The sequence below is a fragment of the Gambusia affinis genome, linkage group LG15 (assembly GCF_019740435.1).
Source record: "Gambusia affinis linkage group LG15, SWU_Gaff_1.0, whole genome shotgun sequence".
Lineage (NCBI taxonomy): Eukaryota > Metazoa > Chordata > Actinopteri > Cyprinodontiformes > Poeciliidae > Gambusia > Gambusia affinis.
Genome location: NC_057882.1, coordinates 2,592,687 through 2,881,044, shown reverse-complemented (window position 1 = coordinate 2,881,044; position 288,358 = coordinate 2,592,687). Strand labels below are relative to the sequence as shown.

At 37.2% G+C, this 288,358-nt stretch overlaps 4 protein-coding genes across 4 annotated transcripts; 1 reads left to right on the top strand and 3 right to left on the bottom strand.

Annotated features, from left to right (window-relative positions):
- Positions 1-33,026: 33,026 nt before the first annotated feature.
- On the top strand, positions 33,027-37,599 carry LOC122844300 (heart- and neural crest derivatives-expressed protein 1-like). Its single transcript, XM_044139588.1, has 2 exons — positions 33,027-33,809; positions 36,444-37,599. Exons 1-2 carry the CDS (start codon positions 33,318-33,320, stop codon positions 36,537-36,539), a joined length of 588 nt encoding a protein of 195 aa, XP_043995523.1. The 5' UTR covers positions 33,027-33,317; the 3' UTR covers positions 36,540-37,599.
- Positions 37,600-40,618: 3,019 nt separating this feature from the next.
- sap30l (sap30-like) lies at positions 40,619-47,171 on the bottom strand. The gene is made up of 4 exons (XM_044139589.1): positions 46,376-47,171; positions 44,160-44,282; positions 43,173-43,271; positions 40,619-41,092 (listed from the first exon to the last, which is right to left on the bottom strand). The coding sequence occupies exons 1-4, from the start codon at positions 46,559-46,561 to the stop codon at positions 40,964-40,966; spliced, it is 537 nt and encodes a 178-aa protein (XP_043995524.1). The 5' UTR covers positions 46,562-47,171; the 3' UTR covers positions 40,619-40,963.
- Positions 47,172-116,048: 68,877 nt separating this feature from the next.
- LOC122844722 (polypeptide N-acetylgalactosaminyltransferase 10-like) lies at positions 116,049-228,900 on the bottom strand. The gene is made up of 12 exons (XM_044140440.1): positions 228,595-228,900; positions 191,398-191,500; positions 190,496-190,634; positions 180,493-180,659; positions 152,542-152,727; positions 150,057-150,240; positions 137,912-138,029; positions 134,504-134,611; positions 130,294-130,515; positions 129,973-130,089; positions 124,744-124,893; positions 116,049-123,300 (listed from the first exon to the last, which is right to left on the bottom strand). Exons 1-12 carry the CDS (start codon positions 228,751-228,753, stop codon positions 123,136-123,138), a joined length of 1,818 nt encoding a protein of 605 aa, XP_043996375.1. The 5' UTR covers positions 228,754-228,900; the 3' UTR covers positions 116,049-123,135.
- An 8,716-nt stretch (positions 228,901-237,616) lies between these two features.
- LOC122844721 (complement C1q-like protein 4) lies at positions 237,617-238,637 on the bottom strand. Its single transcript, XM_044140439.1, has 3 exons — positions 238,427-238,637; positions 238,190-238,330; positions 237,617-237,996 (listed from the first exon to the last, which is right to left on the bottom strand). Exons 1-3 carry the CDS (start codon positions 238,554-238,556, stop codon positions 237,722-237,724), a joined length of 546 nt encoding a protein of 181 aa, XP_043996374.1. The 5' UTR covers positions 238,557-238,637; the 3' UTR covers positions 237,617-237,721.
- Between the last annotated feature and the right edge of the window lie 49,721 nt (positions 238,638-288,358).

The window sequence follows — 288,358 nt, the reverse complement described above, 5'->3', positions numbered from 1 at the left end:
TAAGCTGTTAAAAAGTCTTATTTCGTATATCTGTCTATCATTTATGGAGTTTTTCTATGCTTTTTTTTAAACAAAACAAATGATTCTAGTAAAGTGTAAATTCTTCATCTCTATCTCATTAGATAATCTACTTCATGCTCTTTTTGAACGCTGTGGAAAATGCTGAAACAGATGCAGGCCTCATCGACCCCTTTCCTAATGCCAGAGTTGCACGAGCACATTTATCTTGATGTTCAGAAAACAACACAAGCAATCATTCAATGTGAAGATGAATGGGCTTCTCTGGAGCTGGAAATGTAATAAAAGTGGCTCTGTAATGGCGGATAGTTGTATTAGAGAGCCAGGAGGCCATTGTCCGTCGGCCAGGGCAGCGCAGCATCATTACCGCGTCGATCGGCCCCTGATAACATTAAAGCAAAGCTTCCTTTGTTTGGCGGCGGTCTGCTCTCCACCACTGTAACTGGTTGTGGCGTGATCCAGACCAGCAGGAGCTTTGAAGCTGCAGCAGGTCGCGGCAGAAGCTCAGCTGATGAGACTGAGAGCTGCAGCTGACTCCACCGGCTCAAGCTGTTTGAACTGGAGGTGCTGGTGGCTGCATGATGCAATTAAAGACACATCCCATCTTGGGACGTGTGGTTGTTTAACCCCTTCAGACATGATGCACAACAGGAACGCTCTCACCTGTCAAGACTGATGAGATGAATGATGCATCCCGGTTTTTGTGACTAAATGTTCAAGAAAATGTGAAGTTGGAAAAGAAGTTTAAAAAGTCCGATTGTGTAACTGTTAAGTACAAGTTCTTTAGAAACATTATCTCCATAATATTTGATGTATTTTGTCTGTATTTTACATGACAGTCCGTCATGAAGTAGTGCATAATGGTGGTTTGGAGACAAAATGGATCAATGATTGGATGGAGAGAATTTAAAGCTGCATTTTCATTGACCATGATATTGCACAATTTGGCATTATGAAAATTACTGCAATTTTGAAAATGTTTTTGCGTAGGATGACGTAGGTTTTTCATCTCTCTTATTTAGAGAGATATGTTTCTCAAAATACATCTGTTTTGAGAAATAGCGATATTTCTCAAAACTGCAAGAAAAGCACCTTTTTGTATGAGTGATGTTATCAACAACCAGATGTTACTACTTGCGTAAACAACAAAGAAGACAACAGGAAGTGGTTGGAGTGTGATGTCTATGCATGTTTTGTAACGATTTATGGTGTGAACAAACTTATTCACATCTGTTCTTAATAGCATTTCTTATTTAATGGAAACAACAAAATTTGAAAATTGTGTTCTTTTTTATATTAGCAAAATATTGACTAAGTTTTACACACATTTGTAATGTAGATGCAGCTTGTGAGCAGCAAATCACCAGTCTGCCTCGGCGTAACGTCCTGAAGGATTGGTGTGGACGTGTCCCCACCAATATTTCCTACACTTTTTTTGTCTTTATGTGCCTGCATCTGTGTGCAGACAGTAACTGGCAGCAGCTGCACACTGTATTCAAAGCATTAACAGCCAGGTAATGCTTTTTGTGGGTCAAAAGTGACCCACTAGCATGTGTACCTGTAGAAAAAATACCCTGAACGTTCTTTTTCCAACTTAGAAATTTTATGACTTTTCCTAATTTGACCCCGTCATTAGACATGTGTGTTAAGATTCCTTTGTAAAGCGTAAATGGCAAGTGATCTTACTGCGCACGGCAGTGAGCCACATGCGCTTTTGCTTTGCATTGAGTCAGGAATATCAGTGGTCGGAGAAATGACACAATCAAGCAAAGAATCTGAAAAAGGGACGCAAAGTTTTGATAATAATCGTCAACACTACAACAGCAAGATAACAAGGTCCAGAGGGATCACACTTCACAGGTCAGTAAAAAGCTTTAGTTAAAAAGTATATGAAGAAAGTGGAGAGCAGGTTAGTTATACTAGCTTAACTTTGATGACTTTAGCATGTACTCTTGCTGTGCAGTTCGGAGTATTTCGGTTCAATTAACACAGCAAAATGTTCAATTTTTATTTGTAAAAGAATTTACGTGAGAACAATTTTCTTTTCAAATAAATTTGAGCAAAAATACTTTGAAGATTGGGGTTGTAATATAACAAAATGAGGTTTTATCAAATGAGCAGCAAAATCCATCCATACATATAACCTCATCATTACAATATTTGAAGTGTGTTTTATTCATCCTGTCTAATTTGTACTGATTCCAGAAGCCTTTTTTATGAGTTTAGAATCACTATTAATTACATTTTTGCCCTCTTGCTTTAAGGACAATTACACCATAGCATAAAAAGATTCAACAACTGTCCATAAAATGTTCTCGTTTTATCCATAAGATATTCTCATTTTGTGAATGGATGGCAGCACATTTACTGTCATTTTGAAGCCAAAATTCAGATGAAAAAGTCTTTCTGATCAAAAGAATCTATCCAGGGTGCTCAGTTTTGATTTTTATAAGGTCTGATTGAAGATTTGCTTTTGAATAAGAACCACGACCACCCAAACTGGTACCAGATACGTCAGCGACTCTCACTGCACTTTCACTTCTGAAACTCTGAGGAAGAACAGAGAAACCAGCCACTTGGCCACGACCTCCTCTTATCTCCCCCCATGTTTCCTGTCTCCCTGTAAAACTAATCCTTAGCCAATTATTACAGATGGAAAAAATCTTGAAAAATATGATATTTTGAGTAAAACTGACCTTCCTGACATGTGCAACCAATAAAATAAAAAGGAGCAACTGTTTGGTGTCATAAAGATGCAATTTGCTGCTGTTTCAGTTTTAGTGTTGGAGATGAAACATAAAAACAGACTCAGACCCTGAAGCCAGGATGATGAACAGATGATACAAGAAATAAATAATCGGAAAACCAAACATTAGCAAATGTGAAATAAATGTGACTGTGAATTTGTTCTCAATCTTCTCCTATATGAACTGAAGTACACATCAATGCCATGATATAGTTAAGTGTTGGATTTTTGTCCTTCAGTAGAACTGTAAAAAATCTTCAGTGCAGAAACAAACACTGTGTGCCTTCTTTACACTCATCATAAAAAAAACAAAAAAAAACAAAACAACAACAGGCATTTGAATCTATCAGTCTGTGGGTATTATGTCTGCGGTACTTTTTTGGGAAACTTTTTTTCACTGCAGAATCTTCAATAAATTTTGCAAAATAAATAATTTTCTAGTCCACACAGGTTCAACATTTTACAGGCACATATTCGACAAATAATTAGTTAAATGTCTCTTACCAAGATACAAATAAATGACATGTTTAGTGAGAACCAGACACCAGGTACAGCTAACCTTTTACTGTCTATTTACGCAGAAAGATCGGTTCTTCTGTTTGTTTTTCATGAATCTCCTTTGTCTTCTCAAACTCCCTGTCGCCTGCTGCAGACGGTCAGATGTACTGAACCATTCGTACATCTGGTACAAATGGTTCTGGTTCTGCTGGAGGTCTCTTCCTGTTAAACAGGAGCGTCTCCTCTAATCTGTCGTCGCCACATTCATTCTCAGTGTGAGAGATTCCTGTAAAGTCGATGACACAATGATCAGGAGAAGTGAGTGTTGCAAATGACGCAATCTACTGAGTTTCGTTAAAAAAACATTTACAATTTGAATAATAAACTGAACTGATGGTACTGTGTGATAACTGGGATAAATTGTGATGTTTGTATGTTTGAATTGAAATGACTTGTTTGTGAAATGCCTGGAGACATCACTTTATGAACTAAATGAAATGAAATTGCTTGGGATTCTTTATTGAGTCGGAAAAAAGCTTTTTTTAAAAAAACAAACAAACAAACAAACATTTTAATCCACATGAAAACACACAGAGAGCGGTTAAAGTAAAGCCACCACAGTTATAACAAAACACAACAGTTCATGGAGTGGTGCATGATGGGTAAGGCATCATGCCCATCCATTAGGATTCAGCATGCAGGTCTTCTCTTTTACTGTCAGTAGTCCAGCATGCTGCATAATAAATATCAGTAAAATGTTTCTATTATATCTCTGTAAAAGAAACACAAATGATCTCTTGTAGATTTGTTCAAGGAATTTTAAGATCAAAATTGGGGAAATTAGCAAAAATTAAAAAGGGACATTTTGTGTGTTTACAATATATTTCTGGGGACTAAAGCCGATTCATTGTACAGTTAGCAGATTTAACCCCTGGCAGAAGGACAACAGAAAACATATATGGAAATAAAATACTTTTAATGTCATTAGAAACTCATACAGAGACTCTATGGAATGTGGTGCACCGTGTTATTAAAAAATCATTTTCAGAGAAAAAGCTGACAAAGTTGACTTTCCTCTGCATATGAGTGCATCATATTCCTCACCTTGTTGTGTGGCAGGTCTCTGTGTCAGCTCTGACGCTGAAACATGCTGGAGGAGACAGTGACAGGCAGGTTTTACTGTTAAATGGAGAGAGAGGCCAAAGTTTGCTTTAGTTTGTTTGGTTTAAGATTAGCGTTAAGTCGCTGTTTCTTAAACATTCTCCTGCAGACATAACGTTGACCCTTGGGGATCTTACCTGCAGTTAAATTTCTAATCATTCAAACCTCAAGTTTAGTTATTTTCAGTCATATCTGATGCTGGAAAATGAAGAGAAGGAGGATTACCGATAAAGTCTCCGTTTGGATCCCCTGGTTTTTCTTTTGCTGTTTTAAGCATGGCTGAAGCTGATGGATGTGAAAGAAGTTAAGCTGCCGTGCTAACCTCACTCCATGCTGTCAGTATTTCTCCACAAGCTGCTGTGCTTTTGCTCCACCTTGGATTATGTGTGAACCCTCTTTGCAAACAGATACTGACTCAGATTTAATGCTCACCTCTGTCCTTTGGACTCTATTGTGGCACCATCTCAGGTAGTAATATTGAAACATTCTTTAACAATCATTTAGGTCGATACAAGGTTTCTAAGTACCGCCATCTTTACACACATTTTTAAATTTCAGTAGATTATAAAAAAAATAAAGGAATCATTCTTCGGCGCTGGGTGCAGGTCATAAACGCAGACCAGACAGACAGACAGCCGTCCAGTTCAAGTCATTTTCTCCATTTAAGCCCAAGAACATGTACATCACCAACACAGTCTCATGATATCACTGGCAGATTTAGATTTGAACAGTTTTTATTCAACCAAGGTTATATTTTCAGTATGTCTGAATCTCTCAGAACATAACATAATATAAAAAGAGTTGTGTTTTTAACAAAACATGAACCCATAATTAATTTACAAAAATCAAAGTGCTAATTTTGTGGTAAACACAATCAGACTTAAAATATCCAGAAATATGAAATGCTGCTCATTTTTAAATTGATATAAAATTCCAGTTGTCAGTATTGGAAGTCATATTTTATCTTACAGTGTACTGCCACCAGAAGAAGATAAAAAAATGATATTTACACCCTGCTGTCATGAACACCTGCAAACGTGTGTGTTTGAAAGCTTTCCCCTGAGAATCAAAAGTTAAACATGTTTTAATTGTGAGAGCGTTTCATTTCCAGCATTCAAACTGGAAACCAGTCTGAATCAACCATCACATCCCCAAAGCAGGTCGACAGACCCCTCCAGACTGCGGTCGAGATGGGGTGTGCTTTTTTACAGCACGATCTGTCTTGAGTGTCTCAGGCCAAATCCTACTTTTATGGCTTGCTTATACATTCCTGCTGCAAATCGTTTACATACCGAGGCAGGAGCCGTCCTAAATCAGCTGGCAGCTCCAAGCAGCTGGGACAAGGTGGAAACCTTGTCATCGGCTCGCTCTACCAACGATTAATGAACTTCAAATTAAGATAATAACATCTTGTGACCCAGGCCGGTGGATTACATCACTTGCACGGAAATTCAATTTTGGTACTTGTCACTCCGTGTCAAGCTTGTTTCAGCGGGTTTGGCTCACCTTGGCGTTTTTTTTCCCCCCCTCAGATTTATTTACAGAGTGCTCTTGTGCCCGTTCATGAAACTGCTGGCTTGTTTTCTCATCCTCTCTGCTTCCTTCTGCGCCGCTGAACTGGAGAAGGAGTGGATCTATAATGAGTGAAGGAGTTAGTGGGTGATGACTCTGCCATTCAGTGAGCTAATACAATCTGTGCCAGTGTTTTCAGCCATAGACCCCAAAGTGCAGCCACACAAATCCTCTGTTACCTCCTCTGTTTTAAAAGCTTGTTTTATTCATGTTAACAGCTCATAAATGGCCGCCCACCGACCTTGCAAAAACAGACTGAGGCCCTTCAGTTTTATATGATGCATTCTGCTGCGGTACCCATCCATATTACTCAATATTTTTTGTACTGAGTAAAAGCTGAGCCCAGGAATAGGAGTGTGTTCATTAATGTCATAGTTAGTAGAGAAAACAGCTGCCTTTGTTTCGTCAGACTGTGATCATATAACAACTGGAGGGCTGTACAATTGTAATAAATGTGTTTTATTTGCATTTCATTAACAATTACAATAGAAAACTGTAGAAGAAGACTTTTTCTCTATCAGTCTTTTACAGTTTTTCCAATTTTTACCTCACCGTTGGAACTAACATTATTCTACATTATATAATGTCCCAACATTTCATCCATTTAATGAAATAAAAGTGATCATTCTCAATATTAACAACAAATCAATTTGAAGGATGAATTATTTTATTATCAGGACTTTGTCTTACAAATATTAGATAAGTGGGTATTTTGATCAAATCATCATTTTATGATTTTATGATATTTTTTATGATTCCAAGATGGATAGAGTTAAAGTCTTTAGTTCTTTATAATTTTGACTTTAACAGATTAAAAATAAAAATTAAAATAAGATAAGAAAATGTGTTTCTCACTTAGTTGTGTAACAATTATGTCCAATAATTGTGCTCATGTAGATATTCTTCTAAAAACCCCAAAACATCACTTCTACTTACTTAAATGTTTATGTTTGAGGTTTATTAATATGTTTGGATTAACCAAGAGCACTGTAGTTGATGATTAATGAAAATAGCCACTTGCCTAATCATTTTATTTTATTGTGACATGTTGTCACCCAGTGTGCCCTCCAGAGCGTCAGGAGTTAATGACTTACAAATTTCTCTTAAAGGTGACTTCTACAAAATTTCCATTTTTCAGTTTTTTTGTTTTTACTTCTATTTATGTTTCTACTGATTTTAAAAACAGCCCAATCGTTTAAAAAGCACCCAGCTTTTTCTAGGCAACAGCTTCAAGCTTTCTGGTGAGAGAAGAATGAGCTGTTTCAAAAAAGTCCCATTCGTAAATCAAAAAAATGTGTAGCTCCAGCCCAATTGGTCAGCTGTTTTTACAGTTACAGTATATGCACTGTACAATGTTTTGTTGTTGTACAGTGCTTATACTGTGACTCATCATCTAATAATGATTTTATAGAAAAATTGTAATGAAAATGCTTTGTACAGCTCATGCAACCAGTTCAAGGAGCACAGCAGGTCACCTGAAGGTCAACCCAGAGAGAGAAAAGCACACACTGATTTACTCTCTTATACAGTTCAGAATGTTTCTTCTGCACTAGAACTGAAGAGTCTCTTTAAACTGTCATATTTCCTACATGAAATACTGTGCTGTACATTTGAATGCAATGTGTTTTTGCTATGTGGTAGTTAATTTAAGGCCTAAATCTTTAAGTTTCTGTTCGTCTGAGGGTTGGTACTGGTTACCCGCCAGTACCTACTAACCAAAACTGAAACCAGGTGCATTTCCAGAGTTTCTGCTTCATTGTTCAACTGGATCTTGTCTTTCGTTTTATTGACGTTTGATTCTGCAGACTGTGATGCTGATTTGAACCGATCTGAGTCAGGAGGTTCCAGGTCTTGTCTGTGTAATGGGAGGCATAACGGCTTTAGATTTAAAAAATGAAAGAGCTGTCAGTCAGGCTGGAGACATATAGTATTCTTTAAAACAAAGATAAAGGGCAATCATTCATGGTTTACTATAACTCTTTTTATGCTAAACCATAAATAAGTAAAACAGAGGATGAAGAGCTCAGCTCAGGAATTCAAAAACTGCTCCAAAGCCATGAGCGCAGGCCGGGATGATATTCCCAGATGTCCACCTACCAGCAGTTCAGTCACTTAATACAAATTGTTAGTTTCTGTTTTGCTCCCATAACTCCAACCCCACTACTGAGAAACACTTGGTTCAATTTGTGAGAAATAAAGAAAAACTCATCACTGGTGGGATTTGAAAATCAGCCCAGAGGCACCAGTGATTCTCTCATTCTTTTACTGGGATCCCCATTGGTTGCAGCTCCCTCTATCTGTTTATCCTGGGGTCAATGAGTTCAGCATAAACGACCAGGCTTACACAACATGCATGAATCATAACAAATTCAAAATCAAAAGGAACCACCAATATAATCAAATCAGAATCAGAACGTCTTTATTGTTATTGAACAGGAGCCCAACAAAATTTCCTTTCAGTCCAGCACATCCAAAGAAAGACAAACAGCTTAAAACATGGGAAGACAGGAGCCTGAGGCCCACAAACCAAAAACAACACAGAGGCCATACATCACAACAAATCAATTACAACATGATAAAAAAACATTCTCATTCACTTCCACATATGGAAAAAAATACAGAATCAATGTAAGGAAATATAGCATTAAGAAGAACCATTCAGTAAAACTGTTTTTCTTTTAAATACCTTCTTAAAGCTGTTTGAAATTCATTTTTCTGATGTATGACCAGTATATTTTTAAGGAGTTTCATGTGAACATCAGTCTATATGAAACAGCATCTTCAAAGAATTTGTATGAACTTTTGTAAGTATAAGTCTACCTTTGATTGTATGTCTAGTTTGTAATCAAGTAAATTAGAATTAAAAAACAAATAAAAATGTATAATTTTTGTTTTGAAATTCTAATGTTTCATGAGTAATATTTAAAAATATAAACCAGAATTCAACCCTAAACCAGGACAATCTAATACACATCATACTAACACTTCCTCTTGAAGTACATCTAGAAGATCTATCCTTCTTATCCAGATGTCAGATTCTCTTATTATTTTCACCAAAATGTCAAAACCAAAAGGTCAAAGGTCTCATTAGCATCACCCTGATTAGGTTGTCAATCAAATCAACAAAATCTTAATATGACTTCCACTCAATTGAAACATGTTGATAATGTTTAAAGATTTCTTTTAAACCTAATTCTGCCAGGTGAATGAAGAGTTTTGGCCTAAACTTTAGAAACAATGTAGAATCTAAAATCGTTTTAGCTGTTTTTTGTTGATTAGATATGCAATGTTTGCTCAGCTCTCCAGAGATCTGTTGGGTTCAGCAGAACCTTTAACTGCATCCAATAACCTGCAGAGGCGAAACGGATCCTCAGATTGTTTAGTCACAGCACTTTGATGTGTGTGATCCAACCTTGCCTCAAATAAAGATCCTCAAGTGGTCGTGTCTTTACAGTTTATGTTATGTAAAATATGTGCATATTTTACAAAACATGTATTTTGTCCTTTCCCACTGGGAAAAAAACCCCTAAATCATTCCATTAACAGGAAATAAAACATATTATAAATCTTTTCACCTTGTTTGTTTTACTTTTACACCAGTTTTCTACCCTCCCTTTAACTCCCTCTATGCCTTTCCAGCTGTTTCAGTGACGTAAGAAAGACTAGAAGTTTTCAGTTTTACATTCATGCCTTCGCTTTCTTCCCACTCATCCCTCCTCTTTCCCTCCTGCATCTTTGCCTCACCTCCAGCTGTATTGCTTTTTTTTTTTCTTTCTTGCATGTAGGAGCCAAAGAAATAGTTCTTAAAAGTCTTATGAGTGAAAAGGATGTTACCTCATTAAAGAAGCGGCCATAAATCTGTCCTGCTCCTCAGCAGCACCGCCGCACATCTGGCCATTCACTCCAGCCACTCATTGTTTCTCATTCTCACTGACCTCCGGATGGGATTTATGGCCGGTTCTGCCGATGTCTCGTGTTGTTTGGTTCCCCGTTTGCAATCTCATGCTAGTAGCATCCCAACTGATGTTTGGGCTTCTAGCCAAAGTGTAATCCCGTCTATATCAAGGCGGTGTAAGATGATCTCTTGTGAAATGCGCTCACGTTGGCTATGAACTGCTTCTGTCTTGGACGATTTAGCCCAGAGATAACCGGGATGTAACCTGGAGGAATAAATGTTGTGATTCTGGGTGTCTTGTGCCGACCTTGACTTTTATTTAACAACCACCAGCATGGTGGTCTGATTGCAGTTTGATACAAGAGTGCCGCCTTTCTCACAACATTGTAGGTGGCTTTGATTGATCTTTAGTCTCTTCTATTGATGCTATAGCGTTTATAGCATCACATAAGTAACAGCGAGACATAAGAAAATAACATATATGTCTTTTAAAAATGATAAAAATAGTAAAGTACAGTGATTTAGGTAAGTAATGGTGGACAAAGTAAAGGAATGTTGTCCATCATTAAAGCAACAATTTTTTAAGTGCACAAGCTACAGCAGCAGAAAGGAAGTAGCCTCCATTTTCTGGCTCACCTTAAAATGATGATCTGTGAAACGCTTCAGATCAGCATCAGGCAACACAAACACAATATCTGGGTTATAAAGATGCTGCTCTGCAGTCCCAGCTTCCTATTTGAAAGTAACAGTCAAAACCCCACTTTGCGTGTTTTAGTCACATTATGTACATATAAAGAGAGAATGACAAGAAAAGATAACATTCTGCTCAAGAATAATCTTTTACTGAAACTAAAACCAGCAGGTGTTAGTCCATGTTTTGTTTTAGTCTTCCATGCTGTACATCACCAGAAAAGTATGTTTTGGAATTGTCCACTGTTTTAGCTGAAACTTTTAAGATTCACTAGTATTTGTTACTGAAGTATCACTTAATTCTTGATGTGTTTAATCAATCAATCAATCAATGGAGTTTGTTTGCATAGCACATTTCAGCCGATGGTTACTGGTTCAACTCCTTTTCTCAAAATCTTCAGGGGAAAGGTTGGTTAAGTGTGGCTGACAAGAGAGACATTCAAGTAAGAAGCTGTGATCGTACAGTGGTTAGTACGCTGCGTTGTGGCCGCAGCAACCCTGGTTCCAATCCGAGTCACGGCATGTGGGGTGAAAGCAGAGGAACCGTGTTGAGCCCATCAGGTCGATGGATTGAAACATCCTCTACACTAACCTCAACGTTCAACGGTGCACTCGATGTGCTTCATGAAAACAAAAAGCATCATAAACACATCAGACAATCACCAATTGTGAAAAAGGTTATAGATATTGCATTTTGTCAAATGTCATGATTAAAATCGACAATACACAAGTTGGTCTGTGTTCCATTTAATATGGAGCAACTCTACACGTGGACTTTTAGCCTTGATTTAAAGTTACTCAGTGTTTCGGCTGTTTTGTTTTCTGGAAGTTTATTCCAGATTTGTGGTGTATAGAAGTTGAATGATGCTTCTCTATGTTTGGTTCTGGGGATGCAGAGCAGATCAGAACCAGAAGACCTGAGTTGATACAACAACAGCAGATCTTTAATGTATTATTGTGCTGAACTGTTCAGTGATTTGTAAACCAGCAACACTATTAGAAAGTCAGTGGAAGGACTTTAGGGCCAGGTTGATGAGCTCTAATGTCCTGGTTTTAGTGAGAATACGAGCTGCAGTTGTTTGATAGATTTTTTTGATAGACCTGTAAAAACACTGCTGCAGGTATCAATGCGACTAAAACTAAACAAGTGAACGAAAGTCCATGTGCAGCTCCTACCTTTGCTTTCTCCAGTGTTTCGGTGCATCCTGATGCCATTCATGTCAGGCCAACATAATTCGTATGTCTAAGGTTTGGTACTATTTTTTCTTGCTCTTTCACTACTTTAAAACCACATGGAGATGAGACCTGTGGGCAGACAGGCATCCACTCCCCTCTCCCACGGTCTCTCGCAGCCAATAGATCAGTGTAAAACCAAACCTGTGGCGTGGGGGTCATGATATACTGTGACTCGACTTTAAGTGTGTGTACAGGTCGGAATCTCTCTGTACGTGTAGACAGAAGCACTGAGGTCGTAGGCTGACACGCAACGCCAGACGCTTCCAATTACACGTGTGTGTCTGTCGGGGGCCTCGGGAGCTTGGGCCTTCATGAGAAAAACAGGGCTGCAGAGGGGCGTGCAAGGGCACTCTGGTCTGGGTGGCAGACATTTACCATTATGTTATTATACCTCTAGACTATTTTCATACATTTATAAATGCAGATCAAGTCAGTGCTTATGTTTTCTTCAAATATTCAGCAGCCTCCACATTCACTGGTACCCCTGTCATTCCACACACCACAAAAACACCAGGTTTGTGTTTTTTTGTTTTTTTTTTATTTCTAGTGCAAATATCTTTGTCTACAGTACTCATTTAAAAACAACTTTTCAGCAACATATATCACATTGTTTTAAGTTAATAATTCCTTATTTTTGATGAAAGAGTATTAGTTCGACTGGCAGATTTTTAAACTTGTAACATGGAAAAGATTTATTGGTATAAGTGGAAAAATCTGCCAATGGAACATGCACTATATGACAAAACCTTTAAAATCAATATCTTAGAATTATCGACACTAAAATAAGCTGCTACATCTTTGTTGAAAAGTTACTAGTTTTATTTCAAATGATCTAAGATATCTAAAAGTACTTGAAAAGATTTAGTGTTTTTGCAGTGCAGCAGCCAAATGATTCTTGGAAATATTTTCAGTTAAACCATTAATTTGTGCATATTTATACACAACTATGAATTCACCTTTTGTGAGTAGAACACAAAAGGATTCTTATCTCTTTTTCACGTTTTCACAATGTAAAGCACTTTGAACTGCCCTGTTACTGAAATGTGCTATACAAATAAACTTGACTGATGGATAACACTTAGTCTTCATTTTAAAAGGAGATTTTGTATCTCTGTGTTTATTAAGCCTTGTGTTTTGGATCAATATCCTGATCCAAAACTTTTCTTCATGATGCCATACACACAGACAAGGTTGCTAAGGCCATCTAGCCAAAGTGACCTAAGGAAAAAGATTTTTTTATGCTTTAAAAGTGTTGTCCTGAAGGTAGAACATAAATTTCTCTCGCTGATGTTGAAAGAAGAGAGTAAAAGCTGGGTTTAGTTCCTAAAGTGGAGCAGCCTACTGTAGATTAGAAATGTCCACACATCCTAACAGCAACTCAAACTATATGCTGTGTGTTGGATTATTCATGTCAGAACCAGGGGAGGGATTCATTTAAAGATGTAATCAAACTTTCAGTCCTTGTTGACTTCAGACTAACTGAGGCCCAGAGAAATTTACGTCACAATGCAGTCAAGAACCCCTGCAGGCTGTTGATTCATGTTAGAACAATAAAAATATGCGTCAGAGACGTTGTTTGTGCTGGAATTAAGACAGGCATTTATTATGTTGTTTTTTACTTTGACTTTCACTTTCAGATGGGATCTGAGGTTAAACTTGGAGACCAGGCTTTAAGACTTTGACACTCATTCAACTTCAAGTTGGACTTTATTGTTCATTCTTGTCACATGACTCTGACAACCCTACCATCATTTTATTTGCATGTACATTTTGTAAGCTCAAACAAAAGGTTGTTACACCTCAAAGCACATAATATGACTAAATACTTTTGTCTACTTTCCAGTTCAAATGTATTAGTACACTTGAAATAAGACAAAACTTACAAGTAACATTTCAGCAGCTTGTTTTAAGTTAGTAATTCCCAACTAAAAGTGCTGGTTGTATTTTCACATTATTTCACTTTAGGGAAAAAGTCTTGTTAAATGTGAAGTCATCTGGCAGTAGAAGTAATACTTTGCCATCAGTATTATGGAATTATTGACTTAAGACAAACTACTATTTCCTACTGAAAAGTTACTTGTAAGTTATGTCCTATTTAAACTCTTTTCTGAGATTTTTTTTCACAGTTCTTGGATGTTTTGCAAAAGTCAAAACTGCTTTCTATCTTTCAACAATCCAGATCATCTTTGTGACAAACTACAAAGGATTGCTAAGCAGCAAAAGTAAAAGTTACAACCTAAGTTATCCTGGATTACAGGTTATAGTTTACATTTAGAGCCCGATGGCTCCAAATGTTTGGCTGTTGCTTTGTAGAGTGACTTGTTTGTGGTGCAATAAAAACTCCTAATCACGCATGTAGGCGTGCATTCTATAGTATTTGACGTGTACGGTACCCTGAAAAAAGTATTCATACATTTTCATCCATAACCCCGTTGTTTTCACATTTTAGTCCCTCAAGTATGCTGTCATGATTTATTAAATAAAAAAATCAGTCATAAAATGACTGACTTTGCGCAATTTTTGTCAAAAGGTTACAGTCAAAGTTGTGGATTTTTATATGCCTTCTATTTGGGATAACATTGTATTTCGAAAAAGCACATAACCTTAACCAACAACACATGTTCATGCACCTTCTTGAAATATCACCTTTTATACAAATTTCAGTAAATAATAAAACAGGAAATTAAGTCTCAAGGGGGCTAAGGCGATTGGTCAAAATTCAGCCAAGTTGCAGCAATTGGTCAGAGAAGAAGAAAATACAGAAAACGTTAAGGAGTCTAGCCAGATTTGTGGAAAAGTTACAATGATTGGTGAAAATTGCAAAATTTACTAATGATGAATGGACTAACTGGAGGAAGTGACATTTTTCTATATTCCAACTATGAACTTTAACATTTTATTGGGATTTTTGTGACTGACCAACACTAGGTAGCACAAACGTAAACTTAATTTACTAAAATTAGTTTTGACTTTAATTCACATCATTGTGTGCGATGGAAAACTATTACTACATATCACAATAAATACACCATACACAATGAAGCATTGTGGGAAATGCTTTTTGTCCACAGAGACAGAGAGGCTGGTCAGTCAGTGGGAAGATGGATCTAGTAAAACACATAGAATTACAATAAGAAAACCTGGTGGAGGCTTAAAACACTTAAGACCGGCACGGAAATTTAACTTCCACCAGGACAATCCCAAACATAAAGGAAGGAAGAGCTGCAATGATTCAGACCACAGCTTATTCATCTGTAGCAGTGGTTCAGTAAAAAGTCCAGATCTTCATAAAGTTGGACAGCTGTAACTTAAAAACAGTCATCAACCAGTCCAAATGAGCTGGAATGATTTTGCAAATAAGAATGAGTCAAACTTTCAGTCTTTAGATGAGCAAAGTTGATGAAAACACAACACTGCTTAGATCTGGATTTCAAAATCCAACTATAAATCTTTCAATTTCACAATTATACACCACTTTGTGTTGGTCTGTCAAACATCTTAAGTTTCAGGTTGTAAAGAGAAAATTTTAATTGGTTGAAGGAATTTCAATAAATTTACCAGACAAAACAACAAATATCTATAATACACAGATAGCTGCTTAAGTTCGCATGTTTCTGTGTTCAGTTTTGAACCCAGGGATCTTGTTATGGATGTCGTCATTTTCTCATTCAAATGAGAAAACCACCGTCGTCACGTTGGTGGTTTCATTGATGGGACTTCTCAGGATTCAAAATGGCAGCTGGAACAAAACACTGACGTCACTCACCTGGGAGTGGCGCGCAGGGAGAGACGGTGGACGCCGCAACTTAACAAGAAGCTGCTCCGCCGTAATGAGCTGCTCCCTCACTTCCCAGCAGCGTTCATAATTCTGCCCCCATTATTTAGATTGGGAATAACCATTGCTTTAATGCGTTTCAGCTCAGCAGCAAGCGCTTCTCATGCAAATGAGGTAAGTGTGTACTCCAAATTACAGCTTGTCATTACACATAATACAAAGGCGAGCCCGACGATGCACAGAGGAGGTCACGCAGACGAAAAAGCCCAAGCGGAATAAGAATGGAGCCCAATGAAAGTCTGCACGCGGCAAAAATGATTTCTTACTCTCTGCGGCTGTGCTGTTTGATCGGATTAAGGTACAGATGTGTTTCACAGGGGATAAATCAAAATGCTGTTATCGCTGGTAAAAACTGGAAGGGTTTCAAGAGCTGGACTGATTTCACAGAAAGGTCTGAGCAACAGCATATACCCCCTAAACTTGTTTATGTGTTTTATCAGTGTGGCCTTGTTTTATTTTGCAATGTTTGGTTGTGTACATGCAGTCTAATGCATGGCAGAGGTCATATGTTACAAGCCCTGCCATAAAAAAAAAAGCCCAAGGGGTAAAGGGGGGTGGGGGGTGGAGAAAGCCGGTCCAGGAGGAGGAGGGGAAGCGATGGCGGCAGAACAGGCGTCTGTTTTTCCTCAGGAACGAAACTGCCGAGCGAAGTCGACACGGAAAAGCCGGGGAATGGGAAAATGGTAAAGAGGCGGCTGAATCGCGCCTCGAGCCGAGCTCCCAAAAACCCAGCATGCAGTTCTGTTGACCAGACTGAGTCATGGTTGGTCCTTCAGGCTCAATCAGGAAATCTATCACTGCAACAGCTTTGTATAAAAGTTTAATTCAATATCGACTCGTCACATAAAGTCTTGTTGTTCCTCTTTGTCAGCTACACATCTGACAGGGAAAAACTGATTTGATCACTGTGACAAACAGAAACCTTCACTTGTTGCTGGGTTTTGTAATTTCCGGTTTTATGTTTGCTTGTGGTCATTTTGCATCTTCTTGTTGTCTCTATTTGATTGTTTTGTGTCTTTTTGTGGTCATTTAATGTCAAATTCAGAGCATTTAGTATTAATGCTTTGTACTTCTCATCTTCCTCTGCTTGCTCTGTGGTTGTATGCACCCATTTGTATGTTTTCACTCTCTTTGAAGTTATTGTTTTTTTCAAGTTGTAAACAACAATACTTTTAAAAAGAAAAGTGCCAATCTGAAATTGATTTTAATCTGGATATTTTTTGTTGTTGGAATCATTATACAACAAACAACTGCAAAGGTTTTTAAAAACACCAATCTGGGGCAAACACTGGAGTTTACTGTGGATTTTTTCTACATCACAAAGAGTCAGGCTCATATATAAATGCTCAAATATCTATGCTTTGTTATTTTGGTAAGTTTACAGTTACAGAGAGTCAAAACAATTTTTCTAGCTAACAGGAAGTTTCTTGAATGATTTTCAACACTCTTCCCTGTAGAAGTAGTTGATTTAATTTGAATTATGTGGTTTTCCTTTAGTCTAACTGATTACCATACAGTTTTAGTGCTGAAAAGCAGGCTAACACTTAGCTAAAATGTATTGGTGCAATGCTGCTTGACACACTACTGGCTAGCATGAGTCACATGATCAGCAACCAGACGTTTCCACTGCCACAAACCATGAAGAGGTAGAGGACAGGAAGTAGTTGATCCTGGTGCTTCATGTTTATTGTGTGAGTAAACTGATTTAAGTGTGATTTGAATTGTGTTTCTTATTTACTGGAAACGCCACAAATGTGATGTGGTGTTTTTATTAGCAGAATGAAAAGTTTAAATTTATATTTAAAGTTTGTCACTGTTGCATTTATCTTTGTTTTTAATTTTGTTCTGATTGAAATAGTTTGCGTGGTAAGGAATTTTGTCATGTCTTTTCATAATGTTTGCAAGTTGATTTGAATTTTGTGTTTATTTTTGTTTGTGTCTTAAGAAACAGCATTATGTATTTTTTTGTAATTTTTGTAAAGGATTTTTATGGCAATGCTTGTTATGAACCCCAGGGAGAATAGTTTCTACTATAATAAAGACTAATGGGGATTCTTAAATAAACACATATATCAAATAAAAATATGCAATGGAAAAAATATTTTGTAGCTAATGACTGTTCAGACAAAACAAAGATACAGCTGTTTGGCCACAAGGACCCAACAGGAACTGAATGTGCCATAGGAAGATTTTCAAAGTGTAGAACATTGTAATAACTGTCATCACATTATGCTTTAGAGTTGTTTCACTGTTAGTGGTGCAGATGATACACACTTGAAAATTGGACACAGAACACATCAAAACCATTTATATTTAGAGTTAGAGTCCAAATCAATTAAAAGTTTGACTAGGCTTGAACGACAGAAAGACCAGTTGACAATGGTCAATTAAATCCCCCAATCAATTCAGCTCAGAAGAGTGAAATGTCCAGACAGAATTATGCCTATACTGTACATAATAGCTTTGTGATGGTTACATAAAGTGTGTTGATTCTCAGCAAAGTAAATATAAAAACCTGTGTATAACCCTGTGTATTACACGTATATAGTAGAGAAAATCCAACATAAATTCATTACATTTGCTTTTCTGATTCATTGAAGTTCTTTGAAATGTAATCCAACTTTTCAAATGCAATAACAGCCATAATGTGTGTGTTTAAACCTGTAACTAGCACTGCATATACTCAGAAATAATGAGAGGATCGTTTCCTGAAAGGCTTTGACAGAAGATAGATGACCAGCTCTGACCTGAGGACAGTGAGGAGGAACTACTTGGACCTCAGTGGTTTGGAGGGTACAAAGAGGGTCAATATGTCTTACAAATATGGAAGGGAGAAACCGTTTAGGGCTTCACAGGTGAGTCTAAGGGATCCAACATACAGGGTTGGAAGATGGAGATATTTTCTGACATTGTTAAACTTGGTTTTTTTTTGGAAATTGCTGAAAGAATAAGTGGCTTCATGGTAAACACAGCGATCACCGCAGAAATGACATAATTAAACCTTTTCCCGGCAGAACGTGAACTTCCTTCTTACATTATCCAACAAAGAACTGAATGAAACACCTAAAGGCATTTTCTGTCCAAAAACTAAGAGAGGTTGCATTTTGCAGCAATTTGAACGTTGTGAATAAGAAGGTTGACCAGTAAGTTTCAAAGACAAACTGATTTAAAATGGCTAAAACTGAATGGACTTTGAGCTAATACAGCTGAACTGCAGGTGAGACACGGGCTTTATTTAAAACTGATCAGTTTGTCACATTTCCTTTGATTTAATTTCTGCTCCTGTGAAACAAACAGTGATCTATTCTTTCAGCAGGAAGATTACTAAAAATAATCAGAGCTTTTCAGCATTAGTATTTCTGATTGTTAGAATCTTAGTAATAAATAGCATTTCTACCCATGTCCTTCTGATATTTAATCACTTTTATTTGCTTTAGAAAAGTTACTCTGTGTTTTAGTTAGAGGATTTTTGAAATATCTTCAATAATTTTCCTTTAAAACTTCCAATGAAAATGTTCTGATGGTCACTTTTTCTTATCAGAGAAAACAGTTTATCTCATTTTGGACTGGAGCAATGTTTTTTTGTTGTTGTTTTTTTTCAGAAACATGACTCCATCACTAAGTATTTGATTGCCCTTTAAAATAAACGTTTCTGTTTTGTTTGTACCAAAGAAGTCCATGATGACATCAATTTAACTTGGGCTGCATCAAATTGGTAATGAGAACTTCCTCTTTCATTGCCTCTGATGTGACACAAACAGCCATTTTCTTAGGCCTTCTTTGACCTGGGTGTGATGTCAGTGTAGTTTCAGGGTCTTTCAGGGAAAACTGGGGTTCCACTGGCACCAGCAGGGCTTAGCCCAGATTGACCTGGAGCCTCTCATCTCCCGTTTCCCACAGGACGACTGACCTGGGCAGCCACAAAGCACTCATGACCAGATTTATGTCCCGGCCATGCAATTCACAGGTCATTTCTGTCGGCAGAGTAATTCATAGTAGCAATAATTACCTTTCCCCTGATTAGTTTTTAGAGTGTTTTCTTTTGTAACTGATGGCAAAACACCCAAAAGCACAGACTCAACTTTCTTGTATAAACTTCCTTTTCACATTTGATGGCAGAAAAACATGTAGCTGGAATATAAAATTAGAGTTCATTTTAGCAGGATTTTGACTAAATTAGTAACACTGTAAAATGATAACAGTGATACTTTCTGTTTAGGTACTACATTAATAGGCTTATGCCCAGTTTTACATCAAAACAAAACAGCAACATCAGCAGAATTCAGGACTGACTCTTGTAGTTTGCTACTGATATTATCTTGAGAACTTAAGAAGTTTATGAAGCTCAGCTAATTGATTTTTATCCACTACAATAATCAAAAAGCGTTCTTAATTATTTTAAGACTCTTGCATGTTTTGTTTGATTTACCTTCCTGTTCAGTTATATCTTCATTTTTGCAACACATTTTGCTGCTTTTTTCTATTATTATGCAACACTGTTATTAAATGCTTAAAATTCTCAAAATACATTTCTGTGGCAATTTCCTTGCTTAACAACAATCTCCTAATCAAAGATTACCAGGATTAACATTATTTCTGTGTGAGATTATGACTCTACTACAACAAAGACCTGTGGTCTAATCTACTAGTAGCAGAGCTAATATTTAGTGAGCTTAGCTTCCCCTCAATTAAGTTTCAGGATAAATTCTATATTGCTAATTTACTTGGCTGTTTGGTAAACTTTCAGTTGAATAAAGCAAACAAACAATGAAAAAATTTAAATTGAGGTGAAGACAAGACATGATTGATTGACACAATGAGCTAATGGTGGTTAGCGGAAGGCCTGCTACTAACTTAGCACGTCAACAAGATGTGATTAGTCGTCTCAGTGGGAAAAATAAAGAACGTGTTGAAACATAGCATTTTGTGACTTTGCAGGCTTCCATTGTTTTCATGTTGGTGTAGCGGAATTATTGTTAATATTTAGCGCTTGACAGTTGATGCAAGTAATATTTTTCTTGGGGATGCCTGCTTTTTATGAAGACTAATTTATTTAATAGTGTTTTACACGTCTTTAACAGGGGTCCCATTCATTGTGGAGATAATAGTACCTATGATCTGTTATTGCAGATCATAGGTACTATTATAGTAAAATTGCTATAGCGCTCATCATTCCAGTAGTTGAACAAATTCTTTTAGATAATGTGGTTTTAGTTCATGTGACAGACTGGCAACCTGACCAGGGTGAACCCCGCCTCTCGCCCAGAACATAGCTGGAGATAGAAACCAACAACCCTCCTGACCCCATTAGAGACAAGAGTGAACAGAAAATGGATGGATGGATGGATGGATGGATGGATGGATGGATGGATGGATGGGTGATAGATGGATGGATGGATGATGGATGGATGGATGGATGGATGAATGGATGGATGGATGGATGGATGGATGGATGGATGGATGGATGGATGGATGGATGGATGAATGGATGGATGGATGGATGGATGGATGGGTGATAGATGTGTAAAAATTCGGCTGAAAGCTGAATTCACAATACACTCAAGGGGGAAATCTGTCACAGGAATCAGGTAAAATATGCCACACCTTGAATCTGATAAAATATTCAAACACTGAATTTGTCCATCTTCTGCAACAATGATTTATTCAAAAAAAATTATTATACTACGAAATAATAATAGTTATCATGATAAAGAGATCAAATAACCAAAATCCCTCAAACAATAAACAGGGTTACTCAGTTCGAATCAGCAAACAAACAAAAAAAAAAATCACTAATTAAGAGTCCGAAATTTTCTATTTCCTTTTCCCCAAGAGATTATTGTCCACACCAGAGTTCCATATCCTGAAAAATAAACAAAGTCCTGGAAATATTCCCCCCGTTTTATTCCAAAGTCCCGATCCAAAAGGGAAAAATCCAAACGTCAAAAACCCCTCCAAAAAATGGAGAAAACAAAAAGAGTGGTACCACCAAAAATCCCCAAAAAGAAAAGTAAAGTCCAGATCTCACCGGGAACGACTTTCTATCCCTTCGGTGGCGTCCTCTCGCACTGGCGGCGTCTTCTTGCCCCGGGCGGCGTTTCTTGGGTGCAAACTCCGATCCAGTTCCTGAAATATGATCTGCGGCGCTGGGCGAACTTTTGATCGTTATTTAATGTCTTTCCTTTGATTTTTAAAAGTTCTAAACGTTTATACGAATCAAAACTCCCGCTGCCCAGATCTACCGGCGAGTGTCTTCCTCTTCGGTTGCGCCTCTCGCGCCGTCGCCCCCGCCCCCTTTTAAAATCACTAATTACACACACACACCTGAAAATTCCATGATCCACCCAAATCAGTTACAAACAGTGGAAATTCGAAAGATTTTTTAACAATTAAATCACCGAAACTGTTCTACAGAACAGTTTAACACGTTTACTTTTTAGCGTATTTATTCAGGAAAAACAAACATAGTGGTTATGTTACAGATGGATGGGTGATAGATGGATGGATGGATGGATGGATGGATGGATGGATGGATGGATGGGTGATAGATGGATGGATGGATGGATGGATGGATGGATGGATGGATGGATGGATGGATGGATGGATGGGTGATGGATGGATGGATGGATGGATGGATGGATGGATGGATGGATGGATGGATGGATGGATGGATGGATGGATGGATGGATGGATGGTTTTAGTTCAAACCTTTACTCAAAACTACTTTGTATTGATGGTGATGTTGCACAACACTGGATCTGGCAACTTTACAGTTCCTCTGCTTTGCAACACAACAGTTTAAATGTTAAATAGCTGCAGAACTCCAGATATGATAAGACTGAAAACTCCTCAGTGTAGGAATGACAGAAAATTGAGCTAATTTTCTTCCATCAAATGTAACTGCAGATTGTTCAGGCTTTAGCCACATGGAATCAAACATTCATTTATATTTTAATGCCTAAAATGTTCTAACAAAGGTTAAAAGTATCAAGAAAGTTTTGTGGAAGGCTCTGGGAGCTACATTTGCTGAATTATAAAAACTATATTTGAAGCTCCAACTGTACAGACTACACATCAGTCGTTCACAGTCTATCAAAGTGACATAAACATTCTTAATGACGCCACAAAACAAGCTCTGTTTAAGGGTCTGGAGATTAACCCTAAAGGTGTTAAAGAACATTAGGGAAAGTCCAGTCCCTGCATGGCATTCCCACGGCTGATACTGTAAAGGTCATTCTGGCACCCAACAACAAGCTTTTTTTTAATAAGCATCCAATCAGAGCTCACGCTGACGTGATAAGCATCCAATCTGAGAGTCAGAGCTTGTCGTTGCATTCCACAAGGCGATCTGACACTATCATGAGGTCTGATGTTAGCTGGGACTCAGAACTTAGCGGCTATTTAAGGATCTTTCTAGATAGGAGGCAAACCGAGTGAAATCTGTCCAAGCAGCACTGGAACCAGAGGAGAGTTACAGTTAAATAACAACAGTATATACCCATTTAAAGAGCAGTTTTATTAGATATGCTGTTAGCCTAGAAACATAGAAGGTTTAGGCCTATTATAGATCTGTGTTGATTTTATATCTTATATCTTTTCTTCTAGGGAAACACTCAAGAATTCAGCAACTAATTAAGCTGAGGCAATAACTTATAGAGTAAGGAAAATGTGGTTTTACATTTTCTTTTAATTCAATTAAATTAAAAAATACTTTGCTGATTCCAGAGGGAAATTAAATGGTGTTGCAATTCATAAATAAATCGTATTCTTCAAAAAGTCGTACTTAGTGGATTAATTAAAGCTTAGTAAGAAGGGGATTCTTTTTATGTTTTGGGGTCCAAATGATCTGCTTACATAAATCCAAATCTGAATGTGATTTTTCTGGGTTCTCTGAATTGGTTCCACAAAAATACAAGTTCCACGAATACTGGAGATGGACACCATCTTTAATCACAGAAGGTAAACCCTGGTGTTCGTAGACTTAGTGTTTACTGAACTCTAAATTACCAAGATTGCACATGAGTAATTAAATGGTCATTAGCAGACAAATTGTAGAAGGAAGTCAGTGTTTTCCAAAGAAGGTCTGTGAATATGAAAACTACACAAGCTGGAATTTTTGGACAAGTTGTTCCAAAGCAAACTTTGATCAGAGGTTAAAATTCAAGATCTTCCTGAAAGAGCTGTGAAAAAAAGACGAAGTTTAGCTAAGAATAAGAGGACAAAAATCTAAAACTAAAGTAATAAGAAAAACAATAACATTTGCTCAAATTTTTAAAATAGTTTCAGTTAAGAGTCTGTTATCCCCCTAAAAATGAACTTTTCATATATACAGCAGCAGTAATTAAACTGTCTCCAAAGCTGCTCCAGAAGAGTGGTGAAAAGTCAGAATCTTAAGGTCGTCGTTAACAACTGGTTGCCTTGGAGACATGAAAAAGCCTTTTCTGTTCTACCACCACAAACGCAAACAAAGTTTGCATTTGTTTGCTAAAACTCTACAGAGACTTAAACTTTTTGTCATTTGTGTCAAAGGTGGATTTGGCTTGAAATAATAGCATGAATGAGTGGAAAAGCATCTTCTCTTCACTGATCTTAACATATGGTCTCATCAAACCTACCAAGAATTCCTAACACCTTAAAAATTCAACGATCTTCCAGCTTTTTGTCGAGCAGAGGTAAATGTCTTCAAAAAGGACCAGGTTTGAATGATTTGCTTGTTTTCCATTAACTATAAAAACAAAACTAGCAGAATCTTCAGATCATAAAACTAAACAAAACAAAAAAAAAACAAAAAAAGAAACACCGTCCTATTTGAAGACAATGTTTCTCAACCTTCAGCTGGCAGTACCTTCAGCCTCACGTCAGACCCAGACATTTCTATCCTGGGTGGCCTCAGCAGAGGAAACGAAGCTCTTGGCCTGATGTTTAACTTCCTTAATGTCACCTCTCCCACCCAAAGCCCCCTTCCAGGTAGAAACTAATGGCTGACTCGACATCTGTGGCCTATTCGCTGTTTTAATGAGCAGGCGAGTGAGGCGGAGGGTATGAATGGACAAGCAGGGACTTTAACTAGCTGCCTTCACCATTAGGAGCCTGTGGGGCAATTAGACTCACAGGCACAATGACCCCAATACAACCAGAGTGTTACCCTACGCAATATGTCAAGCATTTATTTCCTCCGAATTTTTGTGAATTTGTTGATTTTATGAAATAAGAAGTAGTCCTGAAATACGATGTAAAGGGGGAAAATGACAAAACATGATTAAGAAATCCGATCTTCGGCTTGCGTGGTGCATGAATTACTTGAGACAAACAATTTCAACCTCAAGAAATCACGTTTCATTTTCAGTCTGACTGAAAAACTGGAGCGACTCGGCTGGATTTCAGAAAAGTGGGTCCCTGAACCCGTCTCCACCTCGGGATTTGTCAGGGTCAAACCTTTTTTGCTTGTGTTTTGACTGTCAGTCCTGCTGAAACCCTTTGGGGTCGCCTGACACAGAGCAGCCCCCTCTCTGTTAAATCTACTGCAGTCAAAGCAACAGAGTCCATCCAGCCGGTGGTCTGCCGGCATAGAGGAGGGTCATCAAGTAAAAAGATAAAAAGCACTTTTTATTTCAGAGGTTTTGGATAAAGATTTGTAAAGGAAAAAAATAGCAATCATGTACAAAGACGACTTTGCACAATGCTGATTTATATTTCATTGTATATTGTATTCTAAGATTATATTACTTTTCTGACATATTATTGTAGTATTGATATCTATTTATGTATGAAACAGAAATGTAATATTCTAGAATATGATAAGGAGTGAAAAAATAGCCAACTTTATGAAAACTCATCTTGGGAAACTGCATCATTTTTTTCTAGTAATGTTTATTAATTAATAAAAATGAATTGTTTATTAATTAATAAAAATGAATTGTTTATTAATTAATTATTAATAACTAATTATTAATTAACTAATTATTAATTTTAATTTTGATATGCTAAATGCACAAAGATTTACTAATATTCTGCTCAATTACACTTCATTGTTGTCTTTTCAATTAGCTGTTAGTAGCTTAAATAGTTCATTTCACAGTTTCTAATGTCATTCTTGTTCATGTCTTCATGTTTGTTTGTTTTTTTCATTTTCAGTGAAGAATGCAGCTTCAGACTGTAAATGACAATCTGCACTATCTTGCAAAAATATTCATACATAATGAACTTCATCATATTTCGTCACATTACTTTGATGTATTTTAGATTGTGGAACAACACAAAATGCAACATATGAAAGCAGAGTACTCGTGTTTTAAAATAGTCTCATAAGTTCAGTGGATCCTCAACGTCCCTCCAGAAAAGGAGAGTGTTAAAAGAAAAGTTGCCAAGAGTCCTTTGGCAGCTCTGGAGGAGCTGCAGAGACCCTTGGTTAAAGTGGTAGCCACGTATTAACCTGGTGAGCCACAAATATGGACTTTATGGAAGGGTGGCCTGAAGAAATTCTTACAATTAGCAGTAATGTAGGGCACACTGTAAAAATATTTGTTCTGAAGACAGAACATTGGACTAAAACTGAACTTTTTGGTCTATCTTCACCTGAAAACATGGTAGTGGCACAGTGATGTAAATCAATCCACTTTCAGTGAGCTTAAACAATTTCTTAAGGAACTGGTAGAGATTTCAGTCTCTAGATATGCAAATGTGGTTGCAAAATATATTAGTTCCACAAAGTGATGCTTTGTGGAGTCATTATGAAGTAGTTACTTTTGTTTTAGTCTATTGCAAAGGCCGCTTTACATTTCAATAAATACTTATCCAAGGGATTTTATTCATTTGAAAAAAGTAATTATGAGCTGACTACAAAGTTTAAAAGATTATCTTACTTAAAAAAAGAAGAAGCCATTTCAGAAAGCTTTGCGTCCCTTCAGCTCATCACTGTCACCTCCCTGCTCCACATTCCAGCCTTCCTGCTCTTATCTTTATTGGCTGAGGACGGGCAGAATTGCCCCAGTTTAGAGGAGAGTTTTTGGAGATCTGAAACGCAAACGACCAGCGAACAGACGCGTGTGGAGACGACAATCACTTATCAATGATAGAAGGAAAAAAAAGGACTAAGACTTTCTGAAACTGTCTTCATATTAGTAATAATTTATCAAAATATGCAGAAGACGTACCGTGCAACAAAAAGATATATAAGGGACCCAGTGCAGAAGCTTTTAGAAAGAATAAAGTGGAGCAAATTATTACTTGAAGTGGATGTAGATAAGAATTTGAAACATTTCAAACTACATCGGGACATTTCCAGCCTCTCCGCCTGTTGAGGGATTGGAATGCTTAAACTTAATTTTTGGGCAGCATCACAAGGGGGAGAAAAGGGGAGAAAGTCAGGGAAGAAAATTTTACGTATCTACCACAACAACAACAACCCAACAATTTGAACAATTCTTTTTATTCCAAAATGTCACTAAAAAAAGGCATATATACAAGTATTTGTGTGTCTCACTTTTGTATGAATGACTCAGTTCAGTGGCTTACACGAAAGCTTCATTCAGATCAGAGAAGGATTCCAGCAGGGACTTTATCTCAACTCTTCAGACTGAAGCTGATATGAGCAGACAGCACAGGAGACACCGGACCTGCATGATGCAACCAGTTCTGTTTGGTTTGCTTTTTATTTGTTCTTTTTTTATATATATAGGAAGTGCTCATTGAGACATCAGGTCTCCTTTCAAACAAAAACACACTAGATAACAATACATTATAACAAAATGATTGACATAACAAAATATCAATAAAACAATAAAAACAAGAACAGCTATCCTTCTCTGTTATCGTTAGAATATTTTAAAACCCTTCAGCTGATTTAATCTTGAGGTTTTAGATTCATCCAAGTAGAAACACTAATAGAAATCTGGAAGTGGAGATTATAGATGTTGGCAAATGAAGCAAAGCACAGAGGTAGAAAACCAATTGTTAGATCTGGAAAAGTGGACAATGAAGGCCAGTTAACCGAAGAGTATAAAACACAATGATGGGTAAAACGTTTACACACTGCAATAGAGTCTCAGTGTCCCATGTGTCACATCTGTGAGAAGTAAAGAGCAATATCTAACTACATAATATCACCATCATCAGTATGACATAAGAAAGAGGCTGAAAAACTCTTTTTTTATGTTAAATGAGAAACATTTCTACAAAGCAGTCTTATATTTAGCTCATGGTTATGAAGAGAGGCTCAGTGGAAACTTCTGTGCAGAGGTGGGTTTGATCAGTTTTGATATTAGGGAATCAAATCAAATCAAATCAAACTTTATTTGTATAGCACATTTCAGCAGCAAGGCATTTCAAAGTGCTTTACATCAAATCAGACACAAAAACACAATGCAACATAGAATCAACATCAAAAACACAACATCAAGTCAGGTTTCATCATTAAATTTGTAATTTATTACGTTTCAAATACAACTCTAAACAAGTGGGTTTTTAGTTGAGATTTAAAGGAAGTCAGTGTTTCAGCTGTTTTACAGTTTTCTGGAAGTTTGTTCCAGATTTTTGGTGCATAGATGCTAAATGCCGCTTCTCCTCATTTGGTTCTGGTTCTGGGGATGCAGACCAGAACCAGAAGACCTGAGAGGTCTGGAAGGTTGATACAACAGCAGCAGATCTTTAATGTATTGTGGTGCTAAACCATTCAGTGATTTATAAACTAACAACAGTATTTTAAAGTCTATTCTTTGAGCGACAGGGAGCCAGTGGAGAGACTTTAAAACTGGTGTTATGTGCTCTATCTTCCTGGTTTTAGTGAGAACGCGAGCAGCAGCATTCTGGATCAGCTGCAGCTGTTTGATTGATTTGTTGGACAGACCTGTGAAGACGCCGTTACAATAATCAATACGACTGAAGATAAACGCATGGATGAGTTTCTCTAGGTCTGGCTGAGACATTAGTCCTTTAATCCTGGAAATGTTCTCCAGGTGATAGAAGGCTGACTTTGTAACTGTCTTTATGTGGCTCTGAATGTTCAGGTCAGAGTCCATGAATTATCCTGACCTGGACTGAATTTCCTGTGACTAGGGGATCTGCTAGCCCAGAATCAGAGCTGTAATTTCTGTCTACATGAATCTGTACATAAACTTGCTTAGAACTATAATAAATACAAATAAGATTCAGGTGAACTCTATTGAAGATATTGTGGATTTTGTCTAAACCACACCGGACTGATGCTTATGGAAGAAACTGAACTCTTTGACATCATAGCAAAAATAATCTGAAGGAATCAGTCAAGATTTCAGGAAGTGAGCTGTAGATTTCATCAACTCTGGTTCACTCTTGGATACGATTTCTAGATGCCTGAAGGAGCCATACTGAGAAGATGCTGGATGATCCGAGTGTCATTCTACGCTGTGGGCCAAAAAGCCACTCAGAGATGACAAAATACATTTACAAGCATTTACTGTTTGCAAGTGCATGCAAGGATGTGTGATCAGGTCTGGTGGAACTAAAAGTGTTTGGCCAAAACACATTTAGAGAAAAAAATGAAAAACTTTCAATTCCGAGAAGATCATCCCAACAACTAACAAGCCAGACCCACAGCATGATACTATCACTTCCATGCTTGACAGTTGGCAGTGTTCTTAGGTTTGAAAGTCACTCATGTTATAATGTTACTCCCTCTTCAAAAACATACATGGACCATTGCCTTGATTCTTTCATACATGTTTGAGAAATACTTTCATCTCCCATGACAACCATTCAGCTGTGCTTTGCAATAGTTTCCAAGCTTCTGAGTTTCCACCTCACAGAGTACCCCTCTACCACAGCTCCCCCACTCAGCTCCTTCAGACTAGCCAGCAGCAGTTAGCAAACACCTGGTGGAACTGCTTATCTGCTGAGCTCATTATGAGTTACTTCTCAGTGCAACGTTGTTAAAGGGTTCATAGAGGAGCCATGTTGTGATGAGTTCCTGAAGGCCGAGTTTCAGAAAGAGCAGGAGTTTTTAAAGTGTTTTTAAGTTACAAAGTCAAATCTATTTTTAGTCATATTTGACATAGACAGTATTTTCACAACCAATAAATGTAGCAGTAACTAGTTACTATCATGTCAGTAACTACCATAGTTACTGACTTGATAGTAACTATGATAGTGTTTTAAAATATTAGTATGTAATCTACTTCTTGTTAATGGCCTTTCATTCTTGTTGTTTTTTGATTTTATATAATTTGGGAGTTTTGGTTAATGTCAGTAGTGTCTTTACAGTTTTCAACACTGATGTGGTCATATGAAGGTCTAAAAGGTTGCTTTCACCAGCCAGCCTTTAATTTAAGAAGCACTTTGAGCATTTTAAAAATGATGTTTTTTGTGCATCCTTTGAACGTGGTTGTTTCCCAGTCACTCTTGTTTCCTTTTCCATTAGCTTCTGGATCCTTGAGGAACCCTTGAAACCTCTAGACCCTTGTGGTTGATCCTCAGCTGCCATGCCATCCCAAACCCTAGTCTGCCCACATTCCCCAAAACTAGAAGGAAGGCAACATGTCCAACTGAAGTATTGAAGTTTTAATTAGCTCTGCTGGTTTGCTTCGACGCTCAACAGAGTTGGACATATTAAAGAGCCGCGGCACAATACGCGGTCGAGACCCAGGGAGCGTTGCACCGTTTTCCATGCCGACCGTGAATCAGAGAGGGAGAATATTTGTTTGGAAATGTGGACTTAAGGGTAAGCACTCTGAAGAGGAGGAGAAGCAGTGTCTATTGAAAAATCCACACGATGACACAAACAATTATGAGGAGAATCCAGAACAGAGCCAAGATGGCTCTCTGTGACCTATTTTGGATGTTTCCCCTGGCAGAGCAGCAGCCTGCAGGCCGTGGGATGAGTGGTGCATGTTGGGCCTGAAAGCATAGAAAGCATGAAGAGCCTATTCCAGCTGCCCAGGTCTTTCAGCACCTGCACTGATAGCCAGAAAACGGGAAGAAAACAAGACAGAGGAAAGGCTCTAGTCAGAGATGGAGAGGGAGGAAGAATTTAGGCAGGAAAAGAAAGAGAGAAAGTGATGCAGCGAGATGAAGAGGGGGCTGGGTGCATAAAGGCAGGGTTGTATTTCATCCCTGCATAGTGGACGTCTTAATCAACAGTGTCAGATTTGCTTTCTGGGGGCTGCATGGGCTTCTTCACACTGACAGCGAAGGTAACATGCAAAGCGGTCAGGAGAAGATGGGCTGCACGTGTGTCATGCAGGGGTGTACCCAGGATGCAACAGGAGGTTTTGGTTTATGCGACTCAAAAAGCACCAAATTAAAAAAATAAATAAATACAAAAGAGATCACATGTTCTTTTTTATTTTGTCAAGCTGCATTTAATGAGAATTTTTTTTAAATTTAAAATCAGAAATGTATACAACAGGGTTGCTAAACTTTCAAAAAAGAAAGGGAAACTTGAAAACTGCATTGAATAAAAGTTGCAAAAACTCTTTAAGGTGAGTTGTAGATATATAAATGAATATTTTTTTGTTTACTTTCCATTTTAATAAATTGTATTCTGTCTGCATGTTTAACCTCTTTTATGTAGATCTCCTTCTGAGTCATTTTCTTATTAAAAATAAGGAAAAAAAATACAAACAACTGTAAAACAGCTTTAATGGTTTCTGATTAGATTAGTGAACTGAACCGGTCTGCTTTACTTCAGGCCTTTGGCTCCAAAAACCTGAAATTATGCAAACTCGAAATTATGCATCTTTTATTCTCTATTTTTCTCCTTCATATATATTTATATATATTATATTATATTTATTCATTCCTAAAGTCTGTATGCTCTGGGGAATTCCGAAGTCAAATTCCTTGTCTGTGAACTCAATCTGGGCTAATTGAACGGATTCTGGTTCTCATACGTTTACAGGTTTGGTGTTAGAAACACAGAAGAAGACGACGAGCTTTTTGGCATTTGAGAGATTAAAAACCTGCGATGATCTCCGTGCAGGCCTCTCCAACAGGGGGACGGGCGGATTATTTATTGGAACGGTAAAATATGCGCAAACAGGGCGCGCTGTAAACAGTGCGCAGAGGCCAGGAGAGCTTTTATGGAATAGTTACTTGTGCCCCGGCAGCAGGGTGACACCTCCTGATTTATGGCTGTATTTAGATAAGACGCCGCCGTAAATGGTTCCCAAATAGCGTCAAGGTCACGTAATGTAATGGGATAATGTTTTCTGGGGGCGATGGCGATAAGATGATGTGTTTAAGGTGCGAGGGCAGCCGGGGCGAGATAAAGCCGCAGGCCGAGTCAGGCTCAAAAATAGCATTAATAATAATAATAATAATAATAATAATAATAATAATAATAATAATAATAATAATAATAATAATAATAATAATAATAATAATAATAAAAATAATAACCACTGCTGTAATCAAAAATTTTTTATGACTACAATGAAAGCGGGTTTTTTAACATGGAAAATACTGATCAATCAGGAATTTCGATTAAAAAAAAAGATCGTTATGTGGCCTTTTAAACTGTTTCCACTTTTACTGAAAGTAGTGAAACAAGGAAATGAATGTATGAAACATGGTCTAAAAACAAACAGAAAAAATATGAAATTTATTTTTGAAGTACATTAAAATGAGCACGTGCGTTATAATGTGAAACATAAATTTTAAGATTTTTTTTTTTTTTTACTTTTTTAAGAATACATGTATAATGGACTCCAAAGACGTTGATATTTTAAAACATGCGCAGCAAAGTTCGTTTTAAATGAGAAAGTATTTTAAAATACTTGGGTAAAATAAGTGAAGAAATGAATGGAAATAAATAAATTAATATATAAATTAATATAGAAATAAAAAATAATAATAAATGTATAAATTAATATACAAATCAAATAAATAAACCGCTTATTGTCATAAAATGATTGCGTGTTTTCAAAGTCAAACTAAAGCTGCTTCATATCGGAAATATCAGCTCCATGCAAGAAATTCTTACATTGAAAGAAACATGCCAATATTAATCATTGTGCTAATAACATGTAAGAAGAAATTGTTCTAAGAACTTAGTATTTTGAGAAAACATCTGTTACGTATGAAAAGAGAGAAAAATTTAAAAAAGAAAGAAAACAAAAAGAACTCCGTCATCCTTTAGCGCCCATCTACAAGCCATGTGGATGGCTCGGAAAATGAATCACAAAACTCTCCGAATTAAAACGGACAAAAACAAAAAGCAAAGGAATCAAACTTATGCCTGTCCATGTAAACCTGATGCCAGTGAGGCAGATGTTTTAGTCCCTGCGTTCTGGTGCCGTGATATTCTGGCACCATGTTCTCTCCAAACTCTCCTCCCATTTCCTCCATTGGTTGCCTCTTTCTCACGCTCACATCCAGCTCATATAAACCTGGGGCCTCACACCTTCAGCTGGGTCAAATTTCTCCTGCAGGTCACTGCGTCCTCTTCGGGAAAAGAGGTTTCATGTGGACGGCGGCGCATCGCTGACGTTTCATCCCTGGAATACTTTTTAAGGCTGAGCTTTTAAAGAATCTTGGACCATGTGAAATAAATCGAGTCTCTGTTGTTTTAAGCTTGTAAATGAACGTAGGAGAGTCCTCGACGAAGTTTCGAATGAGTTCTGCTCGCTGGTGATCCCCGAGCAGAGACGGTTTAGGGGGGGAGGCGAACGAGCGCATTTTCTTCCCGGCACAGCATGAACCTCATCGGGGGCTACCAGCATCACCACCACCACCACCACCTGATGCACGAACCTTTCCCGTTCGTCCAGCGGTGCCACCAGGACGCGCCGTACTTCCAGAGCTGGGTGGTGAACCACGGGGAGGTGCCCGCGGACTTCCAGATCCAGGCGCCCTACACGCCGTCCGCGGAGCTGGGCGCGCATGGAGCTGCGCACGACGGCCGGCTCGAGGGGCTCCAGCCGGGGATGGGGAAGAGGAGAGCGTCCGGGCCGAAGAAGGAGCGCCGCAGAACGGAGAGCATCAACACGGCTTTCGCGGAGCTCCGGGAGTGTATTCCCAACGTTCCCGCAGACACCAAACTGTCCAAAATCAAAACTCTTCGTCTGGCGACCAGTTACATCGCGTATCTGATGGACGTGCTGGCCAAAGACTCCGGCGAGACGGAGGGCTTTAAGGCCGAGATTAAGAAATTTGAAACACGGGATTTGAAAAGGAAACGAGAGTTGGTGAGTTATGTTTGCTGGAGCCTCCTGGATTGTCATGAGTTTGGAAATTATTCCCAATCCGAAGCATTTTTTCCGCTGTAATTCGGTGACTTATTTACGCAGCCTGTAAGTCTGAGTCAGAGTGAAAACATCTGTAGGCCTGGAAATGTTTACAGAGCGCTCTGACTAAACTGGAAAATCTCCTGAAATACGAAGCATTTTTTGCGTTCAAATATTTTTTTGTTTGTGATTTTAACTGTTAGAAATTACGCACAAAAATTCCGAATAACATAAGTAAAGTATGACACACTGAATAAAGTTCATCTAAATTAAAAACGTTAGGAAATCATTTCAAAAGCTATATTTTAATGCTTAAAATTTAAGAGAACAACATATGTACAGTGTATTTTAAACCTGTCAAAGTTTTTTTTTTTTTTGCCACATATAAGTAACCATACCAACAAAAAAAAAACAACAAAAAAACTTAATATCATTGTTCGATTCCATCAGTAACATTTTAGGGATTATTTTAAACAAATTCCTAAAAGTGACGAGCTGGATCAACATCAGATAAACATCTACATAAACATCTACTTCTACTGATTCACTTTCAGCTGAATTAAACGCCTCAATAAACACAAACAAGCTGTACAGCTTGTAAGCTTTACTTTATTTTACATAACACATACATGTTATGGCTGCAAACTATGTTGACATAACCTGATTAGATATTGCTTGAAGTTGCTATTATTAGCAGACTATGACATTATTACCGGGACTGGGATGAGGAAAAGCTTCTTAGAACAGGATGAGTTGCATCAACTCTAAACGGGAAAACAGCAAACAAAACTGAACATATGCAACTTTCAAATACACAGCAGGAGAGAGCTGAAGTACACTGATGAAAACTAATTGAATTTAATCATTAAATTTGGTCTCACTGTTTATATCAATTTTATTTTGGTAGATTTAACTCAATAATTCAGACGGTCAATATAACTGATTAAAATCCTTGAATTGATCAGGTCATTTGCCAACTCATTTTAAACATCTACTTACTTCAAAGGAACTAAAATACTTACATTCTCACAAATATTCAGTATCTCTATTGAAACAATTGTCAAACATCATACCTGATGATCAAAACTAGAATGTCATTCATAGCAACAGCTCTCTCAGAGCCAGCAGGTTCAGACTTGGTTTTGGTGCTGCTGCATTAAACTTAAATTCTTGCTCCAGCAAATAAACTTTCTCAACCACTAACTCAATGACGGCTCTTAAGTTTTGTTATTCAGTAGATTTATTTGTTAAAACCCATATAAACCTGGCATCTTTCTGTTCTGAGATGTTATTGACATTAACACACGACAGATACAGTTGACTTGTTAAAGGACCAACATCCTCAGTGAAATTCTAATCTAGAATATTTGAGCAGGATTTGTTACAAAGATTTAATTAAGCTGAGTATTTAATCACTATTGAACAATTAATACATATTTGTGGAATATTTATCATACCCTAGAAATCCTATTCATATTGTAGCTGAATATAAATAATTAACTTTGTGCACATCAAACTCCATATATATACATATTCAGATATAAAGTTCAGGCCAATTATGATGATTTGCATAGCATTATTGGCTCCGCCCACTTTTTCCATTAATGACATAATTACTTACAAACGTAATAAATAACATTTGTGTTTGGCCATTTTAAAATATACCTGATAACACATTTAAGTAATTCTTTTATGAATGAATTAATTAATTGATTAATTAATTAATTAATTTTTGGTTATTATAACTCTGCAATTGCACAACAAATTCAAAAATGCTATTAATCAACGTGTTGTAGTTAAAACTTTAAAGAAAAGCTAAGCCAGTCGATGTTAATGGTTTATTCAATTGTGGCACTTTCAGAACTCCATAATCTTTAGCCGTGTCAATGCGCTTCCACCCGATTGGTTGAATCCAGATTTAGCCAAAACAAAGCACGTAAAACCTGTTTAGCTCATTTAATCAACACCAGCCATCTTTCAACCACATTAAGGGATTAAATGACGTTTTTATTTAGGTATCTTTCAACTTGTCAATACCAAAAACAAAATTATCCTCGGTTAGAGTCCAGTGTATTTTATAATTATTCGTCCTATAAAAATGTCTGCGTCATTTGACTTAGTTTTATCTAAATTTAAGAAAATGGTTTGATCATTTGATAAACTCCGATAACTTTACGCATCCACGAACGTCTTTTACGTTATTTAAATAGAAAGTGACGTCGATTTTTCAGGGTGAATTTAGCAAATACTTGAACAGGGAGCAGAGTCCAGACATCCATCCATTTTCTTACACCCTTCTTCCCTAATGGGGTCAGAGTCCAGACATATATTCAAAATTCAAGCTTATGGGTTTCGTGGCCCATGGATTCGGCACGAAGTGGAAGTCACTGAAACATTCACACAGAGAGCTGGAAGAGTCCAAATGACATTGATCAGAGGAAGACCTGCTCTAAAATGAGTCAGCCGCTGCTGCAGTTGGAGCTGCTGATGTTGATGATGATGATGATGATGATGATGATGATGATGATGATGATGATGATGATGATGATGATGATGATGATGATGATGATGATGGCGCTGTGTTTGCCCCCACAGACCGACGGCCTGCAGGAGACTTTTGGAGGCGAAAAGAAGGTGAAGGGCCGGACCGGGTGGCCGCAGCAGGTCTGGGCCCTGGAGCTCAACCAGTGACCCCCTCAGAAAAGACACACACACACACACATACACACACACACACTCACACACCGCTGTGCATGCGCAGTGATGCGCTAAAAGGGAGAAAATCAAAGGGCATCGCGGACAGAAGTAGCTGCAGATGCGCTGCTCATTGTGTACCCCACAATAACAACAACAATAATAATAATAATAATAATAATAATAATAATAATAATAATAATAATAATAATAATAATAATAATAATAATAATAATAATAATAATATAGAGATATTTGTGATATTTCTGCTTTTTAATTGTTTCTCTTTAGGTCTTCACTTCAAAGCAGATGTTGCCAGAAACGTCTGTGTCCGTGTTCTCTGGCCTCTCATGTTTTTTGTCCCTCAGAGCAAAAAGTGCGCAAAGATTTCTTTTCTTTATGTCTGTTGATTATTGCAATAATAACAAGGTAAGAAATGCGGTACATTTGAGACTTTTTTTTTACCTCCCACTGATTCGTCATTTTTACTGTTTAAAATGTTTAACCAATCACAAACCGTTTTCATCGTTTAAGAGATTTAACGTTTTACTGTCGCTTTTCTTTTCTCGCACCTGTAAATTACACAACCAGAGAGCGGCTTCGCAGCAACTTCTTACTGATCAGGATTATTTAATTTCTAATTTAACCTGGATTTAATTTAAATACTGAGTTCCGCTTTGACTGTACGGCACTAAAAGAACATCCCGTTGTAGCTTTATTTTGACTCTGAATCCGCAGTCATAACCAAGCGCTCTCCGCCGGTGTAAACTCTGCAGACTCTTGTTGTTGAATGAATTGAATCTACCTCACTACTTTAAATGTCACTGTAGAGGAGAAAAACCAACCGAGAGTGAGACACTGACAGTAACGCAGCTTTTCACTCCCGACATGTAAAAATGATCAATGTAAAAAAATAAAAGTAAAAAAAAAAAAATACAACAACAAAAAACAAACGTGGAATAAAATGTTTATTATTGTGCGCAATGTTAATGGAAATGTGTGTTAGATGTGAAGGTATATTTGGTTCCATAAATAAATGGATTATTTCATGACATTATATTTGGAATTCCAGTGGTTTTGTTCATATTCAGCGTCAGATTTTATTTTAACAAAACGACATAATTTATGTGGACTCATAAAGCTCTTATGAAATTATTTTTCAAAGCCTGAAAACTGAAGTTTATGACCAGAACTCGCACGATGATTCGAGCATTTATTTTCTTAAGTAGATGCAAAAACGAACATTTTATTTTTAATGCATGTTTTTGTTGCAATTCTCTCTTCTGGAATCTCCACTGCAAAAAAGCTGCCACACTGGCAATTTATTCTGCACTTTGATCAATTTATTTTTGGTTTTTATATCTCTCTGATGTTTGTCTCAGAAAGCACTTTAAAATAATTGAAATACTGAAAGTATTTCAAAGCGTTTTGGATGTTCTGGTTTAGTTATGTATTTATTTTACAGAAAATAAACACTCAAGTATTTAGCGAGAAAGTGTCCAAACACTGAAAAGCTAAAAGAAATCCTTTTATTTCAGAGGGACCAACAGGGACCCCTGGTGGTGGTTTTATGTCTCTGAAACTTTCCAGATCGTTTCTTTCTTCCTTTTTTTTCCCCCAAGAGGTTGTGAAGAGTCTCTATCCTACCAGCTCTGGGAAACTCTCTCTGCTGCCTTATTTTGAATAAAATACGAGATAGTTTTTTTTCTAAAGCCAAAAAGATATTCATCTACTTCCCATCTCAAGCCAGGTGCTTCTGCCAGACACCGAGACGACTCAGAAAGTTTATATCTCTGAAACCTCATGCTCTCTCAAGATAAGGGATCACATTGAAGTGAATCTCATTGTCAGGAGTTGCACTTTTCTTTTGGATTAAATTGAACTCTATTGATCTGACTGATTGTTGTTGGGTTTGAATTCAAACTTCTGTTTCACTGCAAAGTTTAGAGATAACTTTTGATGGGATCTGAAACTTCAATTTTCATAACTTGACAGTTTCTCAAATACAAAAACAAACTTCTTCATGTGATTCTAAATGTATTTATTTGAGTTTTCCCTGCAGACCTTTAGGTCATTTTGTAAAAGCAGACGAGTCATTTTTAATAATCAAGTTAAAGTTGAATGTAAGGGATAAAGCTTATATTATTCAGACCTATTTTGTTTTGATCACATGTCATACAGGGCAACTGATCTACAAATAATATACAGCACTGTTTAATAAAAGATGTGTCCAAATTCAGAAACCATGGGAAAAAGAACTGTGACGACCCCTAAAGAGAAAAACCTAAAGAAAAACTATGAAATTGAGTGGCGTAGCCTTTACATTATGATTTCCCAGCCTCCCCTCTTTCAATGTCCTATCGCCTAGCAACCGAGACAGTGCTAAACACAAACTGGTAAAAATGGAGCTCAAAATCTTGCTTGTAATTTCTGTACCGCCATTTAATATATTTAAAACTATTCTCCGTCTTCTGCTTCATCCGCTGTCGTTATAAGAACTATGATCTCCTGTTCCACCCACAATGAAACTTGACGGTTTAAGGACACATCAGACTCGTCTCTCAAATTCAGTGAAAAGAACGAACTAAAGTCGGCCGCATTTGGTGAAGGCATCATCGGATCTGAAGAGCCGACGGTCGCATCGATGTGACGCAATATGAGACTCAAAGGATCCTGAATGTCACCGATACTCTGATGAGCTGTGCTTTTAAAAATGGATAAGGTTTTACAAAAACAACATAAATGTGCAACTGTGAAGTACGCAGACAAGAAATGAGTTGTTGATTGGCACAAAATAGGACATGAACTGGTATGAAAGGTAACACTAGTTAGGTAATTAGTTTAGTCTGTGGGTGCTGTCGCCTCTCAACTGTAATTTTCAAGCACTCAAGGTAATTTAGTGTTTTTCATGACAGAAAATTATTTGAAAATTGTCAAAGCCATGTTTTATTTTATTTTTCTTTAAAAGAATGATATAAAAGTCTAAAAGCCTTTCATTAGAGAGCAGCAATAGGTGCAGGAAGGTTCAGCCATTTTCTTTGTTTGGTATCTCAGTTGTTAAGTTTTTAAAACCACAGGAGTGGAACAACCATCTCCTAAAACCTCAGACTCTCCTGAAAAATATCCCTAAAATCTCTTTTGCCTGTACAATACATTTATTAATAATATTAAGAGCAGTACGCAGTCATACTTAAATATGTTTTCTTCTCTTTTCTTTCTAATACAACAGTCAGTATAATGAGGCATGACCTGTGTGTTAATAAAGACGGATGTTATCTACATGACACTAAGAAACCTACAAGCAAAAAAAAAAAAAAAAAAAAACAGACTGGAAAACAAAATACAGTAAAAAAAAAATGCAACAGAAATCCTAAAGTGAGTTCAGTCCACAAGAACAGCTGGAGGACGACGGTTCTGAAGAATACGAAGGCTTCAGCTGGCCTGCTTTCCCTTTCTGCAGAGCAAACCAGATCAGAAGGAAACGGCTCGTTTCACATTATTATTTCAGATTGAAACGAAATGTGAAGACTTTAAGAATTTCAGTAGGTTTGATAAAGTAACATTTCTCAGTAATAAATTCTTACAAACTGGGAGAAAAAGTTGGATAACATCTTCCTGTTATCCTTCTGCTCTGAAGCAGAAAAAACCCCCCAAAAAAACCCCTTCGATTTCCAATTTTATCCCTGTGGAGGTTTCGGTTCATTGTTAAATATGCAGGCATCTTCAAACAACACGTAGAATAAAAGCAGAACTAAAAAGAAAATCAAACAGAAATAAATCAGTGTGTACCCACAAAACAACGTTCTACTGAGGAAAAAGAGGCTCAAAGCGCTGCACCATTCCTCACCATCCAGTCACATTCCACCTGAAAACAGGCCAACAGAACTGGTTTCAGGTTTTTAAATTTCATTTTACACATTATTTCCGATGATGTGATTAGATTTGAGTTGGAAAGCGAACCTGAGCCTGGACTGTGTCCTTTTTCAAACATTTCATTTGTTTCAACCCCTCCTCCTCCTGAATGTGTTAACAGTCTATTCACCAGCTAAAAAAGAAAAAAATAATAACCAACAAAGTGTTTTTCATTTCTCCTTTTTTTTAAACTCTTAAGGCAGCAATATTGTACATTTCATTCAGCTGAGTTATTTCAGATCAGATGCTGTATTGTTTTTTTTGTTTTGTTTTTTTACAGTATTACGACGTAAATCTCCGCAGTGAGCCCTGCTTCTCCACAGACTTTATGGAGAGGTCAGTGACGGCGAGAAAGCAAACTCCTCCTTCCTCCACGTCTCCTCCAGTTCTGTTTAACGTCCTGAGAGGACGGCAAAGGTTCTGGTCCGACAGTGGGAAGGGGAGCTGCTGCTGATAGTGGTGTCCAGGTTTGGTGTGGAGCTGTTGCTGGGGTAACGGCAGAGGGAAGCTTAGTCCAGCGGTTTGCCTCCGTCGGCCTTCTGGTCCAGGCGGCTCTTGCTGCTCTTCACCATGTAGATGAAGTAGGTGAGCGTCTCCTTCTCGTTCACAGGTATATTCCTGAAGTGACGACTCACGGTCTGAGAGGGAAACAGAAAAGAGGCTAAAAATGAATAAAAAGGTGGTAATTCGAGGTGAAGTTCCTGAGCTAAACCACTGCTGGACCTGGAGTCGGCTTTTAATGGAGAAATATAACAAGCTGGGTCAAATCACATCATCTCAACCAGGGGTGGGCCATACAAACTTAGAACACGAAGATTTAAAAAAATGCATTTTAGGTAATAATCTGTTTAGCAGGACAGTGACTGCATAGCATAACATTCATGGTGCCACCATCAAATATTGTCTTGAAAATCAACCTAATCTGAAATTAGCTTCTTTGAGACACCATTTACTTAAAGGGCCAGTATTATGTAAAATCAACTTTCTTTAAGGTAGTTTTACATCTTGCTATGTTATTTCCTCAACCAAACCTACCTGGAGTGTTGCCTTGATTCTTTCATCAATGTTTGAGAAATCCTCTAAACTCCTGTGGCAACCATTCAGATGAGCAAACGCCTGGCTGGACCTAGCCCCACCTCTGAGGTGCAGCTCCTCCTCTGAGCAACAGTTTCCAAGCTTCTGCCTCTCAGAGCAGTACTGTCCTTCAACCCCCCCATTCACTTCCTTCAGACTAGCAAACACCAGGTGGAACTATGAATCTACTGAGATCATTACATCAGCTACTTCTCACTGCAACGCTGGTAAAATCATTGTTAAATGGTTAACAGAGGGGTTGTTATGCTGTTATAGGCGGAAAGAGGAGGAGTTTTTTTAAGAGACAGAGGCTCAATTTCAAGGCGTTAAATTGTAAAGTACATTTCTTTTATGCCATGTTTGATATATACAGCATTTTTATTACAAGTGACGGTGACAGTTACTTGATTGTGGTATATAATGAGACTATATGCCAGGAAAATACATGACACTGTCCCTTTAAAAAAGTGATTTATATCACCATCTGCAAAGTAACTGGATTTAATCACATTTTAAAATGTATTTTTTTTATTGGTATGCTAATGGAACCAATGTGGAGAAAATAGTAAGAACATTTGTGATCATACTGTCAGTTTTATTTTTTATTTTTAACATCAATAGTGTATTTATCATGAAAAAGATAAGTAAAAAATTTTATCACGGTAAGAGATTTTACCTTAAGAGATTTTTCACAATAAATTATGAATTTATATGTTCTGGTAAATACTTAATCCTCTCCTTTGCCTTATTAAATTTCTGCTAATGATGCAAAGCAAAGAGACCTTATTTGACTTTATTATTACAGTTCTAAGCAGTTTTGGAGACTTCTTCTGGACCCAGCAAATTGTTTGGTCTATATCTATGCTCAAACATTAAATGACAACAACAGTTCTAAACTCTTTACTAAGAAATAAAACCTCATGAAATATTTCAAGTTACAAAAGTGTTGCTAGACTGTTGGGGTAAAAAAAATGTTCAATGCATGTTTGTTTTTTTTTTGGTCTCCCATAAACTGAACGCAACTGTGTGAGAACCTCATTTGGGTGCGACTAAAATGACGTGCAGAATTGAGAACATGACCATTTGGCTCCAAATATTTCAAACACATTTTATACCCATCTCGTAAATATCGACACCCTGTTAATAAAACTGCTGGTTTTTAATTGTCTACGGTATATTAAGAAATCGTTTTAGGAAAGTGTGAATTTCCACATCACTAACAGACGACAGGATAGGTCAAAGAAACATATAGAGCACCCCCTGCTGAATTATGTGAGAAATTACTACAAATGGTTCACCTGTCCAGAATAAATGAAGGCCTGTTTTCTAATAACAAAGTGAAACTGACACCAAGCTTCTGAACCCAGCGGAAAATTTATGTAAAGTAGTTGGAAGTGTTAATGCAGTTCCAACTGAGTTTGAGCACAGCAGACTATTTAAAAAAAAAAAAAAAATCAACAGCAAGATGAAACTTTTATCATACATGACGAAACTCAAAAACACAATAACAAGACACATTTAAGACAAACTGAAAGATCCGACCAGTCTGTAAAAGAGTTTGCAATTGAATACACTGTACTGTGTAACTTGCTATTGATAGAATGCTGTGTGTGTGTGTGTGGGTGTGTGAGTGAGTGTGTTTACCTCTGCCAGCTGGGCCTTGTTGAGACCAGGTCTGGTCTGCAGCTTGTAGTGTCGCTTGTAGCGTCTCAGCGTGTTCACCTGCAGCTGGAACAGATCCACCTGAACACACCAACACAGTGAAGAGAACGTTTTACGTCAAGAGGCAGAAGACGGTCTTCTGATCTGTTCTTTGACCAACGGCAACTTTGAGGAAGTGAACAATTGGTTTTATAATAAAAAACATGTAGGAAAACTGTGTGAAGAAAATCCCCAGGACTTCAGGTGTTTTGGTCGTGCAGCTGTGGAACAAACTGGAATCATCACCCTTCCACCACCTTGTGGTTTGAATGTTTGGTTGCCACCTGACATGATGCTGTGAATTGATACTGATCATCTCTACGCTGGTTTCTTCTGTCCAAAGAAATGTGTCACATAAAACTCTGCAAATTTACATCTTGCTGGCTCTCCTTCATCTCTTCCAAACAAGTCATTCTTGTTCAACCTTTTCCTGTCACGTTTTGAACTTTTGCATGCTGAGGCGTGTAGTTTCTGGGCTGGAGCTCTTTTGTTTTTTTGGAGTTTCCCTGAGCATCACACACAATCTGGCTTTAGCCTGAATTTTCAAGGAAAATTCTAGAAATAAAAGGTGTATTTATTTTGTGGGTGAGTATATATTATAATCTTCTTTGACTTAAAAATATTTTGTTATTGCAACTTATTGAGCAGGTTTTCCTTGTGATTTGTGGACTTAAATTCTGCAGTTTCTCTCTCTGAAACTAGAGTTTATTTTTAAAGGACTGAACAATAAACAAACTGTTATTCACAGCATCTGAATGTTGCCATTGCTTCAGATCACATGCATAATGGAAACTACCTGGTGCCACACAGATATGCATGGAATCAAATCTTAGAATATTAACTAGTTTACTTTTAAAGCAACATTTACACACGTCAGCTGGTGCGAGAGCGTTGACTAGTTGCAGCAGTCCGCTTTAACATGATGCTTACCTCAGGCACTTCCACATCGTGGTCTGGGGATTCCCCTCCATCATCACTCGTCTTCCTCTTTCTCTTGTTGCGGACGCTCTGGATGAAGTTCTTGTGAAAGTCACAGATGTAGAGATGCCGCACCTGGAAGGTAGGAAAACAACTCCAGGTCAACCACTGGAAACAAAAGCATCCGTCTGCCACGATTATGGCCTCATATAGCAAAGATTTTAAAAAGTCGTGATTTTGAGAACACTGAAGTTCCAGAAAAAGTCAATTTTTCAGCCTTTTGATAATACTTTTATTTACAAAAAAATATTACTCTTATATTAGGCTAACACTGTTTTAAAACAATGGGTTGACACCTGATGTATAGCTGACAGCCGGAAAATATCCTAGCAAATAAAACACCTAATTAACTCACTTATATCAACTTATTACTCTGTTTAAAAATCCAGATGAAATATTTAGATTGAATATTTCAGGAATTGCTCTTCCTGATCAGTAAATAAAACTAACAATATTACACTAGTGTTTGTGAAAATACAGTGAGTGTGAAAGTAAGGCGTAAGGTGTTTTAGTTGAAGGTTAGCATTTTGTAAGAATCCCATCCCATGTCCCACCCGCCTAGTGGAAGCATAGGCGTAAATCCCAGGGGGTTCAGGGGGGTCTGGACCTCCAATCTTGGAAAAGTCTAGAATTGTCCCCGCCCCCAAAAAATAATCACTCAAGAAACATTTGCATTTAAATAACATCAATATGAAAAGGCAAAAGAAACAAGAAATAAAATAAGTCTGCCATTTATCTCAGAAAAAAATAAATACAAATTTTAAGGTCCTCCCTACCATTATTAGTAGAATGGTTCAGTCCAAAGTGTAGGAGGAGCAACAGTTAGAGCTGCTGAAGTGAGGAGCTAACTGTTAGCTGTGGCTCTGCATCACAAATAAAAACCCCTCCAGTAAATAAATTCTTACAGCAAAAGACATGAAAACATTTTATTTACTTTCACTGCTAGTGGGAAGAAAAATCAGACAGCAGTTTGTTATTTCATTACTTTGACTGAATCATAAGTTCCCTTAATAGCAAAACTGCTACACTGCTTTCATAGACTTAAGCTTTTTTGTTAAAGCTATCAAACATCTCTTTCATATTTAACTCTTTAACTTTTAATTAAATAATAAGAGTTTGAAACGGGAGGGAGAGGCTGAGCAAGTGAACCCAGCTCTGTGTGGGAGCCGAGAACAGAAGAGAGAACAGATAGAAATTGACAAAAAGTTATGCCTTTATTTCTCACCGTCTTCAACATAGAGCCTTTAAAACCACAAAATAAAATCTGAATATGTTTCTATATAAACTCTCGTGCTTTAAGTGTTACCTTTAAATTATGATATTCCCCAGATATTCTTTTCCATCTATCTGTTAGTTCTCAACTACCCAGGACATACCAAAACTAAAAAAGGTTTAAACATAAAGCAACTTCACAAGTTATAATTTAAATAGCCCATAACTTGTATAGGGAGCCTTTTCAATAAATCAATGCTTATGAGGAATTTTATTAAGAGGAGTTACTCATTAAAACTTTTGTATAGGTGTAGCAGAGATTAGATCAGTCAGACTGAACAAAACTCGTATCTAAGCAATTTTCCTGTTTATTTCTCCCCAATAATGAGATAGGATTTACGCCCTTGAGTGGAAGGGTAAAATTTCCAAGTTAAAAAGCTGGTTGTTTTCAAAGTTACTCATGTTTGTGTTTTGTAGTACCAACATCGTGTTTTATTGTGTCATTAAACGTGTTGAACGTTTCCTAGAAGTGAACAGTTTTCTGCTTTGAACATGATAAGAGCTATTGTTTTACCCTATATAGCAACTGTCTTTAGCAGTTGTGATCCAACTTGATTCATTAGTTGTTCAGCATCACTAAAAATTTCCTTTAACAAATTCCCCGGTAGTGTTCGAAAAAGGACAAAATTTGGCCCTGGTAGCTTTAGAAAAACTAATGAACTACAAAAATGAGATTAAACAACAAACAGAGCATAGTGGGTGTGTTAGAAAAAAGTGAGACGGCTGGGAGATGAAGCGGGCCGACAGCGCTGACCTACATAACGCCTGACGGTTAAAGTCGCAGTCAACATGCGGGACTCGGTAAACACCAGCAGATCGACAACAGCTGAGGAGTTCGAGACCCAAACTTTTTTAACGGAAATTTCAGTAAACATTCACAAAAAAAGTGATCTTACACTCTTGTCGATGTCCAGTTTCAGCTTCTTCTGCGATATGCTCTTCTGAATTCTCTTGCTGAAGGAGGCGTTCCCAGCCGAGCGGCCGCAGCGCTCCCCGTCCTCGATCAGACAGCAGCTCTGGCCGTAAAACGGAGGAGCCGGCGGGCCGTCGTGGCTGTCCTCTTCTGTGCTGAACCCATTCATTCTGCGCGGTTGCGGTAAAATTCAAGTCCAAGCAATAAATATTAACCAGAACAACGTTTGTATCCGACTATACGTTGTGCTGTTTTTTTATGTTTGTTTCTATACAAGGCGACTCGACAGTTGGCTAGCCAAGTAGCTAACTCGGCTTAGCGGCTAATCCCGGAGCTAACAGCCTTCGTCGTCTGTGTTTCTGACCGACTCGAACTGAGATGCCTCCGGGTTAAAAACATTCCACACATCGGATTCACGGGAGTTGAAACAAATCGTGGCTAGCGCTGATTAGCTACGGTGCTAACCGGCGGAAGAAGGTGGAAGAGCCGCCGCTGAGGCTGGATGGAATTCCTTCGGTGAGAACCACCGCACTCTGTCCCTGCAGTCGCCCGTTACTCTGTCGTCAACGCCCTCATCTGATTTCTTCACTAAGTAGCGACAGCTGGTTACCACAATCAAAGCAACTTTAACGGAAATCTAACAGTTGTCACCTCCAAAACTGCGACACTCTTAGAACTGCTCGGTACAATGGAACATGCTCCGTCCGTGTGGCGGAAGTTCTTGCCCTGGACGGTGATTGGCCAACTTTTTCCTGAAGGCGGGCTTAATTTACAAGACCTATATTTTTATTTGCTGTAGCAAGCATCAGTTTTCAACCGTTTTCTACTATGAAAAGGCGATGAATGTGGCGTTGTAAACAGTTAGATCAGATGGCCTTTTAATTACGCAGCAGCACACATAGGAAATTAAATATTTATGGTAGGTAAATTTCACAGTTAAGTTATTATTCAAGCTTCAATATGATAGATAGATAGATAGATAGATAGATAGATAGATAGATAGATAGATAGATAGATAGATAGATAGATAGATAGATAGATAGATAGATAGAGTTTCTTCAAGTTTTGCCTCATTATATCATAGTTAGTATTACAAGTCTTGATTATTATTATTTATTATTATTTTTAAAAAAGTGGACTTAATTAAACACGTTTTGTGAATTACTTTCTATTATTCCAGCCGCAATACGGCTACTGAACTGAACAGTATTTATTCTGGACTAAATCAGAATGCAATTCTCTTGTACATCACAAGGTGGAGACAAAAGTTCACTAATAAATTTGAAAAGAAGGGTAGCAGCATAGTTCTTTGTTAAAGATTGTGTAATATTTTTGGCATTCTCAGGAATTCTAAATTGCATTCAATGAATAATCTGGAGGGGTTTATGTATTACTCTTAAATCACTATTCCAGTTTGGGTGTTACTTCCTGAACAACTCTTGAAGTGTCACTGCAGCATTTGAATTATTTTGAAGTGGCCCATTGGACCATGTTGGCTTTCTTTTTCAGATGTTGTTATAGACTTGCTGCTGTGTTTAGTGAGTATTGATGAGTTTGGTCCAAGATTCAGCTGTCATACAAATGACTACATTGAATCCTAGAAAACATCCATTGAGTTCACAGTGAACTCAAAAGGTTTTCCCATTACTCTTTTGTTCCCTAGAGACTCTTGGAACCATCTACACATATTCTATAAGCCTTAAGAGCGACTAAAAAAATGTCCTGACACAGAATGATGGGGTCAAAGTTGAGCATTACTTTTTACTACCTCTGGAAGTAGTCACAAACCTCTTAAAACTACGAGCTATAAGATTAAGATGGGAAAGCCGAATGACAGCTAGAGTGGTTTGACAGAAAACAAAGAAACAGCAGAACTGTACACAAATTACAGCAAAATTTCTGATAATAACATGAAAACAGCTACATTCTCTGGAAGCAGATGCATTTTGTTTATTGTGAAATGATGGTCTGAAAATGGACTAATGACTGCAAGGTCTCTAGTTCCTGTAGCTGGAAAATAAGTCTAAATTAGCTTCCCTTCAATAATGAGCTTGAGAGATAAGTGGTTTTACCGACATCATTGGCTTTCTGCTGAACCCATTCATTTTGTGTGGTTGTGAAATTACTATTCACCAGTGTAAGATAAAAAAATATATATACATAAAGGTGCATCACACTTTATGGAGCCACATTTTTCCTGAAACAATTCAAATTTGCATGTCACTTTGTTCAAACTCTAGGACGGATACATATTCCTTCAGCAGGTATGTGCAATTTGGAAGTGTGTGCTCGTCTTCCCAGATAGGAGCCCTATCCTATCCCTATCCTATTTATTATGTGCAAATGTAATGAACACAGCATAGTATTTCTAGTAAAGTTAGTGTAGTGAGGAAGTTGTTCAGATCATTGCCTGTTAGGTGGGTTGGTCAAGCAGCTTCTTCTCCTCTTGTAACATGTTGTTACAGAGAAGAACATCTTCCCTACGACATTTAAAGTTATCATTAGACCCACTAAGAAGTGAAAACACACCATAATTTTTGACAGATGGAGTCAAACGCACTTTTTCTGAGATAAGTCACCACCATTGGGCTTCACGTGATGCACACAGTTGTCAGTCAGATGTCTATCATGAATCAAAGAACCCCTTGATATTAACCACATTGTCCAATTATGACAATCTGATTTAAAATGATCCGATTGCACAGAATAAAGTTCATAACGAACACTATGTTTTTATGTGCTTTTGGTTTGAAACAGTTCCCTCATCTCTGCCACATCCAATACTCTGAACACCCTCCCTGAAAAAATGGCAACAAATTGTTGCAAAAGCTTCTCTGTCAGAGAAGAGGCTGTTGCACCAGATTGTTTCCTTGAATTTATTTCAGAAGGCAGCAATTTTAAAACCTAGCTTCTGAATGCTAGCGTAATTTTGCTGTCATTTTCCAAACGTGATATTTGCTCTTGTATTCACAGTCCCTCATCTTGCAGAGGTGATTACTTAATGTAGGGAAACAATGTAGAAGGTCACACCATAAAAGAACAAATGAAAGAGCAAAAGGCATTTGGATATCTTATCTTTTCCTGAAATGTTTCTTAACCCATTAAACACTTTTTAAAGGGTATGATGGTGGCAGTGTGCAGGAATGTAATAACCTGGTGCCTCCCCTTGAGAAGAAAGAAATACAGATTGTTCACTGACTGATTGACTTTAAAAGTGGCAGATGATGGAGGAGCATAACATTAACAGGATTCTTCTCCTGCTATCATCGGGGAAATGTCTCTAAGAGGCAATAAGATGTGAAGTGGTCTCTCAGGGTATTCAAAGTTGTCTCCACACCTCAATCTGGGAGCGGGAGCAACAAGCTGAGCGATATGACATCCCTGGAGACTCTGGGAAATGGCCTGTGCTGAGAAGCTATGTTCACTGATGAGTAAATCACTGCTCCCTAAAAACTCTGCCAGCTTCTGTGTGGGTAGAAGAAATTATTATGACATTAACATTTAAAAAAAAAAAAAAAAGAAGTGGTTTAACACATTCAATCACTGAGATGATTAAAGTAAAAAGGGATGGGAACGTGCCCAAAGAGACTATTTAAAAAGAAGAAGATTATTATAAAGAACTATCACAAAGTATGCAGATGATCCTGTCATTGTCAGAGAATTTAATTTAAAGTCTTTAATAAAACAAATCAGGCATGCATTAGTTTGTAAAAAAAAAAAAAAAAAAGTCCTACCTAGAAATTAATCTATCTGTAATTCAGGACAAGGCCATGAATATGTTTATAGCCATTCATCATGAGCATGGCTGTCTTTACAATTGTGTACTTTAATGATTTATTGAACCGTTCATGTTCAAGGTAGGAAAGATGAAGACCTAAGTGCAATTACTTCTAAAATGAAGATTATCTATCTTTCCATCCATCCATGCTAAAGTTTGTTTATTGTGGAACACCTCCACCTCTCCTCCTCCAGGTGGAGGTGGATAGGTCTGTTTTGTTTTGACTGGATTGCTTTCTTAAATATATGTTGAGACTTTAAAAAACCACCAGGTGTCATACTAGAGCAGCAGATCCTGTAGAAAACTGAGGGTAAAACGAAAGTGAAACTTAACTACACTACAAGAAAGTATCATACTAGGAACATACTTATTCCAGTATTAAATTAAACATTTGGGATTGTGTAAGATTATTTTTTTATTGTTCCTATTGTTCATTGTTCAGATCTGGTGAAATCTGCTAAGCAGACTCATAATTTTTCTTCCAGACAGAGATGACTGGTGGAGCTCTAGAAAGAATTTTGTTGGGATCCTATTTAGAAAAAGTAGCTGCATGAAAGTTTTTTGTTGTTGTTGTTGTTGTTTTTAAATGTAGACAAAACAAGACTGGTTCCTCTGATAACAGTCCTTTAAATCCAAAACTTTCATGAAATGATTAAACATTTAGTGTTTGTTCCAACACAACAGAAGAATTCGATCTGCTTCAGCAGATGGACAAGCACTGATTACTGTAAAAACCACTATATCTGGACTTCACAGTCATGGATTTCATTTCTCACATCTTTTTTTATTCACAAAATGTCCTTCACTGAACAAATTTGCTCACAGACCAGATTACCTGATAGCCACCAATGTTTTGATGTGTAACAAAGCCTTCAGGGCTAATATCACTGAAATACACTTAGGCACATTGTCTCCCCCACACAGGGCTCTGCTTCTTCATACCTGTGCTTGGACTTCTGCCAGTATGTCTGAAGAGTGTATGAAAAGCAGATGCTTTTCCAGTGGACAGACTGTGACTGGAGCCAATTATTCTGCCTGTCACAAAAAGGAACAGAACATTTCCTCTACTGTCTCCACGTCTGATTCGCCATAGAATGGGAAAGGACACGGAGGTCCACTCCGCTCAGGAGGAATATTTCAAGTACGAAACTGTCTGAACATAATGATACGGTTTTCACTGAAAGGCTGGAACACAACTTACTCAAGTTGTGGGTCAGTAGAATGAGACGGATGATGTTCAGTCTGGAATAAACGTTTTTGCGCAGCTAGTGGCCTTGCACAGCAAATTATGTGAGGGAAAAGATTTCACAGTAAAATTTATGTTTTTAGTAAACTGACAAACCAGCTGATTTTGACTTTATAGTTCTTTGTCAATATGAAAAAATATTTTTTCTTTTGAACATTAGACTAATTTCAGAAAAAAAAATATTTGAGCACATTTTGCAGATGAAGCATTTAAGTTTATTTGTTTTCTTTTCTAGCTTAGACAGTGGTTAGTCTTGAGCTCACCACCAACCAATAGGAAAAAAACAAACAGTCTAAAACTAAGTATAGCTTATTGGAGCAAAATTAAATATGACAACAATCACCAACTATACTGAGTAACACACAAAGATGCTGATGGCTTGAGTCTGTCAGGAATGGCTGATCATGACTGTTGATTTTATTACCATTTAAGCACAAAATCACAGCCACACACCAGGATCCCAGCATCTGCAGCCAGAGAAACACTTTGAAAGTTTTTAAATTTGATTGGGAAATTAGATGGATAAGCATGGAAAATGGCCTAAGTTTATCAATACCACCATGCGAAGAATTAAGATACCAAGTCTCCATAGCAACAATTTGATGCTATCTACATTTCAACTTGGGATTGAGAGAAATTTTCTCTCCTACTTTTTCAAAAATATGTCATTTTTGCTAAACCTTTGTGTGACTACAAGAAATAATCAGTTTTGAACACATAAAACCAATATCAAATATTGGAATTGATGTTAAATAAAGGATGAATATGGTAAAGGAACTGTGATGAAATGGACACAAAATTTAACTTTCCCAAATTTAAAGACCAAAATAGTAAACCTGATAAGATCCTTTGGTCTGTATGCTTCATCATTGTTGGTGAAGACTAGACTAGACTGTCCAGATAGCAAAAGATACAGAAAGTATTCCCAGAAGAGGTGCCAATAATCAGAGGGCAACAACTAACTAACTAACTAACTAACTAACTAACTAACTAACTAACTAACTAACTAACTAACTAACTAACTAACTAACTAACTAACTAACTCTCAAATGTTAGAGGTGGGACCACCACTGTTGTTTGCAGATGTTTCAGATTTATGGCCGTATCAGAAACACAATGCTAAAGTTTCAGCTCTGGACTTTTGTATTAAAAAAATAATTTACTTAATATATTTTCTTGATAAAATCTGTGTAATTTATTGTTTGAAATAATTCAAATACTTGCCTTATAAAAACATATATATTTATAAATGTACATAAATATATAAAATGTAGTTTTGTGACACCCTGATATTTTCACTGACTCCAGCTGGCCGCCCCTACAAAACGTTTCTGGGGCCTTGGTAATTGCTTTGAACATTTTTTTACAGCTTGGAAACAGTTTATCTTTGCAGTTCAATATAAGACAAGTGGCACGTTTAAAAAAAAAAGTCAAGAAAATATGTTTGTGAATTAGGGACACATTAACTATTTCTATGACCAGTTTACCAGGAGACCTTGTTTATTGATTTTTATTAAAATCCTCTAGAGAGTTTTCCAGCTCAGAGGCATTAAGCTCGAAGCAATTCCTACTTGATGACCGTCTGAGTCATGAAAAAAACCGCTCAACGCGTATTGATTAAAATACAGTGGGGAAAAAAATATATTAAAGAAGCATCAATACATGTATGGCCACCGCCAATGGCTTTATTGCTCTGTTTGTAATGAAACCTAAAATATCAGGTCACACTGAGCTGCACAGGTCAGGGATCTGAAATCTGGCAGGAAAACACAGAATGAAATAACGATTCATTCATGATCAATTTCTGAGTTATGTTTACTGTTTACAATTTTCGGTGCATAACTGAGCATGTGAAATGGAGCTTCCTTGCCAAGCAGGGTGGCACTTTGACTTATTGCTTTCTGACCTTTCATGGCATTTGGAAAGGGCAACTCCACAGACAGATGGTGCATACTCATATGCAAATTGATAATGTTAGGTGAAGGCGGCAGAAGCCTAGTTGTTGAATTTCTATTTGCCTGAAAGCTATCTTCATGGGAGAAGAGAAGATACATCAGAACCAATATTTTTACAAAAGACAACATAAAAATGTAATAAGTTAAAAATCTGACTTTTGCTTTGTATGATAAAAGACCTTGCAAAATATTCCTACCTCTTGAAATGTTCATCTTTTCCTATTCATATTCAAGCTTTAATGCATTTTATTGGGATTTATATGAAAGACCAACTCAAAGTTTTGCACAATTGTAAAGTCGAAGACAAATGACAGAATTTTTGTGATTTATTGTAAATAAAATCAGAGAAGTATGGCTTACTTTCTTATCCATCCATCCATCCATCCATTAAACCCCTGGTTAGATTAAGATGAAGATAATACAGAAAAACATTCTCCATGAATGAATTCATACTTTTGTCAGAATACAATGATAACACAGAATTTCATAAAATGCAGTTGCACTGACATATAATTGTTTGGGGGAAAGGTCATGCTTCTGCTGACCTTGGACATTGAAATTGGTTTAATTTCAAGGAAGTTAAAGCAATTTCTCTGAAAATTGCTCAGAGATGATTTTCTCTAAAAACATATTTAGTTTCTGACCTCAGCTACATTTGAATATTTTTCGGTGCATACAGCTTCAGTCGTGAAATCAAAGTTGAAGGTATCTGGTTTAGCCTTTGGAACAAGGTGTTCATTCGAATAAGCTTCTTATTTTCTTGCTAGAAAAAAAAAAAATCTGTTTCAGAACATTTCTACTGGTTTTAAATCCAACATATTTTTTTTTCATTTTGTGAGTCACTTATGAGCAGACTATGATTTGCACAGGTCTCTCAAACTGGATTATTAACATTCCTGCAAATGAACCGTTCTGTATTAACCTCCCTTCTATATGCAGGACAAAACTCAGGACCTGCATCTTAAACAGCAACCTGAAAAAAAAAAGCTAATTTAACCTGACCGAATCCTAATATAGCACCATGACGCCGCGGCTCAATCCTCCCTGCCACCCAAACATGAGCCAAACATATATTACTCTGTTGTGCCCACATTTCTCTAAAGGCAGTCTATCCCTGTTCTGAATGCCAGAGAGGAAGACAGGAGCTCATTCCTTTCTCATTCACCTTGTCTGTTCCAGCCGGAGTTGTGACAATTCAATCTGTTCACCGTCTTTCCAGATGATTTATGGATGCACCCCTGTAACCTCGCAATGTGGGGGGGATTTACATTGATCGAGCAGTCCTGTCCTATCAACCTTCTCTACCCTCTCATGTCAAAAATACTAAATTTGTAGGGGAAAAGTGGCATCGTTGGTTTAATTTTAAAAACATTAATACGAAATGTGAAACCCAAACTTATTAGACTCTAAAATTATTATTTTTAGACAAGTCATGCATCCGCAATAAGTTTGGAACCTACAAAAAAATAAAACCAGAACAGGAACATGGGGTGGATTTCAGTCCTCTGTCATCTATAGCTGCTGAATCCTGTTAGGGCAGCAGAGTGTGATCCCTGGGCAACCATCCATCCATTTCATTTATACATTTTATCAATCTATCCATCTATCAATCCATCACATGGACTGGCAAATCAGTAGATTGTACATTATGGTAATTATCCACAAATGAGAAAATGCAGATTTCACATCTTGTGTTAAGAAAGACAGAATAACATAGTAACCCTAAAAGTTTGATACTATATCATCATCATCATCATAATCATCATCATCATCATCATCATCATCATCATCATCATCATCATCATCATCATCATCATCATCATCATCATCATCATCAATAGCTTTATTTATAAAGTGCTTTAGCATCAGCCCTAGTTGATACAGTGCTAAACATCAGATATAGAGAAGATAACTGAAAATATCAAACAAAATGACAAAGCTAAACATACAACAATGTAAAGAAATGAAAAAAATCAACATAGTAAACAAAGCAGTAAAACAGATAAAATGAATGGTAATAAAAGTTTAGTAAAATCTCAATCTCAGTTGAATTAAGTTTTTTAAGCATAAAAAAAAATCATTTTTTTTTATTTCTTACACATTTCACCTGGCTGCTGCAGAATTTATTGGCATATCAAAAACGTTGAACCTCATTAAACACTACAATGTTTGCTGCACATGTGTGCTTCTAATTTGATGCCAATCTAACCACATAATAATATCAGTTAACCTCACATCAAGATGCTGGATACTTGAAACTAGAAGCAATACTGATGCATTGAGTTCATTCCTAACAAATTTGGTTATTGATTATCTGATCACCTGGGAGATTTTATGGAATTTTATTCACAGACAGTGATTTGATCCCTTGAAGTGAAAATGAATAACTAATATGAAAATGAACAGTGACATCATGGTAAAACTAATAAATTTTGCTTCTTCAACCCCAAATTATTTGTACCATTATGAACAGCATGCAGTTAATCAATTTCTGCACACACGATTTAAAGCTGTGACAGGACTTGAAGTCCCCAAAACAGTCTCTTTCATTTCCACAAATTTAAACGAAACATTTTTTTAAACACAAGAGCAGAAACATCTGCTTTTTATTACTTTACACTTGGAATATGCTCTGAGGAAAGGTGGCCAATGGAAGGTATCCAGGGATCCAACAGAAATTAAAATATTGATCAGAGTTTTTCTTTTTATTGCTTTCCTCAAAGTTAAACTCCTTGAAAATCATTTAGCAACAGAATTACTTCTCAAACATTAAAGATTTAGCTTTTAGTTTTAGAAATGTCTGCACTGCTGACAACCAGCTTCAATCTGACATTAAAAGTAATTAAAAAGTTATCAGCTGTAACTAAAAACTTTGTCTGTGGATCATTTTTCAAGCTTTAAATCTCTGTCTCTTCTTCTCTTGCTGCTGTTATTAAAATAAACTGGCGAGTTAAAAAAGAGTTCATCCTCCTGCCTCAGTGAGATTCATGTTAAATACTGTGAGTGTCAGCGACTGTCAGAAAACACTTAAAAAGTTCCATTGATTGACCAGTTAAGTTGTCAGCTCTCATTTTTGTTAACCCTTACTATGCATAAATTTTACAATATTTTTCTACGAATAACAATAATTTGGAAACACAAAGTTAATTAAATTTTACTTGATTTGGCTTTATATTTACTGAAAATGTTTCTCCAACATTTCTCCAAGGAATTCTAGAAATTAACTTATGTTTAAATATCCAAAATCCAAAAATACTCTGCTGCATATCTGAGCTAAAATTTCAATACGCTGAGGCAAACTGTAAATATTTTCTTACCAACTGCTATATCATGGTCACATTCTTTCTCCATTTGTTCTCTATCATCCTTCAATATTCTTTTATATGGTACTTGACAGCTTCATGACTTCTTTTTTTTTCTAAGGCAGTGATCCTACATAAATGAAAAGTCAAATTGGGGCTGTGAGTGACGCAGCACCGCTCTGTCTGCAGAACAGAAAATTAGATTAGGTTTCATGAGGTTTTGGGAGAAAATTGAGAAGTCAGCGACAATGAAAAGCTCAGCTGGACTTTTATAAAGAGCCAAGTATTGCATCTCATCTCAGGGGAGAAAATGAGGAGGCAGGGGACAAAACACCATGGAGGAGAAAATGAATTGCAGAGCTAGATTGGAAAGCGTGTTTAAATGAGCTGCTTGTTTTTTTTTTTGTTTTTGTTTTTTTTTGTTTGATCAAAGTCAGGAACTCTGTAGAAAATCAAGATTTTCCTGAAAACTAAACAGACAGAACCTGTGTGACTATTATTTCCATGACTATAAAAAATGAGAACAAAGGCTTTTTTTCTTTGGGTCCCACAGGTGAAAAAAAGCACAATTAACTCAGAGTCAAAGTTGGGTTGTGAAACGGAACAAAACAATTTAGCTAATCATATATTAGTCATGATTTAACAAGAAGGTCATTTCTGTCTTACACAGGAACTTGTTGGCTTGATATAAATCATTTGAACACCTCTTTGTGTGCTTAATCAAGTTATCTTTTTTTCAATATTAAAATTTTATCTGTGAGGGAGAAAGAAAACAATTTTACAGCACTGTCAAAAAGTATAATTCCATGGTTTTAATTGAATTGCTCAAACAGCTTACCAGTTTCATGTTTCTGCTGTATCAGCTGCCACCGATTTGAAACAACACAGAAAAAAGAACAATCACACATCTTCACCACAAGCGTTTGGAACCGATTTGGATTTGTTGACCAAACCCCCATGCATTTACTATTTTAAGGAGAAATTTGTCAGATAAGACATCGCATTTGAAGAACTGCTTTTAAAGCTGCAAACACAACTCCAACCTGCAAATGTTCAAGCTAAATGATCAGATCCTTACTTTAGACCATTACCACATGCTAAAAGTCGCAGAACAACGACACCAATTAAAAATATCCTTAATGAGGCCAAAATACCACTCACCCACTCAGACTAACTTGATATTTAAACTTAATTTGTTGGGTTAATTAGCATGAAACGTCCACAGGAAAAGGGCACTTCTAAAAAGAAAACCTTTGTCTCTAAAAGGGCCATACTTGAGGCTAAATACAGTTTCAACATTTTCAGGATGATAGCAACGTAGATGAATTTAGAAGGTCTATTTCAGACTCTGTAAATTTAATCCTTAATTTGAATATGATTATTGTCCTTGTCCTTCAGTTTAAACAAAATGTTCAAATGCAGCTTTTGTCTTGTCATGTTCTCCATTTTTTCATTTCTGTCTTCTAGATTTTACATTTTTCTTTTTTCTTTAACAAAATTACTATAAAGCCCAGAACATTATTATTATTATTATTATTATTATTATTATTATTATTATTATTATTATTATTATTATTATTATTATTATTATTATTATTATTATTATTATTAATTTACCATTTACTCTGTAAACTCTCTTTTGTGTATTTACCTCCTTGAGAAAGACAAAGTGAAAATTGCAAAATGACTTTTTATAAAAAGACCAGCCTGCATTAGCTGAATGTACTTTATAACTGCAGTTAAATTACATTTTAACAGGAGGAAAAGGGCTGCTTTTAGATCATAGCAATATCAACCCAGAGGGGAATAAAAGGCATTAGCAGCTTAGCTGAAATGAGAATATTATCACTGTAATTTACCAACTTGACTATGCAACACAGAAAGTTGTTATTATGTTTTAGGTTAAATTGTGCCCATTTTGAAAATAGGCTACGTTTAATGGTAGTAGAGTAATTTTTACAGCTACATTCTCATTTTTACCATTCTTAAAAAAAACTATTTATTGAACTGAAGGTGACAAATTCTAGTTGTGGAAATGCAATATTTACAATGCTTCCTTAAAACTTTGTTCCTCGGCTGTGTAGAGCCTGATTTCTGTTCTCGCCCTTCTGAAACCAGTCAGGCATGTAATTGTTGTAAAAAGTATGGTGTATAGTTGCCATCCTTGTTGTTACATAGAATGATGCTTAAGTAGAGACAATTGATTGCCACAATAACAAAGGTTCCCTTGGCAATCATTCGTGTGCTGCAGCTTCATGTGTCAAAAGCAGATCTGTTTTTACTTTCTTTCATTTTTAAAGAAAGATCAGACAAAAACATTACGTGACCTCAGAGTCTCCTTGGAAATCTGGTCCCAACACCCATCATCTGTTTCATAAAGCTCAAAATATGGGGACTGGACCACAGGCCACTGTTTACACTGACAGAAAAATCAAAAAGCGCTGTCATTTTGACAGATATCAATAGTGATATGCAGTCCACAAAAACACACCATTAGTAGTAAAGGCTGCTTTTTATTGCATAATAATATTTACAGTTTAATAGAATAAGCCTGGTGAAGGTGAAATTGATCCACTTCCTCTAAAAATCAAATCAAGAAAGTGTTTGTTTCTTAAAAGATATACACAGGAGGCACTGAGAAAGTAATACTCCGTCTTTGTTGTTTTTTTGTGTTATAGCACTATCTTAGAAGTTGAATTACCCCATTAATGTGACTTTAACGTCTTGCTGTTTCACAGTTACAGGATCTGAGGCTTTGGCTTCATTAGTGAACCTCAAGGTGACAGTCATCTGCACTCACGGAATGAGCTGTCAAATATTGTTTGTAAGCTCAGTCAAACACAGCATCATCCCCAGGCTGCTGTGAAATATTGCAAGAAATTGGAGCTGGAAAATGACTTTAAGCAATCAAAATCAATCTTTATTTTGTGAGTTAGTTGGCTTGTCTTTCCGGTGACCTTCGTCAGTCCAAATCAAATTTGACTCTCAAAGATTTTCCATTTTACCTGACTGACATTACCACATTGGGACCAAGACAGGCAGCAAGAAGAGTCATTTTTTTACTTTGTGTGCCGTGACGTTTTGCTGTGCCCTCTACAATTCTTAACAGGCTTAAATATTAGGATGGTGTGTTGATCTGTGCTAATATCATACAACAGGCAGTTATACATCCAATTTAATCAATGCCACTAAAATGACTAGAAAAAGATGTAGCTGGGGTTTCTTTGTGTTAGCTGGCTCAAAGAATCCTGCAACACCTTTAAGAGATGCAGTTACTATAAAGGTGGTTATGATATTTTAGCTAAAGTGAAAGGGGCAGTATTATGTATTTTCCAGACAAATGCTGGAAATTCATAGCATACTGTTACATTTAGTTGTTCTAAAAATGTTTTATGTATCAAATATGACTTAAAGGTTATTAGTCAATGACTCAATTCCGGCTGATCAGCTCTGTAAAAACAAACCTTTTTCTCCACTGAGGTGTTGTTATGAACTCAACTTGACTAAAATGAATTGCATTGACTTGGATATGATTCTAACTTCAGTATATGACTGCTTTGTATGAGATGGATTCATAAAAAAAAATGAACGTGGAACAAAATGGATTTATATATAATTGGACATAATTGGGTTTGTTTGTATTCTGTAAAGCTTCATGTTACATTGGTCCACATCGGCTGCATGTGACCGAACTTCTAGCCAAATTGGAGCATTTCTTCTCTGCAGCACTCCAACACAGCTTATGTCCAGTCCAATCACGGCAGATCGTTGCGGTTGTATTTGTAGTGGAGGGAGATGGAGATAGAAGACTTGGACCCTCTAAAACCACAATTCAATTAATCTGAGAGCTTTCCCAAGCCCTAAGAGATGGGGAAGAGGAAGTTGCAGATGGGACTCAGGTCCCGTCACGGTAATAAATTGCTCATTGAATAATTCATTCTGAATCACAAGTCAAAAATATAAGCTAATGTGTTTTTTCCCTCAGAATGATGGATGAGGATAATCCTCAGCGTAGCACAGAATATTTAGTCTAAGTGACTGAAACATGAGGTGAAATGTTAATGTTTTGCAGAACTGCCCTAAAACTCAAGTTTCCTCTTGATAAAACAACTTCACATACTTTTGATGGTTCGTGTTTTGAAAACATTACCTTGTTTATCTTGATTTGTTAATGGATAAAAATAAATGAGCGAAAAACTGATTTTTTTTAAAACAAAACAACATGCACCACGTGAAAGTTTGTTGTCAGCCCTTGTTTAGGACTCCTGACAGATTTCCACTTGTAATTTCTGAGCCCCAGAAATTGCAGCTTTTTAGATCTTTTCAGCAGTTTGACAGTGTGTTGCTAAGGAAACTGAAAGCACAAGAGGCCCTTAATTGGCTGCTCACCCACCCAGTAAAACAGCAATTTCATCCATGTGTTGCAATTATGTCTTGCCTTTCTTTTGCTTGTTACATGTCCACTTCGTCTCTGTGAAGCTCTTTGATCTTAAGATTTTTTTCATCTTGTGGAAGACAAAAACAAAGTGAAAAGTTTGATCTGAAATTTAAGATATCACACTGGCTGCAAAGCACATGTGTAGAGTCCTACCTAACTTCTATTTAGTGAAATCTAAACCCTAAAGATTAAACTGTAGGGATGTGACGGTAGACGATCATAAAACAAGCTGATAGATATGTTAGTTACACACAATCATCACTCTCATCTGGAGAGGAAGATCTTTAATATGTTTGTTTTTGTTGCAATTTGTTGAAAAGACCATAAAGGAAAGGGAATATGTGAAGATGTTGTCTTCAGCACTCCACACCAAAGCAGTGGATAATCACTAATCAGAGCTGATCTGATGAAAATCAGCCAGTTATGGTCATCAGCCACAAACCTGGTAATATTAATTATACCTTCAAAACTTAATTGTGCCCATCAACTGCATCATGTCCCAGTGGCGTGGGGTCAAATCATGGCAGTGGCAGCTATAGTGGCACTGCTGGTGTCAGCTGCCATGGCTGCCTGAAGCTGCAGCTACTAAACTGTGGCAGCTTCTGGCAGCCATGGGATCTGCCAAGATTTCTGTGACAGCTGACACAGATAACTGCCACCAAATCAGTGGTGGCTGTATGTGTGTGTGTATATAGGTATTTTTTCCCCTTATTATTAAACATTTGTTAGAAATAAATATAGTCATATTCAATATTCAATCTGCCACAGAGGCTGAGGCACCTGCCTCCACTAACCTGTGGGACATTCTGGCAGCCGTGGCAGGTACCACTGGACGTTCTACCACCGCTGGCACTGCCACGGTTTGAGCTTGCCTTCTCTCTTTTGTTCTTTACCATGAGCATCAACCTTCTGTTTTATTTTTTCTGTTTTAAAGAGAACAGTGACTGAACACGATGCAGATGCAAAATAACCCAATCAGATCACTGTGGTTCTGCCTGGTGTGATAAGCTCTGTGGTGCTGAACCACATAACGGTCCTGGGCTGAAGAGGAAGCTCCTGCCTGAGCAGTTTCTCATCAGGACACTGAAAACACCCAGCACTGCTGCTGAGCGACGGTGTGCATTTGTGTGTGTGTGTGTGTATGTGTGTTCCTGAGTGAACATGATGTGTGGAGTAAAGCAAGCTGAGGAGGAGGTTGTTAGCCACTGAATGGTGGCCGAGAGATAACATGGCACCACAGATTGGTAGCTGCTGTGAGCCTGAGGCAGACAGCTCTGCACAGTGAGGTTCATTGTTTGTGTCACTCAGAGGCGACGCTCTGAAGGAGCACAAAATAATGTCATGCTGTAGCTGGATCCAGAAAGGAAAAAATCAGAGAGGACGGTAACCTTACATCACTAATTAAGTTAAAATAACATTTCAATAAGTGGGAAAAGAGACTTTCAGCTAGATGAATGTAAAGTTATGTATGATAGCTTTCATCCATTGAGATATTTTCAATGTAACTGCAACATTTGAAGATGCCAACTCCCCGTATAGAAATAGCAGAATATGCAAAATTCTCAACATTCTTATAACTACTTGATAAAATTGCTTTTCTGAGAACTGCCTTCATAAGAGCTCACAAAACCACTGCTGAACAATCTAAGGGTTGCTCTTTAAGCAAAGGAAGCAACTGTGCTTAAATTGACACTTAAACTCTCCCATATTTAATTAATTGATCATTTGAATTCCTCTCAGAATTAATAAAGTATTTCTGAACTGAATTGAATTTTCAGAAAGTAATTTTCTTTGTGAGCATTTGGGTGCAGAATTAGAGCCACTGACTCAAATAAAATTGAACAAACTGGTAAGAGGTTGGGTTTCTGGCGGTGGCTGATAGCTACGTCTGCTTTTGTCTTCCCAAATTTGCACCGGGAAGAGGGAAGGTCAGCTCTGAGGACGCTCTGTGCAGGTCTGATTGTTTGTTCCAGTCTGATGCTGTCATGTTTTGTGGATGAAACCCCAGGACAGACTGAATATCAGCCATGTAGAGGAAGACCATCATTGAAGGTTGTGTTTCTTGAGCAGGAAGTACATTCTCTGCTTGGCCTTTTTTCAGCAAAGGCTGCACTTTTCTGAAAGGCTGGTTTCTAGCAGTAGAAGCAACAGTGACAGCAGTTTCTTTAACTTCAGCCAACTGTGACAAAAATGTGTCCCTAGCAAAAATTAGTGCTATATGCACAATTTTTGACTTGCGACCTGTCTTCCAGCCCAGTAGGACCTTTCCAGAAGAAACATTTTGGACTTAAACATTCATGATTTCTTTTCACTCTTTAAGTAACTGAGCGGAAACAGACTTCAAAGCTGCCTAATGCGGACTGCTTTGAAAGAGCATTGTTTAGAAAAAAGATTAGTAGATTAAAACCATAAATCATTTATAATTGAACTACAATAACTTTAGCCGGGAGGTTTTATGTGAAGCTGAAGTGCTTTTCTCCACCAAATTTGCAGAGGTGGCTATAGGATCTGAATTCATTCTTTCCTGTGAGGCACACCGTACCGGCATTCTCATTTATTTCAGCGTCCATACCTCCAAGGCTGCAACCATCTGTAACACCAGACAGCTACCTCAGAGGATGACAGTTTCTGTGTTTTCATTTTTTTCCCACCTCCTTTAAATTCCTGTATACCTGGGAGGCTTCAGATGGATGGATTTTCTGTTGCTTTGGTGTAAATCTTTCATGTGTGAAATTGTCTGTGCTAAAGAAGCCATTGGATGTGTTGAAGAAGCCGTCAGCCTCACAGAGGCAGCCTGAAGTGTGGTAGCAGTGGTGATTAGACATATCAATTATTCTCTGCTGATTATCATCACATTTTTGTGTTTTGCTGATGGAACTGGCAGGTACTGAACAATTGTTATGCTGCACTAAAGTACATTAAAATCATATTGGCTTCAGTTTTGTGAAGGCAGCATCAATATTAATACAAGCCAGTTTAAGTCGGATGGATACCCTTTAAGTCCCAAAGCGTTATTTTTTTTTATTTGTTTGCACAAACAATGAATTTGAATTTAGTTCTTCTCTGCTTTCAATAAAAAACATTAAAATATGTGTTACATTTTCAACAGAGGAACTGTCCCTCTGCCGTGCCGATCTGAAGGGAAAAGTCAAAACTCTTGGTGTCCAGGATGTGTGGGATCTGTAGAGATATTAGTCACCAGACGTGTGCAACTCCAGGGTGGAAGGAAGGTCAGCCCTGATTGTTCATGGTAGTCTGGTCCTCTTGTGTTTTCTGGATGAAACCACAAAGTGATGGACGAACACAGGGCAGATTGTGTGGAAGATGAGCAGCAGCTTCTGTTGAAGGTTGTGTTTCTTGAGTTGCCAGAGACTTTGTGTGAACAACATCTCAAGTCCCAAAAAAGGATGGCTCCTAGGAACAGGAAGTGATCCAGACTAAACACAGTGTTGTTAGGGAATGTGGGGTTGTTCTCCAGAACTCAACTGTCATCTCCAATGTCTTGAGCGGTGATTCTCACCACACCATTGCACCAACTGATTCACTTCCTGTCTTCAAATTTCTGGAGTTTCACAGACTGGAGAAGAGGAGGGGATGAGAACACACCCCTGGGGAGCACCACAGACTGTTAGCAAGCTCCAAAACTTCATGTGCTGCAGCTGGTCAGCCAGAGACACTGAATGAAAGAGAATGGCTTTTGTGTTGATGCATTAAATGTGATAAATTTCCAGATAAAATCAAATTACGTTTGTCAAACTTTATGCTTGCTTAACATGGCAACTTAATAAATTTACTTGGATAAACTTTATTGAATTACCTGTGACCAGTTAACGTGATATATTTAAGGTGGATCATTCTTTTTTTCAGTAAAACTCGTGATTCACAAAACGTGCATTAATAATAAAGTTTCCCTGAATCTGGTATTTTATCTGGAAGAATGAGTAACACAGGCATTATGGCACTTTGAAAAGATTTTAGACAAGCTTCAGGTGAATGTTGCATCTCGTCTCACTTCCACTTTCCCACTGAGAACAAAAATGATTAAAGCCAACAAGTCAGCAAACAAGTTTGCATGTTCTCCCTGTGCATGCGTGGGTTCTCTCCGGGTTCTCCGGCTTCCTCCCACAGTCCATAAACATGACTGTCAGGTTAATTAGTCTCTCTAAATTCTCCCTAGGTGTGAGTGTGTGTGTGCATGGTTGTTTGTCTTGTATGTCTTTGTGTTGCCCTGCGACAGACTGGCGACCTGTCCAGGGTGAACCCCGCCTCTCGCCCGGGACGCAGCTGGAGATAGACACCAGTGACCCTCCCGACCCCATTTAGGGAAGAAGGGTGTAAGAAAATGGATGGATGGATGGAAGTCAGCAAACAACTGGGAATGTTTCTTCTGTTTTTATTTAAATTTAATTAATCCTCAGATGGACATCATTTGGAACATAGAATATTTACATTGTCCTTTGTCATTGATTTTTTTATATGTAAGTGCTCGGCTTTAACATCCATCACTGTTGACACGGTAACGGAGAGTATTTGTATCTCCAGCTGTAACAGCAGCTGTCTGACTGACATTTTGGTTAGTAATTTATAAGTGGTCCAGAAACAGATGTGTGCCAGCTGCTGTCTCAGGTTTGCTCTACGGTCTCCTCTGGCAGGTTGCCACAGGCGCTGAGATACTTATATATTCATCCGCCAACTGCTTTTAGATTTGAAGACTTGGTGTAACTGAAAGCCAGCTCCCTTAAAGATGATAAATATGGCACAATAAAATAAACGATGGTATTTTTAGCTTAAAAGCCACATCAAAAATATATTAGCAAAAATCTGTCATTTTTGTTTTATTTCAAAAAGAAAGCCTTAAACTACAAACACACGCACACGCCACCACACCTACACACACAGCTCTCATAATCCAGCTTCATTAAATTTGTGGTGTTTTAATGGAGCCTGCTTTGTTCCAGATGTCACCCTAAAGATGTTTAAAGTGAACTCATAATGCAGCACTGATGAATCGCATGTTTTCCCAGATGAAATACTGCAGCCCTGACAGTTTAATTGCTGCAGTTTAAAGACGAATTGTGACTTAATCTCTGTCACCGTTTGCGATCTGTATTCGCTGCCAGGAGGAAATGGCATCGCTGCAAATCAAAGGCGGCCCCTCCGGCAGCTGTCCTTGTCAGGGCCTCTTTGATTGGGTACAAGTGATCCGGAGGCATTCATTCAAAAAGCGCTCTAATGGAGGATGGCGAAAACCTCTCTGGTGTTGCTCACTATGATTTACAGCGGCGTGATGGTCTGTCTGCAAAGTCACACTGAGAGGAGTCTGTGACAATGTGCATCAGGCGCACAGTTACTGTTATTGATAGAGAGACAGTAATGTGTGTTTCATACAACTGTGGTTGTCAGCATAATGAAAAATGAATTATTATTGGTACAATATTGACTTTGCCATGAGTAGTTTCATTCATAGATGGCATGTCTAAAAGTAGAATACAACTATCAGGCTCAAGTCATGCTTGTAAATGTGATAGCAGATCTGAATGCATGAACACAATGTTGCTTCACTTCATGTAGGTTTTCAGACGTTGGTTCCTGCTGAGCTCTTTGGTGTCTCAACACCATTTTGATCACTGCAGAAGCTAATATTTACACTCTCCCATATTTATTGTCTTAGGGGTTCAGCCAACTGGTGTCCATCGGAAAATTATTGACTCTCATCTACTGGCTGCTTTGCAAATGACAGTCAACAATGTACCAAGTAGCATTGCTCCAATATATTTCTACTTTCCAAGCTTCATTTTCATGGAAATATTTCAGATACACTCTATAAAAACATTTACGAATGGGTTAATTTTTCTTGAAATTTACAGAAGTCATTCTAAAAAGAAAAATAATAAATAAATAATTTTTAAAAAAAATTTCAGTTCTTAATTCAAGTTCATCAAGTAAATTAAAAGACTTGAGGAGAAAAAACTCACAGGCGATATAAAACCTCACTTATGAGCTTAGTTTGGATACGGAAATTCTTATAAATTGAGCTGGACGTTTCTCTCACAAATGTGAAATGAATTTGGATTAAATAAAGTATGCACCAGATGGTAACCTGTTAAGCATTTATTGATATTTCAGTTTGGATTAACTTTCCAATGACAGTTCAAAACCAGCAGGATTTATCTGTGCTCTGTTTTCAGCCACAGGCTTGTCCAAACCCCCCCCCCAAAAAAAACAAAACAGGTAAGAAAGCTTGAGAGAAAGGCATGGAGATCAGACCCAAAATACATTCTGGAAATGGGCTTGGAGTAAATCTCATTACATTAAACATCTTTATAAAGCTTTTAAGGTCCTCAGGAATCAAAACATTTCTTAAGGATGTGGATGGAATGTCATCTATGCTACGTACTGGGCAATTTGAATCATTGGGATTTAAAAAAAATGCTTTTAAATTCAGGTTTATTTGTTTCACTTGTGCATGCTGCTGACTTTCCTCAGGGTGTTAGAAGAATATGGTGAATTTGGTAGATAAATTACACCAATTCAATGATATGAAGATTTTTCTCCTTTTTCATTTCAACTGAGACACAGTCTCTTTCAAGGATGTTTTTACACAGAAAGTGCTCCTGGGTAAGACAGCACTGTCACTCGATTACTGAGTGATCATGATTGCTACAAATTTTGTGTACTGTCTTTGTCTTTCTTTCTGTAGAAAGTACTGATCTCCTATTGATTCTATCTTTAGTTGTGAATCTTCTCTAGGTGGACACGCAGAAAGATTTTTTCTTAACTTTTAATGATATAGAATTGCAAAGGTGTTTTCCAAACAGTGCCTCTAACACGCCTTTATCTTTTTCCACTCAAAACACTGAAGTGGTTTTGTCTTCTTGATTGGCCTCACACACACTTCCTCAGTCTCTCTTTCTTTGTCGCTCTGTATGTTGCTTTCGTCTTGAGGAAAATTCGCCCATGAGCTTGTGCCGTCCTCTTCATCAGCGATCCAGCCTCGCAAAACCTGTTGACAAAAAGCCATTTATTAGCCGCAGCGCAGTGTTTAAACGGTGTGAAAAAGTTAGGCCTGTGAGTCCAGAAATTAAGGTATTTAAAACAAAAACAAAAGCTAATTAATGAATTTAAACTTCTCCCAATTTAAACTGGCCGAAAAGTTTTCATTCATGCTGAATCAGACTTTTGCAGCTACTTTAGCTCCTCGTGCCTTTCAGAAACTCAGCGGACCAAAAACCAGATGTCATACTTAAGCTGCTTGCATCAGTTCACACCTGTTTTAAAATCCTAGAACCAAATTCAACTACAGCTGGGGTCACTGCACAGCCAGGCAGGCTGAGGCTTGTTCTACAGGAAGGCTCACACATTAGCTAAAGCATTTGACCCCAATACATCCTCTCAGGTCCCATGTGACCGAGTCCTGCCGCTGCAGCGCTGACGCAGTCATGAGTTTCCACTGGTGTGTGACAGTTTGGCCGTTTATGGCTCCCAACGCCCTGTGGAGACGCATGTTAGTGGTAATTATTCAGTTGATAGCTCATGAGCAAAACTGGCCTGTCACACCTCTCCTGCTTTCCCCAGACTGGAAGAACCAGGAGCGAGGTGGGAGTGTTTGGATATTAGTCACACTGGAATGAAGCATTTCGCTGGAGAGGAAGAGAAAGGAGCAGCATTAGTGTTGAGGGATTATACACACACACACACACACACACACACACTGCACATTTTATTCAACTGCTGCATTAAAAGGCCTGCATGTCTGTGATAACCAGTCAGACTTTCTGCTACTTCATGAATTTGACAGAAATTCACATTAAACTATCTCAAGCGCATGTAATAACTATTTAACCCATTTGATTTCACATTTAATGTCTCAGTTACATTAAAGAAAAGTTATTGGTTACAGTTAGAGTGTCATCAGATTTAATCTCAGCGGTGGAGCTTGAAAGTCATCTTTCTCACAGTCTGAAACCTGCATGCATGGGGTTAATCGGGTCAGGCTGAACCTGTTCGGCTCATTCAATGCAGGGATTGCTGCCACCACTTGGATCCTACCAGTATGTGCAAATAGTCATTCCTTTATGATTCTACTGGAGTTCTTCCATAGCTTGCATCTAAAAGGAGTAACTGTAACTCCCAGTTACAGCTGGCATCATCCAATCTGATCATCTGTGTTTACTTCTGGACAGCAAACTCTTTATCACCTTTGTGGTTTCTGTTGAAATGTAGAAAATGTATCTTCAAAATGGTTTTCTAAATATGTACAATTACGGTAAAATAAAACTTGCATAAGTTTGTTCACACAATAAGTCATTAAAAAAAACATGCCTCGCCATTATCCTCCAACTACTTCCTGTCTTCTTCTACGTAGTTTGTGCCACTGGTAACATTCTGATTGGTGATCGTGTGGTTTGTGTAATGCGAGAAAATATTTTAACTGCAGTTTTGAGTAATAAACCAATTTTGATACAATCAAAAAAACACCTTTTTCCATTAACAAATTTATTTTCAAAATGCTAAACTCCGCAAATATATGTTTGATGGAAACGCAGCTAGTCACACAAGACTGAGGGATAAATATTTGGTGGTTCTTGAAACGTTTTTGAGGCCACAAAAACTAATTTGACACTTACATTGGTATGTTTACCTCAGGAAAGCTTTGCTAGTTATTATCTCATACCTTTAGATTTTTCATTCCCCTTTTCAATAAGCAGTTCCAGGTAGCTCTTAAATTTAACCTATAAATGAGGGAAGTTGAGCAAATAATACACTTTTCATTCTGGCTTCATATTTTAAGACTGAAGCTGAATGATAGAGCAGTCGAGCTGTTGCCTCTCGTCTCAACAAGAAGGACCTGAGCTTCCTGTCCTTCCTGTGGATGTGTTTTGTCGAGTTTGCATGTTCTATCTTGGTTCTCGTACAGCTGCCTTGTAGTCTTAAATATGCCTGCTGAGTCAGTTTGTCCCTCGAAAATTGTTCTTAGATATATTCTGCTTCTCACCAACTGCATTACCTAAGGGAAAAAAAGCCTTAGGCAAAGCCGCTATGTGAATCTGCAAAGATTAAGAGGGTAAAGAAAATGGGTGGATGGATGATTTTCAGTTTCAACTAAACATTAAACCAACTTGCGAGTCCTTATTTGAGTACACTGGAGACTTCCAAGTGGAAATGTGAATGGACTGTTTGCCCACCACCTGACCGAATGCCTCAAAAGACTGAATGTTTGAGTTCCTAAGGTCCACCGTGGCAAAATATAATTACACACTTCAACAGGTCAATTCTTTTTTTATTTGTTTCATTTAAAACATGGTTACTGCCTCCTATCTTGCCATGTTTTCTGGTATTCCAAATGGTAACCTGGTCTTACTTTAAGGGGATTTTGTTGAACATACAGTCCTGTCACATCTTCAAGGTACATGATGTGCTGAATGGTGCATATATAGACAGCTGGGATTGACAGTGTACCGCTGTGTCATGACTGGGTATGTTACGTTGCTATGATGTTAACATCTTCTTAAAGTTGTTTTTAACGGTTAAGAATAAACTGACCATTCAAGATTAAAACTACTGATTCCTAGAGATCTAATCATCTTAATTTAAAAAAAAAAAAACTGTCAATGAGCTTCAAGTATCCTGAGGTGAGTGAAGCTTCTTGATAGCATATTAAGAGTATTTTTATTTTTCCGTCTTTGCCCCAGGATCTGAGTCACAGCTGCATGGTTTCTGTCTCATCCATGTTCAGTATTCCTGGCATGTAAAACCCATGATGCTCACGCTGAAGAATGTTTTTGACATGTCAAAGAAATTTGTGGAAATCTGCTTTAGCAGGTAATTCCATTGTATATGCTGCGATGTCAAATGTGTGTGTTTTCTTGTGACATTGTGTTATAGGTGTATAATGACAAAAATTCAGAGAAACTGAATTTCTGGTTTTCATTAGTTGTAAGTTTCATAGAAGAAGAATTAACAAGTAATGAACTATTTAAACACTTTAAATATGTCACACTGTTTCCAATAAAGCCAGTTTGAATTTTGAATTTGCATAACTGTAATAAATAAATGTTTGATAGTACAGTAATGTAACCAGAAGTACCTTACTTACTACATATTTCTTATGTAAATAGAGACATTTTTTGATAATTATGTACAAGAAATGTAATGACACTTCAACACATAAGACTGCTGTTTATCTGATTATGCACCAACACATAAATCAAAATGAACTTGATAATCCTGACAGCCTTTCAGTCTTCATAAACAGTGTCATGATAAAACGATACTAGACATCTCATCAGTACAGTCTGGAGGGGATAGAGGCTGTTCCAGGAGATTTGTTTACCCTGAATCCCTGGTAGACTCCAAAGCAGCAGGCAGGTCACATCAGCAAGGTAATAATTTCATCAGCCTTAGCCTGAAGCAGCTGTTCTACATGATGGCTTTCCCCAGTGGAGTGGGAAAAAAAAAACCCCATCACATTTATGGAGAGGAAGATTATAGAAAGCACATCAAACATACCAGGAGTGTGTGTTTTTGAGTTGAGTCAGAGGACAAACACAAGTGCGACTTCATTTAAGCATCTCTCCGCACTTGTCCATCCATAACAGAAATCTTTGAAGCTTTAGAGTAAAACAAACACTATCAGTAAATATTAAATTCTTATTTATTTACCATGAAATATGAGCTTAAGCTGACAGCAGACACACTTCATTATTTTTCATTTGGAAATTGCTCCAAGTAGCTTTAGAGCTCGGAAATTATGCTGATGATAATGTGTAAATTTCCATTAATACCTCTCTCGGTAAAAACCTTGTCACATTACTGATTACGTGTGTGTGCGCACTGGGGCAAACATGTTGATTCAGAAAAGCAGAGCACTGAAAGGAGCAGAATACAGTTTGTGCAGGTGAATTACAAGAGGAGGCTCTTCAGGCTCTAGCAGGTCTTTGAAGAACCCCTTTGGACCGCGATCTCATCAGTCGGGCGAACATTCAGAGTGTGCAAACATGAATCAAAGCCCTCACAAAGAGGAGCAGCAAAGCCTTTAGTCTGGTGTGTATGATTGACAATCTTGTCGAGTTAAATGGACCTCTGAGTCCAGGATCTCTGGTGCTCTGATTAAGCTTAAGCTAAAAAAAAAATTAAACAATAAATACGGACTGCATGTGTACAACATTGTTAAGGATTTTACCCTTATCCTTTTAGCCTAATTAAAAAATGTTTTCAACATTGGGAAAACAAATTAAACTAATTTCTGCAGTGAGAACTTTATCTTTGACTACATAAACACGTCACACCCAAGAAATCTGAAACCAAACACTGAACATTTAACCCAGAGAGCCATTTTGCATTTCAAATATTTGAAACATGCAATCTATAAAAAGACAGGTATTTTTCTCTCACAGTCTAAACATAAATATTTCTGGTTAGTTTTAATTAGGATTTTCTAAAATATTTATGTTAGCTAATTACTAGAATACAGACATTGAGTGGTTTTGAAAATGATGTTCTTCTGGCTTTGTACTCTTCCGATAGCTTTATTTACAACATCAGAGGTAAACTGAGATTTACCTGCATAAGCTTATTGAGGCAAGACCAGGAACCAGCCCTTCTTTGTGTGACATCATAAAAAAAAAACATAGGGAAATGAGTTCATACAGGAGGACATCTAGGAACCATGTGACAATCAAAAAGAACCCAAAGATCCACAAACCCAGTGAAATACGTTTTTGATGCCTCACTGATAAAATGAAAGTATGTGAAATTTTGTACTGTTACCAATAACCTGTCTGAAGATTACATTTGTTAATAAAACGCAAAGTAAAATATCAAATATACCTTAATATTCATCAATACACTTTTGTGGATACAGCCAATCACTGTCAAGGAAAAAGGACACCTCTGGATTGGTTGCTAATTAAATGCTAGCCAATAACATATCAAATAGCATAGCTTCTATAGATATTTCAACTTTTGTATTTCCAAATATTATAGATATTTTTCACAGACAAATATGCAAATACATCTGCGCTAAGTGGGAGTATACTGATTATTTGTTGCTTCACTGTTTTTGTTTTTGTTACATAGTCTGTTGTTTGGATTTGAAACAGTAGCTATCAATTCGAGCTGAACAAAAAAACATCAAAACACACAATTCATTAGATAATTTCCAAAGAGCTGTATTTTGTGCTCCTGGGTTCAAAATACAGCTGCTGCTGTGTCACGATGCGCTTTCTTCACAAATAAAAGTAGCAAAACATGCAATAAATGAACTTGAAATACAATTTTTGATGTTTTTGATGCCAGATATTTTATTTATGTTGAATTCTGTCTTTAGGAAAGAATTATAAAGCATAATTTTCGACAATTTAGTCAAATCGTTTAGATATTTAACATTTTATTCACATGAGCTTCACATATATATTTGGCCAATAGATGTCTCAATAAAAAGGTTGATACATTTGGCTGCCGCCATCATGTTTGAGGCTCTACAGAGACACAACATGAAAATGCATGCAAGCCACTGAATCGGAGGCATTTATCCTTCGACACGCCTCACTGCCCAATCAGCATACTCAATTTTAGCCATGGCAGTCACAGTTTAAATGCTCATGTTATTCAGGCCATGTTTGAGGAGGTAATTTCCTGGCTCCCGTGGAGTTTTAAATTTGATATTTTCTGAAGTGATGCCTCAGCTTGCAGGAAACTTATTTTGTCAGACAGGAATAATTTAAAATTTTCCACATTTGTATATTACACTCTGGGATAATTTACCATTTTCTCTAGAGATTGAATTTCAGACATGCCTTACGCTTCATTTCCTTTTTTTTATGCTGTTGGATATTGCCTTCACTCCAAGGGTTTCTGAGAAATTCAACTGCTTCCTCCCTTTCAGCCAAAGACAGTGTTTGGCTTATGATGTTAATGAGCATCATAAGGTGCCGTGGGGGAATCGATAACTCAGTAGATGGTAGTCCAGACAAAACAAGGTGTCCTCTAACAGTGGTGCTGCTGAGGTGATTGAATCTGATAGGTTTCATAATAAATCCTGGTCTACTGCTCTGTAGTGCCACAGGCTCTTTCACCCTAATCCCATGAAACAAATGCTTTCTGTCCTCTATTTGATAAGATGGTCTACCATGCACCCTAAATCACTGCTGTCCCAACCTTAGAACCAGAGTTCAGAGTCTTTTTGACTCTAGAAAAACAAAATTGTTCCACTAAATGAAAATATGGAAATCACCAAATAATCTAAACTCTTCTGATAGTTTCCTTTAACAACTGATGAAAAATCAACAGTAAATAACTAGTTCTCATCCTTTTACTTCTCTTCAAGAAAAAAATAAAAAACAAATAAAAAATAAATATATATATATATATATATATATATATATATATATATATATATATATATATATATATATATATATATATATATATATATATATATATATATATATATATATATATATATATATATATATATATACGTACTGAAAAAAACTAATTTTATTTTTTCAGATTTGAATGTTTTTCAGTTGTTTTCTGAACTTGGCAGTCCCATTGAACTCTTCAGTTCTTGGGGTCTTTAAATGAATCGATGAACCACAGGTTCTTTTAATAAGCTTGTGCTTTATGAATCAGCTGTATTTATGAAATGCCAGTTGTGTTCGGACAGATGGATGAATGAGTTTAATTTTTAGTCCTCCGCAGTGCTGTGCAAGTTTGAGTCGGCACCTAGCGGGTAATAATTCAGTCTGGCTGCTGACAGGCACAGCCAGATCCTTTGATTTTTACCCAGTTTCATTTCCTCTTGTTCCTTTTCAGAGAAACCAATCCAGATTGTACCTGCAGTGTGAAACAATGGCAGTAAATTTTATTCATGTTCTTTACAAAGGAAATGAACACTGAGTGCAAAGATGGATCGTCCACTAAGTATGAAAATTAGCCAAAATGACATTGAAATAGGCTAACAAAGTGTGACACCTAATCTCTTGTCTGATCTCATCACAAACACGACAGCCAGCAAGAACAAGAGAGCCCAGTGAGCGTTTAACTGGATCACATGAAAATAGAGCACAAACAGCAGATAAAAGGCCAGTTGTTCTGTGTGAGACATCAATGATGCATGAAGAAGATGAAAAAAGAAAACTGGATTAGGCCAGTTTTATCACAAAGATCCAAAAAGTGCAGGTTTCAGAAATCATGAAAGACAAATGTGTATTTATTTTGTGATAAGTCTGTCTTGGCAATATGAGCAGCAACAAAAGCAAAGATGTGTGCTAAGTGTAAATGGATTGGTATCTTACTGGAATTCTAACAAAGAGACTACAGCTGAAATATTACTCACTATTAAATGACGGCACAATAATGTTTTTTCCTGAGCAACATGTCTCAACTCACAACACTATGAATAAGAAAGAAAACATATTAAAGTGGAAGCTCATAGTGGTGCTTTCTAGATTTCTGTTCAATAACTACTCAGTCAGGAATCTTTATTTCGAACCAGACACTTTCCTGTTTTAGGATTTTCCCACCAAAGCTGGCGCTAGACATTGTTCTAACTGGATCTATCAAAGAACCAGCTGGATTTTCCAAAGCCACAAATTCAGCACTTAATTTTGTCACTAAAGACATCAACACAGTAAATGTTTGATCAACCCTTTGTGGTATTCTGCCTTTCAGGAGAGGATAGCAGTCCAAGTAGACATCTTACCAACTCAGAACACGCTAATATGAACATCCCTACAAAGAGATGTCATTATATCGTCATCTGAATGTAGAAACACTTGTTTAAACAACAGGCTGGCTTTGTAAAGGCCTCATAATCCTGTTCAGCTGATCTCCTGGATGGAAAGAGGGAGCTACACACAGCATTTAAAGCAGGATTAAAATCCTGGCTGTGTTTCCCCTTACAGATGGTAAAGGCCTCTACTTGTTTAGCACTTTATCAAGTCCACATGACCGCAAAGCACTTCACACTATTCAGTCATTCAGGCCGACCAGCAGGCGAGACAGGTGAAGCGTCTTGCCGAAGGACACAACTGAGACAGATGGAGTGGGGATTTGAACCAATTACAGGACAAACTCTAACCATCATAACCCCATGTCTCCTGTAATTTTGTCATACTCAAATGTTAGACAAAACAAACAGGCAGCTGGTAGTTTAATGTTGCTTTTCATTTGGTTGATTTCACTGTAAAAATAGTCAGAGCATGCTGTTCGGTCAGCTGCACAAACAGACAAGGATCCAAACCAAACTTGTCAATTTACTGCAAATCTTTTGATGAGAAACAAAGACGGTGATGGATAGCAGACATCAATTGTAAGGGCTGGCAGCACATCGGTGTATTCATGGATTTGCAGCAAACATTTTGTACGAGGTATTAAGATTAATGTTTATACTTAAGAAACTAAGTGAGAGTAAAACTGAGCTGCAATCAAATATTGCATTTTGGAAAAGGCATTGGTCTATTCTTTAGTAACCATGAAGAAAATACCTCATCATCATGTAGTTTACCATGTAAAAAAAAAACAAAACAAAAAAAACAAATTGGTCAGCATCAAAACTTTTGTTCCCTTTTACGTCTGTTCTGGTGGAAGAGGAATTCAGGTAAAATCTGTGATTTGATCAAATCAATAAATATGTCAAGAGGGAGAAGGAATGAGTCGGTTTCTAAACTAGCTACCACTGTCTATGAGCCACAACGAGGTGGGCTACATCCACTGATAAATGAACTCAACTTGACCAAATAAAATCTATGGCTTTACAATGAAAAGCAATTTGAGAAACAATTTTAGTAACTCTGTTCAATATTGCCCTCAAAACATGTCTGGTGACGTAGTTGCAAAGGGTCAATATTAAGGAAAAAGCATATCCAAACCAACCTGAACCATGTGAAGACATAATATGTCGATTAGGGTCAAAGGTTTTGGGAAAACATCTTGTGGACTGATGTGAAAAAAGTGGAACTTGAATACTCAACCTGAGTAGGTGGAGTCTGTGCTATATGTTTTTATAACTACATTACTACAATACCAAACTCTGTAGAAAATGTTTCCATACCATCATTTAAGTACAATTGTGATCAGAGACATGGGAACATTAGTGCAACTGTAATGAAAGTGTAGAAGACTTGGGTGATGTGACCTTATCTTCATATGGGCCAATGGTCTAATGAAAAATTGGAAAATTACTGAGGAACACAGAGTCACTGACTCCAGGTCTCTCCTTGAATTTAAATGAACCGTTGCCATTGCCATCTGTTGAACTGCCATTGAGGCGAGATGACAGAGGAAGAGTGGGAAAGAGGTTTCTAATGAGGCAGAAAAACCGTGATGGAGCTGAGGTCGAGTGGAATGACCATGAGGAAGGACACATATAGTCTCCTCCATCTGGAGTCCACCGCTCTGTCTACAGCTACTCACCTGAAAATCTCCGACTGGAGGTGGGAACTCGTGCTCAAACTCCACCTGCACTTGCTGATATGCTTTTACCCTGCAGTAATACTAATGTGCTTTTGTAGCTCAAACTCAGATAAATTACATCAGAGTTAGCATGACAAAAGCAGCACATCTTTTTGAAACAAGATCTTGGCATTTTAATGAGATTACGTTCATACAAAAATGAACAAATTCAACTTATGGTATTATTAGGAAAAACAATAGCTCTCAAAAACCTCTATGGATGTTTTATCTTGAACAGGTTACTTCTCATCTGGATGACTGCTGTCAGATTACACTTTTTAATTAATGCTCAATTTTGTCAGTCTTTCACGCAGTGGATGAAAAACATTTACACAATACTGTTAAAAGAACAAGTTATTGCGATGCAAAAAAAAATCCAAGATCTGTTTTATATGTGTTAAATATAGTAAAATATTATGTAATAATTTTCTGTGTGAAGGAACTAAACTGGAGCTGATGACATCAATTTCCAAATGCAAAAACATCTAATCTTATCAAACTGTAAATGTAACTTTTCAGCAACACACAGGGTCTTATAAGGAGACAAAATTAAGTCTAGTTTTCATCATCACTGAAAGTCGATGAAAATACAGTCAACCAATGGGAGCTAGAAAATATGAAATATGATTATAACTAAATAACTAAAAGCTGCAAGTACGAGACTTGATCAAATTTGCAAACACTGTTTTGATAGAGTTGCTCACATCTGTTGCTTATGAGTTAAGCTTCAGAAGCAGCAGGTCCTGAAATATTACAAATTCAAAAAAATGAAATTTGTGAAAGCAAAAATAAAGTCCATGTAAGAGTAATAAATAGTACTAAAAATAAGAATTTAAATCCTATTAGAAAGAATAAATTATTGTACTATTGCATTGTTTTCTAGTTAACAGTGAAACTGGAGACTCTTTTGGACCTTGTGGTCATCAAAATGAGATCAAATTTTGAAATATGTAAAATGTTTTGATATGCGGAATAAAAAAGAACATAGATATACTCATTGTAATGAAACTAGTGAAATAAATTCTGGCTAACAATCTCAAAACTTTTCTAATTTATTTTTGGTACATTTTCTTTAACCTTCCATGAGGCATTTATTGATTTAAAGTTTGGCTGCTTTTTATCACTGGTGACGTCATTATTTCACAATATTTTGATCTAGCCTGTAAGCGAACATTTCAATTAAACAGAATAGCAATGTTTAAGGAACAAAACATGAAGACATGAATAAACAAGAGAAATAACGCTTACGCTGCACTGACATGCTGTTTATAATAAAGGTTCAGTTTTATTTGTCTCATATTTAGCCTGTTTTTCGGTGCGTTGAAATAAACTTATGTCTTCAGACAACCAAACTGCAAACAGATAAGGCGGACTGGATGTTTTTAATTACACAGCTGAACGGTGCTTGCATTCACCGGCCCAAATGCCTCCCTCTGTTGCTTGCTGAGTGACTCCGAGTTCCAGCTCTTCAGCTTCGTTACAAGCTGCAGCTTGACTCTTTTTACCAATCTGCCAAGTTATGTACTCTGGTACATATATTATAACATTGTCATATGTAACAATATAATTAGATCCTGTTGTCAAACATGTTTCATTACTTATCATCAAAGGTCGCCTAACTTTTGTGATTAAGTGTCAATGAAGATTTTTAGCACCTGAATTTAAGAAAACAATTGCTTACAGAAAACAAATAATGTTTTTCTGAAATTCCCCTCCAGTAAGGGAATTCATATCTTCTGTCTCTGTCTTCATTAAATTAACTTATACTGTAGTTTATATTAATGATTGAAAAACAGATTACATGTGAATTAAAAATAAATATAATTTAAGGTATAAATGTCTTTTGGATTCCATTTTTTAAAAATGGGGGTCACACCTTGAAAAACACTGAGACAAACTGTTTTAACCCCCCAAAAGAAAAGATAGCTCAGATACCTTCAGGTTTTCTGTCTTGCTCTTTTACTTCCATCATGTCCATGTCACCACTTCGACAAAAATAACAGTCTTTTTCTGTGGATGGGAGCCAACTGCCTCACTTCAACTGCACACCTGCCACCATGGTAACAAACAGTTTTGTAAAAGCAAATCCTTATCATTTGGGTGGGCCTGCGCATCAAAATGCTATTTGTAACATCAAAAGGCTTTCTAAATGTGTCCCATTCTGCAGGAGGAAGACATTCTTCCCATTGCAGGGACACTGTGTATGTCTGGCACTGATCTCAAAGAGGGATAAAATGTGCACATCAAAAGGAAGGCTGACATCCAGGCAGAGGCAAGCAGAGACAGACCTAAATCTCTCTCATCAGTGTTCCCAATGCTAGTATTTACTCTTATTTTTGATTGATGGTAATAATCTTCTTTTGCTGCATAAATATAAATTATTGCCACAAGAGGGAGAGAAATAAGAAATAATAAGAAGATGGAGCAAATGTGCAGAGACTCATTCAACCCCCTGGGAGGACCAGATGTGCTGTTTTTAAGAAACGGCGCATCGGAAAATACAAGATACAAATACAAAACACCAAATTCATTGGTAGAAGTTCCTTTATCAGTAAAAATTCAGCTTTGGCCAGTTTTCTCCTCAGCTACAGAAAAATTGATTTTCTACCATTTTACCAGAGGACCTGCTGGACAGAAAATTGTCCAATCTTTCCAAAGGCATTTGTGGTGAATACAGTCATTGAATTGATAGGTGGGATCCCAGGATTATTGCCAAGTGGAATTACTCTGTCCTGTTTCTGAACAGGCCAATCAGTCTATCGGTTGCTCCACGCTGGACTGAACTAATGTCACTAGCTGGAAACAAATGATCAGATTCCATTTTCATCCTGGGTAACGTCACTTTAATGGATACATCCAATTTCTTCCAGCCAGTAATGCATGGGCTTTCAAGCCGAGTGCATTTGCAGCTTTTAAATATCACACTAACAGGCAGCCCTTTGGGCACCGAATGTGCTCATAATAACAAATTAAAATTTCATTAGGATGAGCCAATTTCAAGTGAGGAAAATTTCTTTGACAGTTGGATGGTTTCGGACATTAAACAGAAGGATGTGAGACACATCCTCACACTATTTAGAAGTTTAAACACGCTAATCAGTGTGTCTTTAATTTCTTATTTGGATGATGTGCTTGATGTTTTCTCACATCCACATAAGTTTAGAATTATATGTACCCGCTGAAATATATACATACGTCCTCAATGGTTTTTAAAGGGGCAGTGTTTTGTGTTTTTCAGGCAAATAGTGCCATCTAATAGTATAATCAAGTAACCATGTTGCCTTCAGTTATTATAAAAATGCTACATATATCAAATATGACTTAAAAAAATCTGAATTTCTGATTTAAATTAGGAATTAGGTGAAACAATAGCAAACAATTAGGTCTCTGTCACTTTAAAAACTCCTGCTCTTTCTGAAACTCCTCCTCTTTTTGCTTTTACATTAGATGTTTCTTTGCTGTTATGAATTTGTTGGTCAAAAAAGCCAAATTTTGTTGATCATAATGAATTTGTATAAGTAGCAAAAGTGTAAAACATCCAATAATAATATATTTTAATAGGCTCTGTCCATTCCCACAATTCAATGCAAACTGACATTACTGACAACTGATTAAACGTAACTTTTTTTATTTAGTTAAATTACTTTCTTAATGTACCAAATATTAGATCTCATTGTTTGTGAGTCTTTGAAAGTCTCAAATATCATTTGTGAGCCTCTTTTTAATTACCATCTCAAAAATGTTTCCTGGGAAATCTGTGGACCAAGTTTTCAGCTGAAAGCAAGAAATTAGAGAAGAGCCGGAAATTACAGAGAAGACGTGTTGAACACAAAGACTTGCAAGAAAAACTCTTGCTTATTAAACTCTTTTCTTTATTAAATTATTTAATCATGATGACAGGCTAAAATTACCTCTGAAATCAAATTAGTGGCCACTCGTTGATGAGAAATCCCATCTGGAAAGGTCATCAGGATGGGGAATACAAACGTTGATCGTCTGGTTAAAAAGCCCAGGGAGTCGATTTCTCCACATGGAGGCATCTGCTTATGAGTCTGTTGGAAAAATTTGATACCAGGTGCAGCAGAATTCAATTTTAAAATGAATATAGCTCATGTCATCACTGAAATGTTTATAGCAAAGGCTGGTATTATCATTGGCTTACTGATATCTGCTGTTATGTAAAAAACAACAACTCCTAAAGCAGATTAGGGGGTGATAATAAAGCAATTCTTTATCATCATCCCTGTTTTGTATCCAAAAGAAGGTTTTGGTCACACAATTTTGAATTTATTCTGAATTTTCTCAACACCAAACAGACTCAGGTATACATACAAATCTCACCAATAACATTTGGGCAAATGTCCTTCATGAAGTCAGAGGAACCAAAGTTCTGTGGTGTGATTAGCTGTCTGATTTAGGACATCTCCCTTGGTTTACAAAAAATGTTTTACGACCAAGCATAAAATCTGAAATAAAGTAAGCTGGACAAAAACAACCTTTAACTGCAATAAATAAAATAAATGTCAGGTAAAGGTTGAGGAGAGAGAACTGCTTAATTAAATTAAATTATCGAATGAAGCTGAGCATATAGTGAAAGATTGGAAAATTAATTATTGCTGGATGTAATTACATGTAAATGTAAAGTCACATCGCTTTTTTTCAGGCACTCATGGTTCCAATAATTATCAGGATTCTGTTTATTTAATTTACTGCGCTAATACATTCAAACTTAGCACTTTTCACACATTTTCAGCTATTATAACAGTAGGCTTGCTATTGTTTCACCTTTTTAAATCAAACTGAAATTAAAAGACAGTACAGTAGGCTCTCCTCTTTTAGACATCATTGAAATCCATGAAAATTGAGCATTGCGGAGAAATTTATGATAGCAGAAGCTGCTGATATGCTCACTGACATGAGATGAGAATTAGAGAAACAGAAGCAAAAATATTCTTTCTGAACTTAAATACGTAGCTGAGGAAATGATTTGGATGTCGCCAAGTTGAAATAGTTACTGCAGTTTGTTTATGTGTTTGCCTGCCGCTGCTTGCTGCTGCTGCAGTTATTCTATTTTCTCTTTATTTGTTTTCGAGCTCTTTAATCTGTCTGACCATTCAAAGGAAGTCAGTGACAGAGGTTTGGTGGATTTACATTACACAGAGATAATAGTTCATTGCAATTAAATGAAAGAAGAAATTTTTAACACCAAGATATGGACATTGCTATCTACACCATTCAACTAAATACAAGCTTTAACACACTTTACATTGATTTATATTTCAAGTGTCACTTTAAATATTTTTTTAACCTGGTGCTTGTACTTTAAAGACTGCTCTTTATGAATACGTAGTTTTCCTCAAAGCCGATAAATAAGAACCTTGTACAATCCACTACTTTCCATTTTAATTAGATTCCATTTTCCTTTGCCAGTTCTCACTGCTGTCTCTATGTTAAACTCTCCTCCGTTCTTAACATCCTCTCTTCCTCAGAGGAACTCATCATGGGTTTTAGCAGCTTTGTGACTTAAATAGACTGAATCAGATCACACTGGCCTTCAACTGTGATCTCCTGAGATGCAGCCAAGCTGCAGTCTCAGATGTTGAACAGAGTCGTGATCCAGTCTGCCATGTGGGGGAGATACCAGGTGAGCGCATAATTATAGCTGGTATGTTTTAAAAAAAAAAATTTATTTAATTTGAAATCGATTATCTTGATATTAAGACTTGCATGGCTTGTAAGCAACCATTGTCTTGATGGTTGTCCATCCATCCATCCATCCATCCATCCATCCATCCATCCATCCATCCATCCATTCTTCCCTAACTCATTGTTTAGGGAAGAAACAATGAGTTGTTTCTTCCCTAAAGAAACAACTCATTGTTGTTTCTTTAGGGAATCTGGGATCCAGATCTGGGATCCAGATCAGAACCAGAAGACCTGAGTGGTCTGGAAGGTTGATGCAACAACAGGACTTAAATGTACTTTGGTGTTCAGTCCTTTAGTCCTGGAAATGTTCTTCAGGTGATACAAGGCTGACTTTGTAAATGTCTTTATTTGTCTCTTCAATGTAAAGTTGTTGTGACAAAAATAGCTTGTCGTGTGTCATTTCAAAAGTTTTCCACCATGAGAAGATGGAGATTGATTATGGTTCCATACGTGTGACCTCCACTGTAAGGAAACAGCAGCTCTACGTCAGGCTCTGTGGGAGATCCCACCATGCATCATTGTATTGAAGATTTTGTTATTTCAGCCATGAACCAAGTTTCATCACATGGGGTGATGGATGGAAGGTTGATAGAGATTTGAAATCCAGAGCTTTGCCTTCACAGAGCAAATCAAAACTCTCATTACTGCAGACAAAACCTCAACCAAGATATGTGAATTCTCTTGCTTGAGGCAGAAGCTCAGTCTTGACCCAGACGAAGCTGTCAGCATTTCTCTGGTTGTAAACACTTACCTACTGAATCATAGGCTGACCTGTAAACTGAGAGCTTTGATTTTTGACTCAGCTCTTCCTTCACCACAACAAAACTGGTTGTCAACATTCTGAGCAACTCAGCAATTTTTTTTATTTCAAGAAGCCAGAGCTTTTTTTTTTTGTTTCTTTAAAAGTGATATTCATCTCTGCCCGCTTTCTTATAGACGTTCAAGTTCTGTACTTGACCATTTGGAGGGACGTGTTGGTTTGTTAGAATGTTCATTCATTCAGACAGAAGGAAACTTCTAATCTTAGAGAGGAACCAGTCAACACACATAATAACTCACTTTTAAGTGGGTTGTCAAAAATACAAAATTTGTTCTCATTCCATTAGTTGAAGCAGTGAAAAATACTGAAAGTAGGACTTTTTCAGCTACAGGGTGGCTGGCAAAGGACATTAGCTGCCCTGACATGCAGTAAGTGATCAGTGGATGGAGGGTTCATCTCTCAGGTTGATATTAGTTCTTTGCTGTATTTTTCACTCTGTCTCCTATGTATATGACTCATATTCATCTTCTGGAGAAAGTTTCCAACATATTACACTGCTTTGCTTGCACTCTCTTTGTCATTTTCTTCTCGATTGTTATGCACACGCAGCTGAAAATGCTGTCAGGTCAGATACACACACTGTGCTGAAAAGGAGGGGAAAAGAAGCCTGAAACACAAATGCATAGAAAAAATATTTTGAAAGACCTTCAGTTATTCTTGAGAACCTTTTTATTAAGTCTGTACAGGAAAATAATATATAAATAAAGATGTAGTGGTTTTAACTTTTGTACAACGCCATATAAAACTGTTAAACTCCTTCAATAAAGCAAACAAAGACTTAGCAAGCTATATGTAAACCTAATATATTGACTATGTGTTCATGTAACACATCCTGACTGTGGAGTTTAATGAAGTGTTTCAGTCTTAAAATTAAAACAAAAACATGTCTAAAAGCAACTAGACAGCAACACTATGGAATTGGTTGAAAAGTTAAAATGATAGTGAACAACTTATTTTCTCACTTCAAAAATATATCAGTAGTAAGAAAAAAAAGTGCATTTTAGCCAAAACACTTGCTGAAGTTCATTTCCTCTCTAATTTTACCTTTTGCACTTTTGCTGTTGGCTTTGTTGTCTGTCTTGAAAGTTTTCTTGACCCCTTGCCAGTTTATGTCATAAAAAATGGCAAGAAAAGTATGCTGCAGTTAAGTTCTCATATTTGAGACGAGCCAGAGAACTCAAACGGTTTCTCAGTTGGCTTATTGCAGAAGAATGGGTTGGTAGAGAAATGCTTTGCACACATTATTTATGCACTCAATACCTTCTCCTGCCAGTCATATCTGAGATTACCATTCAAGTGAAGTTCAAACTTGCTTCCAGAGAAACAGGAGAACATTGTATTGATTATCTGTCTTTTTGAAAAACCGAGAGCATTTTCTTAACAGTTTATTTGCCAAAGAGGGTTCTTCATTTCATTTTTAGATAATTTCTCCTTTCTGCCATATAAATTATATCAAGCAAAAAAAAAAAAAAAAAAAAAAACACGTATTCACCAAAAAGGATCAGTTTAGGAATCTTAAAGAACCTTAAAGCATTTTTAGAAAACTTTTTTTTTTGTCATTATTAAACTCCATCTATAAAAGTACTTGAAGGAAAAAGCTTAATATTTAGTAAGTTATTATAAATATGCATCCATTAATCTGTAGCCTTTTATCTTGATGTCCTAGAAGGGCTGTGCATTCTGTTGACAGTCCCTTTTAGATTATTTTCATTCATGATCACCATGTGTTTAATGTGAGCAATTCACCATAAACAAAAGCTGAAGGTTTGAAATTCTTAACCTCTGAAATAAAAATCCTTTCCTTCTCATAGTTAATTCAGGTCAAAATCTTTATGGTGCATATTAAAAACATTTTATGTGAAGTTGCTATTGTTTAGTAACTGTTTTTGGTGCCATAGTTTCTGTTATTCTTGGGTTTGGTTAGTGTTTTTTTTTTCTTTTTTGCTACTTTCAGTCAGTAACCCTTTGATTAAAGTGTTAGTACCCCACAGGTAATGTGTAGGTACTCTGATGTGTATCTGTTAGTACCCTGTGAGTACTGGCCTAGATACCCAACAAGGTAAACAGAGTAACTTAAACCTGGGTGTCCAAAGTGCAGCAAAACTGTCAGGTCTTTTATTTGTAATCAGGTTAAAATTATTACCAACATACTTTTCTTACTGGAAAATTTAAGGCAAACACAAAGCATCCATCTTTTGTTTTTTTACAACCAAGGTTTAACAATAAATGGAACCACCTTCATCCAGAAACACTGAAAAAGCGACTTAGCTGCACTCAAATAAGCTTTTATTAAATTTATTAAACACGCATTTTGAAAGAGCCCCATCCTGTTTTAATAACTGAATATAAACTGCCACCAAAGCTTGAAACAGCTCTGTGATGCACCAGAAGACAGTAGGTCCCCAGTAGGATTCATTCACTGCACTGTGGCAAACAGGCTTTTCTTCTCATACGCTGTTTATTAACATTCAACATACTCAGCTCAGAGAAACCATGACCTCTAGCTCCAGCCAGAGCAGATTTCTTTCCTGGTTGAATCCACACACTCCACCGGCCCTGCACATACAATATCTTTCACTGAAAGCAGATTTCTTTCCTCTTGGTCTGGGTTTTAATTGGATGGGTAAACTTGGGAAAAGCACTGCACCAGCAATTTCCCATAACCCCTAAAATCCCTGACCTACTAAAGTTGGCCCATCTGAACCGAGTCCATTATATGTGCTTAAAACTGGAAATGGGATTATGTGATTGCAAGACCAACCTAAATCTCCCACCTCTTTCAGAAGCTCTTTCTCTATTGCGAGTTACTTAAGAGGCTTGAGGGTCCCCAGTGGAAGACATGGAGCTCCTTCAGTCACACACAAAGCGAGTCGATGAGCTGAGAGCAGCGGGGAATGCAACCTCACTATTCTCACCATTACAATCCTCTGCTGGACGAGGTTCACAGGATCAGCATCTCCACAGCTTTCAAAAACACTAACTGAGCTTCTCTTTAACATTTTCACTGTTTTATTCAAGAGGTATTAAAAATATCTAATGCTTTCTTTTATTGTAAATGTACCACTTACTGTCATCTGTAGTGGTTGTATTTCAGCAGGAGGTGTGGAGTCAGTTTTGTTAGTTTAAATTTTTTATTTTGATTTTTTTAAATAATTGACAACAGGAAGTGTCTGAAATAAGATCACATCAACAGATTAACATTATTGGAAACAAGTTTGAAAATGAAGGGAAACATAACAGGAATACCATGTCATACTGCTTGTTTAAAGGGGAAGTATTGTTTTTTCCATCCACATAGAATGATTTTACAGCACAATCAAGTTTGTTGCAAAAATGCTGCATACATCAAGTATGACTTTAGAAAGATTTGACTTCATCATTTAAAAACTGACTCTTTAAGAAACTCCTCTTTCAGAAATTCACCACAACATCAATTCTCTAACAACGTTTTCACCAGTGCTGGAGTGTAGTAGCTTGCCTAGCGAGCTCAGCAGATGTGTAGTTCTACAAGGTGTTTGCTAACTGCTGCTGGCTAGTCTGAAGGAGCTGACGGGTGGTGTCTAAGGAGAGGGCTGCTCTGTGAGGCAGAAGCTTGGAAACTGCTGCTCCGGGTGGAGCTGCGCCTCGAAAGTGGCGTTCAAATACCCAAAGAGCCAAAGAGTTTTGCACAGCTGAATGGTTTTAAAGGCAGTTTAAAGGATTTCTCAAACATGCGTGAAGGAATCAGAGCAGATCGATGCAGAATCTGTGAACTAGAGAGAATGAAGGCAATTCAATTTTGGTTCTAGCAAGGTGCACCCGAAATATATCCCTGAATTTTAACAGAAATTAATTTCTGACTCTAGACTGTTGAAGATGCTCAGCAGAAAGTTTCCTTTGAAGTCGCTGTTGAAGATGCAGCGATACTCTTATGAGTCTTATTATTAATATTGTTGATCTTAGCCAGCATGAATTTACATAATGAGCCTGTTCTCAAGCCAAATGTGAGACACACCACTGCTTTGTCGGCCACATCAGATCACATTTTCATTTAATTTTAAGTTCATCCAGTGTTTTTTTTTTTTTGCAATCAAGAAAATGGGCAGTTTCTGTCTTTAACTCCATTCATTTTTACTTCATCTTCTTGTAGGCTGACTATGAACAGCGTGACAGTGTACATAAATATAAATACTTTTGGTTCGACTTGAAGAGTGGAGCAGTGTGTCGCTCTGTCTTCATATGTTGTGGATGTTGAAAATCGTTCTCCTCTGTAGCTCTTCCAGAAAGCCTTCTCTCTCTTGTGGGTGCATTTTAGGAAATGAGAAATGTTTTGATGTATTTGTGGATCAGAGGCAGAAAGATGGAGGAGAGAGGAGACATAAATGAAAAAAAAAATAAAATAAATAAGGCCTTGAAGTTTTACTTTGACATAAAATACAGCTAAAGTATCCAAAGGATGTCACAAATATCAGCCGCAACCTTCCTGGGTTCGTCAGTGGATCATGAAAGAGTGAACCACTTGGATAGTTGATGCTTTTATCTCAGAACCCTACATGTGCTTTTAATATATTCATCTATGTTGAGGTTTGTGTACACACTCAATCTATTTTAATCAAATATTTTCTGTCAATGTGCAGAAGAACTTTGAGTTTTTTCATGAATCTTGAGAAGCTGACTGGTAGGAAGTTCCAGGGCTGATACGACGCCAAGTTCTCCAATACAGAGCAGAATAACCAATTCGCCTGGACATGTTGTACTTTGTAGGTGCTAATATCATCTAGCTAAAATATGGAAGATATTTATTTGATTCGTTCACATCCAGGGCAACTAAAGGAAGGTATAAAAAAGCATTTTAAGGGCCTGACTAGCAGCAACAGATTGCTCATTGCTGTACACAGAGGCCGACTGCAGTGATGATCACATACCTGACTGTTCCTCATGTGCTCAGCTGTTCAACACACACCAGCTGGACACCATGAATTCTCCGGGGCAACAGGTAGCCTGTGTTTGTTTTCCTCAGCTGGAGCTCATCCCAGTCCAACAGGTCCAGTCTGAGTGAGCAACAGTGAGAGAATTTCAGTAGAAATAGTTAGTGGCCTGCATTTAGATACTATACACTCAAATATAGCCTCTGATGTTTTTAGGCTTTTATTTTTTGTGAATATAAGTTTTATTAAACAACCTTTGCAGAAATAAAGGTTTGTAATGACTCAGGTCCTGCTGGCCTGGTTGAGTCCATTATTCCCCAGCCTTAAGAAACTTTCTTTTCTATTCCAACCTGCGATAACCTGCAGCATATTTAACGACCCCCTTGCTTTTTTTCATTTAATTAATTTTGTAAATTGTATTCCCAAAAACCTTCTCCTCCTATAGTGCTCCCCTGAAGTCTTTATTCATTAGAATAAATGAGGCTTTTAAAGCTTTAAGGCGCTTCAAACCCCAAGTGCTCCAATCAAAACCTTTTTACATGTCTGTGCAATTTCTATCAAAGCATGAATGGGTTTATATAATCAGAAAAGTAAATGTGCTCCTTCTTTGAAACAACCAGTTTGATCCATATATTTAGACTCCATTAGTTGTTTTTCTCCATTTTTTTCTCCTACCAGGATAACTTGATGCAATTTAAAACAAACAGCATAGCAGCACCACAATGTGTGACAATTTATTTTAAGTGCTCTTTGTTTTGCTATGAATATATTTAGCAGCAGATTGTCCTGCTTATTTTTTTTTTTTTATATCAATCATCAAGGCCATTCAGACTCAGGATTCTATAAATCAGATTTTCATCTTTAAAATATAACATTCCCATAAAGTTTGTTATGTCTGCATTCAAAGTTATCTTTAGGTTCTTCTGTTGTGAGACACACAATATCTAAAAAAGAACCAAAAGACTACATCAATATAACACACCCATCAGTTAGATTTGAATCATTCTGTTTCAGATTGTGCATTTACAAATTAATAATCCAACAACTGCTGGATTAGTCGTCAAAATAAAGACAAGGTGCTAATTATTAACTGTTTAAATAATTTCCAGATTAAAATTGTACAGTTACTTTTTAAGTCAACAATGCATTCGTAGCTACTGATTCTACATGCAAGTAGAATCTATCTATCTCTATCTGACAGCTTTTTTAGTCAAAGTTGTCAGATAGAGTTTAATTGAAGACCTTTTATTTATCTGATGACCTGACTCTGCTGCTATTTTAAAATCGTGATCTGAAGTGCCCTAGAGCAGTGGTTCCCAATTCCGGTCCTCAGGGCCCCCCTGCCTGCATGTTTTAGATGTGCCTCTATACCAGAACAGCTGATTCAAATGATTGCATGACATCTTCTGCAGCCACCAAGTCCTGCAGGAGCCTGTTAATCACCCAAAGATTCAATCCAGGTGTGTGGCAGAAGGGAAACACCTAAAACATGCAGGCAGGGGGCCCCGAGGACTGGAATTGGGAAACTCTGACCTAGAGCAACTCTGGCAGAGAGCGAGGGGGCTGTGGGTTCGCTCTTTCAAATCAGTGGCCTTGGTTCTCCACAGAAAGAAAAGGTGGAATAACCCCTACAGGTTGAATGTGTGTTTTGCCCTCAAACACAGGAGTTTAAGTGTATTATGGTCTGGCTCAGAGGTGAATAGACCATAGAAGAATCATGACAGTGTTGCTACAGCTGTTCAGGAACAACTTCAGTACCTTTCATTTTCTTGTCAGCAGACAAAGTGAGTGTATTATAAGTTTATGATGTAAAATTAAGGATAAAAACTGACTCCAACCTTAAATGAACTGACATGAATCTGAATGATTTACCAGAGTTCTCTTTCTTCTCTCAGGTGTGATTGTTTATATACCTGACCCCACATTGTTTTGACATTAAATGAAAAACCCAGAGACACAGTTCAGTTTTACTTCACTATGCTTTGCTTTGCAGGAACTCGACATAATATCATTTCATATTTCCTCGCAGCTATTTTAGTCTGGAAGTAATAACTGGGAATTATGCTGCCACTGTCGCCGTTGTTTTGTAGTTTGTTTGTTTTTTACAGCTGCTGACGTCACAGAAGTTATTACCTGCTGTACATCAAACCCCAGCAGGGAGCATCTCACATCCAGGAAAGAGATTTTATTTTTTTTCTGCTTACTTTCAAAGTGCTGATCAAAGCAGCCAGGGTTTTTTTCAAAATTAAAATGAGTAAAAACAAACAGACTAGTTCTCTGGATCCACAGCAGGAGTTATTTATTGTTATTCGTGGCTCATATTTAAGCCTCATTAAATGGAGATACTGTGAAAATTGAACTTCGGCTGCCTTTTTCAAATTGCCAAAAGCAAGCCATTTATATTTTTTTAAATTTATTTATTTCATTTAGGGAGTGTAGCTGCATTAAATCCTGCTAAATATTGGAGAGTTACACTCTTGTAATTTTTTTTGTGCGCCGAGGGAGAAAACTAAAGATGAATTATCAACAAAGACTGTCGAGGATCATTTTCATGTTAAATGTTAAATCTGCTTTATGTTTAGACTCTCGCATAAACAAACAGAATTTTGTCTCTAATGTCTGTTTAGCTCTTTCAAAGTAAGATTGTTGCTCTCTGGTGGGGTTGCTTTCTAATTAAAGAATAAAATAAATAATTGAATGATTTCTGTAACATTCCTGGGTGATGGGATAATCAAAAGAAGTGACGTTATCCTTCATTCTGCTCCAATTTCCTTCTGCTCTAACAGCTTGTGTGCAGTCGCTCTTCAGGTATACCCACAGGAAACACATGAACAGTGTCATGTTCTTTAGGCCGTGCAAAAGCTGGAGCTCCTGTCACAAACACTTTAGGTCAAAAAGTCTGTACTCTTACCCGAACCAAAGACCGGCTCCTCTGTCTCAGTGAGAAAGAATCTACTTCAGAGGTCAGAGGAAGTCAAAATCACTCCCAGGCAGGGCGAGGAGGAAGCGTACACACCGGTCCTCATCTGACAGGGTTCTTATTCGAGTGTCATGCATATTTTCTATGAGTGTATAAAGGCTTTCAGCCACCTGACTGAGTGTGTGCAGCTGTCAGAGTTACAAAGTGCATCGCTCCAGAAAGTGTAGCTGTTGAATGAATAATAAGTTTGACCAGGAAGTGAATTATAAATGAACACATGGAATGTTTACATTATTAAGAGCTCAAAATGTTTCACAGGAAGAAACATCCAACTGAGGCCTGCAGAGCTGCTGGGTGCACATTGTATGTATGGGCCATCGTACAGCTGCTTCTGCAATTAGTGGTAACCCTGGGTGTCAATAATTTTAATAAAGGTATTAAAATTGTTGTTATAGAAACTTGATGACCCCAATATGACACAATATTAGACTCTACTGGCTCAACACATGAGGACACAATCATTTCCTACGAGTCTGGAGTGCTGAGGTGACAATCCCCAGCCAAGCCACTTCTGAAATTCATGAATGTGAAATTTTGAACTTGTATGCATAGATTTGCACAAACTAGTGACACAAGTTGAAACATGTTCAACCGTCATCGCTGTAGCTGCTGTTGTGACCGTGTCCCATGGTTGGGTTCACCATGACCGGTATAAAATGTTTGCATTTCATGGTCATCCGTCGCTCCGCATGTATCGACCCATTAATAGTGAAATTTAGACCTCTGCGTCACTGCTGTCAGTCTGTGACATTTGCCACAATCCCCCTGAGCGTCATGCTAAGACCACAGGAGAGCTAAATATTCCCTTTTATTTTTAGATTTTTTTAATGAATCGACTAAAATATCTCATCAGATCAATCGCTATGATTAACTTTGTAAGCTTGAAATGTAAATATGCACATTTTCAAATAATGTTTAAGATGTTTTATTGTCTTCATAAACAAACCCACTGTTAAACTCTGGTGATAATGGTGGTGTGTGCGCGTGGGTGTGTGTGTGTGTGTGTGTGTGTGTGTGTGGTCCTCCTGTCTGTCAGGGACTGGAGTTGAAGGTTGAGCAGTTTGAGGTGCAGGACTCATACGTCACCCCGATCATCATGTCTTCAGCAGAGACTGGATATTGTGTCTCTGACAATCTGATGTGAAGCTGGAGCTCTGAAAACAATGGCGATAGCTCGAGTAACAATGATGATAATGACAGCTTGTTTGGAGATAATGAGGATTAACTCAACTTTGATAGAGACTATAATGACAGCACAGGGAGAGGGGTTGATGATGTTGGCAGCTCAAGTAGACAAGATGAAAATGAAGTCCTAAAAAAGAGAATGAGGATGGTAATAGTGGCTAACGTCCAAATGGCTGTGAAAAAGATGGCCTTAGCAATGATACCTCTGATTCTGGTGACTCAAGCAGAGAGGTCAAAGATAATGACCAGGATGGACAGAGACTAACACACATTAAAGTTAAGAAGGATTTTCTGAAACTTTCAGTTCTGCATCTACTGTGAGATGAGCAGCTACTCTGTCCATCAATGATATTTTGGACAATGATACCTTAGTAAAGGTGACTCTGATGAAGATGACTTTCTGTACTGTGGCGATTATTGAGCCTCAGGCAGGCACAATATTTTAGTGTGTATCCTGGTGAATCAGGACATAGAGGTTTGGAAGATAAGATCTGGCAAGGAACTGAAGGAAACTGGGATTATAATCCTTGGGGGGCGATTTCAGGAACAAAAAACAGATCTACTGATTCTCTGCAGATTTGAAATAATAAATGACCAAACGGAATAAACTCTAGAAGATGAGAACACCTGAACAGGACATGACCAAAGACATGAATGACAAAGACAAGCCAAACCCAAAAGTCCTTCAGACAAAATGACTCACAGCTGAAACTGTAATGGAAGTTCATATTGACTTTAGGACATTATAACTAGACTGAAAATGCGATTTTAGTCTTATTTCAATAGTTTATGCTTTTGAAATAAGTTTAAAGGTTTTTTACATTTTTTTAAAAAACCTTTTTTTTGGGAGCTAGATTGTTATTGGTATGCAGAAAGCTGAACAAACATCCTTCTTTTATGAATAATCATTATGATGATGGCTGATATTCACACCTCTCCACCATACACTTTCATATTTCAAAATGTTTTGATGATATTATGCATTTGACAGTGTTACAAATAACAAGACAAGTAACAAAAGGCTTTTCAGAGGATTGGTTGTGTGTTTAAATCTGCCATTCTAGCATGTGGATATTTTTAAGATGATTCAATTAGGAAAATAATAAGTAATGGCTTGAATGGAAAAATAACAAGAAAAAGGCAGAACAGAAAAGTTCTGAATGCGCTGAAACTTTTCAAATCTTTCCTATTACACCAAGCAGAATGACAGACTGACATCTTTTCTGCCTCGGAGACCCAACATGTCTGAATGAAAAGCCGAAACCGATAAAGCAAGAAGACACAAACGCATCTTTGGGGAACTTGTTTGATTCCTGTGGAGCTAAAAAGGGAGAAATTTCTACAAAGTGAGAACTGCATGACAAATTTAACTCAGGCAAAGATGAGGCTTCTCACCGACACACAATCATGGCCATCGACGGCTCGTCAGGGAGTTATGGGCAGAGTGAGATGTGTTTTTCGGAGAAGTGAAGGTCAGCCGCAGCTCGGCTTTTATGTGTGCATCAGACTGAAAATTGCTTCTGCATCCGTCCTCTGATCTGCTGACTTTAAGTAGGTACACGGCCGCTCCATTATGTGTGTGATATACACACGTTTTCATCACTGATAACGAGACTCAGCAGGAGTCAGATGGACAAAGTGAGATGGAGCAAAATCCGACAATTTGAACACATCAACATGACCAGAACTTGTTTGGTCCTTTGTGCTGTTTTTATCATGATTTCACTCTTTTTTAAACCCCTTTTCACTTTTTGCATCTAATGCCGTCATTCAGTGGAACTGTGGAGCTGTGTGCTTTCTTTCTAAAAATACTGGAAATGAACTGTAAAGAGCTTCTGGTTGTTGCTGAAAAAAACCAGGACAGACTTGAAAAACAACTCCGCTTCACATTACAACATTGACTTAAATCTATTAGACTAAAAATGAAGTGAATCTAAAGACAATACATGAGGCTGCAGAGGGTTTTCTGCCAGGTTGGCTCCCGTTGCTGTGTGGGTATGAAGGTGTCAAAAACATACATACATCTGATGAAGGTTGTTGGGTGGAAGAGTTTTTAGAACACAATGACATGACGCCATTATTTTCAGGTTTTCACACCTGGAAATTGCAGCGTTTGTTCTATTTTCATACTCTTCAGTGTGTCAAACAAACCAAACCCTTTGAAAGGAGCACAACTTCCTCTTTCAAGAAATGTAAACAAAAGTGAAGTTGTGTGAGATATCAGAAATTGTAGGATTTCTCTTTTGTGTTTGGCAAAAGACCACAAGTCATTTCATTAGCTAGAGGTAGACACTCACATTTGTTTTGGTTGCATTTACCCAGAATGCCCTGTGCAATAATCTGCTTCCTGCTTTTTGGGGGCTATTTCATGTCTGCCCGGGATTCACACATGCATTGAAACCGCAGCAGAGTTCACCTCCGCCAAACTGACCCCTGGCTGGACCAGAGTTCACCTTTTTGGTTTGCATCAGAGTTCCAATACGCATTCACACCTCCTCAAACAAACCAAACTTAGAAAGTCAAACTAGAGTTTGATTGAAGCAGAATAAACAAAGCTGGTGTGAATTCATCCTTAGCATTAGCAGATGTGTCAATTTTCCATTTCATACATCACACAGAAGCAGCGTTGGATTGAAATCTAATGATTTCATTTTCTTCCTGTATTTTCCTCTGACTTTAGCAACACATTTTTAGCTGTTAACTGTACATTTTCTATTTCATTCTGTAGGTGCACTGAGGAGAATTAAAATAATCATTTTGTCCAAGTTTCAGCTTTTACTTTCCTGTTACTTCAATGAGTGAAAGCCTTATGGTGGAATTTTCATCTAAAATTGTTACTACTTTCAGTCATTGTTCAGTCTTCTGCTCTCCATGTATTGTTTTTTTCTATCTCAACTTTATTTGAGTCCATTCATTCCCTCGTCTCTGTCCAGGATCAGCCTTGGCTAGCTTGTTTTTGCCAGAACTGAAAGTGGCAGCAAGGTCGTTTTTATCAGAGCCTTTCCAGGCGGCACAAAAACCTCATCTCAAAACAACAAAGCCCACCGGGGCACACCTACCCAAACACCCTCAATTAATTAGAGCAGTTTTGGAGCCGCTCACCTGCTCTAGCAAAGGTCACAGAAACACGAATGGAACCAAAGTTTGGAAGACTGAAACTTCAGAGCACTCAACATTCATGTTCTTCTTTAACAAAGCCTTGCTTTTTGGGAAGTGTTCAATAATGAAGTGGTTTCCAGAACAACTGAAATGGATGAAGTTCAGAGTTGGCAGCAGCTTCATAACGGCGGAGAAATCTCCTGTAACTTCAGGTGAAGTTCAGGCTCCTGTCCAAGGAAACCTGAAGACATCACAGCTGCACTCAGCTCTGCAGGCTGAGAACAGAAAGGGACTTGCTCAGTTGATCAGACTGATTCACAGTTCATCTTCACTGACTCGCAGGCAGCAGGCAAAACAACGAGCCACTGTGCTGTCAGTTTGATGAAGGTCAGCAAACTGACAGCATCAGGGGCATCAACTCCGCTCAGGTTACTGAGAGAAATCTGCAGACAGTTTTCAGCGTCTCATTTAAAGCTTGGCAGCAATTTCAAGGCAAAGCAACTTTAAATTCAAAGTGCTTGTACAAGAAAATTAAAAACAACATAAAAAAAATCAAGCAGATTAAAAATAGACAAAATAAACATTAAAATTTTGAATATAGAGAATGAATAGAATTTAAAAATGTAAGAATAGGCAACATCAATTAAGAAGGTTTTAAACCTTGTTTTAAATAAACTCAAGGTAGGGGCCATCTTACAGTGAGCAGGAAGTTTATTCCAGAGTGTTGGAGCATAAAAACTAAAAGCTGCTTCACCATGTTTAGTTCTGACTCTGTGAATAGTTAGTAGGTTTGATTCTGATGATCTAAAGGTCTGAGTGGAATATATTATTGTAGAAGATCAGAAATGTAGTCTGGGTTTCTATTATAAAGTGCTTTGTAAACCATTAAGGAGATTTTAAATTCTATTCCTTGAGCAACAGGCAGCCAGCCAGAACTGGACTGATATGCTGATCTCTTTTTGTTTTAGTTAGGACTCTTGCAGCAGCATTCTGGAGAAGCTGGAGCGATCTTATTGCTCTTTTTGATAATCCAGTAAAAATAGCGTTGCAGTAATCGAGTCTACTAAATACAAAAAGCATGAACTAATTTTTCAGAGTCTTGTGGGGACATGAGTCATCTAATTTTAACAATATTTTTTAGATGGTAGTATGATGTTTTTATGATATATTTGATGTGGTTATTAAAGTTCAGACCAGGATCCATGATCATCCCGAGATTCTTGGTTTCATTTGAGCATTTTAATCCAATGGACATGACCTACTTACATTAAACCTTTTCTATATTTTTGGCATAACACAATTTTCTATTAATTTTATTCTGATCTTGTAAGCATGGTTCCCTTTCCTTCCACTTCTTTGTGTTTGTTTTTTATACATAATGGTAAAAAGAAGACTGAAGTTTGCCGTGGTAACACCAAAAAAAACGAAAAAAAAAAAACTTAAGGAGTGTGACTCTAAGACACCTGCATCCATCTTTACTGACAATGATTCACAAAAAATAAAGAGACGGGTCTCTTAGGGGTCTTGTGAATCTCTCACTTCTCCACAGTGAGGTTTGGTACCAGAAACAGCAACTGCTGCTGTTACTGCTGCTTCAGAACCACGGACAGAGACGTTTCCTCAGGACTCAGCAGACTCATAAAAAACCCAACATCAAAACGCTGCAGGAGCATTTTAAAGAGCAGCAGCAGCAAACGCTCAAAAAAATGCGATGATTAGCATCTTATTGGTTTATGATGTATGTTTAACATCGTCAAACATTCGCCAGACACAAGCTTTTCAATTAGATATGTACAATCTCAGAGTTAGATGATGATGATGATGATGATGATGATATATGTAGTTACAAATGTGCATAAAAACTTTGATATTTTGCTAATAACCCACAATTAAGAAATTGTGGTGTTTCCATGGAATAACACAAGTAAAGTCACACATAAATAAATGTCACGCAATAAGTCATTAAAACATGGTGTGCCATCATCCTCCGACATAAATAAATATCCATCCATTTTCTGTTCACCCTTTGTCCCTTATGGGGTCAGGAGGGTTGCTTTGTCTATCTCCAGCTACGTTCCGGGCGAGAGGCGGGGTCACCCTGGACAGGTCGCCAGTCTGTCGCAGAATAAATAAATAAATAAATAAATAAATAAATAAATAAATAAATAAATAAATAAATAAATAAAAACAGGAATAGGAAAATATCCTCCATTTCCTGGCTTTGTGGTTTGTTCCAGTGGCCACATTTGGTTTTTGATCATATGACTTGTGTGACACAAAAAGCATTTTTCCAATGCAATTTTGAGCGAACATATTTTCAAAATTTCACATTGTGCAATTCTATGGTCAATAGTAAAACTTTAAAATTAAACAGAGCTTTACAAACCAGTACAATAAATAAGACAATAACGGAAGAGGAAAAAACACCATTTCCTTCCTCGTGGACAGGAATATACACAATTCTGCTCCATTTTCTCCCAGACGTTTCCATGGCTCTGAGAATCTGAACGATCACCGGTTTTACGTCTCTCATGTTACAGACAGTCAATCAGCTCTCAGTCAATGTTGCTTTTACATGAGCAGGCTTCACATAGAAGCCAGAAATGTCTCCAGCTGCTTGTCAGCTTATTTATTTAATCACAGAAGAGATGATTAGATATGCTAATTTGGGAGATAAGAGCCACAAAAGAGACAATAGCTGCTACTGGTGAGTGATGGTGGGAGCTCAACAGAAGATAATGGACAGTCCAGCTCATCCGGCCCTCTTTGTTCAGATTTGACCAACAGCTGTGAGGGCCCTGCAGGAACACAATGGAAAACACAGAGTCCTTAATAAGCGTAATGACTGTCCTTGTAATGGACAGTGGCTTAGGCATCAATTTAAGCAGCCGCTGGCATACTGAGCTGAGCTGCAGCTCTGACAATCATGGCGACGCCACAGCTGCCAGGATAAGCAGCTCAGCCTCCCCCAAGGACAGGTCGCCTAAATATAAACATGTTTCTCCTTTGGCTGTGTGAATCGGCACAAAATAAACACTTTCACATCAAATAGTGAGGTCGAGAGATGGTATGAAACAATTAAAATCTCCTGTCTTCATGTAGAATATGAATGCAGCATCACAGAACATACAATCAACAAAATACTAGTGAATTTTAGAAAAATAGGGCAGTGTTACATTTATCAATGTGTTCCTGCTGAGTGAATCTTATTGGTTTCAGAATGATGTTTTATTGATACATTGTGATTAAATCAGTGAATAAAAAGCTGTACCATTAAAATGTTCTGGCAGTCAGAATGACCTGAATGTATCGACACGCTTTAGATGAAATACACATTGTCCCATGTTATAGAAATTTGACTGTCAGAAGTCCAAAAAAACTCCACTTTCATTTTTAAAGCTGTTCAAATTGTCTTGTCATTGAAGCGTAGTCATGGAGACCCTCAAAATCTCAAACATGTTTCATTAAACATTCATTTCTTAGGGAGACAAACAGATCATAGTTAACTACAGGTCATTTTAAAGAAATGCCCCACCTGTGCTGAATCAGCAAATAACATGACTCCACCCTCAAGCCTCTAATGAGGTTCAGGCCTGGAGCCTAAAGTCCAAATAGATTCCTCTGATTTGGTTTCTTTTCCAGTTTTCTGTTCTGTTCTGTGGTTAGAAGGTGATAATATTTTGATTACCACTTTAATACGGTGAGAAAAAACAAGAATTACCAGTAATTATCCTACAACTACAAATCCTGCCTTCTGAAGGTTTCTGTAGAGTTGTGTTGGTGGATGATTCGCTCCAGGTGGAGCAATCCAATCACAGGGTTATTTCCCTGACAGATTATTGGGATCTGTGTGTTTGAAAGGCTGGTAGGTAAAAATCACATGATGCACATGTCTGGATGATGGACGTAAAAGCCAACAACTCAATGTGATGAGCTGTTCTTCCACAGGGTGAGAACTTTAAACCGGTTGGTGTTACGAAGTGAAACAACAAGCCAGAGGCTATCGGAAAAGTTAAACCAATTAAAGCACTTCTTCAGAAGACTGAAATCAATGTTTGAAACAGTTTCATATGTCGCTTTAATTTTTACTATTTAGAATGAATGGATGGACGGATGGATTGATTGGGGCTTCATCTGCGCTGCTCCAGTTTGTAGTGATGAAGAAAGAACTAAGCTAAAAAACAAAGCTCTTGATTTGCCAGCCGGTCGACGTTCTGACTCTCACCTACAGTCATACAATACGAATCATGACCGTAAAAATGAGACTGAGGAAAAACTCAGCTTTAGAGATAAAGAGAGGCGCTCTGTCAGCTGGGGGAGAGCTTGAAGTAGAACTGCTGCTTCTCTGACCGCATCGGAAAAAGAATCTGTTACTGAGTTACTGTGTTTTAAACATTTGATTCTTTTAAAATCTTGAACCTTTATTTAGTTAAAAACCGATGAACTGCTATCAGCAAAAGCCTTAAAATCTTTTTCAGTTTGGCATTTGACTTTGATTTTTCTTTCTCTCTCTCTCTCACACACACACACACACACAGAGAGAAAATCCATGACAAGCCAGAGAACTCTTTGAATTATACAGCTCCAGAAGTTCAATGTTGCTTCACCTACAACTGCAAAGGATGTATAAAAGCACACATTCTGTTTTGTGTGATTAAAGCTGCATGTTGAGCCAACCAGACTCCCAGTCCAACCACAGTAATGCTCACTTTCATGAGGTTCCTGGGGAAAACAGAAGTCACAGGGGAGAAAGTAACACGATTCATCCAAAGTTTCTTCTGTGACAGCTGATATCTGAGTCTGATGTCAGCTTAATTTTCAGTGAGGCTGGAGTTTACCTGAAAGACACACAGAGTGAAACAATCCTGTGTTTTAACACTTTCTGTGCAAATCATCCAAAATCATTCCTCTGACTCACAAGGTCAGGCAGAATCTGAGGAGTGTCAGATGTGGGCCTGCATCGCTTGACTTAGATGAATAATATATCGCAGCTTTCTGCCTGCACTTCTTCATCTTCTGCCTTGTTTCTCCCACAGCATAAGTCCTGTTCTGGGTGGAGCAAAAAATACACTTCGAGTCAATCAATACAATCCCAGGTGATTGTGTTTATCATGTCTTTCTTCTCTCCTTCTGCCTCCTCCTTACTTCTATTTCTTCTGCTCTCTGAGTGTTTGAAGCAAACCTTGTTCTTCTTTTATCCTTCCCACAATGCTGGTTTCTTTTTCATTCTATTTATTTTTCTTTGGGCACGTATGCAGCACAGGCATTTCTGTTCAATTTACTTTTAATATAGCATCAATTCATGACCAATGACTTTACTTCTTATCGAAAACAAGAACGTGTTCAAAGAAATCACCTTCACAGTAACTGGTAACCAAATGGATCCAGTTCCTGATCTGAATGTTCATCCGTTGCAAAAGGAAGCGTCAAGTTGAGTTCACACAGACTAAAATTGAAATCATTTTATTGTGGTGTGACAGCTGCAGAACATAAAGATATTTTATCATGCTGTTTTGAAAGGTTTCAGATTTCCCTCATGTATTTTACTTAGAATCTGTTATTGTAAACACTGTCAAGCATGTCTGATACCTGACAGTAGTTTTGTTTCCATTACAAATGTGAGCAAAACTTTGTCAATATTCCCTCAGTTTTGAAAAAAAAACCCACCACAATTTCATAACTGCTGTGTTTCCATTAAATAAGAAACGCAATTCAAATCCCAGGTGAATAAGTTTCTCATCCAATGTCATTAAAAATCATCATCACCATCATCCTCCTACAACTTCCTGTCTTCTTTGTCTTTTCCACCAGTAGCAACATCCGGTTGTTCATCTCATGACTTGTCTGAGGCTACTAAAATGTTTCCACTGCAGTTTATACATGAAAAGTGCTAGCGCCACTGCTGAAATATAAATATATCTTATAATACTGTTTATATCCATCATCGCCATGATTTCTATTTATATTATACATGAACAAGTTAATTGTAGTGTGATTTTAATTTAATTTCTTATTTATTTGAAACACCAGATTATGTTTGTTTGACATCAGCAGAATAAAGGCACATTGAGCACATTGAATTTAGATCTTACACGTCTTGTAAAATAGTTATGGTTCCGCCACTGTTGATGCAAGGGGCGGCCATATTGAAAGACGAAGTTACTGTTACAGGTCATAACTGAGGGGAGAGATAATTGCTCCCAATTTCCCAGTGGGAATTCAAACTTCGGAGGTCGTTCCAGGTGATTTTTCCGTCTGGGCAGTCGGATTTTCTCAATTCAGAACCCAAAACTATTTCATCCCCTCTCCTTCATTTGCTCCTTATTGGATTCTTCTGTTATCTTCGTGAACCCAGTCCCTGTCAGTTCCTACTCTTTGTATTCTCATTGTTATTTTGTTGTTATATTATTTTTTTTCTTTAAATTCAACCTGTTTGCATTTGGGTGCAGTAACTGCTGTCTGCACATTTATTTTGACTCAAATCCACATCTTGATTCATAGTACCATCTATAGAGTGAAAACAAAGTCCATGTAGTCTGGGGCAGCATTAACTCCTACAAAACCTCTGTTGAACAAAGAGACAAGATCAAACCTGGAGCATCTTCAGAGAGAAAAAACAGAGATCACCTTCAGACATACATGCTAAAAGCAGCAAAGATTGAAGATAATTCTGAAATGGGGAGCAGTGGAAGAAGCATGGTGAGAAAATGTGATCAGTATGTCCTCATGTTTACTCATAATGGTTGAGGGGATGCAGCTAAAAGACTAAAGGGTTTATTCAGACACACGTTTGTGCTCCAGCTTTAATTCAGCTGTACGGAAAAACAGCAGGTCACCAAACCCTTCATTCAAAAGGGAAAAAAAACACATACCTTTTAATGCTGTTATTTGTTTAAAAGTTGATGAAGGCATTAAGGCTGCACTGTGGAGAAAATAAGGTATTAAATGAGAGGAAGGCCAGCTGTTATCTGCACAGTGCAGAGCAGAGAGCACTCACAGAGGATGTGGAGAACCGAATTAGCCGCAAATGGGTCTTTATTGTCGACATCCCACATCCAAGACATTTTCCTATTTACCTCACAGCTGCGCTCGGATAATGAAGTTAGCTGTAGCATCACAAACATCCTGACTGTTCCTTCTCCTCCCACAGACGACCGCGTCGCGGCCTGCATGTGTCTGAACCCATCAGCCGAACTGCTGACGCTGATTCCCGACACGCACAAGTCACATTGAATCTATCTGCTGCCTTCCAGCCACAACGTGTAAACACATCACCTCAGGACGCTTGGAGAATAATTATCTTTCATATTTTCATTGCATGTTTTGAAATGTAAGACAATGAAACAAACAGGCACAGAAATTCATCTCACCCACTCACTGCCAGCCCACTCATTTCAATCCACCTTATGCATAAGTAGAGCAACTCAAACTCCAAAATCTTCAGAGAAACGCTTCTGGCAGTTTTGAAATCATGTAATTCTGAGATGAAAAGTCACGACTAGATTAATGTCCCTAAATATGAGGGGACAGATGATGAGGAGAATCAGTCGCTGGAATAAATCTCAGTATGTCATTAGCTACTCATCATTTCACCAAGGTAACAAGACTGGAAGTCATTTCATCACATTGGAGGTGAAAATACAACATAAGTGATTCATTTTTAATCATGTAGCTCATCAGCTGAGCAGCAAAGCGTTAAGTCTGCAGCCAGACGTGGAGCTCTGTACTGAGGCAACCCTTCAAAAGGAGAAATCCACCATTATCTTCCACTTTCATCTTTCTTCCACTCTCAAGATCCAGGGAAAGAAGGAAGAGGTTGAGGAGGGAAATCTCCCTCCCCCCAGTGACACACATCAGTACCTCTTGGGCTATTCCAAGAAATTTCCTGTCCAGAAGGGATTTGTAGTCCCTCCAGTGAGGTACGGCTCTGTACTGAGGTTTTGTCCCACGAGGAAGAGCAGGGAAAACCTCGGAAAGGAGCTGACAGAAGGCACATAATTAAAGGCCTCAGCCGCTTCAGCTGACTTTAGTTAGAGCAGCATCAGCTCTACTTCAAACTCCAGTTTTTTTAACCATCTCTGAGGCGGAGACACACCACCCTGCAGACAAAGATCACTTTAGTTCTTTGTTTCCAAGACTTATTCCACAATCCATATCGAATGACCACAGATGAGGTCAGTGTTTAGATGGATCATTCAGCTAAGCTCCTTCCTGAAATCTGTCTAATTCTCTTGTGGTCCATCCTACCATCACTGATCAACAAGACTCTGTAGCCTCTGTTTCAAAGTGTCAGCCAATTTTCACATGCCATTCTTTTGCACATGCTATTGGTGGAAAACTCAATGTAAGCCAAACTTCTTTCTTTCACCAAGCCAAGCTACTCTACCAACAAATACATTAACGCTAAAAACAAACAACTTGTTTTTGACTGCTTTAATTTGGGCTACAGACAGAGCTATGTGCTACATTATTTCCCCTCAAATACAACGCCAGACATTTAGCATCTTTTTTAAGCCGACATGCGCTGCAGGAAATGTGCCACAAACAAGCAAAGACGGCTTGCTTGGTATTCAAAGGAGCCTCCTGAATCCCATCTGAATCTGGAGGCAGATACCAGAACTGGGAAGAATTTGAACACAATTCAAGGGAAGCGAAGGCATGGAAACAGAAGTGACATCTTCAGTGATTGTTGTTGTACCCACATGTGTCGCTGTCAGCTCATCCTGGTGCCAGAAACAGACTGCAGAAATAAGATATGAGCGGGAATGCTGAATTGAAACCGATGGGCAGCAAATGGAGACCATATGTCTCCTTATCTCCAGAATATTTCAACTGTCTCGTTGCCTTTATGCTCTTTTTACCTGAAATCTTCCTGGGTTCCCATGTCCCTGCTTCACAGTTTAATGGAAGAAATGAATTGAAAAAGAACATGACTTGTGCACCTGAGAACATATTTTATTTCTAAAAAATGCAACACTAGTAGTTTCAAAGTAATTTCGTTCAAAATGAAATGTTATTTCTTCTCTTTGTATGTTTTATTGAATGTGGTGGATCTCAGCGGCTGGTAACCTCGGATATTTTTATACGTTTGTTTTACTGCTAGTTTGGCCTTCAAAAGTTAATTTAACCATGATCAGATAACTAATCACTGTAGATGTCTATGGAATAAAAACTTTCTAAGCATATAGGATGCCTTATTTATTCTGTTTTATTATGAAGCTTATAGGTGTGTACAAATTCAAGCTGGAAGACTCTTTTAGCCCCACCTGCATCATCCAGCCGGAACTTCCGGCTCATCACCGTTGATTGCTCAACGCCGGTCCAAGACTCGTCACGTCCAATCAACGTCCAAGCCCCAGCTGATAAGGACCGCCATCCATGGCGTTGTGCGCTTTCCTGCAGAGCTCAACCCACCTCCACCCCTTCACCTCCACTCGCACAGCATCAGGCCACATCCTTCATCGCCTCCACCACCAGTGCCGGGTCCCGGGGGGATGACGTTCCTCTCAGCATACGGAATGCTCATCCAAGCCCATCGCAATGTTTGCGATGATCTACTGTCATTAAACTTTTCTAATGGTTACCCTTTTGTCTGTCTGAGTCTCTACAGATTGAATTAACTTAAACCACAAAGTTAAGTCTTGTCATTGTACAGGTTAAGAAAAAAAAAACTTCCTATTTTTAAAATTCTAAAATTAGGACATATGTGTCCCCTCAGTAACGGTCCATTCGATTTTATATCATCATTTAATTTACCAAGTGAAATATCAGTAAGAACATGAAAACATCTCTACTTTGACCCAAGTTTTAGCAACTAGATTTCCCATCAGTCCCGACCTTCAAGCCAAACATGTCTGCCTGATGGCTAAATTGTGTTAAGATTTTCAGAAACTTTTAGCACAAGCTGCTGTTTATATTTTATAACTCCAAATGCACTTGGGATGAGCTCCATTTATAATCATGACGAAACAAGGATTGGAGGATTGAAGTAGAGGTAGCAGTATGAAATGTTATCAGCAGCGTTTAGTTAAATTGACCATTAAAGACAATAATTGTGAAATGTTACTGACCATGCAACTGATATTGCAGCAGAAGTTCTAAATGTCAAGCCACCCAGAATGCAGATTTATAGGAACTTTTTTTCTCTAGGCATGAAAGTATTCACTGTTTCTCATTCCTGAAGCTGAAAAATTCATTCGCGAATGAAATAGTTACAATATTTGTAGTAGATCATTTATGTTGACCCAAAATAACCAGGGTTCATAAAACAGTTTGATGAACGCCGTGAGTAAACTTGGTTTGACAAGGAAATATTCCTATTAATATATACATACTTGTCATTTACGTACAAATAATTTCTATAAATCTTGACGATTTAAAGAGTACCAAAAGAAGATTTTTCATCTATCCATCTATTTATTGTCTTATTTTAACTCATAGTGGTTCAAACCCGTCTCTCTCAGGGTAAAATAGAAATATCAATACAGTTTATAAACATAAGACCTTTCACTGAAACATCTCAGTGTTTCACAGTTATAGTACAAGCAGTAAAACATAATTAATTTCAGATATGACTAAAAAGTCAAAGAGCAGATGAATAATCATGCCTGGGGATCTCAAGGCGTATAATTTCCTGCTATTCTGGGTCATCCTCCAAGTGGGATGTGACTGAAAAAACTCCAGCAGTGGGCATAATCAGATGCTCAAACCTGATCTCAGCCGATTTATTTCAATTCAGGGAAGAAAGCAGCTCTGAGATGAGCTGCTCTTGGATAATGGAGTTTTATCTGTAATGCAGAGCTCAGCCAACATATGGAGGAAGTTATTTTCAGTTGCCTGTGTTCAAGATCTCATTCTTTCAGTCAGGATTCATATCTAATGATCAGTGGACATGGTCAGAATGTAGACAGAGTGACAAATCAAAAGCATTGCCTTTGGACTCTTTCTTCACCAGGCAGATCAAAACAACACCTTCATCACCACAGAAGAAGCCCCAGTCTGTCCATCATTCCCCTGCTCCCGTCTGAAGTCTCATGATGAAAACAACAAGATGCTGAAACTGAGAGACTCCACCCAACCTGCCACATTTCACCTTTTACTAGGATAGGATTATGTTTTGGGTTGTGAACAACATTATGAAAAAAAACATGTACATGTGAAACATGCAAAAATTCCTTGTACTTTTAGTTAAATGACCTCATTAGCTGATAAAAGTTTGATTTTTAATATCAAATCATTTCTTAAGGATTTCAGCTCTTTGTTCAGACTGTGCAGGTCGTCATGCTGCTTCCCTTCATGTTTAAATCCACCCCTCACTTCCTCACATCACTTTCTTTCTCATGTCTTATTTTTCCTCTCATCACCTCTGCTCAGCAGTCAGGCCTCGTCCTTATTGCTCACTCTGTGTTCACACAACGTCTGCCAGTTTAGGCTCTTATGAATTTATTACTGCCAATAGCTTCTAAATCACTTTGCCACAAATTTAGGAAATTATTGGGTTAAATGTTTATTTCACCCTAAATTCAGTTTAGATCTATGCCAGTAAGTCTAAACTTATTGGCATGAGTCTTGCCCACTTATTAACAAGTGGGCAAGACCATCAAGTGAAATGCAAAGCATTGATTAGACTGATTAAATGCTGTTTGATAGAGAATGACATACATCTTTTAATTAGGAATCAAATGTGTTTTGTTCATTTGGGGAACAAATCTGATGGTGCACATATTTTGACAACAGGGAAGAGGATATGCCATTTAAATAATGTAGATGTGTACTGATGTGTACAGGTCAGGAAATGGATACAAGAAAATTAAACCAAGTCGAGCTTAATTATCAATCTTCTGTGTATATAATCATAATACAGCACAACGTAAGTGTGTTTGTCTGAGGTAAATAAGACAAGTTAAAATAAGAGATGCACACGAGAGTCTTTGACAACAGGAGTCCTTGACCTGCTTCTTCAGCGGTTTTGGAAGACACCCTGAGAAAGAAACTCTAAAAATCTTATGAGACACTTTAGCCTCATTGGCTGCATTTTTCAAAAAACCACTGTATGAATCTTACCTCTCCTGTGTTTGTCGAAATCCTTTCTACGTGAACGCTCCATCGTCACGCTTCCAGCAGCCAAACTTTTCATCATGGTTTGTAGAATCTGTCCACATTCATTCCTAGGATTTCGTCACTTTAAGTGCTGTGCTGCTGTTGACAAATATGATACATGAAGGCTCACATCCTGGCAGATTAAAAGACAAAGACATCTGTGGCCGTCTGGGCATGTTCGGCATGTTTTGCCAGGGGGACAGTGTTGTTGTTGCTGTTGCCAACACCGCTGCCAGATGTGTCTGTGAGGGTTTCTCTCATGTGGCAACAGACGGCTCCCATTTCAGGAAATGACATTGGCTTCAGATGAAAATTGAACATGTCAGGCCTGCTATTTATTTATTTATTTATTTATTTATTTATTTATTTATTTATTTGACTTGGTCATGTTTGTTTGTGTTGATGTTTTTAGTTGCTTTCTACCACTTTAACAATTGTCTGCCTACTTTCTGTTGACCTTCTGCTAAAACATCATATTTGTCTCCATTTGTCTGATCATGCTCACTGGGATTTGAATTTTGCTCGTGTCAACTTGAGGAGTTTATATCTTTGTGTTTAAGAACAGCTTTAAAAGTATTGCTTCATATATTTCTTGTGCCGGATTTCACAACTCTCCTAAAGGCTCAGACGAGCAAAACAACACTTATCTTTAAGCCGCGCTGCCTTCTAGGTAAATCTTATGGATTAGTTTAATATCCCAGACAGGAAATCAGACTGGTTCACGGAGCATTGCATAAATTAATCATGCCTACCTTTCCACTTTTTTACATTTTGTGCATTCCATCCACCAACAAGTATTTTGTCAAGATTTTATGCCAGTGATTATCATAGAAGTGCAGAATTGTGAAATAAAAGAAAACATTTAAAATAATCACAATCATTGATCACCAATATGTGTTTTAACCTCGCAGGTTTCACAAAATCAACAGTTCCTCTCTCTTTTTAAATTGAGTTGCAAAGTTCCTGTCCTGATTCTACTTTCAGAAACTCCTTACATGTTCTTTCTGCTTGAAGCCAATGATTTGACCTTTCTTCAGCAGACTAACAGCTTTTCCACAAACACAGGAAGTGTCTTTACACATACAGTAGTTATTCAATAAATAAGAAGCTACTCTTCACATCACTTGAGATTAAATAACCTGCTGCCACCTGAAAGATAATCACCCATGCAGTAATTATCCAATAAGATCCTCTTAACCTATTTGTCTATTTTGTATACAGTCTGTTTAACATTTTGAATATATACATATTTAAAGAGCCTAAATGTGCGACAAATGGTGGTAGAGGGCTGCACTGGGTTAACTCAGGGAATCTCATCTGCTGGATGAGTGTGTCAATCTTCACCAGGCCACTAATTTGTTCTGTTACAATTATTGATTTATTCCATTTTGATTATCAGGCTTCAAACTTTACAAGGACTGTGACACAGACTGATCAGGCAAACAATGCACAAGTGCCAACGATCAATGGCACAACAACACGGTCAACAGAAACTAGGATTCCTCTTACACACAAAGCCAGTAACCTTCCTATTCATACTTGGTGACATCGACACACCCACCACCCAGGGGTCAAAGCTGCCTGCTCCTGTCAAATCAATAATTACATATTTTATTCATATGGCTCTTCCAGAGCCTCAGTGAAAACATGTTTATTATTATTATTATTATTATTATTATTATTATTATTATTATTATTATTATTATTATTATTATTATTATTATTATTATTATTATTATTATTATTATTATTATTATTATTATTATTATTATTAACACTTTGGTGCAAAAAAACTGATTGAAAACTGATTTTTTTTTTACTGCATGTTTATGTCTGTTTGTGTAAGGTTGAGATGGAAGTGAACATGAAAACGGCCCTTTAAACCATTCAGACGACCAGCACAACAGAGACACAATCAAAACTGTCAGATGACTCATTAACTCAGAAATAGTCCAAATAGATGTATTAGATGTATTTTTATTTCTTTCCTACTTACGGAACGTTTCTGTTTATAGGTTTGTGGTGCATTTCTATACTAAAGAAAAAGATATAAAACTTCAAATATTTCACAGAGAGATATTCATGGAAAAACCTTACATAACCTTGAAGCAGAAGGTCTGGAGGCCCCATAAGAAAGACTTACAGTATTCAATTATGACGTATGAACTGATCAGTATTATTGTGAGGGAATGCAAAAGAAAACCATTTCCCCATGTTCCCTGTAGGGCACCGTAGTTTAGCTGAATCCCGGTGGCAACATTTTTATTTTTATTTTTATTTTTGTGGCCAAACATTGTGTGTCATGTTAAAAGACTTTCAAACCTCAGGAACTTCTCTGCCACTCCTCCAGAGACACCACAGGACTGATACATGTGTGACCAAAGTGCAGCAGAGAACACTTTGAATGACTGTGTGCAGAATTAATATCTAAAATATCCAAACCTGCAGCTTCAATCCAAGAAGTAACCCAAAAACTTAAGTTTGAGTACATACTTGTGCCAGCAATGATTTGCTTAAATTTCTGGAGTTTGTTGGATGGAGTTAATGAGAAAAGGTTCTGCTGGTATTTCTGACTGGCTGCTGCTCATCTCATCAGAAAAACAACATATTCCTGGTTCTAAACACAACTCATTCCACATCCTGATTTGTTTTCAGTAGTTTGACTGCAGGCTCAACCTTGCACTGGTGCTATTCTGCAACAAAAATCTATTTTTACTATTATTTTGGACTAGCAGAACTGTGATGTGAACTTGATTCAGACTCTGGGAAGTATGTCCACTGAATGGATCTTGGTTCAAAATTGCCCCAAAATTATGCAATCATTCAGTCATAAAATACTCATTGTAGCACTATAGACTTAAGGATGCATGACTTCACAGAAAATTGGCCAACACTAAAGTCAAAGTTCACCAAATTCAGCTTTTAAAATAAACTCAGACAAAAAGTACAAAAACGCTATGGTCTAATATTTTTATGTACGCATCATAAAAAAGGACACTTATCCTTCTCTATGTTAGAAAAAAGCACATGTCTCTAGTGAAGACTAAAAAGGTTCACATGAAGCCAGTTTCCCAACTTTTTATCAGGCTAAAACTCAATAATGCTTTCACAACTTCCACCAGAGAATGTTTTCAACTCAGTTGTTTCTTAGTCACAGAGACGGTGATGAATGTTGTTGTCATTTCTCTCTGCAAAGCCGTGGAATAATCGATGTGGAATCAGAGGAGACTCCTCTTTGTATCCCTGACCGAGCACGGACGCTCCGGCCAGAGCATGAGATCCACAATGGGCCCCATTCATCAATCAGAGGCTGCAGAAAGAATAAAATCAATTCTGCATCACTATTTCAAAGGGTATAATGATTCTATAAATAAATGCTCTGACCTTTGTTAAATCAATGCCAAGAGATAAAACTCACTTTTCTTTTGAGTCTCACCTTGGAGCTGAACTATTCAACAGCAGCAGTGGAAATCAGTAAAAATCTCTGGAGCCGATTTGATATTCTTGGCCTTTAGGATTAGATTTTATGTTCAGTAACTGTGTGGTTAACTTCTCTTCTTATGTTGAGATTGGTAAAGGCTTTACCACTAGTTGTCTATGGTTTTTGCTCGGTAGTAAGAACACAAGTAAATTCCTTTTGTACAAGTGAGTGTGGCAAGGATTTCTTCAAATTGAGATTGAGAATCTCTGAAAAGCTGGTAGTGTGAACTAAATGAGAAACTCATATGAAACAAAAAAAAAATGATATTATGAGCTATCTAATTTTTTATTTCACTTGTTTTCAGATGTGTAGATCACAAACTGTGAAATTAATCTCCATGTCTGAAGTTGAGAAAAAAATTCAAAAAGCAAAACTTTGAACCCACCTGAACTTTCCAAAGAGTGAGGTCACATGTAGCCATGTGACCTCACAACACCGACCCTAAAGCACTAATTTGAAACATTTACACTAATGCTACCTCTTCACGCCTCTCATTCCTCATCTTCATCCTATTGGTCCCTCTCAACCCTTCCTGCCATGTCCTTCATCTCAAACACTCACTTCAACCCCTCTCTATTCATCCCACTCATTTCTCATCCAACTCCTGTCAATCTTCATTTCTTTTATGTTCATCTCATCTCTCATCAAAAGTTCAGTCATCACTCACTTTGTGCTCATTCATTCCTTCACCCCAGCCCCTCTCTTTCAGTCTGCCTCTCCATCCCTCCATGACTGACCCTTCTGTATTTCATCCTCAGTGTCTGAAATTCCCCATTGCTCATCTATACAACTGATCACTAAACTCAGTTAAGTCCTCCATCCCTTAACCCTGCCACCTTAGTGAAATCACTTAGTTTGAGTCTTCATCTCTTGAGTTGACCCCAACAAAATTCACAGGGGCTTTTTGACCATAATGTCTACTGACATTTCTGAATCGTAATACCTGCCAGTCAAGTGGAGGTCAGGAGACATTTCAGGGCCCTCAAGTCTATATGGAGCAGATGAATAGCATGTGAAAATCCTGACTTTTGTAAACAAATGCATACAAAATGTTCAACTTTGGGAATAACCTTGTAAAACATTCATGACACTTAGGCAAGATCATGAGAAAATCCGGCACATTGGAAGTAAAATACAGAGTTGACTGTGCTGATGAGGTCAGCTTTGACCTACGATACCCTCATTGACCTACGATAGGGTATTCTAATGAGAAGACTCATTAGAATACCCTAATCCTAATGTGAATACTCTTTAGGATATCCTAATGAGTTTTCTCCCAATTCATTAGCGGAGTTCTTTCACTCAACTTGAAAAAGTGGGAGAGTTCTAACTGTGTACACTTGCAAGTTAGGTGTCTGACTGGATCTTTTGTCCACGCAAAGGACTTTCTGAACTTTCCTGTCATCGAGTGGTGCCTTTTGTCATTTTTATTGTTGACATTCCTGAAAGGTCCTTGTGAGTGAAACATCTCCCTTTTTCAATGTGAAGTTGAGAAATGAGAGCCTTTAAAATGGCACAAACCCCAGAAATCCCTAGCAACTTCTCCTACGGATAACATAATAAGAAAAAAAAAAAAAAACATGATATGAATGAGTTTGACTTGCTCTTTTAGAAGCAAAGGTTAACATTTGCCTTTTCACCAATATATTTGGATCCAGGAGAACGAGAATGATGTAGGGTGATGGCAGCAACTGAACACACAAAAGTCTGCAGGAAACAGACTAAGGCTAGAAAACAGTCTTTTGCTGCAGATTTTTTTTTCCTGACAGAGAAAACAGAACTTCTTTGTCCTTATAAACTTTGATGTAGTTCTGGGTTTACTGGTTTGGTGCAGACACTTGCGAGCAGTGCCATTAGTCAAACATTTTTGTGGACAACTTCCACATTTACAATGGTAATAACAAGGTACAGAGTACGGTGGTGTTTGAGTAGGTTCTTCATAGAAAGCAGAATCCAAAACCTTTGTGAGTCTTTAAAGATGCCCTGGCTTTTAAGAAGAAAGCATTCAAGTAACTGGTCCTTCCTGTTGGAACTGCATTCTGTAGTGAGACAAAGTTCCACTTTAGTCACTATGGATGAAACTTTATTGACCCAGGAATCCAGCGTAGTCCAGCAACAAAAGGTATGTCATTTGTCATTTGCCAGTAGTGGAGACCACAAGACCACTGGCCATGTTGTAGGCCAGTAGTCCTGCAACTTTTAAATGTGTCCCTTGTCTTTGAATTAAATTGTGAAACTGCCTCACTTGTATACAGTCAATGTCTACAAGACTCTGCTAATGAGCTTCTATTGGAGCTAGGAGTGCTGAAGCAGAGAAACATCTAAAAGTTGCAGGTCAACAGCCCTTTAGGACTGGAGTTTAAGACCACTGAACTGGGTAATTTGTAGAGTTTTACTGTGGGTAACAGGACCACTGCTGTAAGACAATAGAAGACCTCCACTGGGCCATACAGACACACATAGGACAGAGTGACCACTTAACTCACTGGACTTTAGAAATAATCTGGAGTACCTGAAGAGAACCCACATATGAACATAAAGCAAGAATGATTGTGTAGGCAATATGTAAGTCACCCAAAGTCCAAGAAAAAACTTTGAAAGACTCTGAAAGACCAGAGAACTACTGATCAGGTTTTTAAAGATTACAATAAACTCTGGCTGCTTGCAAGGGAAATATGGACAAATGAAGAAAACTAATTTCCTTTTACTGTCGTTGGGTTTGTAAGGAAATAATTATTTCCTTCACACACCTTCATTTTTTTCTTCTCAAGTTTCTTGTCTGACAACGGAAATGAATCCAAAAGTAATACCTCAAAATGGCCACAATCTCAAAAAAAATAAAAGGCCAACCAGCCCAGCACTTCAGAACGGGATAAACAAACTGTGTCATTGGATCATCTTCCTTTTATGCAGCCCAATCTTACTGATGTGTCGACCCGCAGAGAGCCACAGAGTGAGTGAATTATGGGAGACAATTGAATTGCCCTTTTCTCTTTTATAATGGTGTCGAGCCTAATAAAGAAACTTAATGGAGATCTTTAATGGAAGACTGTGCTAATGTAATAGCCTGATCTCTGTCCTAGTTACAGCTCATGAGTCTGAGGGAATGCTGATTATTTGGTAATTAACTGGGAATAAATATGAATGGGGAAAAACTCATTCTATTCTACGGTCTATGGAGAAACATAACCTTTGCTGATTAAAGTCTAGGGCACTCACATGTACGATTGCAAAAAAGGAAAATAAATCCAGACACATTTTAATTAGGACTTTGTAGCACCAGCGCCATGCTTACTGAGATTGTGTAATCATGTCAAAGCTCCAATAACACAGAAGCTATAAAATGTTCACCCAAACTCCGAATGCGCTCCGTCAGAGACACCATGACGAGCTGAGCAAGAAACGAATTGCAAAAGCAATAATGGCCGGGTAAAGAATGAATCACAGAAAACTGGAAAACTATCAGAGTTACCAGGCCTGCAGAAAAAAATATGATTATGGGATTAACGTCGGTGGAAAGTGCATTTTTGCACCATCGGTTGCAGAAGCGGTTAAAATGATACAAAGCCAGCAACAAGAAGCGACAAGAGAAGGAAATTAGGAAGCTGTGGGCACCAGACGTTGGCGGCAAAGTTATTTAGGAGACACGATCGCAGCAGGAATGAGCAGCCGCTTCGTCCACCTGCTGCTCTGGTCTCTGCTGTTGAGATGTCACAGACTGACAGACTGAAGGCAAATCAGACCTGCACAATGAAGGAGAAAATTCATAACAGTGTCATCAAAGACATCTAGTGACATTGGGAAACAATGTTTCCATTATTTTCATTTTACTTTAAATTTTTTGTGAATTTAAAATGTTGCTTTAATATTTAAATGTAGAAAAGTGACAAAATATATGATTATCATGATTATCCACACATTTTCTACATCTGCTAATGAGAAATTACTGTTAAATTACTGACATCTTATTTTATTGCACTTGTGGCAAACGACCCGATACAGAAACAGGCCTGCTTTTGGTTTTCATCCTGTTTATCATGTAGACAATGAGCCAAGTTGCTGTGGTTTTGGAAATCTCAGCGAAGATAAGATACTGATGACTCCCAGCTCAACAGAACCCCAGTCTAAAATAATCTAAAATATCCCTTTAAATGATGTTGTGTTGGATTTCATTTTGTAAAACACACACGAGAGACGTTTCCTCCAAATATATAAACCTTTTTATTTTACAGTTTCAGCAAAATATCCTACATCTCCAGTTGCTCTGCACAGTTTGTGAAATATCTAAATACAGTTTTACAGTTTTTAATCTCAGTAGAAAAAATATGGGATTTTTTTTTCTAGGTACAAAATGTACACAACATAATTCCCACATGTAGGTGACATGCTGTTACAGGCTGACACTTTAAAAACTCCTAGAAAACAAGCTGTTCCACCAATTTCCTTTAAAGTCGACATCCAGGAAGGAAAAAAATAAAGATTGATAATGATAATAATAATTTGATGTTACAGTACAGGTGATTGGCACATTCACAACAGAGTTTACCCTCTAATGTTTGGAAATTACTGAGTAAGTGCCAGGAAATATTTGGTGTAGTTAAACTGCTTTTATCCTGTCATTCTGAGTCATGGTGAATTTCTGCAGTTGCATTATGTTAGTTTGAAGTGTTTTACCTAAATACATGCGAAATAAAAAATAAAGTGGAAGTCAATAGACACGTGAAGGTCAGAAAGAATCTGTTTCATGTTTAAAATGCACATCAAACCTCCTGTCAACATAAAAGGATGCAGCAGTTTCAGTTACAGGAACTGATGTTCATGGAAACTGCAGCTTTGGTCTCAGACTGAACCTCAGGAATCCTCTGAACCTGGTTTCAAAGAACTCAAATCGCTGAAACACAAACAGGAGCTGTTAGCATGAGGCTTGCATGAGATCTGGTGGTTAATCAGAGCTTGGCCAATAGAGCATTACTCAGCGAGCCTTTGCTTAAAGCTGCAGGGATAAAGGGGATTGGGGCGTGTTTAGGAGGAGGAAGTCAACAAATTTGTCCAACTTTTATCCTTAAATTAGTTCCTGTGGTGTCTGCACCAAAACCTGAGACTAAGCATCAAGCTCCTAAGCTTATAAATCCTTCACTGTCTGAGTTTTCAGTCAAGCTGTTCTGCTCACACTGCAGTTTTTTAAGTTTGTCAGCCTGCAGCTTAAGACTGGGTGTGAAGTTCTAACAGCAAGAGCAAACCACTTGATTATATGTTTTTAAGATATGAAAGAAAAGGGAATAAACCCTCAAGGAATATCACTCGAATGTCAAATGACTCAAAGTTAAATCATCTCTCTCAGCTCTGGTTCTTGAACTAATGGCGCTCTGGGTGAGTCCTCCTCCTTACAGATACTCATTCTTTTTCTTTTGACAAATACATTTCAGATTTCCCAAACGAAAACTGAGATTTTACATAACCTAGGATCTGCTTTGTAATTTACCTGTTGTTTTCATGGACGACTCAATTACAAGAAAAAGCATGAAAATGCTATTTTCCATTTCACACATAAAATGAGGATTGTATAAAGAAACATAACACATCTAACAGGTTTGACAATGCAGATTACATTTTGAACCTAAGATGATTTAATTCACATCACATTCCTTTTGCAAACAGAATAAATAGAAATATGCAATTTAAATACAAACTTCATCACCAGCAGCCTCTTCAAGTATACAGCCACATTTTCATACAATGTTTGGAGGATGACCAGGCCGATTCAACTGGTTATACAAGTTGCAATAAAAACCTTATCTAGGATAACTGATTGTTTAATTTTTTTTAAATACTTGTGCCATTCTTTACAAATAGACACCCTGGGTAATGAGTCACGTTGCCAGATCAAATCAAGGATTTGAGTAAGATGAGAAAAAAAAAAAAAAACAAACTCCTTTATTGTTTCGTGCCTTAAGTCTGATTGGAAAAGTTCACAAACACAAAACAAAAGTTTGTTGATGGACAAAACAGGTTACAACGCTGCATAAACCCGTCATGGAACTAAAAGGCAAAACTGCAGTCAAGTGACTACAGAAATGAGGCAACTGAAAGTGAAAAAAGGATCAAATATCTTTGAAACAGTTGCATATTGTTTGAAGGTATGGAAAAGTTAAAAAGGGGACATAACAGACCTAACAAAATAAAACAAACGTTAAAAATAATGTGTACAGCTTTGCAAAAGGAGATGTTGCACACTAGATGAAGCTAATATACGTGAAAGAACCACAGGGCGAGTCAAGAACTGGAGAAAATTAAAATCATAATATGGGACAGAGGGAGTGATGAGCAGGGGGGGAAATGAAAAGAGATTTACACGTGTTAGTGTTCCAAAGACCCTGCCAGAAAAAAAGTAATAAAAAAATTAACTGATTACTACTCTGCAGAAATATGGAACGGGAGAATTTATAGGATGCAAATACGAGCAGAAAACTAATTTATGACATGCAGAAAACCTGACCAATGGTGGAAAGTCTGTATTACCAGAAAAGTGCTGAGGTGATTCAAATGTAAACATTAACTATTGAAAAAAAAAAAATGTTTCCAGTATTTTCTTCAAGGTAAATCATTGACAATAGAGTGTTATTTCCTAAAGTCGGCCCCATATCAGCTGCTGTAATGAAACTCAAACCATGAACACAAGAGTCTGTCTCTGCTTTTCAGCCCTGAAAACTTCTCAGAGAGTCTGAGATTTTTATACTAAACTCACTGTTTGATTATTTGAAATAGTAAAAAACAAAAAAGATAAAAATCCAGGCTCCTTTGCTCAGTATGTCTGACAGCTGAACTATTTGCACCAATTTTTCTGATTTCATTTCGTTGGACACCAAACCAACAGCTGCCAGTGATTATCACTATCCAGATTCCTTTTCAGTAAATCAATGATAGTCTAGTTGAGTACTTACACTTTTTCCTTTTCAAAGTAAAATATTTTGCCTCGAGTATCCACCCCTCTACCAACCATTCACCTCTGTCCTGATCTGTCCAAGGGAACATGAGTTAGAGAACAGGACAGTCATGTGGCATCAGGCTGAGAAAAGGTCAGACGCCTGCAGGAGTTTGGGTCCTAGTGGGTTACGAGTCAGTAACCGAGCTTCTGCAGTGACTCAGTGAATCACCCTAAACATCTGATGATGCACGGATATGTCCAGACATGGAAGGTCAGGGGCAACTTCTGAACAGACTCAGCATTTCCACCAGTGAGTTCAACTCTCCAGATAAATTAAGTAAAACATAAAGTTCCTGAAACATTTGAAACTAGAAACTAAGAATACTCAGTTTTCTCTGAAGTTAAACATGACCAAACTTTTATTGTGTTAGCTTAGAAAGAACTGCCAAAATTATTTCTATTTCATAAATTCTACACAATTTGGTGACAACATTTTTTTTAGAAATTATTTTTTTTTTGTAAGAAATTGACACAAGTCATATATTTTAAAAGACAGTGGTCTGATGTTGACCAAACATTTGTAAACTTTTGAATTTGAGGAAGGTCACAGAAATCTTTTTTTTAAATGTTTTCACCATGTTTTCTGGTATTTAGCAAAACTAGTTTTTATTATTTAAATGTACATCTGATTTCAACATTTTTGTTTTTTTTTGTTTTTTGTGGGAATGTCTGCATTGTCAACCTGTTTAGTCCACAAATCAAAATATTCAATGAGAGAACATTCTGCTAAAACTGATGGTTCCTTTACAGAAGAAGTTTAGAACCACTGAAAGAAAAAAAAAAGAACTGATGTTAATTTTAAGCCTTTCAAACTTTTTCTCATAACTAACTTCTAAGGATTCCAACATTAAAGTTAGAATTCATTTTTTTCCCCCTATGGCATTAAAACTCTTCCATATTCATCAATTGTGGCAAATTGTGTGAGGGATGACAAAAAAAAGATCATCTCTAAAACTTACATTTTTGCCTACTGTGGAATCTTCAAAAGATATTAATATTGTTATAATTAAGACACTAAGTTAGTACTAACATGTCAGACAATGGGTGAGCTAATGCTACTTTGTATTTTAACTACTTTTTAACTTCATGAATACTAATGCATCAAGGTGTAAAGTATATGTTTTACACTGTGTTCCAAATTATCATGCTATACCACTGGAATACCACTGTGTCATTGGCTGCAGTGGGAATAAAAGGGGAGAAACTCATGGTGTGGTCACCATCCTCCTCTGACCTCTGACCTCAATCCTATTGAGAACCTTTGGAGTTTCCTCAACCAAAAGATCTCTGGGTCTAATGCAGTTCATATCAAACCAGCAGCTCTGGGAAGATTTTCTGACATCCTGCAAAGAAATTCCAGCAGAAACTTTCCACAAGTTCAATGGATCAAGAATTGTGCTGTGATATCAAAGAAGGTTCTATGTTAACATGGAACTCTTAACATCTGTTAAGATGTTTTTGATTGAAATAGCTTTTGATTTTAGTACATGTGACAACTTAATGCTACACATTCAAAGAATGACTGTTTGCAGTTCTTTATAATCCATAAAATGTTTAGAAAATCTGCTCTGCATAATAATTTGGAACAGTGCATTTTGAGTTTTTTTATTTTTGAAAAAAATCTTGTTCTCTTTGGGAGCTTCGTTCAGTAAAATTTGATTTGTACTGTAATAGTTCATGACTTGAAAATTATCCTGACCATCATTTGCATTGACCATTTAAGAAAATCTGAGAAAACATCACTTGCATAATAATTTGGAACGCTGTGTATTTTGTAGTTCAGATGAATGATTTATATGGGCGCCGTTTCAGTTGTCATTGTGGTTCTATAGATGCTAATTTAACAGAATAAATTTCCATCTTTTTTTTTTTTTGCTTTGTTTAAAATTCAGTTGTATTAAAGAAGAAGTGCTGAGCATATAGTAGCTTGCAGAGGCTCTAATTCTAATTATTTGAGTGTTGCTATTTAAAAAATTGCTAGCAATAAGCTACAACAGCCAACAGTGAACAAAGACTTCCATGCTAGCATGGTTACGTTTGTTGGGTTTCAGTTTTAAATAGTTAAAGTTTATTGTTGCTAAATGATATCAGTGAACTGGATACACAGTAGATGACAAATTGTAAATGATATGAAAGTGAGTCACTTCCTTCAGCCTAGAAGCAGAGACTGACTGCCCACTGCGATGAAACGGCTTCTTTTGAACGGCTGCTGCATAAACTGCTGGCGAAGCACGAGGAGTCTTTTAGAGGAATTAAAAGGCTTTTCTTGAGTGCTTGCTTCACAGCTGATTGAATAAAAGTATGAAATGGTGCAGATGGATTTTCCTGCATAAAGCACTTTTTTCTTGTATAAATCCATAAAAGCCTTTTTTTGTTCAGATTGGTTGATGTGTTCACACACTAAAAATTGTGTGTTTTTATTTGTAATTCACTTTTAAGGAAAATCAAGAATGAAAATGTATTTTTCAGCCTCACTGATCAGAACAGATCCAGCAAAACAAAACGAAAAACAAAAAAAAAAACCTGATTCTGTTCAGCTAATTGATGCATGTCTAGTTTTGTACTCACAGACAATAAAGCACTTCATGTAAAGAAGAAAAAAAACTGTAATGAAGCAAAATCATGAATTGTTTTTCATCTGATTTACTGGATCTTGGCAAACTGAGTAAGGAAGAGTGGAGCATCCCAGAAAAACCCAAACTTTATCAAGAATAAAGAAAAGAATCAAGGTGAACCTCAGAAAATAAAGAAAAATAAATTAACAGACAAAACCATCTAAAATTAGAAGGGTTAATAACCACCACCAGGTCTTTCTCTTTACCATTAAAGTACTTTGGATTGAACAGAGGAGAGAATAAAGGACCAGAACCACAGCAACTTGCCATGATTAAGGTCTAAGAAAGGCTGCAGTTAACCTTTGAAGGCAGGAGAAACTATGGTAGGAAAAACAGTCTCTCTAGGTTTGTGCTTTCGGAGTGCGCTAACTTCGAAAGCTTCACAGGAGTCAAGAATAAACAGCGCTGCCTTCACTACACCGCAGGTCATTTTAGCTTCATTTAAAAGTCAGCAAAGCTCCACTGTGACTGTCTGAAATGCTCTCTGTCGTTATGAACACACAAAACCTTCTGGATTCCAACGAAAGGCACTAAGATTTCCATTCAAGTTTGTCTGAATCCCAGCACTAGCTCGGTGAGGCCATCCGGAGTAATTCAGCCAAAGTGATGAATCAGCTTGGCTGGCGGCCAATCGGGCCCCGGCCTGCCATGAATCAGCGAGCCTGCCCATCACACAGCCAGAGAACAAGACCCGCCGCTCGGCCGTCTGTGACGAGGTCGTTCCAGTGACTGAACTGGGAAGCAGCAGAGGACAGCTTAGAAACGTTTACATGAGGGGGAGACGACGGAGCACGGGGAATACAGCCCAAGTTTCAACGTTGGGTTTGAACTCGGCGAGGGGCAGAAAAAAACAAAAACAAATGTGCAACGTTCTTCTGTACCAAGCAGGACAGATCCCAACATCAGACGGCAGTCGTGTTTGAAGAAAATAGAAGGCCAACGCGGCACAGAGACAAATCTGAGAGTGACTCATGGGTAAGCGTTGGGAGGGCAGAGAATAAAGGGGGGAAACGAGCTGAGCGTGTGCAGAAGGTGGCAGTCTCGTCCCCTCGGTCTCTCTGTCAGCTCCGCTCATGGCGTCTCTGCCTGCAGACGTAGAGGAGAACCCATTTGCTGGCTGATTCTCGGAGTGGTTCTGCCTGGCTTCACTGGGTGTCAGGATGACTTTGGCTCAGCGCGAAGCCGTCTCCCTCCCCTCCCACAAGCTCCCCCAGGGAGGTTGTCAGAGCTGGAGATACATAAGGGGATTTAAAAAGGGAGAGAATGGAAAAGGTGGGCAAAGGTGCAGTCAAGCAGGGAGATTGAGACGGACGGAAGGGCAGAGGCACATCGTGAGGACTAGGAGGGAGGGCGAAACAAGAAATAAGGGATAAAAGGGAGAGAGAATGACCAGGAATTTCAGGTAATATCTCAAAAGCAAAACCAGGAAGTAAGACAGACCCGCTGCCAAAGCACAACACCCTTAAGTCACTTTTACACCGTTAATCAGAATAAATTTCAGTCTCTCCTTTAACTTTTCTTTACGATATCCCATCTTGATTTACTTCTGACACCTTTGCAAGAAAAAAATAACACCCTTCCACCCCCAAGCTCCAGGACAACAGGGAACACTCCTGTTCACAGCATAGCAGCAACGTCTGCGGCCGACTCCTCGGCTGCACAAGTCCAAAGTCTCTGAGTTCCACAGACTCAGTTCATCCCACGGTTGAAGTTCTCCAAAACTGTGCTGTTGGTTCTCTCAAACAGCCACTGTTGGCTGGGGGACGAGGGGTCACATATGTTCATAAAGACCCGCCGCTCGTTGGCGTTGCTGTCCACACAGCTGTTGCTGATGGGGTGATAGAGGCTTTTGTCCTGGAGAACGAGAAGACAGACAGATCAGAGAAAGGAAGGATGGAAACAAGTGATGGGTTTAACACTAGAGTCCAGTTCTCAGATCTGTAACGACTATTTAAAATGTTCTTCAATTCTTCAGTCTGACATATCAGGACAATGTAAAAATGACCAGTCTGTAGCAGGCAAGTGTGTGTTTGTAGATGAGATTTAAAGACATCAGCACTGAGATGAGAGAAGCGACTGTTGCTAGCAGGGTGCTGCTAGCAACAGTTTTATGACTATAAAAAACATGTTCATTACATTTTTTGCACAAAATCATACTTAGATAATTCAATTTTAATCTGGTCAGTTCAGAATGACCTGTTTGAGGACTCTGTCACTTTAAATCCAACTAATCTGCTGCTGGCCACGCCCCCAACTCAATATCTACACTCACCCGTGACAATTGCTGCAAAGAGATACAACCATACATCTTTGAAAAGCAGAAGTGGAGCCTCCTGCACAACCAACAAGAATTCAGCAAGTGGTTTCTGGATGTAAAGCAAAACATTTGCTTTTTCCAGCAGCCATTGTACAACATATACAGCTGTAAAACCTGCTGAACAAATGAGCTGGAGCTTTGCTTCGGTTGCTAGGTGACTAGAAGGGCACCACTGATGTTTCTAGGTGACGAGATGGACTCAGCTGGTGTTGCTAGGTGAGAGGCAGTGGCTGCTGATTTGTGATAATACATTCTGGAAATTTTAGAAACGGAGACTGGAAAGCATTAACTTACCGCCAAAGAAGAGCGGGCTGTTTTGTTTAGCTGCTTGTACTGGTTTCAGAAGCAGTAGAGACCCAAATGGAAATACAAAACTGTGTAGAAAATGTTGCATAATATGTCCCCTTTGATAAGTAACTACTGGATAGAATGAACTCTGTGGTGTATGTGATTTTTGAACCTGTTAAAGAAGCAAATCATTTTTATTATACATTGATGCACTAACTTAGTGCATCAGTGATGCACATTGATGCACCTATATATTCGAGAGCCCCAAATATATAGGGCTCCCCTATATATTACAATAAAATCACATCTTTCAATCAGACATTAACCTATACACATATTTTGTTTTCAAACTCCACTGAAGTTTATTTCACACTTCAGGTTGCAACAAACCTGAAATGTGAAATAACAAACTGTCTTTACAGTGAAACACTTTTGTGTAACTGCTTTGTTTTTTTTTTCCTTCATTCATATTGCTCCCCAAGTTCCCTCTGCAATGGCACTACAACCCCCCTAGGGGGCGTGTCCCACACTTTGGGAACCACTGCACTAACCCTTTCCATCTAAAGATGGTTGTACTTTCCTTTATACCATAACTGTTGATTAATTTAAGACTCAGACTAAGATAAATAAAATATGCTGCTATCTTACAGCTTTCAACAGAAAATAGTCAGCTTCATTTTTCCAGAGGGTACCTTCCTATAGCGCCAGAGCTGGTTCCCCCTCATGCCGTGGCAGTCGTACAGCGTGACAGGACTGTGGTGGGAAATGGCATCGAAGCAGACCTTTTTGGTGTGCATGGGGTCACCCACCCGGATGTCTTCCCTCCAGCCAAACGTGAACACCTGCAGAAAACACAGACTTCATGTTGGATCAAAAGAGACAAATCAGTGGGAATCTGTAAAAGTCGGAAAGTTCAATAAAAGAGTCTCAATCACACCAGAAAGTATTGCTTTTCTGTGTGTTTTTACTAATGGTTCAGCCATTCCAGCTCTCCGACCGTTTCCCCGCTTCTTTTGTAGTGAACCAAAAAAGATCTGACAAGGACATCCACTAAAGGACCTCCTGTGATTTGCAGCAAATCCATTTCTCTTTAGTGCCAAAAACGACTCCCAACCATGTCACAAATTAAACTACAATACGTCTTTGGACAAAAGCAATTAAACTGTCGAAGCCATGAAGTCGTCCAGGAAACAGAAGGGGACGTTCAATCCATTAAGGTTGTATTATGAGCTCAGTTTAAAGAGCCGTGGCGTGACACGCGGGTACAAACACGAGCCTTCTGAGACATAGGAAGGTAATTAAGTCTTTGCCAGTATGTGGCATTCATGTGCATTTAGCCAAGGATGATAACTGATAAAGAGACAATAACAGGGGTGCAATCTATGGGGACAAACCAATCTTCTGTAATGGCACTTTGAAATGAAATCATTTTGAGGTGAGAGTGACAGTAAGGTATATTATAAGGATCTGGTCAGTTTAATGCAACTCAATAACACAATGAAGCTGAAAGAATTATAGATCTATGAGTACAACTTGCAATATGTTACAACAGATTTGTTCATTATGTGAGATATAAAAAGGTACATTTTGGAACTGACTGGCCATCAGAAAAATCTGAAAATTTCTGATTCCTTCTGATTTGTTCAAATCAGGAAACCAAGAAGATCTGCTGCCTGACTGATAAAAATCACTTTATGGGGAGGATAGAGGTCACAATAGTATAACAGCTGCATATATAGAGACATCTGATGCAGATGTTCTCTGTCTTTATCCAAATGAATGTTTGGTCAAACACTAATTAACAAACTGAACTACAGTGATAAGAAAGTCTTAAGCTGTTGAGGTACAGTCAAAGGGGGGCGAATATGGCAGAGATAAGAAAATTAATTACCTGCAGCAAATGGGAGGAGAGAGCAGAGACAGCTTAAAGTTCCCTTGAAATAACTTAAATATACTTAGTCACTGTTGGACAGAAATGATCAAGAAGACTAATATAAATGCTGGCGAATAATCAACCTACTTTTTTGTTATAATAGCAAATATATCACACCATATAAACTAGCGCTATAATATCAAATCCACTGATAAAGACCCAAAATAAGGTATTTAGTAATTATCAGTGATTCAAGTTTTCTTACAGAAAATGGTTGACAGTAGGGTGAGATTGTTACATGCATATGCATGGTCAATAAATTATATATATATATGCTAAGAGATGAGCGCTTTTTCTTTTTCTGTTAACAAACTGCCACGAAGTATAAATCAGATTTTTACTTTTGTGCTCAATGTCTGTGTACCATTAATGGCAATAAAAACATTTTCACTTTTCTCCAAAATTCACCAAAGTGACGATTTTTAAGTAGAATCAGATGAGTAGTATTTTAAAAGAGCAGTTGCTAAGAGATGACAGCGTTTTCTGGTAACCAAGGGCCACAATGTAAACATTAGATATTTTAGTTTCTCAAAGTTTTGCCAACTCTAAATTTGTTGTCTAAGCATATAAGCAGTATTTCAAAAGAACTTATATTTTATAAACAATAAAATTGTATATTAATTTGGTGCTAAGAAATGAGCGTTTTTTTCTTTTTCTTGTAATAAACTGTCAAAAAGCTTAAATCAGATTTTTACTTTTGTGCTCAATGTCTGTGTACCATTAATGGCAAAAAAAACATTTTCACTTTTCTCCAAAATTCACCAAAGTGACGATTTTTAAGTAGAATCAGATGAGTAGTATTTTAAAAGAGCAGAGGAAATCTTCTCTTCTTTGAACAATAACAATATTTGTTGTTAAGCTGTTGCTAAGAGATGACAGCGTTTTCTGGTAACCAAGGGCCACAATGTAAACATTAGATATTTTAGTTTTTCAAAGTTTACCAACTCTACATTTGTTGTCTAAGCATATAAGCAGTATTTCAAAAGAACTTATATTTTATAAACAATAATATTACTTATTAATTTGGTGCTAAGAAATGAGCGTTTCTTTTCTTTTTCTTGTAATAAACTGTCACAAAGCATAAATCAGGTTTTTACTTTTATGTTCAATTTCTGTTTTATAGTATATCTACCATCAATGATAAAAAAACCAAACAAACGTTTCTGTAAAATTCACCAACGTGACGATTCTTAAGAATTGTAAGAAACGTAGTATTTCAAAAAAACAGAGGAAATCTTGTGTTTTTTGAACAATAACAATATTTGTTGTTAAGCTGTTGCTAAGAGATGACAGCGTTTTCTGGTAACCAAGGGCCACAATGTAAACATTAGATATTTTAGTTTCTCAAAGTTTTGCCAACTCTAAATTTGTTGTCTAAGCATATAAGCAGTATTTCAAAAGAACTTATATTTTATAAACAATAAAATTGCATATTAATTTGGTGCTAAGAAATGAGCGTTTTTTTCTTTTTCTTGTAATAAACTGTCAAAAAGCTTAAATCAGATTTTTACTTTTGTGCTCAATGTCTGTGTACCATTAATGGCAAAAAAAACATTTTCACTTTTCTCCAAAATCCACCAAAGTGACGATTTTTAAGTATTATAAGATACGTAGTGTTTCAAAAGAGCAGAGGAAATCTTATGTTTTTGAACAATAACAATATTTGTTGTTAAGCTGTTGCTAAGAGATGACATGGTTTTCTGGTAACCAACGGCCACAATGTAAACATTAGATATTTTAGTTTCTCAAAGTTTACCAACTCTAAATTTGTTGTCTAAGCATATAAGCAGTATTTCAAAAGAACTTATATTTTATAAACAATAAAATTGTGTATTAATTTGGTGCTAAGAAATGACCGTTTTTTTCTTTTTCTTGTAATAAACTGTCACAAAGCATAAATCAGGTTTGTACTTTTATGTTCAATTTCTGTTTATAGTATATCTACCATCAATGATAAAAAAAACAAAAACAAACAAACGTTTCTGTAAAATTCACCAACGTGACGATTCTTAAGTATTATAAGATACGTAGTGTTTCAAAAAAACAGAGGAAATCTTGTGTTTTTTGAACAATAACAATATTTGTTGTTAAGCTGTTGCTAAGAGATGACAGCGTTTTCTGGTAACCAAGGGCCACAATGTAAACATTAGATATTTTAGTTTCTCAAAGTTTTGCCAACTCTAAATTTGTTGTCTAAGCATATAAGCAGTATTTCAAAAGAACTTATATTTTATAAACAATAAAATAGCATATTAATTTGGTGCTAAGAAATGAGCGTTTTTTTCTTTTTCTTGTAATAAACTGTCAAAAAGCTTAAATCAGATTTTTACTTTTGTGCTCAATGTCTGTGTACCATTAATGGCAAAAAAAAACATTTTCACTTTTCTCCAAAATCCACCAAAGTGACGATTTTTAAGTATTATAAGATACGTAGTGTTTCAAAAGAGCAGAGGAAATCTTAATTTTTTGAAGAATAACAATATTTGTTGTTAAGCTGTTGCTAAGAGATGACAGCGTTTTCTGGTAACCAAAGGCCACAATGTAAACATTAGATATTTTAGTTTCTCAAAGTTTTGCCAACTCTAAATTTGTTGTCTAAGCATATAAGCAGTATTTCAAAAGAACTTATAATTTATAAACAATAATATTACTTATTAATCTGATGCTAAGAAATGAGCGTTTTTTTTTCTTTTTCTTGTAATAAACTGTCACAAAGCATAAATCAGATTTTTACTTTTATGTTCAATTTCTGTTTTATAGTATATCTACCATCAATGATAAAAAAAACAAACTAACTTTTCTGTAAAATTCACCAAAATGACGATTCTTAAGTATTATAAGATATGCAGTATTTCAACAGAGCAGAGGAAATCTTGTGTTTTTTGAACAATAACAATATTTGTTGTTAAGCTGTTGCTAAGAGATGATGGCGTTTTCTGGTAACCAAGGGTCACAATGTAAACATTAGATATTTTAGTTTTGCAAAATTTACCAACTCTAAATTTGTTGTCTAAGCATATAAGCAGTATTTCAAAAGAACTTATAATTTATAAACAATAATATTACTTATTAATTTGGTGTTAAGAGATGAGTGTTTTTTTTTTTTTTTTCTGGTAACAAACTGCCTCGAAGTATAAATCTGATTTTTACTTTTGTGTTCAATGTCTGTGTACCACTAATGGCAAAAAAAACATTTTCACTTTTGTCCAAAATTTACTGACTTGACAATTCTTTAGAATATGATTGGTAGTGTTTTAAAAGAGCAGAGGAAATCTTCTCTTCTTTGAACAATAACAATATTTGTTGTTAAGCTGTTGCTAAGAGATGACAGCGTTTTCTGGTAACCAAGGGCCACAATGTAAACATTAGATATTTTAGTTTTTCAAAGTTTACCAACTCTAAATTTGTTGTCTAAGCATATAAGCAGTATTTCAAATTTATAAACATAATATAACTTACAAATATATATATATATATATATATATATATATATATATATATATATATATATATATATATATATATATATATATATATATATATATAGAGAGAGAGAGAGAGAGAGAGAGAGATAGGCGTTATGGCCAAAAGAAAAGGTTAAGAAACAAGAGGCAACAAACTGATCAATCCCACACTAACAGGATAAGGATAGCTAGAATTGTGCAGGCAGTAACATTCACTACCATCCAGCTTGACAAAGATAACAAGGTAAAATGATAGGAAACATTGATTAACCTGACTACACTGGTCGGATTTGCAAATAAAACTGTTTGGAAACAATTTTAAATGATTCAATGAGCCATACAAACACATGCCAAATCCATTCATCCATTTTCTGTTCACCCTTGTCCCTTAGAGGGGTCGGGAGGGTTGCTTTGTCTATCTCCAGCTACGTTCTGGGCGAGAGGCAGGGTTCACCCTGGACAGGTCGCCAGTCTGTCGCAGACATACCAAATCTAAACCAGTAAAATATGTCGCTAATTCTTACCTGTCCGTGACTCCAGCTAACATCAACTCGGCCCTTCACACAGTTCTCCAGTCGTATTGGACTTCCGGACACAAAATGTTTGCTCTCCATGCACAGGCCACTGGCCACGTTACGGACCTGTGGTAGTAACGAGAAAAGCAAGAATTTCATCTGCAACACTTCAAAGTGCCCAATCAGTCAGTGTACTCAGATTATTAGTGGTGTTAGAAGTGTACGGAATGAGAAATACATCATTCTGGTAAGTCAGGCAAACTAGCTTATAATTCATTGTAAATTTCTCCGTCCTTTGGTCAACAAATCCATGAGTGGTATAAGCTGTACCTCTCCCCACGCGGCAGCAGGGGGCTCCACCGGCGGGTAGTGTTTGGGCAGATCCCAGGCCACCTCATTCATGAACCACTTGAAGTTCTTGCAGTTGAGTTTGTTGCGCAGCTCCTTTTGTGTCGTGACGTCTCCGGCTGACAGGTGGCGGTACTCGGGCCGGCGCTGGTAGATGTACTCGGCGTACTCGTCCATCCACACCTCTGCTACACGCTTCAGGTTCTGGAATTAAAAACAGTCTAATATTATTCTGGGGATCTTGATATAGGTCAGATTATTGTTGTTGTTGGGTCAACAAGGAAATCATTTGTGGTCAATAAAACAAATGTTTATATTTTTATTGTACCATTTATGTTTCCATTAGTTTTTTTTGCATGAAACAAAACTTGTAAAATCCCCTAACAGTTAGTCTCAGTTCTCCACAACACACCAGGCACCTCTAGGCAGAGGTATCAAAATTACATAAATACAATGAAATCTTCCTGCTTGTTTCTTCCAATGTGGTTTCATTCTGAAACTTTTATAAAGTAAGAACTACAGCTAAAGGTAATTTTCAGTTTTTAATCTATATGCAACAACTGCTCCATAATATAGATAAATTACAGATGAAACTAATTTGTCATTCAGTGAAATAAGTATTTGAGCCCAAATGAACCATGACTTGGAATCCAGAAGAGTTCCAAGTTAGGAATGAAATTTTCTATAGTTCGTTATCAAAGTAGACTGCCACCTGAGTAGAATTACAGGGAAAGAAGGGTTTCTATTTTTCTGAATGTATATTTTCTGTACAGTTTTGCCTTAATTACTGAATATGTTGTTCTTTCAGAAAATAACCTTTGTTTGAGTCTGCATAATTAATTACCAAGTTTGCTGACGATTAGTTCAATTAATCAATTATTCTTTCAGCCCTAAAATTAGTTTTAAACAAACTGCACAACCAAAGCTGTCGCACGTTTGACACATTTTTAAAGCGTGTCGTAAATGCACATGTGAGAATAAATCACTTGCACAATCAGAAATCCAACCATTTGAAGCCTTGTGGGTGTAAAGGCTTATTGAGACAAGCGGCTTCTGAAGTGTGCTTGCAGGTCTGGGAGAACGCGGTGGAACGTTAGAGCTACGAATGATGAAAGGAAGAATAATCTGAGTTCAGTGTGGCTCCCAGGGAGGAAGAATTGCATCTCCTCCAGCCTTCAGAGGTACAGATGTTTTGGGAAAGCGCTTCCAGCCACACACAAAGCCCCGCAGCACGGCTCATTGCCTGCAGCGAAACTGAAGCTCCGAGCTTCTTCAGGTGAATTTGAGTGCAGCGGCTGGTTTTCCCGGCAGGCTGAGTGCATTCAGAGAGTCCTGGGATCCTCTGATCCACACAGGACCCAGACTGCCAGGGAAGTTGTCTTTTTATTCAGAGCCACAGCACCTGCTGAAGGGACTTCCTGCTTCTCCCTGGCAAGCAGGTTATGAGAGAATTACAGGAGAAAGATGATTCCTCTCCGAGAAATGCTGAAAAAATTTTATAGTGAAATAGGATGAAAAAAAAAACCCTGCACCTCCAAACATTTCATTAAGAGATGCTCCAGGATGGGGAAGACACAAATATTAGCGGTGCACTGATTGCAGTTTCCCGGCTGATCAGAAAAGCCTGTCCTACTGATTCTGTTTCTGGTCGACGCTGATTTTCTTCTCTGAAATGTAGCAAGAAAATTGCTGAATTGGCAACAGTGGGGTGACAACTAAAACCCGCAGACAATCCCGGTATGTGGATCTGTCAGTCAAACTTCTCTCACCGCAGAGCAAAACAAGATTTTTGGTGTGCATGATTTTTAGAGTTTTGCCGATGAAGAGAAGATCAGCTTCACATGCAAATGTCGGCCAAGTAAGATCTCCCAAAATTAAGGAAATCTGGTTGGTATCTCCCTAAAAACATGCTTTTCTCTAACACTTTTTCTTTCTCTTATAATGCTATTATCACCTGAATGTGTCTTCAAAATTACCAGAACATACATCAAGCCAAGCGAAAACTAAACAGAAAGAGTGTTTCTGTTTAGTTAATAAAATGACCTAAGAGGAAAACTTGAAAGACATCGTGAAGTTGTTTATGCGTCCCTAATATGTTTTATCTTCTATTCAGTAACAACATTTTAAGTGCGACTGGTAGAGTTCATAACTGTTACTTTTTCTCACAATGCCTGTTAGACGACAAGCGTTTCAGATGCTGTTGTGTCCCATTGTTCTTGAATATGCTTTTTATTCGCCACAAAATCAATAGGTTTTTATTTCATGAATACTAAATAAACTCTCACACGCTGAGCGACTGAAGGCAGACTAAACCAGCAGTTCTCCACTGTGTTTCTAAAGTATGCCGAATGTGGTTTTTCACTGTCTGGATGGGAAACACATGAGCCAGATGTGTCCTTGTTTTGTTCTCTAAAACATCTGCTGGACTTCTCTTCTCTGCTGCTGCCCTTACAGAAGTGGATATCAACCTTACCATCACAGAGCTTGGCTTTGGGACTGACACCAGGCTGGACGTCATTTTTCCTCTATGGACTGGAACACATGGCATCACTTTACTTACAGAAATTGTGTTTTTCTATCAACAGTTTCTGTTTCCACTCTGTGAGGACCCATCAAGTCAACATAAATGTTTTTTATGCATGATAAAATCTGAAGTGTCTCTGGAATGAATATAAATCTATATTGCAGTGTTTGATAATGGCTTAACACAAGTAATTGCATGTTGACGTGTTTTTCTTAACTATTAATAAATAATTAGACTTGCTGCAGAATTGTGTTAGTGACTGCTTTTAAAATCTTGACCTTTAAAAACACCCAGACTTCATCATGTTCTTTAATTTAATGAAGTTGTTATCCCATAAATCTGTTTTTGAGGCACAGTTTTCTGAATCTTGACTTGTTTTTAAAAACACACAAAATACTTTCCACTGCTTTTGAGCCAAATTTCGAAAATCTCTCTTCAACCGTCTGTAGCCAAGGATCCTTTTTGAGTCCCCTTTAATTTGTTATTTGCAAGCAAAAACTTGAGCTAAAAACACAAAGAATTAAATGCTTTAAATCAATTCTCTTGATTTAAAGCATTTGCACCGTTTACACAAATTGCTGCACGAATTAACTTTATAAACCTCACTGCAGCTCCAGATGTCGGCTCTGTTTGATCAGCATTCAGGCTGCTCCATCCAGACACAGCAGCAACACAGGTCAAGAGGTTCAGTCTCACATTCAGCAGAGCACAACAAAGAAAAGTGTCTGAATGAGTCATGCATAGTGAAGAATACTTTGATTCAGGCCAGATGAACATTTTTCAACACACTGCGGTCAGCGTCATGTGAGCTAATTACTAGGAAATATTAGGTTACAGATTATAAACAGAAAAGTTTTTATGCATTTTTGAGCTAAAAGCTGAAGCACATTGCTGACACAAAATAACCAATCCCAATAAACATTTCCTACTATGTTTCAATGTTTAGTATAAATTAGAAATGAACAAATTGCCCTGGCCTCTCTTATTAAGCAAAAACTCAATTAATTACATGATAAATTAAAACGGGGTGGGTAATTTCCTCTTGCATGATTTATCTTTTTTCTCTTTTCTTTCCATTTCTACCAAAAATTGTGATAAGACTACAGATTGCATTTTTTTAACAGCTGCAAAAGTTCTTAAAGTTTTCAATTTGTAAAACTGAAAACTACAATTAACAACATAAAAACTATTTTTATACTTTTTGCAATCAATCCATTTTAATGTATGTGAAGCATTATTAACTAAAAATCCACAGGTAGCAGAATTTATGTTTCTGAGTTTAAAACTTTAAACCTTCACCATTAAAATGGCACCAAGTCACTCATACATCCTCCTACACCTTTTGAACCTCTATAGAGTTTAACTTTTCATTTTTATCCATTTTAAAAAATAATAAAATATGTTTATATCAGTGCTCTTTAACCAAAGCAGCTTTGGTTACTGCAAAAGCAGAATGCACAAAAAAATAGCATTCATTTTCTTTACATTTTCAAAGGACAACATTTGTAGACAAACATTCCACTGCTGGACTTTATGTCCAATATTGGATTATGATATTGACATAAACAAATTGTAAACACACAGCCGGAGATTAAAAACACATTGTCTAAACAAAGCTCCATGTTTATCTGTTGACATCAACATGTCATTAAATGATGTGGATCTTACCCTGGCCAAGCTAACGCCTCCTGGAACCTTATATGGGACATATTTCCTGTAGATATGTCCAACACGGGAGCAGGGGATGTCCTCCATCCGACCGCCACACATCCACACCTACAGTGACACGACGAGAGGGGGAGTCAGCAGAGATCTGTATCAGAAAATGTTGTTTTGGACTCGGCTTTATTTGTGCATCAGATTAGAAAAGGTGAACAGATCAGAGATGAAAGACTAAACAGCACCGCAGAACAAATAAAAAGTTAACTGGGGTCAAATTCAAAAAGATAGATTAGCAGGACCAGAAGGTGACTGCATGGTGTGAAGGAGCAGAATGTTGGCAGCATGAGATTTCTATGAATCTGAATGTGTGATTCCGGCGTTATTATAAAGGAACCCTCCCATTGCACACACAGCTTATGAAGAAAAGTCACTTGTGCTTAGAAGAATTGGAGTCTAGAAATGGAACACTAATTGAAGAAAAAGAGGCAGCCTTGAAATGCACACTGAGGGAAATCCGAACTTCAGCAGCAGGGACTGGCTGATGAAATTAGTTTTAAAAAACCTGTAAACTGTCAAACCATGTGAAAACCATCAGACGGGAAAAAAACAAAAATGCTACAGTAACTACAAATGTCTATATACAGGTGTTTTTTTGTTTATTCTTCAATTCTACCTTTTGGTGGAGTTCAAGATAATACATTTCTCCTACAGGATGTAATGTAACATTTTAATGAAAATGTTGTGACTTTAATAACTGTGTTTTATAGAAGGTCTTGAGGGCTTCTTTCATTCACATGAAGATTAAAATTCAACCAAAAATTGCTAAAAAATTAATAACTCATGATTTATTACATAGAAAGCCATGAATTTCTTAGTTTTTAATTGCATCCCAGCTTTACTTCTTAAAGTATTGTTTATACACTGCAATAGCAACATGTGTTTCTTAGCCTTGTAATAATGTTTAAACTCAATGTAGGATGCCTCTCATCCTCTGTTTTTCTAAACTTTTCATTTCAAGTCCTTTGTAGTTCTGTGGCCCAGTGAAGGATCTTCATTGGGCCCAGAAGTTGTTAGCAGAGTCCTAGTTGGCACAAATCAAAATCAGCTCAGTCTCTGAATCTGTAGGGACTACTTATTAGGTTCCCCTTTACAATTTTTGCCAACAAATTTACAAATGTAACACTTTGAGTATCTCAAAGCTACGATGCTACCAGAATTCCAAAACCGCTGGAGCATTTTCCACCCATGGCAGCATATCTTTGAACAACACGGGTTCGGTGTTTGTGGATTGATCGATTCGTGGATTTTCCGTAGATTGTGACAGTACCCCAAGAATGGAGATAAGGAAACAGTTTATTAGCTTCGTTGGTCATCCCGAGAAAGTTTCCACTGAGTTTATTAATGTATATTAAGGCATGTTTGGTGTTTAATCTGTCAAAAACATACAGCTGTAATAATTTGTAGAAATGGTCTCAAATATTTGTGGCTTTTAACTATCTCAGAATGGTTGTGGTTTCTAACATCCGTGAACACCAGGGGTCCACTTTAGTGTGATGGTGTTTTAACATCAAAAGCCATTGTGTGCATGTGGTGCATTATAAACACACCTTTGGAGCAGGTCTTTATTAGGACATATTGCAGCCACCTCAGATCTGAAGCCAACATGGTGATATGATCATTTCTAATAAGTTAAATCCTTAGAAATTCTGTAACAATGCCATATTGTGAACCTTGTCCAAGCCCATCAGTATTGCATAAATCGCCTTTTTTATGTTGCACTTGCAATAAAAAAACAAGTGTTGCATCTTTAATCCAATAAAGTAGGGTTAAAAATCTATATAAAATCTTATTACATTTCACAAATGAGCAAGCAGTTTAGGCTGGAGAGCCAAAAGTTAATGGAAAAATAACAACAGCACAAAATTATTGCTCTTTGGCAAAAGCAATGCTCTCTTGAAACGTGGATCCTTAATTAGGACAACATATCAAATGTAGAGACTCACAAATGAATCTATCTATTTTTAAAAGAAAAATCTCTATTCTCTTCTCAATCTCATTTACATCTTAAAAGTGGATTGAACAGAAGGAAAAAGCCTAGCTTGGTGATGTTTCTTTGAGGTTGTGTTTGAGTGGATTACACAAATTTCATTCAAAAGTAAATCATTTGCAGTAATGTAAGTTTTGTGCATGTTAAGTCAATTTCATTCAATTCCAATAAGCAGCAAATCATCAAAGAGGCAGACAGAATGAAGAAGCAACAGAAATTCAAAGACATCTGACAGCAAATTACATTTTTGACAAAAGGTTTCTACTCCATAAATGCACAATGTAGTTTAAAGAACAACCACAACAGCATCACACTGCGGCATATGTCCAATCAAATCCACCTTCTCAGCAGTGGCCTTTGTGCTTAATTGAGTGAGACGACAAAAGTCCTTACTCGCTCGAAGTATAATTGAATTATAGTGACGGGCCGTTGTGTCTGTTTGTCCGGAGCTCACTGACAGAGGCAGCCAAGACGAGTCGCAAGCAGTTACAGAATAATTCAAGCTGAAGCGCCAGACAAAAACATAATCTAATATGGAACTCAGAGCATGATTAATGTGGAAGCTCGTCCATGCGATGCTTTGTACTCCAGTCGAGAGCAGAAATCATAACAAGGAACGCTGCGTGCTGCTCAACAAGTCTTAAAGGTTTTTTATGAGCTGTGGATGAACTGCTTAAACATTCTACAAAAGAGATTCGTTTCGTAGAGCTGGTTAGCAAAGCTTGTGTGAAAGGATTAAACCAATAACAGCTAAACATAAATGATGCTATAAATGCTTTTCAGATTGGATGGGAAGCCATTCCAAAAACATACTTTCATTAGGAGAAAGAGAGGGGACACTTCCTACTGCCCCTATTTTCCTCAAATTTGTGGTACTGGCACCTTTAACCACCACAGAGTTGCAAATCAAGCTTAAAGCCTCCTTCGAATTATTGGCTTTCCTTTTCAATTTGGCATACAACCAAAATAGCTCCAAAGTAATGCTGCGAGCTTTGGCTTCACCACTAATTTCCTGATGTTTATGTCTGTAGACATTCATTAAAATTCAGTCAGTCCAAGGATATAAGTTAAGTGCCTTGAGATAAACACTTGGTGCCATTTAAGCTAATTCAGGGCCCACAAATGGTGGAACATGACATGAAAACTGATGCATGTTTCACTTTTTTACCATTATCATTGATTCATTTTTAGATGGCTGAAAGGAAACCATTACACAGAACGGATGCTCCCAGCCCAGATAATAGGAAAAAGGTAATTATGTAAATCGTGACAGGCATGAGTACACTGTCACTGCTTCTCAACATAAAACATATTCAGTATTTGTCCACAGTGCTGAAGCGGCTCTTTGGAACTATATTTCTATTTACCTTGAAGGAAATCTCATACTGTTCTCCTCCCCAGATCTCCAGCCCGGTGTCGTATCCTCCCAGCTCCCAGAACCACTTCCTGTCCACAGCAAACAGTCCACCTGCCATCACTGGAGATCTGGAAGATGAAGACAGCTGACAGTCAGATAAAACAATACAAATACAAAAAAAGCACAAGAAATACTTCAAAAAAAGAGAGAAGGTAATAGCTTTTTCCTTTGACTTTTCAGCATTTTTTGCATTCAAGTATAAATAATTACTCTAAACTGAGTAGATGATTGAATGTAGGGATGATTTTGTTGTTACTATGCCAAAAAAGAAATACTAAAATAAATTGGGATAGGAGTAAATGCCATCAGTGGAGAAAGAAAAACAAACCTGCTTTAATGTTTTCCCATAAGATATATCACATATGTCAGAGTCAAGGCCCGCGGGCCACATCCGGCCCGCGAGAAGATTTTCTACGGCCCCTGGGATGATCTTGATTTATTATTAGAACCGGCCCGCAGACCGCAGCAAGCCGGCACCCCGTCTGAAAAAATGCGAGATGCACGCACCCCACCCCCGTTCGATCCTCCTCAACGCACGCACTTCGCAGGAAATTTACGTAGGCTTGGGCCGGTCCGCTGCACTAGACTATATGCGTAATTTAAAAAAATTTCAATGAACATTCGATCAGTCCGGCCCTCGGCTTGTAGCTAAATTTTTTATTTGGCCCTCCGTCCATTTGACTTTGACACCCCTGAGATATATGTTCCTAGTCCCCTTCAATGGCGCAGTAACGCCATTTTGTCAAATTCCTATCAGTGATTCACCAATCCTGTATTGACTTCATCCAACACTGGGGAATGTAATTCAAAGGTCACAGACCTAAAGGCACGCAAAGGCGACGTTCACACAACAGGTCTAGATGCTCAATTCCCATTTCTTTAATTTTTTTGCTGAATATTTTTTTCTTGCATTTATGCTACTAATTAAACCCAACCTTGTGAATGGTTTATGTCCCCAAAGTGAAGAAGAAGAACGTTGACGTCACACAGCAGAACACTGCTTATGGAAGTAATGACGGATGTCACCGTCTATTGATCGCTTTTAAAGCTTCAGTAATGGGAGCTAACTTTATTGTCTCAAGATCATAAGTCAAAGGAAGCTAATAAAAGGAAATACAACTATAGCAAAGACCTATTGAGAAGCATTGACTGGAACGTCAGTAGAGAAATCTGGTTGGATGTGTAGTCGGAACCAAGAGTGGTGGGACTGTGATGTGATGTGCTTCACTTCTTTCAACATTTCATAATTGTGACACATATCTAACATCAATGACATGAAAGTTAGATAAAATGTGGCAAGACTGTTCAGACTGCAGAGGCTTTAAAAACAATCACATAAATTAGTACCACATGTGAAAGTGGGAAAGATCAGCTTTTCTCTGTATGAAAAAAAATTAATTGGGCCATTCAGAGAAAAAAGCAAAAAAGAAAAGTCTAACATAGGTGGTATTTGGGCAAAAAAAGCTGATTTGGGACACATTTAAATGAGCAGTAAAGTTGCCCTGGGGTTTCTTACCAGTAAAATGCCTCTGAAAATAAAAAAAAGAATGTTCTGGATGTGTGAGACATGTTTTCTGATTGTTGATGGAGCTTTCAAGGTTTCCATAGGACACCAAGTCAGACTAATGCATCTCTCTTATTCCTCTTATTTATAGAGTTTATGTGACATATGATAAATGGTGTACTCTAAAATGTTTCTTTAAAACTCAGCTAATCCAATGTAGGGCTTCAGAATGTGTTGTCTTAATAGCACAGCTCCTATCCAAAGTGCAGTCATTGGAAATAAATTGTGGTTTCTTTGATAAGAAATTTTAAAAGCTTTCTGCTTGTCTGAGCACTGTATCTTGCTATCTTTTCTATTACAAAATGGAGCAGAAGAAAAAAAACTATCTATGAGGTCTTTCCTTATTTTCTACTTTTACCCTAAAATGGAGAGATTTTTTAAGCAATTCCATAGTTTTCGTTACTTGTATAATGGAGATAGAGATTATGTCACTGGTTTGATCAGTAGAGACATTCCTCTCTCTGACAGAAAAAGTAGTGGTTCATTTTGCCATGAGTAGAAGTGAAGTAAGAGCATGGATTTCTGATTTTAGGGTCTATCTGTGAAATCTAAAGTGTTGTTTAAATTGAGGTGCATCCTAAACACAGCTTGGGAAGCTGAAATACCTAGATGCACCATTCATTTTCCTTGACGCTAATTGGTTAGAACTTCGAGAGCAGAGATGAGGAAAACTGTGTTAGCTTCTGCAGTAGTGCTCACAGTTTCCACTGATCATATTAATGCATTTGGAGTTATATTCAGTGTTTGAACTATTATATTAGTTTACAGCATTTTCAGAGGGCATCTCAAGTATTGGCAGATTTCAGCTTCCTAATATACATGTGTATATATGGATACACCATATATACATACACGATATGAGGCAAATGGAAAGGAAAACACTCTTAGCATCCCAGAATATTCAGAAAATCCTAAAACTATGCACATTTAAATAGAAGGTATTATGTAGAGCAATGTTTTAAGTAGAAATTGAGGTTCCTTTATTGAATATTAAATGTAATTAAAAACTATTTATTAGGGTTTGCTAACTGCTTATTAGAACTTTGAAAAGAAGTGCTGCTCTTATTCAGAAACTACGACCATTAGGTGTGACTCCGTAACACCCAATTAAATTTAGTCAAACAATGTTCTTCAGATGTACACAGTGAGAACAGTCTCTTTTTTTTTTCCCAGGTACGGAATGTTCTAAACATCTTCACATTTGACCAGTGATGCCATTCAGGAGAGCTAATTTTCTGCAGAGATGAGTCTGCTCATTGTAGAATGAGACAGAAGCTGAAGACTGATGAGATCTGCCTGTACCAAGACCACAATCTATTACATCGGTCTCGCCTACATGTCTGAGGTTATTTCCAAAACGCTGTTTATTTTTCAATTTATCCGTCCTGTCCTCCCTCCCTGTGTTTTGAACAAAACATCTGTATACATGTTACAGACCCTTCATCAAACAAGGAGGAGTGGTGCGTTGTGTGTGAACCGTGTGGTCGTGTTCAGTGGAGTGTGTGAGCCTAGCAGAGGCATTGCAGAGACACTGTGTGGGCACTGATTTGTGGGGTGGAGATCGTTAGCTCTTGCTCACCGGAGGGAAAAAAAAACACAAACACACTTCACCTCCCAAGAGTTTTGCAGTTTCTTTCGAGGAGATTACTTTTCACAAGGCAGTATATTTTAACTGTGTGCAACATGATGACTAACATGAACATATTTAGCTGTTAATAAATAGAAAATCCCTACGGTATATAAGCTTCAGGAAATTAACAAGTCTTAATAAAAATGTGAAAATCTCACTCAACTGAAACTTTGAGTCTGAAAAGCATGTTTCAACTTTGATATTTATGTTGCCTCATTAAAATTCATCTTGTTTTTCCTTCATGTGCACTAAAATAATATGTAACTTCTTTTAGTAAAATAAGTAACAGGGGTAACGTGTTACTTCTCTTAATAAAAAGAGAAACACATTACATAATATTGCATTCATAAAATTAGTACCCAATATTTGGTACTATAATGGGGATTATTAATCATGCTAATGTTGATCATAATTAAGAATTCCTACAAATTTCACTATGCTAAATTTGAGACTTCTAGTGCAGATTTTTAAAAAAAGAAAAAAAGATTTAATTATTCAGTTAATAACCTACATTTATTCTACTTCAAACCTCAGTAAGTTAAATACAGTCCTTATGTTTAAACTATACTTACTGAAAAAAGTGCATTTTTATTTCCCAACCAAATCTAGGATGAAGTAAAGGAAATTTGGGGGCATTTTAATTCCTAAAATATAAGAATTTTAATTTAAAATATACTTTAGTGACATTTTAACACACTACAGAAACAGCATTTTACTATTCTTGCATAAAAAAAAAAACAACTTTCTATTCAACATAGGAATGCTAGCTTGTTTGAATAAACAGTAAGTTGCTTTGGGTTATTTTAAGTGTTCTGTTCTGGCAGAACAAACGGGAAAGACAGAAAGAGTGGTGAGGAACCAAGGACACAAAAACAAATGTGGCAAAACAGAAATAATGAGTAAAAACACCCAACTTAGTACTGATAATAATGATGATGAAACAAAAGCAAATACTGTAAGTTATATTATTGCTTATAAAACATAAGTTCTTTTGAAATACTGCTTATATGCCTAGACAACAAATGTAGAGTTGGTAAACTTTGAAAAACTAAAATATTTAATGTTTACATTGTGGCCCTTAGTTACCAGAAAATGCTGTCATTTCTTAGCAAATGCTTAACAACAAATATTGTTATTGTTCATAGAACATAAGATTTCCTCTGCTCTTTTAAAATACTACTCATCTGATTCTACTTGAGACTTGTCAAGTTGGTGAATTTTGGAGAAAAGTGAAAATGTTTTTTTACCATTATTTGAACACAAAAGTAAAAATATGATTTAAACTTCATGGCAGATTGTTACAAGAAAAAAACGCTCATCTCTTACCACCAAATTAATAAGTAATATTATTGTGTATAAAATATGAGTTCTTTTTAAATACTGCTTACAACAAATTTGGAGTTGATTATCTTTGAAAAACTAAAATATCTAATGTTTACATTGTGGCCCTTGGTTACCAGTAAATGCTGTCATCTCTTAGCAACAGCTTAACAACAAATATTGTTATTCTTCAAAAAACATAAGATGTCCTCTGCTCTTTTAAAACACTACTCATCATATTCTACTTAAGAATTGTGAAGTTGGTGAAATTTGGAGAAAAGTGAAAATGCTTTTTTACCATTAATGGTACACAGACATTGAACACAAAAGTAAAAATCTTATTTAATCTTCATGGGAGTTTGTTACCAGAAAAAAACGCTCATCTCTTAGCACCAAATTAATAAGTAATATTATTGATTATAAAATATAAGTTCTTTTTAAATATTCCTTATATGCTTACACAAGAAATTTAGAGTTGGTAAACTTTTAAAAACTAAAATATCTAATGTTTACATTGTTGCCTTTGGTTACCAGAAAACGCTGTCATCTCTTAGCAACAGCTTAACAACAAATATTGTTATTGTTCAAAAAACATAAGATTTCCTCTGCTCTTTTAAAACACTACTCATCTTATTCTACTTAAGATTCGTCAAGTTGGCGAATTTTTGAGAAAAGTGAAATGTTATTTTAGCATTAATGGTACACAAACATTGAACACAAAAGTAAAAATATGATTTAAACTTTATGGCAGTTTGTTACCAGAAAAAACGCTCATCTCTTACCACCAAATTAATAAGTAATACTATTGTTTATAAAAAATAAGTTCTTTTTAAATACTGCTTATAACAAATTTGGAGTTGATAATCTTTGAAAAACTAAAATATCTAATGTTTACATTGTGGCCCTTGGTCACCAGAAAATGCTGTCATTTCTTAGCAACAGCTTAACAACAAATATTGTTATTCTTCAAATAACATAAGATTTCCTTTGCTCTTTTAAAATACTACTCATCTGATTCTACTTGAGACTTGTCAATTGGTGAATTTTGGAGAAAAGTGAAAATGCTTTTTTACCATTAATGGTACACAGACATTGAACACAAAAGTAAAAATCTCATTTAAACTTTATGGCAGTTTGTTACCAAAAAAAAAAAAAAAAATAACGCTCATCTCTTACCACCAAATTAATAAGTAATACTATTGTTTATAAAAAATAAGTTCTTTTTAAATACTGCTTATAACAAATTTGGAGTTGATAATCTTTGAAAAACTAAAATATCTAATGTTTACATTGTGGCCCTTGGTCACCAGAAAATGCTGTCATTTCTTAGCAACAGCTTAACAACAAATATTGTTATTCTTCAAATAACATAAGATTTCCTCTGCTTTTTTAAAATACTACTCATCTGATTCTACTTGAGACTTGTCAAGTTGGTGAATTTTGGAGAAAAGTGAAAATGCTTTTTTACCATTAATGGTACACAGACATTGAACACAAAAGTAAAAATCTCATTTAAACTTTATGGCAGTTTGTTACCCAAAAAAAAAAACGTTCATCTCTTAGCACCAAATTAATGAGTAATATTATTGTTTATAAAATATAAGTTCTTTTGAAATACTGCTTATATGCTTAGACAACAAATTTAGAGTTGGTAAACTTTGAAAAACTAAAATATCTAATGTTTACATTTTGACCCTTGGTTACCAGAAAACGCTGTCATCTCTTAGCAACAGCTTAACAACAAATATTGTTATTCTTCAAAAAACATAAGATTTCCTCTGCTCTTTTAAAATACTACTCATCTGATTCTACTTAAGAATTGTGAAGTTGGTGAATTTTGGAGAAAAGTGAAATGTTTTTTTACCATTAATGGTACACAAACATTGAACACAAAAGTAAAAATATTATTTAAACTTCATGGCAGTTTGTTACCAGAAAAAAACGCTCATCTCTTAGCACCAAATTAATGAGTAATATTATTGTTTATAAAACATAAGTTATTTTGAAATACTGCTTATATGCTTAGACAACAAACTTATTGGTAAACTTTGAAAAACTAAAATTTCTAATGTTTACATTGTGGCCCTTGGGTACCAGAAAATGCTGTCATCTCCTAGCAACTGCTTAACAACAAATATTGTTATTGTTCAAAAAACATAAGATTTCCTCTGCTCTTTTAAAACACTACTCATCTTATTCTACTTAAAAATAGTCAAGTTGGTGAATTTTGGAGAAAAGTGAAAATGTTTTTTTTTTACCATTAATGGTACACAGACATTGAACACAAAAGTAAAAATATGATTTAAACTTTATGGCAGTTTGTTACCAGAAAAAAAACGCTCCTCTCTTACCACCAAATTAATAAGTAATACTATTGTTTATAAAACATAAGTTATTTTTAAATACTGCTTATATGCCTAGACAACAAATGTAGAGTTGGTAAACTTTGAAAAACTAAAATATCTAATGTTTACATTGTGGCCCTTGGTTACCAGAAAACGCTGTCATCTCTTAGCAACAGCTTAACAACAAATATTGTTATTCTTCAAAAAACATAAGATTTCCTCTGCTCTTTTAAAATACTACTCATCTGATTCTACTTGAGACTTGTCAAGTTGGTGAATTTTGGAGAAAAGTGAAAATGTTTTTTTACCATTAATGGTACACAGACATTGAACACAAAAGTAAAAATCTCATTTAAACTTTATGGCAGTTTGTTACCAAAAAAAAAAAGTTCATCTCTTAGCACCAAATTAATGAGTAATATTATTGTTTATAAAATATAAGTTCTTTTGAAATACTGCTTATATGCTTAGACAGCAAATTTAGAGTTGGTAAACTTTGAAAAATTGTCACTTTGGTGAGTTATATATATCTATATATATATATATATTATGTATTATAATATCTAATGTTTACATTGTGGCCCTTGGTTACCAGAAAACACTGTCATCTCTTAGCAACTGCTTAACAACAAATATTGTTATTGTTCAAAAAACATAAGATTTCCTCTGCTCTTTTGAAATACTATGTATCTTATAATACTTAAGTATCGTCACTTTTGGTGAATTTTGGAGAAAAGTGATTTTTATTATTTCTTTTTGCCATTAATGGTACTCAGACATTGAACACAAAAGTAAAAATCTGATTTATGCTTCGAGGCAGTTTGTTACCAGAAAAAGAAAAAAAAAAAACGCTCATATCTTAACACCAAATTAATACAGTATATAAGAAAACTAGATGTCCGTGTTGCACTCAAACTCAGACCAGTAGCAAATATGTTAAAACAAAAGAAGAATCGTAGTTGCTGGGTGGTTCTTGTTTGACTGCTCCCATTTTATAACTAAAATAAATATTAAATCTAACAAATTTAACATTTATTCTAAAAGCAGACAGGTCAATTTAGGTTAGTTTGAAAGTTTTATTTTATTACTGTAAAATCTTAAAGGGGGTGAAATAAAAACAGCATGATATAAAGCTCAAAAGAGTCATTTTTGTTCAACACCTCCCCTTTAAAACTGTGATGGTTTACACACTATGGAGGCCTCTGCCGAACCAGATTATGTTTTTCCTACCAAATTATTATATTTCACATCTTTCAGTGTCAATGTACAGAACATTTTTTATTATAGTTAATTTAAGCACAACTTTGCATTTAAACTTGACATACATGTTTGCATGTGCATTGCCCTATATGTAATATAGTTCACACATATAGGTGAACATTACCATGAACCATACAAAACATGATTTAATTAAGTTCACGGTGTATTTTACATACACAGTGAACATAGTTGTTACTTCTTTTTGTACCACTTTTCACAAAAACAACTTCATCAAGTGTAAACTTTGTAAAAAAATGTTTTAGCACATTTATGTAAATATAACAGTTGACTACATAAACACCTGATAACATAATTTCCATCTGTTAGAAAATAACAAACCACTTCTCAAAACCACACAAAATGCCCGTAACTGTATTTCCCTTCATCTAAAATGGTAATGAGTCGACCTCCTGTCACCACTCTCAGCGCTGATCGTGTGTTGCTAAGTGACGGCATTGTGTAAAACTGTATGGAAACTAGTGGTCAAAGATTATACAAAAAGAAGACGAGCAATATTTCCTCAAGCTAAAATATTCACAAGGACATTGTTTCTAAAATATTTTTAGATAAACATTACTTATTTAATAAGGTTCAGCTGACATTTCCTGGGCAGTTATATACTCTGGTAAAAGACCAACTTAAGGGAAAATAAGGGAAATTGAAGTGCAGTTCATGGGATTCTGTTTAGACACTGCAGTACTTGGTGAAGTTCAAGTACTTCCCCAAGTACGAATGCATATATTTTATAAACAGTTTATGAAACATTTACTCTACAATAATAATAATAATAACAACAACAACAACAATAATAATAATAATAATAATAATAATAATAATAATAATAATAATAATAATAATAATAATAATAATAATAATAATGCATCCCATTTAAAAAAAAAAAAAAGTTACATTGGTGCTTGTCTTGTTGGGTGAATGAATCATTACATCAGAAAATATATATATATATATATATATATATATATATATATATATATATATATATATAAGTATATATATAACCATGATAACTGTGGGTTTATATGACATATCTGAGAATTGTGTTTATATTCTTTAAAACAAAACAAAAACAACAACAAAAAAAACGCCTACAGGCACATCTAAATAAATTGGAATGTCACTAAGTTATATTATCTCACTACTGTGATCAAGAAGTGAGACAGATATGTGGTACAGATTGATTACAAACAGTGATATGTTTGAAATATTTATATTTTATTTTAATTGATTATACCTAATGAAAATCCAAAATTCTAAATATCTCTAAATTTGAACAGTTGCTGGAAAAAAATAAGACATAGAATTACTTAATTGTCACTTTCAGAAACACACGGTATAACAAACCACCTATAGTATCAGTAAAATATAAAGCAACGCAATCTGGGAGATCAGTTAAAAATATACAGGCTTTGCAGAACCCACATCGACTTTATAAAACCTGGAACATAACAAAATGCAGTGTTGTCCTCTGTGATTAAAAACAGCGAATAAAAGGTCATAAAAATTTAAAATTGTAAAGAAATGAAATAAAACAAAAACAAATTTTAAAAAGGAAGAAACACCTGAATATCTTAAAACTGACTGAAACTGCCATGAAGATGGGAACAGGAAGTTAAACTGATGCTTGGTTTCTGGCTACATTTGGACCAATTTTCACTGGTTTAATTAAAGGTCTGCTGGTCTAAAACCCTTCTGGTGTATCAGTTTCTTTAGATGGAGGAAAAATCCAAGTCAATGGGCCATTAATATTGCTGCTCACAATTTAGAATTAATTAGAAATGCTCTGGCTTTTGTTCTTTATTTCAGTCTGCTGACCTTGAAGGAAGACTAGAAGCTAAAATTCACAGCTAAGAAACAGCTGAGAAAAAGAAAAGAAGGCAGAAAATGGAAACAACAGGTGCTTACATTGACTAAATAGTCAATGACAGACAAGAAGATGGATAAAATCATCCTCACAAGCATTTTAACACACACACACACGCACGCACACACACCTTCTTGATGGATTTGCCATCCCACTGAGCCTCATTTTCTGCAGCAGCAATGTCAATCAGAAAGAAAATGAAATCTTTGTGACTCAAATTGAATTTGCACTGATGAAGGTCATTTCATTGAGCAAGAAGAGCAGACTAATTCAAGAAATGAGGATTGATTCTGATTGTTCTGCAGCTTATTTCTTCTTTGGTTTCTTATCTTCCTGCACAGACCCCTCTGCCTGATGATACCTACAGTATTTTTAAATAGTCTCTGGCATCCAAACAGACAAATGGTCACTCAAATAGAGTGTCTGGCATCACATGCAGTTATTTGGCCTGGGAAAGCTGCAACGTTGAGCTCATTTGCTCTGGTTGCTGTTGCTCAAAGTGTGACTCAGAAGAATGACACCACAGCAAAAAGTTTTCACTGAGAAGTATCTGACAAATTAAAAAAATAAATAAATATATATATATATATATATATATATATATATATATATATATATATATATATATATATATTTATATAAATGATTTGTTTGTCCCCTTACAGATTTTATTCTGTTTTTGCTTTTCTGTCACACTCAAATGTTTCAAAGAATAAATCACTGCCACCCCTTGAATCATGAATGAATAAATTGAACTAAACAGGTACAAGTAAAAACCTGCTCGATTCTTACCTGACCTGCACTTATAATAAATAACACTTATATGGGTGAAAAATATCAAAACGCAAATAACTCAAAAAAAAAGTAGAACAACAGATCAATTGAAAGGAAAGGGTTACAAAGCCATTTCTAAAACTTAAGGATGTAGCAAACCAAAGTGAGAGACAATCCACAAGTGCAGAAAACATGCAGCATGGGAGAATCTGGTCAACTACAATAATTCTGACAACTTAAAAGTGCATAAACTGTGTGTGAGGGCAATGAACGTTCACTCCCAGATGGTCAGGTGAGCCTTACATATTGATTATATATGAATAAAGCCTCTGTCTTGACAGAGTAGAACACTGGAGTCTATAAGATCCAAAATAATATGGCACCAGTTTACAGCAAATGGAGGCTTTGGAATAACATGAGCTGACTCTCAAGCTCCAGCTATTTGTCTAAGTTTTACTGATTAAGGGGTTATATGAGGGTTAATGCTCTACATGGAGTTGCTGCTCTTCTGCATTTAAAGCAATCATTGCAGGTGTCTGATAAAGATGGTGGTTTTTCATCCACTCTTTACTTTAGAAGACCTAAAACTCTATGTATGTATGTATGTATGGATGGATGGATGGATTTTATAAATAGACAGAGATGACATCCCTGCTGTTTTTAGACCTGTAAAGTGTAGCTGTGGTGACCTACAAAAACTTCAGCAGACTCCTTCTAAAACTTCTGTTAAATCCCAAACTGCACTCAGTAGTGATCAAAACAAATTTACATATTTCTGATTAGTCTGACTCCAAGCCAGAGCAGTACCTCATAATATATTAAAGTACATGAAATAAGGAGCTTGAAGTTGTTAGTTTGAACAACTTTGAGTGCAAAAATGTAAAGAAAGCAGAAACCTCCCCATACATCCACGTTCTGTCAGCTGAAAGCTCAGTAGTTTCCAGCTGATTTACTGACAAGCTGCAGCAAATTACATTAATAAGCAGCAGGGATTTTTACCTCTTTATTTCTTTAAACAAAAAAACCTACATCTTGGCATTTATCCTTTTCCAAAATCCTAAAAAAAGCTCAATGCACTTTTGAAAAGGATAAATGTAAAAGGATTCATCTTTTGATGTGAGCTTCTGGAGCAGCCGCGCACGATGCAGGTGTAACTGTGTACTTAAACAGAGAAAAGCTGACAAAAAGCCCAGATGAAAGGCCGCCACCCCCACTTGTCCCACAGATGTATGCATTCGTGACATAATCGGATAATTGTGAGGAATATTTCTATGGAAAAAAAAAAACATTGAGAGATGCGTCTAAAATAACTCCACTCACTCGAATGGCTCACTTTGGTCGTGCTTCTGCAGCTGTGGAGGGATGGGGATCCGTTTGTAGTACATTTCCCAGTCGAACGCCCCTCGCATGGCGTCGCCTGCCTGCGTTTCGTAGCCGAAGTTGTCGTGGTCGATGACGTCTATCATCGGGCAAACGATGGTCTTTCTGTTCTGGGCGATTCGGTCTGAGGGGTCAGAGGAGAATCCAGACATGTTGGAAGACAGTTAATAGCCACAGACTGGCCTTTTGCTTTCAAAGCTTTAATGAACAAAACTAAACCAGCTCTCTGCTCCTTTTCACTGACTGCAGATATCTGGGAGCTGACAGAGCCATCTCTCTGCTGATTTAAACACCCAAACCCAATGAATGCTATGAGAATAAAGAAGTAAATCTTAAAAGAATCTATACTTTCAGAAAGATAAACACCCTTTGGTTCATTTATTGTAAATGGTATACCACAGATCAGAGTGCAACTGCTTTTCCTTTCAGCGTTTTTAGATTAAAGAAGAAAAGAAAAGAAAAAAAAAACATCTGGAAACCAGAAAGTAGGTCCATTCACTTTCTAATGAAGCACTTAGGATTACCATGGCCTGGAAAAATCTGAATTCTTGGCAAAATAAAAGATGGATGAAGCCTTGAGGTATGAAATGTGTATGCAATGTGACAGGGCCTTAAACTTTTATTCTTTTTCCCCAGAAAACCCAGAATCCTTCAGAGCTTTCTCAGAAAGTTTAGGGGCTCTCACTCTTTTCACATCTTTTTAACACAACAAAATTTTTTTACAGACCATATAAAAACAATTAGTTCAAAACAATCAGCTTGAAAAGTGACTATTTAATGATCAAAGGAAACACTGGTTTTGATTAGAGAAATGAACAAAACACGTTTTAATAAACTCAGATCAAAAGGCACAAATTTCAGTAAACTGCAGTAGTTGACATTAGTGCGTGAAACACGACTGTGATGGAATAATACAAATATGAGAAGCTCAGGGTATGGAAGGGTTATGCTTTGAGCAGTTATAATGTTGTTTTTAAATCATTTTAAGTCAACATCTCTGAAGCAATAAGCAGATGCTCTGTATTTCGATCAAGTTGAACCAAAATGATCAGAGTAAAGTTAACTTTGAAATGCACAGCATGAACCTTAACCTCTAACCTTTTAGCTGAGGTCAGTAGAGTCTGACATGAAGATCTTGTCAAACTTATGAATATTAATCCATTTTGAATTAATCACAAGCTACAATTGCTTCTCTTAGGTGAATGTTGATGTCTCTCCTTTCTGGTATGATGCTAACACAAACCTGTCTGTTACAAACCATCAAAGTGCCAAAATCCCAATGTTTAAATTATTAAAAGTATTTCATTTGAGTCAATAGAAAACACCTGGTAACTGATTAAATCCTAAAACAGCAATTCTTTTACCATAAAATAATTGAAGAAAATGAACACTTTGTGAATCTTAGTCAACATAAAAGCTGCAAAAATGTAAGAATCCACCAATTAATCAGCCTGAGATCTAATCAGCTCTAGTAGAGAAACGGAAAGTTACTTTGAGAAATACCAATATTTATTATGCCTAATGATTAAAATCATATAAACAAAGACATTCTACCATCATTATAAATGACGAGAGCTAATAAACACACACAGCTTGTGTTCCTGACACACACAGAGTCCTCTAAAGAACATGGAGGAGTTTTCTTATCTGCAAAACAAAAAAAAGAGTAGCACAATAAATCTGCAAATACACCCTGGTCTATTTTGTATACAGTCACAGTGATAACAAGTGTTAATTTAAAATGACATAAATGTACACCTAAAGACCCCCAGTGAAAACATAACATATTCTTAACTATTTGGATGAAAACTGGATATAAATTGATCTATTAACTGTGTGTTCAATTTTGTTTGTATAATCTTGTAGTAAAGATGGGACTGCACATGAAAACAAGCCTTTATTAGCCATCCAGACTTCCAACACAAAAATGCACAACCTAAACTGTCAGATGGCGATATTGCCCTGTGGAAATAACTCAAAAAAGTTCAAGTAGTTTGGTTGTATTTTTTCTGTCTTTCTTTTCTTATAGAAAGTTTCTGTCGTGTTTTAAAGTAGGGATGAAAAGTCCATGTTTGACCTGTTTTCCCTCTGGCATGTTGCACATACATTTGTATCCAAAAGAAAAAAATATATAAAACTTCAGCTATTTCACAAACAAGATGTTAAATATGTTCAATATTCCAGATGTCACATAAATAAAAAATACATTATTGCAAAGGAATACAATACTTCTGAGATGTAACGCAAACAAAAATATTCTCCCATGTCCCCTATGAAGTTCTGTATTAATAAAAAGCTAAATCCTTGTTAAGTCATTCAGGTTAGTTTTCCAGTACCCTTGCTGACCAGCGATCTTTGGGTCTTGATTTCTGTACATTGAATTACAGTTAATGTGATGGTGGTGAAGCCGAGAAGCTTTGCTCACCCAGCAGAGGCGGCAGCCAGTTGACGTTGGCCTCACAGTGAGAGTCCAGGAAGGTGATGACCTCCCCTGTGGCGGCGGCGGCTCCCAGCAGCCGAGTTCTGATCAGACCCTCTCTCTTCTTCGTCCTCAGGATGCGAACCTTCGGCAGGCGCACCATGTACTCCTCTAGCGCCGCTTTGAGGTGCTCTGGAAGAGAAAACATGAGGGCAGAATCATCAGATTAATTCAGATGGCTTCCAGTAAATTAATACCTACTGACATAAAACGAGAGACACTTTTAAAAACTGTCCTCGAACATGCCCTCACAAAGCAAGATCAAAAGGAAGCCATTAGGCATCGCTGTGAAGCAAGACATCTGCCTGTGCCACATGCTGCAGACTGAACCCTTCCCCTTTAGGCCTCTATATCATAACACACTCACCCTAACTGAGAAAAACTTCTTACTTCGTTTACTTTCCAACACTTTTTCTATCTTTACTGCAGTCATTAGACAGAATGTTAGCCTCAAGAGTCAGAGTCCAACTGTGAGTGATGAAAGAAAGGATTAAATCAACCCCTCCTAACATGTGTGAGCCATAAAGCTCTTGGCAAAAACTACCGCTCCCTCTAAAAATTATGATGCTCATCATTTTACCAAAAGTCATAATGCACTACAAGGGACTTATAGCTGCTATGTCCTCAGATAATCTCCTCACTTTTCTTTGTCAGAGGGAAGATTACTCAAGTCCACAGAATCAGAAAGTTTATTTAAGTCCAACCAACAGCTTGGAGAACAAGACCAAGAGCAAAGGGAGAGCTTCTTTCGCTGAAACAGAAAGTAGATAAAGGACAAAAAAAATACATCAATCAGTCAAATGAAAACTTTAAATACATATTTACTATCCTCAATATTCCATCAAAGCTGCCTTTGACAGATCAATTTGGTGGCAAATGGAGCTTGTAAATCTTTCTGTTTGAATGTCGAGCACATTCTGACGAGTCAATAGAAAGATAAAGTGAAATCTGAGAGTTAGCTTTAATTCACAGTGTCACTGCAGTCACGGCTGTTCCAAAGCTGTCCATACTCATCAAACCAATCTTAACTATTTGGAACTCCGTCAACCCGTCCATAACATACATTGTCTGAACCCATGTGATTCCATCCATCATCTGTTTCACAGCCTCCGTTTCAATCCTCAACATCTTGCTGAAATTAATGTGCCTTTAATTCCATCTTTGTTGGCAAAAGTCTTGATGAGACACCATATGGTACAAACCAACCAGCCAAGAATGGTTTCCTACACACACAAGTCTGTTTATCATGGGTAAACACAAATCAGATGCATCTGAAAAAAAAGGCTTTTCTCCACCTGAAAAATAATTATGTGTCAGCAGTGTCTTATAATCCATCTGTCTCTTGGAAAATAAGCTGTTTAACTGCATCCAAGGCTGCTCTGGACAGTTACTCTGAGGGAGTAAACATTTATTGCCTTCAAACAGTTAAACTGCCTATAAAAAAACATCTTTGAAATATACACTGGTAATGCTGCTTTATTTATGAGCTTTGATCATCTAACGGAAACATGTGTTGGTAATAATTCCCTTTTATCTTCTTCCCTACCTACTCTAATTTGCAACCGGAGGTTCTAAAGTCAAATCCAATTTTTCAGTTTTTTTTTTGTTGTTTTTAAGTTCTGGTCTGACAAAATCTAATTTGATTGAATCAATTATCTGAACTGACATATTTCAAAACTTTACAAATAATCTTATAAAACCTTATATTTTTTATTAAATTAGAAACTCTGTTGCCAGATGGTTTAACACATATGACACATAAAATAGAGTTTTCTCATTTTGTGTCATTGGAGACAGGTACGTTAAGAGTTTATGTGCCAATCCTCAGTGGTCCCTGGCAAGACGTTGTAAACCCTGAACAGGTTGGCAGTCTATCACAGGACAACATCAAGAGAGACAGGACAAACATCCATGCACACACACATACACGTAAGGACAATTAAGAGACCAATAAACCAAATATTCTTGTTTTCGAACTGTTGCAGAAAGTACAGAGAGGTACCACACAGACAAAACATTCAAACTTCATAAAGAAGAGCCCAGAGTAGGGATGCAAACAATTAACAGACATATAATTAATTGTTGATTCCTGGTTTATTAGACCAAAATGAGTTCCAATATTAACTAATAACATCAGTTTAGATCGTTTTCAGTGTTGTAGTGTGGCTGCCATTCAGAAGAGGGCGCCACTGGCCATCCTTAAGTGGAGTCAGTTGATACAGAAATAAAGATGGTGGGGCATTCCTTTCTGCTGTGTCATATTTTATCAATATGTCAAAGCTTATTGTGAGAAAACCATTTTTTTTTTTTTATTCAGCTAGTATATGATAAAACTAACACAAAAAATTGTTAAAATAGAATGATGAGCTTTTTTTTAATTCAGCATATTATGAAACACTTATCCTTTCACATCTAAAGTATTAATGAGAGATATTTCTGAAAAAATAAATAAATAGTCAATCTCCTCTTCATCCTCTTGTGTTCTGCAGAGTTACTCCGCTCAGTCAGAAACAACCAATCAGAACCAGCATTAATCAGCTGGCCGCTCTTAGGAAGTTTGGATTCAGTAACTTAGGATTGTTTATTTTGATGCAACCTGCATTTGACTTTGAATGAATGTTTCCCTCTTTCACTAGACATTATTTGAAATAGGCAGTGTTCTGAGACTTATTTGACTCATGTATAATTTAGGTTACAGAGAACCTTACTGTTAAATGTTGTTTAACTGGTTGTATTGTGCCTACAAGTAAGTTGCATGTTTATGTTAATTAGGTGAATTTATTACCAGATCATCTTTAAATTTTGCCAGATCACATAGTATCATTTATAACTAACGCAAAAAAATAAACAGGCGATCTGCAAAGATCGGTGATTAGCAGAGATCGGCCTCGTGGGTGATGAGTATTGGAGTTGGCAGCAAAAAACCTGATTGGAGCATCCCTAATGGAAGCTAAAACTGTATCTTTAAAATAGTTCTGAGAAAAAAAAAAATAGACTTATCTTTTTTTCTTATTTTGGTATTTACTTTGCTCTTTTATACCTTCTGCAGATCCAAGGTTCACATTTTTTAAATCTTTTGAAGAGAACGTACGGGAGGCTCAAAGTTAATTGTGTCTCTTTCCTCAGCTGAGTCAATGCCAAGGCTTTTGTTAACATAAATGTGGTTCCTCTATGTTTCTGTTACACCACAGAATTACTTCTGGACCAATATTTGTGGAATTAGATGTTTCTTTCCCTGCTTGTAAACTGTTCAACTCTTGGCTCAATGGCATGGATAGAGCCAGGAAATGAGCATTAGGATCCATCACATTGACAATTTCCCTTATAAAGCACTTCAGTGTTTTGGTGTGACTTCCTTTTCTCCCTCAAGAGAAAAAGACAAAACAAAAAAAACTTCTGATTCTGTGCATCTGGGTTTTGCTGTGTCCTTTTCCTGGGCTGCTACTTTCTTCCCTAACTGTTACTAGCTCTGTTGTTTTTTTGTTTCTTTTTAGTATTTCTTTTCAGAAACTACCCAGAGCTAAAGTGTTCCTTTAAGTTTAAAGTCTTCATCCTGGCACATGGGTAACCAGGATGAAGACCTTATAAAAGACCTTATAAGGGTTTAATCTTTTCAAAAATGAACAGTTCCTTTCCACGGTCACCATATGCTTGCCAAGAATGAGACTGCTACAAAGTCAGAACTAGATCCCAAAGCTGACAGACACAAGCAGGAAGAAGAGCAGCCAAAACCCAGAAAGATCCACTCTGGCTAACCTCCATTCTTCTTTCTCTTCTGTCTCCTGAAAATTATTTAATGACCCTCAATAAATGACAACCCTTCTCCTCGAGTCAAACAAGCTGCAGATCAAAAGCATTCAGATCAGAGTTGGTCCAGTCAGATGATACTAAAGCTTAGCAAAGTGAATTAGAAGAGAACAGTAATCAGGACCTGACTGAGGGATCACACTGTCCATCTCACTACCACACTGTCACAAATACCTCTCCTGGTTACGCTTGATGACCTCTTATGGGATTTGGCCTGTCCTGACAGGGCTTTAATTAAAACCAATTACATGAGCAATATAAACAGATTTGCTTGAAAACCGGGAAACATTCATTATCACAGTGATTATGAAACCTGTTTATGACATCAAGGTTCCAGCTTTAGGCTGTTCAACTATCATTAAATGCTTGTTAATGTTGAAAACAGAGTGTCCAGTTCTACAGGATTATATGAGAAACAGCAGATAATAGTTTACTTAGAATTTGGACAGCTATATTAAAACGTACTTTGAGTCCCTCTGAGGGACTCAAAGTACCAAGATGTGTTATATGGAAATTTTGAAGTACTGTTACAAAGCACAAGAGAAGGATACTGTTTCTAGCAATTTGACTCGACAACACTGAAAGGTGGTTGAAGGATGATTTGCAATATCATCTTTTTTCAGCTTTGATCAGCTGTCAGCTCTGGTCTCTTTAATGGAATCAGGTAAGGCTGCTCAACATATCGCACATTTGTTTTCAATGCAGCATCACTTGGAGAACAATTAATATTGGCTATTTCTTTCAGTAAGAAGCATTCAGTTTGCCTTATATTGTGCATCCCTAAAATCAGCTTTGAGCAAATTAGCAAAAATATACTGAATTCTTCCATTTTATTTTTTTTTTATGTCACAAACAAATGTATTTTATTTGTATTTTATGTGATTGGACCAGAAAAAGCAGTGAATCTTTGTGAAGTGGAGGAAAACAAATCATGGTTTAACTGTGAGTGGTTTCACAAATTATTGAGTGAGAGGACAGGCTCTTCACAGACACTCTCCACTTTGTGTAGCACCATCTCATGAAATCCCAAAGAAACACACTGAGGTCAGTGGTTGTAATATGAAAAAAACTGGAAATGTGCAAGAATACTTTTGAACCAGTTAGTTTCTGAAACACCATGACACTGCTAAAAAACCCTTAATTTGATTATCTTCAAACACTTTGTCAGCATTTTTAAACAAAATTCAAAGTAATGTTTGAGAATGTTGCTCAAATTAAAACTTTAATTTGAAACAAAAAAAATTTAAATATCACTTCTTTTTCCCTATTTTCTACTATTGAAAATAACAAACTGGGAAGTTTTGGTCCAAATTGTTCCTTCTGAACAAGGAATTTTAGCAGTTGGAGCAGAAGGAACTTTAACGGGCTCTGACTCAGCCTACAACTACTCTAAAGGGGAAAAAAAACACTTTTGTGTCTGTACCAAATTATTGCAAAAATAGCAAAACCTTTGGTTTTAGCCAATTTTATTTGGTTTAAAATTAAAATACTCAAAACTTCATAACAACTTAAATTGCATTTGATAAATGTTGGGTGAATGATAACTCAATCCATAAAATGTGCATTACTGAAAAGTGACAGAATATTTTGTATGTACCTAATTGCAAAATAACTATTAAATAATCATGTGGCAAGTTTTGGAACAAGAGCAAATTGTCCAGTTAGGGAAAAATTTGGTGCACATGCACACAAACATTACAAATACTGAATGACTTAATAGAAGAACACACATTGAGGAGAGCCATACGTGTTGGTAAGAGTCAAATACTCAGTGAAGGTCACCAGGCTCCAAGATCCTTTATGGCAAGGCATTTTTATAGAAAATTAGCATTGGCATTTTGGGTTGGCATGAGGTTGGGTGATCATATCGTCCACCTGTCCAGTATGCAGACATCATGGTTTTCCATCACAGTTTTTTGAAAATCATGTGCATTGTGTTGAAAGAAGTATGCTTCATACGCAAGACAACGGCCTGATACAACCATCCAGACTGAGTCAAATCTAAATGAAACTGTTTCTGCTGAGTGGTGAACATCTTGTTCAACCTTTGTTGTCAGTCAGTGACTTTATCTTTACTTTATTTTATACATTTAACGAATAAAACTAAAACTGTGACCCGACTGAACTTAATTTTAAAAGTGTTTGTATCTAAAGTCTACCCAGATACAGTGAAAGTTCAATAATATCACCTTAAAAAAACCTTCAACTTAACATATCTAACATCTTATCGACTCGTTTCAATGTCATAATGCGCTGCTATTATGACATTGAAATAATGTCTAAAGGGCTCCACAGGGTCAGTGTCACACCAAGACAGGCCTTCACCTTCATAACATGGCAATAAATCAGCCCATTAGCTATTAACCATTAGAAAATTGATTCAAGCTCAACTTTTACCCTCCATGGATAGATTCTTACGAAACATTTCCTAATGACAGGCGGGGAGATTAAACAGCGAACATTTGCGTTGCATGTAAAGCCCATTCAGGAAATGATTGGGGAGCACGAAAGGTTGCGTTGTCTAATTATGAACGGTTAATTTGACTGGAATAAATTGGAATAAGGCTTGTCTGGTTTACAAAAAAAACTGTCGAGGCAATAAATCATTTTAATGAGAAGTGGCTGATTTTGGCATGCATATCAGTCACTGTTAGAATGCAGAATCGAGGACACAGGGAGGAATCGGACATCAGTGACATTCAGGTCACTGCCATAGTTCCCATTTACCAACATCCAAATATCCACTATTATCCCTCAGTTTCTCCAGCAACAATCCATTTACTGAAAAGTGTAGTCACAGTTATCATTTTACCATGCATATATTGAAAATGTATTGCACCTGCAACAAGTTCACTTAGACTTTTCATTTATAGATGCAATCATCATGCTCTGCAGGATATTTTTTAGCCCTTCTTGGTGGATGCAAGCGGGTGCGAAGGGGGATTTAGATTCAATTAAGCTGAAAAACAGTGGAACCAATACTCTATCCAAATCACCTTTCCAAGGTGCCTGGATTGCTTCCCAGAAGCTTTGGCAAGGTATGAGAGAAGCCAAGCTTCCAGTTTATTGCTCCAAAATATTCAGCTGCTCCTGCACACTCCATCACACATCCTCCTGTTCCACCGAATGCCAGGCTCCAAGCATGTGGAGCTGCTTTTTAACAACTGTCACTAAAAAGAAGAAAAAGGGATGCCAGGCAGATTGAGGACTTTTTCCCCCTAGATACAGACAAACACTTCCGGCATTACACCAAAAGCACATCCCTTATGCAGCTACCAACCCTGTCCGGAGTGATGTATTGCATACGTGTGCCTCACCGTCACATCGCAAAATGATTAATCTGATCAGCAAGAAAAGAGGGCAGGAGGTTTCATGTCTCTGTGTGCATTCAACAGCAGCACCTGCAGGAAAGGAGTACTGTTCTTCAAACCCAATTGTCTGTTTTTAAACTTTGGACTAATCAGGTTTGACTGAACTTCAGAATTTATATACTTTTATTTATTTTAACCAGTTACATCAAGCCTTTACAAGCCCTTTTTCTATACGTGAAATGTATATCTGACTAGGAATCCATTGTGTACTTATCAATCTAATGTGTCCACTATATGGTCTTAGATCTGTGAGTCAATATATGTATCCCAGGAAAGCCTCTCTCTTCTCTGTTTTAAATTAGATCGCCCTCATGGGAAAAACTGTCATGTTCCGTGTTTTTCTGTGTGTTTATTTCGAGTTTTCTGTGTTTCTACGTCTCCGTGTTGTCCTGTCTCCCTTTGATTATTTCCCAGGTGTGTCTCGTCCCCTGATTACCTCATGTGTATTTAGTGTCACCTGTGTGTCTGTGTCTTTGTCGGGTCCTCGTTGATTGTCGTGTCAACTCAGTCTGCCTGTTCTGTTTACCACACATATTATTCTGTTGCTACCGGTGTGAGCCCTGGCTTCCGCTCAGCCGTGCCACCAGATTCTTGTGAATGTTTGGAGTATAATTTATTATTAAAAACATCATTACTCATATCATTCTGGGTCTGCTGCGTCCTGCCTCATCACCTCACATACTGCATTATATGACAAAAACATGATAAATATGTGCAAATTTATACATCTTGGAAGAAGTTCTTGTTCTGACAGCAGTTTAATGGTTTGGATGTTTGGGGGTTCACTAAGGTGCTCTATCTAGACAATAGAGTTTGACCAAAACTATATAAGCAATACAAACAGAAATGGAAAAAGAAAAAATGACATCTAGGGAGTCTGACAATAGAGCAAAACAAGGGCTACACAAGGTGGAAAAAGTGACATGACAGAGAAAAAAAGCAACTAAACTGCCTTCACAAAACCAGTAACAAGAGACATAGTGACTCTTAGTCACCGCTTACATGACAGCACTGATATTGTGTTCAGTCAAAATCAACAGAAAACATCCAGTCAAGCAGCCGCTGCTGTCGCCAGCTGTAAAAACTTCCCTTAGGGTATTGTTAGTCCTGGAGAGTCATTTTCAGTGTGAACAGCCATCTGCCAAGTTATACCCAAGTTTTCTCATTGATACTGCTGGAAACCACTGCTGAAAGAGGACAAAATTAACAGCAACCAGATCTGCAAATCATTTCTCACAGCAGGTTTTATTTTTTTCTGAAGGTCTACTAGACCAGACTTGCATGATTCCCGTTTCATTATTTAGAGCAATTCTTTGTAGTTTAGTCTGTCGCCTTCAGATTCTGCAGTAGCGAGAATACGACCACTAAAATCAGACTTTTCTCATTCAGATGCAACGTTTTTCCAAGGTTTTGTAGATAATGAAGAAAATATCTATTTTAACAGGTGGAAACAAACTTTATATAATATTGTTTCCAAGATTTTCAGCATCTCACTGAAACAACAACAAATGGGCAAAACTGTCTGGTAACAAAATGCAAACTTTGCTAAAAAGAGGGCAGAGATGACAGCTTTCAAACTACTAATTCACTGTTGTTTTTTTACATAACTTACAGTAGGGGAGGTTCACTCAATACACAGCTCAGAATGGATGTTGAGTCAGAAAGCAACATGCAGGTGAGTAAAAGTACAAAGCATCACTTTACCACTCATTAATGCAAACTACAGGAACCTACATATTTTTTTCAGGTCAAAATTACAAATTCTTCTCTGGTCAATTTAAAATGATAGATATGACAGTCTGTTATTAATTTATGACAGGCCTTTCTAAATATTGTTTAAATGTAAACCAGAACGTGGAGTGGATGGATGGATGATAGACTGATTGAACAGACAAATGATGACAAACGATTTGAAAACTAGGTAGACAAATAAGTTTTATCTACCCATTTATGCAAATTGCATACATAGGAAGGAATTTGAACATTTTTCTATGGTTTATTTATTTTTATAAGTTTTTTTTTTTTTTTTTAATTCAGACTTGGAAATCATTTAAATCCTAGACTTTTCCAGACGTAGAAAACATGACACTATACATTAATGCTAAGGCAGATTCCTTTGTCTTCACACACAGCATCAGTTGCTCGTCTCCCAGACTTTTCCCCAAGGTGAAGCCGGCTGGGTAAGTCGAAACAGAAACGCATAACACAGACTTCGCTATTACTACTTTTGATCCCTCAAACATATTGCTGTAGTTTCTGATCGTCAAAGGCAGAGGAAGCGTGTGAAAACCGGTGGAAATAAGCAACCAAAACAAAACCAGGGATCAGGATAGGTCTCGTCTACAGAAAGATGCTTTTCATTTGTGTTTAAGCATTTAGTTGTTCTCTGAATCCACCCACATCGTAATAACCAAACGTATGTACTGAGTATTGAGAGATTCACAAGGAAAACAAATGCCAACTTTTAATTTGCTTTGGGTAAAATTTTTATGCTTAGTTGTAATTGCTGCAAGCTATAAACTCCTGTCTATTGATTCTCTGTAGGAGGTGTTTTGTTTTTTTTTTTGTTCGCCCACTCATTCCGCCCCGTCCCCATCTCTTCTTGGTGTCCTGGAATCAATAGGTAATTGTAGTTTAAGATCCACACAGCATTTTGGAAACTGGGACATTTTTATTGTTGATCCCAAGACCAGGGAAGCTGTAAATAAAGCAAAACAAAGCAGGGAAGCTAAAGCAGAGTGCAGAATGCGAATTAAAGAAAGAGAAAAGTGCCATGGAAACAAGGAACACGGTGGCTCGGTGATCATTAACACCAATTTTCATTCATCAAGGCCGTTTGCTGTCTGCAGATCAGTAGACGGCTCATGCAGCAAGCACAACCCCAACATCCATCCTGAATAATAAAACACCAGTTTCCATTTGACTCAAATCGGTGCATTCAACTGACATGCAACTATTTTCTAATGATTCTTCCCGTTTCCAATTTACCAAACAGCTAAAGTGGCCCCTGTGTTCTCCAGGGAAAGCTATTTAAAAAGAAGAACAACCCAGACATCCCCCCATCTCTACAGTCATCCGTCTTATAATTCTCCTCTCTTATTTTCACAAACGCATATTTACGGTTTTGGTATTACGATTGCTCCACTTAAGCATGAAGAAGGTCACTTGTTTTTGTTGTAAAATGCTAGCGGCACTCCTCAGAGATCAGCTCCACTTTTGATATAACTAGAAACAATAATACAAATTATTTTTTTTGCAACAAAAGCAGAACACTGTAACATAACAGGCATCATCCATCCCTCTGTTAATCTCTGATTGCGTGTTTGGACACTTACAGTTGCTAATAAGCTCTGATCTCCAAAGTGCACTTTAATTAAAAGGGTGACAAAAAATAAACTTGTTAAACATGTTAACATGTTTTCTCATGTAGACCACTGGTTTTCACTCTGGTGCTAAAAATATGGCTTTAGATGAGAAAAATCAACTCAGGAAACAATTAAATCACACGATATGTGCAAACACTAGGTTGATTGACAGCATTAAGACACTCGCTTTGGCTCTGGGAAGAGGTTTACTTGTCTTTATTACACTGTCACTACATAGTGACAGTTTGAACAATTAAGAAAAACGAATAAATTTTGCAACTTTAAATTGTGAAATTCATACCTACACAAATAAAAACCATCACATCACTTTTCTCATTAAAAACATTTACAAAAACCAAAGAATGATTTTTCAAACAGAGCTATGACAGCTTTTGACCTTGGAGGTCCTCAACTTTGGGACACGTCACCAACCCAGATCAGGCATTCTTCCTTTAATGGCCGTTTTAAATCTGCTTTAAAAAGCTAGTTATACTGCCTGGCCTTCAACCCAGTGGGAGACATCAACCAGTGTTTTTATACTTTATGTTTGCATCACATTTTTATGCTTTTGTTCAGCCCTTTGGTCAGCCTGGGTAAAATATTAAGTGCTTTATAAATTGCTATATGATATTACGCAGCTGACACAGTCAAGGGAAAAGTGCTGACATGACAGGAGTCTAGCAGGAAGTGACAAAAAGCTACAGAAGTCATTCTTAAGGCTTTGGCTGTTTGATGAATGCTGAATCCATATAAATGAAAAGTTAGTGGAAGGATGATAAACAGGGACTATAACTGCCTCGAGAGGATTGTGAAGCAAAGCCATTCTTAGATTTTAGAGGAGATCAATAGGCAGTGGACTGCAGCTGGAGTCAGAGATTCAAGAGTCATCTCACAGAGCTGACCCCTGGGAATGACCTACAAGTATTATAGCCCTTGTGTCAAGATGCACCTGAACCAGAGCTGATGTCAGAAGCATCTTCCCTGGGATAAAAAGAACTAGACTAGTCAGTGATCTTACATTCTCTTTTCAGATGAAGGTAAAGTTATTTGCAGTTTGAAGGAAGAATGTTGCTTAGAGTCCAGTATGATGTTTCCACAGATTTGAGGGGTCACGCCATCTGCTGGTGATGGTCCACTGTCTAATGAAGTGCAAAACAGCTTAACTGTCTACCAGGAAAATTTAAATCACTTCATGCTTCACTCTGCTGATAAGCTTTAGATGCTGTTTTCATTTTCCAGCAGGACTTGGTACCAGCCCTCATTGCTAAAAGTAACAATCCCTGCATTAATGACCATGGTTTTGACCACACAATGGGTTGGAGCAATTCATAAGGCTAGTTAGGTGGTACTTTTTTAATCCTAAGTTTGAGACTGATAAGTATTGTTTTATGATAGGAAGGCATATTATGGTGTACTTTGAAATCTATATCATGCAATGTATTTATTTTGAGAATTACCACATTTAAAGTTCAGTTGAAATAAATGAAATAATTATTTTGGAACTTAGATTATCTATACTTTGTCTAGTTAATCAGATTAATCTATTTTAATGATTTAAATGTAAAAACAAAAACCTAAATGAGACAAGTTAAAGGAAAATGGAGAAAATAACTGAACATAACCATTCAATAAGTGAGTATAGTTACTATATTAGAGGTTGCTTCAAACATTTGTGAGGCACTGCTAGCAAGTTGTGATGAGTGATCCAAAGATGTGAAACTTAATGGGAAAAAATGGGGTAAAAACAACAAGCTCACAACTGGGAAGTGTCTTTTTTTTTTTTTTATCTTTAAACAGTTTTAAGAAATTCCTAGGGGAAGTTCCGACAACATTATACAAAACTTCACAACAGATTTAATCTCCCTCAGCTTGTATATGTAGCACCAACTCACAATCAGTCGACTGAAAGCAATTTACCGAGAACTAAACGCATTCGGTTCAAGCCTAATTAGAGTAAATAAACTAATTTAAACACAATTATTTTCTAATGTGATTAAATTCATCTGCAATTAAAACAACAGATTAAGCAGGTCTTTGTATGGAAAGGTTAAAGGAGGACAGCACAGATGAAGCAAACCGTTAATAAATGTGATTTTAATCAAAATTCTAAAAAGAATTCAATCAAATTTCAAACAATTTAGTTGGACACCAAATGATTTGAAGTCTAAGATACCAACGAATGTCTAAAGAGAAAACAACTTGGAGAAGCAATACGGCCTTTTTTATAGATTTTTAGTGATGTAATTACAAATCATAATAGTAATGCCATTGGCTACAGACTCGACTGCTGCACCACGACTAAGGCTGAAGCAATTAATCGGCTTTATCGGAATATGAAATTATTAAAGTAGTCATCAGCTAATTTAATAATCAATGGGCTTACTTCCTCAGAGCAGGAACATATATAAAAAATATATACATTTTATATTTAAAATAGAAGAAAAGCTTCTTCGTGTGTAAATCTGTTTAACCCATAACTCCACAAGTAGCAGCTTTAGCTTCATGAAGTTTAAAATCTGTTAAAAACAAATAAACAATCAAAAAAGAAAAAGAAAGAAAAAAACAAACTAATTTTAAGCAATCTTTGATAAAAATGGTGACGTTAGACGTATGGGTGAATCGATTTATCAGTCAGACAATTTACTGACAGATTTCCTTCATTTCAGGAGATCCGTTACTGGCTGAGACTTAAAATGTGAAGCAGATCTTATCCATCGATCCTTTCTACTTCAGCAAAGGTCTAACATCAACCACTGTCCCCTTCTGCATGTTTGAAGTTAACAATAGTCCAACTGTTGCCAAAAAACAACAAAAATAATAAGAAATGTTAGACTTTGTAAAGATCTGTAATGGGAGGTTATAGATCTTTACTTCTAAGAAGTATTTTTGTTAACTGTAAATGATTTAACTTTTGTATGATTGCATTTTAGGCAATACAATCTAAGAATGTAAAAAAAAAGAAGGATTTATTAGTATATTTTTATGTATTTCTAATACTGCATAACAAAAGCTTGAATGGTTAAATGAAATTCTGCAGAAGGTGGCATTTTTTCAATCCAATGAATCGATTAATCATGAGAATAATCAACTAGTAAAATAACTGGCTAACCTCAATTTTGTAATGTTTTTTCAATCTTTTTCTTATAAAATCAATTCAGGAATGTTAATCTACTTTGCACTTCTTTTCGTCAGGTTTTAAATGGCCGTCCTTCACCCCATATTGGTGTTTGCATCCTTCACTGGGACACAGGAGGTCCCTTGTTGAGTCGCCACCTGACTGCGTTTCAGCTGCTGTGCGGCCCAGACACGGCCTTCTGCTGTTCTGAAGTGTGTCCGCCCGGCTGTATTCCATTTCAGCGCCGTCACATAATGGAGCGTGTACTTGCTCACCTACATGGTCGGACATGCAGATGACAGATGGCGAGCGGAGAAATCCGTGGAGAAAGTAGTCCATTAGCCGAGCTAACCTTGAAAGTATCGGGGAGGTTGGGAAGCCAGAGCGAGCCAGTTCTCCCCTGCAGGGAGAGTGAGAGCTGAACATCCTCCCTGCACGGGCTGCGGAAATTCAATTACAGCCTAATGAAGAGTGAGCTGACCTCCCTGCACCATCACCACCACCCTGCAGCCTCCCTCCTCTCATCCCTCTCACCCAGCTGAAGCTCATTATTTACTGTAGCTGGGCAGGTTAGCATGGCAACCTGATTTCACTGGAGCCAGACCTGTCCGCAGAGCATCTGTGTCCCGTGATCTAACCCCATTTGTGTTGGACCACATTCATCTTATTCAGTTTTATTTTAGTCCTCCTTATTATGTGTGACCAACTTCGTTCTTTCATTTTAAAAGATAGAGGCCAAAACTTTTGTTAGACCTGTCACTTAGAAAAAAAAAAAAGACAGCATTTTTGTTTTGGTTTTACGGAGCCCCCTAGGGGACATGGGGAAATGTTTTTCTTTTGCGTTCCCTCGCAATACTTTTGCGTACTGATCAGTTGTGCGGCATAACTGAATACTGTAAGTCTTTCTTACGGTGGCTGCCGTACTTTCTGATTTAATATAAGGTTATGTAAGGTTTTTCCATGAATGTTAATATCTCGTTGTGAAATATCGGAAGTTTTATATCTTTCCTTAGGATACAAAGGCACCACAAACCTATGATATAAACAGAAACCTTCCATAAGTAGGAAAGAAATATAAATACTGTACATCCAAACTATATTTCTGAGTTATTATCGCGGCGTAATAACTCATCTGACAGTTTTGATTGTGTCGCTGTTGTGTTGGTTAGCTAAATGGTTTAAAGAGCTGCTTTTATGTTCAGTTCCATCTCAACCTTAACAGACATAAACATGCAGTAAATAAATCAATTTTCAATCTGTTTTTTGCACCAAAGACTTCATAATAATAAACACGTTTTCACTGAGGCTCTGTAAGAGCCATATGAATGAAATAAGTAATTATTGATATGATAGGTGCACGCGACTTTGACACTTAGGTGGTGGGTGTGCCGATGTGGGAGTGACGTCATCAAGTATGAATGGGAAGGTTACTGGCCTGCTGGTTTGTGTGTATGAGGAAACGGTGAGCCGGTTGGTCAGTCCTTGCAAAGTTTGGAGGATAATAATCAAAATGGAATAAATCGATAAATGTGACAGAACAAAGAAGTGGTTTGGAGCTAAATGATACACGGACAGATGAGATTCCCCGAGTTAACCCAATACGGCCCTTTACCATAATTAGTTTGTCTTGTTTTTATAATAAAACGTGTTTATTATTATGAAGTCTTTGTTGCAAAAAACTGATTGAAAATCGATTCATTCACCGCATATATATGTCTGTTAAGGTTGAGATGGAACTGAACATAAAAGCAGCTCTTTAAACCATTCAGGCAACCAACACAACAGAGACACAATCAAAACTGTCAGATGACTTATTACGCCACGATAATAACTCAGAAATATAGTTTGGATGTACAGTATTTATATTTCTTTACAGAAGGTTTCTGTTTATATCATAGGTTTGTGGTGCCTTTGCATCCTAAAGAAAGATAATAAAACTTCAGATATTTCACAACGAGATATTAACATTCATGGAAAAACCTTACATAACCTTATATTAAATCAGAACGTACGGCGGCCACCGTAAGAAAGACTTACAGTATTCAATTATGCCGCACAACTAATCAGTACAGTTTTGCGAGGGAACGCAAAAGTTTTGCGAGGTAACGCAAAAGAAAAAAAATTCCCCATGTCCCCTAGGGGGCTCCGTATGGTTTAATTCAATATAGGAAAAAATATTCTGATTTAAAATCAATGACACAAAGTCCAATGTATTTTGGTTTTCATCCATTAAGATCCAGTTTAATTCAGGTCAACGACTCCCAATTCATTCCAAATGTAATGCAATTTGATGACTTTAGAATAAAAAAAGCAAACATTTACCAACATCCATTTGCTTTAACTTGTTTTATCTCAATTCATGTCCAATAGAAATAATGACAATAGAAAAAAAGAGAAAACAAAATCAAATATCCCCCTCATCAATTTCATTCAGGGTTTTTTATTAATAAATTAAATAATCTATTAGTTTTGAATTCATTCAGACACTGGGATCTGTGGTTTATGATTCTAGGTAGTCTGGTGGCACCACAATTCAACTGAAGAAACTAAATTTATTATTCATTTCATTAAATAAAAAAATTAATAAGCAAAACATTGATGCATCTGTGGAGTTGCAGATGGATGCAATAAAGAAAAAAAAAAAACAACAAACAAAAAAAACCTCTAATCATTCCAAGTCAGTTTGTTCGACTTCATTCTAATAAACTCCAGCATAGTCAAGCTTTAATCAAAACTAAATGCATTTCAAATATTATATGCATACTTCCATCCCATATACTTTTAATACACTACTAATTTATTAAATTATGAGTTAGTTAATCTCAGAAAGCTACAAGGGTGAATAAAATATTCTTATTTTAATCCTCCCTATAAGCATGCAGCGTTATTTTAGTTTTGAATAAAGACATTTAATTTAAATGACCTGAATTATCTGACAACAAACCACCAACTCATAACCACTGTGAACGTCTTAGCAGCAGTGGATCCTCTTTGAAACTTAAAAAGCAGCACTATGAATAAAATTAGTAATTTCTTTTTTTTTTTTATCTCATTATGTCCTTCAGGTCCTTCTGGCAGCTGGATCAGACTCCAGTGTGTCAACCCCTGACCCTGAATAAGACAAAGCAAGGCTGCATAATTCAATATGTCACATAGGAAATTTGTCCCCGGTCTTGATGGGTGGCGGTGCAAAGGCCAAGGCGGCAGTGCAGACACTGACCTGCATCCATGTGAAGGAAACAGGAGGATGTTCTGACAGAACCTTGAATAAGTTCACCCTCACATCTTCTGACTCTCCCTAGATGTTGCTGAAAAATAGTCGTTTCCTGCCCTCGTTTAGACTGTATATTTATTTCTAGGAATACAACATATTCCTAAAAATAAGTAACACATACAGACCCGTACCAAAGCAATCCCTCTCCGTCACTCTTTAATTCCCAAAGAGTCTAACTCGATTTCTCTACAGAGACAGGTAATTCCCATGTTTCAGCTTATTTTGCTGTGCACTGGAGATTTCTGTGCCGCTACATTGGGGCAGAGCGTTTCCAGACATGTCCAGTGACGGCACGCAGCTGCGTCCAGTGATCACACAGAGACACAAGCTTTATCAACAAACAGAGCACTTTCACATCGACCTGGCAAACGCAGCAGTTTCCCCCCCTGTGCAGTGGAACTTTGAATCTAGGTTTTTTATGGTTTGTCAGACATGAACAAAGATCACATGAAGTAAATAAATAAAAAATAAATAAATAAACTAGTCTAAAATGTTTAAATATTATTATATTTAAAATGGTGATTAATTTTGGTTACTTTGAATATCAGATGTTATTTGTTTATTCAAATTGTTCTGTAAAGCTGAAACTAAGAAATTTCAAGCTTAGACAACGCTTAAAAGTAATTCAGAAACAAAATCTAAAACAGTGGCAGAGCTCCGTGAAATGATCTCTCCCACTTTTTTCTGTTTTTTTTCTTACAATCCAAAAAAGGAAAAAATTTATATAACCAGGTATTTTTGAAATATGCAAATATCTTACTGTATTTTAAATAAGACAAAAATACTCAAAAGTTACATTTAAGTTAAGTTTTAAGTCAATAATTCTTTAAAAAAGTATTAATTACACTGGCAGATTATTTCACTTGTAACATTGAAAAACGTCTAGAAACTGAACCAAAAATACTTGTGATTTATTTCTCTGTGGTGTAATTATTGTTTCTTGTTATAGATACGGTGGATTTGCTATTAACTTAAATAGATGGTCAAGTCTATTACTAAACAACACATTAAAAACATGAGCTAATATGTGAAAAAATAATTGAAATTTGAGATGCACAGATCAGAATTTTGTAGCTATTCTGTAGGTTACATTAAGCCATTTTAATTTAAACATTTTATGGCTTTTCTGAAGCCAGTGGTCAACTTTTTATACTAGCAAAAAACAAAACTTGCCAACCAAAATGATTGCTAGAATAAAGGTTTACAAGGAGCCATCACAATGCAAGTGGCATTGCTAATTTTTTATTTTTTATTTTCCAGAAAATGTATACCTGTGCATCAAGGCCTGAGATTTCCAAAATACTGCCAACATTTTCAAACCCAAATATTTTAATAAAGAAAGGATAAAGAAAAAACACCAGCTATTTTCCGGTGCCTAAATTTTGGCTACAGTTTTAACAACTTAATCTTGTTCTCTCTCACAATCTGAATTAACATTTTGCCTTCTTAGCAGCTTGCTGCTGAAAAGGGATATCAAAAACAAGTTTTCTTTTATTTTCCAGGGAAAAGTTTACCCTAAAAAAGTAAAGTTGTCCACAAGATGAACATAAGAGTATAAGTTTCTGCTTGCTTTTATTTTACCACAATAATAAATTATTCACTAGCAGGTTGTTAAAGGAAAAGGTTCAGTCAACAAAACAGAAGAGAGTCCTTCAAATGAGACAAAAAATCTTAAATATTTAACCTGAAATAAGACTTCTGCAAATAGTAGTGTCTTTAAGCCCTTACCGAAACATCAACCTGTTTTTCTAATAACATCTTAATCAGCTTTCCTCATCAAGCTTGTGCACAAAAACAAGGAATTTGATGTTGGCTCCACTTTGCTCTCACTGACTGCATTAAACTGAACTGACTAATAGGTGATGAAGTTAATTGTTTTATTTAAATTGTTTTATTCCATTTAAAACCCCTCCACTTTGCATCTGTGTTGGAGTTCTCATACTTGTGAAGCTTTTTGAATATTTTATACTTCTGATAAGAGCAAATTAATCATCTTTAACCTTTTCACCGCAATACAGCTAAAACATGATCACAACTAGATTTAATTCAGTGTTAAAAACTAGTACAATTACACATTAAATCACTGTAATGCTTATTTTCTCATTCACTCATTTTATTCCCTCATATTTAATGCTATTGTGTCTCAGACGGCCGTCTAATTAATCCCATTGGGATAAAGAAGGAATTCATCAGAAGTCAAAAACAGGTTTGCGTTTCCTGCTGCGGTGTGGCTCAGCGGTCCTGCTGAGCGCCACTGTCACAGAACACAGTTAACCGTGATGTAGAAATCTGGACCCACATTCTTCTTGTTTTAATGAAACCCTACATTAAAGCCGTCTGAGCACAATAATAAGCCAGAGAGAAGATGTGAACAAAATATCTGAAGCTGCTGTTTGGCTGACAATAATCCCAGTCGATTCTTTTCTAATCTACTGCACCAAAAGTTGCTTTAATCAGAAAGCAGAAATTACTGACACCGTGTTCATGATATGGCCTGGTTTTGTATTTTTTGCAAAAAGACAATAAAATACTAGTGAAAATCTATAGCGCTCAGAAAAGACAGCATAACCAGAAGAGAAACACATTCAAAGAAAATGTGAGATCTGTGTCTTTCCCAAAGGCTCCGAACATTTGATGGGACAGCAGTAATAAGCTAACCCAATAATCTAGATGCCGACTGAAGTCTTTCAAACACCCAACATGAGACTAGTTTGTGTGAATATGTTTGGTAAATCAAAACAAAATTGTGATGCGTGTGTATTCTAACTGAAGCTCAACAAATGAGGAAGCCTGAAAAATTCATCAATGGTTTTCTCTGAACTTCAGAGCTCTGCTCGTAGTTTGCCCCAAAACTGTAACATGTTGTTAAAATAAAAGAAAGAAAGCAAAAAGTGTACACTTCTGACCAAGAGGTATGAGGCACATATTTTGAAATCAAAATCTGGCTACAGGTTAAATGTCCTGTTACGCATTTTCTACAGTTAACAGGCAATTCAATAAAATGCAAGAAACAGTTCCAGTGTTTTTGGAAAACAGTCCCTGCTCTTCCTCACTTGTTTATGTTCAGTGACATATTGTCGTCTTACACATTCTGTTCCCAATTAAAAAAAAGACCAGAAACTTGGCTGTTTGAAACGTCATTGCTTAACATGTGAAAGTAAGAACATCTGCTTACTTTCACATGTACATTGGGAAATTGAGATACAATTTCCCAACAAATTTTTAACATTTAGCAAAGAAAAGTCTTGAAACATTTTTTAAACATCTACTTCAGAGTGTTCATGTAAAAAAAAACACAAAAACAAAAAAAAAACCACAAAGCCTTTTACTGAATTTTTCCCTGAAGGGAAAGGTTTTGAAAAAGAAGTTGAAGTGAATGTTCAGAGTCAGTGAAGAATGTTTTATGTGCATCATAATGACCTCAGATGACCCTCAGTAATATTACATACAAGATTACGCACAATTTTCTGTGCATCTAAGAAGCAAAACTCTTGAATTGTCACATTAGTTATTTCTTCTAATTATTGTGTTATAATTAGAAGTGCCATAGAGAAAGCAGGTATCATTGAAAAACAATATTCATGCTCTTTCTGGTAATGTCAGGCAATCATTTATTGATTACCAAATGAGTTGATTTTGTTTTTGTCTTAAAATCAAATGAAACCACTGAAAATGAAATGAAACTGTTCACACAGTGTACAGTAAAAGTAATGTAGAATGGTTATATACTACAAATACCAAGCTAAACCAAAATCTACTAAGTTTTGAGACCGGAAGCAGTCACAGGATGCTAATGACCATCATTTGTATTGACCATTTAAGAAAATCTGCGAAAATATCACTTGCATAATAATTTGGAACATGGTGTATAAGACTGGCGGGCCACCAAGTTTTACTTTTCCCCCCACCAGGTTAAGCATCTTTTACATTAAATACAAACTATGTTTGTATTTAACCCATTGAACTGACTGCAAGGGGTTACACACTAATTGTGTGTAACCCCTTGCATCTGCCCGTTGGCCTCACATGCTATTATTTCCAAATTATGACGACTGTTTGTGCACCTCTGAATTTTTGTAACACTTTATAATACAAAAACATGATGGCTGCTGGTGAATTATCCTAGTGCCCCTTACAACCGGGCTTAGTACATTTAATAGGGGAAATTATGTTCCTTCTTTTACAACAGAATACAATCCACAGAAATGATTTAATTTTAAAATAATTTTCATTATTTCTAGATTAAGAAATATCCAAAAGATATCACAGAGGAGTCTGACATGACAAATTGTGTGCTGGACTATTAATTCAATTAAGGTAAAATCAGATCTATACATTCCACTAACAAAGTCATTTATTTTTAAATATTCCATTCACACAAAATAAAATATCATGGCCTTTGCCCTTAGCATCCCCAGCAAGCAGATCTGTAAAAAATTGGGTCGCTCAAAATCAGCAGAAATCATGACTTCCCTTTTAAAATTCAATACATGTGAACACACATCTAGAACACACAGCTGGAGGTTCGTGATGAAAAAAAAAAGAAAGTCCAACTAAATGTTGCAGACAACAAAGCCACTGTTCCTCGCATTGATCTTTTTATCTTAAGGAAACTGCAAAGTCTGCAAATAATAAAATGTGGGTTCCTTGCTGTAAGCAGCATCTTCTACATCATGCACTCATGTCATCCATTTTTAATAAAGACATATTGATTAGTGCATTTCTATGCATGTAAAGAGGCTCATTTTGATGTTAATAATTTAGAATACAACAAAACAAAGCAGTTAAGAGATAATGGTCCTTTTTACTTCCTGTATTTTTTATGTATAAACCACTTATTGCTCCCACTGGTAGTTTTTGCCCTCCTAGCAACCTCAACTGAGTGTATGCTGTAATTTCAGCATAATAAAGAATAAAAATATTCTGTCTGACATTTTAATATGTTTCCAGCTGGGTGTGCATATGACTCTACTTAGCAGTGCAGCTCAGACATACTGTGATGGATGATTTGATGATATGAGCTTTAAGAAACAAAAAAATATATATTTGGAAGCAGAAGATTCATTTTTAAGCCACAGAAATCATTTTTCCCTATTCTCACCCTTTAATCAAAACCCAGCTGGTGCTATGGCTACCGTCATATCATTTTATTGTGCCGGTTGTTGAGAAAAAAATAAAAGGTCTTGCTGGTGTTTCTCATGATTGATTTCTTGCTTCATGACTGCTGAATGTCAGCAGGGATGAAAAAAATAAAACAAAAGATACCTACTTGCTCCTTTGATTGAGAGACAAACACTGAAAGCTGACATTTACTGCTGCGCACCATTTTCCATTGAGTAAAGTTTTCCAAGTGTGCAGCGGCAAAGCTTAGCAGAGAGGAAGGTCAGTAACAAGAGGCTGAATGGATGAACTAGCTTTTCGGATTTAGGAAGTTTTGTGATCTGATCCGCACAGAAGAACATCACAGTCACAGCAAAAGTCAGCCAAAAAGAAAACTTACGGCACGGACAAAAACTCTTACAACTCTTCTGTGCATAAAACATAAACATTCCTGCTAAAATTAAAGTACGCAAATTTCCCATTCAATGATCGTATAGATCAGGATGCAAGTAGTCTTCACACCCTGGACATGGTCTCTTCCAGCTGCTGCCATCAGGCAAGAGATACAGAGCAATAAAAACCAGGACAGGTCGCTTAAAAACAGTTTCTACCTGATGGCAATCATGACACTAAATTTAAAGACATAAGAACTTCTGCTCTTGACACCACTCTGTTAAAAATGTAAATCCTGTATACTCTGAGACACCTCCAGGCGCTGCAACCATCTTCTGATGTCTATTTATTTCTCGTTTTGTACTATTTATTTCTTTATCTTTTTTATGTATATATATATGTATATTGTATGTTATAAACTAAATATTTTAAGCAGTACAACTGCTGCTTAAAATGCACTTTATCAAAAAGCTCTGGAGAAAACACAATTACAAAATGGAAAGAGAATGGCTTAAAGGGGCAGTGATATGTAAAATTCACTTCTTTGATCAAGTTATAATGGTATTATGGACGACTTTTTAGAGAAATTTGCAAAAACAAATATTTGAAAAGAAGAGAGGAGCAGAATTCTTTAAAATGATGTAAAAAAAATGATGAAGTAAGAAAGAAAGGTGGCACTACAAGCTGTTGAATTATGGGGTGGACATAGCCTTCACCCAAAGATTGTCCCTTTTGTTGAGTCTTCATTAGTAATTAAAGGCAGTGTGGAATCTATTGTGCTGTACTTGAAGATGGGTTTTAGTTATTAAGACCAGATCATTTTTATTGTGTCCAGAAATTGAAAGCAGCTGTATTTATACTAAATGACTTAAAATCCATTTGCATGTTTTTGCTTTTTTCTTAATCTTCTTGTTGTAAATACCAGCTCTCGTCATGCCCAGCTTTGGGAAGTTGTGTCTTAAATAATGCAGTTATCTCAGAGAACAAGAGCAGATCTAAACTGGGGAACTTTACAGCATTTATTAGCTGACGCATGTGCATGTTCAGAGTTCAGCAACGGGGTAAGACTCATATCCTTCTTAGGAGGCATAAGGAGGAGATCAAAACTACAGGTTCTGGTGCTGGCTTTCTATCTGTGACTCAGTGTTCTGCCAGAATGAAAGGCAAAGCGGAGGTGAGCGTAGGCGAGCAGGAGTGAGGAAGGTAGCATGAGGTAAAGAGAGAGCAGGACGACATCGCCTTAAGCCTGTAAGGTGTAAAAAAAAACCAAAAACATTAAAATGGCTGTATTTATAGCTAATTTAACTTGTAAATACTGCTGAAAGAAGAACTGTATACGAGCATATAAAAATCTTGAAATGATGGGTAATTATTTTTTTCTTACAATTAGTTCACCTAATTTCCATGAGGTGAGCTGATATCTGTCTGCAAAACAGAGGAGGAAAAACACTGAATTTTATGTCATTTTCAAGGAAATGGTTTCAATCAAGTTCAGTAAAATGGAGCTTTATTTTCTCAACTTATTGCTCAAATTCCAAAGGCCAACAATGGTGGATGCATGTGGTGTTTTCTCTGTAGGAGCACTGACTGAGTTGTCTGGTGTTTAATTTGTGTGTAGGCTCTGCCCACTCTGTTTAATAATGATGTGTATCTGCTCCTGCATATCACTCCCACAGTGATGCTGGAAACTCTCATCCACTCGAGAACTTAGTCCACCCACTTTCACCTTCACTCTGCCCATCAACCACTTCATGGTCTGCTTTATTCAATCCAGTGTTTCCAAACCAATTCAAGTGCATCTTCAACCCAGAAACACAGATTGATCCGCATCGATTAATCTTTTATGTTACATGCTCTACAGCAAGGCTGGAAATCTGTACAGCATTTCTGACTAATCCTTGTTAACAGCTCAGTCCAACAATAAATGAGCAACACAAATGGAAAAAAAAAAATAATTTCTTTAAATTCACTGTTTTTATATTTATTCTCATCCATTTAATGCTGCTTCAGCTGCAGGGCAACAACTCAGCAGGTGTGACAGAACAGACGAGGACCATTTCCTCTCAAGTTAAGAAGTAAGATGATGAAACAAAAGAGGAGATAAAGAAGGAGTTCATGCTTCGTGAAGCTACTTATTTTACAATAAACTAATACTGAAACACATATAAGCTGTTTTTTTCCATCTCATTCATAGGAAGTCTGTGATAGCAGATATGTACAGATGCTAGAGCAAGATACCTCAAACTTGTTCTAGATACAGTTTATCGGTTCAATTGGGGACCAAAATTGCAATATTTTGTAACATTTTCAGGTGCTGCAGTTCGTTTTCACTGTGTCAAATAAACCAAACCCTTTGAAAAACCTGTTCATCCCCTCACCTGTGGTGGCGCTGCACCAAGAGCCACTGAAGGAAATGACAGGAAAACCTTCTTCACAAAATCCATACAGAAAAAAAATGGCATCAGATTTTAGAGGTTGCAAGATTTCTCTTTAGTCTTTGGCAAAACAACAAGAGGCATTTATCTCACTAGAGCCAGACTTGTTCTGGTTGTATTTACCCAGAATGCACTGTGCGATAGTTCCTTTCCTGCTTTTGGAGCGGTCTCCGGTCCACTTGGCGTTCACATATATCTTTGAATGGTAGAGTTCACTTCAGCCAAACTGAGACCCACTTTTTAGACAGAGTGTTAGGAAGCTGAGGTTTTTGGTTTACGTGGGCTGCTTTTCTTTTCTCTAGTCATCCACCAGCTGGAGCCAGGAGGCGGTGTTGTCCAGAGGGTGGTCTCAGGTGTTCAGTTGTCACACCTGCAACCTATCTGTCATCAGCCAGTGTTTAAGAGAAGCCTGTCACCAGTCCTTCAATGTCTGAGTGTTGCCATTCATGGTTCTTAGCGGCTGTTACCTTTTGTGCTTTATGAGTTTAATTGTTTTTACCTCCAAGATTCTTCATAAATAAACCTCTGGTTCAAAGATTCCTGTGACTGGTGACTAATCTCTTCTGGCTGTTCAAGTTTGTGCTACTACCTGTCCACCCTCCAATGAAATACAACCAACAAACCATCACTGCCCATTCTCCCTGGATCTGCTGGATTCAGTTCCAACTCCACCTGGACCCGACAACCCACCCTAGAAACCAAACTCCAGCACCAGCAGAATACCCCCCTCCCAGCGGTTCAGTAATGTCTCCTCATTGATTACTTTTTCCCTTTCAGTACAACTTACTCTCCAATCATCTAGAGTTCCAGATCTCCACCCGTCTCATACCCTGGGCTAAGAAGATACATTCTAACTCTTTTTACAGTAAACTTTATTTCACTGATTTTCTCTGTATCCTGAAGTGTATTCTACATGTGGGTCAAACGATTAGCCTCTAACATTTGCTTTTTTTTGGTCCGTCTCATAGTCTGGAATGGAAATGCAGTGGAGTTCACCACAATAACGTAAAAAAGCAGCCGAAGTTGGACAGAAAACTGATAGAATGTGTTAAAGCCAGGAGGCCTATTGATCAAAACCACTTTAAAATAATAAAAAGAATGTCTGTCTGGACGAAAAGTGCAAAGAAATGAGAAATAAAATGTATAGGATCTGATGTGAACTTTGTGTTATGGCAAACATACAGCCAATGTTTGTCTACTTCATTAGGTCATGCTCCAGGCATGAGTTTCTGACGCTCAGTGTTTCCTTCCTCATAAGGAGAGCTACAGCTGAGCTAAGGAAGAGCACAAACAAATATGAACCATCAGGTATCCTCAGAGTCAAATCTAAACAGATGCAATAATTATGATATTAATGTTCTGAAACACCGCTCTGCAGCAAGGCTATAATTACACAACATAATGCGGGAAGAGGTTACTAATTAGCCAGTCAGAAAATAAAACTTTGAAAAACATCCACGTGTCACTGGTGAAGCGACAAAACGAATGTGTCAATTAAAGACATGGGCCAGGGTACGTTGAGCAAACGGATTTTCACACCATGATGATGGAAGTGACAACACTGGAAAAACGAAACCGCAGCTAGCTGCTGAACTCGTAATAAAAATCCTTTTCCCACCCTCTCCCTGTATAACCCCAGTACATTATTTAATAACTAAGGTAATAGGAAAGAGGACAGGAAATTATGCATCCTGCAGTCTCCATGAAATGGGTCCATGATGAATATCTTGTTCTCACATCTACTCTGATAACGCCACACTTGTCCCTAGATTTATTATGCAAGAGTTCAAAGCTGGAGCTTAACTCCAGAGTTCAAACCGATTAAGCTGCCGTCGTGAGACAAACTGTATTATTATTCTGCAGTAACCTCGCCAATAGTAGCAGGGTCACATCATCACTGTACGCTCCCAGATCCACGCTGATAGTTTGTTTAAAAAATTAAAGTTAGAAAAGGTTAGCATATTTAAAAAACAACAGATCATATCAGTTCAAAGAAAAAGTAGATGGTGCATTATTGAGCAGGTTCAAATAAAGTTTAGTACTTAAAGGAATGATTTGAATATTATCATAAAATAGCTAAGATATTAGCAGGTCAAAGCTCTTCTCAGTGCACTTTGTGCACATGTTGAGGTTGGGCATCAATCCAATACTTCACCTAGTGGAGGAGTCTCCAGTAGGGGTGGTAAAGAACTGCCACTGCGAACTTGTTCTCCTGACTATCCAATCTCTGCAGAGGGGCAGAGATTCTAGGAAACATTTCTTACTTGTGAATTTGTTTGTTGAGCATTTCTAAAATATTCAAACTAAAGGCAGCATGGGAAGGCAAAACACATAGATGCACTGCTGAAATTTCCAGCAGTGGAATCAATATATATAGCGGACAGTATTTATCAAGCTTTTACTGCACTGTGAAACATTTTTGAAAGCTTGACATTTCTTTGAGGTTGGAAATAGCCTCAATGAAGCCATACTTTTGTATTCATAACCAAAATCAGAAGATTTTTCAAAACTTTTACTCAAGAATGAACTTCTACACATCACAAATCCTGGAAAAAAGTAGCTTTCCAGCAAATGAAACAAGAAAGACTGACATGGCCATTCAGGGACACTTTCATTTTGAGGGAAGATAAATAAATGTCTCGCATCTCTAATGTTGTAAATATTCTGTGTATCCTAAACAAGACCTGCAGAACGAGTCTCAAAAGCTGTGACTCACCAGAACGTTCGTATGTTCCTGTTTAGTTTATGAAGTACACACACAAGTTTCTAGAGAATCCATTTGGTCCCCTGCAGAAACAAGCTGGTGCTTTTATTTCTGCGCAGATCATTATTTGTCTAACAGTCAACAGACTTGGCAAACAAATGACTCAGTGGTTTGTGAGCATGAGCAGATGTCTGTGTGCAAAGTAAGAGATATGAAAAAAGAAGACATGGTCCAGTAAAAATACAAACATTAGCATCAGATCCCAACAATGCTGCCATTGTGCTAATGAGAGTCTGTGTGGGCTTGTCTGGGTGTTTTGCATTCCGTGTGTACCTTTGTCGCTGAAGTCATCAACCAGGATGATTTCTGCAATCAGCTCTGGAGGAGAGCGGTTGAGCACGCTGTGAATGGTCCTCAGCAGGGATGACCAGCCCTCGTTATGAAACGGGATGATGATGCTGGTGTTGGGCAGCTTCTCTGAGTACAACTTCTTCTTGCAGCTGCAAACACACACAAAACATAGATAAAGATGTGTTAAAGATGATGGCATGTATCAAGATATTTTGTACAAATTCTTGGTTTTTAAGGACATGTAGACCGCAGTCGACGAAATTCATGCCAAGATGCAGAATGTTCTGAACGTTGTGTTGCTGTCATGGTTGACATGACGCCTCAATGTCACACAGGCCTGGGAACATAACTGTAGAGTGACAGACATGGATGGGTGAGGTCCAGATTTTTTTTGCAAGAAAATCAGAAACTGTTACAACTACCAAGGGATCCCATTTCTCAGTCCTGCCTCTACTACTCTAATACTTAAAAGTGTTTAACATTACATCTGTGACTGATTTCAGAATCTCCGATTCAGCATGGCTTTTGAAACGTGGGTTTAGTCCTGAGTTCTAGAACAGCAAACCATATTTTCACCCTTGCAGAATTGCTAAGGGAGTCATACCGAGTCTTAAGACGATTTATCATGTCTGTTTCCTTCCAGGTATTTTGTGGGGTGTGGCATGTATGTACCAAGTGCCTGGGTTGGTTTAAGGTCTTTCCAGTCTGTGTATACTCAAAGCAAAAGCTGTGTCCACATTCTAGGCAGCAGTTTAACCTTGTTCCCAGGACTGGAGAGGTGTGCAGCCAGGTTTGAAGCGGCCAGGGGGAGAGTTGCTAAGTCTGAGGACAAAATTCTCCAATGGAAAAGGTTCCCTCTATGTTGAGGGTCAGTCTGTGCTACAAGCAAAAGAGTTCAAATATCTCAATATCTAGTTCATGAGTGGTGAAAGGATAGAGTGTCAAACTCTGGCCTACAGAGCAAATTTGGCCCGCAGTGTAATTATGTTTGGCCCATGAGGCAATTTCAAATTAATATTAGAGCCGGCCCGCTGGTATTATACGGCGGCAACGCTGTGACGCCGCATTCACCGCTTATACTACAAATCCCATAATGCTCTGCTGTTTTTTGATGCATCAATCAGGACAGAGTCAGACACACCTCCTCCTCTGTCAGTAGCAGGCATGGATGTATTGTATTGAAATAAACACCAGAACAAATATAAGGACTTGGACAAAGTCCTTATATTTGTTATAATATATATATTTGTTGTAATATATATATATTTGTTATAATATATATATTTGTTGTCCTTATATCTCCTTTACTTTCTGGCTCAAAGGAGCCAGAAAGTAAAGGAGATGAAAAGATGTTTGATTTCGCAACAGAAAATGTTCACAAAAGCCATAACACAAAGTGAAGCTGCTGTAAAGGCAAGTTATATTGTGGCAGAAGAAATCGCCAAATCAGCCCAACCCTTTAATGAGGGAGAGTTTGTAAAAGTGCATGATGAAGGTTTGTGACCAAGTTTTCCCAGAGAAAAAGCAAGCTTTTGCAAATGTTAGCCTGAGAAGAAACACAATAGCTGAGTACACATTTGAGCATGCTACCAATCTACATGTCCAGTTAATGGGGAATGGAAAATATTTTGTTTCTTTTTCCCTTGCTGTGGATGAGAGCACTGATGCGTCTGATGCGCAACTGTCAGTCTTCGTCCGCGGCGTGGACTCAAATATGTGTGTTACAGAGGAGCTTTTGGGATTTAAATCCATGCATGGCACAACCACAGGGAAAGAAATTGTAGAGGAGGTTTGCAAATATGTAACTGAAATAAACCTGCCGTGGGATAAACTTGTGGGTTAACCACTGATGGTGCACCAGTGATGAGTGGTAAAAAGAATGGACTGGTGGGCAGGATTCGTGAAAAGATGCGAGAAGAGAACTGTGCAGGTGAACTATATGTTTATCACTGCAACTTACATCAGGAATCCCTGTGTGGTAAAGCGCTAAAGATGGAGGATGTTATGACCACAGTAACACAAGTTGTTAACTTCATAAGAGCCAAAGGTCTCAGTCACCGCCAGTTTAAATCTTTTCTGGAAGAGTGTGGTTCAGAATACATAGATGTGCCGTATCACAGAGAGGTGAGATGGCTAAGCTGCGGAAAAGTGCTCAACATATTTTTTGAACTGCGTGAAGAAATATGTCGGTTTCTGGAAAGCAAAGGGAAGGACACAGCAGAGGTCTGGGAGCAAAAGTTTCCGTGTGAACTTGCCTTTCTGTGTGAGATCTCAAGCCACCTCAATGCGCTGAACCTGCAGCCGCAAGGGCGGAGACGCATCATCACAGATATATATGCATCAGTGAGAGCTTTTAAAACTAAGATGTGCCTGTGGGAGAACCAGATGCTACAAGCAAACTTTTGCCATTTCCCCTGCTGCCAAACCATAAAACGCAGATCTCTACCGCCGTGTGCACACAGTTTGCTGGAAAACTCAGTGTGTTCGGTGCTGAGTTTACCCGGCGATTTGGCGACTTTGATGTCCAGAAACGTAGATTTGAACCGCTCAGTAATCCCATCGCAGTTGATGTGGAAAAAGCACCAACCAACCTCCAAATGGAGCTGATTGAACTCCAGTGTGATGAAACGCTGAAGTCAAAGTTTGATGCTGTTGGGGCCGCACAGTTTCCACAGTTCATCCCTGACACGATGCTTCAGCTCCGCACCAAAGTCGCTCAATTGCTCTCCATGTTTGGTAGCACTTACCTTTGTGAGCAATTTTTCTCCTCAATGAAGATGACAAAAACGTCTCACAGGAGACGTCTGACTGACGAACACCTTTGTTCGATAATGAAGGTTTCCTCAGTTCAAACCCTGAGCCCCGACATTGATGAACTGGCATCCAAGAAAAGATGTCAGGCTTGGCCGCATCAGAGTAGATCAGTGTGTCGCAAAATGAGCAATAAATAAGTTTTCTATGCACCTTTTCTTGTTACGCCAAGGCCTGAATGGTTTATTCATAGTTTATTTAATGATTTATTCATAGTTATGTTATTTTCAAATTTATTAGCCTGTGTACAAAGCTAATTTTGACATTTATCTCAGAAAGGAGGCATTCAATTTTTATTTAAATTTTATTTAATATGCCATTGATATGTTTTATTATTATTTTTAGCAACTCAATTTTGCACGCCTGCACTTTTAAGTTATATAAGCCTTGCTTGTTCAGTATTTATTGTTAAATCAAAACTTGTTTGGGTCCATATTAAAAAATTCATTTGTTCAACCTTGGCCCGCGGCTTTGTTCAATTTAAAATTTTGGCCCACTGTGTATTTGAGTTTGACACCCCTGGGATGGAGCGAGTGATGGATCGACTTACTGGGTCACCGCTGCAGTCTGTTATGGCGAAGAAAAAGTTGAGGCACAACGCTAGCAGGTGATTTACCCGTCCATATTCTGACTCCAACCTTTGGATCATGAGATATGATGGTGTGATGGTGATTACCAAAAAAACGAGATGCCAGATACAATCAGCTTCCTCCTAAAGGTAGCTGATGTCAGCTTTACAGAGAGGATAACAGAGCTACTCTTGGATGACAGAACCTAAGCTACTGCTTCTCCACAGGGAAAAGAGTTGCCTGTATACAGAGCATTAAGCCTGAGATGGCCAATATCAGTGTTTATTAGCTGTAAACAAAATTCAGGTAGAAATGCTTGAAATAGATCCTGCTTTGTGTAATAAATCCATGAGTTTCATTGTTGAAATAAATAAAAGAAATTTATTTGGTGACAATATTTTATCCATTTCTAGTATTACATAACTTCAGGAGGAGGGTTCCTTTAAATGACCATATTAGGAAATCTAAAGGTCGTTTTTCACTTTTTGACAATTTGATTTGAAATCAAAGCAAAGAACATCCGAGCTTCAAGATTAGCAAAGAAAGAAGAACTCACATTTGGCTGTAACATCTAATGCTCCAACGCAATGAACTAGAGCCACAACATCTTTTCCAGCAAAAAAATGTTTTACACACTCCTCTTGCTTTGACTTCAATAGCTAAATACGTGGATGCATGGCCAACACAAACTATATGACTTTGGGTTTTCCTCCACTGCCATTCCAAAACTTCGGTTTGCTCATTGGTCCGCTGGATACTCAGCCAGTGAAATCCAGTTCAATGGGAGAAATCCCAGACAGCGCACTGAAGGGAGATGACAATAGAGTGGAATTGCATAGGAAGGTAATGGTCAGGCCTATAATAACTGTGCAGGACACAACATTTCCATGTCATTACTACTTTTTATATTATTTTTAGGTCATTATTGCCGTATTAGAAATGCTAATTGACAGAGAAAAAGAAGCCTTCTCCTTCCCGTGACACTGGCCTTTACCTAATTGTATAGCTGTGCTCTGCAGCAGTCCAACCTGAACAATGTGTTGCTCTTTTAATAGGATGTAATGAAGCATACCACCTGCTGCTTTGCCCTTCAGTTGCTTTCTCTTTTCTCTTCCCTCTCTGTACGCTCTCTGTGAGATCAGATGGGGAATCTGTAGAGACTGTAATTACCTCGGAGGCTCTCAGGCTCGTCTGGCTCTCGCTGTGTCTCTCCATCGCATCATTCTTGTAGCAAGCGTGAGCGAGACAAGTGAATGAAAGCTGTAGGAAGGACCCAGGCCCGCGGAGAACCCAGGTGGCACACGGTTGTCAGACACCTGTCACTGTCCTGTCGTTTCGACTGGTCTAACTGATGCCAACATCCAGATTGTCGGTCCAAGAACCTGACAATAAGGTGGTTCAGCAGTAAAGATTTAAGCCCCAAACCATTTCTGTTGAGTCCGATTTTCATTTAAATCTTGTCAGGACAGACAAAGCAAAAAGCACTTGTTAGAGAGTGATGACACGTCTTGGCACAAGATGGTTTCACAAAGTGAAAATGTTAAAAGTCCACCAAAATGAAGGCATATTTTTGCCAGGATGTTTAAGCACTTACTGGATATCTTTCAGTTGCGCTTTTCAGAGTTTTACTGCAGTAAAACAAATAAATAAATAAATAAAAAACTGCTTAGTCCTCCTTGAGTTTGCAAAGTTGAACTGCAATTTTTTGACAGCTGCACCATGGGAGCAATAACAGGATCTGTTTGATAGAGTGCACTTCAGTGATGCCACCCTGGTGGAGACTGTGGCGCGTGGGATGGAAAGCATGTTTGATGTAAAAGAGAATCCACATAAGGTCACAGGATGTGGGAGATTTATAAGTCTCAGGGATAAAAATGAGAGCGAGCATAAAATGTAAAGAGGGGACCTTGAGAGTGAAAGCGTTTAAAGCTGTTTTCCACATGAAAGTGACAGTGGAGGTCACAAAGAAGAACCTGTCAGGTAGAGGAAGGCACTGAAGGCTGATCTGTGACGAAGCGGGTCAGCAGGTCTGGAGATGTTTAGATGGCTGTATTTATAGTGTTTCTGGTCTGTTTTTTTAGTACTTCTCTTCTGATAAGTCACAGGTCTGTGGGAACAAACTCATCTGTCTGCACTGCAATCACATGTCAATATGATCCTTAAGCAGGATCGGTTTTTAAATGCTTCACCCTCCTTGGGTCTGGAAGAGCCTACTATGAATCAAAGATGCCCTTGAAATGGGCTGGTGGCAACAATCTGCCACTTTTCATTTGGAACTGCTAATTTATCTGGACTGAATGAGTCCTGACAGGCCCTGATCAGTGATTGCCTGTTGGTAAACTAAATATTTTTTTCTGATGAGAAAACACCCCATAGAAATGTCAGCAGGTCACACTGACAGCAAATGTTGTCCTTCAACAACTCTGTGTTGAAGGAGGAAGTCTCAAAGTTAGCCACTTTAAGATTTTTAAAGACAAAGTAAGGGAAAGCACAAAAGGAAAAGCTGGAGAACATTTAGAAAAATACATGTTAATTCTATGGAGGCATACAGTGCCGTCTAAACATTCAGCCAAACGTATCACAACAAGGTGATCAGTTATATGCTTTCAGGTTAATGTTATCTGTCATGGAAGATGGTAGATTGGCTAATGTTTGCAGTCATGTGAAAATATCAAAGTTATGGAACTGATCTACTAATCACAGTCAATACACACAGACACTGAGTAAGCAACAATGTTCATTTATTAATCCATCCTTTATCTTCTGCCTAATCAGGGAAGATAATTGCCTCATGTCATGTGTGAGCAGCACAATATTTTTTACTCATTCATTTGTTTTTATTTAACCAGGTGAGTTAATAGGAACATTTTCTTCTTTACAGTAATGACAGGGTGTTACAAGGAAAGCAAAAAAAAATAAGACATGCACTACCTTCAACCCAGACTGGAATTATAAAACTTCCATATTTCCAATAGATGCATCTTTTTTTCTGATTGCCTGCCCTTGTTGCTCCTTTACAATAAATTTATTTTACACTCAGACACTTGTGTTTAATAGCATAGTTTTTTGTTTTTTTTAGAAAATCAACAACAACCTGCACTAACTGAACTAAGAGTGTTTATGTTTTCAAAACAACGGATAACTTCAGCAGGTGATTAATTTCTCCCCTCTCTGGTAGATGGAGTGCCAATCTGTAAAATAAACTGCTGTGGTCTTTGGCTGGAATGAAACCCTGCAGACGTTTGGCCCTCCGTGGCCCATTGCAGCCCTGATTCAGATAAAACTGCACACACTGGCCCAATGTGTAATTATTTTTGTTGAGAAATGATTATTTTTTTGTGTGCCTGGGGTGAAGTGAGGTGTGCGTCTTAAAAAGAGGTGTGTTCTTTTGTGCTGTCACCATTTTACAGGCTGATATGGCAGACTAAGATAAGGTGGAAATCATTAGGAAGACCTCATCTGTTGGAAAGCTGAATTTTAACATCTTCAGGGAAATTAAATGTGAACAAGAACATTGGCTAAAAAAAAAAAAAAAAAAAATTGAAAACTTCTGAAAATTGGTTCTTTTTATCCAGAAAGAGAGGACGCTTTGTTACTCGGTGCTGCTTGGGACAATATTTAATGGTTTGTGTTTGTTTTTCACTGTAAATGTTAAATAAAAAATTTGAATTTTAAATTTAAATTTCAGGTTGGATAAAAAAAACTTTGTAATAGTTCTTTCAAAAAAATTCAATTCAGAGTTTTGCAAAAGTCCAAACATCCAAGATTAATTTATATCTGCAAACATCTGATAACTAGAAGTCACGCTGCAGCACTCAGTCAGGCTCCAGATATTTTGGGACAAATTTCACAGCTCATAGACAAAGTGCTATGAAACGGACCCAAAATAGCGCTACTTAATCTAATCCTACAGCAATGCTCGGTTTACACCGGTGAAATTCCATTATATTGCCTACAGTAATTTATTATAGTCTGGAACAGAAGCACACTGCAGTTCAAACCGAGACACGTCTCAGCTTTGAAATAACCTGTGCTAAATCGTCTGGTATTTGTAACATAAATAGTTGTACAATTTGCAAAAGTGACAGAGGTTAATGTATGAATTGGTTCTCTTCACACTTCAGAGTTTTTGCCACTAGTGCCAATAAATATTTAAAAAATATATCTAAAGTTTCAAGATGCTAAAATTTTGTTTATCAATTTAATGCATCATTACCTCCAGTACAGCACAGCTTTCACCACTACTGAATAACAAACACTTCACAGTGTAGGACAAAAATACACATTTTCTTAAAGGCCAAACAGACTAATGTCTTCACTACAAAAAGGAGCAAAACTGGAAATACTACAAGCTGCACAAGTTACTATGTCTGCTGGTAAAATTAACAGCTTACAGGTTTAAACCTATAACCCCATACAGGTCAAAGCCGGTACTTATCAAGTTTTAAATATATGATAGAAACAGTTTCTATTCCACTTTAAAGTCTAACCTGCTGTTAAGATTTTGACCAATTTCAAAATTCATTCTAACCTCTGTCACACTACACTATTAAATGTAATGAACATAGAGAGTGAAATAGAATGTGTTGTAGGTTATTTATTAGTAGTAGTAGTTTTGAATCTACACAGTGTTCCACATTATTATGCAAGTGATGTTTTCTCAGATTTTCTTAAATGGTCAATGCAAATGATGGTCAGTATAATTTTCAAGTCATGAACTATTACAGTACAAATCAAATTTTACTGAACGAAGATCCCAAAATAATAAAAAAAACTCAAAATGCACTGTTCCAAGTTATTATGCAGAGCAGATTTTCTATTTTCAATCAAAAACATCTTAACAGATGTTAAGAGTTCCATGTTAACATAGAACCTTCTTTGATATCACAGCACAATTCTTGATCCATTGAACTTGTGGAAAGTTTCTGCTTGAATTTCTTTGCAGGATGTCAGAAAATCTTCCCAGAGCTGCTGGTTTGATATGAACTGCATTCCACCCTCAGATCTTCTGCTTGAGGAAACTCCAAAGGTTCTCAATAGGATTGAGGTCAGAGGTCAGAGGAGGATGGTGACCACACCATGAGTTTCTCCCCTTTCATGCCCCCAGCAGCCAATGACACAGTGGTATTCCTTGCAGCATTCATTGTCATGCATGAAGATGATTTTTCTACTGAAGGTACGGCTCTTCTTTTTGAACCATGAAAGAAAGTGATCAGTCAGAAAGTCCATAAACTTTGCTGAGGTCATTTTCACACCTTCAGGGACTCTGAAGGGGCCGACCAATGATTCTCTCCTCATGATTTCAGCCCAAAGCATGACTCCACCACCTCCTTGCTGACGTCACAGCCGTGTTGGGATGTGGTGGCCGTCCACCACCAATCCACTACTGTGTCTATCTGGACCATCCAGGGTTGTACATCAGTCATCAGTGAACAAGTCTGTTTGAAAATTAATCTTCATGTACGGCTGGACCCACTGCCACCGTTTCTGCTTGTGAGCTCTGGTTAGGGGCCCAATAGTAGGTTGATGCACCACAAGCCTCTGGAGGATCCTCCACCTTGAGGCTCCAGAGGCTCCAGCAGCTTCAAATAACTGTTTGCTGCTTTGTAAGAGCATTTTAACAGCTGCTCTCTTAATCCCATAAATTTGTCTAACAGAAACCTTCCTCATTATGTCTTCATCTGTACAAACCCATCTTTGTTCTGAATCAGCCACAAATCTCTTCACAGTACGATAACGCTTCAGTTTTCATTAAATATCTATTGTTTTCATACCTTGTCATACGACACTACACTATCTGATGATTTTCATCAGCAGAGAGATCCTTTCTCTTTCCCATATTGCTTGAAACCTGTGGCCTGCTTAATAATGTGGAACATCCTTCTTAAGTAGATTTCCTTTAATTGAGCTCACCAGACAGACTACTCAACCAGCTCTCTGAAATTAATTATAGTGATTAAAGAGCCCTGACACACAATACCATCTAGAAATTTAATAGCACAACCAAAATCTTTATGACACTAAAATCCAATTTGCATATATATATATATATATATATTTTTACCATCTAGAAATTTAATAGCACAACCAAAATCTTTATGACACTAAAATCCAATTTGCATAATAATTTGGAACACGGTATATAGAAAAGGAAAGAATTTGAGTTGTAATGCATTAACTGTACAAAAAAGTTTCTATCAGCATCTAAAATTCATATATATATATACATATATATATATATATATATATATATATATATATATATATATTTATATATATTGAAATGAAATGCTGTAAAATTTTGTCTGTTTCCTTCTCGTCCTTTGCCAAGTTTAGGAGGTAGTTTATATTTCTGGCAAATTGAAAGGCATACGCATTCATCCCTTTTTTTTGTAGGTTCTGCTTTTTGTTAACAATAAAATGACAACTAATGTATCTTTAAAGGCAACACCTAAAGCCTAACAGAGCCAAAGTCAGATAAACCTCAGTGCCTTGCAAACTATGATATTACATAAGAAAATCTGATTGGAAGCAACATTTATTCACAGCTTTTTGCACAAGAAAAATTTTAAACTTTCTGTTGACTGTGCTGGTGCTCAACTCACTTGGGATGCCGTATGTCAGGGACAGAGCGATTCAGGGAGATCCTGTCGCTGACGTAGATGTTGAAGCCGTTCTCCCTGTAGGCCTGGTCCACCCTGTCAGCATCCGTCAGCGGGAACGGCTTCCCCTGCTCACCGTTTCCTAAAACATGCACACACCGTCACGTCATGAACACAACGGCAGATAAAACCCTCAAACTGCAGTTGTTGCTGTTTTCTTTCCTCTAGGCAGAAAATAAATTGAATATGAAGACAAAAAAGGCCATTTTATTTTTCTCAAAAGTTATTTTAGCTACTTTTTTGTTCCACAAAGGGTAAACAAAGATGAGGTCAAACTGTATGTCTTGTGTGACATTGTGTTGATGCAAAAGAGCTTTATAAAAGGAAGTTCCCCCAAAGATGAAGACAGGTTCCAATATTTAGGGACCATTTAAAACCTACAGAAGAGCAAAGAACTGCAAAAAAAGTAGCCTACTATCATTAGATTAAGTACTTTTGGAGTCAGGAGTAAAGATTAGTGTCACATTTTTCCCTGCCATTAGAGAGGCTGACAAATACATCCAAACATATGACATTTCAGACAAAAACAATAATCAGATATTCTGGATGCCCAGAGACCTTAATCAAGCTAAGTGATCCAGCAGTATGATCTATTAAGTAGAAATTACTCTAATTTTTCTAAACATAAAAAAGATAACTTTTAGTTTTTATGGCTCTTTTCAGGTATGAAACTATTTCAGCTCATTCACAAACTGATTTCCCTGGAGTGGTAAATTACACCCAGTTGGCGATCGTGGTTAATGGTGTAAACTATATTTTGACATTAGATTTACATCACAGCAAGAACAGGACATGGTGTGCATAAAAAAAACATGAGGAGGGACCAAGAGATGGTTTGAACCAACCAGATCGAGCGGCATCTCTTCTGATCGTCTCATAGTCATGCCAGTCTTTCCGTCGTACACCATCGCGTCCCACTCTGGCGTCCTTCCCCACTCTGTTCACCCCCTGCAGATAAAAATACTCACAATTAGGGCTGAAAGTGCATCAAATATCCAAATAACTTGACTGCAAAATGTCTAGAGGGAATCTATTTGATTAACTACTTTGCATTTAATCAAGGTAACTTGGTTACAGCTGTAGCAACAAGTTTGACAGGGAGGAAATTCTACCACAATGTATGTTACTTGTTAATTTAAATCCAATGAATTATGAACGAGGGTATTGAAGAAGTTAAACACAGATGTTGAGTGTTGGGAGAATGTTTCTACAGACAGAAAACGAAAAGCATTTCTGACTGAAACAGAAGTTGTTGTGGACACAGTCAGTCTTCAGAACAATCCAACGAGCTTCTCAATTAATCACTCTTGATTTGGTTATAATGTTATAACAATGACAATAAAACAGAGCATGTCTTTGCACACTGATTGGCAACATGTTTGTGAGAATCCTGCTTTCATGATATTGAGATCTTGCAAAATAAATCTTGAGCTTTAATTTAACATGACAGGGTTATTAACACATATGGTTTTGAAATGAAGATGATTTTTTTATTATTATTATTATTCCCCAAAAATGTTCAACCAAAGCAATAGTCTGTTCCAAATTAATCACAAAAACTTAAAATAAAAAAAATCATCAAAATGGAGCTTGAGGGACGTGATTTTAAAATGAACTAAATGTTCTCTGGTTTTACAACCACGCCACACACTCAATGAGGTTTATCTTCCCTTGATCCTAAGTCACTATCTGTTTCAGCTACGTTATTTCTCCAAGGCTTCAGCACTCACTATCTAGCAGTGCTCTGCTGAGAGTTCATCCACAGAAAGCACACTCTTCTATTTCATGCTTGACAACCCTGTGAGGGGAATTTCAATGCTGCGACAATCAACTCTGTTGAGGCTTTCTATACACAACCACACACATGCAGAGATACGTCGCAGCTCGGCATACAAAGACGGAAGCTGTTACTTCTTGCACTCACTCATTCCACACGCAGAGTGCTTTTCAGTGATTCTGTGTCATGATTACCGGATCACAAGACAATGGAGAAATAATTAGCTCGAGAAGGAGGGGGGCAGCAATTAGTCAAACACTTTAAGTACATGTGACATCACGGAGTGCACGACATACAGTGAATTAATAATCCAAATGCAGAATTGGTGGAACAGGACTCTGAATAGCAAAGTAATGGTGTAACTGAGAGCTTCCAAGGTTTTTAAACAGACTTTATGTATGACTATTGTTTCTTTCTAAAACATCAGGACAAATCTATCAAAGCATAAAAACACACGAAAAACTAGAGAGTCATACTTTGTTCCTACTGATTACATTATGCCATTTAGCAAAAATTAATTTGGGAGAACAAAAAACAAAAATCACTGTGGGGTTCCTCAAGGGTCCGTTCTTGGTCTTCTTTCATTTAACATCTCACACAGTGTGCATGCTGATGTCAACATGTTTATTTATGTGTAAAATGTTTTTGTGCCAACCTAAACTTTTTCCAGGTCACTCAGTGAAAATTTGTATGTGTTGCAGCTCACATATGTTAAAATGTTATTTTCTTAACTTTATGTATCCTTTATGTGTGACCCAAGTTACATAAATAAACTTTCTTCACCTTGCTGGACAATCTTTAATTTGACGTTTGGCAAGAGTTCACTGTAGCAAAAATGTAATTAAAATGTATCATGACCACTTATTAATGTTTAGAAGTACAACAAGTGAATGAAGTCTGATAAAGAATGGCACTCACCTATGGAAATTTATCCATGTCATTATAGGTAGTTTTTTTTAAATCCATTTATGAAACCTGATCAGGCATCCAGTGAACCTGATTGATTGCTGACAGCTGCAAACCAGAACAACTGAAAAGAACCTTGGATCATGCTGGTACCTCTGCAGGCTTGTACAGTAGACATGATGGGTTTCTCAAGAGCCTTCTATCAGTCTTTAAAGGGTTACAGAGCCAGTTTGGGTTACGTACGTTGTGGATACCTATAATGTATTAATCACTGCAGTTTTCTTCCAAAACAAAGCTCGTGCCGTCTGCTTGGCAAAATGCAGGTGCCGACTTCTTTCCTCTGGCATCGCGATATATGCTACTGCTGACATTAAAATGAGCTTATTAGCCCACATTATCCTGACTCTCCCAATGAAAGCTTTTAGGTGCCCTGCTTTATCCTCCCTTTATGTAATATCCAACTGTCTAAGTTGAAAGGACATATTAAAAAGCTCCAGGCTGCTTGCACAATGAACGAAAGGCATCCTAATATAGAATGATGGTGTGAAGGAGCTTCATATAGGAACCCCTGCAACTCTACTCCCGATTTCCTTCTTTCTATCCAACCCTCCCTTAATTTGACCTCGCATTTTCTCACTACATCGCAAGCAGACACCCTCGGTGTGTCACATAAGGGTCTGACAAGCAGCAGGAGTCCATCTGAACAAATTTATACTAAAGAGAAGCAAGAGCGTGCCGCCCCATTTCCTCCTGATTAAAATTTCATCGCACGTCGCCATGATATTCCTCCGGGGCGTTTTGCGCTGCTCGACAAGACCTTGAAAAACAAGACAAGGAGAGAGGGAGGGGGGGCATTTCTCAGCTAATGCGTGCACATGTTTGGTTTTGTGGAAGTAGAATGTGGGCAGGTACTGAGACCAAAGGCAGAAATTGAGACAGACAGTGAAAGGTTGAGCGTGAAAAAGAATCCCATAGAAAAACAGTTGCAAACTCAACAATGCCACCATAAAACAGTCAGACGTCTTAAAATCCATTTAAACATTAGAACACTGGGGTCAGAAAGAGAAACTTTGCATGAATCATGAATGAAACACATCCTCTGGAACATCACTAGTTTAGTACAGATTCCAATCCTAACCCAACTTTATTTAAATTACGGTACTTTGACCATAAACGTCTCTCTTTATCAATGACTGCTAGGTCTCATTTCTGAAAATGTGAAAAATAGTGTCTAATCGTTTGGCAGTAGGGCTGTTGTAAACTAATATTTTAGCAATCGAGTAATCTATCAATTATTCTTATGATTAATCGAGTAATCGGATAAAATAAAATATTGGTAAATCTAAATTAACATCAGAGTTAATGTCAGATATCAACATCAATCCAATTTTTCACATTTGAGCTTCCCTAACAATAACTTTTCTGTAGTTTAGAAAATCAACCTGTAAAAGTAATGGCTCACTTTCTAAATTAACCTGAAGGAAAGTTGTACAAAATTCTGAAATTATATTCAATTCAATAATAAAAAGGCAGGCTCACAAATACACTTATATATAAAAATATGTCTATAGTCCAGGTTTTTGTTTATCTATTCATCAGTTTAACAGATAAACTCTCACCTTGCCCAGCCATTTATAGCTTTTGTGTTCATGTTAGCGACGGGATTTGACTCCTCCGTTCATCACACACAGAAACTCATCTACCAGCTATGTGCCGTCACAATGCGCTCCGCCACCCATTTGTTGCGACCGTTTGCTCTGAACCGGCCACCAGGAAGCAGGAAAAAGCTCATTTTAAGGATGCTAATTGGTCCCTCGAAAAACAACAAAAACCTGGACATTATCATGAATCAATAAAATCCTCCCAGGCCGAACTTGAAAACTGGACATTATGCTGCTAACAGTTAGCTTCTGTCAACAACTCAGGCGAAAGTGAGAGCTCCTCGCAACGCAATTAATAACCTGGCTGGAACACGGTGCATTAAATAGTGGAAGATACATTTTCCTTAAGGAATTTTAATAATCGAGGTACCCAAATTGTTTCCGCCCGGGTATTATCTATGGATTATTGCCCTAATACAATCATACAGGTAAATTTTAACTTAAAATCTTTCTTACTGAAAATGAAAGGCTGGTTTCGATTGTGAGGTAGGGGCAAAACGAGCTCAAATCATCAGCCCTCCATCACTGTACTTTATTTATTCATTTATTTTATTTTATTATGGACGCAGTGATGATGTCACAGGGGTAAAGCACAAGACTCATTTATGGAACCCTTAGTCCTTGACAAGTCTTGGTCCATTGACCTTTGTCGCATGTTTTCCGCCTCTGTCTCTCAACTCGCTTTCCTGTCTGACCAATGTAAAAACATAAAAAAATTAAAAAAGCCACCAGAGCTGGAAAATGTCTTTAAAATATGAGGATGATTAAGTATTAAGTTGATTTTGCTCACACCTGTCATATGAAATAAATAGATTAGTGTGTTTGTAACAAATAATGGCATATTGTGAAGACTGATATAGCGAATGACAAAGTCAAGATGGACCTTTTCCCCCACCAACACAAACAAAGTTTGTTTAAAACAAAGTTTTACTGCATGTTTTTTTTGACTCCAGCTTTGAGTTGTTATTAACGATGTGAATGTCATAAACCTTTTGGAAGATGGAGTTAAATTCATCTCATCCAGATCTCAGTAATATAGGCTCACTGCCAATAGACCCACAAAGCCCCACCAGCCCAGATGAGCCTTTGAAACTGAACTGAAAACAAGGCCAAGCACAGTCATCTGTTTCTCTGCTGCACCACACAATGGAGAATTGCCTTCCCTTACTCTGCAAGTCGCTATCATCACAAAGCTGAGGCTCCAGGCTGACACAGACTCATTCCACTGTGGGCACTTTTCCGCTCTGTTAATATTCAAGACGCAGCAGAAAAACACTGATAGGACACTGAAGGAGTGACAACGTGATCCTCCGTGGCTGTGTTGTCTCCATTCAACATTCTCAGAGCAACTGATGGGAATGTAAAGTCTTTAAAGTGACACACAAAAAAGAATACAATAATGCACACACTGCAGGTTGAAAGGGAAGCTTAGAGAGCCCAAAAGTATAGGAGCATAACTCCTGTCAGCAGGCAGCATGAGGCCTCATTAAATTTAATGTAGCCTTTTAGTGGTATATTTAACTGATGACAAAAGGCCACATATCAGTCAGAGTTTGCCTATTGTTTCATAAAACGAGACTTATAGTTTCAGGCCACACATTTCGGAGCATATTTGCATAGGATATGAACACACACATTGTCAATCTGAGACAAAATTAGTTCCGTCCAAACTGCCACTATCAAAGCACATGAACGTCTCACACCGGACGGCTCAACACACCATGCTGATGGTTTCCTCCCTTCATTGACACAATGGTGAAAGGTGCATTCAGGCTGTCCTGTTCAACAAGTGAAGTCTAGTATTTCCCAGGTTTAGTCACCATGAGGCTGCTCTGGAATGCTGTTCAGTCTGTCTGGTCAAACTGTGTGGTGGTGGTCATACCAAGACAACAGTCAGCTTCAGTACAAGCATTTTTTTAACAGTGATCCTCAAAATATTGAATATTTGTCAGAGAATACCATTTAGCGATTTTAAGATTCAAGACTCCTATAACTGTACAGTTGTACAAAATAAACATGTTGAACTATGGAGACCAAAACTGCAACTTTTTTTACATTTTCACTTTCACATGACACTGTGTCAAACAAACCGAGCTATTAAAAAAACCTGCCCCCCCCCCCCCCCCTTCTCCCCTCCTCGCCTGTGGTGGCGCTGCATCAGAGTCTACTGAAGGAAATGACATGAAAACCTCTGAAGACATGAGCACAAAATGAAGTAGCATCACATTTTAGCAGGTGTAGGAATCTCTCATCTTTGATAAAAGACCATGAGTCATTTCTCCCACCAACCCTTGACTTGAGCGTTTGTTTTGGTTGTTTTTACCCAGAATCCCCAGCGCTATAGTCTGTGTCTTGATTTCGGAGTGGTCTGTGGTCCGGTTGTTTCCACATATGCATTTAAATCGTTCCAGAGTTCAAATTAATCAAACAGAGACCTAGGTTTTTAGGCAGACCGGAGTTCTTACCTTAAAATGACTTTTAGAATGTTTTTTCTAAAAGGCTAATCATCTGGTAGGACAGCTGCACAAGCACTGATTCATACTATGTTGTAGAATAATAAGTCAGTTTGTTGACCAAAAAAAACATTCTCCAATCTTATATTTCAACTCTACAGTTATTTGGGGGAATTCTTGGAAACTGGATTCAAAACTACAATTTCTGTAAAAGAACTCTGATTTGTCCCTTATTGGTGTCGCCTTGTGGATAGAAGTGGTTGCACATCAATTTGGTATAAAATCAGCATGTCAAACCTTTAAAGATACAAAAGATTGGGAAATGGCCACAAAATTCTGATTGGTGGATCTTTGATGGTAAACATAACATGAAGTGATCCCATAGAATAAGCTAAATGGATTTTATAAAGGCCTGCCTTCAAAAGCTTTAATTCTGCCAAAATAAAGAGCTGTAGAAATATTGCAAACCGGTGTAACTCTACTGGCATCATGTTCACATCGAAACAGGCCACCTTTTCCTTCTTACAAACAATAAAAGCTCTGAGTCAGCAAACTCTTTGAAAAAAAAACAACACAGAAAAGACAGCAGAAAACCAACCAAGGTTTCAGAGTGGCTTTTTCAGAAAAATAATAAATCGGTAAATTTTCAGCCTGAGACAAATACACTTAGTCATCACTCAACCTGAACACAGAACTGATGGATATTGATCGATAAGCTGCTTTAATTGTATTCCTGTTTAAACACACTTGGATCAATCCATCTTTAAACTTTTAAGGAGGTGCCATAAGAAAAAGATCAGATATTTTTCTTAGCAATCTCCCATCAATTTCTCAAGAAACCCAAGAGTTCAAATCCATTTTACTATTTATTTCACAGAGAGCAGAGCAATTACAGCAGCCAAATCTCAAACTCCAGAGCAGTTAGAAATCCTCCCTTAATTAATAGCGCATCTTCCCCAATAATCTTCAACGTTGGAAAACAGCTGCGTTTCACCAAATCCCTTAATTCTGCAGCTTTATGTTAAGGTCACAACATTTTTCTTGTGTCTCTCACAGCATACTCTTTTATTTGTGTACACCAGATGGCTCTAAATGTACTCTGTGCCTGGGAGACTCATCTGCCATTTTGCTGTAGAAGAAGCGGCGCTGCAGCCACCAGCAGCCAGCTGGAACCACACAAACATGGTGTTAAATGGATGCAACGTCTGATACTAAATCCCATTCGCTTTCACACAGTTTACAACTTAGGAAAATATATTTGAACAAAATTATTTCGGGGAGTGATTTTATTTTTTATTTTTTTAAATCAGATGAAGATGTTCCAGAAGTTCAATGTGAAAATGATCCAAATTAAATTTTGAATACAGATTATAGATTTTGGATATGGCTGCATGAACTATTTGTACAGTTATTTTAATCCCTGTCTCACAAACTAAAACAAGCTCTCTTTCCCTATCAGATTTTAAATATGGGGCACTAATAAACCAGCCCCCATTTTGGAAGAGCAGCCAAAATGGCAGATACAGTCCAATCCAATATTGAAAACTATTCTAGATTGGATATTTTTTCTACATTAAATTTAGCTTTCCGAACTGCACTTTCTGAACCGTTTTAAAATAAATTCCTTATTGCAGTTTATTTTTTGCATGTTTGCCCAAGGTAGTCAACCGGTTTCTGTCAGTTTCAGTTTCTTTGTGATTTATCTCACATCGGCAGTTATACTCCTAATTTCACTGACTGTTGAACAAATTGAATTTATGTTGGGTTTACAAGCTTGACCAAGCTTGTGAAGCTGTTAGTGTATTTAAGTGTTCTGTACTTTTTAGACAAAAATAAATAAATAAGGTTTTTATACATTTTAGAACAACGATTTTAGAAATAAGAAAAAAGGAACATCTTCCATCAAGAGCGAACATATCCGGTCCAACCAGCTGAGTTGAGACATTATGGTGAGCAGTAGGATCAAAGTGACTGGTTTTCCTCCCAATGACCTCGATTGAGGGATTTCCAGATTATGAGTTTCTCTGAAATGCTGGCTGTCTAACCTCGTTTCCATGCTGCAGTAGTCTTCTGTTAATCTGGCCAACAGCAGATTATGTCTGCTTTATGGTCAGATAGAGAGCCTGATGCTGTGGCAGCCTTTAAACCCTCAGCAGCTGCAGGATGCTGCTGCACAGTAACAGCACTGATATGGCCCAGAGTTCTTCATGAAGTTCCTACATAATCTAATCTTTCTGGGTTACATATCGCAAACTTTAAGCATCTTTAGTGAACCAGCATTATATATATATACACGATGAATAAAGAAAAGTCTTGGCTTTATTCTAACTCTATTCAGATTCACCTGACTAAAGTTGGGGATTAAATGTTTCATATCTTAAAAAATGCAACTGAAAGTAAAGCAAAACACTCCAGGAGGCAAACCGCATGAACGCAAATAAAACATTCAACTTTGGACCAATGAATAGCAATATATGCTGTTGGGAAATTTTCACTAACATCATATTTTATTGTTAACAGATGATTTTCTTTCACTAGCTATGTCTGTTTCCATTGGATGAAGTGTAAAACTTCCTATATTAACAAAATAAACCTTTTCTCATTTCAAGTACAAAAGGTGGTTTCAATAGTTAAACATTTTGTTTTTACTCTCTCATCATCTAATCAATTTTTACAAAGAACTTGATCTGTAGTTGAAGGACCTTTCACAAGGAGAAGCAACATCTTAGAGGTTTGTTTGCTGTGGTTTTTATACTTAATGATCTGAAAGATCCAAGTTAGACATAGAAAAATAAAGAAACATCTAAAAGCTTGCTTCTGATATTTTGTTTTTCTGTTGTTTTTAGGTAGTTGATGGATTAAAAGGTTTCCTAAATGGACCTGAAACTGGACCTCAAGCAAGTTGTCGCTCTTAATTAGAACTGTGCAACACATGACATATTTATTGCTATGTCAGTACCACAGTTCACAGTATGAGAGCAATAAGTGTTAGGTAATTATTTAAGCACCATTCGCCATGTTAAGTACTCCTAATGTATTTGGTTCACTTGTTTAAAGAAGCATAAGAGATTTTAGAAGGAAGAGAGATCGTCAAGTCAACAAGAAACTACAGCAACAAAAGAAGCAACGTTTTAAAGAATGGCAGCAAAAGAGTGAAAATTTGTCAGAAGATCATCAAGGAGTTCATTCTGTTGTGTTTTGTGGAGATGCTCCATCTGACATCAATATATCTACCGATATTGAAAAAAAATCTGGATTGGGTATATTTAGAATTCCTAACTGCACTTTCTAAACCGTCTAAAAGTTTTGTTGCAGCTTATTTTTACAGGTTTGACCATGTGTCTCAACTTATTGTTTTTGTCAGTTTCTTTATTATTTATTTTACATTAGCTGTTACATTTCTAATTACACTGACTGAACAAAGTAACGTTGTGTTTTGCATATTTGACCAAGCTTGCGAAACTATTAGAGCATTTGAGTGTTCTGTACTGGTTCAGAGTTGTCAAATAAATTTGTAATTCATTACATTTTTGTCTGTGTTTAAAGAAAAAAGAAACACCTCAGTCAATTCAGAACCGTTTTTCTGAATCAGATCGATATCTTGAATCTCAGATATGTGGATCGGTATCAGAAGTGAAAAAGGTGCATCCCTTGTGTTTTGCACTGAAACAGGTTTCAACTTTGAATAATTTTGAAAATAGTGGAACATTTAATGGCACCTATTATTACATGATTTATTTAGCATTTCATTAATTAAATTTAAAGCACTCTACAAGAAAAGCAACTTAAATTCTAAATACTGACATCACATTTCTTTAGCTAAAAGGCTGAGAGATATTCTAAGTTAAAGCGGTACAAAAAACTTCGATTAGATAAACATATCCTGCTTAAATAAAAGAAAATCCATCTCACTGTAGCTCCATCTGCTTTAGGGCACTTCGTGTCCCGGCAAATCATGAATAAATAAAGTCATATTCTTCTTTTCGTTTTAATTCAGGGCTGCCTTTGTTTGAAGAAAAAGAAAGGCTGGTACTCCTAGCAGTTCAGCCTGTCTGATAGAAACAGAAGGGCAAATCAGACCACCTTGGGTCAATACCTCCCTTTTTCAGTTTCCTGTGTTCCTGCTGAGAGCAAACAGGAGCCTGGAGTGAGAGGAAGAGGCAACTTTTGTACTCCTCTTTTCTTTCCCTTCCTGTTCTGTCAGATCACAAGCAGATCCACCTCAACCCCACGAGACACAATTATTGTACCTGTCTTCTGTGTTTCGCCTCACCATCTGCTGCTTTTTCTCCATCTCATTCTCTCTTCGGCAGCATCACAGGCAAGACAATTAGCTCCAGCTTTCCTGCTTCGCCACAGACAAACACGCATGTAAAGTGCCCACACTTTCCTGAAATAGTCCACCATGCCGCTGCAAACAACCAGCAACCTACACGTCCTCCAGGAAACAACTCCAAAAAGCTGTTTATGACGCAGGGAGACATGTGAATCATACTTGATAAAAGGTCTCAAGTAATGATACAGAGATTATGACATATTAAAATGTGGGAAATACAGTATCTCCCATAGGAGCGAGTCAGATTATTAACCGCAGTTCACAGCAATATAACAATCTATTACTCAGCATTTTATGCATACAAACAATGTGGTGACATGTTTTCTGGTGCAAGTTAAATAGCGCATTATTTGATTAGTCAGATAAAAACTGATTATTACTACAGATAATAGTTTCAACCTTAAACAAAAACACTTTTAGTATTAAATTAGCTGAACACAAAAAATATAGAATCTATGTCAGGACCTATTTGTTTTTTTCTGAAATATTCTCAATCACTGCTGCCAAATAATAAACATCTTACTGCCAAAAGTCATATGTCTGACCTCACACATGTATGAACTTGGATAACATCTCATTACTAATACATAGGCTTTAATTAATGTAAGCCCAACTTTTGTAGCAAGAATAACTAGGTCTGTCGTGGTGACAAATTTTGCTGTACAAGTAATTATTGCAATAACCAATATTGTTTTGAGACCATTCTCAAGTAAAATATGAACAATAGGGGTGTGTTGTGGTGGCGCAGGGGGTTAGCACGCCCCACGTTTGGAGGCCCTAGTCCTCGACACGGACGTCGCGGGTTCGACTCCCGGTCCAGACAACCTTTGCCGCATGTCTTCCCCCCTCTCTTCACCCTCTTTCCTGTCTGCCTACTGTTACAAAAATACAAGCCACTAGTGCTGCAAAAACTCTTCGGAGAAAAAAAAGAACATGATTATGTAAGTTTGTAAACAACACTTAACACTGGAACTGGAAAATATTTTAAGTATCCAAAACAAAACAACCAAAATCAATACATATAAATCACAAGCAAAAACCAGACAACCAAAGCCATAAATAAAATGGATTACAGTAAGATGTCTCTAAAAAGAATTGCCCTTTAAAAAAATATTAATCTGAATGAAAATGATCAAACTCATTTTGAGTTATCGTGTGATTAATTCATTATTTAATAGCTTATTACAGCAGTCTTAGGGGCTGCACAGTGGCACAGTTGGTAGAGCTGTTGCCTTGCAGCAAGAAGGTCCTGGGTTCGATTCCCGGCCGGGGATCTTTCTGCATGGAGTTTGCATGTTTTCCCTGTGCATGCTGGGTTCTCTCCGGGTTCTCCGGCTTCCTCCCACAGTCCAAAAACATGACTGTCAGGTTAATTGGTTTCTCTAAATTCTCCCTAGTTGCGAGTGTGTGTGTGCATGGTTGTTTGTCTTGTATGTACCCTGGACAGACTGGCGACCTGTCCAGGGTGTACCCCGCCTCTCCCTCGGGACGCAGCTGGAGATAGGCACCAGCAACCCTCCCGACCCCATTAGGGAAGAAGGGTGTAAAGAAAATGGATGGATGGATGGACAGCAGTCTTAACCATTATTCAATAAAGGATGTCTACAAAGTTTATGAATGTGTTAATGAGACTTTCTGATCGGTTCCCCAGATGCTCATTTATGAGGTCAGAGATTGATGTTGGACAAAAAGGGTTGATTTTTAAGTCTAGGCTCTATTATGTCACAAAGATGTTCTATTAGGTTGAAGTTAGGACTATGTGTCAGCCAGTCAGGTTCTTCCATAGAACAAAGTCTAGTCAAGTCTCATTTGTTCTGGCAATTGCTATTGTGTAAAGAACAGTGCAGGCGCAGTGTTTTTTACATCACTGAATCCAACACTTTGTACTGCACTATGTGATGTACATCTTGGAACCAGCTGCCATGGAAACCCATTCCATGGGTGAGTGCGCAAATCTCTGGCGCACTCTTCTTGTCCAAACCTGAAGGTCACTTGAAGCTTGTGGTCAGTTAATGCTGATCCTGCAGAAAGCTGCTAACCTCTTTGCCTCATCATCAGTTGAGTCCCATTTGTGATTTTGCGCAGCCTACCGCTTTCTGAACAAGCACAAGTTGGTTTTATGATTTGAAGGGGTGACCCAATAAACTTCCCAACATAGTGTAGCTATATAGTGTATCTTAATTAAATTACTTGTCCCTAATTTGCTGGTGTCTATCCCCAGCTAACGTCTGGGCGAGCCTACACCCTGGACAGGTCACCAGTCTGTCAGTGGGAACAGAAAACAGACAGGACACACAACCATTCACACACTTCCACACACCTAGGGAGAATTTAGTAGCACATATATCAGTGTATCTTAATTAAATTTTGATACAAAGACATCTTTTATAAAGAGTAGGAATGCTGTGACTAATCAATGGTGCTGGTCATAGTATTCTAGCCATCATTTTTATGAAATTCTCTTTTCATCCATCCATACATCCATCCATTTTCTATACACCCTTGTCCCTAATGGGGTCGGGAGGGTTGCTGGTGTCTATCCCCAGCTAACGTTCCGGGCGAGAGGCGGGGCACACCCTGGACAGGTCACCAGTCTGTCGCAGGGCAACACAGAAAACAGACAGGACACACAACCATTCACACACACACTCACACACACCTAGGAGAATTTAGAGAGACCAATTAACCTGACAGTCATGTTTTTGGACTGTGGGAGGAAGCCGGAGAACCCGGAGAGAACCCACCATGCACAGGGAGAACATGCAAACTCCATGCAGAAAGACCCCGGGCTGGGAATCGAACCCAGGACCTTCTTGCTGCAAGGCAACAGCTCTACCAACTGCGACACTGTGCAGCCCGTATTCTCTTTTCACGTCTTGAACTTTTTAAGTCCTGTGTGTGTGTGTGTGTGTGTGTGTGTGTGTGTGTGTGTGTGCGTGTGTGCGTGGGCTGCTGGTTGGGTGTATTCACTGAGCATATAAATAGAGTGTGAAGCCAGTGGTTGGTCAGTTCTGTCCAAACCATATTTTCAAAACAATCATACTGAATTCAATAACTGCTTCAATAACAGATTTGCTAGGTTATTATTCTACCTACTTGTCTTAGTTTGGTTTTTGAACCCTAAGGGAATCTCCAGTATAGAAATATTTCACACTAGGAGGCGATAAACAGGGGTTTGGATGCTTTTCAAGGTTTATTGATTTGACAAACAAGTGAACTATTCATCTGAATGAAGCAAATTTAACCACGCAACCTCATAGATAACAGTGTTAATGCCACCAATATATGAATATTACAGTCATTATTGTATTTTAAGCATAAAAGAAAGGGTTTTTGCCTTTGTTTGCAGTCATGATTGAAACCACCTTTAGGTTTTTATTGTTTTTTTTAACATGTAAATAATAAAGCATTGATTTTACTTATTTCTGCCATGCTGAGGTTTGCCATTTGCTTTTTTGCAAGAACCGCCTTTGCACAGGAAGATTAAAAAATTTTATCTTCTCTCCTTGTTCAGACATTTCCTCAATACTAAAATCGGAAAAGGTCAATAGAAATCGCTTGTCTTCAGGGATGATGAAAATGTTGGTGTACTTTTAAAAGTTGAATTAATTGAGAGACAAGAAATAAATGTACACATTAAAAATTTAAGACAATAAAGATTCCTTGTACTGCCAGTAATTCCTCTCCCGTTGTTACTTGGAGTTTCTCATCATAAAAAAAAAAAGAACACTGAAAGGTTGGTTGGGAGTTTTCAGTCTTGCTCTCTTCAACTCTCTACTCTCATTCAAGCTCCATTACTTTTTGCTGCTTTTCCAAAGAGCAATGAGTCACTGAGACCTCTCTGGAAGAGAGACCCCTGCAACTTTTGCCACAAAGTATCTCTCATCTCCCAACAGGAGTCATTATCCACAGCTCTGCTACACCCAGAAATGCCAAGCATAGGATTGGACAAAGGCTAGGAACAGTAGATGCTTTTCTGCCTTTTGCAAAATGATGAATTTTTAGATTAAAGATGAAGATGTACAAAACATTACTTGAATTCTTTAGGACTCATTGCAGAAGGTGTGCAGGAAGACTGAGTGAGTGTAAACCAAAATTATATATAAAAATCCAACGGATCTCGTGGGAAGAGCAGCACTATCAGATCCAGAACTCAGAAAAATGTGACTGACAGAACATATGTTCCAATGCTGGTGGCAACGCAGCTAGCATTACGCAAGAGAGATTACCTCATGCCACTCAGGATGAAGCTGAATATTAAGAGATGCAGCAGTGTGATGGATGTTAAAGAGGCTTCAGCATGATGACATGTTTCCAAACCTTTCTGAGAAAAAGTTTCATTCACATTGGGGCAGGAAGAAGAGAAATACTGCTTATCAAAGTGTACGACAACTAGATGGTCTGTGCACTGCTGATGTACTTTAGTTGCTGAGTCAGATACCAATGGAGCTGGCTTTCCTTCAGGCCACTGAACATCAAATTATACTGTTGCACTGATGTAGTATCTATCAAGATGGGATTCATTTATCTGACACAGTTTGGTTTACCATAGATCTCAAACGGTGATGAAAGTGTCACTGGTGTTACTTGGGCTGCCTTTAAGGTCTATGCATGCTCCGCAGGAACAGGAAATTAGTTCCCTCTCCCAGAGCCGATAAGCAAAACATTATCATTCTGATCTTATATTCATGTTTGTTCACATATCATCTGGACAGAACTTGTTTTGTAGTTGGTCAGAAATTTGAAGTGGACAGAGTTATTACACTGAGACTGGCTGAAGTGAGTGTGTTTGGTACTTAAGCCTCCAACATACTCAGGTCCACCCATGCTCAAAACCGACCCAATGCGGACAGCCACCAGAAGGTACATTTTTACAGTCCATGTCTCTGTGCCGTACAGTACAGTGCTGAGTGTGAAGCAGCGTTCACATTAAAATGTTTAGTTTGCGACACCGAGGAGAGAGTCAGCGTAAACAGTTGTAAGGGCATACAGCAGGCTGACTGCCACTTTGTGCTGTCAGCGATGGCTACTCTGGTGTAGCTGGGACATGAAACTAGGTAGCATCCATTCAGATAGTGTGAAATGAAATAAAATCATTATGAAAAATCTATGCATTTGGTATGTTTGACATAATTTGACTAATATGTTTGACTAATATGTGTGGAGTCCGCTCAGTATGCTTGAATATGTGGGAGCACATATTCAAGCGAATCACAATGTGTAATCCCCACATAATGTTCATTTGAAATGTGGAGTGTTATTTTCCTTGCCACGTCAATTGAAAAAAGTCTTTTCCACACACAGAGTGGCAGGCAGAGATATTTAGAATTTTATTTGGCAAGCTTAATATGAACAAACTCATTGAAATGTAAAAAGGACCTCTTGCTGTTGCAGTAACTCTGTTTTAAGGCAAATATACACAATATTGAGGCCAGGGAATTTAGGAAACTCCAGTTTTCCCATGCAAAATTCCAGCTTCTTCCAGTAAAGGTCCAAAGGATTTCAACCTTCGACCAACCAGTCAGAGAGAACAGTAAAATATTATATTTTTAATCACAAGACACAGCTAACTGCAGAAGTCTATGCTCTCTTTTAGAATAGGCCTAAAAGGTGTCTGAAGATGGTGGTATTGAACTTTGAAAACTTAATATTCACAGATAGTACTGAACCACTGACCTTGATAAATTTAGTGTTTCGGAAGGGCAAAAGGATAAGTCTCCAGTAAAACATATCTAACTTCATGTCAGAACAAATTCTACAAAGGGCAGATTTTATGATCAAAGGGAAGATTTTCTTTATGTTAGCAACCTTTCAAACTAATGAGGAAAGAAAAATAAAGTGAAAAAGTACATGTACTATGTTCTGCATAGCATAAAACATACTGATGTGAGTGTTATGTCAAACTGTGTTGCCAAATATGCCAATCAGACTAATTTTCAAAGTCAAGCCTCGGATTCTGAGAAAACTCTGACACACTTGTGTGACTAATTCATGACAATTCTAGACTAATCTCTGCAGGAAACAATTGTCTTGAAGCTGTGGGGCCAAAACAAATGAGATTAACTGTATTTTTCTGTAGTCTTTTGTGTTGGATTTAAAAGCATTTGGCTTGTCAGTCTCTCAGCCATGTTTTTTTGTTCTTTTATTTTTTTTTGTTTACTAGCATCACCATATTCATGTTTCTGGTACCAGCAGCCAAGAATATGTTCTACTCCCACCACCCTCACGCCATCCCCTGATTTTCCCTTTTGTAAGCAGAACTCAGAACTGCATCCCGCTCAGCGTGGGAGGCCGGGTGCCACTGAGGGGACAGAGGACAGATGTGGCTTACATAATGATCAGCAAATCACTTATCTCAGTGGCCCTAATCCTGCAAGCACTGCTCCACACATCTCCCCACGGCGGCCTCATCTCACTGCGCCAAGTTTTGCCACATTGTGCTGAACTAAACGGCCCGAGGCTTGCTGCTTCTTCCCAACACTGGCTGTAATGACTGAACCAATGGACATGATGGGAAGAACTTTACAGCTGCCCTTGAAGGCAATTACCATCATCTTTCAATATGGGGACAACCAGATCATAGCTGAACAGACAACAGCCCAATATGGGAGCAGAATGTGAAGTGAGTGTGTTTGGTACTTAAGCCTCCAACATACTCAGGTTCACAAACTGTTGGAAAGGTCTCTGTTCACTGGCTGCTTCATAACAGAAAAATACAGATACAGAAAAATCTATCAATTTATAGATTGATAGATTTCCAACCATTTTGTTCAGGCCATGTGCACACATCAGCGAAGGGTTTGGAGAGTAATGACAAACAGGAAACTCCTTAACAAAACAAGAAGTTGGAAACAATTGGAAATGATGTTGGTCAGTTCTTTCATAACGTCTCTTGAAAAAAATTCAACTGATTATTTTTGCAAAATACCTACCTATTGACTTTGGTACAGTACATACTTACAAAGATAAATAACATCCTGAAAGTTTTCAATGGGCATAACAGCCCGAATCAAAATCAATTTCTTCCAATGCATCAAAAACCAACTTTTTTTTTGTTTGTTTTTTATATTCCAGTTTTTATCGCAAGTAAAAATTTAAATCAAGAAATCCACAAAAAACTATATGTGCTGATGTTTAGGTACAAATATCCATATGCATGTTACAGCATAAAAAAAAACAAAGATCTGATAACTAATCTGTTAACTACATCATACAAGCTTCAGCTCTTTCCACAAAACTGTATTACAGCAGATTTGATGTAAAACCTAAAACAGTAGGCCACAAAGTGCAGAAGTAGTTAACAACTCCAACTCTGATTGGTTAAAATTACCTGGACTAATATCCTAATCTTGTGACTGAGACAGGATCAGGACATTCCTACCAGATGTTGAAACAAATTTGAATTTGAGCTACACAAAAAGTTGTTACCGTCAGTATGTAGGCATGATTTTTATCAACCATTTATTTTGTGGCTATTTCCAGTGCAGTCGGCAAATTGCCCCTTAACATTTGGTTTAGTTTTTTTAAGAACAACAGTCTCAATGCTTTGACTGCAGAAAGACAAAAAAATTGCTTCAATAGATTTTTTAATACTTTTTAAAACACTTCCACAATAAATACCGCAAAATAGTCATGAGTTTTTAATTCCATATCATCCGTCCCTAATTTGGTTTCCAGGTATTTCTTTCTTCTCCAGCTCCTCACAGCTTGTGTTTTCATGAATCATTTTGTATCTTTCATCAATGTCAATGAAAATATTTAACAAGAGGAGAAAAACAAATCCAAGCTTCATAAATTCTGACATTAATACCACCTGCTGTTTATGGAAGTCCCTCAAGAAGCAAAGACACGGCCTAGCAGAGCAAAAAATCAAGCAATTTCTTCAAGAGGCAGCGCGTCCGTCTTCAAACAGCTGCTCAGCATCACTTATGGGTCTGTGGCCTTTCGCCACAAAATCCCTTTAAAGACTTAAAAACAAAATTAAATGACTCTGCTCACACCTTTCCTGTGAAGACATCTAAACCTCAAAAACACAAACAGCGTGGCAATCTGCAGGAAATTAAAACAAAGTAATTGTTCCCCACAGGAAACAGAACAGGACTGGTAGAATGGTGAAAAATAGAAACTAACAACAACAAATAACAACAAAGGACTGTGAACATTTAGAATGAAACAGAACTTGCATGAAATACCCACTAGAATTAGTTGAAAAAGATTTAAACTCAAGTTTTAAACGCTTACAAATGAAACCAAAGAATTATTTTTGTGATTGTACCAATAGGTTTCAGATTATTGAGCTCAATTTAGATCTGTGTGATAAGGTTGGGGGATGAAATTATTTTACTATTCATCAAAATTGACAGATTTCCAAATTAGAATTTGTTAAAAAAAATTGAGACATGAAAAAGGTGGAAGTCAGAAATGCAGCACCCCAGCAAGTTTGTGTTAAACACATTAGGTTGCATGAACCCAACACCCAAATTAACTGGACATTAGCAACATTGTAAAGCTAAGCTAAAAATTATGTTACGTCAATAGAACTATTGGTGATTTCAGGATTTTATTAGAATGATGGAGGACCATAATATGAGACAGAAATGATAAAAAGTTGCTAAACGTAAAATTGTGGGGGTGAGAAAGTCCCCAGAAATTTGAACTGAGTTGAGAACCTGTGCTAAGTTAGCAGCAAGTATACTCATTGAGAACTTTGTCAACCTTGGAACTGACCTAGAACTATTAGTTAATATAGTCTATATAGACCTAACTATAACTATATAGTCATAATTGTATCCATAACTACATGGCTATAATTATACAGTCTTAACTACTCTATACTCTTCACAGGATGTTTATAGTAACTATTAGAGTTAATAGTTGTAACTAATAGGGTGCCACTGAGTGCAATAGTTTATAAAATAATACAATGAATTTGCACTGAAAATATTAGAAAATATCCATAAACTGCCGGGGGTTTTTTTTCTTTCAGATCTTTGGATTTCATCTGCAGATAAGTAAAATGTTTACAGTTCCTAGTAACCCTTAAATTCAGCATTAAATAAATGAAGAACAAGCCCACCATTTTGTAAACAAATGTACAAACTCCCTGCATGTTGCTGCTCAGTTGTTAATGACACAGCAGAGTAAGGGGAGCATACTGCAGTATCAACCTGCCTCGGGTAAAACGGTTCATCTGCGATGGACACTTATTCTCCTTTCCCATGATGCTCGGCTGATTTAACTGCCAACCCTGTCGTTTGGCTTATCAACTGATCTTTACTGCTGTGCAGCGAGGCGGTTGATGTGGAAAAGCTACAGTGTTGTCCCTCATACACACAGAAAGAGCTTTTATCTCACATGTGCAAAGCCCACAGCAGATTGTATTCAAAAGCCACAGACTCAGAGACAAAAATGACAAAGAAAGACTTGAGTTTCTCATATCAAGAGCAGATCACTGGAGGAGAAGGGAAAAGTTGTCCAGAAAAACAGAGCTGGTGCATTTCCCTTGTGGAAGGTAAACTCATCACAGGTCAGGTGATCAAGAGCCTGAGGTAAAACTCTCCTCCTGCCTACGATACGATAACCTGCTGCGACAAAGAGAAGTCGATGTGAAAGAAAGCTGGGGTCAATTCACCATCCAGCAGCTAATAAGAGTCTGGACGCAGAGAGTTCATCAGCAGCATACTGCAACCCGGGAAGTCGGCAGAGGAGTAACTATAATGGGTACAGTAGCTAACGTTACCATTAGCCAACGTTTAGCAAACTTGAAAATGAGGACTGTTAATGGTGGTGTGACAGTTTAAATTACAACATTGAAAAAAAGAGGACTATATCAGCTTAATACCTGGACCAATTATGGATGATGAAATTACAAAAAGCAACAAATTTAAGGACAAAACAAAGCACCACGCACAGAAACACCACTTGAAGCATGAGAACACTCTAAGCATGAGTGCAGCTATTATTACCCTACGCTCTGAAAATCAATAACATATTATCTGCCTTCTATGTTTCCACATCCATATATGACCCTGAAGTCATCCAACTCCAATGCACCAAAATTTAGATGTTTTCAGATCAGTTAATCCATTTTGATTTGCAGCTTTGAGTTGATACTTTCCTTCTTAAATTTAATGGAAGCATCAAATAGTTAGAGATGCATTGACCCAATATTAATATATGTATCGGTCCTGATATTGAAAAAAATTCTAGATTGGGTATCGGGACAATGAGCCTGATCCATAAGGGTAGACCTATTCAGTCCAAGTCTGAGTGATGTCATGCTTTATTTTACGTTATATTTGGAATTTCCAATTTCACTTTCTGAATCATTTGAAAGATTTATTGCAGTTTATATTTACATGTTTGACCAAGATAATCAACCTATTGGTTGGCATAACTTTGAAATCCAGTATATGTATGTCTGTGTTTAAAGAAACACTTTAACTCAATCCAGCACTGTTTTTCTGTATCAGATCATACTGGATCTATATTATCTATATTGGTATTGGAAGTGAAAAAACTGGATCAGTGCATCCCAACAAATTTGCTTGTGTTCAACAAACACCAACAGTGTGGAATCTGTTGAGTAATGTACAGGTGAGGTTAGATAAAAAGAATTTGAGAAACTAGTAAAGATCATTTGTATTATGCGGCACAGGACAGAAGATTTGAAAGATGGTGTAAGGCTGTTTAAAATCCCTTTTTTCAAATAAAAAAGCAATTTTTAGAATACAATGATGAAGTCTGCCTTGTTTTTTTTTTTTTTTTTTTTTTTTCTGGGAGCCTTAGCACAGTGAAAAACAGAACTGGTTTTAAATTAAGATCCTGGGATAAGCCTAATCATAAAAAATAATAAAAAAAAGAAGGATCCTCATAACCCATGTGGCTGTAATTAAAAGCCTGACTTCTCGCTCTGTATCCTCAGGCTGTCTGCTGCACCTGTCCCTCATTTGGCTCCTCTCGCTGATCTGGGACAGCAGATCCCTGACAGGCATACAGAACAGCTTCTGCACACGCTCAGCCTGAGCCGCAGCCAGCAGCGAGTCAACGTGCGCCTTGTATGGGGAACCTGGGGAGGAAACACTCTCTAACAAAGTCAACCCAGGAACAAACACCTCTTTTACCCCCTCTGCTCCTGCAGAGGTGCTTCCCTTCCTCCTTTTATTCAGTCGCTCTGAGTGATAAAACTCAACGACTCAAGTCTGTGCCGAGTAACTCCACTTGTCTTTGCAAATGACTTTCACCCCTCAGTCTTCCTCGTTTCCAGAGGCTTAACACATTAAAGATAAAATCTCATTTCCTAGTCTAGCAGCATCACTGGCTCTTCGCTTAGTGAGGCTGCATCAGGTGCTGACATTAACAGCTTTTCTCCTGCTCACAAATTCCTGAAGCTACGCTCTGACAAATCTAACAAAATCTCACACTAAACTCTGTAAATTTATGTCTCTTTTATGTACTTAGGATTTCAGACTGCAAGGCATATGCTTATCACTTGATCCTCAACCCAACCTTGAAACAATCTGATGCCCTGATTTAAGAACCAAGAACACAAACATCGGATCATAAGCTAATAATGACAGTCCCGTCATTCACATGATGTATTCACATTTTGATGTAAGAAAACAGACCCACAACGCTATGCAGCAATATGAGGAGGCCTTCGGCAAGAGCAGCAAGATAACTGAATGGGAGTTTTTTTCACAATGATTTCAGGGAGGGTATTGAGCTTCTGAAGCTTCTGGCTAGGTGTGTGAAAGAGCAAATCAAGCTTTGTGAGAAGTATTGAGAAGGGCAGAGGCTTTATTAGCAAGCAGACAATGGTGCAATGACTCAAACCACTATGACTGGGAGGTACAGGGTTTATGTTTAAGCTGCTCTGTAGCCTGAGAAATTTTTTTTTAGACTTTAAAGACATCCTGAAATGCCTCGGTGCGCAAACAAAACCATGTAGGAGCACACTAACTTGATGTCTTTTGCGTCTTTCTCTCAAAATCTTCATGTTTCACCATCTCTGGCAAACACGGTAAAGGTAAGGCATGTGCTTAGGGTGTACTGAAGAAATAATTATGTCTGGATTCAAAAAGAATTAACAGATATCTGACAGCCCACATGCTGTTGTGAAGGTTACTCAAAACTGAAAACACAATGAGGCAATGGACAGAGAGATCCAAAAAAACAAAAAAACCTTGCAGAACATAATGCCATATTGCAGCTGTCATATAGATACAACTTATGTACTGGTGCCCTCGTGTACACATTGTTTATTATAAATGTTGTATTCTGTACAGCTTCAGACAGCAATGTACTGGTAATAATGTCTAGATCATCTGCAAGGCTTCCTCTATCTGGTGACTTAAGGTGGAGCTAAAAATCCAGCACGTTACAATGAGAAAATACACAGAATTGGGTTTTAGAGAATGAGGCAAAGTAATATTGGAAAAAAAATATTTCAGGGGTTAAATAAAGAATATTTTCATTGTGTTGTTTTTACAAATTGAACAAAGTTTTTAGGAATTCTAAACTTTTTAGTTTTTGGTTTTTTTTTTCTGCCCTCCAGGGGTCTTTTGTGGGCTTTTGTGTCCCTTATTTGAAAGTAGGCTGACAGGAAAGGGGGAAGGAGAGTGGGGAAGACATGTGGTAAATGTTGACGGGTCCGGGGATCGAACCCACTCAAGGCCTCCAAACATGGGTCTCGCTATCCCCTACACCACCGCAGCGCGCCAAAACTTTTTAGTTTTAAAGAATCTGTAATCAGTAATAAATCTACTCAAGATTTGGCCAGTTCATGTTGTGATGTTTTAGTTTTGCTTGACCCAGGTCGTTCTAATTGCAAAAAATGTTTTCTGTTTTTATAAAAAGAATAAAGATAAACCTATTTTCGGTGTAGAAATTTCCAACATCTAAATAGTCAATCAGAAGCTGCCTAAAAGATGCCAACTTGTATCTAGCCAATGTCTCCTCAAATTGTTGAAGAATCATTGATGTTACTCTATCAATGTTTCCTTTTCCTGCTGAAATGATGACCCATGAATTATTCAAAAGTGCTGGAGGTTTTTCAAAGTGTAAAATATTCATCTTCATATCCTAGGCTTATCATAATAGCATCGCCAGATGAACTTCAATTTGATGAGAAAAATGGTGGCATTTTAAGATGCCAAGATCTCCTATCGTAAAATCTCCCAATATTCCCAACGGGTGACCTTTACTGGCTAAAATTATAGTTCATAAATCACCTTGGCAGTTTGGACAAACTGTCAGATGGTCTAGAAACTGCCTGGCCAAAAGTCTAGGTGACAATGTTTTTCTTGAGTTGGCTATATTTTATAGTCCATTGTTGTAAATGATTCCATTCTGGGGCAAGAGCAAATGTAACTACGTTCAATTTCAGCTGTTAAGATGGCACATACCCAACATTTACTCATTTAGACAGAATGGAATTATCCTTACTTGAAAATTTATATTACACCTGCTTTTATATGTTAAAAACCAATCCTCATGTGAGAATTAAATTAAAAAAAAATTACTGTGTTGCCACATTCAAGATCACAATTGGCTTGTGCACACTGCTAAAGCACAAATAAATGATCATTTTTCTAGGAAATCATATGCAGTCATGTGTTGTGTAATGAACTCCTGCAACAGTTCTCGTAAACCATGGTTAAACTGTCTTAATCCTCCTGTCTCGGCAGCTCTAATTGCTCTTAAACCCTCAGGATATAAAGTGCTGATGTGCTTTCCTTAATTGCAGACATCCTCCCTTTCCCCACACTTGTTTGCTGCCATATGAAGAAATTCATAACAGATTGAAACGGCAACCAATTCCACAATGTGCCTTAAGGACACCAATTTTGTAGGGCACATGTGTGGTGCAATCCACAAGAAGCATTTTGCTAGGGCAGCCTGAATCCATTCAATTTCAATTTGGATTCATATTTCCTGTAGGCGCAGCCTCGAGGTCCCACGGTGTTCTGAAATCACTGCTTGCCATTGGCTTGAAATATCACTCACTTTCTGCTATATGATGTCAATAGAGCGGAAAGGAGAAATTTTTCAGAGGACTCCAGGCTAAAATCTTATTCAACTTTAATGTTTATCAGAATAGCAACAGACAGGAAACAGTTAGCTGCAGGTCAAACGCTCTAACACTGCCGAGGAAAAGCAGAGAGCGCTTTATAAGGCAGTTGTACCAAGTCGTCAGAATCTGGGACATTCAGATGACTATGTTGAGTTGGCCCAGTTCCTGGAGTTTAGCTGTAGAGATGTGAGAAATATCACCTCCTGTTTCACACATTTTTTATTGATTCAACTTTTACTCTACAAACCCACTCACTCAAACAACAAGTTGTGGCCCCATGGTTGAATAATTACAAGAGAAAACATAGAATCAACCCCATGCTGAGGCAAAAGTCACTATACTCTGAATCCTGATTTGGTTTTAATGAAATGCGTGAGGAAAGATTTCTGTAATATATGAAACTCTCCTAACCCTTTTAATAGCCTGTTTATAAAGTAACCACCTGGAATTTCAAGTGTTCCGTGAAAAAAGGTTTTTAACCTATTAGGTAAGTCATTCTGCTGTGTTAGACAAATAACTGTATCAGGCCCTTATGAGCTCAATGATTAGTATGCTGGCAATCCACAGCGGGCCTTGACATTATAAATCTGTTTTAATGTCAGAGATAGTGAGTCAGTCAGAAGACGACAGACATTAGAGGATTTTGCTCATTGGCTTACTGTACCATTCTCATTTATAACTTTTAGATTGATGTTGAACTGACAGGATAATAAGAAAGGAAAATGTTTTTTTATGTCCTTATCATCTAACTGAGATATTTAACCCCGGTGCAACATTTAACAACCACCTCCTTTACCTCTGCCTTGATGTGTTGTCTTTGCTTGTTTCCTATAGAGCAATAAATATCATTTATGGTAAACAAATATAATGAATAGCAGATACAATAGAGAATTTTGTAACGTTTTCTGTTAGTTTGCAAAGGGGTTCCAACGCTAGAAGCTAATGTTGTTTGAGCTGCCCCTGCACTACAAGACCACCTGACCTCATGCAAATCTGATGTCATCTGTCCACCTGGTTAAATATTATATTAGCACGAAAAAGGCAAGTTCATAACACTTGGAATACTTTAGCCAACAATTACTGTCATATACACACTGGTGAAGATTTGCTATTTATTGTGCAGGCATAATGTCACCTCTGTAAAACTGCCCTGTAGTAAGCTAGGTTTTACTGTAACAGCAACAATAGTCCATAAAGACCATTTTGTTAAATCAAAGTCTGGGACTTACTTAAAGGCATATTTAAAACTCAACACACTGGAAACTTTACCTATTACGTTGGAGGGCATGTGTCAGTAAGACTCATAAGGTAAGACTCAACTCCTCTACTAAGAGCATGTCATGGAAAAACTTCAAATGACTTTGGTACATACTTTAGCAAATAAACATGCTCACTTAATCAAACCAGAGAAATATTTCTCAATAAAATAAAATAACTGATGCAAACAAACATTATTTGACATCTCCAACTAAGGCTGGTTGATACCACTAGGGCTAAAAAAAAAAGCTTACAAAAATTAAGTGACTGAAAAATCTTACATTTTATACAGTGGGATTCTATAATGGTTAGCATTACAAATCCACTGCATTAGGAGTTTCCCCTTTCATAATGTTTGCTGCACACAAACCTCCCGAGGGTCTGCTCATTAATAAGACCAAAGTTGCCACTGGCTGACCTTCTACAACATGCAGACATGCATCTCAGTGCATGAGCCCAGGATTTTAATGTGTGTGTCCTGCAGTGATAAATGAACACTAATCTCTGTGTTTGTGTGTTTCTCATAACTGCAGCCTCCCATGGACAAAAGCTGGTAGGATTCCTATGTCTCCACAACTGGCCTCTGAATCTCAGCCAATTTGTTTCTCAAGAGTACGCTTTATCTTGTGGACTTTTGTCAGGGCTGATCAAATCTACTCAGGAAGAAAATCCTCCAGCAAGATGGACCAACATGTTGCCATCTCCCCTTGAGCTCAGGAAATGCATGGAGTTGAATTAAATCCTTTTTGTTAATTCTCTTTTTTGTTGTTTTTAATTGTTTTTCTGTAATTTTATTCCCTTCAAACAGCAGCAGATAAAATTGGTTCAATATCTCAAGCTATAAAACTTTATTTTTATCAATAAAAATATGTTATACAATTTATATAGTTTTTTTCTAACATGAAAATTTTTTGCACTTTTGGACTTCATCTAAAACTGATCGGTCTGAACAGCATCTCTTCTGCCTAAGATGCACAAATGCAATACCTAATTAATGGTTTCCATAATTCATGATAGTTTCATCTACAACTGCTTCATTCCAAGGTAATCGGTTTTCTTTCATTTAAAGGAAGAAGAGGGTAGCTTTATGTTATCCTAAACAGGGCCGCCATTAATGTTTATTCTGGGATCTGTTGATTATTATTTCATAATAAACCTCAAAAACCTACTCATAACAAACTGTTCTGTCTTCAAGAAAAAAAAGTCATTACACCAACCAGTGATTTTAATAGAAAGTGTGGTAATGCACATGATAAAATGAAAGAGGTTCATTGACAAATTATCAATGCCTCTTTTTCACATTTTATTACATTACAACGAAAAATCTGAAGTGTATTTTATTGGAATTTTATGTGAAAGGACATAAGGTAGCAATCTGGAAAAAAAATACACAAAAAAATAATGTTTTACATTTTTTACAAGTCCAAATCAGAAAACTGTTTTGTGTGTTTTCAACTCCACTGAGTGAATATTTTTTTATCCATTTCAGGCATGCCTTTATCAGTTTTGCACATCTAAAGACTGAAATGTTTTACAATTCTTAAAACACATTACACAGAGCATATTAGCAAGTAGATTCAAAGTTTAACCAGTACAACGTCTTCCACATGGTTCCACACTAATCTGACACATCGAATATCTACAAAATACTTAAACATTTGTCTGGAGATTAACTGTAAAAAGAATCAAACGTAAAAATATAATCCAATCCAATTCCATGGGAAATGAGGACAAATTGGATGTGATTGATTCTATCTTGCCAATGCCAAGGACCAAAGCCTGAACTTTTCATGTGGAATCAGGGATGAGCTCTCTCTGGAAACCAGTTTAACGTTCTTCCAAACCGCTTTTGTAACCGATTGTATGGAGCGTTTCTTGAGAGAACTATAAGTACAGATTAACTCGCACTGACACAGAAGATGTGGTTCTTCAAAGCCCTGATAATACCAACGAAAATGGGTACTGATTTTAAAGAAAGTCAAAAGTCGACAAACTCACAGCTGTTCTCTCACTCCCTGCGCAAATGACCCAAAAATAATTTACCACTGGCTACTGTAATGAATACAAATAATTTCTGGTAATATTTCAACAGCAGCAGAGACTACACTCTCATTTTTCTAAATAAATGCTGTTTAATGTTTAACAATTTGACATTTGTATTTTATTACTGAGGTATTTTTCTTAAGCATCTCATACAGAGAAGGATTTACTAAAAACACTCTTAGACTACCTGAAAATTTCAGACTCTCTCCCCCTGCAGGATGGGAAAAGCTTGTTGAGTCAATCAGACAGCTAGCTGAGCAGCACAGCAGGTAGCAGGTCAAAACAGGCAGCCTCCTTTCACTTTTACTCTCTGCTCTCATCTTTTCAAACCTGCACTTAACCTGAGCGTCTGGAGCAGTCAGGACGAGGCTGAAGCCAAGCCTCCTCCGCTTCCACAGCCTGCCTCATAATGAGGGAGACGACGAAATGTGCAAATGACCTTTCCATCACTGTCACAGCGGGGATGCTTTGAGACAGGTCTTGTTTCCCGGTGCACCATGGAACACTCACTCAACAACCATATGCATGAGAGAATTTCAATCAGTTTACATTGACTTTAGGTTTGAGATATAGCATTTACATCCTACAGGACAGAGGCCAACAACTCATGCCATCTTGAACATTTAATTTCACTCCAAAATCCATTTAAAAATAGTTGCATGAATTGTCCATGTTCATCTTTAAAACAATCTCTGAAGAATATTCTGGCATCCAGTATTCCTGATTCTGGACTGTCTAATTATCCTCAGTCCTCTGGAGCCGAGTCTGGCTGTTGATCACTAAACATCCTCCAGAGCACTCTAGCAACAGTTCACGTCATTTTAACTGAGATCCTTCAAACTCTGTTTATTCTCGTTACTTAAGGTGCTCCCAAAGGTTCTGCCCTGGGGCCTCTGAAGTATTTATCATCCACCTCCAGCCATTTTCCATCCATCCACTTGTCCCTACTGGGGTCAGGACAGGTGCTGGTGCCTATATCCAGCGGTCAGCGGGTGGTACTCACCCTGGACAGGTCATGAGTACCACCACAAGGCATAGCCATTTTTCGTAACTTCAATTTTTTTTTTCCATTATATGAGGATGACACATCATATCTTGACAATTTTCACATTGGAGTTAAAATAATAAATTAGTATAATTGCATTATTTTGGCTGGTTCAGATCAAATTAAACACAGTGGGGTCTTTTTGAGTAAGTCTTCCGTAATTAACAGTTTTCTGTTTGCAGAATAAGTATGTGGCTCCTTGGCAACAACTGTGTTTTGTGTTGCAACGGAGAACACAGATGTAGTGCGCAAACATTTAGAGAAGCAAAACTTCACCTGAAGTGGATACAGTAAGAAAAAATATACCGATGCAGCACAAAGAATTTGGAAATGAAAAAAAGACTAGAAGACTTTAATACAAGGTAGGAATATTTACAATTTAGCAGAGGTCATGCAAACTCCACACTGGTCAGGAATCAAAGATCTTCCTGCTGCCAGGCAACAATGCTACCAACAGCTCCACTGTGCAGCTAAATTATCAGTCTTGTATATAATAATACAACAAATTACAGCATACAACAATCAAGGACTGGAGCAATTTCCAACTGAAGAGATGTTTTTGAAGACAATTTCTTTAAATTTTACAGTGAAAAAAAAAATAAAATAAAAAAATTCAACAATTAGAAGAACTCCTAATTCTTCTAATTGTCCTTTCAAACCGCTATCTCTTTCTTTTACACTGACTTGTTGTGTTAGACCATGGGGTTTAGAGCCATATGTTACTCTGTCCCCAACTTTTTGGAACTCTGCCTTTATCACTGGATTATTTTCAAATCTATTTTTTATTCCACCCCATACAGTTGTGTTCAAAATAATAGCACTCCAACACCATTTTTAATGGAAATTATATTTCTACATGACAAATAATCTAATAGATGTAGCAGAGTAGTATAAAACCAACAACCCCAGCAGTTATAACATGCAGGCTGATGATTCTGAGTAAATTAATCATCAACAGAAAAGAGCCTTTTCAAAAATAATAGCTGTGTGGAGTTCAATCAGTGAAGCCATTTATTTTGTGAAAATGTGTTAAGTAAGGGGCCCTTATTTAAGGGTGAAGGCAGCGAATGTTGCTGTTATAGTGCATTCCTCCAAAAATCTGAATACAGTCAGCTGTTCAGAACGTTACTCAGGAGAAAATCGTTCTTTGATTAAAAAGTTTATAGGAGAGTGTACAAAGTGGATAAAATGATAGGCTGTTCACCTGAAATTATCTTAAATGCTTGAAAATGAAAACCCAAACCGGACAGACATGGAAGAAAACAAAACTTCCTATTTCAATGGATGTGAGGAATAATCAAAAAATAAATTTTAAAAAGTACAGAAAATAATAGGCACATTTCTACCATATATATATATATATATATATATATAGTGCTGCTTGAAAGTTTGTGAACTGGTTGAGTAGTTTAGATTTTTCTTTTTTTAACCATGATTTTCTTATTTTCTCATTACCAGTTTTTGTATACGATATGTCAGGTTTATGTTCATCGATTCTATTTGCTTGTTTTGAGGGAAATGTGTAGACTAAATGAAACATGGAATCAGAGCATCTGCAAAAGTAAATGAACCACAGCTGCACTGGTAAAGATAATCAGGTAAAAGATTCAGGTGAAACACATGTGAGTGCTCGAGTAATCAATTAAGCAGACCAATCAAATGAGATGTCTTTGGGAAAAGTTTTGAGGTGCACTGGTTAAAAGGGGAGGAAAGCAACCAATCCACTGTTGTGTGAAGGCATAAAGACCAGATCAACAATGCCGAGAGGAAAAGCGACATCTGAGAACATCAGGAAGAAGGTGGTGACCGCCCATCAGTCTGGGGAAAGCTATGAGACCATCTCCAAAAGATTCCAGCTTCATCCATCCACTGTGAGACAAATCATTTACAAATGGAGGGCACTAGGCATCACCACAACTCTGCCTAGAAGTGGACAGCTGTCAAAACTCACACAAAGAAGCACCAGAAAAATAATAATTCAGGTAAAGGCCAACCCACGCATCACCTCCAGAGAGTTGCAGACTCTCTGTCAGCGTCTGGGATAAATGTACATGCGTCTACAATCAGGTGAAATATCAATAGACATGGCATTCATGGGAGAGTTGCTAGAAGGAAGCCTCTGCTCTCAAGAAAGAACAAAGCCACTTGTTTAAACTTTGCAAAAGAGCACTTGGACAAACCAGAGTCTTTCTGGAAGTCCATTCTCTGGACCGATGAGTCCAAAATTGAATTATTTGGCCACAATCACAGGCACTATGTTTGGAGAGAAGTAAACACTGCATTTAAAGAGACGATCCTCCTCCCAACAGTGAAGCATGGTGGTGGAAATGTGAAAGTCTGGGCCTGCTTTTCTGCCTCCAGACCTGGACGACTCCATATAATACAGGGAACCATCAAGCCCCAGAACTATCAACAAATTCTTGACCAGAGTCAGTCAGGGAGTTGAAGCTGGGACGGAAATGGATTATGCAACAAGACAACGACCCAAAGCATTCCAGGAAAAGTACCAAAGTATGGCTTAAGAGAAAGAAAATTCGCACACTCTGGATTGGCCCAGTCAAAGTCCGGATCTCAATCCCATAGAAATGCTGTGGCAAGATCTGAAACGGGCAGTACATGCCAGATGTCCCTCCAACCTCACTCAACTGGTAGAGTTCTGCAAGGAGAAGATAAAAATCAAAAAAGCAGATGTGAGACACTCGTTTGTGGTTAAAGAAGTTTAGTTGAAGTAATGGCTGCAAAAGAAGGTGCCACAAGGTATAACTGAAAGAGTTCACATACTTTTGCCCTTAGCAGATTTTCTGTTTTTTGACAGATAAAATGCTTTTGTTGAATAAATAATGAAAACGTATAGTTTTTCTTTGTTTCCCCTATTTGGAAGGTCTGCTTTACAATTTGTGATTTTGATGTTCATTTCACATGATTTTTCTTCAGAAAACAATGACAATGTTTGGGTGGTTCACAAATTTTCAAGCAGCACTGTCTATGTATATATATATATATATATATATATATATATATATATATATATATATATATATATATATTTATATATATATATATATATATATATATATATATATATATATATATATATATATATATATACACACACACACGTGCTGCTGAAGAGAAAGCTGAGCTGTTGAACCGAGTGTCTAAACAATGACCTCAAACACACCAAAAAGTGAGCAGCATCTTGCTGCCAGTCAAATCCTCTGACACTAAAGCAATAGAAAACCTATGGGGTGAATCCATGCATGCTGTTTCTGAAACAAAGCAAAGAAGGGGAATTGAGAAATGTAGTCCAGTCACATCCTTGGCTGGACTACCTGAAACCCTTGCCCAAGCAGACGTGAAAGCAACTGCGGAGGAAATTATGCAAAGCAGTGGGAATGAAGCAACAGGACGACAAGATGGGAAAACATGGTTGAACCGAAAGACCAGAACTAAGATTTAGAAAGCCGAGCCACACCACATTAAATTCCTCATCCAGGTGATTATGATGTGCATCTAAGTTCAGATACACTGCACGAAGGGAATCACTGAATTACCTGCCCTTGGAGAAGGACAATGTCAGTGTCAAATTGTGTTGCCAAAAGTTGGTGAACTCCATGCAGAAGCAGCAATAGCTGACTCAAAGGGAAGTTGAACTTTGTGTGTATGGGTTGGTAAAAACAAAATTCATTCGTTTGAAAAGTACCACTGTTAATAAAACAACAAAATGCTTTCATGTACACCAAATTAAAAAAATATTATGCTTCGACTAGTAATAGGAATGCATTTTCAAGTAAGAAAATAAAAGCTATTCACTTTTAAACATACATTGCCAGCTGTTTGGACATAACCTTACTAAACAGTAACCTTTAGTGTTTTACAAGCTGTCCATAAATGAAATGCATAAATTATTTCTACAACTGATTTGATGTGACACATTGTCTGCATCTAAGCTTGAGCATCAGGAGACTTTGACCAAATAGCTGCACAATCATTTCTGATGTCTAAAACAAGCTTTGCTGAATTCATTAAATCTTTAAATTCTTCTGTGCTGCTGGCAACAATTGGCCTCATTCTATTTTTTTTTTCACATATCAGCCCATCGCTCCCTTATCAAACAGTTCTGGAGGCTGACAGCAGTTATCTCACCGCTTGCTAATATGTACGAGGCTTTTCCTGCTGCAGTGAAGTTTTTTTGTTTTTTTTGTTTTTTGTTTTATCTCCATTTATGGCATCCTGCTGTCATTTAAGATTTCAAATATGAAGCGAAAAAAAAAAGTAACCAGGTAGGAAAGTTTTGCTGGGTCAGCAGGTTGTCTTATCCCCACAATTCCTTTTTATCTGCTGATAAGACATCAAAGAAACCATTTTGTAATTTCAGTAGAATGTGTTTTTCAGGTCGGAAATGTCCTGATAATGAATGTTTGTATTTACAGAAGGTCAGTTTCACAGTTACTCTACCTAAAAAGGTTTGCACACAAAAACTGAACTCTAATCCGAATTGGGTCATTTTTACTCGTTCTCAGGTCACTGAAGTTGCTGAATTTGTTGCAGAACTAAATTAGACACACATACCATTCATGAAAGCCTACATTCAGCACATTTAGCCTCATTTGAATTGGAGAAGCTGTTCTTCTCTGCCAAAGGGCTGTTGTTTATTAAGGGGCTCTAACTCCCAAATAACCATCCCCCTCACCAAAAAAAGAAAAGAAAAACAAAATTTTTGGAGTGTAGAGTAACAACTATCCAACATTGTCTCTTAATATTTTTTAGCTGTTGAAAACTTTTAATAAATTATGTGCAAGTCAAGAACAAACAACAACATCGAAAACATAAAAGAGAAAATGTGAGGAGACTTTTTTTTTTCTTTGCAAAGATAGAGAAAGTAGATGGAGCTTTGGTAGGGCTGCACAATATCACAAATACGTCATTATCAGACCATCAGTATATGCAACATTAATCAAGCAAAAGTACTGCTTAGAGTGCAACGTTTGTGGCTTGTCCCTTCGACAATATATTGATTGGAATTTTCCTCACAATATCATTGAGTGCAATATTGTAATTGCAAAGGATAGTTTTGGATGGAATATTTGGTAGGTATTATATTTCAAGTACTAGGCATTTAAACTGCACATTGATAATATATTTGGCCATTTGGATCAGTGCCCACAAAGAATATCTTCAGTAGCAGACATGCTGAAGCTTATGAAGAGTTATGGGTGCCAGTGAATAATGGCAAAGAAAGAAAGGTGTCCAGAGAATAATACAGTATTCACGGGAATTAGAGACCACGGCTACCTGCAAATAGCTAAAATGTGCAAATACTTTAGAAAGAGCAGAGAGGAAAATGTTATACATTTAATAATTATATTGACATTACATGATCAGTCAGCATTGTACTACTATAGAAACAGGAAGTACTCTGAAAAAAAGAAAATTATTGTAGATGCCACAAAAGACTTGAGACAAGGCAGGAGGTCAACTGTTGAAAAAAGAGAACAGCTCAGCCATGCAGCCAGAGCTACAAGAAAATGCCCATTTGAAACTGGCCCAGTCAAAGTCCAGACCTATGCTTTTGATCCAGTCTAACTGAGCTTCAACGATCTTCACAAAGAACAAATATAATTAAAAAAAAGTTTCCAACAGTTCAAAGTTGGTAAAGACTTATTTCAAAAGACTTGCAGCGATAGATTATTCCACAAAGTTTTGAGACAAAAAAAAAATCTCAGAATTTTGATTCTGTGCAGATCCTTTCCAGCAAACAAAAATTTGGAAACAAGAGATTCAGACATAAGTCAACGATTCAGTCACATTCATAACACTAAAGTAGATTCAGGACTTCCTTCTGAAGTACTCCAGTTCACATGTTCAAGTGTCCTTAGGGATTGTGTGTAGAAGATAAAAGACCTATCAGAGTAACATATGGCTGGATATAATGATCTGAATATGTCAACTCCCCCTTTTGCAAAGCAGAAGATGGAGAACACACCTTACAATGACTGAATGCTCCTTAAGAGTTTTCCCAGCTTTCCAACAAATATCTCAGATGTGATCATCAGCTGTCTCTAGATCCATAAAAAACACATGGATCAGTCAAATAAAAGTCCATGAGCCTCTTAGCAGCTCTGTAAGGGTAAAGATTAGGCCTGTCGAGATGAACAATAAATCAATTAATCGCACAATAAATTAAAACTATCGACGTCATTTTAATTATCTGCATTATCGTCTCTTACAGCCTTTTTCTCTTTCTGTTGATGAGACTGAATGAAAAAAGGCTCAACTCCAGTGCTCTCCACTGACCCTCCCTTCCTCATATCCTTAGTGTAATGCCAAGCGCATACTACATGATCTTAGAGTGTTGGTCGATTGTCGGCCCGTTTTCAAAACCTGAGAGACCATACATTAGCCGACAGAAATCCTAGGTATAACAGTTCAATCATGTGGTGTCCAACAATGGGCACCAAATAATGGCTACAAGTCCAGTTAACTCATTTTAAAACCAGGCATTAACCAATGCTTTACTACAATCTACCTGCAATGCATGTGGCTCTAGTGTCAGCAAGTCCTGACTGAATGAAAATCATTAGAACCTATTTATGTCACGTTAGAGAAGAACAGCTGAAAAGTTACCAGGTTCATCAACTGCGGTAGCAACTTGCTCCAACTCCTCCCCTCTTCATTTCTATATTCTTTGTGCAAAATATTGAATAAACATTAATGTTGTTTCCACATTAAAACAATAATAAAAATATATTCTCAGTCTCCATTAACAAAAATTGTGTTAATGGCACAACCTGCTGGACTTCGGATTGCGCCTTGTCAGCTGTTTGGGATTCACCTCTGTAATTTCCTCTCAGAAAGCAAGGAGGAGAATCTACGCTTTCTGATTGACTACCTGTCACATTCAACAGGCTACGTTAAGCTCCCAGTTGGGGAAAACCCCTGATTTAGATCAGAGCAGCCACAACGATCTACCGTAACACACCACACACTACAGAATTATCGGTTACGAAATCGAAAGCAACAATCTTAGAACAGCCAAAGTTATAAGATTGTCCAAATGGAAAATTGAAGCAAAAAATTGTATAGTGTGAACTATTGCATCAGGTAGTCGGATGTGCCCATCTTCTGTTTAAATCTAGTGATTACTGAAGGGCAATATAGTATTGACTTCATAATCTGTACTGTCTTGGTTGTATGCATATATTTACACTTTGGCTTTATGTTGTTTAGTTTTTAATTCAAGTAAATTTTTTGTTAATAGAGACAGAGAATACATTTTATTATTGTTTTTGGCTGTTTTGCTTATTTTGTTTATCAGTTCCAGTGTTAAATGTTCTTTTGAAAATAAAGTGTATCTATCTTTGGCAGGAAATCGCATGCATTATTATGTCATTTCCATTAAATCAGTGTAAAAAGGTATTCAAACAAAATTATAGTTTATGGCAATAATTTTTGAGATAATTAATCGCTCAGCAAAATTTGTTATTGGGACAGGCCTAGTAAAAATCTTAACTTTTGCTCAAAAGCGTGTTGCCTTTCAACTGTTATCCACCCATCTTCTGTACTCCTTGTCCATCACAGGCCAGCATAGAGAGACCCAGGACCGACATCCATGAACACACACACACCTAAGGGCAATTTAGAGAGACCAATTTATTATCACTATGTGCAATATTAATATCCCAAAGGACTTCTTAGAATGCAACAATTATTGGCTATCATTTTCTAAGTGCCATGAATTCCCACCTTGTAAGCCATTCAGCCTGTTGCATACACTCCCACTGCACCTGATAGAGGATAATGCCAAAGGGCTCAAAGACTGAGGAAACACGAGTTAGAAAGAAACAATTTTTGCTATGCAGATGGTTTGTTTTTGAAAACTGGAGAAAAATATGAGGACGTTATGAGCCACAAGTCCCTGAGTTATTGCAATACTTTTAACCCGTGGCTACGTTAAGCATGTTCCTTAATTTTAATATTCAACGGCTATGTTTTTATATCTTTCTTACAGTTCTTAAGTGAATGAAAGTATGCTATTTACTGTAACCTGTAAACGCACCACACTGTTTTACGTTTTTGACAACTTCCTGAAGTCAATGTTATTGTAACTTCTGTGACATCTGGCTCCGGGTGAAGTACGTGGCTCCGCTGCTTAACCTGGACGTAAAACTGACGTTTAAACACAAATAAAAACACGCTTCGTGTTTTTTTTTTTTTGTTTTTTTTTTGTTTGTTTGTTTGTTTGTTTTTTAACCAAAACAATAGTCACAGTGGAGGAATGAAGTAAAAGTTCCTGCAGCTCAGACCGCTCAGAGCTGCAGGGGAAGGAGTACCGGGCGGGGGGAGATTGTGTTGCGCTGAATCTCTGCCTCCACACTGAAGAAGTGCAGCCAAACTCATACATTTGAAGTGTTATAACGGTCAACCGTTCACGTCTTTACACAAACGGGCGAGAGAACAGTAGGCAACCGAAGCCGAACGGTGCCGTACCTGAATCGCAGGAATGCCGCCCGGACCGTCCACCGTGTCGGGCGAGTTGTCGAACACTCGGTCCCTGTACAGCGACCATAGACCGACGTTAGGGAGGAATAAGAGAGCCGCTATGAGCAGCCCGGCGAACTGCAGCAGCCTCTTTTCCTTTCGTCTCATGTCTGTTGTGGGAGAAGGAAAAAACAACAGGCGTCTAAAGCGACGAGCCCCCAAAATCTCGCTTCTTTTCCCGAAGCGCAGACAAGTTTCACTCCGAGTGTTGGAACGGACACCGGCTTGTGTGACGCTGTTGAATCTCAGAGCTCCGCCGCTAGGGGGCGCTCAGCTTTTTGAAGCAAAACTGGGAGGAGGAAGCAAAAGTCGGATACGACTGTTTACTTAAGGTTATTCGTGAACTTGATTGGGAAAACTTTATGTTACACAATTATAATCGCAACAGCAAACCAATTTACAACTGGGAATTTTAGTTTCTATATCTATCTTCACCGCAACTGTAAATATGAGCATAATAAAATTGATCATTTACCAGGTTTAATCATTTCAATCCATCTTTTTTAGTACAAGAATGCACTATAGATTCCACCCTGCTATTATATATTAAACTAAAATGAAGCCAATGTGATGCTGTTTTGTCCAATGCATTGTATTAACTGATCACCAGCAAGTGACCACCGCTATAAAATTAAGAGATTATGTCGTTTACTGCTCCGGAGTATTGTGTTTTAACCCAGTGCCAAGATGGAAATACATCAGCAGTCACTTCCATTCAGTTTTATAGTCACAATTAATTATTCTGTTTCAATTAAATGTGAATTTTAGCATACAATTATTTGATTCCATTTTTTTCCATTATTGAACTTGTTTAAGACTTATTAAAATTTGTATTTCTGAAAATTTTGATATCTACATTCAATAAAGTAGAATACTCTTGAATAATCCTATATTTTGGGGGTTATCACATTAACATAAGAATATCATGTACTTTTAACTAAATAATTTCATGTTTCAAACAAAAACGTGATACAATCATGTTGGACAAACAAGAAATTCAACAACTTAACATTTATGAAATTTAATCATGTTGAGATAACATGAGTCATTATAGTCAGACTGATCTTGTGCTGAACAGACGAGTGATGTAACTTAAAAAAATGTCTTTGAATTAACATAATTAAATCATGGTAAGGATTTCCACACGATTAAAAAGCTTTCTTTCAGCATGAAACATGTTTGTTGAGCTAACTTAATTTTCATGAGTTGGATCAACTTAATAAGTAGTGTGAAGGTGTCACTGTAACATAAGTTAGTTTCTCAGGTGTGCTGTGGTGGCGCAGGGGTTTAGCACACTGCATGTTTGGAGGCCTGAGTTCTTGACGTGGATGTCGCTGGTTCGGCTGCCTTTGCTGCATGTCCTCGCCCTCTTTCCTGTCACTAGTACTGCAAAAACTGTATGGAGGAAAAAAAACACAGTTGGTTTCAACTATATTTGCATAAATTATTTGGGCTGGCTCTTTTAAATTACATTGGGTCCAACTATAGTAAATTAGTTGAATCAACCTTAATAAATTAAATTGAGCCAACACTTTTGTTTTAAATTGGAATAACCATAATATATTAAGTTGACCCAACACATTTGCTTTAAATAGGAGTAACAGAATTACATGGTGCTGAAATAAAGCAAAGTAATCAGGTGGAAATCCTTTCCATGATTTTTTCATTTTCATCCAAAGAGTTATTTTTTTCAGTGTAGAGGGCCGCATCCTGTATTATTCACAAGGTTATTATTGTGGCTTTATCTGTGTTTATTAAATAGCCTAAAAGCTTAAAAAGGCTTTTAGGCTTTTTCTTTAGACTGAATGTCTTTTCACATAAATCCCCCAAAAACTGCGTTGCAGAAATAAAGTACAACTGAGGTAACCAAAAACCAAACTCAAACAAGGATTTGGCTAATGCCATTTTGTAATCTGTGATATTATGCTGAGTTCTTAATTACTGGAATTATTGAGACATTGTGAAATATGAGCAAACAAACAAAGGCAAGTGGAAGAAACTAAAGAAGAGACTTTAACAAATACAGGTAGTCATCAACCAACAGAATGTGGAGACAAGTTATCAAATAACCAGACAGTTTTGTTGATCCAAAGAACAATCTTCCGTCAAATTAATATAGTGAATCAAAAATGGGGAAAATGAACATTTCGTGCAGAAGTTTCATGCCTGGAAAACCACCAAACACCTCCATAGATGAACATTATCTCAAAGGTTCAGTTTTCACTTCATTTACTCACTCATTTGTGTACTGAGCTGCACATCAATTCTGATGAAGCATGAAATTCAGATGACACACATGAAAATACACAATGACTATTCCTGGAACGTTTCAGCTGCTTAAATTAAAATCTCACATCAAAAGAAAGCCAATGGACACCAAAACGGAAAGATAATTTACTGAAGCAGCGTTGTTTAAAACATCACCATCTGTTCATCAAGATCCTGCATCTTCATGTACTCGGACAGCCAAGACTGTAGACGAAGGAGAGAAGACAATTGTGTGTGTGAGAGAAATCCCAGAACCCGTCAATAAAACTTTCTGAAGACACAAGAAATATTCTTACCTTGAGCTTAAGTCCTACACATTTGGAAAAGTCTGGAAAACATGGAATTTTATTTGCATGTTTTATTAATCTAAATTGGTATGAAAAAAGAAGATGAGTAAAGGAAAGGTTAGTCCCACAACTATCCAAACATTCTCATTAGTGTCTATTCTTTGTTTTCATTCTTTGTTATAAACTTTGAGTCTTTCCATCATTCCTCCTCCATTTCCTGTCCTCCTTTCCATTCGTCCTATCCTTCCTAACGCCCTAAATTCAGAAATTTAGCATCTTTTTATAATGTAAATTGAAATTTAAGACTGTGGACTCTGGAAAACTAAGTCTGGAAAATAATGCAATTTTTATCTGAAAAACATCTTGGAACTCTTGTATGTGAGTGAAGGATGAAAATCAAATCAAATCCACCATCTTCTCATCAGTGGGAGCTTTTGGGCTTCATCTGAACTATTCAAGGGAAACAAATGATGTGCTGCCATTACAAGTGTGTTTATTACATCTCTTTCCTAATGGTGATTTAAATAACTGTCTATTACACACACTGCTGCTGTTTCTGTGGACATAAAATAACTAAATGTTGCTGCTTCTGCAAGCATTTAAACATTCAATCTTTGAGCTGTGGCTGCTGTTGTTAGCAGACCTATTGATTCATTTTACTGCCTTTGTCTGTTTTCTGAGAACTGTGCGTCAGCCTGTGTTAGTGTGTGCTAGACTGTGAGTCCGTACATCCATCCTGGAGTCCAAGATTTAGACTTTTTTCCCCGCTTAGTTTTCCTTTTAGTGTTTGTGGTTACCTGTCGCGTTAAATAAAGGTCACAACTAGAGCAAAAAGTAAATTAGATAGTGAGCATCTCTTTGAAAACTGGAGAATACAAGGTTGTTGGGACAATGACAGGGTGTAAGGCCATATTTGTATATAATATAATTGGTCAACAAAAGATAGGGATAATTTGTACTTATGTTCCACCGAATAATCCATGAATACTAAACTGAAAGAAAGCCATTGCAGGTAATAAGAAAAGGGCTCAATTTGTAACCAACATACATTCCATTTAACCTCACTTCCTACACTTACAGACCCCTTTTATAAATGTTGGAAGAGAAAAGGTTTATTCTTACACTCATTATTGCAGTGAGCTCTACTTTGCTCTGTCATTGCACAGAATTGCACAAAATTTTGTGCAATTTTGTGTGTTTCCATCCTCTTGGATGGAAAATTGCACAAAATTTAGAAATGACAAAAATCAAATTGCTAAACGGAAAGGCAGCAATTTTGAACAAAAACTCATGTTTTTTTAATTAAAAGTTTATGTGCTGGGCTGAGGAGATTTTTTTTGCCGTATCAAAATAAATGTATTTCGCAAAATACATCTTTTTTTGCATCAAACGAGTTACATGATTCCACAACCGAAGCAGACAACTGCAAGTAGTAGGAGGATGACTTTTTTTTTTCTTTTTTTTGACAATGTGCAGCTAATTCCCCCACAACTCTCACAGCACACCATCTACAATTTCCCCAAAATGATACACACCCGTAACTGCTCCCAATTACAAGGGGCTTGTCGCGCCAACGCCAAGACCTCCACTGATGGCTGATGATGAGCTCTACCATGGCTGAAATATGAATATTTCTCATGTAACTGTTCATATCCGTAGCTGCCATAATTTTTAATGACTTATCTGTGAACAACCTTATTCTGGTGTGATTTAATTTAATTTCTTATTTAATGGAAACACCATGATTGCGAAATTGCTTTTTTTTTTTTTCAACATCAGTAGTATATTGGCAACAATTTGCTCACATATGTAATGGAAACGCAGCTAACGATTTTATAACTGATGGGAGTCAACCTTGTTCTTCATAACAATTCTCCCTAACTGTTAAAATTACACGCTGTTCTCGCAAAAAAAATAAAAATAAATAAAATATATATATATATATAAGGATCACCAAATTAAGTGATTACACAATTTTTCTGTACAAATATTTTCTGTTGTAGAGCAGTACAGCTGTTTGTAAAATGGAAGATAAACTTGCTTTACGTTCCATTTGTGGCTTTATAAACAGCACTATCCAGACTCAAACCATTAGAAATGTATTAGCACAGCTAGCACAGGAGCCTGGTTTTCACAAATCAATGGCTTTTGTTTATCTGGTTTGTGTGGGACCATCAAGACATTGTCTGCCAGAATGGACTGATGCTAACTAATTGCTCATCAGAGGGAGCTCACTGCCACAGTGAATGCCGGTAATAGGTTTCAGCTCGACAGATAATCATCGGTCTGCCACTGAGGGAATACCAGCATGCTAACAGAATGCTCCATTTGGATGCCCTGCAAATTATACAAATATTTTACCCCTTTTTTGTGCAACCTCTTCCAAATCCACACTAAACCTGTGATACAAACAGGAGAAGTTTTAAAGCAGGATGCTACTCAATCAACAGAAATCCCCTGCACGCTCTGAAGTTTAGGGTTAATCCATAATTCATATTGAAAGACGCTGAAAAGATTTACTTGTCACAACTCAGGCTGATACAGACGGGAGAAAGTCCTGACCGGGAAGCAAAAAAGCAAAGATTTCTACATCCTGACATCAACTTAGTTTGGTTCAGGGTTTTAGTCTTTCACCTCAGCAACCCTCACCTGAGTGCCTATAGTTAGAGAGGTCAACATCTTTGGTTTAGTCCTTCTAAGATTAGAGTTAGATAAAACAAACTCAGCGTAAACAGTCTTCACTCACTTCAAAACAAAAGCATGATTAGAAAACATCAGAATGTTGGCTTCTGGCACTTAAACGGTAAGGACAGGAGCGCCAAAACTGAACATTTCTTTACAGCTCAGTTTGTAAACATTGGTACATCTAGTCTGTTTTCAAAAATTCAACAAAAATCTCAATTTTAGTGCTTTGATAAGTATTTCAAACCTGAAATAAAAGTTATCCAGAATATAAAAAGGATTTGATGTTGCAAATCAATTTGAATACACTGTGAAACAGAATGGTTTTTAGTTTAAATATCTTTGTAGATTACAAATAATAAAAAAAGAACTTGTAAGAAATTAGTGACTTAAAACAAGCTCCTATATCTTGCTGAAAAGTTATTTTTAAGGTAGTTTTTATTTCAAGTGTACTAACATATTTGAAATAGAAACTAGCAATACTTGGTATGATTTTGTGTCTTTGCAGCGTATAATGTCATAACTGCCACATTTATTAGGCATAAATAAATTGTTTGGAGACTTTATTCACATATATAATTTTATTTCTTCCCTTTCCAATCATTGACAATGGCAAAAGAAAATGAAATATTTTTGACACTGTTTTGAAACACACTTTTTTGGAAATGTTGACAACCTTTAAGGAATCTCGATGCTGGGAGAGGATTTAATCTCTAGGATATGCAATCAGGCACTGTGGATTTGGGTTATGTCAGCTACGCTCACTGTAGCAACCGCTGACTTACGCTGCTAAAGAGCATCCCTGTTCTTCAGTGATTGTTTTCTCACACATGCAGCATTACATCAACTCTCCTAACATAAATAATTCAAGACCACCAGGAAGGACTGAAAAATATTTTGAACTCTGTTATATCTTCATACTCGTCAGTGCATTCTCGTGGCATTCCAATGGAGGGAGTTGGGATCCATCCACTTTGGAGGATGCTTTAGGAGAGACACAGGGCTCATTAGAGAAATATCTCACAGCTGGAGGAGGAAGTTGAAGAGATGTTGGCTGCTACCTTGTCAATCATATGTCTGATAAGCTGTAAAAGGTAAATAGATGGAGGTAAGTATCTGCTTATGTTCTAAGGTCCATATGAGCTACCTGAAACAGAACTTGATTTTGTTTTTCTTTAAAATGAGCAAATCACAATAGAAAAAAAGAGAATTCCCAAAAATCTGATTTAATCCAGTCTTATTGAGCTCTCCAACTAACATGTGTCTATAACATTTCCAGTCATCTGCTTTTAATCCTATTAAATTCCTGCAGCTCTCTCTGAAGGCTTGCATTTTGTGTTTGTAGATATTGTGTTTGTGTGCGTGTGTGTGTGTGTGTGTGTGCCTGCCAATCGAAACCCATATAAACACTGATGCATGTAAAACACACATCTGACACGTGGAGGTTGTGCTCTGTGCTGCACGGGTGACCGAACACAGTTTTATTTTAATCCCCTCATGTGGAGCATGATTTTCTCTTGCCGAGGAACCAATCAATGATAACCTCATGACTGACAGCTGCAGTGCAGTAAAATGCAAAGCGCCTCACTGACTCAGCATGTCAAGCATGTTCCTGGAAGCTGCAACATGACTGCAAGGGAATCTGTAATCTGTGCTGGCTTCACAGGAACTTTGTGAGCACTAAAGGAAAGTGTGAAAACTTTTTAACTTTCAGCGTGACTAAATAAAGATGTTTGTTCTGTGGAAATGTTTTGAAACAGTGTTTAGTCTTGTTAGTTTTGTTTTAAAACAGCAGAACTTTCAGGTTATATTTTTAAGTTTTTTTTTTTCTTTTCTATGTACTTTTCACTCTTAGCCACCAGATGCCACTACATCTTGCAAGTATGGCCCTTTAAGAAACTATTTTAAATGTTTTTTTTTTATATATATACTTAAAATCAACATTTATATAAAGATACAGCAAATAAGGTAAAAGAAATATTCAGAAAGAATAAAATAAATACATCAGATGATGAGTGAAAAAGGAGAAGAATTGAGATTTATATTTACCCAACAAAATCATTGGTGCTAATATTATTAGTAGAACCCAAACAATCTCCTACAAAGTGGAGCTGAATATTTTATTATTTACAGTCAAATTCAATAAATTAGAACATGGGTTCAGCTGAGGCCTATTTGTCAGATTTAAAATGCCTTCTGTAAATAATCTTTGAGCAGGTATTAACCACACTTTACATTAGGCTCTCATTTCTGTATTTAAAACGTTTATTAAAACAGTAACTGAGTGCTACACAAATAAACTTCATTGATTTTATTGATCTGATGTAATATTCTAATCTTAAAAGTTGTGTTTTCATTATCTGTAAGTGGAAATGATCATAATTAACAGAAATAAAGGCTTGAAAACATCACTCTTTGTGTAATTAATCAACATAATGCATTTCAATTAGTGAAATGGTTTACTGAATTAATTGCACTTATCAATGTATTCTCATATTGTAATCCATTGAGTGGGTCTGTATATTTAGCTAATTGGTTAATACTATTGCCCTGGATTATAAATATGACAGGACATATAAACTCATTGCTTTCAACTACTGGATGTCTTTCCACAACATATTGCAAGGAGAGTGGTTAGGAAAGTAATCTCCATTTCTAGCTGTTAAAAAACTGCAAGAAATTGGCAGATCTTCATACAATATTTGAAAAAGTCATAGGGAACTGGTTGGCATTATTAAAGTTTGGTTATCTATCACAAAAATTGAATTCATTCATATATATATATATATATATATATATCTCCACCTATTTTCTGTTCACCCTTGTCCCTTAGAGGGGTCAGGGAGCCAATCTCCAGCTACGTTCCAGGCAAGAGGCGGGGTAAACACTGGACAGGTCGCCAGTCTGTCACAGGGCAACACAGAGACATACAGGACACACAACCATTCACACACACACTCACACCTAGGGAGAATTTAGAGAGATCAATTAACCTGACAGTCATGTTTTTGGACTGTTGGAGGAAGCCGGAGAACCCAGAGAGAACCCAGCATGCACAGGGAGAACATGCAAACTCCATCCAGAAAGACCCTCCGGCCGGGAATCGAACCCAGGACCTTCTTGCTGCAAGGCAACAACTCTACCGCGCCACTGTGCAGTCTCATATATATATATATATATATATATATATATATATATATATATATATATATATATATATATATATATATATATATAGAATGTTATCATTCTGCTCCATATGAACTGATAACAGACTTACTGTCAAATCATAAACTACCTACCGTAATTTCTAAAAGCCTCAGACAGCTCTTTGGACCTCATGGTTTCTACCCTCACTTCAACAGTCAGGACCACAACAATCGAAATGTCTCAGGTTTAAATAGAGCAAAGCTCTTAAAATTTCTCTAAGAATTTTTGATGTTATTAAAAAATTAAAGTAATAAAATACACAATAGAACATGAAGAAAATGCATTTTCTTTTTACAATTTTTTTTTTTTTTTACAAAACAATTTTTCCCACCTAAAATTATTAGACTCAAACGCAAGTTTATATTACTTACACATAATTAGACGACTGCAACCCAGAGTGAGTGTGAATACAAAAGATCTAAAGAGTCAGAAAAAATGATTGAAGTCTATAAGTCTTGTAAAAAACAAAGAAAAAAAAGAATTGGCAGCAAATACTAAATGAAGAAAAATACAGCACAACTTGGTAGAGTGTTATGTTTTTATTTTTTTTATGTTTGTAGTTTTCAGTTACACAAAACATTCAAGAGATGACATCATGCGTTTTGCATTTTGGTGGTCAGGGGTTTCCCTCAAAGAGGGAAGACAAGGAACCCGCTGAAGGTGCTGAGCCGGCTTTGATCTGCAATGGTCAGGTCGTTGTCCCAGATCTGGATGTAGATCTCGTTCCCCTCCTCCAGCTCCAGCGCCACTCCGTTGGAAGCGCTGGCTTGTCTCCCTGCTTTGTGGTAGATTGCGACAATGTTCTCACTGTTTTTCTTCAGTCTTGCGTTCAGCTTCCCTGTCTTGCCAACTATTCCGGTGAACCGGAAGTAGTAGAGTCCTTTCACTGGGGCTGTGAAAATTCCTGCAGGCAGATAGGAACAAAGAGCAAGGTCCAAACATCTCATCAGTGTTAGAGAGAGAGATGCCGACACCTGGACAATGTACAATGACCAACAACTTCAAAACTTCCATTGTTGTCCAATGTTTAATATCTTTAATTACAGACCAATGCAATACAAGGTAAAACCATAACTAGTAGTAATAGTTGAAGGTACCTGTCTCTGGATTATACGCATTGCCAATGTTCGTTATCACGTTCCTGAACTCCAGAGTGTGACAACTATCAAAAGGCCCTATGGAGGTCCAATTCTGCGACTCGAGGAGTGCAGCAGTGAATGCCACTTGAGGCCTGTTGGCTTTGGAAGCACAGATAATTTCCATTAATAACCTGAAGCTTGTACTCACTACAACATAAACATGACTGAAAGAGATGAGGAAATCAGCTAACTAACCTCGCTCTTCGTTCTCCCTCTCAATTTTCTCCAGTCTGGCCATGATCTGCTGGAGTTGGGTTTCTATGGTTTCCTGGGATCCAACCAGACCGCAGACCAACAATGTCCCAAGAAAAAAGAAGGACCTCATCTTTGCTGTAGGCAAACTTCACCTGCTGCAGTACAAGCAACACTGTCCTGAACTTGAGAAGGATTTACCTGTTTATACAGCTGCTGTATATACTGATCTTTGGACTGTGCAAATAAAACTCAAACAACAAGCGGCTTATTTAAAAATCTTGGTAGATGGAGTCCAATGTGCAATTGTATATCAAAAAACTTTCATGTGAGACAGGTCTGAAACAACATGCACTGTTAACTAAACAGCCAGTGTGAAAGTATCTCAAGGTTTTAATCAGGCATCTCAGATGTCTGAGATACACAATTGTTCATGTATATTTGTATTTTGTGTGTATAAATGTCATCTCTCTTTTATTTGAGTGCATAGACAAGTTGTCCACTTTCCTCTCTTTCACAATTTACTACTCTACAATTTGCATTAGTTGCTGTTATCTCACTTTACCATTTATTTTATCTCAGATATTGATCTCTGCAAAGGGAGGGAGAAAGTGAGGAAAGTGGACAATTTGTCTGTGCACTCAAATAATAAAAAAAAACGAGAGATGAAATGTAAAAGTTTATATAAACAGAATAAATAAATATATACATGAATATTTTTTCTCAGTCTGAAGTTAAATTAGACCTTTCTTATCTAGTTTTAGATCAAGTTTATCATAAGGTGCAAATAAATGAAAAAAAATCAATAAATCAGTGAGCGATTAATTTAGGAATGGATGTGACCTCATTAGTAGGTTACATCCAGCGTTGTGCTAATGAAGCGTGCTCATTGAAACGTTAAGCTAACGGTATTCAGGCTTTATATGCAGGTGAAGAGCTTGTGGAGGATTTTTCAGTTTCACCTGTGGTCCCCAGATATGTCTTACTAGCTGTTGTTAACACATTAACAGATATTGAGCCACACTGCCAGTAAAGCTCAACAAACTCCGGGTTGTTTGTCTTCTTGTGACCATTTGATAAGCACAGAAACAGAACTGTGACGATTATAACCTTCTGGGTAAAATGAAATATTCACCTTTCAGTACTGATGCACAAGCCCTTTAAAATTACTTCAAAACATGTTGATGTTATCATAAAATAAAACCTTTAAGGGAGGTTTTTAATAACTGGTCATTTTTGGGAAGTTAGCATAAATATCTATGGAGATCAAACTGGTCAGCACCCTGTCCAGGACTACAGAGCCTTGAACCCTGTCAGCACCTGAAGCAACGACTGCTTACAACCAAAAGGTAGACATAAAAAATGTGACAAATCTGGCTGCAGTCAGATAAGTGTTGTATTTTGAATCAACTCCCCCTCCTCCCTTAATAACTGTGTCACCAGGAACTTTGCAGTAGTTGCATTAAGCAGTTTTGAGGGCTTAGCCGCCCAAAGTAGTGAATAATATTTCAAATTAATAGAATTTTTCAACATATAAAAATCAATATAAATTGAACTGTTTCCATATTTTCAAGTTGGCACACAGTTTCACACAGTAAAAATATAGATGCTCAGCCCATCTCTCTTGTAACACATTACCTGAACAATGATGGCTGAGAAACTACACTGTTAGCCTTTGCTGTATTTTCTACAGCTAAATACCGGAAAATGCCCAGTAAAACTAACATAAAACATCTTTACAATTAGTTACTGTAATTTGCATTGCATTATGGGTAAAGGACATAGTATTACAGTAACTTACTGTATGTTTTGAAGTTGCAGTAATTTACTGTTTACACATTGCAGTAGTGGTACTGTATTTATAATATCTTGCACTGTTAGCCTTTACTGTATTTTTTACAGCTAAATACCGCAAAATGCCCAGTAAACTAACATAAAACATCTTTACAATTAGTTACTGTAATTTGCATTGCATTATGGGTATAGTACATAGCATTACAGTAACTTACTGTATGTTTTGAAGTTGTAATTTACTGTTTACACATTGCAGTAGTGGTACTGTACTAATAATGTCTTTGCGCTGGCCATGTAAGAATTCTATTTGATTTCCAACGGTCATCATAGATGTTTCATCGTGGTTCTCTGTTTCTGTATTTTTACTCCTTTAGTGGTTAACATATTTTAAGGCAGAAAGAGAGCATGTATTTTTGTTTTTTCACATCCTAGCTAACATTAATATGCAGTTTATCTAGCTACGTCATCAAGGGTGGCTTCGCTTCCAACGTTTTTCTGATGACGTTTGTTTTAAACTCCGAAGCTTTTTCCGTCCAAGTGCAAGTGCAGCTCTGTCGCCGTGCTGTGGGCTCACACTGCTTCAGCTCTTCGCAAGACAGGTAAAAAAAACACTTAGAAAACTGTTTGAAGCCAATGTATATTTTAGATGGAGCTAACGTAACTTATAGCATCATGCTATAATGCTATAACTTAGCATGAGGTGAAAGATAGAAAAATATGATGGTGTTATTTTTTGAGCTGGTTCGGAATTAACGTTAGCTAAGGTGCTAATTTTACCGAAGGTTTTAGCTTGGCTTTTGCCGCTAAATCTTCCTCGAGCGACTAGCTTTGGGTTGAGATAAGCTCAGTGATGAGTGTCTGTTAGCATTGTTGTTACATCCTTTGTCGAACAATATAACGTTAACTGATAATTGATCCCCCCCCCTTTTTTTTAAAAAAATACATCTAACTGTTCATTTGTTTAAACCATGACCTTGCAAATTTTAAGAGTGCAGATTAGCTAGGTCAACAAGGATGAATTCTAACGTTGTTCTTTTTTTTCTTTTTGTCAGATGACTTTTTTAACTCCCAAGCTTTTTCCCTCCAAGTGGCTGTGCAGTTTTGTCCTGCTGAGTGCTAACATAGTTTCAACTCTTGAAAAGACAAGACAACAGGTAAAAAGACAGCTCTTCAAACATATTTGAAGCCACAAAATAATCTGGAAATGTAGAGGAGCAGCTAACCTAATCTATAACTTTGAGCTTGCTACAGCTAGTTAGCCTGCTAAAGTATCATTACATCTCCAACATAGTGTATAAGAGTCTGTAAATGAGGACAAAGGTGGAAAACATTCAAGTGGTTTCTGTTATTTTTTGAGTTGGTTCAGCCACAGTGGCAGGTGGACAAAAAAGTTAATTTCCAACCCTGGTTACATATAAGGACTGTTCACCTGTTTAAACCATGCTCTTGCAAATTTAAAGTTAAGTCAGTACTAACAGGTGCAACTATGTACAGGTGTAAATTCTGCAGCATTTGTACTTCAGAATTTAGAGAATTTTGTACTCATGTGAAGAAACATCAACACACAGCTAATTATCGGTTTCGTTGTGGAATAGAGCAATGTCCTACTTCCGTCAGAGAAAAATAAAACATTTAGAAGAAAAAGAGGACTCAATCTTCATCTTGGTTGATGTAATTTTATATCGACTCTTAACTTAAAACACACATCTTAAATCAGAATTGTTCAATTAATTTGTTAAAGGGATCAATTCACCCAAATTACAAACATTTTGTTAACCCATATTGTACTTAGCCATTCAGATACTGTATTTGTGGAATGTAATGCTTTAAAAAAATTCATTTAGCCTCACAAACTGTCATTCACATCCGTTGTTTCAGAGTGGTAGCAGGATGTAGGGGTAAAGTCTAGTCTAGTCTCCGGGGTGAGGTTCTCAAAAACCTGTTGTAATCTGGGTGAACTGGCCCTTTAAATATAAATTACTACCAGTAATTCATATTTAAGAGTTTTCCTTTTATGTTTCAAAGGTATCTTCCACCAAGATGTCTGTTGAGATGGAAATGACCTTACCTACAACACCAAGGGTAATCATGCTTGGTAAGAGGAATATTTTCTATCACTATAATTTTTTTGTAGCAATGTATGTAATAGTTATGGTAGTCTGTACTTTTACTCACTAGCATTAGCCTGACAAGGGTTTGTCTATTTTAGGAAATAGCTTGATGTCTGCAACCTGGTGGATGGTCAGTATGGAGAAGAAGGTATTTTTCGAACCTGAGCAACTACATGACTTTGCCAGTGTCCTTGCTGTCTTTTTTGGGTCATATTATGACTTCAATCTGGAGTATCAGGAGTCAGCATCCACCACGCTGGAGATGATACAACTGTAAGTACTCTACACCAAGCCATTTATGAATTAAATTTAATGACAGTTTGACTGATGATGAAGAACCATAGCTGATTGCTGTATTGTATGTCTTCATTTTAAAAAATACAATTAATATATTTTATTTCTGTTAAAAGATTCTTTGTGAGGATCAATCCAGATGTTGGTACCAAATGCACAGCCAAAGTCAGTACAAGCTGCAAGATGGGAAGTCTTGTCAAGAGGAAAGTAGTCAGTGTCAACTCCCGGATCAACACCTTCCTCAAACGACTCGCTGAATTTGAATAGAGGACTTCCAACTAGGTAAGCATTTTACCAAATGTTTATTATTTTATTGTCTTTTCCTCCTATCTTGCATGTTCTGACTTTACTTTAGCCTTTTTAATATGATTTTAATGATTATTTATAAATGGCATGCGATTCCTACACAATAGCCCTTTAGAGTAGCCTGCATCTTTTCTGTGTCCGTGGTAAAAAGTGGATGTCGCTGCATCTCTTACTAAATCACAGAAATGTTTAAGTGTGTAGTCGTTTAATTGAGGTGTTTTTTTTTATACTATGCAGTTTTCAGTTTATTAGGCACACCTTTGCAGTAATCCATCAGCACCAACAAAATGACTAAAAAGATTGTTATGACATGTTGTACTTCATCGTCTCCTTGGGGACATTTGCAGGGTCTCAATACAGTACGCAATCGTTTGAATTAGTGAAGACTGACTGACTGCTTTTGCCATAAACAATCCAAAAACCTGAAGTGAAGCCAGTCCTGCTCATTCTTTATGCAGCTTCTATTATCACTTCAGTGTAATTGATTTTTTTTTTTAAACAAATTATCAACTTAATGCTGCTTTATGCCAATGATTTTATGCATTTGGACATTGTCACTTCAGTTTAATTTGTCAGCCTTCCTGTTGATTTGAAAATGTAGATAACTTCCTGACCATCTCATGACCTCCCACATCGTCTTATTCTTTACAGTTCAGCTTCCACAAGATGGATCCCACTGATTTTGTTTGACAAATGGAATAAAAGTTCTTCTAATGTAGGAAATGCATCTGATATAACAATATTTATTGATATGAATGCCTACCATATAGTACATTATCGCACTTGCACTGTTACTGTGATGTATTGTGTAACAGAGCACATTTAAGCTACTGTTAACTGCTTTCTGACAATGCAGCCTCTGCTGGTTTTTTAAATGAAGTATATTCTATATATTTTTTAAAAGTCAGTCTTTAATAGTTTATGGCTGGTACTTGATGCACACATGTTCATGTTGCTACATACATGTGCCATAAAAATATTGACATGACCTGTAGTGTGTTCTATGGTTTTGTTGTTTTATAGCACATTGTATATTATATTGTGACTTTGTTCTTTATGACATTGCGAATATATAAATGGATTTTATTTCAACAAATCTGCTGAAAATAAATACCTGTTTTTATTCACAGTACTTGGACTAAAATTTCTTTTGTGAAACTTTTCGGTTTATGGTAAAATATTCTTGTATTAAAAAATGTAAACTTTAATTTACAGTAAAACTGACATTATGTTGTGAAACAAGTTTACAGTAGACCAGCTTTACTATAAAATACATTTACAGTTTTATGCTATAAACTACATTTACAGTAAAGCAGTTATAACTGCAAATCACACTCACAGTAAAAATTAACTGTGAAATATCATAACAGTAAAGGTACTGTAGAATGGTGATTACAGTAACTTACTGGCAACACTGTTAGTAAGTTGCCAGTAAGTTACCGTAGAATGGTGATTACAGTAACGCATACTGGCAACACTGTTGCCAGTAAGTTGCCAGTAAGTTACCGTAGAATGGTGATTACAGTAACTTACTGGCAACACTGTTGCCAGTAAGTCGCCAGTAAGTTACTGTAGAATGGTGATTACAGTACCTTACTGGCAACACTGTTGCCAGTAAGGTACTGTAGAATGGTAATTACAGTACCTTGCTGGCAACTTACTGGCAACACTGTTGCCAGTAAGTTACTGTAATTACCATTCTACAGTAACTTACTGGCAACAGTGTTGCCAGTAAGGTACTGTAAAATTACAATAAAAAGTCTAACAGTGTAGCTTATTTGTATAGAACATATCACCAACAGAGCAGTTCAAAGTACGTCATAAAAACCTGATACAGTAAATATATTTTCTATCAGCAATAAACATTTTCCATTTTGTCAAATGTTTTCATTATAATCACCAAGTAAATACACATCGAAAATGTTGATTCATTTTCCCACCATTGGGAACCAAAGACAACAGATGAGTTTTGGCCTTGAGTTAAAGGAACTCATTGTTTCGGCTATTTTGCAGTTTTCTGGAGGTTGGTTCCAGGTTAGTGGAGCATAGAAGCTGGATGCTGCTTCTCCATGTGTGGTTCTGGTTCTGGTGATGCAGGGTACAACCCGAACCAGGAGACTTTAGAGGTCTGGGAGGTTGAATCCATCCCCCAGTAGACTATCAGGCAGGCTGAATAGTTTCTAAAACTAGTAATAATACTTCACAAACCTTTGCTGAATGACTCATTGTAGTAATGCTGGAATACAAGTGCTACAAAAATTATCATGACAGGACAGATGTTATTCTTGTTTCTCTCCATTATTTTTGTATTTTGTTTAATACTTCCTTTTAGCAGCAAACTCCTTTCCTTGTCACTCTTTGTTGTCTGTGGTTGTCATCTTTCTCACAGTTTCAGACAAATCCTGTGAGCATGTACCTCGGTATGCAATAAGCTGTGGCCGACTGCAGCTTTCAGTGGCGTTGTTGAAACAAGAGCAATAATGTTTCTGCTGCATGGCCCATTTTCTTCGGCCTTATATGATGCTATGATGCTCAACTTGTCACAGCATCTCTCAGGACAAGGAATACATTAACAGAGCGGATTATATATTAGATGATCTTGGACAAGTGCCTTACAAGATGGAAATAATGAAGTGCAAGAGGGATTTAGTTTTTTCGGCTTTATTGGGCCCTGCAAGGCACTAAAAGAAGGAGGGATTTATCATTTATTCTGCTGACATGATTTATAATTTGCAAATGAAGATAAAGTCCATCAGGACAGTTGAGAACCTTCCTTCTCAGTATAGTAGTGCAATAGTTCATGGTGGAGTGTGGTAAAATAGCCTAACAGATTTTGACATATGGATGTTCAATGCTGTGAGTCTGATAAGAGATTTGAGGAATTCTCAAAATGATTTGAATTAAGCAATTCCAAGTTGTGGCAAATGATCTAATGTTCAAAGTTGAGGACATTCAACAAAACTGCCAACATGACCAGGTCTCACAGTGAAAGCAGACTGCAGGATGCTAAATAAGACTCCATAAATGCTACCATGTAAGTTAGGGACCTAAAAGAGCAGTGACATAGGAAGCTTTTCAAAAGTGAGGCTTGAGTAACTTCTAAATACTACATAAAATGCAAACGAAGCATATTTGAATGCTTTACCCCATAATCTTAATTAGCAAAATTCAAGTGTTGATATTATGTTCATCTGGAGTTTTCGCTGGATCAGTGCCTTGTTTTGCCATTTCTTCCAGTTATTGCAGTATTTTGACTTGCTGGTTGTGACCAGTTATTTTTTCATCCAAGCAATTCTCTGATTGGATGAAAAAGATCTGACTGTGACCAGCCACAATCAAACCAAGAACAAACTACATGAAAGTATAAATACTAAGCTTTCTAATAAAGTTAAACACATAGAAATCAGGACAAAAAGAAAAAAAAAACATCAGGATGTGGCCATTTGAATGCTGGCAAACAAGATTAGAGTGAAAACAAGTATCAAAGTTTCAAAAGTCTTGTCTCCAAAACTGACCAACTACCTGGGGATGTTAACAGAAGCTTTTCATTTACAGTATTTGCAATAAGCCCAAACTCAGTTTTTACTGTCAATGGGTATAACTAGGAAGGTGTGCAGATATATAATTAGAAATATATATTTGGAAGTTTTCATCTTTTGTTCCATTTTTCAATTAGTGCTTGTGCTTATTGAGAGTTTCTCAGCTGGCTGGAGAATGCCTTGGTGTTACATCTACTAGATGCAGTCAGTCAGTGTGGACTGCATTAAGATATGTATGTCTTGCACAACATTTACCCTGACAGCAAAAGTTATCTGGGCCAAACATGGTGAGAACCAGTGGACCAGTGAACAAACCTGGGCGTTTTTCTTTTACCAACAGGGCGATGTGATGGCGATGTTAAGTATCCATCTGTTTCTTTCAAACTTTCATCTTAATGGCTGAAATCAATAACTAAAGTGTGTAAATGGCCATTCACAGACAGTGTGTTCATCAGCTGTGAGACCCAAAACAGGTCAGATTTACTCCATAAACCAGCTGAATTCAAACACAAAATTTAACATTCCAATACCTTCTAAACTGCTCTCTATAACATGGAGTGGTTTCTTCATGACCCTCTCATGACGCGTCACAAAGTGTGGTTTATTTACATACACTTGGATGAGTTGTGAATGGATCATAGACGAGGCAGAGCAAGAGTTCAGAGTTGACTGCGTGCCACAACATGTATAGAGAGGGTGGAATTTAAATGTGCACACCACAAATTAGTGCTTCTTTCCCCCCCTTGTATATACTCTCATATCAGTCTCACTGTGCACTTAGGTTGGTGGCATGAGAATAATGCCATAATATTGCAGTGTTTGAAAATGTGATTGTCTTTAAACACTAGGAAAAGATGAAACACCCAAATCCCTTATGGGCATGTTGTTATGAAAGTACATGCCTGTGCAGATCAGAAATGAGAAGACACAATTAAACTTGTATCATAGGTGTCACAGGAGGAGAGCACTGCTTTCTAAAAAAAAAAAAAAAAACATGAACACCAGACTAAGTTTAGTCAGAGAGAACAGACACACAATGACCAAGACTTCTGCAGTAATGATTTTTGGCAGCTCAGTCCAATATATATATATATATATATATATATATATATATATATATATATATATATATATATATATATATATATATATATATATATATATATATATATATATATATATATATATATATATATATATATATATATATATATATATATATATATATATATATATATATATATATATATATATATATATATATATATATATATATATATATATATATATATATATATAAGCAGAAAGCTAGTTTGAGGATGCATTGCTGCAGTAGGATTATAGAATCAACCACATATTACTACTGTTAATAAGTAGCTTTAGTGTTTCAACTCCAAGCTAAAATTATTCTCTAAACACAATAAACTAAGGTTCTGTTTCAAGGAAAAACATCCTGGTTAGAACTGGGGCTTTTCCACTGCAGTCATGTTGGCAAATAAAAGTCAGCTCTTATCCCATACCGCTGAGACACAGCAAGATTAACTGCTCAGGATTTCCAAGCAAAACCCCCTCAGTAGCATTTGGAGCTCCAATTATGTGAAGAGAGGTTCAAAGCCTCCGAAGCCGCAGTGTGTTATGGATGTCCATTTTCTTCAGATTGTAAAATGCGCGTCTCTGGGATGCTGGCAGCCAGGTGACACCTCTGACTCCCAAATCTTATTATCTCGGCCTCTGGTCAGTGAAGGACGATATGAGCTCAGTCAGGTAAGGAATAAGCCACCCAGCAAGTCTCAGTCCAAAACAAACAGGCTGCACAGTTCATAAATTTCTAAAAGTACAAGAAAAGAAAATGGAAATATCACAGAACATTATTCTTTAATAAGAACCTAACTATAGTTTTCACACATTATTAAATATTACTGTTCTGATGAAAGAAAACTCACCTGATGTGTTTGTTCGTATCACACAGATTGTTGTCTGTCACAGCAGACGTAGGAACAGTGCGCTGAGCAAACTTCTTTTCTTTTATTCATCAGGGGTGCCTTTGTTCTTTTATGATAAAAAAAAAAAAGTTTGATGTGTAGGCGCCAGAGAGCAAGATCCCACAACATGAAAGACTTGAAGAGAACAAAAATAAAAAAGAAGGCAAAACCTTTACTTTAGTCACACATTTGACAGGAGCAAAGAGAGCAGCCTGCAAGGTCACCTTCAGAAGAATACTTCAGAAATCTTAAGACAGAAAAATGCATAAGCTCCATGAGGAGCTGAAACACCACATCTTATCTATCTGTACAGTCACCTGCTCAAGCCAAAGGAAATATAAGCATATTCTTAGCTAAAATGTCTGGGTAACTTGTAACATTGTATTTTATTGGCATTTCTTTTGGTGAAATATCAGCAAAAAGTGCTACATGACTGGAAAGGGGAAGGAATATGATTCATGGCTTTTAGTATGCTTTGCATAAAACACCTAAAAGAAACAAAACCAGCAAACAAATGAGAAAAACATGGCAGCATGCATTTTCCTTCTAAATGCACTTGGTAAGGAGATCCTGACTCAGACAAGCAGTCGAGAAACTCATGGTAGCTCTGGAGGAGCTACAGAAATGCACACTGAGTGGGGAAATATCTAGACTGAATAACTAGCTACACACCACATAGATCTGGAAAGGTTGGAGACGAAATCTTAAGACTTTGCAGGTAAGTATTGATAACAGCAGTATCTGAGACTGAAAGCTATTTGGCTTTATTATTTCCTAATAATCATGTGGTGCACTGATTTTGACTGACATCACTCGTTCTTGTTTAGTTATGGTTTGCTAAACCAAACCAATTACCATAGATTGCTTTTTTTTTTACATCCACTCAAGGAATTTTACACGTAGAAGAGCCGCAAGGTTCACATTTGCAAACACGCACTTTGGATATGGAGAGCTCAGTCTACAAAAGCAAATAAATAAAATGAGTGCAACCTGTTCATGAGACGTTCAGTGGTGTTGGACTTTCAGAGACTTCTTGCTCTTGTCTGAAATTTAACACACAGATGAAAGAGTGGTATTGATCTTGTCATCCAGCAAGTCAAAAGAAAGTGCATTCGTCCTTTCACTTTAATTTAGAGACTAATAATAAAACAGTGGACAACAAATCAAACTGCATCGAGCAGAAACTTTTATAAGGCAGCAGAAATGTAAAGTGCAGGCGGTAAAGAGCACTCAGCCTGTTTCAGTGGGAGAAGTCACTCTGCTTTATGCAAAAACACAAAAATGGCCAAACTTGAAATGTAAGGCTTCCTTTAAAGGGGATGTGACAGCCTGTGCTGCATGTGTGGCTGACATCTAATTAAAGGTGAAAAAAGCCCCTCTTTCACTTATTGACTTTCATGGCGGCTGTGCTCAGATCGACTGAGTGAGGTGTTGCTGTCATGCTGTGGTCTTTGTGTGAGTGCTGTAGCCAGGCTTGCTGAGAGCACAATGGATCTCTGGGGAGGGGAGGTTCACATTGATCCCCTTAAAGCCTGAACTGCAGCACTGTGTCGGAATGACAACAACATTCATCATCTCACCGGTCATTTGTAACGACAAAGCAAGAGTACAGTGCAGGAAGGTGCAGGAGCAAGTTGTGCTTGGAATGGAGTGGAGAATCTGGATAAGACTACAAGTGATGAGCTTCGTGAGATAAAAAGCTTCAATTAACTGATTAGTTCTGAACCTTTCATCAACCTTGACCCATATTGTAGTCCACAAAGCAGGTTATTCAAGAAATAGAACATTTTCATAATTAAGGTTTGGTATTTCAGTATTAAAAATAATATTTCTCAAAAAATCTGAATAGTCAAATAAGAGTAAAAGGAATTTCACTACAGAAATCTTATGACTAACATAAAACAGGTAGTTCTGCTAGCAGTTGTCATGCAGATGACTGTTATGATGTTTGATTTTGGATTTGATCCAAAATGCAAAAAGAAACTTTGAAATGCCATTGAATAACTATGTAAATAAATAAATATGTAAAAATGTAAAAATACAGAAAAATACAGGTCACATACAATGTCTTGCAAAAGTCATCATCCCTCTTGGCATTTTTAAGAGTTTGTTTAAATGTTTGTAAAGTAAAATAAAAATATATTCTCTAAATATTTTTTAAATAAAAAAAAGATTGAACATTGACTAAGTCTATGGCGCTTCTAAAGCATTCAGGTGCGACCAATTACCTTCATAAGTCAAATATTTTCAGAAAGAAAACTTCTCCAATGTGCAATATAAGTGTCTCATGATCTGGTATATGTAGATCTTTTCTGACTGGTTCCAGAAGCTGCAACATCACCACTAAACCAACAACTCCATCAATACCAAGGACAGCTGAAAACAAGTCAGGGACAAAGTTGTTCAGAAACATAAATAAAAAAAAATTAAATCTAAATTATTGATGATCTTCTGGAGCAACATCAAATCCAGGAATGAGCAAACGTTCCACTGGCAAGATGTAACAAACTCATAGAAATGTCTCCTTGTCCTGATCACACTGCTAAAAGTACAAACAGCTGCTCTAATAACTAGAATATACTAGAGGTTGATTGGTCAGTAAATTTTGCTGGACCTAAACCCATTAGAGAATCTATTGAGTTCTGTCAAGAGGAAGATGAGAGACACTTTGACAAACAATTTAAATGATCTGAAGGTCACTATTATAAATCCTTTATTAAGGTTTCTGCAGGACAAGAGGATTGCCTTCAGGCCACACAGATTAATACATTTATTCATACAAAAATAGCCCTAACCAAATATTCAGAGGACTTACTGTAATGCATACAAGCATTTTATTTTTTTTAATCAACCCTACATTGCTGCATTGAAATGTCAAAATTTAATAGAAAACTAATGTACATGTAGAACTGAATCACTGAACACTTAAATGTTCTGATAATTATGAGACAGACTTAAACACAAAAGCTTCCTGTGATGTGAGACTGGGTCCAAAAATCCCCCCATGATTCCTCTCTGCATTCATGAATCACTGCAGGAAGACAGAACTTGAATGACAACACTAATGACAGGCCACCTGGGAGTTAGCCGGGCAGATCAACCAGAGTGCGGCAACATGACATGGAATTGATGAGTTATATGTCGATGGAAACAATCCTTCACAGCAGAGTTTAAAGCCAGGGCTTTGTCAGAGGCCACCGAAGCTGCTGAGGCAACACATCGCATGACATGCAGGAATCGAAGTGGAACTGCATCAAGCAAACCTTGTTGTTTTCATCCTCCTTATCTTTTCAAATGCTGCTAATTTTACACTGTAAACGCAAAATAAATTGCACATTTCAAGCCAAATCTACTCAATATGATGCAAAATTTGCAGAGATGCGTTAATCAAAATACAAAAACAAGGATTTTTCCTTCATACGACAACCGGCTATTATGTTTTCCACTGCACAATCAAGACTACTCTCCCTGAACACTAAACAAAGTTTTGTTTTAAACTCTTGCAAAAGTAGTTTCTCTTTTCTCTACAAATAGTTTTTTGGGTGTTATATTGTCTCATATAGTCTCCAAGTTAAATTTCAGCTAAATATTGATTCGCAGCATTTTTCTTTCTTACTGACATAGTTAAAGCCTCTCAAAACAGGCTTATAGTACAACATGTTTATGCTCCCAACATGTCTAGATAATTCATTTTCACTGCATCAATTATCCAATAGCTATCCATGTAAATACAGACTGTGAAAAAAAACATTGTATATTATGCTATATTATTAAAAAGACCAGAGAGTTAGGTTGGACTCTGTGCTACAGTACTTGTCAGAACCCATCCATGCTCTGAACAGATACTTAGAACAAACCAATGTGTAGATGTGCCACAACCTTCTGCAGCTTATTAAAAAATTGAGTCAAGTTAATATTTCAATATTCAGAGTAACAGAGTTCTATTTTATTTATTACAACTAGAAACTACAGATAAAGTCCAAAATCTGGGTTGTATTAATGGACTCAGACCTGAACATTCAGAGACGCTTAAAGACAGTTACAAAGTCAGGCTTTTATCACCTGAAGAAATGTTCCAGTATTAGAGGACTAAAGTTTCAGCAAGACCTAGAGAAACTCATCCATGTGTTTGTCTTTAGTAGTATTAACTGAAGCAGCAGTGTCTTCACAGGTCTGCCTAAAAAGTGCATCTCTGTAACTCCAGCTGTTTTGAAACATTTGTCGCTGAAACGTGCTTTACATAAACATGACCTAGCGTATTTATGTGACTCTAAATACATTGCTCTCCTGGATGCACAATCATTGACTCTTGTGTCAGATGTGAACACTCTCAGAGCTCCATCTAGTCACAAATCTCATACCACAATGTGAAAAAATAAGGTATGAATGTGATGTCAGCCTGCACACATCTCAATGTCATATTCCCTGGACAAACAGACTTGAGAAGAGTGTTCAAAAGTGCTGCAAATAGGTCGGAAGTTAATTCCTGGAAGGATCATTGGAGTGTTTATTTCCTGTTTGAAAGGTACTCCTTCCCCTCCTCATGTAATACTCAGAGGAGACGCACTTCCTCAACTCCTGGGCAGCACCAGCAGCTCACGATGCAACAGTTAATGCACAACAGCAGAGAGCAGTCAGGGAAGCTGGTGTGTGATTAATAATTCCTTCTCATGCAGCGATATTGCCAGACCAACCTCAGCAGGAGAGTGCAAACATATCAGCTGTTGGAATATTAATGTAGCTGTTTGTGTTAAGTAAAAAGAGAGCAACACGAAAGAAATCCTGCACTAGTGATTGCCTCATTGCTGAGTGAAACAGAAAACAGATTGCTGTTTGTCTGCAATTTTTCACTGTAATATTTAAGTCTTTCACAAAATATACAATCAGGAGAATGTTTGTTTCATCATATTCTGACTCTGTCTAGAGCTCATTGCATCAGTTTTGTTCAAGCTAAAAGAACCTCTCTAGTGGTGCTTATTGTCAGTTATCACACTGATATTAAAGGTCATTCATCACTGTAAAAAACATATAGCCTCATCCACTACTGCTCTGATTTTGAAGTTTGCATCCAGTTTGCAGCTACTGATTCAGGGCTAAACTGAGAGACTATTTTCTGTTTTTAAGGTATCTGGACCATTTGGTCTTCTAAAAAACTAAGAAAAACATACAGTAACTTAAACAGATACAGTGTTTTCCAGCAGTATTAATTCCCCACTCAGCTTCCATTTTTTTGTCTGGTAATAACCACAAACTTTATTCTGGCTATAATTTTGTTGAGACATCATGTTATAGATCAGAATAACAAAAATTGTTAAATCAAAGGAAAAAGTTTTAATTGCTTAAAACATTGTTTGAAATAACATTCTGAAAAAGTATCTGTACCTGCATATCTGAGTGAATATTTTAAAGAATCTTTTGATTCAGGTGCCATCTTTGCATGTCTAGAGATGTAATAAAGTCTGAGCATGCAAAATATCACTAGCTGGGGTTTGGGGTTCCCCAATGATGTATCCTGAGACATCTGCTATTCTTACTATACACATTACTGAATATCAGTTTACAGCACACATAATCTGATAACATTTGTAGATGACACTCCTGTGGTTAGCTCAATACAGTAGACAGCATCATTCTCCATCACCTAACTGATATTCAACATGTGCTAAACCAAGGAGATCATTAACTAAATCAGAAGCCAATTCCAATGAGATCCAGTAGAGAAACTGTCCTATAAATTCTTGGCCACATACATCACACAACCTTACTATATTGGAGCATAAATATTACTACCCTGGGACAGAAAGTACTGCAGTGGCAGTTTTTGTTCCCTATAAAAACAGGACTTTCTCAGCAGCTGCTCGGTTCCTTTTACAGGTGTTCTGTTGAAAACGTTCTCACCTATGTCACGCTGGGGCTTGGGAGCAGCACAGCAGCTGACATGAAGGCCCTACAGAGAGTGATCACAGCAGCACAGGAAATCATTGGGACTCAGTTTCATACACTGCAGGACATTTATAGAACATGGTGTCATTGGAGTGCTACCTAGATTGAAGGAGACTTTTCACATTCAGGTCACCATTTTCTCACCTTGTTGTCCTCAGGAACGTCTCCCAGGCCTGGCAAAACACACATTCAGATTCAAAATGGTTTTTGACTGTGTTTTATCCATGTGCTGTGAGAGAACTAAATGTTATTGTTGCATGTGCAATATGAAAAAAAAAAAAGACAAAACAAACATTTGAGTTATTGGCTCTGCTACAAACTCTGCGATTGTTTTATTTATTCACCAATTAAGGGACTTCTGAAAGTAACTGGTTGCACTTGGTCTTGATCAGCTTTTCTTTACAATTTTATTTGGATTTTTAACTTCATGGGTAAGGTTTTTACTTCATGGTTTGCAAAAAGTAGTGCACTGGTCATCAACATCAAAGTACAAGGATTTGTGTTGCATAGATCCCTGTCAACAAATATAATCCGGGGCTCTTAAAAGAGTTTCTGTGTGACTAAAATAACAGTAAAACTATTTGTGCATATTTGGATCAGTCCTTTCCCATGTGGACATTTTAGTGTTCTCAAAATGATTTGAAATCTTGTCATGTTCTGTGTTCCTGAACCTGATTTTATGAATGAAATGAAACTAGCTTCACTCAAACATTCTGTAAAACACTTAAATGGCTCCTAAGGACATAACAACAGTGAGAAATATGGTTAACGTAACCCAAAAATGTACTCTTAGACACGTTACTACACATCTTTCATTTTCAAATTCTAGAGTTTTACAAACTCCCTTTTTCAATATAAGCAGTATTTTTTTTTTTTTTAGGGCAGTTCCACAAATAAAGAGAAACATCAGACACTGTGTCTCCTGCTACATAAGTGAGCTGTTTAGATACAGCATGCAATTCATATATAGATGAATGTATAAAACATCATGTTTATTGAGCATGTTTTTCCAATATTTTTTAGGACCTTTATAGCAGTCAAAGAGAACTTCACACTTTTCAAGCCTATGTAAGATTTCTGTTTAAAGTGTGTTAATTCCAACATCAGAGTATGAATGCAGAAGGACACAGTAGCAGTTAAACACGCTCCTCTAATCTCTGCCTGTTTTCTTTTTCCTTTTTTTAATTCTGCTGAGGCAGGGACTTTGAATTTTGCCTCAGAGACGCTTCCTTCTGTTCAGAGCATCCGACTGGGTAAACAGCAGTCTGTGGGCGATTAATTATGCCTGGTATAGAGACACACTGAGGGAGGGGGAAAGGTGCAGAAGACAGAAAGAGGGAGAGTTTGGCTTTGCAAACAGAGATAACTGGAAATCTGAAGAAGATGTGTAACTGGGAAAAGAACATACTGGGATTCTAAATGGAAAAAAGTTACTTTATATTCAATTTAATGCATTTTATTTAAGTAATGCTGACTCACAATAAAAATAATCTCAAGGAACTTTGGAAAATAATATATATAGGTCAGGAAATTGAACACTCCATCTGGCTTCCCTGTGCTGGCGAGTTTTAATTTTCCAGCTGCATTTACACAATATATGGCCATGCTGTTCAGAATTATTGTTTTCATAAGCAATATAAACAAAAATTGTAAAATTGAAATAAAAAATTAACTAATGGATTGTGTTTCTGTGTCTCTAGTGAAGAAATATGTCTCTGTAGCTGTTAAAGGTGAATTATCAAAATGGTTAAAGTTTTGATGACTTTTTTTTTCTCCAAGGGTGTGTGGTGGACGTCTGTGTTAAATTATTTAAGAATTAGATTAAGCCTGAAACATATTGTAGATTTTTACTGGCTTCATCATTAATTAATCAGTTTTCTTTCCTCTGCTGTATCACATCTCACCCTTAAAAGGAAATTTGTGTTTGAAATGAAACATTAAATGTTTGATATTTTAAAAAAATAAAAATACATATATATAAATATACATATTCCATCCAGATGAATGCACACCAAGTATAAAGCAAAGGCAACCTTGTTCCTCTGAAATGGATTCAGCAGGAGGGCTCATATCCTCTTTGCTGGTGGTTGGCACTGCCATCATAATATCTTGTTTCTAAGCTTAAAATGCAGCTTTATTAAACTTTTAGCTGCATCGTCGTCAAATTGTTTATTGCTTGAAGCTTTGCCTATCAACTCTCCATTTTATGTAAACAGACATAATATCATTCAGGACGCTGATGAGCACGTAGGTACGACATTTCTAATTTATTTTTCATTTTTCCACTGCAGTTCTTAGAATTCATAACACTAAACAGGGCAAGTGGTTACCATTAAAGTGTAATCAGTTCAAACAAAGGAAGCTTAATTTAGCAGTGAGTTGTTCTACATCTGGAATGATAAACTAAATGTTTTTCTTTCGCATCAGAATAGAATTTCTCTTTGGCAGCCATGCTGAAGTGATTTGCAAAGTGAGTGTTTGAGTCACAACACAATATAAATTTTCAAAGACAAGTTTATTTTTCTGTCCTATCTATTGTCATCTAGACGGGAGTGTTTCTAACTAATTTCAAGTTCAGGGTCTGATTTAAAAGACATCAGCTACTCAAAATTATGTTGCTGTTTTTTTGGCTCTGCTGAAAGAATTCAGTCTAATGTGAAATAAAACTGGCATAACATAAATCTTCTTTTTTTTATGTCCAGTACACGTTCACCAATGTTTCAAGGAGACATGTGTTAGCAGGTTCTTTGTATTTACAGATTTATATGAATGAGGTATAAATATTTATATTTACAAAAGTTTTTCTTTAAAATAAAAATGTCATGGAAGTTATGGAAGAATATTTTTATAGTATCACATTTTGTCAAATATTCTTGGGTTAAAGAATGTGTTTCTTTATAAGTTATTATTTTTATTATTATTATTATTATTATTATTATTATTATTATTATTATTATTATTATTATTATTATTATTATTATTATTATTACTATTAAAAAAGATTTTTAAAACGTTCTACTGCCAGAAAAATGCTGCTCTTTTTCCACAAATACAAGCTATGCAGAGGCCCAGGTGTGCTTGTACTTAAACTATTTCATACAAATGAGATCCAATTTTCACAACAACCTCTTGAGGGGAAATAAAGGACAAATAAAGTCATTTCCATACAGGAAACCAAAGCAGTTACCATCTTTCCTTGTGTTTTCCCCCAAGAGGTAAATTGACAAAAAGAGCAAAACAGCAGATCTGCCCAATGCTGTGTTTTTTTAAACAAACAAACAAAAAAAACCCCAAAATAAAACAAATGTAATTGTTTTAATTTTTCTGCTGATGAAACTATAATGCATTTATTTCTTCACTATGTCTTTGATTCATAGAATTGCTATTGATATGCATTGTCAACCAAGTCACCAACACCAGATGTTTGTGTTGCATACAAGTCATGAAATTTACATCACATTTACTGTAAAAACCAGCTAACTCCATTTACTAAGTGCTTTTCTGTCACGTATTGATAATTTTTAGCAACATTTAGTTAAAATGCAAAGACAATGGGGCTGTACAGTGACGCAGTTGGTAGAGCTGTTGCCTTGCAACAAGAAGGTCCTGGGTTTGATACCCGGCCCGGGGTCTTTCTGCGTGGAGTTTGCATGTTCTCCCTGTGCATGGTGGGTTCTCTCTGGGTTCTCCGGCTTCCTCCCACAGTCCAAAAACATGACTGTCAGGTTAATTGATCTCTCTAAATTCTCCCTAGTTGTGAGTGTGTGTGTGGATGGTTGTGTGTCCTGTATGTTTTCTGTGTTGCCCTGCGACAGACTGGCCACCTGTCCAGGGTGACTCCGCCTCTTGCACGGAACGCAGCTGGAGATAAACACCAGCAACCCTCCTGACCCCATTAGGGACAAGGGAGAACAGATGGGTGGCAACGACAATGGATGTAAGAATGGCTCTTGATAATACATGTAAGAAAACTGACATTTTTCTCTACAGCACTCAGTTGAACAAGTGGGCAAACAGAACACAGTGGAAGACAGAGACAAGCCCTTCTTTCTCTCTAACATTGCTTTTGTATACATCAAGATGGATTAGATGAAGTTGCTAAAACAAGAGACTTGCTCCATTGCTCAATTTCTGATTCTAGAAATGAAAGCAACAGAATAATAAATTACAAAGATTTCAACTAAATTATGTCAAAAGAATACAGCAGCAACAGGGAAACAAGCAAATAGAAAAGACATGTTTTTAAGTTATAAGATGCATGCAAATCATAATCAAAAATGTCCTCTAACTGCTGAAAATAAATGTACATGAAAAACAAAACAACAAGCGAAAAAATAATAAGAAAAAAGAAAATCACAAAGATAATGATGATAATCTAAATATGTGGACCTTATCTATTACTTTAGTTGTTGATTGTTTTATGTTCTTTATTAAAATAATTAAAATCTGTGGTGGAATTTCTGTTCAATAGATTGATTCGTGAACCATACGGTTCTCCCAGTTATGACCTGGAGGGAATAATCCTATTTAACCAGAGCACATTAGTTAGATAACAGAACGTATCACATCTGTTGCTAATTAACACACTGAATTATTTTTCCATTCTGTGTGTGACTGAGGTGGAAACAGAAACTATTGCTGCTCTCTCCAATCTCTGATTGGACTCTGGTATGTTTGTTCTCAGCACCGTTCAGAACAGGGAGCAGAGTTAATGCTCATTACAGTTTTAGACCTTCTGACGTTCCTTGCAGCATCTGGTCAACGACAAACACCTGAGGTCAGATGAGCCAGACTGTCCACTGCTCCTCATTAGTGTCGCCCGCCAGTAGTTACGCTGGAGAAACATTCATTTCCACTCTGATGATTAGCAGCTTGGTTGGTCTGGATTTGACAGAACAAAAAGAAAGAAAATGTGTCAAAAATGAAAACTTCCTTAAATTGTTGTTTCCATTGAGCCTGCATTTGTTTTATGATATTCCTCCAGTGTTACCGCTGAGCTCTCTGCAAGCCCTGGAAAAATAATGTTCTTAGAAATTAAATGACTTAATGAGGTTGTGTGGGTGATTTTCCCCCCACTTTTTTTCAGACTGCATTATTCAAACAATGTGTGCTTTCAGGGTTCAGACAAAGCAGTGGCTCAATCATCAGTGACAGGTTATGCAGGTTCAGGAGAAAGAATGTAATTAACTTGTCAACAAGATTATCCTCAATATTTACTTCTGTCTTAATTGCTCGTTCTTACGCATAAATTTGGGGTCTCCCTTTTTTCTTCATCTGCCATCATTATTACAAAGCATGACTGGTTCTATTGTTCTACTGTAAATCTATCTGGTATTTATGCATAGAGACGTTATAATTCGACCAAAGGTGGGCTTGTGATTGTGACAAATACTGTCCGTCTCTCAGCATCAGTCTTGTGACTGCTTAATGCTTCAGCTCAATGTTTATGTAAAATGCAATCAAAGTTACTCAAATAAACCTTTCGCCGTATGCAACAAGCATTTAGCCATTTTATTGTTATTTGTAAAGACATTTTAATTCTGCTGATCTCACATGAGGAAAGGCTTAGAAGATCAGAGTTCCTCTGGATACATTTGTTTTCTATTTTTAATCTAATTTGTACTTTCTGGAAGTTTGTTTGAATTCGATTTAGCCGCCGTTTGTGTCTGAGATAAATAATTCACCAACAACAGAAGAAGGTAGTTTCCTCTCAGGAGGATTCAACCTGTGCTTTCCGACTCTCCTTAAGGGCTCAAGCAGCTGAGCACAGTAACACATAGTAGCCTGGCGTTGATGTCTGAAGCATTTAAATGACCAAAATCTGTTTTTTTCTAATGTATATCAGAAATTGTTTTATGCATTTTGTTTTCTACACCACACCTGTTCACTCTGTCAGGTCTCACTATTGCTTTATTCACACAGCAGGTCCTGATGCTCAAGTCCGAGTTTTTTGCTGGGACTTGAACAAAAAGCTTGGTGACTGCAATGAGATTTCTCCCAAATTATTATTCTTATAATTGTACTATTTACAATGATTATAAGTAATTATGTATAATTTAATTAACTTTAATGATCAAACTTGAAAGTTTTTATTCTGCCTGCTGACAACTTTCTGCAGACCATGTGAGCATGTGCAGACATTCTGTCCTTAAGTAATTTATTTGTTTAATTTTTTTTTTTTTTTTGCAAATACATAAATTGTCTTTATTTCAAGGGAGAAGTGTTTTTGTCAGATAATACTTTTCATACATAAAAAGTCATTGTTTAGTAAAGCAGATTATGATTCTTGTAGTGCATTGAAAGTGATCGCGATCAAAATGTCGCCTTAATTTTCCACTTTTCAGACTTAATTCCTGTAACTTTTTTTCACATAAGAGGAAGTAAAGAGGTGTCAATGAGAGCAAAATTATTCTGAATGAATTCACATGATGATGTTAAACTAGTTCACATATCGCCCACCAAGCAACCCCCCCCCACTCCCCTAGACAAATTAACATTAAAAGATATTTTCGGGCGTTCTGTGGTGGCGTAGGGGACAGCGCAACCCTCATTTGGAGGCCTTGAGTCCTCGACGCAGCCGTCGCGGGTTCGATTCCCGGACCTGACTGACATTTGCCGCATGTCTTCCCCCCTCTCCTTCCCCCTTTCTTGTCAGCCTGCTGTCATATAAGGGACACTAGAGCCCACAAAAGACACCCTGGAGCGGAAAAAAAAAATTAGAAAATTAGAAAATATTTTTCTGCAATAAAAGATTAATTTAAAACCTTTCAGCCATCTTTAGCAGGACTGACATAGCATGGGGAGGCCCCCTGGCTGTAAACACAGGCGTAGACTTCTTGCTGTCGCTGCTGTTGTGGTGTAAACCTTCTAAGCCTCCAGATGACAGGAATGACTTCACATTCCTTTCTGAGTGACAATCCGCATAAAGCAAAAAGCCACATTAGGTGACTGACGTACAAAAGTGGCATAAAAACAGAAGCTGACCTACAGTTTTCTGACAACTACAGCACAATGCTGTTTATTTCCTGTCCGTATCTCCCTCAGCGAGCTGTAACTGCCAGGCAATGTTGTGTCATGTTTCTTTTTGAGATATTTCTGGCTTTAAACAGCAGACTTGTCTTCTCTCAGGTTACATTAGCTGTAAACTGAGAGTTTCAGGTTATGGAAACAAAAAACATTTAGCTTCCACATAATGGTTCCTGTTTGGGATTGTAAGAGAGATTCAAGATTACTATTTGATGCTTGGAGAATTGGACCGGTTATTATAAAGTTATAAAAGCCAAAATTTTAATCGTGTTTCCTCCCCCAACGAATGTCCTATCCTTGACTGTATTCATAACAAACATTTATCATCATCCCGTCCCCTCCAGGTGACCCTTGTTTGTGTATAAACCACCACAATGCAGCATAAAATTTCAATTTTCCCTCACCTTGAGGCTCACTATAAAGCTGCGATGCCACAGGTTATATTATTCACCCTGAGTTGATAACCTTCCCCGCTTTTCAAAGATAAACATGTATCTTGCCAAGTCGAGCAGGCAGACAGCTTAATGAGTGGATCTGAACCATCACAGTTTCCGTTTTCATGTTGCACAGCAATAAACCCTGACCCGTGTCTGAAAAGGTCTCATCCACCAGCCTCCTTCCATTTCCATCTCTTTAAAAATACCCATCTTCTTTTCTGTCCTTTGTTTCTGTAAATGGACCCACAAAGAACGTTTTTGTCATAATTCCACAAACTCAATGTATGTATGTATGTATGTATAAGAACATATGAAGAACTTGATGAACAGTCACCTCTAAAAATTTCTCATCTTTTAGTGTTTTTCCATTAGTGTCTTTAATTGGAGATATGTCTTAGATAGTTTCACTTACACAGTCTCTTTTTTTTCAGTAAAAATCAGAAATATTTCCTGACTTCACTAATATCTGCCAGAATAACATACAGCCTCAAATCCACAGTGGTACAGAAATCAGCATCACATTAAGTGATTGTCAGAGCTGATTTTAAAGTCATTGTTCTTGTAAAGTGTTTGTTTCTGGTTTCTCAATTGGTGACCATTTTTTCTGACTGTAGTTTTGTGTTTTCATCAGGCACGTTGAACTGCTGTGCTTCTGAAATATGCTATGTAGAAAAAATCGACTGCCTGAATTGAAGATCTAAAGTATGCTTTCAAAGTCTTTGTTGTGTCTTAGATGCTGTTTACAGAATGTTTGTTTGTCCGTCTCCAGTAAAATGAAGCATTGAATAAAACAGGCCTCGTCAGATTTTATGCCGGTTAAATTTGAGTGCTCCACCGCACACTATCCATTTTCTTCAACCTCCTCTGGACATTTTTTCAATAATATTGCACCAAAAACAGCTTGAGTGATGGGTGCAGATGGTGCTGCTGGGAAAGCAGTAGATTATACAGAAGATTAGATTAGGTAGAAATGAGGCTTCCTGTGTTCAAGCAGTGGTCTGACAGATTGAAGTCACCCAGGGCAGTCAACATTTTAACCTCAGATGGTGCTCAACCAGCTGAGGCAACATAATGACCGGCCATCCTCCCACAGAGGCTTATCACACAGAGATGTGACTTTGAGGGCTGTGCAGATGCAGGTGTGCTCAGAAAGTGCAGATTAATACTCAGGATTAAAGTGACTGACTGTCGCAGGTCTTTTGTTGCCATGGAGTACACACTAACTGTTATTCCAACGTTTGTCTCTTTGAAACACATCCTTTCATCTTCTCGTTCACTATAAAGGAATAAATCATGTTTTTTTTTTAACTTGCAAAAACTCAGCAGAAGACTTTTTACAGTCAGTCGTAGCACACTTTGAATTGCCATTTCTTGAGGATATTTACTGTTTTTTCTTTTTAAATAAAGTACGCAGTTTTTGTTCTAGTTTTCCAGATCGAAGAAAAAACATTGAGTAAAAAAAAAAAAATAAAATACATATCTACATTTCTCAAAGGAAAACATATTCAGACATAAGTATACATGAGCTCAGATACATGAGGTTTGTGTGGCCAACAGACAAGACACCCCCAGCAATTCAACATGAAATATGAACACCTACAAACAAACATGAATTTGTGTTTCTAGCTTTTATTCCTCCTTGAAACAAAAAAATAACACAACTGAAATGAAACTGGTTGTTCTTGTTTATGTACAGCTAATGTTAGCCAGCTGCACAACCAGATGCAACAGGAAGTCAAAGTAGTATCAATTTGAAGATTCTGTTTTGTTTTTACCCTAAGCAACAAAAAATTCCTGACTGGGATTTAAAATATCTAAGTTTAGGCCACATGCATTAAAAGTTCTTCCATGCTAACAGGTTTGTACATTAATACTCAGTACTTCTGTCTCATTTCTGACTGACAAAAAAAAAACCTCCCCTCTAAAATACTGGGTACAAAACCAGATTTCCTACCAGAAAATAATTGATGGTGAGCAGAAGAGGTAACGGTAGTGAATCTGCACTGAAACATGACAATCCACTTCTGCATTCGGGATTTTGTGTCAGGTGAAATACGGAGGATCACTATCACTACTAGATCTGTCATCAATGAACAGGTAGTTATATTAACAAACGGAGATTAATGAATCATGTTACTGCAGAGTCAGAAGAGTTTAGACTTTCTTTGGGTGACAAAATGAAATGTCTGGGGTGAACTCTGTCTTATAAATGATGCTGAAAGATGAAAAAAGGTCCTTCCTCACAAAACTGATCCATCATCTGCTTTAGGAGGAAGTGAGGGCCTCGCTGATAAACATTGTGAATAGTAATGCTGATGCCTCAATTAGCCTAAGCTACAACAAAAACAAATGTGATCCAATTAAATGCTATGTTACTTTTTATGAATTCAGTTTTTTTCTAATAATTGAATAATTTAATATTATTTACCTCTAAATTATTCAAAGGAAGTCTTCTATTATTTATATTATTCTAAATAATTGCATTTTTTTGTATAGAGAATAATTTTTCCCTACTTCAAAGCTTATTACTGTTATGACAATGATTAGTTTTTTTTTTTTTTTGTTATGTTTTGTTTTTTGTTTTCCTGCTGTTGAATGGTTTCCAAAAGGCAGCTGGATCCCCGCGATGCGGGAGATGGCTGAACGTCTTATTGTCTGCTCATTTGCTAAACTGTTCATCCTCCAATTTGCCTGTTCACTCAGTCTTTGTTTATACTCCCTGCTTCTCCATTTCGCTCTTTATCTCACTTTTCCTGCTGCATGAGGAGAATGACAATGAGCAATGCTGAATCCATTTTCAGATATTACGACTATGAGTGGGCAGTGTCCCTTCCATTAGGAGCATCGGTGCAGAGTCCATAATAAAAATAAATGATTCCCGTGTTAGTAAATACTTGTGCGTCGCAGCAATAATGCAAATAATAGGTCACAAAATAATAAAATCTCTGCAATATAATGATACAATTTTCTTTCATATGGTTATGTGCTGCGTTTTCAGAAAACAAATATATTTTATGATCTATCTTTGCAAGCATGTACAAAGTCAGAGTAGCAATCATTGCCCCTGCAGAACAACCACCATCTTTAAAGGTGATCATTATACGATCATTTAAATCTTAAATCTCAGCCTTTTTACTGATCAGAATTGAGAACAAAGGTTTTAAATTCACACCACATTAAATGCTGCATGTACTAAAGGAGTGGAAACAAGAGTTAACTTGATCATAATTTAAAGTAGAGCCATATTCGAATTTGACTTTCTTTATCTCTGTTTTAAACTGAAGCTTTTGATAAAGTTTTTTCTAAATCATTTTAATTAGTATTCTGAACGTTCTGACCCCTGACCATAAATTTTTGTGTTAGCCTGTAGTTTGTAGAGTAGTTGTTTGTGTCTCGTTTCCTCAAATGCCTGGTTAATAGAGCCTGCTTTGATTAAAAATGAATGTAATCTTTGATTACATTTATCATTAGCTCCCAGTGGTTTTTCTTATCTTCTAATTATTTTTGATTGATGCGGAAAAAATCTTTATCTCAGAAATGTGCAACAGTCACCTGGCTTCTCTGAAACTGTGATAGAAATCGTTCACAGTGAAGCAAAGTGCAGATTATCAGACTGATGAACTCTGAGGAATCTATTTTTACCTTCGTTTTTAGTCTAGGATGCTGCAAAACTCAAATCTGTCCAGTTTAACCAGAGAAGCCAAAGACATCAACTCCTAAAATCTGTGTGTAACACATTCCAGTCTCTTCTGTTTAAGCTGAATCTTTAACTAAAGCTCTCAGCATAAGCTACAGCTGCAGTCTAATTAGCAAATTTCAGGGCAAACAAATATTCTGAGAGCCCATCATGACTCTCTACTGCGCTTCTTTTATCTTGCAGTTGGTTCCTGAGAAAAGTCTTACCTTATAAAGGTAATTGCCTGTCATGTTTCTATCCTGTGTTATTCTGGGTGCAGCTATAGAAGACCTAATGCCGTGTTTATGGGGTGTTGCTGTTTTCCTGGTTGTGCTGTCTGTGTTCGCAGCATGTTCCCTTGTTCCTGTGTGTGTGTTGTCAGCTGGAGAAACAGAGCTCTAATTATTCTATTGTGTTGTTCGCCACAGAGTGTGACGGCCAAGGCTGAACGCCAGTATCGTTTCATTTTGCTAAGAATCACAGCCGTTTTTCAATGGCTGCTAATAAGCAAGGAGCATTTTTGTCTGGCTGAAGGAAACTGCTGCGGCTCTTCACTTTTACACCGAAGTCAGAGAGACACTGGTGTCGACAGTTTGTTCTGAAACCAGAACTTCTCAATACAGGACACCAAGGGAAAGCAGAGTTTTAGGATTTTTTAAGGGAAGTTAGTTCATGTGTTATTTACTGCTCCCATTTCAAATGTATCTGGGTTTTAAAGTAACAAATTGTTTCATTTTTTGGTTTCTCAATAAAGAAACATAAATATAATTTCTGCCGGAGTAAATAATCTTTCCAAATTTCTGAAATTAATTAAGCTATATTAAGTTCCAAAACTTTAAAAGTGGAATATTTCTGTTAGGTTTATTGTCAATTGTGCATATAAATATGTAATTTCTCCAAGTGGCTAATTTCCATGTCTAATCCCACTGGCTGGCTCCTGTTGAAAAATGTACAAAACAAGTATTGAACTATTTGGAGACTCAGTAGGATGTTTTCATTGACAATAGTAAACAAAGGCAGAACCATTGCCTGAATAGTTCTTCAAGGCACTGCATGTTTGTAATAGTTTCATAAATGATCAATCTACTTGTTTCTTTACTCTGTGAAGATTTTTTTCAAGATTGAAAAAAAAGGGTAGAACTACCTTTTTTCATATCACACCAGTTCCTAATTACTCAAATAATCTGTTGGGTATTTTTGTTTACCTAAATACAAAGAAAGAACCACAGACAACGTTCTGAGTTTCCAACCAAGCTTCTGCAGAAGGAGAAGACACAGAGAACTGCTCCTCAGAACAGTTCACCATGTGTTCTGAAGCTCTGCAGTAGAACTTGCCTTTTATTAACACAAAAACAAGAACAAAAGGGGCTGGTGCTGATAAGATTAGGAGCCCCCAGGAACTAACATAACAAACAGAGTTTTACGACTAAGGAAACTCTCAGAAGACCAACTTCAAAGATCACACTTTAAGGGTTAAAGTAAGGTTAGCTCTGTCTCACACACTTTAACAAATGTCTCCTCTCTGGAGTGTGAATACTAAACCTATGAATGAAAAGCAAACTGGTAACTACTTATGGAGGAAGGATAACAAAACATATTTATTCTAACATTCCTCCCTGTTTATAATTCTTACATAATAAAATCTAAGAAAAAGAAAAGTAGAATAATTACATCTATAAATATATATATATATATATATATGTATATATATATATATGTATATATATAATGTCGCTGGGTAAAAATACAGACACAAGCTATAAAAAGGAATACAATGTATAAAAGAAACAGTATGCATTTTTCATCACGGTTTCCCAACCTATGGCTCGTGGGCCCTAAGCGGATCCTTAGCAGTGGTCCTGCATTCAGGACTCAGAGTTAACAGGGACAAACTGAGAGAATTTCTCTAACATTGAAAATTAAAGCCTAGATAATATGTGAACAGGGTTAGCAAGCAAGCAAATCTTCAATGCAATAACAGCGTTTAACAGCTGTGTGTGTGATACACTTATCTTTTGATGTCTCCTTTCTCCCTCCTCCTCCTGGTTCTGGCGTCGCTGGGGTGCAATCCTCCTTCCTCTCTCTTACTCTCTCTGCAGTTTCCTGTCAGTCCAACTGGCTCTGGTGTTGTGTCTTGAGTTGTCCAGACTGTCCTTCTGTCAATGTCCAAACAGTTCACAAATGAAACAAGCATCAAATAGTTCAGTTTGTTGTCTTTGTCTCTGAAGCACATTATCTTTTTCTTCTCCACGCTGATGTCAGGGAGTAGATCAGCGGAGGTTGTAAGAGTTCAGTTGCATCCAAACACAGGAATGTAGTTTCAGTCCAATGTCCAGCTGGACACCATGCAGGAGTTTGCTGAATGGCAGTTCAGAAATTAAGATCAGCAGATTCTTCAGTGCCTGGAGGTGATGGAACTCTTCTTTGTCTTCTTGATCGCTGTCATTAGCTAGTGATGAGGGAGGGACATCATCTCAGCCATGGCAAGACTGGTTTGAGTTGAGGTCAGAGGTCAGAGGCACCGCAGCGAGGCTCAGACAGGGGAAAAGGAAAGAAGCAAATAGGAGTTGATTAGTTTGTTTTTCCTTTCTGTGTTTTTATTATATATTTCTAAATATATTTCATATTATCTCTTTTCTCTCCTTCGATTGTATAGTTTTAGCCACTTATTACCCAACATTGTTTATATTTTATAGTTATAAATCATTTAGAACACATATAAACATAAAACATGTTAAAACCCACAGTCTCTTTTATCCTTTGCCATGTTAGATTTTAAAATATAGAATGTAAGTTAATTTACATTTAAATTCATTTAGTCTATCTAAACATTTTATCAGAGATCAATGATAAAATTGATCTCTGATCAATTTTATCATTGATAAAATTGATTACTTAAAAGTAATTACTTAATCCTTCCTCTCATTTTAAGCCTAAGAGAGATGTGAGGCTGGATAAAGTCCAGGTCGGTACCGAACTCTGATCGCTGACCCCTCCAGGCAGGATCACAGCACCAAGTTGGTGTTTTAATCTTTTGAAATTATTCTACCCAATAATCAATACATTAAAAACAACATTGTTCTCTGAAAAAAATATTCTTCTCTTTTTATTGCTACTTTTATTTACTGTTTCTTTCCATTTCTAATTTTTGGTGTGTTTGTGTTTTATTGGGGTATGACAAGATGTACTCATGCTGAGGAATTTGTTCTTGGTCTTCTTTTTCTTCCACCACGTCTTCTATTATCTGATTTATTCTTTGGACATTCTCTTATCCAATGGTCAAAAGCACCACAATTCCAACAGCCGTCTGAGTTTTGTGGTGGATCTCTTGAAAAGGACCTTCGCCCCCTGTAACCTCCTCTGCCTCTGCCGCGTCCTCTGTAGGGGCCTTGGAAAAAGGCAGAGGTTCCTGATTCTTCAAAATCACCCAGATGAAAATCATCCAGTCCTGTTTTCGTCTTTTTGACTAATTTTTCAGCATGGCGTGCCCACGTCATCAATTGTGAGACTGGGGCAGTTTCAACTTTAACTAAATGTTTTTTTTTACCCAGCTTCCAATTTCAGGTCGGAAACTTGTCAGTAAAGCATTTTTCAACCACTGTTGATATGCACTGTTTGGGTCGTCGTTAGACGTGATCCCACTATGAATTTTAAATTCTTTTTCAAATCTAAACCGAAAATCATCAACCTCTTCTCCAGTTTTTTGTTTGATTCCTGACAGATGACTGTAATTTGCTTTTTTGCGGAAAGTTGTTCTAACTCTCTCACATAATGGGTCCCACTGTGCTTTAAAATCATTAGAGAATTTGTGGTTTGCGCCTTCAGGGTACAGGATTGGACCCAAAATATTGTTAGCATCAGTTGCTTTCCCTGTATAATTTCCCCTCACTTTTGCCCAATCTTTCCCTAATGAGGACATGGCTGCTTCTCCTGCTTCCACCCCATTTAGTCTATATGAATGGATTAGTCCAGCCATGTCTTCTATCCACTTATCAGGGTCTTCTGCTACAGGTGTTATTCCTTCCACAGCCTTCCTGGCCTTTTTTAGAGTCCAAGTTCTAAAAACATAAATGTGTGGCGACTGGCCGTCCCTAGGATTTGGATTTGGGACCTGGATCATTGGATATTGTTCTGCTCCTTCAAGGCTGTAGAAAACTTTGGGCTTCCTGTTCTGCCTTAGATTACATGAATGTCCCTGATCGCTGGAACCTGCACCTTCCTCATCACATGACGGCGGTGAGGAGACAGGAAAAGGAACTGCTGGGTAAAGTTTAGCTGGAGTAAGAACTGACAGTGGATCTGTGGTCAGCTCAGCTAATGGGGATTTTGCAGGAGTGAGAGTTGGAGGAGCTGAGGGCAGTGTGGCCTGAGCAGGTGGGGGAGGGGCCTGCACTGCAGCTAGTATGGGCTCATTATCTTCTGACTTTACAAACAAAGTAGCAGCTTCCTCACTTTTACTCCTTTTTTCTTTTTTTTTTCTTAATTTTTTCTTGTCTTTCTATAGCAGCATCTAACCATAGCTTAGAACTTTGAAGCTCTCTCTCTTTTCTTTCTCTCTTCCTTCCTTTTTCGTTTTCAGCTATGCTGCTCTCTAATATTCCCACTAAAGTTTGCCATTGTTCAATTTTTAATTTTCCATCTATCTTGTATTTCTTTTTCCATTTTGACATGTATGTTATGCTACCAGGAAATCTGGACAGCATATATTTTTCATCCCGTTGGGGATCCTCAGCAAGTGAGGAGTTACAACAAATCTTATTTCCCATTAATTTAGTACTCTGAGATTTAGTTTAAATACAGGTAGTTTTTTCTTCAAAAAGAGTACTCTAAGTGAGCGCTTAGTGTCCCCTGAAGAACAGTCTTCTAGATCAAACTAATTTCAACCCGGTTCTTCACTTTGGATTCTAATTCCGAAGAGTTTTACTCTTATTGAATTAAGCACCATTCATACAACCACACACACAATTTCAAAATATCCTGCCGGCCCGAGGTTTGTCCTTATGGGGAACCTCATAAAAGGGGAAACTAAAGTAATTTTTTTTTTAAATTTTGATTTAAAGATCTTTTTGGGACTTTAACCCAAAATTGAATGTGTTGATCATCTCACGTTTCTGTCGGTTCGTCTCGTCCAGCTGAATCTCGTCAATCTGTTGTTGGCAGACAAAGTCGGACCTAAAACACTGGCCTGGTGAAGAATTTACTTCCCGGGACTTTGTTTCCAAGTCCTGTTGACTCTGGCCGTGTACGGTTTGCAGCGTGTCGTTCTTCGTCTGTCAGCAACGGGTATGTGAGATCCGGGTCACGGCACCAAAACGTTGGGTATTTTTGTTTAAATAAATACAAAGAAAGAACCACAAACAATGTTATGAGTTTTCAACCAGGCTTCTGCAGGAGGAGAAGACACAGAGAACTGCTCCTCAGAACAGTTCACCATGTGTTCTGAAGCTCTGCAGTAGAACTTGCCTTTTATTAACACAAAAACAAGAACAAAAGGGGCTGGTGCTGATAAGATTAGGAGCCCCCAGGAACTAACATAACAAACAGAGTTTTACGACTAAGGAAACTCAGAAGACCAACTTCAAAGATCACAATTTAAGGGTTAAAGTAAGGTTAGCTCTGTCTCACACACTTTAACAAATTTCTCCTCTCTGGGGTGTGAATACTAAACCTACGAATGAAAGGCAAACTGGTAACTACTTATGTAAGAATGATAACAAAACATATTTATTCTAACATAATCTAAAGGCATTTTATATAAAAAAGTAAATTTGATCTATTCTAACTGATCTTCCATTGCAGTCAAGTTCAGTTCATTATTCAAGTTGGTAAAATGATTTTCTATCTAAAGAAGGAGTTCCCGATTCCAGTCCTTCATCTATTAGATGCATCTCCTCTCCAGCATCCCTGAGTCAGATGAACTGCTTGTTGCCACATCTCTAGCTGACCGACTGCAGATGAGGGATTCAGGTGTGTGGTGAGCAGGTGGGCCCTGACCTACAGAAACCCAACAGGTTGCTCCAAATCACAGGCTGCGTGGAAATTGGAATCAAGTAAATAAATTAGTTTAATAGAAACACACCAATTTTGAAAAAAAAAAAAAAAAAAGTTTTTAGATTAAACGTGTCTGACGTGTCTGGGTCATTCAAAATTAGTATTAGTATTTCACAAAACTGTAAAAGAAACACTTTTTTCACATCATACAAAAAAGAGTGAAGTGCTGCCTTCTTCTCTGAAGAAGACAACACTTCCTGTTGTCTTCTTCAGAAATGATCAAAACAACAGAAAGTAACAGGAGGACGATGATGTACTTCTCTTTTTTTTTTTTCCTCCAGGGGGTCTTTTGTGAGCTCCAGTGTCCCTTATATGACAGTAGGCTGATAGGAGGGGGGGAAGTAGAGGGGGAAAAGATGCAACAAATGTCAGTCGGGTCCGGGAATCAAACCCGCGACGGCTGCGTCGAGGACTCAAGGCCTCCAGGTGTGGGTTGCGCTATCCCCTACGCCACCACAGCACACCACGATGTTCTTCTTTTTAATGACTTACTGCTTGATCAAACTTTTTCATGTGTGATTTTATTCATGTGCACTGAAAGCCCATTGACTGTTTACATGGTTTTAAACTGTGTGATTGTGAGCGTCAGTGGGAATAAAATTAGCAATAGGTGTTTTGCTGCATATAACACAGTAGGAGTGAAACAGGTAAACCTGTTATGGATACAAACTCGACTAAAAACCAACCTGTTTGGGATTGTATTTGAAACGAAATCAATTACAAATTTACTGATGGAACTTGACTCATTGTCGTGTTTTGATTACCGGTATTTATTCAATGTTGCTTTGTGTTTCTGTGTTTGATTTGATGTAAAGAACTTTGAAATGCCTTGCTGCTGAAATGTGCTATACAAACAAAATTTGATTGATTGATTGATTGATTTAATTGTGCTTTTTATGTACTGGAAACACCTCAATAACAAAATTGCATTTTTTCAACATTAGCCCCATATGGACAAAGTTTGCAATGGAACCGCAGCTACTGCCTTGCAGCCTTCACTCCTCCTGGAGGAGCATGCATGTAGTAACAGTAAGAAGAAAAACTCCCTGTTTCCAACCTTCTCAACACTAAGACCATAATGTGAAGCTCTGGGGCGGATCTTGAATTTTCACAGCATGCAAGTAACAGCCTCATTCTGAAGTTTCTGAGTCTGAAACGAGGTCATCATCTCCTGGTTTAGCAGGACCAGCAGCCTGTGTGTCCTCAGCCGCGGGCCTGAGTGCAGGGTGACTGCGGAGCAGCCGAGCAGAAGGTGAACTGTCTCTGAAGACCGTGGAGGCTTTGTTGGTGCTGCAGATTGATGAGGTTTATTTAGAGGAGAGCAAAGTGAAAGCTGGGAAACACTGACACAGAGGGAGAAAAAAAGGGGAGAAAGAGTAAAGGCTGGTAATGGGTTTTCCAATCTGAACGGAATTAGTTGCTACATAAAAGACGTCCACAGTGAAAGAGGAACAAGCGGGAATCGGAGAGAAAAGAAAGACAGATGAGCACCGCTGTGTCTTTATCTGGGAACCTTGCTCTGGGGTAAGATCCAACATCGTCCTCTGGTTGTTGCCAAGTAACAAATCTAACGACACACGTTTCTGTCGGTTACTGGCTCTGGCTATTCCAATCAAATAATTCAGACCAAATATTAGTAAAACTCTGATTTTTGTGAAGTGAAAGTATTGGACATTACTGACCACTGACTGAGTCATTTTTAATCAATTTAATTCAGAAATAAAACTTAATGAAAGTAAATTTAACTCTTTCCTACCTAATTTTTTAAGAGTAATTTCTTATTTGGTTGTTGGTTCACTGTTTTATCAGCATAGCTTCCTACCAGGAAACCTTAGAAAGCATCATGCAAGTTGTTTTCTTTTTATAACAAAAAATGAGCCAAAATAAAATAAAATATATTCCATGTACTGTACAGTATGTGAACATATTTTTCAGTCTGTCAACATTTCTGTTTGCTTTTCTGTTGGCTTTATAAAATTTTCAAATCTTCTTAGAACCTACACTTTGGGTTTTCTGCAGCTGTAGGCTAAAGAAAACCAAATCATCAAACATGAAACGCTTGACATTCTTACTACTTAGATAATGAACAAAAACAATAACTGAGTTTCATATTTTAAATTTAATTAATAAAATATACAAACCTTTCAAAGAGCTCAAAATTTTCTGAGATGAATTTTAGAGGAGGAGTTATTTATTTGATGACAAAACATTCTAAACGGAAACACACACAGAACGCCCAGTGGAGCCCACATGTCCTCCTGTCCACTTGCTGCAGGTTTGTTATGTCTTGGAAAATAAAACTTTTGCTTATTTGTTTACTGGGAAGAATGAACTGATACTGAAGGTTTCTGAGCAAATGTTAAACTTACGGAACTGATAACGGAGGTTTCAGAGAAGATGAACCAAAACTCCTTTGAACCAGGTTTGATTTAGGGACAGAGGCACCAATTAACCAGAGATGGGAGAAACTTAGAGAAACTCCCAACAGGAGAGAGTTGGATGGAAGGCTTGAGCTGAAGAGCTGAAAACCTGCAGGAAGTTAAATTGACCTTTTTGTGGTTCGGTGGAGTATCTCTCATTTATGTTGTAGTATCATTTTTATCATTATTATTATTATCTCAGTTTTGCCTTTGCCTAACTAATTGATCAGATGGATGTTGGAGTGCTGGTCAATGTAATTACATTTGCTTTAAAAAGTTGACTTAATTAGTTTTGAGAGGCTTCAGTATCCAGATGACTAACAAAGGCACAAAGTTGGATGGGGAATAAAACTTTAATTAATTAAAGTTTTTCTATGGAATTCAGCCAGTTTTCAATGAACTGCTTTTTTACAACTCACCTACGTACCTTATGTTAATGTAGCTATTTCCTCCAAAAGGTTCTTCTAACATTCTTAACTTACTGTTTCTGTTCTTAGACAACAAAAAGAATCTGAAAATGGAACTGGAGAAAGAGGCTCATTTTGTCGCTGTTACCAAACTGCGGTCACTTTCACAGAGAGGCGGCGAGGCTCCTGATGATATTTTTCAGGCTTGGCATCATCTGACGAAACCTCTGCTCATGTAAAATGAGAGTCATCTGGGACTGCGCCTCAGATGAAATGTACAATAAATTGGTTGGAGAAAACTTTAAAAGTCAGAATTATTCAGTGATTTGGTGAAGGCTGCTGCTCCTCTTCTGGTCATGAAAGCCTCACTGCAGGAAGGATGTGGCAGTCCGTGTATTTTTTTTTTTTTTTTTTAGAGTAACTACTTTAAGTTTTTATGCTCAATATGTCACAAAATCTCCTTAAAAACTGTAACATAGGACACAGTGTCATAGAGACAAAAGAATCTACTGACAAGTTGGACTATAACTGCTGGAAAGGCTCCTGTTCTGTCCAGTAACATGAGTGAAAAGAGTTTGACAATATATGTTATGTAAACAAACTTCTGTTCTTATCACAGTCATTTTGTTATCTAAAAGTCATCTAAACACACCTGAGGTGATTCTAATCTTTGCACTTCCTCAGCAGTTTATCATTGTACAAATTATGTTGACGCAAACAAAATTTGCATGAAGTCCACATTGCGGTTCATCTCTCGGGATCATTTCATTGGCTGGATCCTCAGGTCATCAATCTGCTTCTTTCTTCCTGTTAATAATCCAACTTTTACCCAATTATTCTCTGCGGACCTCGGGTTGAAGAGCTACCGCGACACAGGAGAACGTGGGAGCGAGGTGGGGAGTCATTGGAGTGCATGCATTATGTATCATATCCTACAGTGAAGAAGACAGCACTGCGAGAGGGAACGAGAGCAGCCAGCAGTGCACCGAGGTGAGCGCAGCGAATACTAATGAGGAGGCTGCATTTGCTAGAAGGAACATCTGATTAAAATCACATGTCGTGGAGAACACGGCACAACCGTGTTATCAGCAAAAACACATCATCTGAAAAGAAGTGATTTTTGGAGCTTTCTTTCGCTAGGCAGAAGATAAAAGATCTGATTAGGGATAAAGGATGGGAATTACCAACAGAGTGTTTGCTGTACGTACTTGTCTGAACGTGTCAGCATCCAAATAATTTAAACTGTACAAGTAAAGTTCTTCAAGTAAAAGACATTTGCATTAAAACTAATAATGAAGGCATCCAGTCAACATTAAATGTAATCTTTCATCATTACATAAACATGAATAAATAATAGGGAAAGAGCAGAAAACGTCTGCTGTTAGACAGAATGAAAAATAGGAAATGCAGAATTAATTACAGCAATAATATATGTATAAAGTGTAAGTAAGGAGTATAAAGCTAACAGAGAGTGGAGGTCATGTGAACACTGTGGGACGCCTCTCAGCAGGTCGGACCACGGCCGTCATCTGGACCCTGATCTGCATGTGGTTATGAGAAGGTTATTCATCATGTAGATGGCCAACAGGGACAAACACTGACCTTGGTACTATTTTTTAGAGTTGCTTAGTTTTGTATTCTACATAAAAGTACTTAATTTCCATTTACATTAATGTGTTACTCTTATCCTTATCTAGAGTTTGCTTCCATCTTTTTCCGTACATTTCATTTTTATTTAACCCCTTAGCTGTCTTGAGGACATCGGAGTCCTCATGGACCCAATGACTTATTGAATCATAAGTAGGGTGGAGTCAACTGTACTTATTTCAAATTACTTTAAAAAATGTTCAGTAAGACCAGTTCCAAGAATGAGGATATTCTGCAGCTGATTCTAGGCAGATGGAGCAGCATATCAAAAAAAAAAAAAAAAATGTCTTCCTCTAAATAATGGGACATTAAAAAGATCAAACAGACAATGTGTGAGGAAAAAGATTTACATTCCACTGTATTGTTGATTGATATAGCCTCTGCCCAAATGCATCACCAGTTCATCACTGGGCAACAACCATGTACACACTCATAACCAAGGGTCATTTACAAAGACCAGTTAACTTAAAAGTCTGTTTGCACCGTGAGAGGAACCTACAGTACCTGGAGAGAACCCAACCAAACACTCCCACTAGAACCTCAGTGAGAGGTGAAAGCATCCAGAGGACATTGAGTTCATTGTCCCCAAAAAACAATGACAAAACCTTACCACAACTTGGCAAAAGCAAAATCAGCTTTAATTCACAGCGTACGTCACTTCTAACTTTGTTATAGAAACTGTAATTGACCCATTGCTGTTACATGAGAGCTGTACATTGATTTCCTTGTCTAGTAGAAGACAAATGGGGAATAGGAGAGTTGAATTCTTCCTCGTCTTTGAACAGGTTTGTGCTTGTGTGTTTGTCCTTGCTTAGTACACTGCAGGAGGAGTAAAGACTCACAGATCGCCATAGTATTCATGTTTTTAAACTGTGTGGAATGAAACCAGGAGATCACAGCTGTAACTATTGCACGACCATGCAGTCATGAAAAAAATGAATATTTAATGACCAGGCCTTTCGAAAACATGTTGACATGTCAAGGCGGTAATTCAGCCTTTTGATGGAGGTGTGTTGGATCAGAAAAGCATCAAAACGTTTCAGGACTGGGAGATTCAAGAACTGCAGTTCCAGACCTGTGAGCTGAGGATACATTGATATATTTCCAACAAAAAGTATCAGAAATATTAAATATTAAATACAATATCCAACTTTTCAAAAACAGTGTGCATGAATTCTTGCAAATCACATTTTATTGCCATAGACTCAAACTGATAAGAATGTGCTTAGATGAATCATTTCCTTATAACAAAACAGTTTGCAGACAAAACTCAAAATCCACTTTTGATATAAGCTTTATCAAAAAAATCTTGAATATGGGTATGAAAAGTATTAAGTATATAAACTATTATCAAGCTTTTCATCACTCTAAAACAACAAAAAAAAAGAAAAAAAGAAAAAACAAACATAAGATGATGCTCAGGATGGTCCGACTAGAGTGGATGATGACATCACAAAAGTAAGATCTTGGAAGAAAATCCGTTGGAGGCTATCGAAGGCTAAAGACTGATGGGGGTTCAATTCACTTTTAATTTAGGATCTATGATGATACTTGAAACAGTTGATACTCAAAAAAAATACTTTTTATGAGCTATTTTTTTTTTTTTAAATATAGAAAATAAAAATAGTCTTTAGATGTGCAAAATCTGAAGAGGCATACACTGTAAGACTTGCTGTGAAAACTGAGGCAGAAGATTACTGTATAACCTCAGAGATTAATTCCAATTCTAAGCCACACCTGTAGTGATTGATGTTTATAGAGTCCTGTTAAAGTTTGGGTCTAAAACTTTCCTGTTTCCTCTCCTATTACACAGCATGAACAGGCTCCTATCACACAGCTCAACGACCACTACAGGCTTTTAGCAGGAGGTTTGCTAAAGGGCAAGAAACGTTTGTTCATGTGTGCAAAACTTTCTCCTAAGTCCTAACATGAATGAAGATGATGAAGTGTTCCTGCTGTCTAATTTAGCCAAACTCAAATTCAGTTTCTTGTTTTCTCTGCTTTCTCGCCCCTCATGAATATCCAGTAGCATTTGGCATTTATCCATTTCAAAACATGCAGGACTCAAACAAACTGCTTAGAACTACTATAAATGCATTAGGAAAAGCAACCATATGTTCTCCCTCTGTGCTTAAGTAAGTGAGCTGCAAGCTTGTTACTCTGGAAAACTCATTTTCATGCCTTGTTTTTCACACATTTGCCACCAATTTTTAAATTTCTGGCATTATGCTGCTGTGCTCCAGCCTGTTTTCTGCTGTCAGTGTGCATCTTGTTTTGTCCCCCTCTGTCTCTCTGTAGTTTGTGTTTCTGTTTCCTGCAGCTGGAACAGAATAAAACAGAGAAGGCTTATTACACCCTGCGCTCGTCTCACCAGAACAGCTAAAAATTCAGTTTCTTCAGCGTGGGCTTGGGGAACTTTTGCCTCCAAGCTACAATAGAGACACTCTGTTGAAGTTGAGCCCTATGCTCAATGAAAGTGAGGCTCTCACTGATAGTACATGAAAACATTATCTGGTAATCTCTGCCCGTTGGCAGAGACAGTTATTCATGAGCTCTTAATACTCTCGGATCACCCTCCTGCTGGCTTTTTCTTTTCCTTTCTTCTTCTTTTCAAGTAGAAATGAGAATTGACTGCTGGGATGAATGCAGCTTGCCAAGCTGCTGTTAAACATACAAATACACCTAGGGTATAGAGTTTTCAAATAGATGAGATCCAAAAATTAGACACCAAATGTGATTTTCTAACAAAGCCTGAGAAAACCCTGGATGTCTTTGTCTCATGTTTCTTCTAAAGTCTTATTCCTTTAAGCTTAAGAGTATATAATAGACTTAAATACTCTCAAATGCATTTCATATGATAAATAGTAGATTGTTCACAATAAAAAAGAACTGCATAAAGGGTTTAAAAGAGAAAACTGAAAGACAGAAGAATTAACAAATAAATTCAACAATTGACTCCATCAGTGTTGGGTGTTGTTTTTTTTAGTTGGTCTGTTTGGTTAACAGCAAAAGGTTTTTTTTTGTTTTTTCCACAAAAAAAAGTCTTTATATTATTACTAGCTAAGAGTTTTTAAGGGCAAAAATTCTCCATTTTTCAACCCACAAAAATGTCTGTCTTTAAAATGTGACACCATTTAAGGAGAAATAAAAAAACGCTTTCTAAAAGTACACCTCAATTTTTCTCTAAGTCTCTGAAAACATTTGAAAGTGCTCTTTTGAAGGTTCTAGTCAAATACAAAATGATCCATTTCCAAATAAAGAGAAGGATGTTTAAAGTCACGGTCCATCCATTCATGCACCCTAACAAATCCCACGACGCCTTATTAAACCATGTTGAACAACTCCCATCACTCCAAAAGACCTTTACTTTTCACGTGCCCATATTTCAGTTGGTTCAAGAATCTTCACACCATATATTACAATATCTACATTTGCACTACAAAGACACAAAGATTTCCATCTCTGACATAAACTTAGATGGGAGGAAGTCAGATCTGAGTCATTTCTTTCGGTGGTTGGTAGGGTGTGTTCGCCAAGGGAGAACAGCACACACCCGCCGACCTATTAGCTTTTCTTTATGTTTGCAGAATCCAGCCATGGATCGCTGTTGTGCTCCAGCAGGCAGGCCTCTGCTGTCACTTTCTCTGAGAGATATGGCACTTAAAGAGGCAGGGGAGCTGAACCGTCGCCTTCGCTGGAATGACATTTCCAACCAGGCCTCTTCCCTCCTCCTCCTGCTTCGTCATGGTTATCTGTACTGTCATATGTTTACTTCTGCGTGTGATTTATATTCACTCTCTATTGTTCTGGAAGAGCAGAGGCTGCACAGGCTCTCTGACGGCTCTGATTCAACGTGACTCTCCCTGTTGTTTTCTCCCTCCACTGTGATTCATTCATTTGGTCGTAGAAGGTTTCCTTCAGAGCCAGGGGCTGGGAAAGAGGAGGAATTGTTCTGTTCTTCAACTTATTCACAGTTTAACATGTAGTTCTCTCATTTAAAGAGATGCAGCCCCAACATTACAGCCTCCTTCAAATTATACACTTTGTCTATTGCACCACTTTTACATGGTGCAATAGAAACATTTTCAATATCAATAGATAATACTTCTGATAATATTCAATGATTTCACTGAACTCCATCCAGAACCGAACAGCATTTAACATCAAACAGAGAAAAAAAAATAAATTACATTCTGTGATTTCAGCCACATATTTATACACACCGAACATACAAACTGATATTTCAGCCTACTGAACAATATGCGCATGTATTTTACAATATATGCTCTCAGTTCTCCTTTTGGATGAACTGCAGCTGTAATGTGATGTAGCATGAAGACGATCAGCCTGTGGCTCTGATGAGGTGTTAAGAAAGTACAGGTTGATTTAGTAGCAGTCTTTGGGTTGTTGGCTCTGATGTCTCTGAACTTCACTGGAGCTCAGTGAAACAACGTTAATCTGGTGCTTCTCTTTTCCTCCAGCCTTTTGGGCCTTCCAATGCAATCATTTATGTTCTTATGAAAGGAGCACTTTTAACAACGGAGCAGCTGTCTATTCTCTTCATCCAGGTAAGACGCTTCTGATATCTCTGGTTTAGAAAGGACTGAACAAAACGAATATGTCGGCTGTAACCCAGTTCCTGGATTCATCTGTGTAGAGAATACTGAAACTCTAACTCCAGCTGCAGTCCTCTCCCTGCACCGCAAAAGCACAAAATCCTACCAAGTATTTTATGTCTAGTTTCTAGAGCAAATATCTTAGTTCACTTGAAATAAGACAAAACTAACTTGGAAGTAACCATTCTACAAGATATAGCAGTTTGCTTAAAGTAAATAATTCTGTAATATTGATAAAACAGGCAGATTATTTCACTTATAATCAATAATTTTTCCCATGTTATAAATGAAATAATCTGCCAGTGGAACTAGATATTAAGGAATTATTGATCTTTCCATTAATAGTGCAAACATACAGCACTCTGTAAACAATCATAATTCTTCAGCAATGACCTTTAGTGGATGATGACATAAACTGCCTCTTTGTTAAATACCAACAAAGATGTCTTCCCCATTATTCATGTAAGTTGTGACATTTCTCTATTAAAATTGTTGATTTAATCAGTATTGTGTGGCGCTGTCACGTTCTGAGGAGAAGAGAGTCACTTTGGGCACTAGATTCAGTTATGCTTTTATAAACAACACACTGCGGCAAAGTTCACTTCTGTCTGCCTGTTTGCAGCGTGACTCTCAGCGTTCTGACATTTCCATCATACATGTCCACAAAATGGCAAACAGGAAATGGCAATTCAACCGTTGCCTCGCCTTGGGTGTGGAACCTGATCAAAAGCAGGTGGCGGTTCGGCCATGAATGAATTGCGACTCATTGTTTCCACGTTCCGCAGAGACTTATCATGGATAATGGTGGCGTGTTTCCATGATGGATGGTGCAGCAGGTGTTTTTATTCCCACTGACTTTTTGCTTGCTAATTAAATGACAAAGTGTGACTTCAATGATATATTTGGGCATTTTTCCCCCTCAAGGTTTCGGTTTTTATTCCAATTTATTACCGTAGGGCTGTTGTCTGTGGATGTTGTGTTGACAGATGAAACAAGGTAATAGCCTCTGTGTGTTTTACCTCCATAAACGTGTTTCCTTCTCTCTCTTCACTGCTGTACTGCAGGCCATTCATCAAAATGCCATCCCAAGGGTGAATCACATATAATTAGATCCGGTTTTATGAATTATCAGTCATCCTTCTTCAAGTTGCACGTAAAAATAAAATGTTGAGTATTAAAAAATATGACAAATAAGTGATTCATAAGGATTCATTTTATATTACATTTAATTTCAACATATTTCCCTCATATTGTTGCTTGTACTTGCTTTATGAAGCGACTACAGTGAAGTATAATTTGAGAGGTTGTGCTTTGTGTCATATTCCACTGATTTGCAAGAAAATATAATCAGCGATCCTACATCACTTTGAACGATGTGTGTAATGCAAAGAGCTGTCATTACCTGACTGTTAATCTAAATGTTGGTGGGAAGAAAACACTTTAAACTCCAACACCACCTGTCATTGACACGTGGTTCAACTGCATGAATAGAGACATTAACACATAAGTTGAGAAATAATGTACGAGTTCAACAACCAAATGCCACAAAGTGCCACCTGTAATGCTGAATTACAGCTGTTAGAGTATCCATTGACTTAATATACTGCTCATTACAGCTCTAAAACCTGGATCTCTCTCTCTCCCTTTCTTGTTCTTTCCTTCCAACCAGTCAGACTTTAATAAAATCTTTTAAAGTGGTCTTAATCAATATTAGTCCAGGCTGGTTTCCTTTGGATTTTGGTTGCTTTTGTAATCATATCCGGTCCAGATTATTTATAAAGGAACACATTTTGCCTTTTAAAGAGAAGGTCATCTTGTAAGGATTTTTTCCTCTTTTTATTTATTTGTTTTGGTTATGTTTGATTTTAAACCTGAAATCGTGCAGCAAAGAAAGCTGTGCGTTGATCCTCTCTATGCCTGCAATAATGAGCTTTGTGTGGGCAAATCAATTATATTGACAAACGAGGTCAAATGAGAGAAGCTCCACTGTTTTCCTACAGGAGAAATGAATGGCTTTAGTGCGTTTTGTTAGATGCACCTTTACATTTAGTGTAAGAGCAAGGACTGGTAGAAAATGTTTAGTTTAATTGGAAAAGCATTTTTTGTTGATTTGAGCAACTGGCATAAAATGAACGTTGGATTAAAATCACCTCCATACCTGTTGTACAACATTTAACATTTTATAAGTTTGTGAAATAAAATTAAAGATCATCAAATAAAATCATTCATCAGTGCACAATCTCTCAGATATTTTCTAAATGTTTCCTAATGTTATTCAGAATTTTTGATTACATATTGCTAAATTGTTATGACTTGGATTGAGCCTAACTGATCCACCACCTTCTTTCAGAATCTTGTCCTAAAGTGTGTTATTTTTGCTTTTCTAAAGATAAAAGTTTATATTTTGAAGACTTTGAGCTTTTTGTTCTTTTCCATTTTACCTCTGCAGTGGTAAAGTGTTTGTTGCGTGTTTTATGTTTTCATCATGTTTTATGTTTTCATCATTTAAATCTCTTTGAATCGCCTTGCTGCTGAAATGTGCTGTACAAATAAACTTGCATTGCATCTTCTGACAGTTGACCTGTGAGCATTAGCATTTAGCCACGGTGGCAGAGACCTTTTGCTTGATTAGATGTTAACCTGGACTCTTTGTAACTCCCAAGCCAGTACACATTCTGCTCCAGTGATTTTTGTTGATTAACCTCTCTTCTGGGAACAGAGAGAGACTTGAATTTCCCTAATTTGCACACAATTCTCCATGCTGTTGATTACTGCAGTCCAACGTCTTTATAGATGGTTTCATTGCAATAATAAAAAAAACTTGTCTAAACACCTCCACCCTCTTGTTATGAAGGTCAGACATTGATTGATTCCCGTTCTTTAAATAAAACTTGACTCACTCTTTATTGTTCCAACATTGATTGGATACAAGCTTCTTCCAGAGGTTGCTACACTCAGGCGGAAGAAAAAGAATTATATTTTTATTATATAAAAGCAACAAAAATGGACAAACTCTCTTCAGTAAAAAAAAAAAAAAAAAAAAAAACTTAATTTAGGTCGAACTATTCAGTCAGAACAAGTAATTTATAAAAATCCTCTGTCCACAGAAAAGCTGAAGGCTGTTCAAGCTCCACTTCTGTTGGGTGCTTGTAAATGTGATGTATGCTTGAAATAAATCTGACCTTCTGCTCTATTCAGAGCTGTCTGGAGCCGCTTTTTATACACCTCTCCTGGAGCGAAACTCTGGCAGAGCTTCACAGTCTGCTGCCGGACAAATGACATTACAGCTGTTCATCACGGCAGGTTAACAAGCGCCTCCCGCCTCACCGTGACACCAACGTCACGCAGTTCAGTGCTTTACTGCTTCCACAAATACATCCCTCCATGAAAGCAGACGGCGGCTTTAAGTCTCGGTCGTCTAGCAGGGTTGTTTATCTGTGGAGAAGGTAACTCAAACCCAGGTGATATGGTGAAATGAGGATTTAGGAATATGCATACAAGTATAAAAAAATGAAAAAAAAAAACCAAAACTGTTTTTTGAAAAATTCTGGAATATGTGAGAAGCAGGGTTATAATAGTTTGGGGTTTTTCATTATAGTGAGTTTTTGTCTAGTTGAAGTAGTTTTAATCAACTTTCAGAGTCTGTCTATTAGTTTTTATGAGTTATTAATAGTTAAATATTGCTTATTGTTAATTTAGTTTTTATTCACTATGGTAGAAGTTATACATTTTTCCTATTGCAAAATTCAAAAAGGTCAAAGTATTGTGTTGTTGTAACTGTACACAATGATTTGTTAATGAAAACTCAACAGAAGAGACTAATTGATGTTTTTGCCCATTTTGCAGATTAGTAAAAGCGCCGCCATGAGGAGCGTTGAGGGCCGTAATTTGCCAACAGCAGACGCCGACTGCTTGAGTTGGAGAAAAAAACTATTTCACATCAGTTGGAAAGACCAATAAATACTCAGAAACACGGAAATGAAGGACACTGCAGTATTTTAGTGTTATAAACACACAATACAGTTCCAGTTAAAGTTAAAGGTTCTCCATTAATTGTCTTTAATTTTTATTTCAGCTAATTAAATCTAAAGAAATTAAAACTGAAACTGAGAAAACATTTTTGTTAGCTATCGTAACCTTGGTGAGAAGATCAATAATTTCTTGTTAGTAATTTGTTTGGTGAAAAGTAAATGTCTTCCCTGCAGCATGTAACTCTACAAATAACTCAGTTTTATTACATTTATTGGGTAACCCTTAATGAATCTTCACTTTACATTTTGCAAATATTTGGCAAACAGAGCTATTACTATATTCTAGCCTGATCAACTGGAGGAAGAGTAGTCAGTTTTTTTTAATAAAGTCAAGGCAGCTTTGATCAGTAAAAAGCCTGAACAAACATTGTTTTTTGTTGCACATGTGGAACAAAATATTACAGTAAAGGAAAACTTTCCCCTTTCAGATTCCTATCAGCTTTCCCCTTATCATGTTTAATGAGAGACTGGGTTTCATTCTTATTCAGACTTGTTATAACAGCACACTGGTGAAATGCTGAATAAATAATGAAAGTGGAACAATAATATGGTCAGAGTTCACCTCATTATTTTCAGTTATTGTCTTGGTGAAGCATTTTTCAGTAATTATTGTGCTTTCTCTTGTTTTCCTCAACATACAGCGTTATGTTGTCTGGCTATTTTTCAATACTTGCATAGTTTTATAGTCTTTTCCCCTTACAACTGATTATCAGCAAAACTTAGAAAATTCAGCAAATTTGGTAAAATTGATGACAATGGAATGGAATGTTTGATCAAATAATGATCCAAAGAATAAGAAGAAGTTTTAGCCTAAATCTAAAATTAGCCTACAGATGCCCAGTGTTGTGTTGCAAAGCTACCTATTCCATAAACACCTTCACTAAGTTGATCCTAAACACTGAAATGCAGATGATTTCTCTGCACTACTAATAAATGGGAAATATTTCATCTTTTAAATTTGACTCTGTTGACGTTAGCTCTGCTGCCCGGAGCTGACTGACAGGCAAAACGCTGCATGTTGAGATAGACATCAGTCAGACACGTAAACACTCTAAGCCAAACCCTGAAAAAAATCAATATCATCACCTTTTTGGAATGATAAGAATAATCCGGAGCTGGATCAACAGGAGCCTCGGGGTTCCATTAAACCATCTGTGTTGCTGTGCGTGTTTGAGATGAGGAGTCGGTCCGGCTCATCTGGACCCACAGGTGACCTTGCCTGGAGGTCCTGCTTACCTCTGCTCGCCTGCGTCCAGCTGAGTCATTGTTCACATCCAGACAATAGCCTGCAGACTCTAATGGTAGCCAGATGGCTGCTGCTGCCACTGGCTTTCATTCATGGACTAATATGATTTCATTTGACCTCTCACTTTTGAAACTGTTTACATAATGTTTTTCTTTTCATAATCAGACTTGTTTCAAGCAGATGCTTAACAGGTAACGATGTGTCTGATTTTATATATATATATATATATATATATCTTTAGACTGTTGTAGATAAACCCTTATTATTTGAAGTCGTCTTTATCTGTGTGTGCCTTAAGTGTTTTGTTCTATAGATCCACTTTGAATGTTTTTCTATCTTGTTGGTGAGAAACATCAGATTCAGCTGAATTTTACATCACCAGCAAAGAACCTTGGCACACAGTCATTAAAAACAGCTTTAAGTGCAAATGATTGAGGAGAATATTTTTTTTGTAAAGACCTATTTCTAACAACACTGACCTCAATAACAAAAGTTAGTTGATATCTTTCACATTTGCTCCTGAGGAAAGTCCAGTAGCAGAAGGATCAACATTCATTAAATGCAGGTTAATTTGCTCACCTGGATTAATTAGACAAATGTAAAAATGCCAAAATTAAGCCACTTTGTTCTCATCGTCGAGCAGGAAAAATCACTTTAAAAGGTTTACATAAAATACGAACACAAAACCTATAGAAGGAGAAAGAGTTTTCGACTGCCTTGGTCTTTAGCTTGTAATTTTAATATGTTAAAAGTAATTGAAACAGGTTTATATATGCCATTATTATTATTCTAACTATTTAGTTGTGTTCAGACTTCTTCTCTAATAGTCATTAGGTTTTTGCTACATATAACCATTAATAGAAATAAAAATAAAATGAATATTGCCAGAGTGAATTTCTCTCTAGTTATTTAGAGCTCCCTCAAACCACATATTTCTGCTCACACTGATTTCACTAAAAGCTAACAGCAGTCTACTGGAGTAAATTGCCTTCCTGTCACTCGTTTTTTACCATTATCACAGTGGCTGCTGTCCACCAAGACTTTGCTACACATAGTATTTTGCACATCCCCTGGATCTCCAACCCAGCATGTGATTCATAAAGCTGTTAGCGCCACTAGCATGGTCATCAAATTTAGCAGGTGTGAACAATTTGGAGTCTTTCTTCTGGTTGCACTCGTCCTCACTCCACAATCTAAATACACAATCACTCCACAAACACAGCAGGAACACAAGGGACAGAGGAAAAAATAAATAAAAAAAGTTTCCCCACAGCAGGTATCTTGTTGATTGAGTGACAATAATATGCAGAAGAGAAAACTTGAATGTTTAGTACATTGTAGAACAAGAAAATACAGTCAGAAACATTCAATTTAGTACTTTTACGAAGATTCAATGGAGGCTTTACAGATTTGTTTGTAGAGGCCAGCCTACCTTTAAAAAAACAGCACTGCAGTGAAGCCTGAAAACTAATGTTATTTTAATTAGCTTCATATAAACCTATAAGGGGATACATATTTCTTTATCTTTTTCAAGTGGCCACTCAAAACGTGACCCGATACCCCGGCCTCTGCTTATAGAGTATGTGAAATTTCATATTTTAATGTGACAAATTACTTCAGTGACAGCCAGGCAGGGGAATTTAAAAAAGGGAATTTCTCTGAGACATTAATTTTGATATTTATCTGGTAAGCTTGGCGGTGAGGCAGCTGGCATCGGGCCAAAGTAAAGCACTCATTAGTTTTCAATTAAATTAACTGGTATCTGTCCAAATACGCTCCGTAGACGAATACACGATAGCCAAGTTAACTCACTAAGTTACATGCCGCCGTTTTTAATTATATCTGTTAACATTATCATTTCATCTTTTGCTTTTTTTTAAACATTTACTGAATAAAAAAAAAAAAAATCTCTTTTTTTTAAGTGCAAATCATAAACTCAAATCAAAAATGACTTTTAAACTCTGGGTTTGTACAACATCACAGATGAAGACCAGACTTAACCTCCTAGAAACAATGGAACCGAGGTAATTTCTCCTATTTTTCTAAAGGATGCTTGTTGCTGAGCTCAGGAAGCTCTCACCACGAGGATGGATGGGCCTCCATTAATGCCCTTCCTGCAATAATTTAAACTTTGCAGCCTAATGCTTCATTTGCGCAGAGAGCTTTTTAAATTGCATTTACAAGATAGCTTCACAGACCGCTGTACATCCCACCTGTGGGAGGCCAGCATGGTGAATAGTATAAAAGCCTGATTTGTGGGATCATTAGGAGCCACTGTGTTAACTGTAACCAAGGTGTCAAACGCCACTCCTTTGTCCAACATTTTTTAATGCGCCACTGGTCCAACACCAAGAAACCAAATAACTGAATCATCTCTTCAGTTCATAAACAAGTTCTCTAGCTAATAAC

What these genes read in the sequence shown, in the direction of transcription:
- LOC122844721 (XM_044140439.1), bottom strand. Translation starts at nt 238,556, where the DNA reads ATGAGGTCCTTCTTTTTTCTTGGGACATTGTTGGTCTGCGGTCTGGTT. An exon ending in GAGGGAGAACGAAGAGCGAG is followed by an intron (nt 238,331 to 238,426) that starts GTTAGTTAGCTG and finishes GTGCTTCCAAAG; the next exon opens with CCAACAGGCCTCAAGTGGCA. An exon ending in TGCGTATAATCCAGAGACAG is followed by an intron (nt 237,997 to 238,189) that starts GTACCTTCAACT and finishes ATCTGCCTGCAG; the next exon opens with GAATTTTCACAGCCCCAGTG.
- LOC122844722 (XM_044140440.1), bottom strand. Translation starts at nt 228,753, where the DNA reads ATGAGACGAAAGGAAAAGAGGCTGCTGCAGTTCGCCGGGCTGCTCATA. An exon ending in CTGGCTGCCGCCTCTGCTGG is followed by an intron (nt 150,241 to 152,541) that starts GTGAGCAAAGCT and finishes CTGACCCCTCAG; the next exon opens with ACCGAATCGCCCAGAACAGA. An exon ending in TTAGCTGGAGTCACGGACAG is followed by an intron (nt 124,894 to 129,972) that starts GTAAGAATTAGC and finishes TGTTTTCTGCAG; the next exon opens with GTGTTCACGTTTGGCTGGAG.
- LOC122844300 (XM_044139588.1), top strand. Translation starts at nt 33,318, where the DNA reads ATGAACCTCATCGGGGGCTACCAGCATCACCACCACCACCACCACCTG. An exon ending in TGAAAAGGAAACGAGAGTTG is followed by an intron (nt 33,810 to 36,443) that starts GTGAGTTATGTT and finishes TTGCCCCCACAG; the next exon opens with ACCGACGGCCTGCAGGAGAC.
- sap30l (XM_044139589.1), bottom strand. Translation starts at nt 46,561, where the DNA reads ATGAATGGGTTCAGCACAGAAGAGGACAGCCACGACGGCCCGCCGGCT. An exon ending in AACTGGACATCGACAAGAGT is followed by an intron (nt 44,283 to 46,375) that starts GTAAGATCACTT and finishes CCTACCTTCCAG; the next exon opens with GTGCGGCATCTCTACATCTG. An exon ending in ACAAGGCCCAGCTGGCAGAG is followed by an intron (nt 41,093 to 43,172) that starts GTAAACACACTC and finishes TTTCCCTCTCAG; the next exon opens with ACCGTGAGTCGTCACTTCAG.